Source organism: Gorilla gorilla, chromosome 14 (genome assembly GCF_029281585.2).
Source record: "Gorilla gorilla gorilla isolate KB3781 chromosome 14, NHGRI_mGorGor1-v2.1_pri, whole genome shotgun sequence".
Taxonomy (NCBI): Eukaryota; Metazoa; Chordata; class Mammalia; order Primates; family Hominidae; genus Gorilla; species Gorilla gorilla.
In genome coordinates this window covers 65,583,945-65,848,842 of record NC_073238.2, presented here as the reverse complement: position 1 = coordinate 65,848,842, position 264,898 = coordinate 65,583,945, and the positions used below count along the sequence as shown (strand labels likewise).

Below are 264,898 nucleotides of genomic sequence, written 5' to 3'. Positions count from 1 at the left end.
AGTCCCATTTGTAGCCCTGACCTTGAGGATTTTGCCATGAAGAGAGAGCACACCCACTGAGGAAGACATGGGCACTGTTAAAAGAAGTCTCAGGGAACAGCTAGAGCAAGCCAGAGGGCAATGCAAGGTAGCCCAGCACATGGTGCTGCAGAGCCAGATGAAATTAGCAAGTACTTCATGGGAAATGGTGCAGGTGAGCCTCCACCTGTCCTTCCAGGAAGGCAACGGCAAAGCGCTGCCGCTGGGCTTCCTGCTGTCCCGGCTGATAGCTGCAACATGGCCCTCCAGTACTTCACAGCTATGCAGTGCATAGACTCATAATGAACCTGGGCCCCTCTACTTTTCGATACCTTTCAGAATGGTGTGCTGGAGAGAGCACAGTGGGCTGGCAGATTTTGGGCAAGTCAGTGAATTGCTCTGAGCTTTAGTTGCCTCTTCTGCAAAGTGGGTGTATAATACCTACCTCTCACTGTGAAGATGACAGCAAACAGCCTTAGCATGGCACCTGATAAGCAGGAAAGGCTGAAAGCATCAACTTCTTTGGACTATGTCCCCATCTCTCATCTCATCTTACTTAAGAAAGGACCATCGAGGTCCTTTCATGCTCGCATAAGAAGGGGCTTTGGAATCGTCATGTAACCGGCTGGACTATGAATCTATGCTGTTGTATCCAGAAATATGTTTTTATTTTTTTAATTAATTTTTTTTTTTTTGAGACAGGGTTTTGCTCTGTCACCGAGGCTGGAGTGCGGTGGCACGACCTCGGCTCACTGCAACCTCTGCCTCCTGGGTTCAAGCAATTCTCCTGCCTCAGCCTCTCAAATAGCTGGGATTACAGAGGGCTGCCACCATGCCTGGCTAATTTTGTATTTTTAGTAGAGATGGGGTTTCGCCATGTTGGCCAGGTTGGTCTCGAACTCCTGGCCTCAAGTGATCTGCCTGCCTCAGTCTCCCAAAGTGCTGGGATTACAAGCGTGAGCCACCACATCCAACTGGAAGTATGTTTTTAAATGTCTTGCAAGAAATAGGTTGGAAACTTTAACAAAGATCTCTAGACTTGAATTCAGATCTAGTTTTTAATCTAACTTGTAGAAACTAAGTTAGTAACTTACTTTGTTATTATGTTAACTATTATGTTATTATGTTAACATAAGTTGTTGCTGTCTCAGGTGCAGAGGGTTGAGTTAATCCTCCTCCTCAGTTCATGCCACATAGTCACACTGTTTCATGCAAGCACCCCTCTCTTGATTGTCATTTTGTTTCCTCTTAGGAATATGCTTTGAAAAAGATACATTGTTGTTTTATGTGCATGCATTTTAAATTTACATACCTGCTTTTATGTTATGTATTTCGTTATTCCCTAATGTTTTTGAGTAAACACTACGTTTTTTAAGATGTAGCTGTGTGGTGCTATGCATGCATCTGATCCTGGCTTCCAGCTTCTGGGCGATACTCGACAGTGTGCAACTGCCACATTTTCTTTATCTGCTCTCCCAGTGATGAACATCCAGGTTGCCTTTAACTCCTTGCCAGCGCAAACAGCCCTTGGACAGCTCTTGTGGACTGTGCGGGAATTTCCCTAGGATGTTTACCAGAGAATTTGAAGGTTATACACTATGCATATATTTAATTTTACTACGTAGCTCCACACTACTCTCTGGAACATCTACATCCTTCTACACCCCGCCAACACCCCACATCTCTGCCAAGTATTTCCCATCACTTTTATTTTTCAAGTTTAATAGATGCAAAGTCGTATCTCATTCTGTTAATTTGGATTTGATGGGTTACCAATGATTTTGAGCATCTCATAATATGCTTGCTACTTTTCTGTTTCCTCTTCTGAAATTACCCATTTATACCCTTTATCCATTTTTCTATATCGTGGTTGTTGTTTTCTTCTTGATTTGTAGTCCACATAGAGTATACATCCCTTGCCAATTTTAGATATTGCAAATATTTTCTCCCCTTTTGGCCATTATCTATTTACTCTCTTCATGATGTCTTTTGTTGAAGAGAAATCCTTAATTTTCATGTATTTATATTTATATTGTTCTTTGCCACTGATGTGTAGTGACCCTTCTGTCATATGTTAGATCACTGGATACACATGGGTATGCTCTGAGCTCTCTTCTCCATTCCATTGTCAATACCTCTTTACCAAATTGCTTTCATAACTACAGCTTTAAAATATGTCTTTTTTTTTTGAGACGGAGTCTTGCTCTGTCACCCAGGCTGGAGTTCAGTGGCATGATCTCAGCTCACTGCAACCTCCGCCTCCTGGGTTCAAGCAATTCTCCTGCCTCAGCCTCCCAAATAGCTGGGATTACAGGTGCCTGCCACCATGCCCAGCTAATTTTTTGTATTTTTAGTAGAGACGGGGTTTCACCATGTTGGCCAGGCTGGTCTTGAACTCCTGACCTCAGGTGATCCACCTGCCTCGGCCTCCCAAGTTGCTGGGATTACAGGCGTGAGCCACCATGCCTGGCCAAAAAATGTCTTATTATATAATAGACAAGTTCTGCGCTTTACTATTCTTTTTAAAAGTTGATTTAGCTTTCAAAAACGTTTATTAATTCTCCAAATCAATTTTAAAGTAAGTTTATTAAGCGCCTCAAAAAAATCCAACTAAAATGGGATTATCATGACACTTAATCTATTGATTAATCTGGAAAATTTTAACAACTTAATAAGTTATCCCATCCAAGACTGTGGAATGTCTTTCCATTTATTAAAATCATCTCCTATCATAGATTATTTTAATAAAATTTTAAAGTTTTAAAAATTTAAGATCTTGTGTGTATTCTTGACTAAATTTCCATGCTTTGTGCTCTTATTGCCATTTTTATTATTAATAGACTGTTTTACAAGCAGTTTTAGATTTCCAGAAAAATTGAGCAGAAAGTATGAAACATAAACCCCCTCTTCCCTGTCCCCAGTTTCCCCAATTATTAACATATTGCATTTTGGTATATTTGTTATAATTGATACATTGTCAAATAGAGTCAACAGTTTACTTTAGGGCTTACTCTGTTGTGCAGTCCTATGACTTTTGTCAAATACATAATGTCATGTGTCCACCATGATAGTAACATACAGAATGGTTTCATTGTCCTAAAATTGCTCTGTGCTCCATACATTAATTCTTCCCTCCTCCCTTTCCCTCAACCCTGGGAACCACTGACCTTTTTACTGTCTCTATAGTTTTGCCTGTTCCAGAATGTCATTTAGTTGGAATCATACAGTATGTTGCCTTTTCAGACTGGCCTCTTTCACTTAGCAAAATGCATTTAAGCTTCTTCCATGTGCTTTTGAGGCTTGATACCTCATTTCTTTTTATCACTGAGTAATAGTCTATTATGTAGATGTACTATAGTTCATTTATTCATTCACCTATTGAATGACATTTTGGTTGCTTCCAAGTTTTGGCAATTATGAAGAAAACTACTATAAACTTTGTGTGCAGATTTTTGTGTTTTCAATTCAATTGGATAAATACTTAGGAGTCAATTGCTTGACTTTATGGTAAGACTATGTTTAGCTTTGTAATAAATGGCCCCTCTGTCTTCCAAAATGGCTGTGCCTTTTTGCATTCCCACCAGCAATGAATGGGAGTTTCTGTTGTTCCCCATCCTTGCTACCATTTGGTGTTGTCAATGTTTTGTATTTTAGCCATTTTAATATGTGTGTAGTGGTGTCTCATTGTTGTTTCAACTTGCAATTCCCAGATGACATGAGGGGCAACATCTTTGCATATGCATATTTACCATCTGTATATCTTCTTTGGTTAGATGTTTGTTCACATCTTTTGTCCAGTTTTTAATTGAGTTGTTTTCTTATTGTTGAGTTTTAGGCATTCTTTTTATATTTTGGGTGTAAATCCTTTTTCAGGTAGGTGGTTTTTAAAATTTTTTTTCCCAGTTGTGGCTAGTCTTTTCAGCTCTTAATGAGTTACTTTTTTCTATTACCATTTATAGAATGTAAAGTGGTAAATGTCTGCCAAGTGTCAAAGAAATTTAGGTGATAAGATCAACAGGTGGTTGGTTGACAGTCTTGAAGGGTGGATGTCACTAAATCAGAGAAAGTGTTGGGCAGATGTTAGAGGCATGCATGGTGATTTTTTAAATTCTCATATTTTGGTTCTGATTAGAAAGAGTGGATTTGTGGTTGTAAAAAGTTTAAAGTGTAGATGTGGTGTGAGAAGCCATGTACTATGAACCAGAAGTAAGAGACTAAGTAATAAGCCAAAGAGATGGAAGGTGTCTTTGCTCCTGCTGCTATAACAAACTATCTTTAACTGGGTAATTTATAAACAAAATGAATGTATTGCTCACAGTTCTGGAGGCTGGGAAGTCTAAGATCAAGATCAAGATCAAGATATTGGCCAATTTGGTGTCTGGTGAGGGCCCATTCCTCATAGATGGTTGTGTCCAGGTGTTTCCACATAGCAGAAGAGATACAAACGGCTAGCTAGTTCCTTTGAGCCCTTTCATAAGGGCACTAATCCCATTCATGAGGGTTCTGCCCTCAATTCTTAATCACCTCCTGTAAAGTTTCAACATATGAATTTGGAGGACTATAGCAGAAGTGTTTTGGGGACATCACAAATGCTGGGGACACATGCTCAGGGCTCATCATGGTATTGATGAATTTGTGTGAACCAGTGTGAATAGCACTTCTGCCTCAAACACTTTCTGGCTCCAAATAAGGCCTTGGTATGAGTTCAAAGCAATTTTATTTAGCTTGGAAAGTAATCCTAAAAACAGAGAAAATTCAGCAGAAAGTAACTAAGGTTGAAAATGGAAAAAATGCATCAAACTGTGTTTGTATATTCTGTTTCTTTAAGTGTTGCTTTCCATCCCATTTTTTTCATATATTTCTGTATAATTTGCACTTTGACCCCTTTTATAGAGTTAGATTTTAAAAGTGAAGTAAAAAAAAGGAGAGTTGGGGTTATCCCCTATTTTTCTCCCTAGCACCTAGGCTGGATACCAAGACAGGTGAGGCTGGTCCTCGCTAAGCCAGCCTCGCTCTTCAGGAATTGGCAAGCATAGTTAGTAGGAAAAACCATCCCAGGGGCTGTAGGCACAGGGCATGTGTCTTTCCTTCTTCTCCAAGGAGTGAGGGCATCCCTGATTTGTTACAACAGTCCTTCCCAGTGAGCTTGGCCATGACCTGCAGTTCTTCTCAGTAGCACCTGGGGCCACTTCCAATAAGTCAAAGTTGGTGTGTGAGAAGAAACACACTTGCCATCCCTGAAGTAGCCTGAACTGTTTCATAAGGACCCTTTGGCTCAGCTCTGAGAAACTCCATGACCTCCTGTGAACTCACAAAGTACAGGACTCCATTGGCTACTGGATGACACGCTGGGCAGCATGTGGGCAAGCCGCCTGGTGGAGTTACTACACAGTGGAGAAACTGATGGGTCACAAGCATGCCCAGGTGGCCCTGAAGCTCCGAAGCCCAGAGAGGGAGCTCCCAGGTGATGCCATGGGCTGTGGTCAGCCACTGCATTGGCTGTTATTCCTGTGTATCCTTTTCATTTCCCACACACTATGGCCTGAGTCAAACACATCAGAAACATTTGTTCCTGGTCATATTGAGGCCACAATCTCAGAAAACAAATCACGAGCCACTATGAAGCTGCACAGGAGTTCATGAGTGGGAGTGAGGACAGCAAGGCTGGGGGAATTCCGTGAGTCTTTCAATAGTGGCTTTAAACAAATTCTGCTTGAGGGAGAGATTAGGGCTGGGGGAGAGGGGCACGTGGTCTCTGGCAGACCCTGCAGACTTCAGGAAAGAGCCTGGGAACAGGATGCCATGTTGATACATCAACACAATCCATTCTAGTTCAAGTTGAAGATAAAGCAAGATGACCACTTTTTTTTTTTTTTTTTTTTAGTTAGCAAAGGAGGGAAATAAGATAAGGAGGAGGTGGAGAGAGCAACAGTTGGGTTTAAAGCATTTTGCAAATGAAAATGGGCCCCTGGCACTGTGATGTGTAATGTGCTCTGCCCTTGGGGTACCAGGGAAGCTGCACCTCCATTTTCCAGGCTATTCCTGGAACAGTGCAGCAGGGCCTAAGGGACAAGGTAAGGAGGATAATTAAAAAAGCAGAGGCAGAACTGCACACATTCTGCGAACATGCCCCACAGGAGATCAGAGGTGGGAGGAGGTGGGAGGCTGTGAGATCAAGATTTCTAAACTTCGTTATTTCTATTTTTGTCACAAGAGTGACGGTGATGTGGTTTGGTTGGAGGGAAGTGAGTGCTGTGGGAGAGGCAGCACAGAGAAACCACAAAGGCTGGCACTGTTCTGGAATGTTTCTGGATGCAGGAACCTGGACACAATGTCTGTGTGAATAGCAATGACACCAAGACACAGACTTGGTGCCCAGTGCTCTGAACCCAGCAAGCCAACTGGGAAGCAAGGTGTCAGAACTAGGTTGCTGACGGAAGGCAGTGAGGCAGTGAAGCCTCCCTGGGAGGCTGGTGGATTGCCGTTTCGGGTGATGAAGACTGTTGGTCCTGCTCACCTCTTAGACAAGGGTATGAGGGATGGAGGTCTTGGTGGACAAGTCAGGGGCTCTCCCAGGGTTCTTACCTTGGGCAAAATGTCCCACCTTCAGTGCCCGCTGCATCACACCTTGGAGCAGCTGCATTCCAACAGAGCCCAAAGCTGATTGTTTATAAAAAATGGAAAATTTCAAGAACAGTGGACTTCCCGGAACCTCTTTTTTGGGACTGGCAATGCACATAGTAGAATAAATGGGTTTTTTATTCTGAAGAATTACACCTTTAGTCAAAGCTAGAGCCTGGATTTAGCATGCCAAGGAGTGGTATGCACACCTGTAGTTCCAACTACTCAGGAGGCCTAGGCGGGAGGATCACCTGAGCCCAGGAGCTCGCTACTGCAGTGGGCTATGATTGTGCCACTGCACTCCAGTCTGCTACAGAACAAGACCCCATCTCTAAAAATAAAAAATAAAAAGGATTTTAAAAAGAATGTCAATAAGTGGGAACCATCAGACACAAAAACACCACCTAGTTTAAACAGGGTTCAGTTATTTATTTCCTTCAACAAGCTAAGGGGCACCTGTGAGCCAGCAAGAGGGGGCCGAGTGGGGAAGGCACGTGCCACCTGTCAGGGACTGGCCCATCTCCCCCTTGGCTTTGGCTGCCACTCACTCTCGGTTGATGCATCCAGTGGTCTCCACTGGCAGAGATCTTGGTCTCCATCTTCCCCAGGGCAGAATCCCTTATGGGTGGCATGTGGTGAACTGCAGCCAGCTCAGGACACACCGGGAAGATGTAGGGGGTCATCAACACTCACACAGTCTGGCAGCGGGTCTCTGTGTTAACTGCAGAGCCTGGAACTCTGGACTTGCCTCATAGTTTAATGGTTTGTGGTTGGATCTACCATATTGGTTGTACTCCAGAATTATCTAAGCCATTACATCATTGGCTGTATATGTGGTTTCCAAATTATATCACAACTTACCAATTTATGCCATAAATTTTCTGTACAGTCTAAAATATGTTTATGACTTTGGGGTAGAGCTGTTTATCACTTTTGAAGGAGGTAGCCTTATGTTTATTGGGAATGGGGTAAACATGTTTATAATTTTAACTACTTTTGAGAAAAACATGTTTATAAGCAAAGGAATGTTTTTGGTGGAAAAGCTTTTTTACCAGTTTTAAGCACAGCAAACAGGTTTTTATTTATGCCTGTTAAAATGCAGGATGAGATATCCTTTACAAAAATTCACTTTGCATATCACAGACTAGACAGTGAATTACCCTTGGTACCTATTGTTTGTTTCAATGTGTATTGAGATTTGTTTGTATTTTCCAATACACTGGGCTTGTCATCCTAGAAGCAGGGTAGCACTGCTTTCATTTGGGAACATTCCATTGAAAAAATGTTATAGAAAATACTCAGAATAATAATGGAGCTCTGACTGTACTGACTGTTGGTGGCTTAGGGTTTGAATTTTCCAGACATTCTACTCCATGAGGATGGGGGGAGATTTTTCTTGTTCATAGCTCTATTCCCAATTCTGAGAATAGAGTCTGGCATATGGAAGGTGCTTAATACATAGTTATTGAACAAATGAATGAATCAATCAAAGAAAGGGACAGTAGCCTTTTTAACAGACACTTTGTCATCCCACTCTCCATGCCAAGGAGTTTACAGTATCACATAGATCTTAGTTTTTACTCAAAACCTTTTTCCCTATAAGATAAGAAAACAGCAGATATTGAACCATTATATAAATAAGAAAAAATAAAGACTTAGGAAGCTTTGCCCTGGGTGGATTCATGGTAAAGTGGGGACTCGTGGCTCCTTATCCCAGGCTCAAGGGGACTGGCCCAGCAGCCAGGTGGGGCAGCAGCCAGGTGGGGCAGCCTGCCTGCCTGCCAGAGGCAGCCTCCTGTCCCACGCTAGCCCTGGGGCTCTGCGTCCTGCCAATCACACTGGGGAAGGTGCCTCCCTCCTGCATCTCTCAGGCCTGGGGTTTATCCAGATTCCACAGAATGGGAGGGGCTTGTGGGGATTAGAGGACTAATGCCTGGTTTCTAAACTCAGGAGTTAACTGGGAGCCCAGAGTCACGGATAAGTGCCAGAGAATGCTGGGCTTCTTTTTCAGAGAGACGCAGGTGTGAGCTGCAGTGCCACTAAGGCGGCAGGAGCTAAGGCCCTGTGAGCAGGGGGTTTGCTCTGGGGCCCTGCAAGTCAAGTCAGTGAGCAGGATTCCCATCATGTCCCACAACTTAATCCCGACCCTGCCACATTGCTCCTTGCTGAATTGCCTAGGCCCAGTCATTTTAATGTCTTTGGGCCTCAGTTTCCTAATCTGTAAACCAGAAATAATAAGTGTGCCTCAAGTTTGTGTTTAAGTCAAATAATGAATATGAAAGTACTTTGTAAATCCTGAAGTTCTTTAAACATATACTATCATGCATCGCTTTAACAACAAGGATAGGTTCTGAGAAATGCACTGTTAGGCAATTTCATCATTGTGCAAACTTCACAAAGTGCACTTACACAAACCTAGATGTTAGAGCCTACTCTACACCCAGGCTAGATGGTATAGCCTATTGCTCCTAGGCTACAAACCTGAATAGCATGCTACTATACCGAATGCTGTACACAGTTGTAACCTAACGGGAAGTAGTTGTGTACCTCAACAAATCTAAACATAGAAAAGGCATAATAAAAATACAGTATAAAAGATTTTAAAATGGCACACCTGTATAGGGCACTTACCATGCATGGAGCTTGCAGGGCTGGAAGTTACTCTGGGTGAGTCAGTGAGTGAGTGGTGAATGAATGTGATGGCCTAAGACATTACTGTACACTACTGTAGACTTTATAAACACTGTACCCGTAGGCTACACTACATTTAGAAAATATTTTTCTATCTTCAATAATAAATTAACCTTAGCTTCCTGTAATTTTTTGACTATATAAACTTAAATTTTGTTTTACTTTTGACTCTTTTGCAATAACACTTAGTTTAAAACACAAATACATTGTAGAGCTGTGCAAACATATTTTCTTTCTTTATGTCCTTATTCTATATGCTTTTTTCTATTTAAAATTTTTTTTTTACTCTTTAAATTTTTTTGTTAAAAACTAAGATATAAACACCTGCAATTAGCCTCGGCCAACACAGGGTCAGGATAATCAATATCACTGTCTTCCACCTCCACTTCTGGTCCCACTGGAAGGTCTTCAGGGGCCATAACATGCATGGAGCTGTCACCTCCTATCACAACAATTCCTTCCTCTGGATACCTCCTCAAGGACCTAGCAAAGGCTGTTTTACAGTCTTTGAAAAAGTTTTAAAAACTTTTTCTTTTTGTAGAGACAGCATCTTGTCCAGACTGCCCAAACTGGCCTCCATTTCCTGGGCTCAAGTGATCTTCTTGCCTCATGACTAGCTGGGACTATAGGCATGGGCCACTATGCCCGGCTAACTTTTTTTTTCATGAGTATAAGGAGTACACTCTAAAATAAGGATTAAAAGTTAGTATAGTAAATACATAAACTGGAAACAGAGTAATTTATTATCAAGTATTATGTACTGTTCATAATTGCATGTGCTATACTTTTATATGACTGGCAGCACAGCAGATTGGCTTACACCAGCATTACTACAAACATGTGAGTAATGAGTTATGCTATGACTTTATGATGGCTATGACATCACTAGGTGCTGGGAATGTTTCAACTCCATTATAATCTCATGGGACCACTGTCGTGTATGTGGTCTGTCATTGACTGAAAATGTTATTGTGCAGTGCATAACTGTATTATTATTTTTAGTTAGATTTCTAAAATAAGAGCCTATTTTTATTGAGAAATGCTGTGCAAAGCCTTTTACAAGCATTATCTCATTTAATCTTTATAACGATCCTGTCAGGTAAATGTTCCTTATGGTGATTTGAAAAATATTTTTGGCTGGGCACAGTGGCTCATGCCTGTAATCCCAACACTTTAGGAGGCCGAGGTGGAGGAATCATTTGAGGCCAGGAGTTTGAGACCAGCCTGGCCAATATGGAGAAACCCCCATCTCTACTAAAAATACAAACATTAGCTGGGCATAGTGTCACATGCCTGTAGTCCCAGATACTCGTGAGCCTGAGGCACAAGAATTGCTTGAACCCAGGAGGCAGAGGTTGTCGTGAGTCGAAATCGCATCACTGCACTCCAGCCTGGGTGACAGAGTGAGATTCTGTCTCAAACAAACAAACAAACAAACAAATATCACAAAAAAAGAAAAATATTTTAACAAAATAGAACAATATAAAGGAGAAAAACCAAAAGTCCATAAAATTCCCCTCATCCAGTGATATTTATTGGGTATTGTTGGGAAGGTATCTCTTTCAGAGGAAGAAAGAAATTTGAGTTGAGGGGGAAGGGCTGGGGACAAGTATGTGTGTGCAAAGGTATGCATGTGTCTGTGCTCTAGCACTGACTCTGGTGGCAGTGGGGTGGTGGCACCCTCAGGAGGGTGCGTAAAGGCAGGAGGGCAGGCCTGAGCCTGTTGTCCATGACCACACTATGTTCTCCCCAGCAAGTGTATTACAGATGGCTCTCCATAGAAACAGAACCAACCCACGTGCGCGCGCACACACACACACACACACACACACACACAGAGCACAGAAGACAGAGTGAGAGCTAGAGAGAGAGAGAGAGAGAGAGAGAGACAGAGAGAGAGAGAGAGAGAGAAGGAATTGGCTCATATGTTTATGTAGGCTGAGAAGTCCCAAGACCTGCAGTCAGCCAGCTGGAGACCAAGGAGAGTGAATGGTGCAGTTCTTGTCTGAAGGCTGTCGGTCTTGAGACCCAGAAGAGCCAACGTTTCAGTTTGAGTCCAAAGGCAGAAAACCACCAATGTGTCAGTGTGCCAGCTAGAGGCACTCAGGATGAAGTTCCCTGCTACTCAACCTTTTATTCTATTCAGGATTTCCAAAAGAGAGGAGGGCCACCCACATGCAGGAGGGCAATCTGCTTTCCATAGTCAACCAATTCAAATGTTCATCTCATCCAGAAACATCTTCACAGACACACTTAGAATAAATGTCTGACCAACTATCTGGGCACCTTATGGTCCAGAAAAGTTGGCATATAAAATTAACCATCATAGCAAGGATGGTAAAGGTGGTGAATCTCAGTTTCTGAAACCTCCAGATCCTTCTCCATGCCCCTGAAGCCTGCTGTTACTTATTGTAAAAGCTGGGAATGCAAACTTGTTTGAACAAGGGCAAAACCTGCCATCAGTAGGAAGGTAAGTCTCCTGGAGAAACATAACCCACTGCCGGTTCTAGGAGGTCCTCCACCCACTAGGGACGGCCACGGCCACAGCACTGGGTGTCAGGGCTGAGTGAGCCAAGCCCTGGAGGTAGTGGCAGGGCCCTCTGGTCTGAAATCCTGGGGTGAGAGTGAGGCTGGCCACGCCCACCAGTGAGGGGAGCTTTGACCACACAATAAGCTTGAGAAGAACTCACTGAGTCTGGGATGCAAATTTATGCAAAATAGCAGGTGGGCCCATGAGTCCTGGCACTTTGTTCTTACCACAACAGCAACATTGTTCTGATTCCCCACTGGTCTCACATTTTGCTTCTCCCATTGCGCGCCCCTCTGCAGGCCTGGGCAGGGTATTCAGTTCATCTCTGCTCATTAAGGGAGGCAGCTGAGGCTACGGAGCTGGGCTGGTGGGGGGCACGGTGGGAGGGTGGGCGCTGGGTGGACATCCGGGTTGGCTGCCTCAGCCAGGTCCCCTGTGGCGAATGCATGGCAGGCCTCAGTACTCCCGAGAGGGCAGGAAGCACACAGGTGGTGCTGAGAGCTTGCTGTGTGCCGGGTGCCAGCAGCTGATGCCGGGCTTACCCGGGTGAAAGAAGAAACAGTCCCTGCTCTAGAGAAGCTCACAGTTTAACAGGGAGACAGACATGCAAACAAATATCTGTGTTAAGTTTTGTAATTATAGTGTGTACAAAGGTTACAGGAAGACAGAAGAAGGAGAAAATAGTCAATGTATTTAATCATCCCAGCAACCCTGGGAGACAGGAATTGTTGGCTCATTTTCACAGATGGGGAAACTGAGGTAAGAAAAATTTCCTTCTTGCCTGCCTTCTCTCTGCCCCTCTCTCTCTCCATTGGTCTGTCCATCCTCTGCCCACATTGTACCTTTCTGTCTTTCCTTCCTTCTTTTTTGTTTATTAAATAAATATTTACTGAGCATCTCCATGTGCCAGGCATGGTGCTAGGTGCTGAGAGTTGGCAGGGAAGAGGATACGCATAGTACCTGTCTGCACAGGGAGTCACCGTCCTGTGGGTGTATAGTCAGCACAGGAATCATAGTGTGGAGAGCAATGTAATTACTGTTATGGCAGGGAAAGGACAGGTGCGATGAGAACAGTTACTGGAGGTGTGGACAAAGTCCTGCGGAGGGTGAGACTGGCCTGGTTCCCTGACTCCTGAGTCTCAGCTCTTGCTCCGTATGGGGTAAGGGAGGGAACATTTGAACACCTCCCTGGGTAAGTTGTGATCAAGGATTTCCTGAACCTATGACTGTGACTTAAGGGAAAATCTCCAGCTGAATGACTGTGGAGTTTTAATACTAGCACGTAGGCTGTTTCTATCTGGCATTAGGCAAGGGCTCCCAGCCCAGACCCAGTCCTCAAGGACACAAGCCACATCTGCACCAGTCACAGAATCTCAGAAGAGTATCCTTTCATCTAATATTTATGGAGTGCTCCAGGGCTGCAGGCACAACAAAGGGAGTTGTGTGGAAAGGGGACAGGAACAAGCACTGCTGGACTCCTTAGTATGTATAAGCTGAAAACGAATTTGACTCGGACACCATGTCTGATCTGGAAAACTTAGCATCTTTGTGGAGAAGAGAGGCTGAAATCAATTAACTATAACAAAAAATATTAATTCACTCATGCATATATTAATTCATTCATCCATTCATCCAAAATTATTACTTTTTCAGCATAGATTTTGGGCGAAGGCCTTAGGCTAGGTGCAAGTGATTTTTAAAAATCAAGCAATCATATATAGCATCGAGTCTGAGTGGGAGGGAGACTGAATTTCTATCATGTGGTGAGTGTGCTGTTGGAGCCATGCCTGGGGCCCTAGAGCAGGGGTGCCTAATGTCAGCAGAGCGAGTACTGGGCAGAAAAGGTTTTCAGGAGGGGAGGGGATGTTAAACAAGGCAGGGGCTTGGTTGGGGAGGGTTCTTATTTCCTTAGAGGGAAAGTGCATCCCATCCCTCAAGTGTCTGATCTGTAGAGTGGCCTCGTCAGAGCTGCATGTGGGATGGAGCAGGTGGAGACCAGATTGGGGATAAATCTAAAGGGACAGGACAGCCTGCAGGAGGGCATGTAGAAGGCTGAGACAGGGCTGTCCTTAGTGCTCAGGAGAGGCAGAAGCAAGGCCTGCAGGAGCCTCAAGGAGAATTGCTCAGTTGTGACTTGGAGGGAGAGGACCAGGGTTCACCCAGGAGTTGCTGCGAAGGATTGGCAGGGGGCGGGGAGGCGAGGGCACACACCAGGCAGAGAGGAACTCAGGCATGACCAAGGGCATAAATGCATATGGCATGCTCAGCTTTTTCCCAGCCCCTACTGGCTGGTAGACAGCAGTTGAGATAGCTGCAAAGGCCCTTCCATTGCCTGCCCAGATCCACAGGGGCAGGCCCTGGTAGCCAGGTTTGTACCTTGTTACACAGCAACTCTGGCCTAGATAGTTGGCCAAGACAGAGCACCTGGCCCACTGCCTTATAGGCTTTTCTCTCTTAGATTAGAAGTAGGAAACCCAAAGGCTGGGAGTGGGCAAAGCACCTGAGTCTCCTACTTTGGGCCCCAAGCTGTCACAGATTCCTTTCTGAACCCCAGTTATTCAACTCTCCTTCGAATTCTCTAAGCTTTTCCTTCCCAAAAAATCTTTTTTCCCTCATTAAGTGGGTTTTTGTTATTTGTAACCAAAATAATATTAACTAATACTCACCAGCCAAGGTGAATTTGTAAAACAAAAATAATAAATCTTTTAAAGCTAATTTCAGGTACTTCTGAAACAATCTTGTCTAAAAGTTGATTTAGCCAAATTACGTCTACATTCCCGGTCTTATAAAATTTGTGGTTCTTCTAAAACCACCTGCCCACCTTGGCTTGGACATGGAGGTGGCTTTCAGCATGGGCCAGGCTGGCAGCTGCCTCTGGGGTATAATGGAAGGGGAGCTAAAGTCTTCTGCCACCCACCTGCTCTGACATGGGCTAGACATCCCGGCTTTAGCATCCCTGGGGCCTGGGTATATTATTCCCAGGGTATAATATGAGTCTGCCCAGGCTGGAGCTTGGGATGGAGGGCATAAGGAGAAAGAAAAGTCCAGGGCGGGCCTGATCCTCACCACAGTGCCTACCCCTCAGTCAGTGTGACTAGACTCCACTGGGGCCTGAATTTGAGGGCTTTGTAAGCTCAGGCCCAAGGAGGCTCAATGACAGTGATCCAATTGCATGTGTGTCTTTTCTTTCTTCTAAAACATTGTCAGAATGCATTTTAGACATTCTTATTGGTCAGGAGGCAATGTTAAGCCTCTCCCACAGGACTCAGCAGGGAGCTAGAACAACTTGCATTCTGGGTGCATTATAAATTTAATTAATTTGCACAAGAATATTTCAATTGCTTTCTCCCTCATATGAATGAAATCCACGTGATTTCCAATCTGTTTCTATGGTTTCCTTCCTCTGTTCGGATACATTAATTAGCTTGTCAGTTTATTATGGATTTTGGTACCTTTTTCTCCCTTCAAATTTGAGCCCCTATTAATTCAGTTTTCATGTCAACAGTGTTTAAAAATAGAGCAAAATTATTTTGACTGGCACACAATCAGGCCTCTGACTGTTGAAAGAGTTTGCCACATGAGTGTAGATTTTCATTGCATTTTCTCTTGCTTGGATGACATATGGCTGTGATCTCCTGTTTTACCTTGCAGCAAGGTTAGCCAGCCTCAATCTTCTCTGTAATATTCAGCTTGACTTAAAACCCTTGGCTTTTTGGCTTGGTAAGCAATTGTATGCTCTAAAAACACCAGGACTCTCCTCAGGGTTGGCCCAGGCAAATGGATCTTCATGGAGAGAAAGATTAGTTATGCCTTTTTTATTTAGTGATTCAAAAGCCCAAAAGCCCTGGACTCCCTCATCCCAAGACACTGAGAGCCATCATTTAATATTGCTCCAAAGAGCTGATGATTTTAATCCAAGTGCTCTCTCCAAGGCTGCTAGCTCCTGCCAGCAGGGAAGAGGAGACTGGTTCTCCCGTTGTTGACTCTGTCCTCCCGTCTCTGGCTGCTCATCTTGTTTCACCCCCAGGATGGAGGTGCACAAACCTGCCACACTTTTGGGTCCCCTGGAGGAACTTTTAGAAACTACTGATACCTGGGCCCCATCCCAGCTTAACTGAGTCAGAATCTCTGGGGATGGGGTAGAGACATGGGTATTTTTTAATACCTAATGGGAGCTACGTTTGAGGAACACTGATTGCTCAAAGCATGGTAAAGAAGTGTGTCATGGGTTAAACTGTATCGCCCCCTGCGAAAAGACATGTTGAGGTCCTAACCCCTCGCACCTCCGTATGTGCTCTCATTTGGAAACAGGGTCTTTGCAGATGTGGTCAAGTTAAGATGAGGTCACTGGGCTGACCCTAATCCCATATGGTTGGTGTCCTCATAAGAAGGGGAAACTCAGGGACAGCACATGGGGGAAGGCCACGAGAAGATGAAGGCAGAGGTGGGGCAATGTCTCTACCAGCCAAGGAACACCAAGGATTGCTGCAAAGCAGCTGCAGTTAGGAGAGAGGCAAGGAACAGACCCTCCTTTATAGCCCTCGGGAGGAGTGAACCCCATCCACACCTTGATCTTGGACTTTTGGCCTCCAGAACTGTGAGACAGTAGCTTTCTGTTGTTCTAAGTCACCCAGTGTGTGGTACTGTGCTATGGCAGCCCTAGGAAATGAATTCAAGGAGTTATCACCCTGTTTGGAGATGTCCAGCCCTGCTGGCAGAGTCAGGGAGCTGCTTTGGGATGTGTGTAAACAAGGGGGCATTCCTCACAGGCCTCTCTCCTCCAGTCTGGAGACTCATGCGGGCAGTGAGGGTGTTACTGTAAAAAGTGTGGCCCGTGCACCTGTCTCCTCCGGCCATTGTTCCAGGCACACCTGGCTTACTCCATGCTGTCCAGACTCTGCTGCAGATCTGCTGTCTTATCTCTGGAATTGGGTGTTGAGTCCTTCCATGCTGCCCTGCACTGGCCATTGATTGACTCCAGTGCCGCTATGGGCTGGCTCTATCTATACCCATGCCCTGTCCCTGTGCCTGAAACCCCAGCATGGCCTAAGCCTTGATTTCCTTCTTGCTCGGGCTTGGACAGGCCCTAAAAATGCCTGGGTCCCTCCCTCTGGTACCAAAGATAGGGGCTAGATCTGGTTTCTGGATATGGGACATCCTCACATCTACTGTGTTGGTCGTTGTCGGCCGTCCTCTGGCGGGAAGCCCACTTCAACTGGTTTCATAGGTGTGAACATCACAACACTTCTCTTTATGAAATAAACATCTCTAGTGACTGGTACTACAAGATGCATTATCTGGCTTGCTTCTTCCAGCTAAAACTCCTCATGAAATCTACATGGATGGATGACATGCAGGAAGAAACATAAGCCATTTCTTCTCAGAGTTCACCATATCACTAAGAATGATCAGAATGATTGCGAAGCACCGGAAAACTCCTAAACATGAGAAAAAGAAGATAATTTAGAGTTTGTTTATCAGAGCATCCAGGTAGGAAGTAGAAAACACAGTTTGCCATTCAAATGTTTATTTTATAGATTTGAATGGAGGAAATGTAGGCCCTGAATTTTTCACTTCTTACCTGTTATTGCTGTTAGGTCTTAATGACTGTCTCCCCCCACCCTCCTCAACAGAAGTAACTGAAGCAAGGCACCTATGAACTCTGCCTCCCTGGCTCAGAAGCCAGTGCTGAGCAGGTCAGTAAATACAGGAAGAATCTACCCACCGTGGGTAAGAAATGGAGTCAGTCTTGCTATTGTTATCCTGAGAGTGTTGCTGGCCTGAGCTCTTGTTTGCTGAATGCCAGGGGCCTCGCCTGTAGGCAGTGGGGTGGAGAGGTTAAAGATGTGAACTTCAGAGTCACACCTGGGTTGGGCTGCTGATCTCTCTAGCTATGAGATTTTGGGTTGCTTCCTAACTTCTCCAAGCCTCTGATTCCTCTGTAAAACAGGGGTAAGTCTTTATTAAGGTTGCTGTGATGCTCAGGGGAGATGACTCCTAGAAAGCACTTGGCATAGAATAAATTCTCCACTAAGCAGTAACTACAACTGTCTTTAATGCCTCCCCTCCTCCTGTTACACGCTCCTTGTTCCTAGGGTTTCTGATGCTTCCATCTCAGGTACAGGCCCCATTCTGAGACCAGTGACTATCCCTGGATTCTGGCTGTGCTTGGTCTAAGTGATGACAGTTTACTTAGCTGTGATAGTTAATTTTGTGTGTCAACTTGCCTGGGGTATGAGATGTCCAGATACCTGGTTCAACATTCTTTCTGGGTGTGTCTGTGAGGGCATCTCCAGGAGGGATTAGCATTGGAACTGTTGAACTGTATAAAGCAGATGGCCCTCCCCAATGTGGGCGTGTATCATCCAATGCATTGTTAGCCTGAATCATAAAAAGATGGAGGAAGGTTGAAGTTGCTCTTTATCTGACTGCTTGGGCTAGGACATTGATCTCCAGCCCACGGTGCTCCTGTTTCTCAGGTCTTCAGATTTTGACCAAAATCTATACCATCAGCTCTCCCACTCTCAGACCTTCATTCAAACGACACCGCTGGCTTTCCTGGGTCTCCAGCTTACAGACAGCAGATCTTGTGACTTAGCCTCCATAATTGTGTGAGCCAGTAGCTTATAATAAATCTCTTAATCTCACTCTCTCAATAGGTATGTGTGTGTGTGTGTGTGTGTGTACAGATAGATAGATAGATAGATAGATAGATAGATAGATAGATAGATAGATAATCTCCTATTGGTTCTGTTTGGAGGACACCAACTAGTACACTAGCCCTTGTCAAGGAGCTAGACTATGACTCCCGAAATCTCTTGGGTCTGCTTGGGACCCTACCTCAATCCAGATGGACCACAGAAAACTACAATGTATCCCCACCTGAATTCAGGTCTTACCCTTGCCCAGATAGACCCCTAAGGTGCCATTATAGACAAAACACCAATTTGCAAAGTGAGGTAGGAACCTCAATAAACCCTTCTGAGCATGTGTGTCAAAATGATCCCCGGCCTCATGGGCTCATTTTAGCCTCTTCAGTGAATGGCCTGATGAGTCAGGATTATACAAACCCCAAGTCCTACTCAGTACTGGTCTCTTATTTCTTGTTTACCTGCCTGCCTCCACCAGACTGGGAGCAGCTTGTAACCAGGTCTTTCTTGTGTTTCCAACACAGATCCAGGTTTCCAGCACATACTAAGTCCTCGGTAAATACTGGGCGAACACTAGAACAAGGTCCTGTGACCATCTCCCACTCACTGCTGTTGCATACTTGGCCTGCACTTGTTGATTTTCTTTTTTTTTTTTTTTAAATGAAGCACTTACTAGGTGCCAAGCACTTAGTTGAAAACTTTTTTTTTTTTTTTCTTAGAGACAGGGTGTTGATCGGTCACCCAAGCTGGAATGCAGTAGTGCAATCATAGCTCACTGTAACCTTGAACTCTTGGGTTCAAGGGATTCTTCCCCTTGGGCCTCCTGAGTAGCTGAGACTACAGGGACTCACAACCATGCCATGCTATATTTAAAAATTATTTTGTAGATATGGAGCCTTGCTATGTTGCCCAGGCTGATCTTGAACTCCTGGCCTCAAGTGATGCTCTGCCTCAGCTTCCCAAAGCACTGGGATTACAGGTGTGAGCCACCGTTTCTGCCCTGGGTACTTCTTATGTATGGTGTTTTGTTTCATTCTCACAATAACCCTGTGAGGAAGGTTCTCTTATCCTCACTGGGCCAAGGAAGGCCCCTGAGACTCAGAGGTTGAAGAATTTGCTTAGATCACACAGCTAATGAGAGACAGAATCAGGCATCAGTTCTGACCTTTGCTTAGTTACTCAGTTCCTTTATTTTTGTTTAACTTTTGAAGATCTTAAACCACATCAATCCCAACTATACAGTCACCATGTTGAGGACAGGAGCCAAGTATAATATTTCCTTGAAATTCCCACAGTGCCAGGGGTAACTGATGAATAATCATTGATTGATCCCCATAAAAGGCCTTGATATCAGACAGCTGACCAGTCTTATGACAAGCTTTTCTCTTTGAGAAACTTCAGATCCACGAGTTGGCTCCAGGGATGAAAGCAAGTATTATGTTTGAGGATAGGATTGGGCATCAAGTCTGTAACCCTGGAACCTCAAGTTCATGGTTAAGGTTCTTAATACTTTTTAACCTTTGGTGCCATGTAGACACAGAGACAGCCAGTCAGCATGGATTACGGGCGCCTCAATTAACCCCTACCTCTTAATATTTGGTCACTGTACGGAAGTGGGCTGCCAGGTACCGAAGATTAACCAGTTTGGATTATCTGCCTGGGCCAATTAGCTGGCCCAAGGTAGAACAGTGGAGTGTTCCTCAGCCCAGTGGAGCCAAGTGTAAGAAGCTGGGGCCATGGAATGTTGTGTGCAAGTAGAGGTCTTGAGAGGATTCTGTTCCATGTTGTATGAGCATCTTACTTAGTCGGCTTGGGCTGCCATAACAAAATACCATAGATGGGGTGGTTTAAACAACAGAAATTTATTTTCTCACAGTTCTGGAGGCTAGAAGTCCAAGATCAAGCTGGGTTGATCAGCAGGGTTAGTTTCTTCTGAGGCCCCTCTCCCTGGCTTTTAGATGACTGCCTTCTCAATGGGTCCTCACATGGTCTTTCCCCTGTACCTGTCTCTTGTCCTAATCTCCTCTTCTTATGAGGATACTGGTCATGTTGGATTAGGGCCCAGCCTAATGACCTCATTTTCACTTCATCACCTCTTTAAAGGCTCTGTCTCCAAATACAGTCATACTTTGAGGTGCTGAGGGTGACATATGAATTTCAGAGGGACACAATTCAGTCAACAACAGTGAGATTCATTGATATACCAAAAAGGGCTTGTAATGGATATACCACTCCAGCAATCACTATGGCATCTGGTATTGTAAGAGGGGCTTGTCTTCCATCATGGCGAGGTGGGCTTTAAGAAAGGGGCCTGTCTATACGATTTGACTTGGGAGCCAGCATGACACACTCAAGGTGCTGAAAGAGGCCAGTGTGGTGGGAATAGGGGAGCCGAACGCTGGACAGACTGACAGTACAGCAGGGAGTAACTACAGTAGTAGCCAAAGTAATTATTGATATATACACATACCACTGTATATAGTAGGTATATTAGTATGTATAGAGGTTATAGTGTATATATATGTGTGTGTATGTATAGTACATATAGTGGCTATAGTAGAATAGCCCCTGGGTCCCTGGCTACTTTCTCCTCTGATCACAACCCTTCATTAAGCCCTGGACATGGTTTTGCATCACTTCTAACTGTACAGTGTTGTAGCCACCTTGGAGCTTTTCATCCACCCAGCTCACCTCATTTTGCAGTAATGACAGCCCCCAGGAAAAGCACAGATTGGATTAGCGCACCGTACTGTTATTTCAGCACCCTGGGGATTCACAGCTGTGATTCACAGCTGTGAAAAGCAAAAGCTGGTTCAGCCCCACTCACTTTCTTCAAATCAGCAATGACCTAAGCAAATAAACCCCAGTGCCTGGGAAATTTAGCTGGAGTCAGTGCTCTGAAAACTGAAAGGCCACGAACGAGAATGAAAATTTTACGGTTCCCAACAGCTGAAGCTGAGAGCCAGAATTTATGGATTTGTCCATGTGGCCTTCTAGAGCTCAAATTTCTCACAGAAATTGCCAAATTGTTTAAATGCAAATGTTATAGCTGTTCCAGTCTCCCTAGAGAATTTTATTTTATCATGAGACTAAAGTTTGTGGATCCTGTCCTCATCTAACATTTTCAAGTCAAACTTCAACACAATGGAATGCATTTTGAGCTCCTGAGAGGGGTAAGGTGCAATGTGGAATTCCTTAAGGAGTTCAGGAGTAGCAAAGGGGAAGTCACATGCTCCCAGCAGCCCATGAAAGGCACTCACAGAGGAAGCCCAAAGGAAGTATAAGCATATGGGAGGGAGAGATTAATTCTGATGTCTCTGTATGTGTGTGTGTGTGTGTGTGTGTGTGTGTGTGTGTGTGTGTAGGGGGTTGAGGGAAGCAGGGTATTCAATGAAGCATCTCTTCCTTCTGGGGAGAATGTGGGAACTAGATCTCAGACTTTCTTTGCTTTGTGTTGCTTTTTGGAATGAGACATTTTGGAGGGTGGGGGAGGAGAGTACACCCCAAGGAAACTCTTTGCCTTTGTGCTTGAGAGAAATGATCATGCAGGTGAGGAGAATGAGACCTCAAGAGGCAAAGCTGACTAAAGATGTTAAAACAAAAAGGAGCTGGGGAGGAGGTAAGGTAGTGATTACCTGTGGGTGGGCTGGTTTGAGAGGGCTTCTCAGAGAATCAGGACCCACTCTACAGTTAACACAGAGCAGGGCCCGGGTGAGGTGGCATCAAACAAATGGGTGGAAACACTGGCTGAAACACGTCATTTAAAATAACACATGGACTTGGTGAAAGTGAATAGTACTGTTTTTTTTTTCCAGATACTGATTTTGTTTTACTAGATGGGCAGTTCAGCAATATTTTTTGTGTGCTATTAAGCATTTTTGCTCATTTTCTCGCATATTGAAGATTTTTTTTCTTCCAACTTTTTTTTTTTTTTGAGACGGAGTCTCGCTCTGTTGCCCAGGCTGGAGTGCAGTGGCGTGATCTTGGCTTACTGCAAGCTCTGCCTCCTGGGTTCATGCCATTCTCCTGCCTCAGCCTCCCAAGTAGCTGGGACTACAGGTGCCCACTACCACACCTGGCTAATTTTTTGTATTTTTAGTAGAGACGGGGTTTCATCGTGTTAACCAGGATGGTCTCGATCTCCTGACCTCGTGATCCACCCACCTCGGCCTCCCAAAGTGCTGGGATTACAGGCGTGAGCCACCACGCCCGGCCTCTTCCAACTTTTATTTTAGTTTCAAGGGGTACATATGCAGGCTTGTTACATGGGCAAATTGCGAATCACTGGGGTTTGGTGTACAAATGATTTTGTCACCCAGGTAGTGAGCATAGCACCCGATGAAGAGTTTTTCCATCCTCACCCTCCTCCCAGCTCCACCCTCAAGGAAGTCCTGGTGTCTGTTGTTCCACTCCTTGTGTCCACGTGTATTCACATATTGAAGATTTTTTAATAGCTTTGGAGGTTATTGTTTTTATAATATTTTATTTCCAATTTACTTTCAGCCAATTGTATCTCTTTTACTTGCTGGTCATTGTTTTCATAAATTCTTAAAATTTTCTAATCACTCAGGTTTTTGTATCATCTGCAAAATGCTTGATTTCATATAAAACCAATTTTGTCTAAAAATTGTTATTTGAAATTGTTAATTCATTTTTGACTAATGGGATAACAACTGTCCCAGTTTGCCTGGGACTGAGGGGATTTCCCAGGACATGGGGCTTTCAGTGCTCAAACTGGAGAATTCTGAGCAAATTGAGATTGTGGCCACCCTAGGTGGCATTGCCAGCTTGGCAGAGATGGCCACTGTCCCCCACACATCATGACACATTCTTGCCCAGCCACCCTTGCATCTAAGTTTGGCTGTGTGGCTGGTTCCTGTCGATGGCTGTAATGTGAGCAGCAAAGCAGAAGCAGGCTCTTCTCTCCCTTCTCCTTCTATACAACATGGACGTTGACACCCAAGGCAATCTTGCAAATGTCATGTATTGAAGATGGCAGAGCCTCTGTGGATCCGGGTTTCTGAGTGACTGCATGTGGCCCAGGACCTCACCATCTGCCCCACCACCACCATGGGGCTTCACAAAATCAAGAAACAAGCTTCTGCCGGGTGAAAGCAGTGAGATGTCAGCAGATGTTCTAGCAGTTGGTGCTATCATTATTACTATATCTACCCAACATTTTAAGCCATATTTTTACTCTTTTGATTTTATATTCTTTTTATAATTAAAAAGGCTAGGGAGTTCCAAATAAATGTTGTTGCAAACACTGCTTTAAACATTCCGTGATATTCTACAGCCACAATTTGATCCAACTTTTGCTGTCAGATTTGATGCTACAGTGGAAAGACAGACTCCACCACATAGATTCAGGCTCAGTGTGGACTTTGGCAGAGAATTCTCAGAACTAGAGTGGTGGACAGTCAATAAGGAAAGAATGCCTGGCAGATTTCTCATCTGAAAGGGGCTAGGGTGAAGGAAGGATATAAGATCACTAAAGGTAATAGTTTTCCTTCCATGCAACCTACAAAATAACGTATTTATTAGCCCTTCCCCTAAGCTCAGGAAAACTGTATGTAAACTGCCTCTTGACTTCAAATCTAGAATTTCTCTAGAAAGCTAAGTCAGGCTGACAGCTCTGTAAATACCCAGGGCATCCAGTCACTTTGTCAACCAGAATTTCACCTGTATTTTTAAAATCCTAGGGATAAGAATACTCCCATTGGCCAGGCACAGTGGCTCATGCCTGTAATCCCAGCACTTTAGGAGGCTGAGGTGGGCAGATCACTTGAGGTCAGGAGTTCCAGACCAGCTTGGCCAATATGGTGAAACCCCCTCTCTACTAAAATTACAAAAATTAGCCAGGCGTGGTGGTGCACTCCTGTAGTCCCAGCTACTTGGGTAGCCTGAGGCACGAGAATTGCTTGAACCCAGGAGGCGGAGGTTGCAGTGAGCCAAGATTGCACCACTTGCACTCCAGCCTGGGTGACAGAGCAAGAGTCTATCTCAAAAAAAAAAAAAAAAAAAAAAAAAAGCTCTCATTTATGAATTGAATGAGACAATGTATTTTCAAATGCCCAGCAATACCTGACAGAGTAGATGCTCCATAAATATTATTTTCTGTCTTTCTTTGCAAAAAATGATAGCATTAATTTTTTTCCCTTTTACTCACATAATTCAACAGTTCTAAGGTGGCGTATCAGTTTGACTCCTTGGAGACGCATATGCTAAGATGAAGTTAGACTTGCAAGAGATTTACTAGGGGAAGTATCTGGGATGAACAAAGGAAAGAAGGGGCAGGAGGAGGCGCGGAGAGCCATCAGACTGTAATACTGGCCTGACACCTGGGAGAGGAGAAAGGGAAGGAGAAAAGATTGGGTAGGAAGAGCTTGAGAGTTTGCAGCTGTGAGAAAGTCTTGGGTAACAATGGGAAGCCCCAGAGCAAAGACTGCTTGTTAGAGGATCCTGCACTGGGCAGGAATGTTCTGGCTCTAAAATCCCACTGTGCCCAGTCATTGTCTGGGAGCAGCCCAGGGAGAGCATGGCCTTGTGTGAGCTGCTTTGTATCCCGAAGGGGCAGCAGCTGACAGCCAGCTATACTGCCTGCAACAAGTTCTCTCTGCAAGGAAGAGTTGAACCATGCATTCCTGTAGTTGCCAGGAATATAAGGGAAACTTTTTTTCTCCAAATGCACAGAAGAACAACACTAACCTCTACTATTATTTTTTATTTTTTTGAGACAGAGTACCACTCTGTTGCCCAGGCTGGAGTGCAGTGGTGCAATCTCAGCTCACTGCAACCTCCACCTCCCTGGTTCAAGCAATTCTCCTGTCTCAGCCTCCCGAGTAGCTGGGATTACAGGCACATGCCACCATGCCTGGCTAATTTTTGTATTTTTAGTAGAGATGGGGTTTCACCATATTGATCGCGCTGGTCTCAAACTCCTGACCTCAGGTGATCCACCCACCTTAGCCTCCCAAAGTGGGGATTACAGGCATGAGCCACTGCACCTGGCCAACTTCTACTATTATTGTCTGTTCAGGTTTTCATACAGATTTCAGCTTATAGCTAAAAACCAAACTTTCAATAAGTGAACTAAAAAAGCCCCGCTAGGACAGATTGGGTTTTGTGACATAGCCAGCAGGTGGAAAAGCCTCCCATGTAATGAAAACCAAAGCAGCACGGCAGCTGTGCAGCCTTGAGAATTCAGGAGCTGTGTGGCGTATGCTGGGTTAATTTCAAGCCCTCCAAATGAGATTGCAAAGTGTGTCACTCAGCAGAGGTTCCATCACTGAGTGAATAAAGTCTTATAATTAATTCTCCACTTTTAAGATGTAAAATGAGAAGTTCACTGAGGCCTTGAGCATGTTGGGAGAATGACAGCACTTGAGGATTAGCAAGCAGACTGAGGCTTAGGAAGATTTTTGGGAAAAACCTATTTTTGTTTTCCATGCCCCGAAGAGACAATGGTTTAAAGGGGAGTTAATGGGGGATTTAGAGAAAGGGCTTTGTTTCCAGAGTTTTCACTGGCTCAGGTTACTGGGGTGATCTGGATGTCAGTGTCTTTAGTATAAAAAACCCTGTATAATATAAAAATCACCCTGCTCTGTTAGTTCTAATCTTTATGTGGGAGATTGACAAGTTCAAATTTTAAATTGATAGTGAATACATGGTATGGGTCCAAGTTTTGTGGGGCCTGAAGTTTAAATAATTTGGGGTGTACTTTATAGAAAAAAGAATAGAAAATATTAAAACAAATTAGATAGGAAAATAAATACTTAGAATAAGAAAAGAAATCACAACAAATTACAGATTGGAAATATCTGACAAGTAGCATAATACACAAAATCCAGAAAAACCTGATATTTTAATAAGCTAAGTACCTGACAAACTTCCCTAATACTTTTAGCTTCAATTTTTTGACTGCATACTTGTTATCCATTTTAAATTTTAATTTTATTTTCTTTCTTTTCTTTTTTCTTTTTTTGAGATGGAGTCTTGCTCTGTCTCCCAGGCTGGAGTGTAATGGCACAATCTCGACTCACTGCAACCTCCACCTCCTGGGTTCAAGCGATTCTCCTGCCTCAGCCTCCCTGAGTAGCTGGGACTACAGGTGTGCACCACCACGCCTGGCTAATTTTTTTTGTATTTTTGGTAGAGATGGGTTTTCGCTATTGGTCTCAAACTCCTGACCTCCAGTGATCCACCCTCCTCAACCTCCCAAAGTGCTGGGATTACAGGTGTGAGCCACCGGACCCAGCGTTATCCATTTTTTTAATAACGATAATTTTGTAATATCCTTTTCTGTAGAGAGATTAGAAAGATAATTCAGACTTTCCTCTAGCATGGTTGACCAAAAGAAATTTTAATTGACAGTCAGGATGTATAAAATATGTGACTTCATCTACTGAAGTACAAACTATTCGTATTATTAGCTATGGGTTTATGTGTTACAAAGGAATTCTAATGAATTATCTTCCATGTAATTCCCATAGGAAAAAAAAATGCATGGTATGTTTATATTTGTATATATTTTATTACTGAGTATATTCCTAATGAGAAAACTTGTAGTTTGACTCAGCATCTGTGGAGAGCTGTCTAAAATAAAATTAGATCAAGTTAGAAAAAATTTTGAAGTTTATTGTCATACAAAAAGTGTAGATCTTGATCCGGGAGACTTCAAACCAAGTAGTAAGAAGTTTGCCTTGGCTGGGAGCGGTGGCTCATGCCTGTAATTCTGGCGCTTTGGGAGGCCAAGGTGGGTGGATCACCTGAGGTCAGGAGTTCGAGACCAGCCTGGCCAATATGGTGAAACCCTGTCTCTACTAAATATACAAAAATTAGCCAGGCATGGTGGCACATGCCTGTAATCTCAGCTACTCAGGAGGCTGAGGCAGGAGAATCTCTTGAACCCAAGAGGCAGAGGTTGCAGTGAGCCGAGATTGCACCACTATACTCCAACCTGGGCAATAGAGCAAGACTCTGTCTCAAAAAAAAAAAAGAAGCTTGCCTTACAACATTTACAATATAGTTTGTAAAGCATAGGGAGGATGTATTTTGACCTTTTTTTGTGACTTGCTGTTATACATTACCTTTATTTAGGGCAAAGAGAGCTGTTTAAACTGATTTGTCTGTAGCTGATTAGTTTCATTTCACTGAAACATATTGACAAGGATGTAAAATTTACACGTTGTGTTTACGATTAGAATTAGCGTTTCAAGGAAATTGGAATGACATGTTTTGGTTGCATGGTTATGGGCCACTGGACTTGGGGTATATCTCAACTGTGGGCTTTTATTTTTAACAGAACTGAATCTGCTCACAGTTTTACATGTGTTAGGATTGGAAGGATTTTCCCCAGACAAGCTTCTGATCTTAGACATTTCGAACCTTGCTTCTCTTCCACCACCCAAGTGTTTGCAATGCCCAGTAATGGTGCCAGAGGACACTCCCTGAGGCCAGTGTGACTCCCCTGCGCTGCATCTTCACAGGGGAAGCTGAGTGCATGGCCTGATGGGCTCTCCTGGAAGCCATTCTTAGCACTGTGACCCCAACCACGATTTAACTATGCATGGAAAAGACTACAGAAGGCTGCAGAAGTGTGTCTCCTAGACCCAAATTAAGAGAAGCCTCAGCTTAACTCCCCCTTAGTGGGATCACTAAAAGGCTTGCAGACTCACTGCATTCCAATTAGGGGAAGTGAATGAAGGGAAATTAAAAGAGATATGAGTGTTAACAACTCATGGTTAAAATATCTTACTTTTGCAAATTTACCAAAGTATCTGACCACAAGAAAAAGTCTGTGCATGTGAGAGATCTTTCTCAGTAAATCCACTTCTAGTGAAGAACCACGGGAAATTGCTCCATGTAAGTGGGAGATGTCTGTATTTTGAAATGAGACTAAGGTCTGCAACACTGATGGGCAGGCTGTTCCCTCTTCATACAAAATGTTCCTGAAAACTTGCTAAAAGGTTGACTGTGAGAAAATGAAAGAGCAGACTTAGGAGATCCATGGGCAGAGGAGGTGCTCTGATTTTAGAGGGCTCAAAATAGCAAAATCCCAAATAGTTATTCTCTTTTAGGCACAATTTTTAATATATTTTTAGAAAAGGTATTCAGAAGGTTGCAAAACTTGAAAGGCACAAAATAACGTACATTGAAAAGACTCTGTGTCAAAGCTCTGTCCCCAGCACCTAGCTCTATTACCCCAAGGCAACCAAGAGTACTGGTTTCTTGTGTTTCAGTTCTTTTCATGAAAACAACTATGGACATACATGATCATATTCATATTTACATTTAAATTTTTTACTATATATGCATGTGTGTTATGGCATTTTTTCCCTTAAAAATGCGAGAAATTGTTTCTCTTCATAAAAAATCTTTCTTATTCTTTTTAATAGCTGCATATAGCTAGTACCCTATTAATGGACATTTCATCTGTATGTGATGTTTCTTAGTATAAATAATGCTTAAATGCATGCATCATTTCTCCTATGTACAAGTATGCTTATAGAATAAATTCCTTGAATTGGAATTGATACATAAATGGTACTTGTGACTTTTACTAGATATTGCTAAGCTGGCATCCACAGAGGTTGTACTAGTACATTTTGACTTGTAGTGTGTGACAGTGCTTCCTTCCTTACATCCTTACCAACAAAGTCTGTCTTAGAACTTTTGATCTCACTGCAACCTCTGCCTCTTAGGTTCAAGTGATTCTCCTGCCTCATCCTCCCTAGTAGCTGGGATTACAGGCACCTGCCACCATGCCCGGCTAATTTTTTGTATTTTTAGTAGAGACGGGGTTTCACTATGTTGGCCAGGCTGGTCTCGAACTCCTGACCTCAGGTGATCCACCCACCTTGGCCTCCCAAAGTGTTAGGATTACAGGCATGAGCCATACAACATGAGTGAAACTCCATCTCAAAAACAAACCAAACCAAAATAAAAAAAAAAACCCTTCTGATCTTTTCCAGTCTGAAAGATAAAAAATGGCATCTAAGTGTGGTTTTTCACGTGCATTGTTTTCATTATAAATGCATCTCTCTGACTCTGCTTTCATCGCCGCATCTCTCACTCTCTTCTTCCTCCTTCTGCCACTTTTAAGGACACTTCTGATTGCGTTGGGCTCTTGCCAATTTTACGGTCAGCTGATTAGCAACATTCATTTCATCTGCAATTTGACACCTTTTCATGTTTCATTGTTTTGTTTATCTGTGGGCTGCCTATTTTTCTTTTACTCTATCATTTTTTGTTATTGATTTGTAGGAGTTCTTTGTACATTAGAAAAATGAGTCATTTGTTTGAGATATGAATTACATGTGCTCGGGCCTAGGGGTGTAATTTGGGGTAGAGCATTTGCCTGCAGATCAAGAATCACATGTGCTCCCCTATTGCCCCTCTCCCAAAGTTGTCATGTGGATTTGACTTTACTTGTGATGATTCTTGTCTTGAAAATACTAAAATCTTAAATTTTATATCACAGAATTTATCTGCTTTTTATTCTTGGTTTTAGGTTTTTTGTGTCATACTTGGGCCTTTCTTGCTCTGGGTTAAAAAGAATTCTCCTGTGATTTCTTCTGCTTTTATGGTTTCATTTTAAATTTTACATTTAAATATTTGTACCACTTGTAGTTTATTTTGGTGTAAGATATGATGTTTGGCTCTATTTTTTTTTTCAGATGACCACCCAGTTAATCCAACATTATCTTTTCCACATTGATTTAAAATTCTATCTTTATTATTATATAATATTTTCCTCCATGTATCTGATTTTATTTCAGTTCAGTGTCTTTGGTCTGTTGTTCATGTATTAGAATCATACTGTTTAGTAGCTTTATGTTTAAATACCCGATAGGGACAGTTCCACTTCATTATTTTCCTGGCTATTCTTATTTGTTTTTCCATAGAAACTTTAGAATCAACTTGTTCACTTAAAAAGTTCCAACTGGAGGCCAGGCACGGTGGCTCACGCCTGTAATCCCAGCACTTTGGAAGGCCAAGGCGGGCAGATCACAAGGTCAGGAGATCGAGACCATCCTGGCTAACACGGTGAAACCCCGTCTCTACTAAAAATACGAAAAGTTAGCCGGGCCTGATGGTGGGCGCCTGTAGTCCCAGCTACTCGGGAGGCTGAGGCAGGAGAATGGCGTGAACCCGGGACGCGGAGCTTGCAGTGAGCCGAGATCACGCCACTGCACTCCAGCCTGGGCAACAGAGCGAGACTCTGTCTCAAAAAAAAAAGAAAAAAAAAGTTCCAATTGGAATTTACTTGGAACCATGTTAAATGTGTTGACCAACTTAAGGAGAACTGATGATATCTTTACGACGCAGAGACTTCCTATCTAAGAACATAGCAGGCTTTTCATTTTCTCCAAGTCCTTTTTCCTGTCTTGAATTTTCCTATTATAAACAACTCTTCAATGTAGGTGTAATTTCTCATATGTGCACGTGCCCATAGGATAAATTCTTTGAATTGTTGGTGATTTAAGTGGTAATTTAAACCTATCTTGTAAATTTTTGGTTAAGCTTATTCCTAGGGATTTTTTTATTATTGCCATTGTAAATAGGGTCATTTCTTCTATTTTTCCTTCTAATTATTGGTCGGTTGTATACATAAAAGCTACTGATTTCTATACATTAAAATAGTAGCCAACTCCCTTACTGAATTCTTTTTGTTTATAATAGTTTTTCACTTGGCTCTCTTAAGTTTTTTCATGTGAACCAATCTTATAATTCAAAGAATTATAATTGTATCTTCTTCTGTTCAATTTTTATTCTTCAGTTTCCTTCTACTGATTGCATTGGCTAGTACCCAAGAATGATGTTAAATAATTGAAGGGGGCGGAGGTAGACAGTCTTGACATTTTGTTTCTGACCCACATGGGAATGTTCCTAGTATTTCCTCATTAAGCTGGCCTAGGGCTGAACAGAGAGAGCGAGTCATTACATTATCTTAAAGAAGTATACATCCCTTCCCTTAAGAGTTTATATCAATAATAAACATTGACAAAATACACAGCCTTGCTGTGTATCTGATTAAGTGTTTAAGACATCTGATTTGAAGTGAATCTTCACTCGCCAGTTTTGGCATGTCACATGTTCCAAGCACATGAAACTTACGATGCCTGTGCTTCCTATGGCTACAGATCCATGAGAATGTCTTTGAAGCATTACTCCCTGCCCCGTCGCTTGCCTCCCCACCCAGTGGGTAAGAAGCACACACATTGCTCAGGGAGAGGGACGTTATCACAGGGGAGCAGAGGAAAAAAAAAATGGCTGAATGATGGCCAAGAAAAAGCCCCCAGCATCAATATTGGTGAAGATCATTTGGAAGATCATTCTGTGGAAATGATCTTCCATAGAAGACCTTTTAATTATTACTTTCCAGTAGTTTTCTTTTCTTTTCTTTTTCTTTAAATAAAGGCAGAATGCAATAACATGTCAAATAATTGCACAATCGCTAATGAGCTAAGGTGACACTGGCTGAATCAAAGGGTGGTGGCTTGGAACTGCTGGTATCAGCAGTCCCACTATCATGTAATTGCTCAGTCTGGAAATGTCTTTGGCCTTCTTATTGTCCTCCTGTTACAGGAAAGGGGTCTTGATCCAGACCCCAAGAGAGGGTTCTTAGATCTCACGCAAGAAATAATTCAGGGCGGGTCCACAGAGTCAAGTGAAAGCAAGTTTTTTAAGAAAGTAAAAGAATAAAGAATGGCTCCTTCATAGGCAGAGCAGACCTGAGGCCTGCTGATTTGCCATTTTTATGGTTATTTCTTGGTGATATGTTAAACAAGGGGTGGATTATTCATGCCTCCCCTTTTTAGACCCTATAGGGTAACTTCCGGATGTTGCCATGGCATTTGTAAACTGTCATGGTGCTGGTGGGGGTGTAGTAGTGAGGATGACCAGAGGTCACTCTTGTGGCCATCTTGGTCTTGGTGGGTTTTAGCTGGATTCTTTACTGCAACCTGTTTTATCAGCAAGGTATTTATGACCTGTATTTTGTGCCATCCTCCTGTCTCTTCCTGTGACTTAGAATGCCTTAACCATCTGGGAATGCAGCCCAGTAGGTTTCAGCCTCATTTTACCCAGCTCCTCTTCAAGATGGAGTTGCTCTGGTTCACATGCCTCTGACACTCCCTGCCCCAACACCAGAAGAGCAGGCCCAGGGAAGGGCAAGGGAGGCCATGTCCCTCCATGCCCTCCACACAGTGCTCTTCTGGTGTTATTAGCTGGCAGGAGCTCATTGTGCCCATCTCTTCCTTCCCAACTCTGTGTTGAATGACATCACCTTTGGAAACCCACCATATGGGGAAGATTTAACCACAAGAATCAGCAAAATATACCAGTTGGTGCTTTTTCCACTTGCCATCCCTAAGTTGAGATGGGTGGTGGGGAATCATGTGAGTCAAATAGGATTGAGATTTAAAAATGGACAAGACTAAGACTTAATCTCTCTCTCTCTCTTTTTTTTTTTTTTTTTTGAGATAGGGTCTCACTGCATTGCCGAGGCTGGAGTGCAGTTATACAATCACAGCTCCCTGCAGCCTCAACCTCCTGATCTCAAGTGATCCTCCTTCCTCAGCCTCCTGAGTAGCTGGGACTACAGGCACATACCACCACACCCAATTAATTCTTTTTATTTTTAGTATTCTTTCTGTAGAGACACAGGGTCTTGCTATGTTGCCCAGGCTGGTTGTGAATTCTTGGGCTCAAGTGGTCCTCCCACCTTGGCCTCCTAAATTGTTGAGATTACAGGAATGAGCCACTGTGCCCAGCCAGTTATTTACTATCTAAATAACAGAAAATTATTGAAAAGCTATTAAATGGGGCTGAAGTGTTCTTAAGGAAGCCTGGTACCCAGCAGAAAAGTTGAATGTGGCAAAGCATAATGGTATGCTGGGAAAATAATCTGTTTCATGTCTATCTTTCCTAAATCAAACCTCCTCAATCAAACTGCATACCTCTATGAAACTAAAGAGGTTGAAAAGGGCCCTTTTTAATCAAGAGCTGCTGCTGCTGAACACACTATGAAGTATTGGGGGTCCCAAAGAATTGTTTCCCAACATGATCCTTGAGCCCTTTCTCACCTTTGGATTTGAGCCACTGTGACTCTTGACCACAGAGCAGCTGCTGATGGGTTAAAGGCCTTGTCTGTCTCCTGCCTCCCCAGGCTCCTGAGGGTCCTCCAAATGGCCTGGCAGGGAGGGCAGACTAACACATGGTGGCTGACAGCTCTTACCACTCTGGAGGTGTAGGGGGACCCAAGGGCTTCTGCTTCGGCAGAGCTGGTGCTGGCTTTGGAAGCAGATTCTGTGGAAGTGGCAGTAGCCCCCTCCCTCTGGTACTTAGGCCATTTCTAAGGATGAGCAGCTGTGCAGAGAATTAGTTCTTTTGCAGAACAAAATCCTTCAAGGAGACTAATTGTTTTTATAATAGGACTTTCACAGGAAGGAGAAAAAAAAAACCTCTCTCATAAAAGCAAATGGATTCTCTGCTCGGAATGCACATCTTCTGCCCAGCAGGTACTGAAATGCAGATGGTGCTTTTACATTCCCAACTGGGGATTTAATGAGGAAGGAAGGGGTCTAGCTCTCAAACACTGGCAACGCATTTTCTCTTTTCTTTGAGATTCACTTGGGGAAGGGGGATGTCTACTTTAAATGAAAGACAAAATATTCAAGATTCAGATGAATTCAAATCGAGAATTTAAAAAAGGGGGTACCCCCACAGTCATTCCTAGGCTGACAATATTTTAAGAACCAAGCCTGTTGCCCACAAGGTGCCAATCTGAAGCGATTTTAGGAACATCAAGATGGTTTCCATACCAGTTAGGACTAAGCTTGGATGAAACAAATACCAAATCACAGTAGCATAACCCAAAAGGGATCTGGTTTTTGAGTGTAACATAAAGTCTGATGCAGACAGTTTAAGGGTTGGTGTAACTGCTCAAGGAAGCCACCGTGGACCAGGCCTCTCTGGCTTCCAGCTCCTCCTTCCTTAGCGTGGGGTGCTCTGCCTGGGGTGGCAGGATGGCTTCTCCTCCTCTGGGCATTGCCCCTGAGTTGCAGGCAGGAAGAAGGGCAATGGGCAAAGTGCAAAATGATGGGCCACGATCCAGCAATCACACTTCTTGGTGCTTACCCTATGAGATGAAGACTTCCGTCCACACAGACACCAGCCACAGATATTTATAGCAGCTTAATTCATAATTGCTGATATAGTTTGGCTGTGTCTCCACCCAAAGCTCACCTTGAATTGTAATAATCCCCACATGTTAAGGGTGGGGCCAGGTGGAGATAATTGAATCATGAGGGCAATTTCCCCCACACTGTTCTCGTGGTGGCGAATAATTCTCACGGGATCTGATGGTTTTATAAAGTGCAGTTCCTCTGCACAAGCTCTCTTGCCTGCTGCCATTAAGATGTGACTTTGCTCCTTCTTTGCCTACTGCGATGATTATGAGGCTTCCCCGGCCATGTGGAACTGTAAGTGCATTAAACTCCTTTCCTTTATGTATTACCCAGTTTTGGGTATGTCTTTATCAGCAGCGTGAGAACAGACTAATACAATCGCCAAAACTTGGAAGCAACCAAGATGTCTATTAGTAAGTGAATGGATAAACTGTGGTACAACCAGACTGTGGAATATTATTCAGTGCTAAAAAGGAATGAGATGTTAAGCCATGAAAAGGTGAAGGAAGCAAGCGCATATTGCTATGTGAAAGAAGCCAATCTGAAAAGGCTATGATTCCAACTATATGATGACACTCTGAAAAAGGAGTAACTGTGGAGTCAGTAGAAACATCAGTGGTTACAAGGAGTTACGGGAGAGAGGGATGGATGAATAGGCAGAACACAGAGAATTTTTCAGGCAGTGATGTGGTTGGATGTTTGTCCCTTCTAAATCTCATTTTGAAATGTGATTCCCAATGTTGGAGGTGAGGCCTGGTGGGAGTTGATTGAATCATGGGGGTGCATCCCTTATGAATGGTTTAGCAGCAGCCCCTTGTTGATAAGTGAGTTCTTGCTCAGTTCACAGAGATCTAGTTGTTTAAAGGAGTCTGGGACTTCCCCCTTCTCTCCCTCTCACTCGTTCTCACCATGTTAACTCCCTCGCTCCCTTTCACTGTCCATCATGAGTGGAAGTTTCCTGAGGCCCTCACCAGAAGCAGAGGCCAGCTCCATGCTTCCTGTACAGCCTGCAGAACTGTGAGCCAAAGTAAACCTCTTTTCTTTATAAATTACCCAGCTTCAGGGATTCCTTTATAGCAAGGAAAACTGACTGACATAGGCAGTGAAACTCTTCTGTAAGGTACTACAGTGGCGGGTATGTGTCACACACTTGTCCAAGCCTATGGAAAAGACAACACTGTGAGTGAACCCTCATGTAAACACTGTGGAATCTGGGTGATAATGACATGTCCATGTAGGTTCGTTGACTGTGACAGATGTTCCACTGTGGTAGGGGATGCTGATAGTGGGAGAGGTTGTATGTGTGTGGGGACAGGGGATATAATGGAAGTCTCTGTACCTTCTGCTCAATTTTGCTATGAATCTAAAACTGCTCTAAAAAGTCTATTAAGAAAAGTAACGGGCCAGTTGAGTCTGCCCCTTTTCATCAACAAAATAATAGCTTCCATAGAAATCCCTCCCAGTAGACTTTTGCTTATACCCCAAAAGCAAAAACTGGGTCTCCTGACCACCTGGGCTGCAAGGGAGTGACTATTTTTAAACAGTACATTGCTGTTCCCCTCCTACCAAATTGGAATACTGTCAATAGTGAAGCAAGGAAGACCGGGTGTTGGGCCGGCAATCTGAAGTGTTCGCCACAGATTCTCCTCCCACCAACTAGCAAATATTTGTTCCACTGGCTGCCTGATACCAAAAATGGGCCAATTAGTAGTAACTTATCCCTTTTACTTAAAGCATTGTTTTCTATTAAATTGCAGTACTTCTGGGAAGGTAGCCTATAAGCACTATAAGCATTGCTGGTCATTTTTTTTTTTTTTGAGATGGAGTCTCACTCTGTTGCCCTGGCTGGAGTGCAGTGGCACAATCTCGGCTCAATGTGACCTCCACCTCCTGGGTTCAAGTGATTCTCGTGTCTCTGCCTCCTGAGTAGCTAGGATTACAGACATGCGCCACCACTCCTGGCTAATTTTTGTATTTTTAGTAGAGATGGGGTTTCACCACGTTGGCCAGGCTGCTCTCAAACTCCTGACCTCAGGTGATCCGCCTGCCTCAGCCTGGGATTACAGGCATGAGCCACCGTGGCATTGTCAGTCATTTTCATACCTCAGGATGAGTGAACTTTTCATATTTTCAGAGATCAGTTTTCCTCCAGGTCCAATTACCCGGAAGCCCCCCACCTGGGTGTCTGGGACCCTGGAGGCTCTCCATGGCTGTAGGAGGTGCCACTTCCTGGTCAGGGTATACGAAGCCAAGTCCAATGTCACTGTTCCCTAGGCAGGCACAAGAGCCATCTCACACCGTTCGTCTGTGGAGGACATTTATTATGAAAGTGGGTACCTGGATCCTTGAACAACCTTTTCCCGCAATTATTTGTTTTGCTTCCCCATGGGAGAAGGCAGAACTCATTTGGTCAGTCTTCCCTGGGAGCTGGAACACGGGCTTTGACAAAGGCACCCACAAAGAAGTGTTCCTATACAGAGCAATGGGAGGAAGGACCACAGCACCTTTCAGACTCCACTCTCTGGGCTGCAAGGTTGTCTTGCAGCAGCAGTAACAGCAACAGAGGCTCGGGTTCTGGGCATGGGTCCTGCACAGACCCCAAGCTGACTCTTTGGCTCTTCCAGGGATTCAAAAGCTAACTCCTTTTTTTTTTTTTTTTAACAAATCCTTGCTGCTTAAACAGCTAGAGGGGTTTTGTTTATAATTCGTAATTTGGCCTGGCACAGTCTTACAACCTGTCCTCCTTATGCCACTGTCTGAAACACAGGCTACTTTGGGCTCCTGTCCTCTCCCCCATGCTCATGGTCATGACTCTGTGTGTGTTCTCTTCCCATCCCATGGCCTCCCTCTCCCCTCGCTGATCCCTACAGAAACACCACTCCGTGGTAAGTACGTTCCTGCACACTCGGGCCCTCTACCATGTGGCTGGAGTGGAACCATAGACCCTGCCCTGGGGTTGCGATCCTTCTTTCTGACCCCACACACCCTGAGCCAGGCTAGGGGAGGGCCACCATCTCCATCCATGTCTCCTCTGCTTTGTAGATGGCATCTGTGCCTTTCAGGGACAAAGCATCTGGTCCCATGTCTTCATCCATCACATCTGATGCCCCAGCTCACTGAGGTGGCACATGGCTCTGAACTGCAGTCTCATGTCTTCTCTGACTGCTTACTTGGCCCTCATAAGGGCTGCCTTGGGTGGGTAACCACTTACTTTACACAGTCAGATTCCACACCTCCAAGGACCAGGTCTCGGATCATATTTCCTCATACGTGGAATCCTTGAGTCTAGTTCCATGTTCTGTGCATAGTACCCCCTCAAGAAATGCTTGATCTTACTATTTTTAGTGGATCAAAATCTGTTTAACCTCTCCTTTTTCTTTCATGGCTTCTGTATTGCAAGTCTCATCTTCCTGAGATAAACACTCCCAAACTACATCTCCCAGAATCCCTTGAAACTGGATACAGCCATGTGATTTAGTCAGAAGCACACACGCAAGACAGGAATGGAAACTGAACAATGGTGGGCAATGTAGGGAGACTGACCTCCTGGTAAATGTGGTGGCAGAGGCTTCTGGCTTTTCTGGGGCAGTTTTAGTGGAGAATCTGATGCCTAGTTCCAGGCATAATCAGGACCAGTGTCACAGCATCAGTGGCTTGTCTGCTAGAAACATTCCAAAGAGCAGTTTGGTCTCCTTCCTTCCTTATTCCTGCAGTGTGGCATTCAAGCTTGGTCTCTGCCCCTTCACAGACTCTGGGATCTGTCTGGCACACTTTCACAAATTTCTTTCTACATTCAACCAGGAGACTGGATTCTGTTGTTTACAGCTAAGAACTACATCAAACCAAGTGGTGGGCAGACAGGACCGCGTCATGATTTAAAGGATGGTTTTTGCAATCCGACAGATCTGGGTCTGAAACTTGGGCCAGCTAGTAATTAGCTATATACTATTGGATATATTACTTAATCTCACCAAGTCTCTCTTCTCTCATCGATAAAATAAGTAACTAAAACCTATCACACTGGGTTGTTCTGAGGATCCATAAGAAAATGTAAAGCATTTAGCACAATGCTTGGCATATAGCTGACACTCAGTGAATAAAAGGGTAGCTAATTCCAGTGAGGTGTGCATACATTCTCTCTTTTAATTTATTATTTTAGGATTTTTCTGTGATAAAGATGCAAAACAAAGGACTGGAAATGGCTGGAGGTAAAAGCTCCTCTCTCTCGTAGAGGTGGTTTTCCCCCCGTCCTACTCCATGGGACATCTGGAATCCTCTGGAAGTCAACGATGGGTTGGGGCCAACCACTGTCTTTCTAGACTGTGGGTTGGTCTTTCTCCTCTGGACATTGGTTTTGTCACTGGTCTACTTAGGCTAATGCTATGATGACCCTGCAGATCATTGGGATGGATCAGGAGTGGAAGACTACAAACATTAGTGTCAGGCATGACTTCAGCAAAGGTATTGCAAATATATAATTTTAGTCATTATAAGAACAGCTTCTATTAATGCATATGTCTCTGTTCCTTCATCACACACTTTTCCTCAGCATTTAAATCTTTCATCCTGGACTCGTTCTCCATTTGGTGAATCTTCTTTGGTTATTTCTGCTTCAGCTGTTTAGAGCATGCTGGTTCCGGGTCCCTGCTAGAGATCTGTGGTGGGAGTGAGCTGCCAAATGCCTGGGAGACATTTGCAATTTAACAGGCCTGTCTCACCTACAGTGCCATCTTTCTGCTGTCTAGAGGTGATGCATTGCAGGAGGGATCTCAGACAGTGTAATTAAATGAACAGACAAAAATCCAGTTGGGCAGGGCAGCTGCTTCGAAGACCCTATGTTGGTTATAGCAAATCAAATGCTCAGATTCCCAAAGTGATTGTACTTAGATGAGGAAAAGCTGGGCAAACTCATGGCTTGAGGGGCTCTGTGGCAAGTGCTGACCTGCGCAAAGGGCCTCTGTGCAAGAGTGAAGTCCATGTGTGGAACCAGGGACTCATTTCACTGCGTGTTCCTGATGCTTCATCCTCATCATTTGTTTCTTCTGACGATGGCGGGACTCAGCTTCATCCTTTCTTCCTTCCGCTCCACTCCTACCCTTCATCCCTCCCTAATTCCAGATGAACGTTATAACTTGCCAAATAGAGCAAATTGGTATGAATTTTGTTATGAGAATTGATGACATCCTTCAACCGAGTTAGAAATGTCACAGATCTGATTTGACAAACTGTCTGATCTTGGCTGCATTTCTATTCCTTTCTGTCCTGGATTATCCTTATTTGTGAGAAGAATTTTAAAATACCCATCTTTGGTGTCCCCCATGGGGTACTGTGGAGACATAAATCCTCCCCTCTTTAATCCAAAGGGGGTATGGAGTGCTTTAGTGACGCTAAAGACACCATCGAAGACCTTTCAGAAATGCAGGGGAGTCAAGACCTCTCAGAAATGCAGGGGAACCCCACCAAGCCTTCACCCCCACTCTCTGGGACCACAGTGGTGAGGAGGAGTAGAGAGGGATGTGTCTCTCTGGTCCCTCTGGGGGACCATTTGATTTCTCCCATCCTTGTATCTGTCCTTCTTACCCTCTACTTATTTCCCTCTCCTCTCTCTTTTTGCCGCAAACATCAAAATGGTGGAAGAATTCAGCTCTTGATTGGGAGTGACAGGAAGCTAGAGACTCATTCTCATTTCTTCTTCCTCTCACCCCAAACCAGGAAGGTGAAGAGCCCCCAGAGTTCCCTTGCCCAGGCCGTCCTGGATGCAGAGGGAAGAAGCTGGTCTCCCTGTCAAACCACAAGTGTGACAAGGGCACTTCCAATGAGAATATGTGGCCCTAAGTGCACTAACTGACCATGGATGGGGCCTGAAATTATGTTTATATAACTTTCATAAAGCAGATCTTTCGTGTGTCATACATGGATACTCCTGCCTGCTTTTCAAAGGCAGAGTTCAGACTCAAACTCAGCACATTTCTGCTTCAGGCAGGACCTTCCCATTGAAAAGACAATCCACAGTGAGTCTCGTTAATGACCATAACTAAGTCATAAGGATAGAGTTTTGCTAAATCTGTTTAGGACTTCTGAAACCTGTGTCCCCTGTGACCACAGGCTGTTCCTGCCAGATTTTTACCATCAGGTTCAACTGCCACCTCTGAGAAGAACAGGATTGTGACTTGGGCTTACAGTTAAATATGTGAATAAGACATTAATATTTTGTTAACAAAATAATAATAAAATAGGTTATACAAGATGTGCCGGTTTTATTATTCTTGTTTTAGAGGAGCTTGACTTAAGAAATATTTCTGCTTGGAAGAACTTTCTCACAGCTTATTCTAACAATTTTACCCCCTTCAAAACCTAGCTCAGTTGTTATTTGCCTTTGCAGAATTGAGTCCTCACTTCTCTATAAGCATAAAGTGCTCACATCATTCGTCACACACCTCACTCTTCTAAGTTTTACTTCACCTGCTATATCCTAAACTCCTTAGGGGAAAGTTAATGTTATGTACAACTCACATGTTCTGATGCAATTTACAATACTCAGTACATTTATTTAAAGGAATGAATGAATAGATGATGATAGTCTACTCCTGGCTAGTTGTGTGATCCTGGACAATTTCTTATCCTGTTTCTGTCTGTTCGCTCATGTGTAAAATGGTGATCAACTACAACCTCCTATGTTTAAGATAGAATGAGATCATGTATATGAAGTACTTAGCAAAAGGCCTGGCACACTGAGTTCTTAATACATGTCAGCTGTTTATTCTATCATTACTAACATAGAATGTATTTTTCAGCAGGTACATTGAGGTAGGGTGGTTTCTTTGCTGAACGAGGGCGCAGTGGTAAATGATGAATAGATACGATCAATAGTATTCCATAAAAGCAAAGTAACAGCTATAAAGTGAGAGTAATTTCAACTGGTAAAATAATGCTTCAAGTTCTATATACAATAACAGGCAGTTTCCAGAAGGGTCTCATGTACTCTACATTCAGCACATAAAAATACAACTCAGCCTTATCATAAATTTGATCTATAGCCCAGATAACTGTGTCCACTCTCAAGTGAACTCATATTGTGCTGGTCTCCCTGTGACACAGCGTGGCTTTGGTGGGTATTTTTGGTACGCTGCTGTTTTACAAGGACTCTCCAAGGAATGTTAAATTGATGCCTATTTCTTTCTGCATTCATTTCCCCATAGCAAGCAGAGGCCTTTGCAATCACTCTGTGACCTTCAGGTCAACACCAAAAGTAGATTTGGTCAATATCTATTGATGATGATGGGAGGCAGTTTCTCTCACTGGACAGTCTTTTTGCAAAGTCAGAGCTGGATACAGCATTTCTCCCCTTCATGGCCTCCAACTTTTCCAATTTCACCAAAGCTCCTCTATATCCCTCTCCTCTGGCATCCTGCACTGATTTTCCCAGACCAAGTGCAAACAAGTGCTTCTGTTAGGAAGCTTTCCCTAGTGTCCACTAAGAGTTCCTTGCCTCCCCTCCTGCAGGATTGTTCTTGTTTGCACTACTGCAATTACCTTATTGGAGAGCAGGTGTATGTTTAAACATTTGTTTTTACCAGTAGAGTGTGAACCATTAGAAGGCATGGATCTGCCTTTGATAAGTTTTCCATTTCTGTGTTGTACCAGGAGAATTTTGGCAGCAGAGGGACAGACAGCTATGAGGCCTTCTTTGAGCCTTCTTTGGGCACAGAGCCTGTCACACACAGGACCAGGGTTCCACTCCAGTGGCCCTGATGGCTGATACCAGGGAGCAGCCAGCCCCTTCCTCGATTTCCCAGGACCACATAAGCCCATGTTATTATGTGATCCCTGGAGAGAGTATGGGAACCTCAATGAGGGCTGGGATCAAATTCATTATGGGAATGGCAGGTGGGTGCTTAGGGAGGTAACATTTGATCTCTCTCTATATATGTGTATATGTTTATATTCCCATAGAAACAAAGGAATCTGAAAAATCATGTACCCTAAAGTTGTGGTCTAAAGTTATACAAACACCTGATCAATGCTTATCATTCATTTCATTCATCCCTTCAACAAATATCTATTAAGCATTGGTTAGATGCCTGGCCCTGAAAGACAATGGTGTATAAGTTACAGGTAACCTCTGCTGTCATGAAAAGTACTGTAGTCAGGGTGTCAGATAAAAAATAATGCCAGATACAAATATATACATTTATAGATTATAATCACAAAGGAAAAAAGAGTAGAGGCTGAGCTGGAGAATAAAAAGAATGGAGGGAAGGGGCCGGGCATGGTGGTTCATGGCTATAATCCTAGCACTTTGGGAGACGGAGGCAGGTGGATTGCCTGAGCTCAGGAGTTCGAGACCAGCCTGGGCAACATGGTGAAATGCTGTCTCTACTAAAAATATGAAAAATTAACTGGGTATTGTGGTGTGTGCCTTTAATCCCAGCTACTTGAAAGGCTGAGGCAGGAGAATTGCTTGAACCCGGGAGGCGGAGGTTGCAGTGAGTCAAGATTGTGCCACTGCACGACAGAGTGAGACTGTCTCAAAAAAAAAAAAAAAAAAAAAAAAAAAAGAGGCCGGGCATGGTGGCTCACGCCTGTAATCCCAGCTCTTTGGGAGGCAGAGATGGGTGGATCGCTTGAGGTGGGGAATTCGAGACTAGCCTGACCAATATGGAGAAACCCCATCTCTACTAAAAATACAAAATTAGCCAGGTGTGATGGTGCATGCCTGTAATCCCAGCTACTCGGGAGCCTGAGGCAGGAGAATTGCTTGAATCTGGGAGGCGGAGGTTGCGGTGAGCCGAGATCACATCACTGCACTCCAGCCTGGGCAACAAGAGCAAAACTCCCTTTCAAAAAAAAAAAAAAAGAATGGAGGGAAGGGATGCTTGTGGGTAGGTAGATGGATAGGTACGCAGATAAAGATAGATGGTCAATGAAGGCCTTTTAGAAGAGATGGCATTGAAACAGAGACAGGAGGAATAAGAAGTGGCTATGGGCAAAGAAAGGAGAAGGGCATCCCTGACTGAGGGAACTGCACATGGAAAGGTCTTGCAGAGTGTTTGATGAAATGCAAGAAGTTTGGTGAGACTGGGAGATAGAGAACAAAGCAGAGGGAGTGGGAGACAAGGCTAGGTGTAGATGGAAGGGCTGGGTCATGCAGGGCTTTGTGGCCTCTGCACAGACATTTGTATTTTTAGTTCAAGGCCAATGGTAAGCCGCTGAAGGACTTTAAGCAGGATAGCAACATGATCCAATTCACAGATTCTGTCACCTTCTCTCCTCCGTTTGTTTCTTTACTTACATGTTTTCCTACTGGGCTGTGGCTGCCGGCGAGCCCGTGCGGCAACTGTCTTGTAGGGAGGCTCTTCACTGAATACTTTCAGGTTGTCTCATGGTGCCTCTTGTCCTGGGACAGATTGGGGCATGCCTATCTCCCTGAGGTCTGACCAGCCTCCAAGGAAGGTGGCCTCAAAGCAGTGGATGTACTGAGAAGAAAGGCCAGAGCTTTAAGCACAGAGAGGTAGCTGCACACCTTGAACCTGGCCAGCCACCGCCCTCCTCCTCAGTTAGCCTTTGGCTCCCAAATGTTGGCCATTGCACTGCACTTCCCAGGAAACCTAGTGTCGGGGAGTCTGCTGGTTTCCATTTGATTTTAAAAAGAAGTAAACAATTGCACAGTGAGTGCACGGATGTGGTGAAAATGCAAAGCAAATAACAAAGTCTGCAACTGCAGCTCCAGGGAGTGGTTCCCACTCTCAGAGAGATTCTCGGTGCACAGCCCCAGCCCCACTCCCGAAGAACCCCATCTGTTGGTTTATGTTATACATGTGGCTTTAGAGGTGCAGAAGACTGATCCTGAGAAAAAATTGGAAAGTGACAATGAAAACAATTTCCAGTCTGAGGCAAAGAAATAGGTCAAATACCTGAACTCCCGGCCCTATCTTGAAATGCTATAATTCTCACCTTCAAACAGAGCAAGCAGGCATATTCAAGCCATTCTAATGCTCCTTTTCAAACCTGTGGCTCCAAGCCAGTTGGGTTTGGAATCTACTCAGTTTGTGTTTTTGCCAAGAGTTTTGTGGGTAAAAAGTTTAAAAATAGCTATATACACGTAGGATGTCTGTAGGGGAATGAGGGTAAATTCTAGTTTGGGAAAAGGTTCTGTAAGCAAATGCCCTCAGTGTTTAGCCTTAATGTTAGCAAAGACAAGAAACATTTCAGAGATCAAAGTAACAACCTTGCCCTGCTCTTGGTCCGAACCAAGATGCAACTGGATCCATACGAGAGTGTGGATAGCGTGACTCAGAAATACATCATGAGGGCATTTAAAGGCCCGGAAAAAATAATTAAAATTTAAAAAGAGGTAAGGGAGGAAGAGGGAGAGAAAAATTCCATATGGACAGGCTTGAAAAGTCAGGACTCTTCAGCCTGGAAGGATGAAGACAAATAGGATCAGAACCAAAACAGAGTAAATGGCTGAGGTTAAGGTAGACACAAACAGGCTCAGTAATGGCCTCATGTGTTTTCCTCTGTGCACATGATTTCTCCCTGTTGACCCTCCAGGACATTTGAATATCATGAAATAAGCAGCCTGATCAGGGCAGGGGCCTTGACACAGGAATGTGATAATGGGGTTTATCATGAAAAGCACATCTGCTGGCAGCAGAGAGGCTGCCCTGTGCACATAAACCACTCACACATGCATTCCTTCAAATCTTATTTATCCAGGTCCTATTTTGGACCAAGGACTAGTTTATAATTGGCCTGGGTAGATAAGCCGTATGCCTAAATCACTACAAGTCTAAATAACCTGTGATTTGTCCTTAGTCAAGGACGACCTCATGAATTTTAGCAGGAGGACGTGTGCTCTGGCAGGGATAACTGGGCAGGCTTTCTGAAAGAGGCAGTGTTTGCACTAGGCTTTGGTAGACAGCAGGAGTTTGATGGGCAGAGATGGTGAGTTACAGGAATAATCTGAGCTTTGGCCTGAAGGTGGGAGAGCCCAAGGTATGTTTGGTGGAGAGTTAAGAGCCCATTTGGCTGGAGCATGTAACAGTGAGTGCCGAGATAGCAAAGGTGATGGGGCCAGGCAGCAAAGGCCTTGAGAGCGTGTCTGGGAAAAGGGCTTTTTTACTCGGCAAGAGGGAGGCATGGGATGGTCTTGAGCAGAAGGATGTGCAAAGATCTTTTAAAAAATAATTGGTAGTTGTGTGTAGATGGACAGGAGTAGATTGATGTTGGGGCCAGGAGATAGTTGGGAATCTATGGCCACAACCTTGGAAAGTGGTAACCCAGCTCATCATGATGATGGGTACAGGGCATGACTCTCAGGCAACAAAATCAGGGGTGTAAAAAATACTTCTGCATTTTCTTTAAACCAAATTAATTCTGACTGGAAGCTATCATCCTGTGTGTCATTGAAAAATTCCATTGTAATCATAACTGGGGACTCCCTCCTCTGAATAGGGACACAGTAGACTCTAGAAGGATTATGTGGTAAGTGATGATGGGGATGGGCCTCTGCTCTCTTGTGGTGCTACTGACAACATCCTTACTGTCCCAGCCCACAGTGGCCCACGAGAGCAGTTTCTGTACCATAAAGACAAATATGCCGAGATGTGGAGTATTAGAAGAGTATTAGAATGTCCTCACTTTACAGATGAGGAGACTGAGTCACAGAAGGTTAAGGAAGTTGTTCAAGTTAAGGATTAGAAGACCCTTGCTCTAACCACTAGTTTATCCCACCTATGTAACTAGGGTGGGAGGGAAAGGAAGGAGCAGAAACACACAACACACAAAACCTGGAGAGGACAAATAAGATGGAGGGGACAGATGTGATGTGATGTGAAGGTGCAGAACACTCAAAGGGGGCTAGGGTTCTCCAGGTTTTCATTTTTGTTTTAGACAGGGTTTCACTCTGTGACCCAGGCTGGAGTGTAGTGGTACCATCATAGCTTACTGCAGCTTCAAACTCCTGGGCTCAAGTGATCCTCCTACCTCAGTCTCTCAAGTAGCTGGGACTACAGGCATGCATCGCCATGCCCGGCCAGTTTTTAAATATTTTTTGTAGAGATGGGTCTCACTCTGTTGCCCAGGCTGGTCTCAAACTCCTCCCACCTCAGCCTCCCTAAGTGCTGGGATTACAGACATAAGCCACAGTGCCCAGCCCAGTTTTATTATCTTTACCTTTTAATTATAAAATTAATAAATGTTTATCATATAAGATGTCAAGTTCAAAAAGGAAAATGAAAAAAGAGATACCATCCATGCTTCTACCACCCAGAAGCAAAAGCCATCCTCCTTTGACACACTTTTTTACAATCTATTTTTTCTACAGTATCTTACACGGTCAAGGGCATTTTATTATATTTAACATTCTATCCTGATGTTTTAAAGCTTAAAGTTATGTCAAGCTTTCCCTTTGTTATTAAACATGCTTTGAAGCATTATTTGTCATGGTTGTATAATATTCCATTTCCTGGGCACCTCATTTACTTTTCTTTCTTATGAATGTACTGCACATTCAGGTTGTTCCCCAATGGCTTGCTATTATAAATTGTACTGTAACAAACAAGTGTATAAGTATTTACCTCTGCTTTGGATAATTTCCTTGGGATAGTCTCCCAGAAACTAAATTATCAGACATAAGCATTTTTTTTTTTTTAAGATAGTGTTTTACTCTGTTGCCCAGACCAGAGTGCAGTGGCATGATCAAGGCTCACTGTAGCCTGGACCTCCTGGGGCTCAGGTGATCCTCTCACCTCAGCCTCCCAAGTAGCTGGGACCATAGGCATGCACCACCACATCTGGCTAATTTTTTTTTTTTTTAGTTTTTAGTAGAGATGAAGTTGCCCATGTTGCCCAGGCTGGTCTCAAACTCCTGGGCTCAAGTGATTGGCTTGCCTCAGCCTCCCAAAATGCTGGGATGACAGGCGTGAGCCACCACACCCTACCTGACATAAGCATTTTTAAGGCTACTGATATATCTATTGCTACACTTCTTTCCCATGCTGAAAACCATGAATAAACATCATGGAGCATTATCTTCAAAACCTTTGCTAATATGAAAGGTGGAAATGACAGCTCATTGTGCCAGACTTTGCCTCTGGATCTCATTTATTCTTCAGAATGACCCTATGAAGAAGGCTTCATTCCTTAAAATGTTATTATTAATAATCTCTTTTTTTAGTTTATTTTTAAATTGACAAATAATTGTACATATCATAGGGTACGTAGTAATGTTTGGACCCCTATAATCTATAGTGATCAGAGTAATTAACATATCCGTCATCTCAAACATTTATCATTTCTTTGTGTGGGAAACATTCAATATCCCCCTCCTAGTGATTTGAAACTACATAATATTGTTACCTAGAGTCATCCTGCAGTGATACAGGACACTAGAACTTATTCCTCCTGTCTAGCTGTAATTTCGTGTCCTTTAACAAATCTCTCCCCTTCCCTGCTTTCCCCCTAACCTTCCCAGCCTCTAGTATCCTCTGTTTTACTTTTTACTTCTATGAGTTCAAAAGTAATATTAATCTTAATGAATGAGGTTTGGGAACCTTCTTAAGTTTTGCCCCTGAGGCATGTACCTCACTTACTGCACCCTACTCCTCCCACTTTGCAAATGAGGAACCCAAGAGTGAGAAATGGAGTAGCTTGATTAGGGTCACACAGCTAGCAACTCTGGGTGGGATTCAAAGTCCGATACGTGTGACCCCAAAGCCCTGCTTCTCTCCACTGGGCTATTTTGGTGCTTCACTCTTCATTTTCGAATGTGAATGATGAGAGAGAAGGCGGGGGTGGGGGGGGAGGAGGAGGAGGAGGAGATGGAGGAGGAGGAGGAGATGGAGGAGGAGGAGAGATGGAGGAGGAGGAGAGATGGAGGAGGAGATGGAGGAGGAGGAGGAGATGGAGGAGATGGAGATGCTCCTTATTGGTGTAGGGGTGTGTGTGGTGGTTTGGCGTGGATTTGGTGGCACAGGAAAACCCCAAGTCATGGGTATATTGCAGGAAGCTGAAAATTCAGGTCTAGCACCCAGGAAAGTGTGGCTGAATGTGTAAGAGAGGCCAGGCCCATGCAGGATGGGAAAGGAAAGCCAGTGTCCTCCAAATGGAAAGCTCCAGTGTGTACTGAATTTGAGAGCAAAGGTGAGGTTAGACCCAGAACAGAATGTGACCATGCAGAATTCCCTGGGTGGGCCACAGGTGGTCAGGTCACAGTCCTGAGCCTGCTGCCAGATTCCCGGGTGCTCACCTCCACAGCTGCAGCCAGTTCACCATTTCCAGCAAGGGTAAAGCTGGCCAGAGGGAATACTCCTGGGAAGCCATTGTGGGGGTGGGGGGCAGTGAGCTCTGAAATGACCAAATGACCAAAGAGGTCACTGCAGGAGTGCAGAACCAGCTCGGGTGATGAACACAGGCCCAGACAGCCACAGAGCTTTATGGCCAAGGAGAATTTCAGAGGCCCTGGCATGAGGTGATTTAGCTCATATCAGGCACAGGAGGCTCATTTTGCAGGAAGTGGAACATAACTCTTGGAGTAGAAATAGGTTGAGGAGTCTCCCGCTGCACCTCAGTTTCCTCTGTTCTGACAGGCTGCATTTTCAGTCTTCAGGCCACTGCCAAGAGCTACGCCCCCGGGAGTCAATCCAGCCTACTCTTTAGTCTCCTCTTGCTTCTTACCTCATTAGGATCTGACACATCTTATGTGATGAGGAAACCTGGGGAGGTAGCAGACGCTTCTGGCCTTGGTTGAACAGGAGCAAGGTTAGCTTCAGAAAGGGAAGCAACCTTATTATCGGCCCTTCGGTTTCTAAACTCTACAGATACGGCCTCAAGAGCATTGGAGAAGCCCAGCCCTCTAGGCTTTCTGCTGAGAGAAATTTCCACCTTGCTGCACAGTGCGGCCGGAGAAGGATGTCTAGGGAGCCTCACCCACAGCTGTGGGTGCACTGTCTCCTCCAGCTGTTGCTGATTCTGTCCCCCAAGCAAGAAAGCCCAAGACTTGGTCCAAATTAGTAACCCTACAGAGAAAATCCCTAATGAAAATCCCCTGGTGAGAAAGAGATTTTAGAAATCTGTGCTAAGAAAAACTTTTTTTTTTCTGAGGAACTGTGTTGAGGCAACTTAAATTACAATGAAAGAAGACAGTGTTTCTAGATTCCTTTTTTTGTTGCTGTTGTTGTTGAGACGGAGTCTCGCTCGGTTGCTCAGGCTGGAGTCCAGTGGCACGATCTCGGCTCACTCACTGCAAGCTCCGTCTCCCGGGTTCAAGCCATTCTCCTGCCTCAGCCTCCCAAGTAGCTGGGACGACAGGCTCCCGCCATCACGCCCGGCTAATTTTTTGTATTTTTAGTAGAGACGGGGTTTCACTGTGTTGCCAGGGTGGTCTCTATCTCCTGACCTCGTGATCCACCCGCCTCGGCCTCCCAAAGTGCTGGGATTACAAGCGTGAGCCACCGCACCCGGCCTAGATTCTTTAATCGTAAATGAGAACTAGACAGCTACTCATCTTTCCCTTTTCGCTCTGGCTTCCAGGAAATTCCAGGAAACTGCTGTAGCAGTTAGCAATTACATTTTTCTTTACGGTGGACATAGCTGTAGACTCCTTTTTGGGGGCCTCCTTTACTATTTGCATTGTCTTGTTTCATTTGGAAATTAAATTGCCTCAATCCTTTGTAGACATAAACAGCGTAAAAAATTAAATGCAGGATAATAAAGTGAAGTTCATCCAGGTGGAGGCTTCTTCAATGAAAAGGGCACTCACTGACCCTCCCGGGCACAGCGGCCACCAGGTGGCACCAAAGCTTCCCCACAGCCACCTTCAGGGATGCGATTTGGCTTGAAAGCGTTTCTGTTTAGCCAGCCGGCCCGTTCTTGGGCTGTGCCACACACATTCAGAGTGACTCCAATCCAAAATGCTCTGGCTTTAGCTTTAGGGACTGAGCAAGGCTGATCTAAGGGAGTCAGGCAGCCTCTTTCAGGTGCTCAATTGATAAGATCAATATTTCAAATGTCTCAAATGGACCACTCCCAGCCGGAACAGGGGGCAGTGGGGCATGGTGAAGCAGCTCCATTTTTCTTTTTTTTTTTTTTTTTTTTTTTTTGAGATGGAGTCTTGCTTTGTCACCCAGGCTGGAGTACAGTGGTGTGATCTCAGCTCACTGCAACCTCTGCCTCCCAGGTTCAAGCAATTCTCCTGCCTCAGCCTCTCAAGTAGCTAGGATTACAGGTGTGTGCCACCATGCCCAGCTAATTTCTGTATTTTTAGTAGAGAAGGGGTTTCACCATGTTAGCCAGGCTGAGCTCAAACTCTTGACCTCAAGTGATTCATCCACCTCGGCCTCCCAAACTGTTGGGATTACAGGTGTGAGCCACCGTACCTGGCCTACAGCTCCATTTTTCTACGCCACCATCCCAGATAACAGGAGGCGACACCCTCATCACAAACAGAGTTCATGGAGGTTGTCAGTGGGACCCAGAAGGGGTCTTTTTGCCTTCACCGTGTATTCTAGTGACTTCAGTCTGAAATGAGTGTGTTGCTCCTTATAGTGGGCACATCACTGGACACGGGTCCTCACCCCTCTAAGATGGAAATTGTTAAAAAGATCCAAGCCTGCCGACATTACCATTCATGTTTGCCTCCATTATTCACTCAGGGAAATCAGATCTTTTAAAGCCACTTTGTAAATAGACCTCTGTGCCCAAGACTAGAAAAAGCCTTCAGTAAAAGGTGGAAGAATGTACTTACATATAATCTTTAAATTCAGGTTCCTGACCCTTCGTGGTTCCATTTGTTATAATAATAGTGTGTCAAAAGGTGTTTCCCTTGAGAATGCAATTTATTAATGTCAGCTTCTCATGCTATTTTCTGAAGCCTCTGTAGTATCTGATCAATTGTATTTCTCAGGAATGCAAGAGAAGCAGAACCCTACAAATGATGAGCACATGGAGCCATGTGGCCTGGGGCGGAGAAGGAGAGGGTGACTATTCAGCTATTCCTACTTCTCTCCTGAAATTCATACCCAGGGATCACTGGTCAGAACTGGTCACTGATACCAGTCTGAGGGTATGAGGAGGGAGAAGCTGTCCACAGTTGGTTTTATTGCCCTTAAAAATCTTACAGGAATTCCATGAATCTATTCAGATGCCTCTTGGCTGACAGTTTGGAGCACTAATTCATCTACAGAAAGTAGAAAGATAGGCCGGGCGCTCTGTCTCATGCCTGTAATCCCAGCACTTTGGGAGGCTGCAGTGGGAGGAGGGTTAGAGTCCAGGAGTTTGAGACCAGCCTGGGCAACATAGCAAGACTGTCTCTACAAAAAATAAAAAATTAGTGGGGCATAGTGGTGCATGTGTAGTCCCAGCTACTCAGAAAGCTGAGGTGGGTGGGTCACTTGAGCCTGGGAGGTTGAGGCTGCAGTAAGCCATGATTGTGCCACTGCACTAAGCCTGGGTGACAGTGATATCCTGTCTCAAAAAAAAAAAAAAAAAAAAAAAAAGGAAAATAGGGAGGTAGGAAGATACCTGCGTTTCTCCTGATTTATTTGTGGCCAGGAGCTCATTCTAAGTAAAGTAAACATGTGGTCTCACCTGGGAACGCACTGGGTGGTACAGTCCAGTACACTCTGCTGTGACTGTTCCCCTGCCCTCAGACCCAGAGGCTCAAGGAGCAGCCACTACTAAAACCCAATTTATTCAAGCACACATCAACCCTCCCATGTCACAAAAGTCTCTGCAGTGGCTCACCCACTGCTTCCACCAGTTCCTCTTATGCTCCTTTTAACCAGTTGAGGTGACCCAAGATGATTTCTGTAGGACTTGCCAGGTGAGTTGGGGACAGACAGAGAAAGATTTGCTCTTTAAAGCAGACACTAGGTGGTGTTTAGTGTAGGCCAAAGTGGGACCGTGAGCAGTAATTTGGGGGTGAGGGGATCTTACTTGGAAAAGAGGCAAATCAGGGATGGGATGTAACTCAACCAGAGCACTTACCAACACATCCCCTCCCTGGCAATGCTGGAGGAAGTGTAAGGCCAAGGAAACAAGAGACACGGTTCCATTAAGCGACAAAAAACCAGGGCTACAATCTAGATTTCTTACACTACAGAGCCTAATACATAGGTATAATTTATAAGACAACCTCAATATTTTTCAATTGAACACATTTATTGAGCACCTACAATGTGCCAGCATCTTTTACAAGGATAATACTCCAAACGAGTCAGGATCCTCCAGAGAGTATTGGAAGCCCTTCTGGATGAGGAAGATGCTACTGGAATGGCCAGAAATGGAAGGGAAGGCTTTGGTAAATGTGTTCCTGTGATTCCCTCTCCGTGGAGGGACTGCCATTTCCATGCGGTCTACAGTAGGCATCCTCTCCCTGCTCACCTGATGCTATGGGAACATTTTGCATTTCTTGCTTTCAAATGTTGTCTATGATGTCCTTTAGGGTCACTCAGTTTGGTAGATTGGACTGTGATGAGGGCGGGTCCTGAGTTGTACTCTAAAGCAGTCCTAGGCGAGCATGTGAGCACACTGAAATAAGGACACTGATTAGGGAGAAAGAAGGAGCCAGCCCTCGGCCGTTAGCCTTTTTTTTTTTTTTTTTTGCCTCACTGACTTTTGTTACTGATGAACTTGCTTCCCTGTTCATTGGAGGTGGTATCATCACCTCTGAATTATTTTTCTCCTTCTTCCTAATGTTTGCAGGTTGCTTTTCCTCATCAGCTATTGACTGAATCACATTTCTGGGCAGAAGGTGGAGTGCTGGTGGCTTTCCAGGAATCAGCTCTGCAGAAAGAAGCTCCTTCCTGTTCTGAGCCCTGTGGTTCTGTAGTCATTGGTCTAACCTGAGTAGCCCACTTTCTTGGCATGACACACCACAGCAGCATTAGGCGGGAGACTTAGAATTTTTGTTGTTGACTGGAGCTGGGATGTTGAATCAACCTCAGGCAGCAGCCTAGCTCAAGGGATAATAAACTATGACCCTTGGGCCAAATCTGGCCCACCAGCTGTTCTTGTAAATAAAGTTTTATTGGCTGGGAACGGTGGCTCATGCCTGTAATCCCAGTGCTTTGGGAGGCCAAGGTGGGTGGATCACGAAGTCAGGAGTTTGAGACCAACCTGGCCAACATGGTGAAACTCTGTCTCTACTAAAAATACAAAAAATTAGCCAGGCATTGTGGTGCGCACCTGTAGTCGCAGCTACTCGGGAGGCTGAGGCAGGAGAATGGCTTGAACCCAGGAGGCAGAGCTTGCAGTGAGCTGAGATTGCGCCATTGCACTCCAGCCTGGGCAACAGAGCAAGACCCCATCTCAAATAAAAAAAAAATAAAGCTTTATTGGAACTCAGCCATTCCCATTCATTAACATATTACTCATGGCTGCTTTCATACTACAGTGGCAGAGTTGAGTAGCTGCAAAAGAGACCATATGACTGGCAAAGCCTAAAATACTTATTATCTAGCCCTTTTCAGAAAGTTTGCTTACTCCTTATCCTGAATTAGGAGACTATATATTTTTAAAAATGTAAATTAGAGCAGAATATTACAATTCTGAGTGTTAGAGAGTACAGAATGCTTGGGGCAAGGCCTAAGGCTGTCATTACAAGGATGGCAAAGACTTGAAGCTTCAGCTGAAGACTGATGGTTGGTAACTGCTGCCTGGAGGGTCGTGTTGGAAAGGACTCTGAGGCTGTGTCTGGGCTGACGTGGGCATTTCCAGAGAGATGAACACTGTGCCATGATTAATTCAAGGAGCACCAGCCTGGGAATTGAGCTTGGCAAACCCACGCTCTTCTTCCTCAAAGGTAAATAGTATCCAGGGACAGCTTGGCACTGCCCCCGATGCCAGCCTTTGGCATTGCTGAGGTTGGGGCTGTAAGCAAACATACTCTTACTGAGGTGAGAGGGAGGTGAGATTCAAATACCATTCACGGTGTGACAGTAGCAGATAACAGGCAGGAAAAGCCAAGGTTGCTGGGCTCCAGCGTTAATTAAAGCTCCCATGCAATCATGTGAGGCTGGCAGTGCACTGGTGTTTGTTCAGGAGAGCGTTTCATTTAAAGTTTCCCGTTTTGGGGAGAACAGCATTATTAATCTGTGTGATCAAAATGCTGGCTAAAATGTTCCAAATCATTTAAAAATGAGAAACATAGGATGCGTGACCCAGCATGGTCACTGCAGAAAGCAGTATACAGTGCGGCTCTTGTCATTTGAATATAGTCCTTAGACTGTGGTTTTTGAAAGTTGAAGAATCTTAAGACTACCTACGCATGACGTCTAATGGCCTATAATTCTGTAATCCCAACAAATGCTCTTCCTCAGTGATCCAAATAAATTCAGGTAGTGGAGTGGCCTTCAGAAGCCCCTCATCCATTCCAGTGAAATGTGCTGTTGAAAAGGTGTATGCAAATCTACTTTCTGGAACTCACATATTTTAAATGCACCAAGAGTCTGTTACTCATGCTAAATCTTTATAAAACACATTAGCAACTTCTGTATAAATCCAGATTTTCAGGTGTTGCATGGCTTCAAGATGAGGAATTACCTGTAGTCTGATATACGTTTACTTCTCAAGGTGACTTTTTCCACTATAAGCAGTGCTTAAACATCCCTAGGGCCACTGTTCTCTGGTAATGTAAATATATATATGGAGAATCCAGTAAGGTGTGCGTTACGTTGTTATGCAGTAATCCCTCATACAAGTCACTTACTATCTCTCCCACATTCAACGTTTTGGCCTTAATTGATTTGCCTTCATACCATGGAAAAATTGCCAAATTGGTTCTGGCTGACTAGGTTTTCTTTTCATCTCAAATAATTATATAAGCCATTTAAATTGTATAAACCCACTAAACCATACCTCAAATGCTGAATATTCAAAAAATATATTTTATGACAAGTTTGTTGAGAATTTATTTGCATAAAAATGCCAGTATTTTTCTGCTGTGTCTCTAGAGATATACCAACCCCCAGCTAAGAGTGGGTGGTAGGCAAATGTGCTATGGGCTCCTGGGAAATGGATCATGAAGAATGTGGTGTGCTCAGTGGCCAGAGGGGCAGTGGGGCCTGAGTCTGTGTCTCTGAGTTTGTGTGTTTCGAGAACAAGAGCAGAGGGCATTCAGATGTAGAATTCCTCCATGTCATTATCCCTGGGGCCAGCCGACCCTGGGGGTGGTGGCAGGTCTCCATCAGTCTGCTTGACTTTGGGGGTATCGCATGGGAGCTGTGGGGAGGAGTCTGTGAGGGTGGAGGTGCTGGGAGCTGGGGGAGCAGCACGAGCTGTCGCTGAGGAGCTGGAAGACCTTTTGGTGAAGAAAGGGAGGGAAGCCCAGGAGGCCTCTGTGGTCACCCTGGTGACAGTGGGCAGTGGTCCCTCCCTGGAATCCTTGTGAGCTGCCCAGTGGCTGCTGCATCTTTCGGAGGGGAGGGGTGTCTCCACTGTGCTGCAGAACCTACTGGGTGCAGAATATGCAGAGACCACAGACAGGTCCGATGAGGACAGCCGCAGGCCTGTGTCCACGTCTGTCTCCTGGGCCCCCTCTAGGTCATCGATGGAGAGGAGGTGGCCATGCCTCCACTCTGATGACCTGTGCCCTGGGGCACCTGTGTTTGAAAACCACTGTGGTTCAGCTGAGGAGGCCAGGGAGGGGCCTCCTGTGGGCAAACAAAACAAGGACTTGCTTCTCTGGAAAGACCAGGGAGGGTTGGGGGTGCTGTTGGCTCGTCCGGCAAATTCCTGCTGGTGCCCAGGAGGCAGGCCTGTCCGGATGGGCCCGGGGTGAGGACTGTTGAGCGGGGACTGCTGGCTGCTGCCAGGTGTATGGCTTGGTACAGCAGTGCTCGGCAAAGGAGTGGAATGACGTTTCTTCTCGGAGGCATGATGTACTCTGCCAGGTTTAGGAAACTTCTTATGCACCCTTTGTGCCTGTGGGGGGAGAGGCAGATCACATTAGTGCAGGATGGCAATTGTTAAATGCATCAGGAAACACAGTTACCAATCATTGGAAACTCCTGGCAATGTCATGGCAATAAAGCATTACCAGCATTACCAGTTCTGCAATCTCTAGAGCAAAGACAGAGGTAGCAGAGCTTTGAGGAGCACCAGAAAGACTTTTCAGTCTGAGGAGCCATCTCCGAGGCTAGGAGGAGATTCAGCTCCTTATCACAATACAGAATACTTTTTAAAGCACACATGCCCATTGCGCTCAACAAACTGGCAAAAAGAACACGGGCCTGGCTGCGCAGGATAACGGAGATAAGAATTATCACAAAATGCAAAAAGAATGCTTGCAGGGTTTGTTTCCTTCCAACCAAAGAATCACAGTGTGCTCACCTGATAGACACTGTTTGTAAATGTTACTGATGAGAGGACAGAAGTGATCAGGATGGGCTATGCAGAGACAATTTCAGACCAGATCCACACGGGGTGTGATTCTAGTATATGCATGACAGCCAGGACACAGTCTTAGGGTGGGGTGGTCCATGGTTCCAGACAGTAAATCCTCCATGAGTGAGGGGCTATCGGGGTTAGCATTTATCTACTTGTTGCTAGTAACTACTGATTCCCCTATATACGTTGCCTTTCAGGAACCATGTACAGGAAAGGGAGCTGCCGCCTGCTGACTGATCCTGCGGATCCTGCAGGGGTTGGATGAGCAGCTTTGCCCTGTCATATCCCAGCCTATCCTCCTGGTCCAGCAGCCCTCCCTGGCCCTCACTGCAGCTCACCAGTAACCCGTTTCTGTTGTGCAGAACTGGAGACCTCTCTTCCAATGTGCATTTGCACCAGGGTCTGCTTCTCTCAGATTTTCTCTCTGGTCTGTGTCCAAGCCTACAGGCCAGAACCCAAGGCCAACCTTACTATGCATCCAAGGTTTCAATTAAATAATGGGTTTGGGGGCAGTCGGTCTGGCTTGACTTAGTATATATTAATAGTATCTGATTTACAAATCCCTGCAATAAGAAAAGGGTTCTGACTGGGGTTTACTACAAGGGTTCTCTCTTGGCATCCAGCAGGAATGAAGAGTCACCCCTTTGGGATGGGGTAAGGAGCAGCCCCAAAAGGCTCAGATGTGCCTAAGAGGTGTCACAGCTGGGTGGCTGCTGGGGAAACAAACCAATTTTCTTAATCATTTGAATTGGCTGAATAAAAGAGAAAATAAGTCAAGAGAAAATAAAATGAGGCTATTAGAGAAAGAAGTCCTTGGGTACAGAGGTTGTTTCCGGGGGAGGGGGACAATGTTTATTAATTCAAATGTCTATCTTATTTTTTCCAAAGGCCAATTCCTTTGGGTGCCCTAATGTCATTTTCTTTCTTGATAAGTATGCATCACCTTGTAACTTCTGTCTTCAAAGTCTTATTTGAGAACATGCACTTGGTGAAAAATTGTGCAGTCCGAATCTGCCTGAAAAAGGAAGCCTTTGTGGTTGCTTTATGAGGAGCAGAAGGTCAAGGTTCCCATGCAAGGAATGCCAGGGGACGTCTAAATGTTCCCAGTGTCAGGGAACAGGGCACTGTTCAATTTGGCTTAAAATCAAGCACAACTGATGGAGGATGAACATTGTGTAGTTTTGCAGAGATTTTCATGACTGTGCTTGTTTAACAGAAATCTATCTGTACTCTCTTATTTTTACCACATGATGAAGGTAGGAATCCAGACAAACCCTACATTCTGCTGCTTTGAAGAGAGATGGTACCCGGTCTTTTTCACTGGAGGGTGCCCACGTGCACAGTGGAGCTGCCTGCTGGGTGGGCGGAATTTGAGGCTGATATGGCACTGTGAATAATGGCAGGAAATCCTGGGTGGCAGCAGGAGGCAGGTGGTTGAGGAGCCTCCACATCGCTCCTGAGGCCTGGAGCTGATGTGACTGCAGGGCTTGCATATGGGCAGATCTGGTGGTATTCTCTGGCTCTGTCCAGTGGCAGAGGGGTCAGTTTCTAAAAGTGGGGTCTTGTTGGATTTAAAGACAACCCGCACCTGTGAAGGTTGGAGCTCCTTTATGTGCTGTTCCCCTGGTGGTGGTTCCATCTCTGGCCTCCCTTGTGTGCTTGTCTGCTGACCAGAAACACTAGAGGCTGGGCGGGAGTTACTTTAGATGTTTCCAGAGACTCCTCCTCAGTGGACCTTTTTAGAGTGAAACAGGAACCTGAATCCTCCTCACATGGAAGCCTCCCCCTGGCTTTCAGCTCTTGGAGGCTGCCCTCCTGAGCTGCTCCAAGTGACAGCAGCGATGTACTCGTTCCTTTCTTTCTCTTTGAAGCAGTGCAGGCTAGCTGCCTCCCTGGAATCCAGAAGCTCCCTTCTTTCTATTTAAGGAACTTTATCTAAGGAACAGAATAGCATCACATAAATTAATGTGCTTAAGGCAACCAGCCCGGGAAATTTGGTTATGTCCCTAAAGTCACCAAAAAATTGGAATTCAGTAACTGATCCAAAAGTTTTCCCTGCACCTTTGAGTACAGTTTGCAGCTGGGGAAGCGAAGGGGTCTGCGGCGGACCACTGAGCCAAAGCATCTTTTTCAAGGATCTGGGTGTCAAGAGGCTCATACCCTGGCACATGGATAGAATCCTTTCTCTCTTTTTTTGAGACAGAGTCTCGCTCTGTCGCCAGGCTGGAGTGCAGTGGCGCGATCTCAGCCCACTGCATCCTCTGCCTGCTGGGTTCAAGTGATTCTTCTGCCTCAGCCTCTTGAGTAGCTGCGACCACAGGCACGTGCCACCACACCCGGCTAATTTTTTGTATTTTTAGTAGAGACAAGGTCTCATCATGTTAGCCAGGATGGTCTCGATCTTCTGACCTCGTGGTCCACCCGCCTCGGCCTCGCAAAGTGCTGAGATTACAGGCGTGAGCCACCATGCCCGGCCAATTCTTTCTCTTTAATTTTTTACTTTTTATAGATTTAGGGAGTACAAGTGCAGATTTCTTATGTGCAAATACTGCATAGTGATGAGGTCTGGGCTTTTAGTGTACCCATCACCCAAATAGTGAACAGTGCACCCAATAGGTAATTTTCAGCCCTCACCCCTGGTCACCCTCCCACCCTCCCACCCTGTGGAGGCTCCAGTGTCTCTTATTCCACTCTGCATGTCCATGTGTACCCATTGTTTAGGTCTCACTTCTAAATGAGAACATGTGGTATTTGACTTTCTGTTTCTGAGTTGTTTCATTTAAGATAATGACCTCCAGTTCTAACCATGTGTCTGTAAAAGATGTGATTTCATTCCTTTTTATAGTTAAGGAGTATTCCATGCTATATATACCACATTTTTTTTTCCAGTCATCCACTTGATGGACACTTAGGTTGATTCCATATCTTTGCTACTGTGGATAGTGCTGTGATAAACATACGAGTGCAGCTATCTTTTTGGTAAGAATCTTTTCTTCTTAAATCACTAGTAAAGGTGATTCTGCCCCTCCCCCAGGAGCCCTGGCAGAGTCTCATGATTTGTTCATGGTCAGGGACTTTACCCTCAGCCTCACACCTCCTCTTTCCCAGTAAGATCATTTCCTCTTGTGTTTTCCTTGGCAGAAACATGAGCAGTGTGACAATGTCTGCTGTGTAATGAGCCCGTGATGGCCATTTTAACACAGGGACTAATACAAATTTGGGGCTGTCTCAAGAAAATTGGGCAACGGGTTCACATTGAGAAATCAGAGTCTTGCTGTAAAGAAAAACACCATGTTTTGCTTTTCCTTTCCCTTTCCTTTGGGTGGTTTTCATACACTCACTAAGGATGCTGGCCATGGGCAAAGCCTGTGTTGTCTTTCTGGAATGGTCAGTACAGGGAGAGGATTTGGATGGAAAGGGCAAAGTTCACTCTAAGAATGGACAAAGCCCGTACACGTTTTGTAAAATCAGTGATGTTTTGGTAGAAAGTTTGAAAGTTGTCAAAGAGATGCTGAGCTAGACAGGATGGCAGCTGAGCAAATGCTTGCTGGATTGTCATTTGTCTACCTTCTCTTCCTGTCGCTATTATGGAAGTGTAAGGCTTTCTGGAAAATCATCAGTTATAGCAACATACCAATTCCATTCTCTGCATAGAATGGCAGGTAGTATAATTCAGGGTAAAAGTACTTATTCCCCCAAATTGGTAAAATGGCAGCAAAGTGATAATTAGCACCCCCTGTGGCTTCCTGCCAAGAGTTACTTAGCCTCCCTAGCTTCACCCCGCATACCTCTTGAGTGATCTCTCTGAAAGTCAAACCTGAACAAGCTCCTTGGCAAAACTCACTCCTTGGCAAGCTCTGCAAGACCCGGCCTACCCCTTGAGCCTTGTGTCTTTCTAGAATCCTAACTCATGTGCGCCAGCAGTTTACAACTACCATGCTCCCAAACACCTCATGCTCGTTTGTATCTCCATGACTTTACATGGTGCTCCCAGTGTCTGTGCACTTAGAGAATACCTGCCATCTTCGGAGACAAAATTCAAGGTGCTGCTGCGAAGCCTCATTTGGCCACTTCCCCTCATTTGGTGAACAACATGCACTCATTTCTTTTGGGTATATTCCCAGGAGTGGAAATGCTGGGCCACAGCATGAGCATTTTTGCAGCTTTAGTAGATACTGTCAGTTTCCAAATTGGTTGCGTTGATACATAATTCTACCAGGAATTTATAAGTATTCCAGTTGCTCCACATCCTCACCAGCATTTGGCATTGTAATTCTTTTTAATTTTAGCCATTCTGGTGGGTAATGGCATTTCATCATGTTGTTAATTTGCATTTCCCTGATGAGTGATGATATTGAGCATCTTATGAGATGTTTATGGGCTATTTAGGCATTCTTTTTAGAGACATGCCTGCTTTTTATGCATACTCTAAATTTAACACCTTTCTTAGATATATGCATTGCAAAAAATATCATCAGCCAGTTTGTGGCTTACCTTTTTGTTCTCTTATTGGTATCTTTTGATGAACAGAAGTTCTTTTTAAAGTCATTTATCTTTTTTTCTTTAAGGCTGGTACTTACTGTACTCTGGTTTATTTCTTTATTTCTTTAGAGACAGGGCCTCCTTCTGTTACCCAGGCTGGCGTGCAGTGGCACAATTATAGCTTATTGCAGACTCAAACTCCTGGGCTCATGTGATCCTCCTGCTGCAGCTGCCTGAGTAGCTAGAGCTAAAGGCATGTGATACCATGCTCAGCCAATTTTTTTTTTTTTTTTTTTTTTTTTGTGTATACAGGGTCTGGCTATGTTTCCCAGACTGGTCTTGAATTCCTGGCCTCAGGTGATCCTCCTGCCTTGGCCTCCCAAAGCACTGGGATTTCAGGCATGAGCCATCATGCCTGGCCCCTTGCTCTATTTTAAAAACTTTTTGCTACTGCATCCAGTAGCCATTGTGAACCAGGATTCCTGAGTACTGTGGATGACCACAGGTAGGACAGAAAATAAGCCACTCTTGATTAAGCCACGATTCTTTAGGTCCCTATCATTCTCAGTTGTACTTGAGCTTACAAATTACCCCAACAAATAGGAGATATTGATATATTTAGAGGAACTGGGTTAGTTGTTAAATCTTCACTTAGTTCTGTGAGGCTTTTAGAAATTGGGTTGCTTGACGTCTGATCCTGCAATTATGTGTTTAAACAAATGTTCAGTTTTGTACATAGCAGGCACTCAATATATTCCTGAATGAATAAATACAAAAATACATGTGAGAGACAAATACATATCTTCTAAAATAACTTAAGGTAATTTTAAGGTACTTACATGTGTGTAAGTTATGATATATGCCTATATATCATAAGTCATAAATACCAATAAATATTATTTGATTTTAACAGAAAAAAGTTATGAGGACTCTGATATTTTTGGGAAAAGCAGTAGCAACATCTAATGATAAAGAGCAACTTTTCAAATAAAAAAATATCTGAGTAGTTGCCTCAGGGACCAGCTTTGTTTAATACAGGTTGAGTATTCCTAATCCCAAATCTGAAATCCAAAATGCTTCAAAATCTGAAACCTTTTGAGTGCTGACATGATGCTGCTCAAAGGAATGCTCACTGAAGCATTTTGGATTTTGGATTTCCAACGCTCAAGTGATAAGTATAATGCAAATATTCCAAAATCCAAAAAAATCTGAAATCTTAATCACTTCTGATCCCAAGCATTTCAGAGAAGGGATAGTCAACCTGTATCAGTAGCGACTCTTGTGAAAATGTGGCAAGGATCCTAGGAGATACTATTAATAAACAGAAAAGGGCTGGGCACCTAGAAGTTCTAGGAAACAACATGGATATTGATCTGATGTATATTAAAAAGCTATTCACTTAAGGAGGAACAACAGAGAAAATCAAAGTGACAGCTGAGGACTCGGAGCTGGCGCCAACAAATCTAATGATAGAATCTGTAAAACCTGAAAGAATATCATGCCCAGGTGCAAGCTTTCTCTTTGTATAAGTTCTGCATCTTTCCCCGAATATTTATTTTTGGTGTAATTTGTGAATTACCCTGCCTGTTGGCTGTAAAACACAGGAGTAGACAGAACTGATTTTTATATTAACAAAGGATCATCAAGAGTTTCATTAAGTATCATTGATTTTAAGAAATTTCCAAAGAGAAATATCCCGTGACATAGTTCAATGACCAGGAGGAGCTGACAGAAACGATTAACAATAACTTAGGTTAAAAATCTCATTCTTACTTTATTTGAACAACAAGAGATAGAGTACTTTGTTTTTGAATTATCCAGATAATTTCTTCAATTCTCCAATGTAATTTTCTATTGCACTGAGGGTATAATGCTAGCTTGTGGGACTGAACTTTAGCTAATTACTGCATTCTAGCCTGAAGGATTCAAGTTAAAAAAAAAAATTAAGCCAACGCAATGTTACACACCTGTAGTCCCAGCTACTCAGGAGGCTGAGGTGGAAGGATCGCTTAAGCTCAGGAGTTTGAGACCAGCCTGGGCAACATAGCAAGCCCCTGTCTCATTAAAAGAAAAAGAACATGCATGCATATCTATCTGCGAGCCTGACTGGAATCTTGGAGATTCAGTTTAATCTCAGTTTTCTCTAGCTCAGCACAATTGACATTTTCGGCTAGATAGCTCCTTGTTGGGAGAGCTGTCCTGTGAGGATGTTTAACCGCATCCCTGACCTCTATCCACTAGATACCAATAGCACCCTGGCTACCTCCCAGTTGTGACAACCAAAAATGCCTCAGGACATTGCCAAATGTCCCCTGGTGGAGGAGAGATGCCAAGTGCCCCCAGGTGAGAGTCGCTGCTAAACTTTTGTATTATGAAAATATAATGCCCTTGCATAAACCTGGGGGTCTAAGTCCTGCGGGAATGCCTCCCTATCATTTTTTGAATTAAATTTTTATTTTTATAAACTGATACGTAAACAGAGTTTTAAAAACAAAGTACACATTAGTTCTACAAAGCTTATAATGGGGGAAAAAAAGAGGTTTTACCCTTATCCAAGTCTTATTTCTTAGAGCAGTGCTGTCTATAGAACTCTGTGCAATGATGTAAATGTTCAATATCTGTGCTGTCTGATTTGGCAGCCACTAGCCTCCCACTTCTCCCGAGAGGGGACTCCCTCAGCCTCCTGCCTGGGCAGGTGTTAGGAACCTGGCAATCCCAGAAGTGTAACACAGATTGCACTTCTTCCTCCTGGGCCCAGTATGGCACTCCCACCTTGACTGTGCTTGGCGTCCTGTGGTCTAGCACTCCTACCTTGACTGTGCTTGGTGTCCTGTGGTCTAGGTCCCTGGTCCATCTTTCCAGAGAGTAAGCTTTGGCCTTCTGATGGGAAGGGGAAGAGGTAGCTGATCTGGGGGTTCAACTGGTGTGTGTGTGTGTGTATAAGGCTTTATTTACAAAAATAGGTGGCAGGCCAGATTTGGCCTGTGGTCTTTAATTTGTTGACTCCTGTCAATTGCTTTCTGTACAAACTTCTAAACCAATTTTTCCACTCTCTCATCTAGGCATAGACACTGTCTGTTTCCCATTTAGCCCAGCCATCTCCCTCCTGCTCCTTTCTTAGGGCCCAGGCCTGCAGCATCAAGTCTTGGCCATTCAGTGTCTCAGAATGATAAAGACAAGAGACAATCAGTGCGGGCAGGAGGGGAGTGTGGTTTGGGCACTCTTGATTTGGTAGGGAGCAGAGGGGAGGTGTGCCCCCAAAGCCAACCTACTGACCTCCTGTGCCCCCACCTTCCTTGTAAGAAGATAGGGGGAAAAGGATTTTCCTGCCTTGAAGAGGGAAGTGGCTGGTCTCACAGCTAGAGCTTCTCTGAACTTTAAGTGTGAGATACTTATCACTGTTTTTGCTTTTTGGCCTGGACTCCAATCACTAATTCAGAGAAAAGTGAGCCCCGACTACTTGACATAATAAAAATGGATTACGAAAACTCAAAAGCAGTGCTACTGCAAGGCTGAGCTAGCTGACCATATCAGAAAAGGATCCACGCCTAAACTGTGGTAACACCAGTGAGTCAGGTCTCCTCAACACCCTCAAAACCTTCCACTGGACTTGGCGAGGTTATATTACTGCCCAGACTGCAGCTGGGCATCATAGTCCCCACCTAACCATCCTCCACTCTGGCCACCCACACCGTCATTAGAATCAGTGAATACACGTATTTGCCAGGAAAGATACTGGCAGCGTCCTCAAGATTGAGATTGTCATGAAATCATGCCAAGAGGAACAGAAATGAGAGCAGAATTTATTGTATCACGTGGGCCAGTACTTTGCAATCCTGGTCGCACATAAGAATCACCCAGGAAGCTTTAAGAAAAAACCATTCCAGAGCAACTGAAACAGAATCTCCGGGGTGGGTCCCAGGCATCAGTTGAAAAGCTCCTCAGGTGATTTGAATTAATGTGCAGCCGGACAAGGGCCAACTTTCTGATTTTCACTTCTGCCTAGCTGGCTTTACTTCTCTTGTTCAGGGGCCCTCATCTGTTTTTATGGCTACTGAAATTATTTTATTCTGAATGACTTTACATTTTCATGACTATATACTCTTCAAAACTTAAAAAATGCCTTTTTTTACTCTATGTGAACTAAACTCTTGCAACCTCCGAGCTCCAAAAATCTGTGATTCTGGAAAGCTGTAAAAATGGAGACCTAGAAAAACTGTGCCCTGTATAATGTGCAGTGAGAAAGCTAGCGGGAGAGGCGGCGCCAGCACACAGCAGTGTTCTGTCCCTTTTGTCTTATCCCTACTATGTTAATTCCTTTAGCATTCACATTTCCCCCTCTTTGTATACAATTATCTTGGCTAAAGTATGTTGAACTTGTCCTTTCAATTAACCTCTGTCTGGAAAATGATATGGATAATGGAAATTCCAGAGAATGAATTTCCACTGCCACATTTCCCTCTCAATAAATTTTAATTTTGTTCTTATCTGCAGATCTGTTTAAATAACGAAACTTGCTTTTTAGCCTTGAATCCTCATCAGTTCCACCCATTTCTATGGCTTACATAAGTTTGTTCTTGCAGTATTATCTGTTAGCTCACTTAAAACAGAGAACTATTGAATATATTTGTAATGCTTATGCCAAAAACACAGGCTGCCTACATCAGAAGAGATCAACTAACCGCCCACAGGACAAAGACTCAGGCTGAACAAACGGTCCATCCAGCCTTCCTCAGAATACATGGACGTCATGGCTATTGTAGATTCTAAACAGTAACTATAGATCTAATCTTTTCCATAAATCTGCCTAAGGGGGGAAAATGTTGATTGTTGAGATTAGCCTTGTACTAACAATGCCTCTTCTCAGCAAATAGAATTTAGGACAGCACCTCAAAAGTTTCATGGGTTAGAAGATTCATGCCAAGAACAGGTCAAGAATTCACTATGGCTATTCTATTATCTGCAAAGCAGCAGTCCTTAGGTGCTCTCCTGGCCAGAATTCTGCGTGGGCTTTCTTGAGTGGTAAAAAGCAAGTAAGAACATTATAAATTTTTAAACAATCCCATCTTTGAAGTGCATAGTATTTAAGACACAAATGCAGAAACAAAAGGACCTAAAGACAGGACAACTTTATAGATGTTCAAAGAATATGTCAATTAACTAAGAGACAAGATGGGATGCAAGTACGTTGTAAATAATGAGTTATCTCAAGTTTGCATTTTCAGATATGGCAGCAACCTCGTATGTAGTCAGTGGGCTATTTGCCTGAAAAAGTACCAGCCTCTTAACCTGCTGGGGACCCTTAAGGCTAGAGGATGATCTGGGTCTGGGGTCTTTGATTCAGGCTGGGCCCACCCTGGAGTTGCAAAGGGCCTTCAGAGAGACAGGCCAGAACCCCATGTCCACAGGATCTGGAAGAACCCAGAGTAAACAGGACATCTCCAGGAACACTGTGGGTGAGAACTGGCCCCCAGAACTGTCTCACTGATTCTAAACTCACCCAGGACAGTAGTTGAGTCCTGGGATTCTGGCTGTACCTAAAGTAGTCCTGGCTGGGATTAAACTAACCCTCCATTAGTTACCTAGGGTGGGGGTTTACATAATCAGATAAAATTCTGGAATATCAAGGTAGGTTTTCTGATCTGCTTTTGGGTACAGAAAAAAAATCCAAAAAATACTTTTAAAAATTAACATGCAATTAATTAAAGTTACCAATTTCAAGCTCAATTTTCCCTTAAATTGACTGAGTTCAACTCACAAATCTTATTCTATTAATAAGTCTAGCAAATGTTAACAATTAACAATTATTTTTAAAAGGGCTTTGTAGCTTAATTTCCTTTAACATCTTAAACTTCATTTATACATTTAATGTATTGATTTTCTTTTTAAGTAGTTCAGTGGTCTTATTCATAAACAAAATCTTTAAAGTACTTAAGTAACTCTTGTAAATCTAATCAATTCAACATATAAACATGGTGACAATTAGATCCTCTTAACTGTTTCAATGTTACAAATTTACTAAAACTTTGCTCTCATATTCCTCAACTTAAAAGTACAAATCTAAATCAATTCTAAACTACATTTTACATTGGAATCACAAGGTTGACCTCTTGTCTTAATAGGTCAAATGCTGTAAAACACAACAAATTCTTAAAATACCAAACATGACCAAATTGTTTCTCAGCTACCACAAAAAATGTTAATATCATGTATTTTTACTGTATTATTTCTATTCTAAATTTTTCTGGGATTAAGTGTCCATTAAGCAGGTAATTACATCATTTCCAACAGTTTGGTGTTGCTTTTCTAGCTGACTGAGGTTGCACACAAACAGCAATTCTAGCCAGGGGGTGTCCCAACAAGGAGGGACACACAGCAGCCTCTTTTGTGGTTTCTGTAACAGGGATTCAGAAATGAAAAGAGCTGTGCACATGGCCCATCCTCTCTGCACTTTACTCAGATTGTGGCTAACTTCCATCACGGCTTCATTGGCTCTGCATGTGTTTGTTTCTCCTAAGTTACTTACATCTTATTCAGTTGGATTGTGCATCTCTCTTGAGGCTTTGCTGCCTCTGTAGCCCTCTGATAACTTGGTGTTCCTGAGTTAATGGAAGAGAGGAGCTGGTTGAACCTGGAAGCCCCAGCTGTTTAAATGTCCCACTTGAGTGTGATACTAAAGGAGCAACCCCAAACCAGCCAGGCAACTGAAGAGAGAAGCAGGTTTAGGAAAGAAAGCCGCTAAAGGTGCTCATAACCTGGCGATCCACACCATTAGACTTAAGTGGATCTTGGAAAGCAATTTCCTTTATTGACATCTGGGCCCTACAACGTGGTGTCCTCTCGTGACCATGCACAGGCCTCCTCCTGAGGTCCCAGTTGCACCTGTTCATGCTACAGGACCCTGATCCTGCCACCTAAGTGACTGAGCTGGGGTAGACACCTGACCTAATGAAAAGCAACTAAAAGACTGAGCTAAGCCAACTGGATTCCCCCTCTTCTTAACAGTGTGGGTTGGGTTTTGACTTTCACCCATTTCCTCTAGTGAAAAGGAGATAAAAGACCCTTTTTGTTTTTGTTTTTTTAAATATGACATTAAGAGAGTTTATAAAATTATTTCTTCACTCAATAATGACCAAGTTCTGGAAACTTCCTCCTTGGTCCTGTTATTTCTTCAGCCGTTCTCATTACTCCTTTCCATTGCCCTTTCAAAGGAAAGATGTCAGAACTGAATTTGTCCCCTAAGACTGTTTTACTCTTTCACTTGTCAAGGACAGAAACCCAACTCATGCTATTAAGAAAAGAGATCGAATGAACTGGGGAGATGTCCACAGCTGCAGGAATGCAGCTGGGCTACAGGATAAGTGGAGCTAAGGGTTCAGACGCAACAAGTCCTGTTCCTTCTCTTCTCTGGCCTTCTCTCTGCAGGTCAGCACCCTTCCTCTCACTCAAGGCAGGATGGCTTTCTCTCCCTGGTAGAAAACACAGCTTCCGACCACTCCCCAAGCTTTACATGGAAGAGCCAACTTTTCTTTCCCAGTTCCAATCCCCAATGCCTCGTGACATCTGGTTCACAGATAGTCTTGACACACCGACTACAGCTAGGGAGGCGGGACTGGGTTATTCTAACACGGCATTTCTGTGTGAATGGGGTAGGAGGCTCTCAGTAAAGGAGTACTGAAAAGGCAACACTTCAGTTGGCCACAATCTGGAGCTGACCGGTGCGGAATATTAGTAGAAGGGCAGCTTAACCCTTATACTCAGAGCATCGCTTAGGTGGTTCAGTAGTAGCTGGTTCTCTTAAAACAGCTAGATTACATTTCTCATTTGCATTGTAGGAAATGAATCAGAAAAGGAGAACACTTTTAGAAAAAAGAAATCTTATTTACATGAAACCTATGTGACAAGAAACTTATAAAACCTAATTTCTTGGAAATTTATAGGAAATGAGCAGATAGCCATAGCCTAAAGATTTAGCTTTTGACTTCAACCCTGCAGTTCTAGGCATTTTCTTTGCTTCTCAATTTCAGGAAGTTATTCTTCTCTTTTGAGGTCCAGAAAAATCTATTTGCAATTTCCTACAAGTATTTCAGATAAGCAATATACTAGGATCAAACTAAAATGACATACATTTAAAAAATTCAAAATCCTATATATTTTGTATAATATATATTATGTAAACACAAGGGAATATATTTGAAAACAAATGTGGTCATTTCTTCCACAGGAGGTTTTATCTACATGCTTCCAGAAGTTTTTGGTTTGGATGACTAGTGAATCTTAGCATGTGTGAGGACAATAATGGCTTGATTCAAGTAACCAAAAATCCTTATGCTTTGCAGGTTTAGTAAACAGTGATTTGAGAAACAGAATCAGCCTCCTATTACAAGTTTTAAAAAGCAGGTTGAACCCATTTCCCCCATCGGCTCTCCTAATACACTACATAATTTTTATTACAGCTATTGTTTATTATCTGCCTGCCCCTGCTAGAATATAATTTCACTAGGGCAGGGACTTCTTTCTGTGTTGTTTAGTGATGTATTCTGAGCTCACAGATCCTGGCACAGAGCAGGCACTGTATAAATTGGCTGAATGGACAACTGGTTAAATTTAGGCATGACATAAATTCCTCCTGACCTAAAGATTACAGGTCTGTGTTGATGACAACAACTGCCATAAGGATTAACTACAGTAGCAGATGCTGTGGCAGGACTTTTCTTATTCCTGAGTGTCACTATGAGGGCAGTGGTGCATGGTGGAGGGCTCTGTATGAGCAGAGGCCAAGGAACGTGGCTATGCAGGAGGCAGGCCCCCCTTCCCAAGTAGGTGGCCTTGTCTTTCAGGATGATAATACTCAACCTTCCTGCCCTTGCCACTTCCATTCTGACTTACAGACATTTTTACAATTGCTATAAACTTGCAGTGTTGTTACTGGTAAGTCATCAGTCTCCATGGCTCATAATGGGTCCCATCACCTTCTAAAATCTAGTCGTCAATTCTGCCATAAACGAACACCTGCAGATGCAACCTCAGAGCATTACTGAGTCCCTGCTAACTGAAATGGCTTTGGGGTTGGACGGGTAGATTCCTGGTCACTAATGCACATTAAAAGTACAATTTTATTTTACAAAGGTGGTTTCAAAGAAAAAAACAAAAACAAAAAAAAAGGAAAAGAGTACAACTTAGATACCTACTTTAGGAGGACAGAGACACTGTGTGTGTCTTATGTTTTACCTAGCAGATGATAGCTTTTATATATTCTAAATAAAAATCTGGCAATGTTTATTCAGTGCCCTCCACTGGGGAAAGGCCCCCAAAACTATCCCCTAAAAATGGCTGAAAATATGTGCGCTTTTCTCCAATGTTTATTATAAAACTTTCAAACATCCGAAAGTGTTAAAGAACAACACCCCTGGACCCACCACTTAGATGAAGTTGTCTTATTTTAAAAATCTACATATGCACACATATTATCTATATATGTATACATATATGTATGAGTATATATGTAATATAATCTGTATAGTTTTTTGGTGAGCCACTTGAAAGTAATTTGTGGCATCTTCTAGAATAATGTATATAAATCCCACATATGTGAGTGAGATGGGCACATGTTCCTATCGACCAATCAAGCATCTTGAATTCCTATCTCAGTCAGGAAGGTGATATATTTTGTGGTCTGAAAAGAGGCCCTTGCTGTTGGGAAGGCCCTGGGCAGCTACCAAATTCAGCTAATGGTGGAGCCGCCTCTGTGCATTTCAATCCTTAGTGGTTTATGGACTCATGATGATGATGGTGGTGGCGGCGGTGATAATGATAATAACAGCAGCTAATTCTTAATAGTCCTTACCATGTGCCAGGATTTACCATGCTAAATTCTTTCCCTATATTTTGTTCATTTCATCCCATAACCATGTGGCCTTGACTGTGTTGATTTAGGCACGGGAGAACCACCCAGAAGTCCCTTCCCTGCAGCATTGTATAGGGTTGGGTGTAAGGTGGAAATGCAGAAGCAGCCATTTCTTCATGCTCTGAAGGTTAGAGTAGGGCTGTCCCCAGTCAGCTGGCTCAGTGCTCCCAGGCCTGCAGCTGCTCAGCTCTCACTAGATCTCCATTTTCAGCTTCACCTGGCCCTGGGCAGGTGTGTTTTAGGACCATGGCAAAGGGTACCAGCTCCTCCTCAGGTCACCATGTCACAGAAGTTGAGGCAGTGAGAGACAGGTGGATTCCAGCACATCTCCCCGATTTCCCAGCAGCCTTCTTTCCCATCTGGTGGCCAAGCCGACCTGGGAAGATCTCAGCCCCAACACCAGGAGTCTCCTTCTCCACCAGCTCCTCCAGCTGTGTGCCATCCTTAGGTTAGGTCACTCCTAAGCCTCTGAGTGAGCCCTGACTGGTACATCCATCCTATGAGATGCTTACTTATATTACCCCCATTTTACAGATAAAGAAATAGAGGCACAGAGAAGGAAAGTAACTTGCCCAGGGTTGTAGAGCTAGCATTTGGAAGAGACAGGATACAAATGCAAACCCTGGCTCAGAGAACAGTCTTTGGATCATTGTTTTACTAATATACAAAACAGGAAAAATTATTCTTAGCATCAAAGCTTAAAGATGATATATACACAATGTCTGAACCATGACAGGTGCAAATATATGCTTAGTAAATGTGATGGACATCTCAGTTACTCTGATTTGGTTATATGAGTGTATCAGATGGCCACAAGTACTGTGAAAATATGTACAGCTATTATGAATCCATAAAATCCATACACTAGAATTTCAAATAAATAAATGGAAGCCACTGCTGTGGAAGATAAACAGCATATGCAATTTTTTTTTTTTTTAAAGAGATATGGTCTTGCTGTGTTGTCCAGGCTGGAGTGCAGTGGCTATTCACAGACATGATCATAGAGCACTGTGGCCTGGAACTCCTGGGTGCAAGTGATCTTCCTGCCTCAGCCTCCCAAGTTACTGGGACTACAGGCGTATGCCACTACATCTGGCAGGTGTATGCAACTTTGAAGCTGTCTTAAGTTTCAGTTAAGAAAGATCTCAAAGCACAGGCCACTGAGGAGGGACTGATGCAGAGGGGCTGACAGACAGGCAGGGTTTGAGTTTCCGAGGATGTACAAGGTGAAGGGTCAGGTTTTGAGGAATCCTATAGGATAATGGAAACATGGACAACTGGCAGGGAGAGGGGGTGCCTTGGGGGTCAACCCAAGTGGCTGCTTTCATCCAGTGACTATAAGATTTTATTTAAAGCCAATTCTTATTTATTTCCTCTTCCAAAGTTGGACAAATAGCAATCATGGGCATTAAAACCATTCCAGAGCAAGCAAGACAGCACCACTGGCCTACAGTACCAATGGGTATAGCTACTAAAGGCATCAGTCACCCTTGACTTCATCCTTGGCCACATGAAAAACATTTATGCACCTTCAAAAAGTCATTACGGAAGGCCATTTACTGTTATTTTGAATGATTCTCCTAAAAGGACCTAATGAGATTTAGCACCCAGAAAAGTTTGTTTTCAGATATGGATTTTTGTTTTAATTAAATAATAAAAATTTCATTTTTCTTTCTGATTTGGCTTCCAGGAAGCTGAGCACTTAATCCTCAATTCCTTTCTCTGCCCTTGCTATATTTACTTTCTGATCTGTTAGTCAGGACAACTATCCTGCATGTATATATTTACTGAAATTTTTTTAGATGGCAGTATATAATTTATAAATACCAAATACAGGCACTGAGAAGTACTGAATAAATAAAAACCCAAACTAAATGGGATTATAGGAAATTCCCAATAAGCAGAAACACAGTGAAGGGGCACCGTTGACTTGCTTCCTTCTCAAAGGGGATTGGAGGGTTTCATGTGCCCAGGCGGGGTGCTGTGCTTGTTTCAGCCAGGTTTTCCACCTACTTACAAAGCACTGAGTCTGAAGCTCATGTAGCAGAGGGTTCACTCGACCAAGCGAGGGTTCCCCTGAGAGGCATGTGGGGCTCCATCTCTTGTTAATCCCATCACTCTCCAGCCAGGGCTGTGGAATGCTCTTGTCCCTGGAAGGGTGAGGACGCAGGGGAGAAGAGGCGTCTCCAGGGATGTGGTGAGGTCCAGGGGAACACAAAGATTGGCAAAGGGACCAAGGACCATTCAGGCCCTTTTTCCATCCCATGCTGGGGAATGCACAGAGAGCAGGCTCTCTGCCTGGTTAAGAGTAACCTGGTCTCTTGGGACAGGGCTGGCATTATGGCAGGCAGGCCAGCGTGGGCTTTTCAGGAGCAGATGGACGGAGCCCCTGTGGGCTGGGCCTGGAGATCTTCACTCATTACCACCTCCCTTTAGGGCCAGTGTGTCTCCCTCCCCACCCTTGGTCCGAACACCACAGGGAGATGTCAGAGTGAGAGGCCCCCTAGTGGGAAAGGCTGTGGCTCCCCACTAAGGGCCCGCAGCCTTCCAGCTACACTGACCCAGCAGGGGCTACAGTGGGCCCAGGAGCCCTCTACCTGACCCTGTGGCCTGGGTGAGTGCTTGCAGATGTCTGAGGCCAGTCGATGCTGGTCATGTGGTGCTAACTTTTTAAAGCTTATTGAGAGCCTGCTGTGAGCAGGTGCTGAGCTAGTTGCCTGGGTAAATAGTAACTGGATTCTCACACATGCCCCCTTCCAGACCACCTCGGGAAGATAGTGTCTTGAGATGACAAAAATCCAAACTAGTAGAACCTAGATTCTTTGGCAGCAAACAGGGACTCCCTTCACATAAAGTCCCAGGGGCCCAGAGGCTCATTCTCTCAGCATGAAGCCAAGAGCCAGGAGGAAAGTTCCTTAAAGTGAACGTAATGTTTGACCTTCCGTTTGAATGGGAAGGAGGTTGCAGCAGAAAAGAGACAACTAACCCAAAGGCCTGAAACCCATTTAGCAAAACGTTCTTTTCCTACATTTTTGGGGATAAGTGAGGAAGAGAAAGAAGAAAAAATTTAAAGAATTTAAAGAAAAAAGATTGACATATAGTTCACATGACAAAAATGATGCAGATGAAAATGTACCAAAATGCTCTGTGATGGTGGTAGCACCATAAGTGATTTTTAAAAATATTGTGCAACTTCCAAAACTTTTTTTGGGGTAATTTGGTTTTATTACTTTCTAATAAAATTATAATTAAAAGTATGAAAACATCAAAAGAAGGATAAATAGAAGCTAACACAAAATAACTACTAACACGGGAGAAAATTCAGTGGAGATGAAAGTAGGTTTTTGATCTGGTGTTTGAACAGGCCAACCTGACAAACCTGGCAGGTCGCAGGACAGACAGGATTTGGTCTCTGCTTTGTGAGATCTAGAGCCTGGACTTCTAACTGCTGCCTCCCATCAGGCATTGGCTATGCTTTCCTGTTTTCCTGGGCCAGGAGGGTGTCCCTCCAAAGCCACACCCCACTTCCCTGTGCCGTGGCTCTCATGAGCCATGCCACAGAACAATCGGAACCAGCTGTGAACTTGGGGCACAGGGACCGTCTGGTTCATCTTTGTCCCCCTCCAGTACTGTACCTGTCTGAAAGGAGCTGTTCAAAGAGTTTGCCGACCTGAGCAGCTCCTGGAAGTGCTGGACTGGCCATTTTTGGTGTGGTTTACTCCCAGGCACAGAGTGGTTGGCTTGTAGCCCTGTGTTCCAGGGGATGGGCCCTGCCTGCTGGGCACCATTTGCTACATGCAGAAGCAGCAGCACTTTCTTCCAGATCTCCCACCAAACCTCCCTTAGGAAACGGAACCCTGAACAGACCAAACTAAATAAGCTAAGTGAGAAAGGAAGGGCAAGAGGGAAAGCTGTTCCAAGAATGAGAGCAGAAAACATTGCTTAGAACTCCTCACTTTCCTTCCTCCACCTCAAAGATCTGCCTGTAATCATAGTTCACTTCTTTTTTCCTAAAAGAAAATTACTCTTCCTCTCAGGGCTGAAAAGGCAATGATGTCACTTATACCTGCTGCTGGAATATTAAACCCAGATGATGCTCTGAGAAATGATTTTCTGGGGGTGGCTTTCAAGCATGCTGGGTAGCTGGCACAGACAAAATGACCCTGTGCAGGCAATGCAGTTGGCTGAAATAGCGATTTCCTTCAGGGTCTCGGCCTAGGGGCAAGCCCATGGCGGGCACATTAGTATCACTTCCCCAGGTCCAGGGACCCTCTGCACTAGCCCCGTGCCCCATAGCCTGCTGTTCGCAGGTGTCTTCCTTCCCCCACATGTGGATCTCCCGCCCCTCAGGTCACTGCACCCCTGCCCAGGGAATACCAGAGCCCAAGCGGGAGTAATAAGGCAAGCTAATGCTTACTGAGTAGCTGCTGTGTATCAGACATCAGGTGCAAATGGGATGAAATCAGTTTGAGGAAGGTTTGTTCACTCTCCAGATACCTCTTGAGACTTGTATTTTTGATGGTCTTACTGAGCCTGTTATTAATTTAAACTACAAATATTTTAAAAAGTGGCCGTGTCTTAGGTGGTGGTAATCAAACCTGAAGCAGCAGCTGGGCTATCCTGCCCTAGAGTTCGCTGTGCCTGGCAAATGTCTAGGAGGGCGCTACTGGCCAGTTCCTGGAGCTGGTCAGAGAGGCAGAACTTCAGCCCCAGCCCACATCTGCTGGACCAGACCCTCTGGAGGTGGAGTCCAAAAGTCTGTCTGACAAGCCCTCCAGGTTTTTATGCCTTCTAAAGTTGGAGACCATGCCAACACTGGAAATGCCAGGTCTCTACTGGGTCCATGAGTTGGCTGTGCCTCCATCCACTCCAGTCCTACCACTTACCATCTGTAGTACTGGGAAGTGGGCAGTTTTCTGACCTAAATATCAGTGTGTGCATCTGCAAAATGGAGATAAGAATGGTCTCTGGCTGGTAGAAATGCTGAGGGTTAAGTAAGATATTAGATCACACTTAGCCCAAAGCGTGGAACCTATTAAGCGTGCAATTAACATTAGTTATCGCATTATTATTTCTAGGGTAAATGCTTTCCTGCATGAGCTCATTGCCAGGCAAGACCAACTGGGGATAGTCTGTCACCACTTTTGGCAGCAAGAAGCAGAGGTGTCATTCCAGGAGGGTGGACCATGGCAGTGTGTATCTCTGGCCTTCCCAAGGACACTGGCTGAGCCCTCCCCTGGGAGAAGCGGGGCTCTCTCACAGTCACATGGCTGGCCTGGGGATGGAGGACTCCATCAGCACAGCCACCATTTTTTGTGTGTGGAAGGGAAGCTGGCCCACAGGCCTCAGGCTTGGCATACGGGGCAGGGACAGGGTACAGGATGGCCACCTCACAATCTGCTTTACTCTCTGGCCCTGCTTTCAGTGGCTGGAGGTTCCTGCTCACAGCCAGCCAGCAGACACCACGGCCCCAGGAGCCCTCCTCCCGGACACCTCCTGACACAGCCTCCTCCTGTGTCCTACTGGGGGGTCCTCCTCACTCTGCACACACCCAGGAACTGCCTCTGAACCGCCCCCTCTGCCGAGGCTTTCCACTGCTCCCTCAGCCTCCTGCACACACCCCTACCAGCCCAAGGTTGCCATCTTCACCACCTTCCCTCCCTTTCCTTCTTTTATTCATTCCACAAACACTGGGTGTCTAACATGTGCCAGACACTGTTAGAGGTGCGAGGGTGACGGCAGTGGGCAAACAAGACCAAGTCCCTGCCCTCAAGGTGCTTGTCCCTGGTGGGGAGGTGGCCAAGCCTGTGATGTGGGCAGCTGCCGTGCACTGGTAGCTTACAGTGCTACGGGGAGGAACACAGCGAGGTGAAGGGGACGGGCTGGGGCATCTGTGTCTGAGAATGAGAGAGGGACAACTGCGTTTCACTGCGGGAAGACTGACCATTCTTCCCACAGATCTCAGTGAGCCTCCAGGGAGGCCTCACTCATGAGGTGACCCTGAGGGGAGACCTGCGGGGGTGAGGCAGCCGGCGTGTGTTTATGTGGGGAGGGGATCAGGCGGCGGTGACGGGGGAGGCAAGCATGGGAGGTACCCTGCGTTCTGAAGGACCCCAAGTGACACAGGGTCACGGGCAGATGAGGGGAGAGGCAGGAGGTCAGCGGGAGTGGGAGGCAGGTCTCACCAGCCCTGGGAGGAACTGGGCTTTACTCTGTGGATGAGCAGCCGCTGGAGGGTTCTGGGCAGGAGTCACATGATCTGATTTGCATTGTAAAAGGATCCCTCGGCCACCCAGTGGAGAAGTGGCTGTGGGAGCCCAGGGCAGAAATGAGGAAATGCCAGTGGCATTTAGAGACAGAGGTGGCAGCAGAAGTGGAGAAAGTGGCTGGGTTCTGCAAGTGTCCTGAGGTAGAGCAAGTGGTCTCATGAGAGAGGACTCAGGGATGACTCCGCTGGTTTTGGGCTTTAGAACTGGAGCATGATTTGCCTGTTCCCGAGTTAGTGTCTCACCAGACATCTATGGCCCAGGGAAGATGCAGCTCGGAACCCTGACGGCTGCCCCGGCCCCGTCCTGCCCAGGCCATTGTGCCTTCTGCTCCCTGGGGCTCCCCAGTGCCCCCGGAACAGCATCTGCCCCAGCTCTGCTCAGGCATAGGTTCTTCTGAGCAGCCTCTCGTGGCATCTTCCTACCCTGGCCACGTGAACCCATCCACCTCTGTGTGGTAATGGTTGCCATTCCCGGGTCATGGGTGCTGACCGAGGGCACGCCAGAGGCATTCTTCCCACAGGTCTCAGTGACCCTGCTAGGGAAGAATTACCATCCTAAGTGTTCAGATTTGGAAACACAGGTTCCCAACGCAGTGGAACATGCCCCTAGCCACTCAACAGGTGAGTACAAGAGTTGAGACTCTGAAGCCCATGCCACGTGCTGCCCTGGATGAGTTTTGAAGCCACAGCACTGCAATGCTTTGCTAGCTTTCTTGGTTTGCATGTCTGCCATCTCCATTGCTCTGAAAGGTGAAGCCTGGCATAAGGGGCTGCCCAATAACCCAGACATTAGAGTCTGAAGAGGGTTCGGAGACCCATGAGAGATCCCAGATGGCCCTCACCCCTCTATCCCCAGCTCACACTCATTCATTTTTTGACAATATAATAACTGAGACAGATCAGATACAGGTAAACAGATAAATATACAAGATAGTTGTTATGGGTTGAACTGTGTCCGCTCAAAATTCATATGTTCAAGTTCCATCCCCTAGTAACCTCAGAATATGACCTTATTTGGAAATAATGAGTTGTTGGAGATGGAATGAGCTTAATTAGGATGAGGTCATGCTGGAGAAAGGTGAGCCCCTAATACAATAGAACTGGTGTCCTTACATAAAGGGAAAATTTGGAGATGACACACACAGGGAGAATGCCATATGAATGTGAAAACAGAGATCAAGCTGGTGCTTCCACACACCGAGGAAGGCCAAGAAGGCCAGTGCAACAGCAGGCTGGGGAGAGGCATGGAACAGATTCTTCCTCACAACCTTTGGAGGAACCAACCCTGCTGATGCCTTGATTTTGGACTTCTAGCCTCCAGAACTCTGAAACAATAAACTTATGTTGTTTAAGCCACCCAGTTTGTGGTACTATGTTAAAACCAAGACAAAAACTTAGAAAAGTGATTAAGTGTGTGAGAAGAAAAACCAGAGTGCTGAGGGTTGGGGAAACGGGAACTACTCTAGGTGGGGAAGGCAGAGAAGGCCTCTCTGAAACTTGGATGATGGGAAGGAAATCATGGAGGAGATCATTCCAGGTAGAGAGAACAGCAGGTTTAAAGGTCCTGAGGCAGAAATGAGTTCGCTGCATCTGAGGAACAGAAAACAGGCCAATGTAGAAGGAGAGTGAGCAAGAGGGAAGGGAAATGAGGGATAAATAAAGCCAGAGAGCCGTAGGCCTTGGTGAAGATCTGGAAGGGACTGCAAGGGCCATGGGAAGCCCTTGGAAACTCTGAATCTTGAAAGAGACATGATCTGATGCATCTTTTATGATGACGCATATAAGCACATGCACACAAATGGTCTAGATCTGGAGTGTACAGCGTGAAGATAAAACAAGGCCCATCTAAGTGTCTGCTCCACTCTTTCCAACCACTGTCAGTTTCTGCACCTCCTAGTGGAGAATACCATGTGCTTCACCTCAGGAAGAGCAGGCCTTTCTCTGCTTCCCTAAAAAGCAAGTCTCTGCCTTGTGCACTCTTGCTGGGAATGTGAAATGACACAGCTGCTATGGAGAACAGTGTGGTGGTTCCTTTCCTCAAAAAATTACACACAATTACTGTACAATCCAGCAATTCCACTTCTGGGTATACATGCAAAAGAACTGAAAGCAGGATCTTGAAGAGGCATTTATATACCCACATTCATAGTGGTGTTATTCACAATAGCCAAGAGGTTGAGGCAACTCAGGGGTCCATCCTGAATGGACATGAAAAATCTATCATATTCCTGCAATGGAATATTATTCAGCCTTAAAGGAAAGGACGTTCTGACACATTCTACAACATGGATGAACCTGGAGGACATTATGCCAAGTGAAATAAGCCAATAACAGAAAGACAAATACTATACGATCCCACTTATATGAGGTACTTATAGTAGTCAAACTCACAGAAACAGATAGTAGAATGGAGGTTGCCAGGGCCTCGGGGAGGAGGGATGGGAAGTGGTCAGTGGGTACAGACTTTCAGTTTGGCAGGATGAAAAATTTACAGAGATGGATGGTGGTGATGGTTACACAATAATGTGAATGGATAAAACCACTGAACTGTAGGCTTACAATGGCTAAAATGGTAAATTTTATGTGTATTTTACCACAATTAACAATTACAAAATAAGTCTCTGGAGCCCACATCAGTCCCTCATCACATCCTCAGTGGCATCTGTCTCTCTGTCCTCACAAAACCAGTGTCCCCAGTATTCCAGGAATGATGGCCCAGTCAATCTCCTTGCTGCATGCAGAAGATAAGCAATACTAGCTGGTGTGGATGAGATCTGAAAAGTTCTTTGGTGATAACAGTCCCAGGCCTCTGCCTGGCAACTCATTTCAACTGGTAATAATTCTCTGTGTCAGGTTTTCCTGCCTTTTAAGCCTTATTTAAAACCGTTAGTTGCAGCTCTTTTCTCTTTCTACCTTCTAAGGACCCAAGGGATAGTGGTGAGCATCTTCCACAGAAGAACTTTTCCATAGACTTGGAGACCATTGTTAAATTATCTTGCCACTCTGAAGACATGGAACTACCTGTTCTCACCATTTTCCAGCCTAAAAGTACAGCCACAATCTCATTGTGGAATTGAGCTTTGGGTCCTTGGACTGTGCTTCTGTCTGTTGTTTTAGGGGACCCCAAGTCACTTCTTAAGGAGAACTCTGGCCTTGCTCACAGACGTGAGGCCTGTAGCAGGCCTGCAAAAGAGGCAGGCAGCCTTCCATTCAGGCCTGTGTTCCTACCAGGCTGCTTGGGGCTCCCTGAGAAAGGAACAGTGCACAACCCCACGTGGCCGAGTTGCAGGACACATGAGCCTGTCCTTTACCTATCACATAGAGAATAGGCTCCAGGAACCTGGCTGGGAATAAAAAAGGCAAATTCACTGACACTCACTAGCTACTGAAAGCCTGGCTGAGAGAAACAAATTGTGGGAGAGTATCTGAAGGTGCATTCTTCCCTCTGAGATTAAGCAAAGCCACCAGGAGGTATGAGTGGGGGCTATTCTGTTTGCCCAGCCTCCCCCTGTGCAGCAGCTTTTCTGAACTACATCTGGCTGGGCATACCTGGCCTCACTGCAGCCATCAGTTAAGAAAGCCTTGTGAGTTCCCTGCTGTGTTATTCGAGAGGTGCGGCTGAGCACAGGCTGTTGACACCACTGAGCATGTGAGATGCTGGGGGGACTTTGCTTCCAGGACTCTGAACTGGGACTATATGTGCATCTAAAGCATAGTTGATTTTTCCTTTGTGAACTCTGAATCATATCATTGATGATTTTCCATTTTGCTTTTGCTGCTACAAGAACTCAAAGTCAACTTTGGGGCTCATTTCTGGAACAGTGCTGGCTGATAGAACTTTCTGCGATAAGGAAAATTTTGCAGTGGTGCTATCCAGTACAGTAGCCACTAGCCACATGTGTCTAGTGCCGATGAGGAATGAAATTTTAATTTTAATTTTAATGGCGACATTAACTATGTAGCTAGTGGCTACCATTGAACAGTATAGCTCTAGAAAGTTGACATGCATTTTGGATGTCACACTTGGTTTATCTAATTTTTCTATCAATATTTGCCTTCTACTTGAAATCCCTTTGTTCTAATTGTTATCACTAATCTTCTTTCATGGTATATGTCTTTGCCAGCCATCTTAAATATAGTTTTTTAAATGTGAGATCCACTTATAAATATTAAAAAAAGGATAACATAGCCATATGCCCAATTTTTTTGGACTAGAAATTTCTTCTCTCTCCCCCTTTCATGTAATATAGAGTAATTAAGATGTTCATTTAAGTGGAGGGAGTCCCAGGGCGGGGGACGAAGAATCTTTTCTTTGGTTTCTGTCTCTGTTCTGTTTTTTTCATCTGTGTGCTGCTTATACAAATGTTAAATTTGTGAAAATTCACTGAGCTGTATATTTACAATGTGAACTTTTTGGTATATACATAATTAATAATATTCTTTAATAGAAAGTAAACAAAAACGTATAAGGAGAACCTACTGTGTTCAAAGTAGAATGTCAGTTTAGTTCTATGGGGGATCCGGAAAGATTCATAAAGCAATCCTTGACTCCACAAAGCCATAGTTTAGTATCATCAGGCATCAGTGCAAATTTCTACAAAATTCTTCCAGGGGGCACCAGGAAGAACTGGGAACATGTTTGCTGACAGTGAAATGAAAAGAACCAATGGGAAGAGTCTTTCATGCCCCCTCTGCATTTTCCAGAGGAATCTTCAGCAACACCTGATGCTAGTAACTCCCCACCTACCTCCCTGCCCTCCCCCATGAATCAGGCAATGCCAAGAATGAAGGGAAGATACGTTTCAGGAGGAGGACAGCTTTCTTTCCATTTTATCTGATCTCAGTAAAAAACATTTCCAAATTCTTACAAGGGGTGAGTAGATCCCAGAAAAAAAAAAGTTTCAACTTTTCTTCTCTGGAGGAATTAAAATGGGAGGAGGAAGTCCCCAAAATATGGAATGTTAAGTCAGTGGTGTAGGATGAGGAAATAGATGCAATCTTTCTGAACAAAAAACTGTATTTTAAACAAGCAACTAAAAACTACCCAATCAAGATTTTCTTCAATATATAGCTCCATTCAACTAAACAAAAAAATTTATCTTAAACATTACAGTTCAAAATGGCACTCAGGGAACATACACTGCTAAAGAGAATGTGGATAGAAAGGTTCACTCTCAACTGCTCCTCCCCTCAAGACCTAACTACCTTAATTTTGCTGAAGACTGAAATACAAATTTTTACTTTGGAAAGTAACTTACAGAGATGGGCAGGTGTGGATCTCATGCTAGCTATCTGCACTGATGCAGCTGAATAGGAACCTGCTTGACATTACCAAGAATCTTGTGGGAGGAGGTAATGCATCCTTTCTGCCCACATTAATTCCTCAACATATTACTATTTGAACAAGGGCCTGCATGCCTGAGTCCCAAGATACAAATCTTTTTTCTACTCTTTCACACTCTGTTGTTCTAACTTCAAAAGCCTGCACCTGTATAGAGTTTATAGCCATTTAAATATGTGGATCTTCCTTGAAATATTCTTTTCATGGTGCCTTTGAGCAGAGCCCAGGCCAAGCTTTCATACTGCATTCTGTTATTTATCTTATTAGAAGGATCAGGAGAAAAAAGTGCTCTAATTACTGCAAAAAGGAAGAAGTCACCTCAGAAACAGTCACATTCTTTTTGGTCTCTTAGTATAAACAATATCCTTTGCATTTCATTAACTTTTACTTGGTGCAACTGTATTATATTTTGCATAAAGATGTGGCATTCTTCAAACACAGAGACAATTTTTCTCACATTTCAAAAGGGATTATAGAGTAAATGCTAGCATATTGAATAACAAAACATTACTTAGTTCCTTATCTGCACAGTTCAAAAGGAAGTTTCAAAATTATCTAGTTCCTATAAATAGTAAGTATCTCAAGGTGACCTTTCTGACGAGAAATGAGGCCTGGCTGTAGTCTGAACCAGTTATCTGACATGTGCCAAATTCTGACCTCATTTCATGATATGTGGATTATAGTTCTGGTGCTTAAAGCCAAAACCAACAAAAACGATGAAACTTTACCTGTCATTCAAGTAACCACAATCTTTGCCTCTTAAGGCAATGTCCCCCAATTCACTATCAACTTTCTCTTTTCGGGTAGCCAAGTGTGAAAATTGAGACGTCAGAGGTAGAGGCTTTTCAGAAAAACAAGGCCCTATACTCCTGGAACTAATTTACTTGTAAAATCAAGAAAGCCTGGGTCTGGAAAGCATTTATCAGGTAGGACCAGATGTAGGATGTTCTGTAATATACATGCTGAATTTTGAATTGAGTATAACTAATTATCTCTAATGAGTCTGGGACAACCACTGGAAGGATGAGAGGAGAAAGGGAGCTGATGATGAAGCTAAAGAGTTTACCATGGAAGGACTAGGGCAGCCTACTTAAAATGAATTCCTTCACCCCTTCCAAGCTTAGTGAAACCAGAAGCTCCCAAGGCATCACTTACTCCTTAAAATGTTTAACGGGACATCCTTTTCCAAGTGATCACAGGATTTCAACAACATGCTGCCCAGCAGTAGAAGGATGCAAGAGTAGAAGGTGGGGGAGGCACCTGAAGGAAGAGAACAGCTATCTCCTCTATGAACATCAATATATATTTTAAAATTTCCAGATAGACGGGCTTTCCTGAAGTTCCTTTGTGGGAGGGAATAATCCAGTGGTAAAAACTCTCTAAGTACATGGGCATAGATTCAGGAATCTTTAATAGCAAATTCCCTAGCTTATAAGCTCATTTGAAATCCCCAGGAGTCATGGGTGTTTAGTGGATGCCCAATAGGGGAGGACAGAAGGGGCAGCTGGAAGAATTGGGAACATGTTTGCTGACAGTGAAATGAAGAGAACCAACGGGAAGAGTCTTTCTTGCCCCCTCTTTTGTTGCGATCCTGTATGGCCACTTTGACTTCGACTAGGAGCTGGGCAGAGGGTCACTGATCTCTCCTTTCTTGATCATTGCTCTGTGACTGGTACTATAGGGTTTGAGGCAAAGCTAACTGGTTTCTCAGGTCCCCTAAACAGACAGACAGGTGTCCCCCCAGTACCTGTAGGAGGATCTTGTTCCCATCATGGTCCTCCGTCTGCCAGCGCCCCTCGCTGATGGGGCTGCAAGGGTTGGGCAGGAGAGGCACGAGCTCGCCTATGTCCCTCACTCGGAACTCCAGCACGGAGGAGTCGGTGGGCACCGGGCACTGGTCACAGGGCAGTCTTTTCAGGGAGAACTGGATGTCCACATCCAGATTGGAAAAAATAGGGAAGATGCAGAAGTCCGCTTTCTTCTGGCTGGGGCTCCTCCGGAGAATCAGCTGGTAGAACCTGAGGCTGTCAGCGTAGTTGTTGTAGCGACAGTAGACGGTGAAGCGCACGATTTCCTTGCCGTAGTGCACGGGCCGGATGGCCCAAAGCGGCGTCCCAGGGGCCAGCGTGAAGAAGTCCTGGCTGCAGGGCAGGTAGGGCAGGAACCGGCCGTGCACCTGCTCGGTGTGGTGGTGGCGCCAGGGCGGCTGCTGCAGTGTGCGGTGCAGCTGCAGTATCTGCTCTTCGCCGTACTCCTCCTGCAGGAACAGCACCACAGCCAGCGCTGGCTGAGCGCCCTTGGGGGGCTTCCGCCGCCGCCGGGACGCCCGCCTCTCGGACACCCGGAACAGCGGGAGGTCCGGGTGGATCCACGCCAGGACGTTGTCGATGGCCTCCTGCAGGGGCTGGGACTCCCCTGGGTCTGCGATTATGTGGATGCTGACTAGGAAAGGGTCCTGCGCCTCTTCAACGGAAAGCTCACCTGGGGGCACGCAAAAAACGAATGGATGAATGAATACAATTATGATTATTTCATTAAAGTGTCCAGTGATGACGTGTACAGGCTTGACAGGAAGAGAAGTCAAATTCTAACTGAACTGACTCCATGACCTGTGATTTTCTGATCCCAAGTTTACCTATAAAAACTACTATGCCAGCACCGTAGCAGCCAAAGAGGAAAGGGCTGTTGCTACGTGAATAGTTTCTAAGCTGGACAGGGTGAGAACCTTGGTCCTGTATTTCATCAGGTTGGTTGGTATAGGGAACATTTGACTTTATATTTACGTATCAGACAAATAGAAAGTCAAGTCTAGTGACTTGGAAGGAACAACAGGCCCATTAGAAAAGATGGCATAGCATCTTGTGGATGCCATTTAGTATTTCCTGAAATAGCTGCAGGGCCTTGCTCCATTCATGTTCCCTACACAAACGCACTCCTCTGGTTTGCTTATTTCATTTGTTTATTTTGTTAACACACACTCATGGGCTCCTTCCTACCTGCCTCACAGGGAGTGAGGCACAAGGCGAATGATGGAGGACAAGACAGACCTGTGCTTGCCCCCTGGGGCTTACTCTATAGACAGGTCATGCCCTGGCTGGTGATGAGTCCTGCCCACAGTGTCCCCTATTGTGGGGTCCTGGCCACGATCATGTTGCTGCTAGAGACACAGGGAAGGATGACCCCCGGAGCCAAGCACAGTGTTCTTGCTGTTGGAGCTTACTGGGGCTGAGGTTAGGGTGGAAGGAAAGCAGGGTGAGACCATGACTGCCCATGAAAGGCTAGCTTTTGTGCCCCTTGCTGGGCCACATCCACTCAGAAGCCCACACATCTTGAATGAGTCGGTTACCCTCCCTGTGATCTCTGGCGGAACACCTGAAACTATTGAATTCCAAGCATGAAGTTGACTGTTTAACTTGGCAACAGTTTCCCATGGGGTGACAGTTTTTTGGCCACACTTGGCATATTTCTAAATCATATAACTATACCTGGTAAAAGGCTTGCTCTTTTAAAAGATGGTTCTATTTGCATTTATAGAAGTTTTAGGTCTCATTTAAGGGAATTGAGACATCTTTAGGCCAATTGTGATTTAGGGGGCTAGATTCACCTAGAATCTAGATCTGCCTTTACCAAACACATGCCTCACAGTGTCCACTAGGGGTGTCAGGCATACAGTGATCATGTGGTCAATTGTGTTCTATCAATGTGGTGTGCTTTTCAGAATCATAACCTTGATCAAGTCACAGGATGAAAATTTTTTTATGGTAGGTAGACATTCCAAGTGGGCTTATAAGTCCATTTCACCATGTACAGCTGCAATAACATGGTTTTAATTTAATCAGATCAAAACCTGTCTGAATTTTCTTCCCAACCCTGTTAAGTGTCCCACTTGAAAACAGTCCAGCTTGCTGTCTTCTCTCTTATTCATGCATTCATTTGCACATCTGTTAAGCAATCAGTTTGTACCAGGCACTGGGGACACAAAGAAGCTGGCACTAATTATGTATGCCCAAGCACTATGGGAGTACATTTACGTATACTCTTGCATGATATGCTCCCTGAGAACTGTGCAGTGCACAACCTGCACAACCATAGGCAGCAGCCCTCTGAAGACCCATAAGCCCATAAGATGAGAACTTTGTGACTGAGTGGGGAAACACAAACATCAAAAATTAAAATTAAATCTGATATATGCCTAAAAGGAATACAATGGAATAGTAACTTGGGGTGGGGACTAGATTCTAAAGTCACTGTGAAGCAAAGGTTATCTATAGACACGATTAACACTGAAAGTCTCCTGAATTTCCAATAAAGCACTAACTTGTAACAAGACAAGATGGCCAGTAGATGTTTCTTTAGTTGAACACCACATAAAATAACAATTTTGCTGCAGGGCCATGTATAAGAGAATAGTCTGTTTCTTTAAACACTGAACCCTTACTCATCAAACCCTGCCCTTCACTCTACAAGAGGCTTTTGGGAACCTAAGAGGCTTCTGGAACTTAAGGATGACTAAGGTAAGAGCGGAGTCAAGTTTCAGCTTTCCACATTCATGGAGTAGAATGGCAAGTGGAATCCTTTAAATTGTCTTCCCTCTTTTTCCTTCCTGCTGGCTGAGCATGTATTCTCAAATTTGTATGAGTTAAATATGAGCACAGAGCAATTCCAACTTACTACATATGACAAAAGAAGGAGGGCTCTGCAGAAGACTTCCTGGAGGAGGCACCAAATGAACTGGCTCTTGAAGGGTAAAGGCAGAACACACCCTCTTGCTCATGATGCCCTCAAATGCTGAGGAGATTAGGAAGTGTTTACGAAGGTACAGAACTGTGCAAAAAACAAGCACATTTGGAAGGGGGCCGTGGGGAATTCTGAGACATGGCAACAGATGCAGCTGGAAAAATGGATTAGAACCAAGCTGTATGGGGCCTCAGCTCAATTCAGTAGTTGATAAGGGGCAAAGGAAGGTTTTATGAAGGGGTATCAGGATCAAGTTGGGGGAAAGTTGGCTATAGGCAAAATAAGGAGTTAGAAGACTAGTGAAGAGTCCAGACAGGAGATGACAAGGACTTGGCAGAGTAGGAGATTATGTTAGTGGCTCCAGTTCCTTATCCTATTATGTATCCTTACTTTCTGCCATGTGACTGTGTAGCTCCTCCCACTAAATGGGTGGCGTATTTCCCCACCCTTTGATTTAGGATGAGACTATATGCCTAGCTTTGGGCAGGAGAAAGAGACAGCAGTGGCATGTGTTTTGGCTTGCCTCCCTGTGCTCCCAACATTTCCATTAGTACATGCTTGGGCGAGCCCACCGGTCCCAGTAAGGGGATGAGACACATGGAACAGACCCACTTTAGCTGAGCCTGCCCTAGATCAGCCAAACTTCACACCCAAAGACGCAGGGCAAGAGCCACTCAGGTGAGCATGGTCTAGATCAGCTGATCCAAGACAAATGGGAAATAATAATGACGGTTGTTTCAAGCCTGAAACTGAGACTGGAGGTGGCTGTTACCCAGCAGTACTTACAGATCCAGGACAGTCAGTCAAGTGGGTAAATAGAAGAGGCATGGACTCACAGGCTACAAAGATGCAAATGGCAGGCCAGGAAGCCCACAGGCCTGGTGGGTGGGGTGTAGGAAAAGTTGGAGAGGAGTATATATCTTGATGTTTCCAGCTTGAACAAGTGATCTGATGTGATGTTGAACTGAAATAGGAAATAGAGGAAGAAGGGCAGATTTGTGGGAAAAGACAGAAAGTTCCACCTTGACCACTTGGCTTGAGATGCCCAAATGACTTCCAGGAGAGATGTCCTTTGGCAACTGGATCTTTGTGTTGCGTAGGTGAAGGGCTGAATTTAAGGATGGGCCAGTTACTTTCAGATCATATTCTCATTTTTATGCAGTTATCTGATAAGTGTGTGCCCCCATATAGACTTGAATCATGAAAATTCATCATGATGGCTAGGAACACAATCAGAATTCAGAGATAATTCTGGCCCTTTTCTTTGCTTGCCCTTTCTGCCTGCCTGGCTTCTTTCGGTTTGGTTGAACATTCATGACACTATCGGCAGAAGTACAGTTGACGCAAAAGTAGTAAAGCTGCGATGAAATTTTCTGCCAGTCAGTAACTCCAGTAGAATTAGGAGAAAATACCACATCATCTAAATGGATTTCACTTTTCTCTGGTGCCTTGAACTCCCAACAGTGGAGACATGCGACTTTGCTAAACATCAGTGAATGCTCCATGTAAATGGAAAAGGACAGAAAGGCTTTGAACGAGGGGATCAAGAATTTTACCTGAAAAAAATGACAGATGATTTTAATGAGGGGGAAAAACACCATGCGAAGTAAAGGAAAGTCTGGGAAAAGAAGCTGCCTGGGCCACCGGGCAGTCCCTTCAAGATCCTAATCCCACCCCCAGGTGTGCATGTGGCCAGGTACACAGGGTGACATGTTAGCTAACATGGGTGCTTTCTCCATGTTCTACATGTATGAACTCATTTAATCCTTACAACCACCATAGAAAGGGGAGGTGCTATGATTGTCCCCATTTTAGAAACCAGGAAATTGAGGCACAGGAGGTGAAGTAGCCTGCCAAGGTCACACAGAGTATGAGCACTAGCTCCAGTATCCGAGTTCCATGTGCACCATCAGCCCAGGCTCTGCAGAGAAGTGTGCTCGCCTCTCCACTGTATCCCTTTCACAGCAGAGTGGCCAGCTGCCATTCTCCATCCATGTGTGGCCACGGCAGCTCCCGCCTGGCCCCTCTGCACGGCTCTCCCACCTCATTCTGACTGGCTTCATTCCCGGCCACCAGCCAACAGCTTCATTTCTTGGACACCCACTTACATTTCTTTCCTCTGGCCCCAGGTCTTAGAGGAAGAATAAGCTAGAAACTGCCCTCCCTGTTGGCACATGCCCAGGTCTTCACATCTCAGCAGTGCCCTCGAGGGCAACTCAAACAGGCCAGCACCACAGGTGGGTGCACAAGTGAAAGGAATGCACAACAGTCACCCAAGAGAGCCTACAGCATGGCATGAGAGGCTTGGGTGTGAAGAGGCCCGGGAGAAGGTGGCTTCTGAGACTCTCCAGTGGAGCTGTCAGGGCGCTCAGCCCTGTGCCATCTCTATCAGTTACACAAAGGTTTCCCTGAGAGCAGTAACAAAGACCATGCTGAAGTCTGCATGGATGAGTGAATGTTTACAGCTCTGCAGAAGGGTGAAATGCCCGGCCTCAGAGCAGGGGGGTGAGCTGAAAGGCATTCCACCAAGTACCAGCTCGCCTGGCAGTTTGGGAGGCAGCCAAGAGCAGGCGAGCCAGGATGATGAAGACCCGACCCCAGAGCCCCCTCTGCACTGCCTGAACCAGGGACATGTAAGTGGCTAAGACCCTGCCCCAGAAGAGCTAAGGAGAATGAGCAGTGGCATTAGCATGCTCTGGCCATCACTAGCATGTACCCGCTGCACGTGACCTGAAAACACAAGCAAAGAACACAAAACGCAGCTTCAAGCTGTCATCAGGTGTTAGAGTTACACCCCCACCCCCCTCCCCCCCCCCGCCCCAGAGAAACGTGCCTCTGTGGAGCTGGACAGGAAACCAAGCATTTGAGGGGAAGGACAGAAAATGTGAATAATTAATTGCCACGAAAAGTCTCTATGCCTCCCTGGAGAAGCACAGACGACATGACTGTGGGATGTGCTCTGCCTTTATCATATCTATTACATGTCTTCTCAAAGGACCTAGCGAGCACCTGTTGAATTATGGTAAAACACAGACCAGAACCAAACAGAGCAGTGGCACAGACTGCCCCAAGGCTGGTGGGAGGATGGGAGCTGCTAGCACACCATTAACAAGGCTTTCAAATTAGTTTGTGTTTTCCTAAGGAGAAGGGAGATTCTTTTTCATTTGATTATAGACAATTAGGCTTTCCTTTGATAACACAAAATGAAAACAGTGTTAAAGAAAGCAGTGCACAAGCTCAGGCCTTCTATGATGCAGAAAGTGTACTATTAGCCTGAGCATTTGTTATATATATATTTTTTCCAACATTTTACCTCTCCTGTGTATCCTGTTTCTGGCCATTTAAATTTAACAGAAAATTAATTTAGACAATAGCAACCATTTACTATGCTCTTATTATTTGCCAGACATTGTCCTACAAGCTTTATGTATACTAGCTCACTTAATCTTTCATTTAAAGCAACACTATGATAGATGAACTACTAACTGACCCGCTCAAGACCATTTGCCTGGAGAACAGCAAGGGCTGTCTGAACCCCGGATCTGTGCTCCTCACCACTATGTCCTCTCACTACTCAAGGGCACAATCCTTGTGATACAGGAGATGGAAAGAAATTATTTAGGCACATAGTGAGTATAAAAGAGCCCTTAGCAGAATTTTGCTTTTAACAAAAAAGCAGCCCCCAAATCATTTCTTTTCTAACAAAGAGCAGTCTGAAAATTCGAGCTGTAGATGTAGATAAGCAAGCTGGAAGCTTGCACAGATGAATGCCGGCAGCTGCGCCAATAGAAAAGGGCTACCTGAGGGCCAGGTATGTTCAACCTGGAGGCTCCATCTTCCCTTTTCTTTGTCACCGTGTGTACAGTAAAGGAACAGGCAACATGGCATCCGCCAGGTGGAGAATCCATCTGCATAATAAAAGATTAAAGTAGGGGGCGGCCAGATTTTCGCATGCTGTGCAAATGGCACACCTAGTCCTAACCAGTTTTTTGCATCTTATGCAAATGGCACACCTGGTCCAACCAATCTTTTGTGCCCTATGTAAATCAGACACCACCTCCTCAAGCTCATCTACACAACCCTAAGTATTTTGTGGCAGACCAGACACCTGCTTGGGAGCCCTCTCTGCAGGAGATAGATAGCCTTTCTCTTTCTTTCGCTTATTAAAGCTCTGCTCTTAATCTCACTCCTTGTGTGTCCACATCCTTGATTTCCTTGGCAGAAGACAACAAACCTCGGGTATTATCCCAGATGAACGATGCCACCTCACTTGGAATCATTGCGTTGGTTTTTCTGCCCCAAATTGGCTGGGGCTCTGAAATCATGGCTTAGCTCCTTCACCCACCTTAGGTGGGAGAGCCTGCTGTGAACGGACTGGCTGTTTCGCCTGGGTGGGCATCCTCAGCTGGAGTCTTCGGAAGAAGAGGGCAGTCTGCCTGTTGACAGACTTCCGGGTGCTGGACCTACCTCAGTGCTGCTTGTGCCAGGGCCCCTCACAACCACTCTCTGCAGTCTTGGGCTTTAGATCAGCCATGCCTGCACTGCTTGCCCGGTGCCTGCCAGACTAGCCCTCCTCCCAGAACTGGCCAACTGGTGTGTCCCCAGAGCACCCCCTCCCCAGCAGTGGGCATGTCTAGTTGAAGATATCTCTCATTCCAAAAGAACTTCCTGGACAAGTCTCAGGATATGACAAGCTCAGGTACCCCTTTCTAGAATTTTTGGGCAATGATTAATATGATTGTCACTTTAGACACAATTGGTCACGGACAATTTGCAATTTAGTTTCATCATTTATTTAATCAAAGAATGTTTACTGAACACCCACCATGTGCCAGGCACTAGAGGATACAGTGGTGAGTAAAACAGTCTCTGCCTTCAGAGAGCTTATAATCTAGTGAGGGAGACAGACAATAAACAAATATATAAGATGAAGCCGGGTAGCTAAGTCCTACAGACAGACACTTCACTGAACACACACATGCTCAACGTGGTTTCCAAGGCAGTGGCTGTAACAATTTACCATTGACGGAATAAACTGCTGTGCGCCATTCCAGTGCCAAAATTACTGCCAACACCGCAGTGCCCAGTAATCCCCGATGAGGCCAACAGACTATGAAGGAGGGCACCTCCAGCTGTTGCAGGTTGTTTGGTTTAGGAATCTGGCCCTGGAGCCTGGCTTGAGAGCTGCATAAGGTTGAATGAACACTTATTTGCATTTCTAAAGCCCCCATCAACAGCACTGAGTGGCTTGGGGGCTGGGATACTGGTCTGCCAACCAGACCCACATGATCCAGTGGCAGAAAACTCAGGTGAGATGGTGCGTCACACACACAACAAAGACATGTCCAGGGCACCGGCTGACACTGTGAATAAAGACCAGATCTGGGCTGGGCGTGGTGGCTGAAGCCTGTAATCCCAGCATTTTCAGAGGTCAAGGCAGGTGGATCACCTGAGGTTATGAGTTCAAGACCAGCCTGGGCAACATGGTGAAACCCCCGTCTCTACTAAAAATACAAAAAAATTAGCCGGGTGTGGTGGCGGGTGCCTGTAGTCCCAGATACTTGGGAGGCTGAGTCAGGAGAATCACTTGAACCCTTGAGGTAGTGGTTGCAGTAAGCTGAGATCACACCATTGCACTCCAGCCTGGGCAATAAGGGCAAAACTCTGTCTCAAAACAAACAAACAAAAAAACCCAACAACAACCAGATATGAAAGCAGGAGGGAAAAAGGCTCTGGGTGACGCTGAACACAAAACTTGCAGAGGGCTAGCCTCCCCACATTGAGGCATTCCCCAGAGTGCCAGAAACAAATGCCTTCAGAAAGGGGCCTCCAAATTCCTTCCTGGGAGACGCTATTCATCTGGAATGTAATGAATAACCTGCCTTCATCTCTTTTTTTCATAGTTTTAGAAGCCAGTTCTTTGAAACTTTGAACTAATGAAAAATGTGTAAGCAACTCCCTTACTCCACCAATATTTAAGACAAAATCTCAGACTTTGTTCTTGGTAATTTTGTAATTTTGACAAGGCCTGTTGGCCTGCAATTTTGGGCTGTGAAAGTGGCGAGACTGGTTGCAGTGCTGGAAATAATGACCTGTGGTGGCAGTGAAGTGACATATAGGATTTTTAACATGGAGATCCAAACTGCATTTATAATATAGATCATAAGGTTCTTCCTCAGCCTGATTTCACAGGAGTGTCCTGTAATTGAAGAACTGAACCTAGGCTGAAATGATTAAGCTAAAACTTATATTTTCATTTGGCAGAGGAGTACAATAAAGGATCTTTCTGGTCTATAGGCCCTCTCACGCTTTTATAAGAAGGGTGGCTTTGCTATAACAGTTATTCGACTGCCCTCTCATTTTTTTTATGATTTGCTGCAGAAACAATGTCAGCGATGTGGATGTCTAATTCATATTCCTGAGCTCATTCTAAAACCAGGACACTATTAAGAAAAAAATATATAGAAAGTAAGGCAGATACTTTAGATACCCTGCCGGTTTTTTTTTTTTCCACTTGGAAATGGGACATCCATCTTACTTTAAATGTATTTCTAAGCTTCATTCAGGTCCATCATTCTGAAACATACTCTCCTGATGGGAAAAGGAGGGGGAGCAAAAGCCGGACACCAACCAAAGGAATGACAGACACTTTAAATCCTGATACAGCTTGACAGAGATTCTGGGAGAAGACCAGGAGGTTGATATGTAATTAGTTTGAGGAGGTATAACTGCAGCTAGAAACACTTAAACATATCTAGCATATGTGTGTAAGTCCTTGGGACTGCAAGGACTTTGAAAGTTTATGAGAAGGTAATGCAGGCCTGACACCCAGCAATGTACCATGTTTAATGATGTACTAAGACTCCTCTTGCATAAAAATTTGACGGTTCAAAATGCCTGAAGATGCTATAGCATTCTACACAGAGTCCTTTCTTCTACTCAGTAATTTTAATTCTCTCTAAACCACATTATGTGCTTGTCATTTTCATTTGCAGAAAAGTCATCCTGAGAAAGTCAGGATCTCAACAAATACTGGAGATCCAGAGATGACAGAGCAGGGCTTGGAAACAAGAGGAACAGAATTAATATTAATCTTGTATTAGGAAATGAAAGAAATCTACCAAAAAGAACAAAACAAAAAAGACAAAAGAGGAAGATGTTAGCCTAAGCCTATCCCAAGGATTTGTTCATCAGGAAACTCCAGGCCTCTGTCTTACACTGGAGCTCGTGGGAGGAATCCTTACAATTATATTAGTCAAGATTTATCTTAAAAAGGGACTTATTCTGGCAGGATATTGAGAAATCAGATGAATAATGATTAGCTGTTGCAACTCTTCTAAGAAAAGCCACTGCATATGTGCTTATAAAACATGTCCTGAACGCAGTAGACGCAGCAGTGACGAAATCCAGCGCTGGCTTTGCTCATGATCAAACGAGCAATGTAGGAAGTGGATGGAGACTGGGGACTCATTTTTTTTTTTTTTGGCCTAAAATTCAGTGGAATATTCAAATATTTTGAAAATTTTAATATAACACTGACAAGTCTCCAGTACTTGTTTCTAAGTCTCCTTAGAAAATGTGTACTTTGGGCCCATTTGGAGAACAAACTTACTGGACATGATTAGAAAATTAAGGATGGGTAAGACAGTCAGTCCAGCCCCCTCATTTTACAGCTGGGGTCAGGCCACTTGTCAATGGTGGGTCTAGAAAGAGAACAAACATCTCCCAACTCCCAGTTCAGGGCTTTCTCCTTCATACCTCAGTGGCACCTAGTCCTGAAATGCCTGCCCCAAGGACTCCAAGTAAGAGGAGACATAGCTTGTCCTTGCCTTTGGGCAGCTTACAATCTAACTGAGAAGCCAAGACCTTCACACGCGACAAATGTAACAAAAATACAAATGGGAGATGATACATTCTAAATGACGCAGAGAATGGGATGCAGAAATAATAACCAAGTTTCCCTTTCCCACAGTTTTCTTAATCGCCTTGGGGCCCTCCACCTACAGAGTCCTGGCTGTTCACTGCTTCAGGGAGGATGGCAGCAGATAAACTTAGTAATTGAATTTCTGAAAATTTTGTTTTAACTCATAACAGAGGAAATGGTCTTGAAGGGCAAGGCTCTCTATTGCAAGAGCTGGGCTTTTGGAGACAGAAAAGGCTTTCTGAGCCAGGAAAGGCTAAAAACCTAGAGCAGAGGGTTCACACTGTGAACCAGAAGGCAGAAGAACATGTGGGGCTGCAAGGGCAGCTTTTCCAGCTCAGATGCCAAGTTTGGGCTTCTGGTGGGAGGAAGACGACTGGAAGGAACTTGATGAAAATCTGTGTGCCAGAAGCGTTCTGAGAAAGGATCATGGATCGAACCTCTCCTGGGTTGAGCCCTGCAGGCATTGGGATCCCTGAGAAGAGCAGGACTGTGTCTTCACTTATTAGGGGGTGAGGGTGGCAGCTCAAGATGAAGTTCAGCTCAATTATAGAGAAATAAAGCAGTACTGCTTTTATGTCTGAGCTGGTGACTGAAAATTCATACTCTTTATAATAGGAGCTTCTTATAGGAGTTCTCAATGAAGAGCAGAACGTGTTATAATCTAACCGATGGCGAGCCCTTCATCACACTGTCTCATAGAGAGACCTCTAACTTCCCAGTTCAGTCTATCTGTGGCCCTACATATTTGAGCCTCACTCTCCTCAAGCCTGGGGCAATGAAATATTAAATATGGACTTGTAGAGAAAGGCCCAATTATCTCCATAATTGACAAAGGAAAGATGTCTTGCAACTACTGTTGTTACGAAAAGGAAAATCATTCTTCTAAGCACAGGTTGAACTGCGCAGCTTCACTTCCTTTGTGTGCCAATAATAACGTCAGAAGATGTCAGGGTCAGGTCAAAATAAAAAGGGGAGTGAGAGCATGTGGAACATTCCTTCCCTTCCCGAATCAGGTGATGTGCAAAATAGAAGTTTCACAAATGTGGAAGAAGGAGAGAAGGTTTAGAAAGAAGGAAGAATGATGGGATCATCTTAGTTTTCTTCGACTCTGAATTTTGTAACCTTGAAAGGATATGACCTGGCTTTTTGTATCACATTTTTCAGCTATTTCTAACTTGTTATACCATCAGCAGTTAAAGACAGCAGTATGGATGTTGAACAAAGATAGAAACTGTACTGGAGTGGAAAATATTTTCCATAAAGGCTGGACGGAGCACCAATGGCTTTGCTGTGGCTGTTACTGTAGTCCGAGGCTGGAGCAGGATTGTCATCAACACCACACTTCCAGTGAGGGCAGCAGAAAAGATTTCCCTGTGGTTCTCCAAAACCTGAAAGTCTCCCCGTTTATAACCTACTCCATAGAGTAATTTTGCTCATTGTTATTGTTTAAAAAACCTACTGTCTATCTACATATGTATCTATCTATCCAGATAATCTTTTGTGTACATAAAATCACAATTTTTATGACACTCTCATCCGTGTCTGTGGGAGAGTGAAATGGCACCTTTGGAGAATACCCTAGCGATAGGGATCAAAAGCTTTAAAGAGTACACTTTTTACCCCAGCAATTCCAATTGTAGGAGTTTTTTCTAATAAGGAAGGATATGCACAAAGACCTATTAGAAAGATGTTTTTGGCAATGCTGTTTACAGTAGTAAAAAAGTGAATGCAACCTATAGGACCAACAATAGGGAACTGGTGAATAAAGTACAGTGCAAAAATATAAGGGAATACTATATGAATAGTCAAACTATTATAGAGATGAGTTTCCTGGCATATAAAGATGTTTGTACTATAGTTAGAAAATTAGACTATAAAACAAAATATACAATGCCATTTTTTGGTAAATTATTACCCAAAATGTTATATATCTACATAAATATATAGATGCTCAGAAAAAAATCCTACAAAGGCAGACACCAAATTATGTATAATGGTTGCTTCTGGATAGTAGGATTCTGGGTTTTCTTCTCTTTGCTAATCTGTATTCTCTGATTTTTCTGCAATGACTATGTATTATTCGGGTAGCAAAAAATTATTTTGAAATTGAGAAAAGCACCAGGCACATCAAGGTAAGGAGTAGTGGCAGTTATTCACTTTCATTTCCTGTCTTGGGGGAAATCCTGACGATTCTGGTAGACCAGATATCCCTGAAGTACCACTTCAGCTTTTCAGGGGGAGAAAAAAGTAGTCACGAGAAGTCTGCCTCCATTTTTCTTTCATACCCTGGATGGAAATCAACACCCTCTGTCGAGTTGAAGTCACACAACTAAAACTGACCTTTGAAACCAGAAGGACTACACCATATTTTTTTTGGAAATGGATGCCAGTGTAGCAAAGCATCAAACGAGTTGTCTGTGTCATATACTGTCCTTACCCTGTGATTTCCTGATGCATATCTTTGGTTATTGCTTTTTTCTTATCAACTGTCAGATAGTTAATACTGCCTAGCTTTTCAGGCCCCCATTCAGAGGACTCTGAATATACAGGCCCCACACCATGAAATAACAATCTAATGGACTCACACGTTCAGCTTCAGTAGATTCCTTCATCTCAGAGGTTTCATTTGCCACTTCCATGGTCCAACAGGTAAGGCTGCTACCTGCTTCTCAGACAAACCCCAAACACACACCTCTACCCTCTTCATAAGGGATATATCCTGTGTTTTAGCATAAACCACTCTCAATGGATAAACATAATCTTTTCAATTATCAACTTAAAAATGCAAATATCAAGTGAAAAATGTTTTTCATCTAGATATTAGGTGGATCCTAGAGCCTATAGGTTTTAAAAATTAGAACCCAAAAGTAAGAGATTCAGATAAGCCACCTGTATCAGGGATGATTTAAGAGCGAGCTTGCATAACGAAGAGACGGGCTAGCTCGGTGCTCCTCAAACTTTCAGTACATACAAGTTACTGGCCTCAGGAGGCCTGGGATTCTGCATTTCTAACAAGCTCCTGGTGATGCTGATGCAGTGGTCCCTGGACCACACTCTGAGCAGCAAATTTTCCAGTTTGGTGATTTTATATGCTCTACCAGGCCATTAACACCTTCCCTGGGCAGCTGACAAAATGTGAAGCAAGCAGGATGCCCTGACCCACAACAGCTGGCATTCTGTGGCTCTGAGGCTATGGCTGAGCCAAAACCTAAGTGGCTGCAAAACCCAGACCTGCCATAAATGCCACACCCAGGCCTGTGGCCTATTAGTGTCACCTACCAGCTACATGCTAAATGGCCCCAGCCCTAAGAGGAGGGCCCAGGAACCTGACAAGTATCCCAAAGCCCCTCCACAGAAAGCTTCAATGCCTGGGGTTGTGGGAAGAGCCACCAGCAGCAGGGCCCTCTCTCCACAGTTAGGGAAAGCTGGAGTGAGGCCCCTGGCTTCTGGCGTGGGGAAAAGAAACCTTAAGGGTGCTCTCTCATACCATACACCTACAGGGACAGTAGCTATAGGTATACCAGCTGCACCATGCCTGGAATACAATAGATATGACTGAGTAAAAGCTTGAATTCTTCAGTCACTTTGAAGGAAAAGCCACAGAAGAAGACAGACTGGATAAGGAAATCAGATTGATCTGTCCAGATGTACAGCATTTCAGTGGTTTCTCACTGGTTTCTGCAGCCATGGCCACACACCAAGATGGAACATGTTATCACTGACACCATCGACCAACACTCAGCCCCTTATGGAGAACCCGATCCATGGCTGCAGACTCATTCCAGCTGTGCCACAGCTCACCCTGAATCTCCTTTGAGAAGAGTTTTGCGAATAAACATGACTGTTGTGCCAGGACATGGTCTTAAATGTAATAAAAATGGAAATAGTTCTTATTTGGGGTTCGTTGGCTGGAAGTTGCATGCTCAAGTGCTTCCAGCTCTGTGGATGGTAGAGTAGAAATTCAAAACCCTATGATATTCCTCCACTTGGAAATAAGTACACCATCTCCCCCGTGCTTTCATTTGTGTTATGTCAACTGCTGGGTTTACTACAGTATATCAAACAATCATTAGTATTACTAATAAGCCCTTTGGAAGCTAAGGAAGTAAAAAACTAATGAAAATAGGGGCAGACCTGAACTGAGACACTCAAGGTATACAACTAACTCTAAGAGACTACATTCTAATTTAGAAAATATTGGTGACTTTTCTTTATGACACTTTTACTGCAGTAGGGTGTGAAGCTGGGGATGGAAGAGGTGGATTTTTGAGTCTTTTCACAAACGTGTGAACACTGCCAACTCCATGCTAATCACAAAATTAAGCAAGTTCAATCGCTAAAATTGTTCTTTATGAGAATTAATAAACAGATTTGAGTTTTGCCTAGATCTTATGGAATAAGACTTTGGAAGAATATTTGTTTTGAGAATTACAGGGAAAGTATTTTACACAGAAGAAAAAATGAAGACTGTAACATTTACAAATGGATAAAAGTTAAATTGACTACTAGCATCTCTTCTGACACATTGATCTTCCTTTTTTGGAGATGTGATAAAAAACTGGCTCTAAAATGAGCAAAATCTGTCAATAAGTTATCATCTTCTCTAATGAAAACAGAAAGAAAATAATAAATACTTCATTATCCCAAGTCTGAATTTAGCTCTTGCATATGGAAACACAGATCATATATATTCACATATTCCCCATTGGTGAGGAGTTCTACAGTATGCAATCATATCTTTTCCATGTGTTGCTTTCAAAGCTCCTACATTGGCTTATCACAAATGTAATTGCTTAATTGTATCATAATGAGCTCATCTTTCCCTCCAAAATGCTGAGGGGTTGCAAAAATGTGGCCAAGGCCAAAATCAAAACATTTATTGCATCAGTATCCTGAACTTGTAAGAAAATATTGAAATGACTGAGAAACTAAAGGGAGAAGGCAGCATTTATGTGGAAAGAGACAGCTGTGAGGAAAGACAGTCTCAGGAAGGGATGAGATGTCTTCCCAGACAGAGAAGCCAAGCAGAACTGACAAGCCCCAGTGGTGGCTCTAGACCAGCTATAACGGCTTGTAATTAACCAAGACACCCGGACTTGCCTATTTGAAAAACACCTGTGATCCACCTGACCCCTTTTCTCTCAATAAGAGTGTATCCAGGGGCCCAGAGCAGCAGCTGTGCGTAGTTGGGGCTGCTTCGAGGGCAGTTCAGACACAGCAACCCCAGGAAAGCAGTAGGGAGGATGTCGACAGGAAGGGAGGCTATCTGAGTTACTGGAGGGACAGAGCAGGAAGCTGGAAAAAGAAGGTAGGGTCAAAATGGAAGAGGGCAGGAATCTGAGGCCCCAGGAGGTTGAAAAACAGTTTCAGTGACTCACAGCCACCCATCAGGTGTGCCTTTTTGCATGGCTCAGTACATGTTCCCAGGCTCAAATCAGCAGAGCACACTGTTGGTGGCCTTTTCTCCCTGACTTCCACAGCCACAGAGAATTCCTCAGGGAACTGTCAAGGGGCTAGGAGAAGCCCTCTATCACTTCACCCAATCTTTTAGCATTTGTGCTTTCTGCTGCCTACAAGGCATTCCTGCCATCGCTGGCAGTTCCTAAGGTGTCAGATAAAGAGTTCATGACTAACCTGAGTTTTGAGGAGGAACAGTTTTAGAGGCAAAATTAGGAGACAAAATAGAGAAGGTTCCTTCAGAACAGCCTCAAATAGGACTAGTTAATTCTTTGACTACTTCCTATTGGCTTATTCTGGGGCTAGATATCTTCAAAAAATGTCATATTTTCCTAAAAATATAATTTTTAAGTTCCTAATACCTTCTAAGAGTAATTCTCTAAGTATGATTATAATCTTAATTTGAATGGAAATATTCAATCATACATGATGCAAATTTCATTAGCATTACGTGGCAGAGTTGATTTTTTTCCTGGCATAATTATTGTTTTTCTTTTCTCCTGTTTATAAATAATTTCCCTCCTTTTATTTAAACCGCATAAGAATGTAAATTGTACATAGTGGCTTGATGATCTCACTAGATTTCTGGAAAAATAGGATTCTGGAAGTAAAAATTAATCTTCCATAGCAAGTATTATGATTTATTGAGATCTCCTGAGTGCCAACAGTGTGTTTAGCCTTTCAGAAAACATTGAAAAAAATAAAAATAAAAATCCTATCTTCCTTGTCGATCTGAAAAAGGCAAATGAACCAGTTGCAACTGGAAAAAATTCACCCAGACAAAACCAAACCATCCATTAAAGAAGCCCCCCGGTCACATCCCCCAGATCTGGACAGGGATAGAGGACAAGTCAGCGAAGTGCAGTTCCATGATCTGTGAGGTGGAGGAAAAGAGGAAGATGCCCAGCAGTCCACATGCCTGCCCCTACCCTAGACCTGTGCAGTTCTGTGACGGGAGGGGGACAAAAAGGAGCTGCTGCCTTTCACCACAGTCTGTCTACTGTGACCGACTTACAGGCAGCTCACAGTTCAGAGCTCGGGTTGATTCTGGCCGGCCCTTGCTTTAGAATTTACATTACAGGCCACGAGAGAGGATGTCCAGGCCTCCAGATTTTTATGCTGGGTCAAAAAGAGAGCAAAGAGAAAATATGTAAGTGCCTCAGTGCTTCCCTGCTTCTTTCTTTCCTCCTCCTTCCTTCCATCTCTTTGTAGAGGAGTTTCTTGGACATTCATATCTCAGCCTCCTAGAGCTTCTGGAAGGGCCCTTAAAGGCTTTCCAGCCCAATCATCTTATTTACAGAGGAGGAGACAAAGGCCCAGAGAGGGTGAATGACCCAAGAGCATGTGGCTAATTCATGGTGGAACTGGGACTAGAACTCAGGACACCTCACCACGCCACCACTCTTATACCTTTTGCTTAGTGATAACTTTTCTTTTTCTCCCATGGGGCAGCTGGCATGAGGAAGCAGCCCCTGCATTTTGAGGAAAAAGACAACTAAATAGAATGGTGCTCTCTGGAGGGAGGTCTCATTACAATCCCTAGTAATGGAAACTCAGCTGTGGACAGGCAGGCAACAAGGTCGATGCTCTTGCTAGCTTACCCCAAGGAAGCATTTCTGCCCCTGTGAACTCAGGAACAAATGGGTAAAGGAGCATCATGTGAATGTTGAGTAAGACTCACTTGCACACGCAGAAAAATCCACTTTGTAATAGTGAATGATTAGAATTAACTCCCAATTCCCAACAGGAATCAGGAATCATTCAAAAGCCACTGAGTCGAGAGAGGCTGACAGCAGTGGCAGAATGACAATGAGATGCAGGAGCTGCTCCCAGGATGTCAAACTGGGACTGGGACAATGCAACTGTAGGGCAGGGGCAGCCCGGGACCCTGCTGGACACAGACAGTGCCACCCCAAGTCTCGACTGTGACTGGGAGAGGCCCTGTAACTAAATCATTCAGGATAAATAACAAAGTCACTACCCTTCTCTCCACTCAGACCCCTATGATTATATAGTTTGTAGGGAAACATTATTTTAAAAATCTACTTAGAAAATTTTTTTTTCTTATTGTAGCATTGTCAAATTGATACTTTAAAGGATTTAAGAGTTTAGGTTTTAAAATTGTTTCCAAATCTTTTCAGAAAGTCAACTATGTTACCTTTCACTGACTGCTCAAGGGGCCTTCTCCTGAAAGTAGGTGGCGCCAGGATTTATGCTCCTGGCTGGGAGGAGAGGCAGGCCAGGCACCGTGCTGGTGCTGACGCAGGGACAGTCAACCCTCCCCACTTCCCCCTACCTGCCCCACCCCGGTACCCACTCTCCCCTTCTTCCTTATTAATGGAACCATAGCATGTGACAATGTAACCAAAGAAAACATAACATTTTTCAGACTCCCTTGTAACTAGGGTTAAACATGTGACCAAGGTCTGGCCAATAGAGATAAAAATTACTGGGTAGAGTCTCTGAGAAAATTCCTTAAAAAGTGGGGATGGCTCAGCTGGCAGGTACTTTCTGCCCTTCCCCTTTCTTTTTTCCTGCCTGGAACAAGGATGTGATGGCTGGGGTGGAGGCAGCCATGTTATAACTCTGAGACAAGCCTGAGGAAGGAAGCCAAAAGCTGAGAACGGTGTAGTCAGATGACAAAAGGAGCTTCTACACCAGACCTGCACTGCCTCCTTGGACTTTTTTTTTTTTTTTTTCTTAAGGGTTAGAGGAAAACGAATCCCTACTTGTTTAGCCATCATTTTCCACCATTATTTGTAGTCAAATACATTTCCTAACTGAAACACATATACACACTCACTCACCAAGAGGCCCCAACACTGAAGAGTGAGGCAGGAACCACCAAACAATTAAAGTAGAAAGGAAGAGCAATAGCAGGGTATTGATCCCAGCTGCACTAATAGAAATTCCAACTCAGAGGCTGCAATTAAAATAATGGAGAGGAAAACATCCCAAACCAAATTACCAGTTTTGATAACTACAGAGGTGTTGTGTCGTGACCCAGAGGACTGATTTGTGAGCTACAAATTGAACTAAGGCTTCACACAAGTATTTTAGAAAAATCATTCTGAAAAGAAATGTAGCCTCTGGGCAAAACTGAGTGGAATGGAAATGGTGGCACAGAGAGAGAGAGAGTTCAACTGAGCTTTCTCTGGTTTTAGGAATGCAGGAGCTTTGGGGAATGAGTGCAAATCTCTGAAGCATTATTCTCATTATTACTAAGGTTCTTAATAACTAAGGGGCAACATTTGGTCTCCAGTTGGCTGAACTGACCAGAAATTGCTCATTGCAGTTATACTAATAATGAAATATAATTTGACACTAAATTACAAATCCAGATATAAAACTATCTGCTCAGTCTGCTATTGCAAAGGAAAACTAAGCCAGAACATCAATAAATAGAATAATCCAATTAAGTGTCTCTCCATTTGGGAACTATTTAGAATTCAGAGTTTAACAGGCTAGTGAGATACGGCAAAACAATTTAATATTTACTGATTTAAACAATCAGGGCTTTTATATTAAGACAATTACTTTTGTTAATTTAAAATAAGTATTCAATCAATCTGAATGGCTTTGGTCATTTATGTAGTAATCTTAATCACTCTCAATTCTTTCTAGTTATGAGGCATAATTTCTCATGAGTACATTTGCCTGTACTTAAATATAAGCACCTTTTTAATAACCAGAGTGTCTTTGTAAACATATTCCTGATCATTTTCTGCTGCATATAATAACCACCTATAAGCCAGGAATTACAAATACAGGATGATGGATTGATAAAAATGTCTGTATTCTTTTAGCCACATTTAAGTGGAAAAGTAATAGCTAAATTCCCTAATTACAACCTACATCGGTTATACATACTGATATATATGTACATCAATGTGCATATGTATTGGTACATACGTATTGGCATGTATAACCAATGTAGGTTATAATTAGGGAATTTAGCTATCATTTTTCCACTTTAGCTATAACTGTTCCAACTGTTAACACACTTTGCAGGATTTTGCCAGAGATAGATGTTCCCTCCATTGGAGAGGGAAGGATATTTGCCTGCAGATGCAGACATGCAAGGGAAGAGATTTTGCAAGAGATGAGCTGGAGCAACTGCAGGGATCCAGGAATTGTGCTTTGAGCTTTCTGTTTGCCTGAGGGTAGCAGGTATCTGATAGATGTTTGTTCAATGAAAGCGCTACCTCAGATTCTTCAGAGATGATGCTCCTAGAAGCATCCACAAGCAGCTGATAAAGCCTGGGTTACATCCTTCAGGCTGAATTTCTGTATGATCAGATTCTCCAGGAAAAGCCTCCACTTCTAGAGTTACAGCATCCTGTACCACATTCTTTGGCAAAGATGCTTTGGTGATTCTTGCCTACTATAAAACCATGTACACACATGGCCTCTATGGTACTGACCTCTCCGGGGACTGTTAGACAATGCTGAAGGATGTTTAAAAGATACTTACTGCTCGTGGAGGACAGGTGGCTGTAGTCGGACCTGAAACACAAGACCTCAGCGTTAGTAGAATTCTTTATCCAAATGATTTATTCAAGCCAGAATTTTAAACAGTCAGTGGTAAGTAGCATTTAGCTGGTAAAGAAATGTCACCAAGTAAAAACTGTAGTGCTAAGGCTCATTTTATGCAAAATAAAGTTACGTCTGAATTTGAAAGAAAACTTTAAAGGAACTTTAGAATTCTGAGGGCTCTCATGTGAGTTCTGCAAATTCCTCTGATAAGGTTTGGAAGAAGCCATCTAAAGGTTTAGCAAAAATTTTGAATGGTTATTTTTCTGGCGAGAAGCCCCAAAGTTTTCAACACATTCACCACTCACAGATTCACTCCAAAGGTTACTGCAAATGAGCACCCTTCAAATCTTCGCACCACACCATGGGGAAATGTTCTTTGCTAACATAAGCAGAGGATCCCAGCGCGAGGAGAGAGGGAACCTCAGCTGTGAAGGTTTCCACATTCAAGGTGGGGCTGACCACCAGGAGACAAAGGCACAATGATATTTCCACTGATTTCAGTTCCATCTGAGAAGAAAGCCTGCTGGATATTAGAGTAACAGGATGTGAGCTGTGATCGGGAAAGGGAAAAGGCAGGCTAAGGCTGGGGTGAAATCGCCCTTTCAGTTTCTATGCTGAGAAATCAGCTGCTGGCATTCAGCCTCCGTAAGAGTGGGGCTCTGGCCAAGGATCTGCTTAATCTCTAGTAAGTTTCTGCCCTACTTCTGTAGCTGTTAAGACTTTCCTCTCTGGCAACAAATTTGATATGGAAGCTACTTATTTTCTTCCCCTAGTGTCCCAAAGTCATTCTCAGTAGGAAATTAATCACTTTAGCACGTAGGGATTTATTCTGCCATGGAAGTTAGGGGATGAAGTTATGCAAATAAACTGCTTAATTATGTTTAATTTTATAGATATACATTCCTTTTATCTCAGTCTCCTGCTGCCTTTCCTGAATCATCCAGTTTTCACTCCATTGAACTTCTTGCCACATTTTAAAAAGTACATGCAAAACTTTTTAAAAAAAATCATAAGCAGCATGCCTCTTACTGATTAAAATAACCTACATCACTCAAAATGCTGCATTGATTTATTGGTCGAGGAACAAAATGGAAGAAAACAACATGTGGTTTTCACTTTTGCAAATGAAATACTTTAGTAGTCATGGAATCAATGAATTTTAAAACTGGAAAGAATAACAACTACCAACATTTGCATATCCCTTTATATATTACAAACTGCATTTATATATATATATAATTCAATTTTTTATTTTATTGACTAGGAAATTAAAGTGATACTATCTGTACAGAGGCCAGGAGGTGAGCAATGATTAGTGACTGAAGTTGAGTGTGCACGGTGGGTGGAGAGGAAGGACTCCGAAGGCAGAACGGATTGACTGGCTAGCACATGGTGACATACTGGCTAAGGGAGACAACAGAGAGGGGAGGGTCAAGGATTAGCAACATTCTGAAGCCCAGGATTTGTAACCCAGTACTGGTGCATTAAATTCTTTCTGGAACCATTCAGGACATAAACTTTAGAACAATACTTGGAAATGTAATTATATATAAACTTAGTGACTGCTCAGCAAATATCCACTGTGGTAGATGCAACAGGAAAACAACTTGATTACAGTAAAATCATCTTAAGATGGACAGACTTTAAAGAAATGTCATGACTATTCAAATACAACACACAATAAGAATGCGCGATATTTCTATTTCTTTTATTCTTTAAAATGTGTATTTTCAGCTAGGATTTTCCAAATTCTCTTGAAGCAGATGGGATTCACATATGCATACATTTTAAAGATCTGCATACAGATGGATATGTATGTGGAATGAAATTTACACTTGAAACATAGTTCAAGAATCTTAAAGTGCAACAGTATTTTAGTGTCTTGGGACAGGTGCTGGCATAACTGATGCCCCTCTATGAGTCCCTCCACGTTTTAGAGACTAAGGGCACCACCGGGTTGGGCCCGCTGAATGGTCAGCCTTCTGACGATCACGCTGATCCTGCTCCAGTTCCCTCCACAAACAGCAGCCAATCTTTGCAAAGGATAAATCTGATCATGTCTCTCTCTGGATGAAATTCAAGCTCGCTAGTGTAAAACACAAACCCCTCTCTCCGTGACGGATGGCCCAGCTCTGCTGTCCAACTTTCACCCGGGTCCACTGTCACAACAGAAACACACAGAAAGTCACCTACAGCCTCCCACTGCTCTCCAGCCTCTGATCCTCAGTATATGCAATTTGTACACAGTTGCCATAATGATGGAGACACAATTTTGAATTGCTCTTTTCACTTGATACCATCATAACATGCTGCTACACATTTCCTGTAATTATCATTTTAAATTAATACACTATAATTTATTCAACCCTTTTGTTGGCTAAATGATTGCTCCTGGTTGTTCACCTTTCCAAAACACACGGCAATGAGGTATTTATGAATATAGCTTTATACTTATTTTCTTTTCCTTAGAAAAATTATCATGGGTGGAAATATAGACTGATTTGAGGTATAAATACTTTTATAGCTCTTAAAATATATTCCGAATAACCTCAAAAGCTTATTTACTAGAAATACTGTTAGGAAAGACAAACTACAAAGCTTGAAACAATTTTGCACATAATAAATATGTTCAAACCATTTCAGAGAATAACCAGGTATTTCATTAGGGTTCTCTGGACGAGTCTGTACTCTGGACAAGTTTTTTTTAGGCAAGAGGAACAGCAGTAGGGTAGCTGCCTTGAGATTTCTGTTTATTGGTCTCACATCATAAGAATTTAGTTAGCTGGCTATGCATAAGACATTCAACCCTGCCAGAATGAAGCATGAAAGGTGAATTTAGAATGAAAAATTTATACACATGATATAGAGCAGAATAATACAAAAATTATGTACATTCACACACCTGACAAATATAGACATATTTCCAAATATTATTTAGTATTTGTGCCAATAATGAACAGAAAGTTAGATGCAGTCCCTTGACTATATTAGTTACAATATTACATATAGGGATTACATAGAGGTTCTGTACTTAAGACAGTTTACCCTATCAGACAGCAGCCTACCTACCAAATGATATACTACATATATACAGAATACTACATATATATACACTGTATATATATATACTACATATATATACTGTATATATATATACTACATATATATACTGTATATATATATACTACATATATACAGAATAAATTATTTTCCAGGAAAATCATGGCATAAGAATTGATCTTGGCATTCCTGTAAAATTGATCTTGATGTTTCTGTAAAACATCAGCTATTGAGCATCATGAACTTCATCTGTTAACCCTCATTGCACTGAATTAAATTTAGTGTTAACTAGCTCCACCTTGAATACAAAGATAACAAAGTACTAACAAACGATCTGGTCTTCTATACAGCATTTCCCCTTTCATCTTTTTAAAAGACCTATCCCATTTAAAAATTCATCCCACCTATTCTTTTCCACCCACCTATTTAAAGTCTAGACCCCTGATTTTTTGTTATGTCTTAAGTCACAGCGAAGTATCAATTGGAGGTCCTCCAAAGAAACAGGGCATGGTATGGCCCTACAGGTTCAGAAGCTCAGTGACAGCTGAGATGGAAGTGGAAGTTCATTAATGCCAGACCAAACTATTGAATGAAAATAACCCATCACATACAAAAGAGTGGCTTACATGCCAAATCTTGAAGACATCACTAATGAAACAGTCATTATAAAGCACTGGCTTTTATTTGGGTTTACAAGGAACTGGCTGTCCTTCTATTTAAGGGATTCTGTTTCTTAAGATAGTTTACCACCATCAGCAGCCGACTTGCCAGTTTTTGCTAACAGAAAGTACATAAGAGCACAAGGCATCTTTCAAGTGGATTTGGAAAATGGGAGTTTCAAAATGATATCAATTGCTACAGAAGAATACTAGTTTGCTTTTAGTCTTGGCCTGTATTAGGTGGGTGAGACAGCAGCAGCAGCACTTCAAGCAAAAGAAAATGTCTGAGCAGAAAACAAGAATTAATTACAGATCAAACAGCTCCTGGAGAGGCAGCTTCACTAGGTGGGAAGCACACTGGAGATCCAGGCTTCAATTCATGCCTCTAACGAGCCATGTGCCCTCTGAGTCTCCATTTCCTCATCTGTAAAATATAATTATTAGAATACTGAGGCATGCCCTGTAGTCTCTCAGATGCTCTGAATGATCAAATTACTTAAGGTATTTAAAAGCAACAGAGGATCTATTGTGATGAGTTTGAAAAACATATGGTCTTGAGTTCACCATTTTTATTAAATAAAACTCTAAGTTTGTAATTTGGAGTGTTCTTCATAACAATAATAATATAGTATGGTGAGAAATAATCATGTACTAAGGGTTCTAGACACTGAACAGCCACTGTTCTAGGGGCTTTAAATATATATGCTCATTTAATCCTCACACCAACCCTAGAAGGTAGGTACTACTATCGTCATCCCCATTGTACAGAGGAGGAAACTGAGAGCAGACAGAGGTTAAGTCACTGGATCAAGGTTTCACAGTCCCTAAGTGGAGGAGCCAGAATGTGAATGCAAGCAGGCTGGCTCTTGTGACTGTAACTTTCAAAGTGGCCAACGTGGCCACTGGCAGTGGGACCCACAAAGTTTCTCAGAACTGTTTCTTCCATCATGCCACTGAAAGGATAGATAATCAGCTTAAGCAATACCCTGACAGCCCTTGTTTCTGTGTTTTGTTCACACCCCCTTACCCCAAATTTTGATGATCCTAACTACCCACTCTCTCTCTCTGCCTGACCCTAGGTAGTTGAGCATTGCTGCGAGAAAATAAATAACAACGGGAACTCGTACCCCTTGTTATTTATTTAAATACGTAATTGCAAATTTCAACTGGGCACCCGCTCAACATTGCCCCAAACAACTATTCAAATCTCCATTCTCCTCAGATGATGGAGGGCTGTATTTACACCAAAGAGAAACCCCATCTTGCCTGCCCTTCTAATTGCAGGAGGGGATGTCCTGCCTCCTACCTAAAGCCATCCATCCCCCTGTGGTATGAAGTCCATCTGCCTCCACTTTTTCAGAATGCTGACACTATAGGGCCAGAAGCAGTGGCTCACACCTATAATCCTAGTGCTTTGGGAGGCCAAGGTGGAAGGATTGCTTGAGGCCAGGAGTTTAAGACAGTTTCTGAGCAACATAGCAGGACCTTGTGTTTATAAAAATAAAAAAATTAGCTGGGCATGGTGTCAGTGGTGCGGGCCTGTAATCCCAGCTACTTAGGAGGCTGAGGCGGGAGGATTACTTGAGCCTTGGAATTTGAGGTTGCAGTGAGCCATGATTCCACCAATGCACTCCAGCCTGGGTGACAGAGAGACCTGTCTGTTAAAAAAAAAAAAAAAAAAAGCAAGCAAGCAAGCAACATTACAGATTATCATCTTTTCTCCTCCTTCTCCTTCCCCCTTCTATAGAATCCTTTCTATCACACTGATTGCTCAATTAGCGCCTATGTTTAAGAACTCTTTCTTCACTCCACTCTCCCCTTTAGCTACTGCCTCTTTTTGCCTCTCCTTTTTCCAGACAAAGGAATCCACCTGTCTCCTTTTCTTCACCTTCTACTGCCTTCTAGAGCCACTCTAATCTGGCTCCTGCCTCCACCACCCCGCTGTGAAATACCACTCTTCCTTCACTTCATCATCTCCATTTAAAAAAGACGTTTAGCGTTCCTCATCTTCATTAGTTTCTCAGTAGCATAGTTGATCTCTCCTTCCTTTCTCAAAAACTCAAACCTCCCTTGGCTTCAATGATTCATATTCTTCTTTCTTTGACTCCAAGTCTACTCTTTCTCAGGCTCCTTTATCAGCTCATTCTTACTGACTGGGCGTTTAAATATAGCTTCTCAAGGCTGGTCTTAAAGAGCACCTGCTGCACAGAGTTGTTGAAGGATTCGAGGAGTCCATGAAATACATAAAGGCTTAGAACAGTAGGTGGCACATACTAAATGCTAAGAAAGTGCTTGCTATTACCTTCAGTTGATTTAGTCTCTCCCAGAGCTTCCATTGCCATTTTCAGGTAAATAGTACCCAAATGCAATGTCATCATGCAGACCTCCCTTCTGAGTTCCAGACAGATATACCCAACTGCTGATTCATCATCTTTACTTGGATGTCTTGCAACACCTCAGACACAGTGTGTTGAAAATGAAATGTCTCATACCTTGCCCAAACTTGGTTTGGAATAGATCACCAGCTACTTTGAGAATCTGATTAAAAAAATAAGTTCTCTTCTCATACAAATTCACAAAGCACATCATTTTGCATACAACTTGAAGGAATTCATGGACCCCAAATTAAGGATCACTGCCTTAGCAGATGTGTCACTTGAGCTGAGTCCTGAAAGAAGAGTAGAGTTTCACCTGGCAGACAGGCATGTCAGGTGGGAAGGGCAGAGCTGGCAAAGAGGGCAGCTTGACAAAGGCGAGGAAACAGAAAAATACAAGGCGCAAAGAAGGACCTGCTGAGAAACAAGGCCAGGGAGGGAAGAAGGGACTCCATAACAGGAGTCAGGGCATATAGGCCACGTTAAATTCCTTGCATTTGTAGATAACAGAGCCATAAAAGCTTGAAAGGGAGAGACATGATCAGATTTGCATTTTAAAAATACTAACGATAGCAAACACTTGTTGTCTTCTATGTGCTTTCTACACAATCTCTGTGAAAGCTGGATAGGGTAAGGGGTGGGGGCAAGCTCCGGAAAAGCAGGGAAACGATGAACAGCTTTTTGATAACTGAAATTCAAGGGCTCTGTGAATATATGGCAAACACAAAACTAATTAGCATACATTGAAATGCATGCTATTTTACCTTTAGCTTAAGGATACTAGTGATACAGTAAGAATTCCTTTTTTTTTGGAGATGGAGTTTCGCTCTTGTTGCCCATGCTGGAGTGCAATGGCGTGATCTCAGCTCATGGCAACCTCCGCCTCCCGGGTTCAAGCGATTCTCCTGCCTCAGCCTCCCGAGTAGCTGGGATTACAGGCCTGCGCCACCACGCCCGGCTAATTCTGTATTTTTTTTAGTAGGGATGAGGTTTCTCCATGTTGGCCAGGCTGGTCTCAAACTCCCGACCTCAGGTGATCCGCCCACCTCGGCCTCCCAAAGTGCTGGGATTATAGGCGCGAGCTACCGCGCCTGGCCAAGAATTCTTTAAACAATTCTGTCCTGTTACAACTACACATTTTAGTGACAGAGGCTGAGAACAGAAGCTCTGGTGTCAGCAGGAGTGGGGAGCCCCTCCCAGGAGGCCTGGCCGCTGTCATGCTGATGTCCAGATCCTGGGGCGATGTCACCCCCTGGGTCCAGGACTTCCTCTCCCTTCTCTAAGACAGAGCCCTTGAAAAAAATATCAGTTTTAGGTGAGCTCTGCAAATTGAAAATGAATAGACTAGTGAATGCTTTATTTAACGCAGTTACAAATAAGCTGGCTAATTTTGCTTTGTTTCTTCTATTCATGGTCCAGCTAACTAGTGGCAGGAAAAAAAAGCCAATAATCTTCAGTTAAAGTTGATAAATGCCACTTACACAAAGAGTGGGAAGAAGCAAGGAAGTTTGGCATTTAGCATCAGGTTACTCCACCAGATTATAATTGGGTGCTGTAGAGAGCTATGAATAAGTTTGGATAACAGAGAAAGCCCATTGCTGGGTGAATGCCCTAGGGAGTAAAGTCCCGCATTTGGGCTAGGAGTGGTGGGGCAGGAGGGGCCCTGTGAAAAGCTTTGCCGGGGTTGGGTTAGAACTCTGGGTCGATCGTGGGCCTGGATTCTCTACCTGCCCTCACAGGGTTGCCAAATCCTGAGATTAGTCTAAAACCTCTCCGACCTTCCAGGAATGAGGCTTTCTGTAGTCTAGGCAGCTCCCGCCCTCCCCCAGGATTACTCCAGATAGGAAAAAACACCCTTTCCTCCTGGGTCAGTACCCGCGGCCTGGATGTGGTGCTGACTCTGCACAGGAAAGTCCTTTAGAGACAGAGGCTGCCTGGAAGCCTTTATAACGACATTCATCTCCTAAAAGGCATTTTATCTTTTGTTCCGCTCAGGAAAACAGTGTTTGGAGACTAACTAATTAGTCTCCAAAGGTTTGAGCCCATTGTTTGAGTCCGCTGAAGCGAAGAGAATATTAAAAAAAAAAAAAAGGCAGGGCTAGATCCTAATCCCAACACTATCTCCATCCCGCCGGTACAACAGGCCAAAGGGTCCAGCTGGGACAGGTGCACTTAGAGGTGAGGAAGTTCGGCGGGACTGGAGGAGTCGAGGAGGGGGACTCGGCAGCACAGATTAAAGTCCCACGATGAAGCCATATAACGAGAAATGCCATCCTCCTAGCCGACTTCGGAAAGACTTTTAGGTGCGGGTGTCCCACCCTGCTTTTCCTCCTCTCCCGATCTCCAGGGCCGGACTCCAGGGGGCTCCGGAGCTACAGGAGGAAAGTCCCCGAGGAAGGAGGAAACAAGTGCAAGAGCATCTCCTGTCTCTAGCGATGCAGACAAGGGGTCTTTGCATCCGCCTGGCGCTCTGCATCGCCTCACAGGATGGGTGGGCTTGCACTAAACCTTAAGTCCTTCCACTTTCCTCCCCCCGGGTGGTGCCCGCCCTGCCCAGGGCAGCGCGGCCCGCCCAGGAGGGAGCGGGGGATCCGGCAGGAGGAGAAGCCCCGCGCCCTGGTCCCGTCGCAGGGATCAGGAGGGTCCCCGTCCGGGGAGGAGCCGCCGCGCAACTCGGAGAGCGCCCCCCGCCCGCGGCCCGGCCCGGCGCGGCTCACCCTCCGGTCTCGGCGCCCGAGTCCACGCAGTCGTCCTCCTCGCCGCCGCCGCCCGCCTTTGGGTCCATGGTGCACGTCCCGGCCGCGCTCGGCTTGCGGGCGCCGTTGTGACCTGGGGCGCCCTCCCTCCCGGCCGCCCAGTCCGAGCCGGCCGGGCTCCCTCCGAGCGTCTGGCGGCCCGGGAGCCGGCAAACAACTCAAGCGCCAGCCGCGAACCCCGTGCCGCGCCCTCTCCCGGCCGCGCCCGGCTGGGCACCCGCGCCCGCGCCCGCCCCGCCCCTCGCCGTCCGGCGGGACCCGCGTGTGCGCGCGGCGGTGCGCGGGGAGTGCGCGTGCGAGCGCGTGTGCGAGCGCGTGGGGGGCGTGTGAGCGTGAGTGGCCGAGGTGTGTGAGGTCCCGTGCGTCTGTGCATGCGGTGTGATGTGGGTGCGGTGTGCACTCCTGGTTGCACGCGACTGTGGCTGTGCTGAGCGCGTGTGCCCGTCTGTGGTGCGTGACCGCGTGTGTGTTGTGGGGGCGGGGTGAGTGTGCACACGAGAGCCGCCTCTCTCCCCCAGGCCCACAGTCCGGGAATCCCGAGCTCCAGGGCTTGCCACGAGGTTCCCCACCTCCTGATCTGGGAGGAGCACTGAGAAAACCAACCTCAGCGCAACGTGAAAGCTGAGAAGGATTTGTTTCCCTTTTGGGACCAATTCGAACACCTGGGTGTTTTCTTATAGTTTCTGAAGAATTGCTGACGCCAAATTCATTATCACCTTTCTCAGTACACGTCTGAGCGGCATCCCACCCCCTCAACTTGCCAGTTTACAATAGGTGTCATGTATTCTTTTGCTACTTAAAAAAAAAAAGCCTTTAAAAATAATTTAAAGAGCATTGAATGAACCTGCAATTCACGGGTTGTTGCAGCAAGGGGATAACCTTAGGGTGAGTTAATGATCGCTATTGGAGGGGCTCACCTCCTATTAGGAGGGTGAAGAGGGAGGCAAGTTGGCAGGGCGGGCGGAAGGAGACCTCGAACAACTTGAATTTAGTTCTGACAGCCCTATCCAAACCATTGGGAGGAATTGTCCTTACTGAACCTAAAATTACTTGCACCCCAAACAGCAATGGACATATTGGTGGGCATTAGCTGAAAGAAAGGAGCGTGCCAGTTCTTCAAGGGAGATTCCCCTGCCCATTTTTTATCTTGCAGCCAGGAGGGAACCTGCCTTTATTTACTCTGTGTGGGAACAATTCAAACTGTACCTCATTTGATCCTCAGGGAAGTGCTGTGAAACAGGCTTACTTTTCTATTTTACCGTCAAGGAAACTAAACCCTACCGAGTTCGAGTGCCTGGTCCCAGGACACCCTATCAGTGAGTAGGGAAGCCAGGTAGTCCACTTAAGGTAGCTGGAGCCTGTGCCACTTACCTAGAAGGCTGATGAGTGGGCCAGTTGTATCCTCAGGAAGATGGTACTAAGGAAAAGGCCAGGGAAGAAAGGGTGAAATCAGCATGACTTTTAGAAGATGGGCTTTGGAAAATGAGATGCTATTTAAATGATTTCTGCCTTTCTCAAATATCCAGAGAAAGGGCATGCCAGACCAAAACCTCAAGCCACATCTCAAAATGATGCATTGATTCAGGTTCCCCTCGCCCACAGGGGACACGGTGTTATCATTCATCACTGGCATAGCAGTCTAATGGCAACTCAGTGATGCATTTATTATATGGAAGAGAAGCTTGAACGGTATCACTGTATTCTAGTGATGCATGGCTTTCTGCTTCAGTTCCCAGGTTTTAATAGCGTCACTTCATTTTTTGCTTGTTTGTTTGAGACAGGGTCTTACTCTGTTGCCCAGGCTAGAGTGCAGTGGCACAATCACAGCTCACTACAGCCTCGACCTCCCTGATTCAAGTGATCTTCCCAGCCTCCTGAGTAGCTGGGACTACAGGCGTGCCACCATGCCCAGCTGAGTTTTAATTTTTTTGTAGAGAAAAATATGTTGCCTAGGCTGGTCTCAAACTCCGGGCCTCAAGTGATCCTCCTGCCTCGGCCTCTCAAAGTGCTGGGATTATAGGCATGAGCCATTGCACCTGGCCCATTTTTTGGGAGGGCGGGGTATAAGAGTTGCTGGCAGGTAACCAGCACAGGAACCTTGAAGTGATCACTGCAGGGTATCTAGCCCCTAAACTTACATGGTTCCCACACTCCATAGTCCAGCTGTTTAATGTCAGTCTCTTTAATCATGGGGGTACAATGCTCTCCTCCACCCCTTTAAGATGGAGACAGAAAAGTGTCACTGGTCTGCTTAGGGTGTCTTGACTGCTGCCCTAAAGATATTCCTATCAGAGCCTGAGAACAGTGTTGGGGGAATACTGAGGTATGGCAGGAAGTGTAACAGGCTAGGAAACATGAAACCTGACTTTTGGATCGGAATCCACCATGTACTAGTTGTTTAAACTCTCGATAGAGAAAAAGGATAGACCATCAACTGTTTCCAAAGTTCTTACTACATGTCAGGCTTTGCGGTAAGGATTTTACATACATGATTTATTTGAATCTCACAAAATTCTTGTGAGGCTTCCTTTGTCCTTAAAATGGGGTTGTTGATATAAATCTCACAGGAGATTCAAAGCCCCTTAGAAACTACGAAGCATATGAATAAAAGATATTGCTGATTTTTTAATCACTTTTTCTCAGAAAGGTCTGAACATCAATCTTTTGTTGTATTTCACCTATAAAGCATGTTTCAGTCTCTGTTTATATTATTGTATGTGTTGGTGTGTTAGAAAACAAGGCAGTTCATTCATTTATTTATTGAACACTCAGTGTGTACTAGGCAGGGGCTGGTGCTGGGGATATGTTGAGGAATAGGCCAGAACTATTTTCTGGCCTAATGGAGCTTTTTGGGTCAAGAGAAGGCAAGGCCAATGGGCATGGCTGACCTTCCCACCAGGCACCTGAGAGGTATGTAGTGCCATCAGCCGTTAGAATAGGACTGGAATGCCAAAGCCCTGTCTTGGAGGAAAAAACTTAAGATAATCGGATGGTAAATAGAGTCCATCAACTTTGCTGATGAAAGAGATGGATTAGTAATTAAGAAGGCCAAGAGTAATTGGGAGGGGGCCAAAAAAAGAGGAGCTAAGTAGCTTTAAGATAAGAACTTTAAAGCAAGAGACTGAAAACAGATAAAAATAAATATCTCCAGAACATAGGATTTGCCCAGATTTGGATTTCAGTTTAGAGGGAAGCTAGGCCACTTTCATTGCATCTGTACCATTTGCTATTAGGCGAGCTTGATTTAGTCCCTTAAGTAAAATATTTGTTAGGGTTATCCAGTAGCAAATAGAACCAGAAAATATATTGGTCTGGGAACTTTTGCTCATTCGTTTTAATTAATTAATTACTTTTTGAAAACACATTTCCCAGAAACAAAAATTACAGGTTAAAGAATGACATTAAAATTTTAAAAAAAGAAATCTCTTTCTTCCAAGTCTCCAGAAGAGTCTGTCTAATGTGAAAAATAAATATTATGATCATGAGAAGAAAATTTATAAACTATTGACAAATCTACTTAGACAAAGAAAGCCACTAGCCCTACATGCAAACATAAGGGGACCAGATGGCAAAGGGACAAATGAAATGAAAGATAAACTGTTGTGTTGGGAAATACTCTCATTAAAATATAAATGACTCCACTTTGATAAGGGAGAGCACAGATAGTGGTCCTGCCTTGGAGGCTTCCCAAGAATTCTCAGCCTGCAGTTTATACCCGGACGAGATCTGGAGTCCAAATCAGACATCAGACCACCCACCCACTGTGACCCCCAACAACTGGTGGGTGGGTGGGCGTAAAATGAGATGGGAATGTGAAAGGCTGGCTTCTGGAAATATGCTGTGGAAATTTAAGAATCAAAGGGAACCTTAGACTCAGGGCACTGCCCTCCAGTCCCCCGTGAATAGACACGCCTCCTGGGAACTGTGGCTAAGTCACCCATTTATGGTTCTACGAATAACCTAGGCTTGGAAAGCTTTGGCCCTCCATCCACTTTCATCCTGACACTTTCCTTCAGGGACCTGGTCCTCCCCAGCTCCAACGGCCTGTTAGTCAGCTTGGGCTGCCATTACAAAGTACCACAGACAGCATGGCTTCAACAATAGAAGTTGATTTCGTCACAGTTCTGGAGGCTGGAGGTGGAAGATCATGGTGTCAGCAGGATAGGTTTCTTTGGAGGCCTCTCCTGGGCTTGCAGACGGCCGCCTTCTTGCTGTATCTTTCTTCTATCTATGTGCATCCTTGGGTCTCTTTGTGTGTCCATATTTCCTTTTCTTGTAAATTAAACAGTCAGATTAGATGAAGACCAACTCTAATGGCCTCTTTGTAACTGAATCACTTTCTTTCTTTCTTTCTTTCTTTCTTTCTTTCTTTCTTTCTTTCTTTCTTTCTTTCTTTCTTTCTTCTTTCTGTCTCTCTCTCTCTCTCTCTCTCTCTCTCTCTCTTTCTTTTTTTTTTTTTTGAGATGGAGTCTTGCTCTGTCGCCAGGCTGGAGTGCAGTGGCACAATCTTGGCTCACTGCAACCTCCGCCTTCCAGGTTCAAGCGATTCTCCTGCCTCAGCCTCCCGAGTAGCCGGGACTACAGGTGCGCACCACCATACACAGATAATTTTTGTATTTTTAGTAGAGACGGGGTTTCACCATGTTGGCCAGGATGGTCACGATCTCTTGACCTTGTGATCTGCCCACCTTGGTCTCCCAAAGTGCTGGGATTACAGGCATGAGCCACCACGCCCAGCCCTGATCACATCTTTAAAGACCCTGTGTCCAAATACAGTCGCATTCTAGGATATTGCCACATTAATTTTGGCGGACACAATTCGACTCATAACACTGCCTTTGAAGCCATATCATGTGGGAGGCAGGATCTTATCATGGGTAAGACTGAGTTTCTCTCCAGCCACAGTGCACAAGCCCAAGTCTTCCCTCTCCCTCTATCACCTGCTAGGCTTGTGAACTGGGGCAAGTTACTTAACCTCTCCAGGACTCAGTTGTTTGCATCGCAGGCATACTAAGGTCTTTATGAGGACTGAGATGTTATCACGCAGAGAGTACTGAGATAGTGCCTGGCACATAGGAAGTATTGGGTATTATCATTTTACTCTGTGGTCAGCTTCCATATCTGAATCTTTCTTCATGACCTCTTTCTGGTTCTGCATCTGACTGTCCCAGTGCTCTTGTCCCTGTCCACGGGAATGTCATGTATTCATGCACTCACTCTTCCAAATTATACTAACCCGACTATCCTGTTGGATCTGGTCCAAATAAGACAGAAATCCTGCCCTTGGACCCTGCCAATCATTAGTGGGAGATCCAAGCAAGTAAATCTCAAACCTCAATACAATGTAACTAATGCTATGACAGTGGCATATGCAATTCAGTTCAGAAAGCTGTGCAATGGTGAAATGCCATCTCTACTAAAAATACAAAAATTAGCCGGGTGTGGTGGCAGACACCTGTAATTCCAGCTACTCAGGAGGCTGAGGCAAGAGAATTGTTCGAACCTGGAGGCACAGGTTGCAGTGAGCTGAGATTACACCACTGTACTCCAGCCTAGGCGACAGAGCAAGACCCTGTCTCAAAAAAAAAAAAAGAAAGAAAGAAAGAAAGAAAGCTGTGCAAGATTCTGTTAGAGCCCATGGAATGGAGAAAACGACACATCCTCAGGAGGATGGGAAGGGAGGGGTTCAGGGACAAGAGGAAAAGAGCAGGAAGTGATGAGCACAGGTTTCAGAGAATAGATCACCTAAGTTGAGTTTTAAAGAGTAGAATTCAGCAAAGAGACCAAGAGGGGAAGGGCAGAAACCATTCTTCCAGCCCCACTCCTTGTGGCTGCTGGTGTGTTGTTACTACAGACATCCTGGCACCTCCCCCCGGCCCAGTGAGGACCTTGGCATTTGGCTCAGAATCATCCTGTCTACCTAAATTTTTGTCTTCATTTTGTACCTGCTCTAACCCTGCAATTTGAAACTCCAAGATACAAATTTATGACCACTCATTCCAGTCCTTCCTACCCTCATTTCTGTCTCCCTACCTATTCCTTAGCCTCATAAAAACTCCTACCTAGGTATCTCAATTGAGCTACCCTAAAGGTCTTTGGACATACCTACTGCTTTGAGTTGCTGGCCCACAGCACAGCTTTAAGAACTTTCACTGTGACTGGGCATGGTGGCCCAGACCTGTAATCCCAGCACTACGGGAAACTGAGGGGGGAGGATCACTTGATGCCAGGAGTTCAAAACCAGCCTGGGTAACATTTCAAGACCCTGTCTCTACAAAAATTTAAAAAATTGGCTGGGCATGGTGGGTTGCATGCCTGTAGTCTCAGCTACTCAGGAGGCTGAGGTGGGAGGATTGCTTCAGCCCAGGAATTAGAGGCTGCAGTGAGCTAGAATCACACCATTGCATTCCAGCCTGGGCAGCAGAATATAACCCTATCTCAAAAAAAAAAAAAAAAAAAAAGAAAGAAAAGAAAAGAAAAGAAAAATTATTTTCATTGCTACCATCTCACAGAATACCAAATATAGGCACATACCTTGGTTCATCTTCCAGCACCACTTCTCTCTACTTTCCTTGTGATGGGCCCTGTCCTCCTGGCTCATCAATTACTCTGTATCAGGGACTGCATTAGGTACTGGGGACACAGATAAAAAGGGCACAATCCTGGCCCCTAGCAGCTGTCAGCTATATTCCAGGGGTGAAAAGTAACTAGGCAGTTTGAAAACAATGTGACAACTTTTCTCAAGTTCCAAGTTAGGCTGAGGGAATCCTCTTTACCCCCCATAATAGGTCCCTGGACCTTTTATCATAACTTTTATCACAACATCCATTGGTGCACTTGGCTCATTTGCTTGCTTTTTGGCAGTACAGTGCCTGTGGGTCCAGAGCCCTTTTTCTGAGTTGTAGCTTCACGAGTATCATGGGCCACTGAATGAAGAAAGAGGTTGCCTCACTGGGTGGGCTTGAGCAAAGCCTCAGGCACAGACAACCACTCTAGGGGTGGACCAGTAGGCAGCTGCCTGACTAGCTTGGCTGTCCTCAGGGTGGCAACAAGAAGCACAACTGGAAGCTTCTTTGGGGTTCACTGGTGCTGGCAATGATGCTGCTTGCTCCTGCAGTGAGTTGCGTGGTTGTTGCTTTTAATACAGTCTGAGAACCTGACCTGGTCATCCCTTTTAAAACGACTACTTTACAAATAAAGTCAATCCACCTAGATCCTCTTCACCCCTCTCAGAAATGTTACACTATTGCTTGCTCCTTCTCTCTGTAGCATCTTCAGTCTTCTATGGGGTCTCTCCCATTAGCATTACATACACTTAACTTTTTCATGTTAAGAAAGAAAAAAAATATTAACTCCACATCTCCTTTCAGCAGGTGCTACTCCTTCACACAGCAGATTTTCTGAAACCATTGTCCATATTTGTTATCTCCATTTCCCTTCCATTACAGGTAGGTTGCAGTTCCTTAGACATGTCGCTTCCTCCTTCCTTCTTGAAATGGTCTCTTCTCCTGTTTCCTAAGATACAAGGGCCCCTGGTTTTCATCCTGCACCTCTTGTCCTGTCTCCTTTGCCTCCTATGCCACCCCGCCTACCCAGTCTTTATGGACTGCAGTCCCCAAAGCTTGTTCTTAGGCTCTCTGTTCTTATTAGCACTCTATCCCTGGGCCCATAATTTCATCTGACATGCACATGACTCCAAATATGAATCTTTAGCTCCAGCATCTCCTCTGTGCCTCAGCCCTGTTGATCTCATTATGTCCTTGACATCTTTCCTTGCATGTCTTCAGGGCACTTCCAATTATGGTTATGTAAAACTAAACTCATAATTACCACCCACAGTCCCTCACCCACACGGTCACCCCTGCCATGATTCCCTGTTCCTTATCTCAGTGTGCGGTACCATCATCTCTCTATTATACAAGCCTTATTCTAGCTGTCATCCTTAAAAATTCCCTCTGCCTTAACTACTTATCAGTTCACCGCTGAGCCTAGTCATTTCTGCTTGCTAGAAATGCCCTGAAATTTTTTCCTCATCTTCAATTCCATTGCTACCATCTTAATTCCATTCTTCCTTTCTCTCTAGCCTAGCTTATCACATTAATCTTTCAAATGGCTTCCCACATCCATTCCTGCCCACTTATATCCAATTGCCATACCACAGCCAGAGTGTTCTTCCTGGAGGACAAATCTGGCCATATTGTCCCCTCCATAGCTGAAAGACTGCAATAGCTTCCTGTTGCACTTAGGATGGAGACAAGCCCTCCATGCGTCATCATAGTCCTCCCCCTACTTTATTTGCATTCTCTGCACTCCAAGTACACCGGCCTTCTTTAGTTCCTCACAGGACAGGCTTCCTCTCCAGGCACAGAGCTTTTGCATATGCCAGGTACTCTACCTGGAATACTCTTCTTAGCCCATCTTCATCTGGTTAACTCCTATTTAGTCATTAGATCACCTTTCAGTCATTATTTCCTTCCTGACTAGATTGACACCCCTCTTTTATGCATTCAGAGGACCTTAACAAAATCATTTTGTATTTCTTCATGTGATTCTTTGACTATTTCCTCTTTCCCACCTCTAAATTATAAGCTCCATGAAGACCAGACTATCCTGCTTATCACTGTACTTTCACCGTCTAACATAGTGCCTGCCACATGGTAAGTGTTATTACAAGAAACGCTTCAATGCCTAGCACTGAACGCCCAGCCTAGCACACAGCAGGCATTCTGCAAATGTTGCCGAAAAGTGACTGAGCACATGAGCTGGGAATGTTCTGATGCCTCTTCTAATCCCATAGAGGAAACTAGAGGAATTCCCAAAGATGTTCACTCTCTTTTTAAAAAAGACTTCGAGTTTTATTCAAGTGTTCATCATGGGCAAAGCAGAATATGTGGGAGAGCTGACACAGTTCACATAACTAGGTTTCCTCCCACTGGGAGATTTACTTACTGGAAGAGGCATGAAAACAGAGTACACTGAGTGACAATGGTTAATTCCCACAACCCCTCAAGAAGCAACCCAAGTGGATGGTGGGTGACCTCTGGATGCTTCCAAGCTGAGTAATCTAATCTGAAAAACATTATACTATGAACTGGCTGTGGTTTGATGCTTTTACTTCTTCATAATATTTTCCAAAATTAAAAGTACTCTATGTGAGTCATCTGTAGGTGCAGTAGGTCATTTTCTTCCCAGTCTATCTTTGACTGGCAATCCCCAACTGTGATAGCTGTGGATGCTGTGCTACCTCAGGGTGCTCACAGGGTAGAGGTTGCTAAGCACCGGGAATTGTTTTTTGGAGGATGTAGAATCTTTGCCTCTGGAGGATAAAGGGGCTATCTTTTAAATAGGACGATCCTCAGTTCCTTGGAGTTAGGTTAAACATCCACCTGCTGAGGGGAGGAGATTGAGTCCATGAGTTCCCCAGGTCTCCCTCTGCCTTATGATTCCATGATTCTATTAATGTTTGACAGAAGGGCAAGTCTAAATGTGCAATTCCATATAACCCCTGAGTTTTCTCCTGGGGATGAAATTGAATAGAAAATGGAATATATCATAGTGATGGGAATCTGGCTGTGTGCTTTGGAATAGTAACTAGCTGCAGGGTTTCATCACCTTGGAAACAAGCAAAGCCCGATATGGGGATCTCAGAGGGCTTATGCTACTGAATCAAAATTTATCTGGATTTGGCTTCATGGTGGGAGGGGATGCATGTAATATTTTATCTGTGAGTCTGAGAACACTGACAAATGGTGTTCTAAGTGAGTTAAGAAGCTGGTAGTGCATTAACCAAAGAGACCAAGGTGCAGCCACTGGATTTTAGTGAGAAAGGTGGGAATGTGGGGTCAGTTAGCTGTGGGAAGTTTTGGGTTGTTTTATACGTGATGCTAAATATTAGGATGATTCATGGGGGGAAAAATGTCTGCCGAACATCTGCCTGTTTGGTTTACAAGATGCCAAACACTGAGATATTTGAAAACATTCAAATGTCTGGCATTGCAATGACAACTTTCTGGATGAACAATTATATATTTTCTAAAATTCTTTAATTTGGTGCTACATAAATAATTTTTGAAAAGTTGTTTTATTAAATGGAACTGGGATTTACATTGCATATGCAGAGGGTTTTTTTTTTTTAAAATAAACATTTTCTGTTACTATTATAGGATTTTTCCTAAGAGAAAGATTGTAGAAACTTGAACTTGATGTCTCAGCCACAGCCCACACAGGCGGCCATGCTCCCTCCCTGGAGCACTTCCTCTCCTTGGCATCCATGCCATCACTCTTGCTAGTTTATCTCCCACCTCTCTGGATACTGCTTCTCTGATTCCTTTGCTAGGTCGTAGAGATCAATCTGGCTTCTAGTATTGGAGCATTGGAATCTCTATTTCAGTCCATTACATCCCCCTTTGTCTTCTCATTCTCCACTCATTTCCTTGGAGATCCTGTGCATTCTCATGAGTATAAGCACTATTAATATGCAGATGACTTCTAAATTTATGTCTTTGGCCCATTTCCCCCAGCTGAGCTTCAACCCTAAGTCTAATTCTCTACATAGCATTTTTACTTGGATGGCTCAGAGATATACCAGATTCAGCATGTCCAAAACAGTAACTATGGTTTTCCTCCCCAGATATGCTGCTTTTCCTCCATGTTTCTGAGTAAATGATCCACCTGATATCAGGGAGCCGTCTTTGATGCCCCCATCTCTTCCATCTTTTTTTTGAGATGGGGTCTTGCTCTGTCACCCACGGTGTTGTGCAGTGGCATGATATTGGCTCACTGCAACCTCCACCTCCCAGGTTCAAGCGATTCTCCTGCCTCAGTCTCCCCAGTAACTGGGATTACAGGCGCCCACCAACATACCTGGCTAAATTTTGTATTTTTGGTAGATACCCGGTTTTGTTGTGTTGGCCAGGTTGGTCTTGAACTTCTTACCTCAGGTGATCTGCCCGCCTCGGCCTCTCAAAGTGCTGGGATTACAGGCGTGAGCCACCACACCCAGCCTCTTCCACCTTTCATATCAGCCATCACAAATACACCTCATAAATGTCTCCCGAATTGTCCAATTCTTTTCATCTCCTGTGTCACCTCCTCAGTCCAGGTCAATGTCATTGCAGACCTAGATAAATTGCAGTATGCTACCTGGCCCTCCTGTATCCACTCCTGCCCTCTGACAATCTATTTTCTATACCAGGTAGAGAACTCTTACAGAAATGCAAACCAGATCTTGTTTCTACTCTGCTTAAGGCCTTTCTTTGGTCTCCTGACACCTCTAGAAGTAGCAGGAAGAATGGGCTTGCAGGGCAATACTATAAATTATGTCTTAGAATTGTTGAGCTTCAGGTAGACATTAAGTTAAAGTCCACTGGGCAGTTGCAGAGAGAGGTTATCATAGGATATATAAATGCAGTAGTTGCAGTAACTAAGAACCAACTAGAGATGTTGTAAAGGTAAGCTAGGAGGTCCCCAAGTCATAGCCTCATATTGGCAATCATACCCGGGTGTAGTCACAGTATTGCAGAGACTTTAGAGAATAGGACACTCTTGCTGTCTAGAGCTTCTGAAATTAACCAGTCTTTTAGGGTCTGCTCAAAACAGACAAAACTCACAAAAGATTGATGTACATATCAGTTTATTAATTCATAGTAAGAAATACAACTCCCAAAGAAAACAGTGGCTCAATACATTTGCTGCCTAAAGATACATAGACTCCAAGCTAGGGAAGTGAGAAAAATGATTCTTATTGAATTGTGGGTCCAGCATATTTATGTACATGTTCTAGCCCCTGTCAAGACTGTCTTAAACTTGTTTGTGCTTAGCAAAATTTAAGATTGAGAAAAAAACTGTAAAACATCCCGTCTCTACTAAAAATACAAAAATTAGCTGGGTGCGGTGGTGGGCGCCTGTAATCCCGGCTACTTGGGAGGCTGAGGCAGGACAATCACTTGATACTGGGAGTGGGAGTTTGCAGTGAGCCGAAATTGTGCCATTGCACTCCAGCCTGGGTGACAGTCAGACTCCATCTCAAAAAACAAAAAACAAAAAACAGCAACAAGAAAAAATCAACACAAAAAACAAAACAAAACTTTAAAGCAGTTTTTACAAATATACGATACTTTTTTTTCTACAATGGTTTTTGTCCCTTATAAAAACAGAACAAAGCAGCAAACAGTTAACAAAAGAAAAACACAAGGGTATGGAAATATTTAGTATTTAGAAATATTTGGTGCAAAATATATCATAAGTCAAAAGGTAACTTTGCACTCTCAACAGGAGCCAGCTGGAAGAATGTTTTAATTTACTAAACTTTTTGCCTTGAAGCTGACAGAGCAGTTTAGCAAATAGTCATTTGATTCCTCTCTTCTGCTTAGGTCTTAGGAAAAAATCACTAAAGAAGGACAAGCACCATGCTTCTGATATAATTGCCTTGGGGGAAAAGAATCAGTGAGACACAAGCCAGAAGTTGGGAGAGGCACAATAAAAGTTCTAAGCTCACAACTGCTGAGATTTGTGGTATTCCTCCTGTCCTCATCAGCATAATACTGAGAATTTGACTCTGAGACAGGCACTATTCTTCACCCTTTAAATATATTAACTCTTTGCATTCTTCAAGTCCTGTGAGTTAGATGGTATGTTTACCCAATTTGCAGATAGGAAAATGGAGGTACAATGAGGCAAGTAACTTGCTAAAGCATACAGTCAAGAAAGTGGCTGACCTGGGATTTCAACCTAGGTGATTTGATTCCTCAGTGCACCATCTCAAATACATGATCTCTTCCTTTTGCTCTCCCTGGAAATGACAGCATGCCCCAAATCAATGATCCATAGTCCCGGAAGAGGTAATAACACAATGTCTGTGGTAAACCACAGTCGCTTGAGGAAACGTATGTCCGCACCCATGGAGGGGATCTACCCAAGGACCTGGGTTGGGGAATGGGCTGGGACATCGGTGTTTTTTCTACTTTTTTTTTCCTTACTCACATAATCCCCCCAAATGCCTCCCTTTCTTAAGTGCCCTGGCTCCAGACTGCTTACTTCAGGCAAACCATGGGGGAACACGAACTCTCTGGTCAGTCCACAGGGACTCCCTCTCCTCTGGTCTGTGCATTAGACACTTGGACAGAGTTGCACTGTCTTGTGGCTCTTTCCCTAGCTACCTGCTGACCACAATCTTCCATGCAAATCTTTCTTCAAAAAGACCAAAATGCAATTGCTCAGATTTCAGCTTCCTTAATTAAATATCCCACTCTAATTGTGCCTCTCCAAGAGGAAGCTACTAGCAAACTAGCTTGACTGGCTTTGGGCTAACACAAATTGCATGTTTTGTATTTATGCACACTCTCTTTGTTTCCTTCTATATATGATTAACATTATTTACCATGTCATCGGTTTTCTGTTGAACACTCAGCAGGTGGCATTATTTATAAGTTACAGTGGTGATGGATGGTATGGGGTAAAGGTGGAAATGGTCTCACTTCTCCTTGTGGGTCAGCACAGACAGGGTGTTATAAGCATCTAAGTGGGAGCCAGTGCCAGAGGGAGAGAGAGAAAAAAAGTCAAAACAGACCTTGGGTACATCATCATTTAAGAAGTCAGCGAGAGTCAGAAAGGCTTGCTGGAAAAGTGAAACAAGATGTCATCACAATGGCTGGGGAAGCTGTGGCTCCTAGTTAGAGAGGCTGAGAATCGGGTGACAGAGAGGTTTATTGATTCCAGTCAAGGTGGTTGCAGATCCAAATCAGATCTGAGAATTAGTCAATGTGAACCTGAATCCAGGTATACAGGCTGAAAGGCAACTCCACTGGGCAGAAGTGCACGCAGCGTCCTTATTGGGATAATGTCTATAGAAGGAAGCTCAAGTCTTCTTGCTCAAGGTCATTGGCAAAACTGCCCCAAATATCTATAACTAGTTAATAAGCAACTTTGATTCTTAGAGGAATCACTCTGGCTTTCTTGGGAGAGTCAGCCCTGTTTTCTTGGGCTAGTAACTGCAGCCTGTTGGCTGCAGTTAGAACAGTAATCCCCATTTGCTTGAGATAATAAAATTGTTTACTTGGTTAATGTCTTTAACCCTAGGAATTAAATAAATGATGAAGTAGATCAAATCTATTGTATTAATGTCTCATGGTAAGTTCACAAGTGATCTGTGTATATTTGAAATGTAAAGTTTAAAAGAATTCAGCTTACTGTTTGATCAAGCATATCCACCTCAGGGCCTTGGCACTTGGTACTCTTCTGCCCGAAATCTCTTCCACCTGATAGCCTTGTGCCTTGCTTTATTAAATTCTTTAAGTCTTTACTCAGTTATCAACTTACCAAGGAAACTTTCCCGGATCAGCTTTTTAAAATTATGCCTCACCCTTCCCTGCTCTGCTTTATTTTCTTCATAGCACTAGCCACCATCTGACATGCTATGTATTTTAATGATTTGCTCCCACTGTGCACCAGGTGCTGTTCTAGGTGCTGGAGATAGAGTAATAAATAAAACAGACAACGTTTTTGCAGACAAATGCCTCTGTGAGCTGCTTGAGGTAGCAGCAAATTTCCAAGGGTGTGTCCATGTAACCAAAGATGAAAACTGAGGGGTCTCAGACACAATAGAAATGAAGAGGAAAAAATTGTCTAAAAGGAATTTATCTTAGACTGCTTCCTCTTGCTATAACTGAGTACTTGAGACTGGGAATTTTACAAAGAAAAGAATTGATTTCTTATAGTTCTGGAGGCTGGGACGTCCAAGATTTAGGGGCCATATCTGGTGAGGGCCTTCTTGCTGGTGGGGACTCTCTGCAGAGTGTTGAGGTGGTGTAGGGCATCACATGGTGAGGGGGCTCATGAGAGTTGGCCAAACTGGCTTTTATAACAGGCCCACTCTTGTGATAACTAACCCAATCCCTCGGTAATCCATTAATTCATGAGTAGATTAGCTCATTCATGAGGACAGAATCTTTAAGACCCAAACACCTCCCAAATGTTCCACCTCTCAAAACTACTGCATTGGGAACCAAGTTTTCAGCCAACGCATGAACTTTTGGGAAATACATTCAAACCATAGAAGATTTCGAGTATCTTAATAAAAATTACTCTATTAAACATTAAGTCATTATTGAGTTGGGATGTGATTTCTTAAACTTAAAAATATGTGCAAATGGTAAAAATTTCAAACAGTATAAAGCCTAATACAATGAAAAACAAGGTGTTTTCTACCCCAAATTTCTTGTCCCATTTACCTAATTCTCTCCAAGTTTTTTCTGCTTCCTTCCAGACATTTTCCATGCATATACTCACATATATGAATGTATTATCTTTCACCAACTTGCAATATTACCAACAGACTATGCTTTGACTTTATTTTTTTCACTTAATATATTTTAGAGATGTTCCTATATGAACACATACACATCTACCTCCTTTTTTGAAAAAGCTTTTCCTTTTATATTTATTGCATGGAGTATCATGTTTTAAACTAGTAAGTTACTGATGAATTCAAATGATGCCTTGATTAGCATCCTTACAATACCTCTTTGTTAACTTGTCCATGTGTAAATACATTTGTAAGATAAATTGTTAATAGAAATGCTTAAAAGAGTTTAAAGTATTTCTTCCTCAAACTGTAGTTTGAATAAATGGAAAACTTGGTTTTACTCCTAGCATTCCCACTGTGTTAGACTAACACAAGGCTTGATACTTCATCTCTTGCTGCCCAATTCCCTATTCTAATAATGAAGATATTTAATAGCTATGCAAATAATACACTGGAGATGTAATTTATTAAAGTGGCAGCAGAAAGTACCACTTATGCACTGGGAGATTGACTTAATAATTCAATTCCTTAAGCCTTTATTAAAGGCTCAACTCATGAGCCTGATTCTTTCTTTCTTTCTTTTTTTTTTTTTTGAGATGGAGTTTCGCTTTTGTCGCCCAGGCTGGAGTGCAATGGCATGATCTCTATTCACTGCAACCTCTACCTCCCGGGTTCAAGCAATTCTCCTGCCTCAGCCTCCTGAGTAGCTGGGATTACAGGTGCCTGCCACCATGCCTGGCTAATTCTTTTGTATTTTTAGTAGAGACCGGGTTTCACCACGTTGGCCAGGCTGGTTTCGAACTCCTGACCTCAGGTGATCCCTGCGTCTCAGCCTCCCAAAGTGCTGGGATCACAGGCGTGAGCCACTGTGCCCTGCTGGCCTGATTAAATTTTTTATGCACATCTCAGCCCCATATGTGGTCCTCAGCCACAACAGAGAAGAGTATGGAAGTTGCCTGTTATGCCTCGCCATCTAAAAGTGCAGCTGTGCTGAGCCTGCTGGCCAAGCCTTTGGTAGCCTAGCTATGGCCAGCAGGAGAGCTTTTCATGGACACACACTATGTGAAGAGAGGAAAATCCCTCTTTTCTAGGGAATCATGGGGCCATTTGGCCCACTCCAGAACATTCAGGCTTGCTCCACCTCTGCCTATCACTGTATGTCAAGGACGCTGCAGGGATGGGACAGCCCATGTGGAAGCACTTACAGAGAACACTAGAACACGGGAAGCCAACCTGCAAGTCCTAGGCTCATGAGCAGCTCTTGGAACACCACAGGCCTCCAGCCTTAAAGCAGCCTTAGTGAAAAAACTGGCAACAAAGCCAATATGTTTTCTTTTTTGTTTCGTTTTGCAGTAAGGCAGAAATTCAATAATAGATCAAGAAGTGAAGCTGCAATTTCCAGTGGTACGCTGGTAAACCAATTCTCTGGGAAAAAAATAAAGCCCTGAATGCCAATTTTCGTGCTGTAAATACAACATGACCAGTTGGGGAGAGCTGCACACAACTGGCTCTCACATGCCAGTCTGGGCTATCTCTAGTGCACCACTGCACGTTACTTTTATACAGACCTGAAAGAACTGTTCATCTCTCCAAACACAGCCCTTGCTTGCAAATTTTCAATGGGGTCCAGTTGATATTGGGAGGTTAGACATTTTTCTATAACTAATAACAAAGTATATTGGTATTCTAGTTACTATTGCTGCAGCAAACCCCAAAACATAATGGCCCCAAAAAACTATCTTATGCTCATGGATTTTGTGGGTCAGGAATTTGGACAGTGGATGTCTAAGGATGGCTTATTTCTGCTACATGTTAGAGACTCCAACCAGGACACTCAAAGGCTGGGATTACTTGCTAACTGGGGGACTGGGATCATCTAGAAGGTTTCCTCACTCACATGTCTGGTATTGATACTGGCTTTCATCTGTAACCACAGCTGAGGCTATTGTCCAAAACACCTAAACATCGCTTCTGCATATAGCGGCTTGAACATTCTCCTTGGGTGGTAGCTAGGTTTCAAGAGAAAGCATCCCTAGAAGACCAGGTGGAGGCTGTGTTGCCTTTTATGATGTAGCCTTGTTTCTTGTTTGTTTCTTTGTTCAAGGGAAATTGTAAGACACAGTATCATTTCTGCTAAAGTTATAAACTTGCCTAGATTCAATATTGGAATATAGACCGTACCAATCAACAGGAGGAATGTCAAAGTCATATTTTAAAGAAGATGATGTGGGCTGGGAGGCATGTTTGTGGCCATCTTAGGAAAATATAATGTCCCAGAATTGGCATTTAGGGAACTCTTCAGAGAAGTAGACTGGGAATTGTTTGTCATCCACCTCTTCCTCAAACTTTTTGTGTTAGTCTGTTTTGCACTGCTATAAAGAAATACCTGAGGCTGGGTAATTTGTAAAGAAAAGAGGTGTATTTTGCTCATGGTTTTGCAGGCTGTACAAGAAGCATGGCACATGGTGAGAGAGGGAGCTAAAGAGAGAGGGGGAGGGAGGCTTTTTTTTTTTTTGAGACGGAGTCTTGCTCTTGTCGCCCAGGCTGGAGTGCAATGGCATAATCTTGGCTCACTGCAACCTCCACCTCCCAGGTTCAAGTGATTCTTCTGCCTCAGCCTCCTGAGTAGCTGGGATTACAGGCATCTGCCACCATGCCCTGCTAATTTTTGTATTTTTAGTAGAGAGGGGGTTTCACCATATTGGCCAGGCTGGTCTGGAACTCCTGACCTCATGATCCACCCACCTCAGCCTCCCAAAGTCCTAGGATTACAGGTGTGACCCACCACGCCCAGCCTGGAGGCTCTTTTTTTTTTAACAACCAGCTCTCACTGTAAGTAATAGAGTGAGAAGTCATTCATTGCTGCAGCAAGAAAGGCACCAAGTCATTCATGAGGTATCCACCCCTATGACCCGAATGCCTCCTACTAGGCCCCATCTCCAACACTGAGGATCAATTTTCCACATGAGATTTGGAGGGGACAAATATCCAAACTATATCACCTCCCTTGAAGCTTTGATACTTTGGAGAGACCTCTAAGAGCTCTGTTGTAGACTGTATACCTAGATCACCAGAAAACAGCATGAGGAGGACTCTGTTAGATTAAGAAATCAGAAGAACCATATTCATTTAGTTATTCAACAAAAATTTATCAGGGACCTACAGTGCATCTGGCAGTGTGCTAGGTACTTGGGAAAACAGACATAGTTCAGCACTCTTGGAACCTGTTTGACAAATAATCAAAAAAGTCACGAATAAACAAAACGTTGATAGTTTGAACAAATGTTAAAAAGAAAATAAATAGGATATGTGATGGAGAATGATTGGCAGGGTGCCTATGTTAGATGAGGAAGAGTCAGAGATATAGCCTTTCTGAAAAAGTGACATTTAAGATGACAAAAGAAGAAATAGGAAAAGCCACAAGCCCAGCGTCTCAGGAACAGGAGACAGCAAGTCTGAAGCCCCAACGCAGAAAAGTGTAATGCGTCTTCTAGGGGCATAGTGAGAAAGGGGGAACAAAATATGACAAAGAGGGTTGGGCTGGAGACCAAATTGTGGAGCCGTCAGCACAAATATGGCATTTAACATTGCAGGGAAGGAAAAGATGACCCAGAGGAAAGGTGTAGATAGATGAGGCAGAAATGAGAAGACCCAGCACACAGAGGAACAGCCCGACTTTGAAGTCTGGCCAGACTTTAAAGAGGAGGCTGGGAAGGAGGGCAGTGATGGACGAGGAAACAGAAAGTACAACCAGACAAATGCCAAGACAAGAGACTGCTTCTAGAATGTAGGAGCAGCCATCAGCTGAATTCAGCTAGTAGGCTGTGGAAGGTGGTACAGGCACAAACCTATGGGATTGAGAGCATGAGGGTTTTCATTGACGTTGTTCAGAGTCATTTCACCAGAGTGGAAAAACCAAAAGCCCCATTGGAGTGGGAGATGAAGAGCTGGAGGCAACATTCCTGGTCAAATCTCTTGAACATTTTTGCTGGAAGCAAGTAAAGAGAAATGGAACGTTAACATTTTCTAAAGTGAGTTCTTCAGAATGTGAGCTATATTAGGTATTAAACTGGTTTAATGCAAATGAAGTTTTGAGAAAACTTGGGTTTAAAAAAGTCTTTCCTACCTATCTTTATGCACCTGGATAAGCTAATATTCATTGTGAATTTTCCTCCTTATTTTCATTTAAAATTTTCAAGTTGTGTCTCGCAGTACCAATGGAACAAACTTTAGGAAGCACTGAGCTCATCTATATTTTTTGTCCTCAAGTTTTATAAAGGGAAGATACTGGAAAAGCTTTCTAAATGTGCAGTTCTGTATTCTTTGCAAAACTGTAGTGAGCACATTGTTAGTTGAGTGACTCAGTGTGCCTGATATCAAGAACTCTGTGACACATTTCCCCTACAAATTAATGCCAGGAAAAATAAATTGCTTCTCAGAATGAACTGGGACATTTAAAAATATTGATCAATGAATCAAGAATGAATCACAACTTTCTAAAACTAAAAATGACCTTAAATGTAATCTGGTGAATCCCATCATTTTTACAGATGAGAGAAACAGGCCCAGCGATGTTAAAGCAGCTGCCTATGTCCTGGATTCTTTAGCAGCAAGCTCCCTCTTCCCAGCCAGTCCTTGGGTCACCAGCCTGTAGGGAAACCATAGAGGACATTTGTTTCACCACACTGAGCTGCCAGGAGTCTTGGTAGTAGATCTTGTCCTCAACTACAGTAATCAATTTGTCCTAGTTGCCTGATAACCTTTACTACAGTCTCTTAAAATTATTGTTTTTCTGGGTTTTTTTAATAAGCATGCTTTACCTCTTTACTTGGGTTTTAGTTAAAAGCTCCGGATATTTTCAGAAGGCATAATCATAAATTATATTATTTTAAATAAATAAGTGCATAAAGGAATTTACAAATTAGTCCTGCATGTTTGGAAGTTGGAAAGTATTTTCCTTATAAATCATGTTAAACACGGTAGTTAGTTTCTACCACGAGAGTCTTTAACCCATAATAGAACTGGAGTTCATTTGTACCTCTCTCTAAGGTTGGCCCATGTGTTCTTATCACCCTCTGGGGGTGGGAGGGTAAACCTTTGCTCCTACCTGTTAAATGTGGAGGCAGAGGTGAGAGCCAAGAACCTCTGTCTGAGTCACAGAGACAGAAAGTCAAAGAGAGAAGGATAGAGAGGAAGAGACAGAGAGACAAGTCAGACAGAGAGAGAGAGAGAGAGAGACAGAAAGTCAAAGAGAGAAGGAAAGAGAGAAAGAGAGAGAGATAAAAGTAGTAAAGAAAAAACAGTGTACCCTATTCCTTTAAAAACCAGGGTAAATTTAAAATCTGTAATTGATAATTGAAGGTCTTCTCCGTGACCCTGTAACACTCCAATACCACCTTGTTGTCAGTGTAAACAAGGGCACAGCCCGAAAGCACTGAGGCCACTGACAACCCATAGCCTTCCTATCAAAAATCCTTAACCCAGCAGATTCCTAACAGGGGATCTAAATCTTAATTAATTACCATACGAAGGTCCGACCAGATCTAGGAGGAACTCCCTTCAGGACAGGACGATAGATGGTTCCTCCTGGGCAATTAAGGGAAAAAGACAAAATGGGTATTCAGTAAGTGATAAGGAAACTCTTGTAGAAGCAGAGTTAGGAAAATTGCCTAATAATTGGTCTGCTCAAGAGCTGTTTGCACTCAGCTAAACCTTAAAGTACTTACAGAATCAGGAAGGAGCCATTTATACCAATTCTAAGTTAATATGGACTAAACGAGGTCTTATTAATAGCAAAGAATAATGGAAATCCCAAACTTACAAGGTTTTCAACAAAAGTAAAATTTGCTAAAAGTTAACAGTGTAACATGTATTATCCTAACTTCCAATCTTACGGAAATCAGACTCTATCAGTTCCCCTCAAAGCTCAAGTCCAGTCAGCGCAGGCCCATAAAACTAATACCCCTACTTATAGGGTTAGGAATGGCCACTGATACAGGAACCGGAATACCAGGCTTATCTACTTCATTATCCTACTACCACACACTGTCAAAGGATTTCTCAGACAGTTTGCAAGAAATAACAAAATCTATCCTTACTCTACAATCCCAAATAGACTCTTTGGCAGCAGTGACTCTCCAAAACCGCCGAGGCCTAGACCTCCTCACTGCTGAGAAAGGAGGACTTTGCACCTTCTTAGGGGAAGAGTTTTGTTTTTACACTAACCAGTCAGGGATAGTATGAGACACTACCCGGCGTTTACAGAAAAAGGCTTCTGAAATCAGACAATGCCCTTCAAACTCTTATACCAACCTCTGGAGTTGGGTGACATGCCTTTTCCCCTTTCTAGGCTCCATGACAGCCATCTTGCTATTACTCACCTTCAGGCCCTGTATTTTTAACCTCCTTGTCAAATTTGCTTCCTCCAGGATCGAGGCCATCAAGCTACAGATGGTCTTACAAATGGAACCCCAAATGAGCTCAACTCTCAACTTCTACCAAAGACCCCTGGATCGAACCACTGGCCCTCTGGCTGGCCTGGAGAGTTTCCCTCTGGAGTACACTACCACTGCAGGGCCCCTTCTTCGCCCCTATCCAGCAGGAAGTAGCTAGAGTGGTCATTGCTCAATTCCCAACAGCAGCTGGGGTGTCCTGTTTAGAGGGAGGATTGAAAGGTGAAGCCAACTGGACTTCCTGGGTCGAGTGGGGACTTGGAGAACTTTTCTTACAACAGGACGGTGAGATACACCAATCAGCGTCTGTAAAAACGTACCAATCAGCACTCTGTGGCTAGCTAGAGTTTTGTAAAATGCACCAATCAGCCCTCTGTAGCTAGCTAGAGGTTTGTAAAATGGACCAATCAGAGCTCTGTAAAATGGACCAATCGGCGCTCTGTAAAATGGACCAATCAGCACTCTGTAAAATGGACCAATCAGCAGGACATGGGCAGGGACAAATCAGGGAATAAAAGCTGGCCACCCCAGCCAGCAGGGGCAATCTGCTGCTGTTCCTTTCTGTGTGTGGAAGCTTTGTTCTTTTGCTCTTCACCATAAATCTTGCTGCTGCTCACTCTTTGGGTCTGCACCACATTTAAGAGCTGTAACACTCACCGTGAAGGTCTGCAGCTTCATTGTTGAAGTCAGTGAGACTACGAACCCACTGGAAGGAACCAACTCCAGACACAACAGTGCGCTGGGTAAGTAACATTCCTATGCTCCTGCTGAACTTCTTTCACTTGTTGCTTCTTCCATCACGTGGGAGTAAAGCGGCTTTTGCAGGCTGCCTGAGACTTGTCCACTCCATCGCATGCTGTCTGCCATGTTTTCTGCCTGAAACGTTCCTTTGTTTCCAGAACTTAGGGTTTGGGCGTCTGTTCTGTTTGCTTTCTTCTCTACACTCTCTCAGTCTGCCAATAACTATCTCCATATGCCCGAGGGCCTCAGAGAGCAAGAGTAGAGGTGGGCATAGGTCTCTACTTGAGAGAGAGAGAGAGAGAGAGAGAGAGAAAAAATATTCTTCTCTTCAACCAGTGGTCACCAGGGTGCAGGCAAGTGGGAGAAGGATGGTGCCCAAAATCATTTTGCTCCTGTGAACCCCCCAAGAAATCTGCCCCTACTTCTCGTGTGGGAGAGTCAGCTGTTTGGATGTTGGGGGGAAACAGAAACTTTGTATTGAGGTATCATGATATTCCGAATCCTTAGCTCTTAACAATACCACAGATGATATATTATTTTAAAGATGATGGCAAAACTGAAGTTCAGAGAAGTTAAATAATATACACAAGTTAAGACTTTTTAAAAAGACTTTGAACAATCCATTTTTTGTTTGTTTGTTTGTTTTTTGTTTTTTTGAGACTCAGTTTTGCTCTTGTTGCCCAGGCTGGAGTGCAATGGTGCAATCTTGGCTCACTGCAACCTCCGCCTCCTGGGTTCAAGTGATTCTCCTGCCTCAGCCTCCACAGTAGCTGGGATTACAGGCATGTGTCACCACGCCTGGCTAATTTTTGTATATATATATATATTTTTAGTAGAGATGGGGTTTCTCCATGTTGGTCAGGCTGGTCTCAAACTCCCAACCTCAGGTGATCCGCCTGCTTCAGCCTCCCAAACTGCTGGGATTATAGGCGTGAGCCACCACACCCAGCACAATCCATTTGTATAGTGAAATAGAATGTACGTTCAGAAAAGTGTAAACAGAAATGTAACAGCTCATTGTCTAAGTGTGAGTACTTACCAGGTCAAAGCATAAGCATTCACCTCCCCAGAAAGTCTACCATGTTCCCCAACGGTAACCACCCTCCTGACTTTTAGAATAATCACTTTCTTGCTTTTCTTTATATTTTTTTACGCCTATGCATAAAGTTTGCTGTTGCCTGTTTTTTTGAGCTTTAAGAAAATCACGTCATATAGTATGTATTTTATGTTTGACTTCTTGTATTCAACGTTATGTTTGTGCAATATAAAATTGCATGAATAGATCAAAATTCTTTAAAACCGTGCATATTGAGGATTTGGGGGTTGACCCCATTTTTTAGCTGCTTCTAATAGTGCTACTCTGAACATTCTTTTACATATCTATTGGTATACACGTTACTCTTGGACATATAACATTTGGATATGTGTGTGTGTGTGTGTGTGTGTGTGTGTGTGTATGTATGCATGTATGTTTGTTTCAGGATATATACCTTTCTGGCTGTGATATGGGTATTTTCAACTTTAGTAGCTAACCTGAAACTATTTTTGAAAGTGGCTGTCCAGGCTACATTCCCACTAGCAATGTATGAAAGATCCTGTTGTTTCACATCTTTGCCAACACTTGTTATTGTCAGTCTTTTACATTTTATGTGTTCTGGTGCTTATATAGTAATATTTTGGTGTTGTTTTAATTTGCATTAATTTGCATTAATTAATTTGTGAGGGATCTAGGTTACGTGTGCCTTATGAGACTCTAATGCCTGATTTGCATTTACCTGATTATTAATAAGATTGTACACCTTTACATATACATATTTATTTAATATTTGCATTTCCCATATTGTGAAGTACCTGTTTAAGTCATTTTTCCTTCTTCTATTGGGTTGTTTTTTTCTCACTGCTTTGTGGGAGTTCTTTCTGTAGCCTGAAAATAAGCCCTATGTCAATTATTTTTATTGTAAATTTCTTCTCCTATTCTATAGCTTCCTTTTTCATTCTCTTCATGGTGTCTTCTATGAACTGAAGCTTGTGATTTCAATGTACTCCAATTTACCCATTTTTTCTTGACATGTCCAAGATCATGGAAAAATTATCTAGTACTATCTACTAGAATTCTATAGTTTAATTTTCATATTTAGATTTACAATTGATTTTTGTATATGTTTGTGAAGTGGGGACAAGTTAATTTTTTTTCCATATGGACAGCCAACTATTTCTGAATGATTTACTAAAGAGGCCTTTTTCCTCAATTTTTATAGATTGTTATTGTATCAATAATTGTGATTGAACAAGAGCATATTTCTTTAACTTGAAAAAAACCTCATAGTCACTGAAACACATTTATCTAAAGTTAGGCATTATCTAAAATTTGGAGAATGTAAAGCAAATCTCAGTATTTCTATGATTCATTCTTTTGTAAAGGGAATGAGCAAATCTTTGAATTACATGGTAGCTATTCCAAAAAACCAAAAGATAGTTTATGACATAGGCATCAAGAGCTGTCAGATATAAATATAAGTTATTTAAAGGCAAGAAATAGTCATAGGTACTATTTCGAAGGGGTACAGCAATAAGAAATGGTTATTAAAAACTTTGAGCTTTTTTGATAAGTAAGTGACTTTTGCTGAAGTGAGTTACAATGGTGATGCCAAAAGAAAATATACTCAAAGATTTCTCTTTTTCTGACCTATTGAGAAGTTTACTTTAGAAAATTAAATATAATCTTAATACATCTTTATATATCCATGTCTCCAAATACACACATATAAAAATGTAAACTAAACTTAAAGCTTTCAACTTTGGCTTAACTAGAGTTAACTTTATCAGCATATTAAATAAAAACTGTAATATACATGTTACATACATATATATGTATGTGTTTATTGATTGACTGCCTCTCAGCTCTGCTTTATGATACTGTAGCTGGACCCTGTGCACATTTCTACTTTGCCAGATGATAGGATGCTAAGCTTTGTCAGTGGAGGACACTGGTAGGACATTGTACAAGCCAGGGGCTTCTCTTCTTGTTTCCAGTGCTTTCTTCTCTTCTTGCTCCTGTGGTGCTCACTGGCATGTGGGACACCCAGGTGTTTTCACACCTTAGCAAGTTTCAGCAGCATCCCTGAGGGCAACTTCCCAGTGACTTTAGCAACATCCACACAAGGGCTCCCCAGTAAGTTTCACCAGTGCCCCAGCAGCTTCCTGGGGAGTCTCAGAGGCAGCTTTATTATTAAGTCTCTGTCCTCTCATTGTGCTTATGAAGTTTTATTTATTAAATACTTTACAGTTAATTACCATCATTATTCTCTTCAATGTTTAAATTCTCTCAAATTTCAGCCAGTGGAAGCCTCTTCAAGCTGCCTCCTATGTCCGTTTGACTTGCTCCCATTAGTCTTTAAGTGCTTCATTGCTTTCCCGCACAGCAAGATGTCCAAATGCAATTGATTTTTGTACATTGGCCTTGTTTTCATCAACAAGATCACTTATGTTAAGCTCACTTACTAATTCTGATAATTTGTCTGTAGAGTATTTGGGACTTTCTATACGTACAGTCATAGCATTCTCAAATAATGATAGTTTTCATTCTTCCCGTCTAATCTGTATAACTTATAATCCCCCCACTCATTTTTATTCTTATTTTTGGCTTTTCTCTACCTGCTGAAACCTCCAGCAAAATACAGTAAAGAAGTGCTACTGGCAGACATCCTCATGTTGTACTTTGTTTCACAGCATAAGCTTCTAGCACTTCAGTGTTTCAGGTATGATGTTTATAGATACTTTTCATCAGATGAGGAAGATTCTCTTCTACTCCTAGTTCACTAAGAGTTTATAATAACAGATGTTGAATTTATCAAAACCTTTTTCTGGCTCTCTTGAGATAATCATATAGGTTTTCTCCCATATGCTATTTATGTGGCGCATTCCATTGTCTAATGTTGAATCAACCTTTTGTTCTTGGAATAAACCATATTTGAGAATTCGTAATGGAAGGCAGTTCCCACTCTCTGTAGAAAAGTCTATGGCTCTACAACTTTCCAGAGGGACCTGTATTTCTGTTCAGTACATCAAATCCAACAATTCTTGGGTTCCTAGGGTTTGGATGTTTCTGCACTGCAGCTGTTGTAACAGTGTCCCATGGGTTGTCAAAGATATGCTCTGAAGTCCAGATCTTCATGGTGCTGGTGGCATGCAGGTAGTGACAGGGGACATGAGGCAAAGAAGTGACACCTGCTCCCACCCACCCCTACTGACTACCTATATACTACTTAATCATTTTTTTCTCCATGTTGCATTCTGTATAATTTCTTCTGATTTATCCTTCAGTTTACTAATTCTCTTCAATCACATAGAATCTGCTGTTTAACCCATCCATGTAATTTTAAATTTTATTGTGTTTTTATTTCTATGAAATTCCATTTTAAAATCTGCTTTGTCATTTTTTATCTTTTTCTGTTTCTGCAGAGATCCACAAGTTTTATCTTTTATGGATTCAAACATAGTAAGCATGATTATTTTATAGACTGATAATTCCTATGTAAGCCTTGTGAATCTACTTCTGCTATCTGTTGCTTCTGCTGGTTCTTTCTCATGGAGTCTAGCTTCCTACCTGCCTAGTTATCTTTGACTGGATATTAGATGTTGTATTTGGAAAAAAAAAAACCGCATAGGGGTTATTTGAAGCCTAAGATTAAGGAAAACTTCATTCAGATAGGATTTCTAATTGTTTCTGCCAGGCATGGCGATGCTACCAGTTTGGGATGACCTTAAAACAAATTCAAGGCTTGAGATTCACTAGATCAGGAGTCCCCAACCCCCAGGCCACAAACCTACCTAGATAGGCCTGTGGCCTATTAGGAACTGGGCCGCACAGCAGAAGATGAGCGGCGGGCAAGGGAGCTTCATCGGTATTTACAGGCACTCCCCATCACTCGCATTACCACCTGAGCTCTGCCTCCTGTCAGATCAGGGCAGCATTAGATTCTCATAGGAGTGCAAACCTCGTTGTGAACAGCACATGTGAGGGATCTAGGTTACGTGCTCCTTATGAGAATCGAATGCCTGATGATCTGTCACTGTCTCCCATCACCCCCAGACGGGACTGTCTAGTTGTAGGAAAACAAGCTCAGGGCTCCCATTGGTTCTACATTATGGTGAGTTGTATAATTATTCCATTATATATTACAATGTAATAATAATAGAAATAAAGTACAAAATAAATGTAATGCACTTGAATCATCCTGAAACCACCCCCCTACTCCAGTCTGTGGAAAAGTTGTCTTCCACGAAGCCAGTTGCTAGTGCCAAGAAGGTTGGGGACCACTACACTGGATGATCCAGGAATCAGGTTTAGGTGTAATTTTATGTGACGTCATCTATTCCTGAACTAGCCTCACCTTTTAGACCCTTTAAGGTCCCAATCTTTTAAGTTCTCAAAACTAGAAATTGTTTTATTGTTGTATCCCCATAATGTTTAGGTCCTCAAGAAGACTGTTTTGGGATGGACACATGTCCTCAGAGCAAAGACAGATATTTTCTCCCCCTTGGACTATAATTTTTCTTCATTTTTATATTTCCTTATCATTTTGCCAGCTCTTACATGTTTTAAAATATTTTGTCCAGAGTTTTTAATTGCTAAGTTCGGTTTGGCTTTAATAATTTAGCCCATTGTTACTGGAATTAAGGAGAGCTCTTAGATATATTTTGAAGGCAAACCGGAGACTTTCTGATGGACTGGAAGGAGCATGTGAAAGAAAGGAGTCAGGAGACTGTAAGACCTTCGACCTGTGCAACTAAGAGTGAGGGGAGCAGACAGGGAAGCAGGCTATGGGAAGGATCAGGAATTTACTTTGGGGCATGTTAAGAGGCCTACTGTAGGTTGATTTAAAAGTAATGGCAAAAACCTCAGTTACTTTTGCACCAACCTAATAGCTATGCCAGTTAAGAAGATGAGTAGGTAGCTGGGTATATAAGCTTGGAGTTCAGGGAGGACGTTAAATTTAGAGGTTAAAACCCAAGGATTATTGCTGAAGACCTGTTCTTGAAGTGGCAGTGGTTGTTTGAAATGTGTTAAGATCACTTCTGCAAATTTAGATGGACAAGACTATACTAGTGACAAGGGTTTTAAAAACTGAGGAAACAACGCAAGATTTTCTGAGGATATCTGAGTATAGCATTTTTGGTAATTGTTTCTTATTTATTGCAAATTATGTTTGATAACTAGAAAACAGAGTAAATAAGAGACAGGGACATTTCCCAATTCTGTGCCCACTGACCACTCAATTTTATTTCTATACATACATCAATTTCTAGAATATAAAGGCATGCATTTTCTAGTCTTACAGTCAGAAGAAAAGAGTTGGTTACTCAAGCAGAATGCCCAATCTCTGCTAAGAGGCCCTTTGGAAATAAAATGTATTCTTCCAGGGGTAAGTTGAATGTGGTCCTGAATGAAGGCGAGAGAGAAAAGTCGCTGACCTTTCATTTTCCTTGACATTGTTGATTTGATTTTTGCGTCTATTTTTGTAATAATTCAGTAGGGTACAGGAATCATTTTCCTTTTCATCACTTTTGTGTTTGTTTAAAATCCAGCATTCCATCCTACTCCCTTTCACTCTGTATCTTTATTTCTCTTATCTTTTTGTCCACACAGATACTATGTCCAAATAACAGATGAATACAAGTTATCAGATAAAAAGCTGTTTTTAATGTGAGCCCTTCAGAAAGAAGGTTTATGGTCAATGCTGATTCTTACTATAGCCGAAATACGTTTAGCGCTTACTTTGGGCAGGCTGTGTGCTAAGCAGTGTGCATACAATCTTTCATATAACCCTCATCATGACCCTTGGAGGCAGAAGCTTCTATTATTCCCATTTTACAAAAGAGGCACAGAGGAGCTAAGTAACTTGTTAACAGCTGGTAAGAGGCAGCCAGACTTCAGAGCTCTTGCATCTAGCCTCTATACTGTTAGGCCTGATAGATAGATACCATCTTCTAATGAGTTAATATAATTTTCATACATGGAGGACCAGTGATGCAAAAATCTAGGTCAACATGAAGTATAGAGAGTGCTCATGGACCTCGATTTCAAGTGGATTTAGTTGCAAACTCTCTTTTTTTGAGCTGCTCCTCAGTTGCTCCACATTCTTTGCTGTTTGGTCTCATCTTCTACCAATATGTTTTTTTTTCTTTTTTTTTGCATTCCTGGAATCTTGCTGCATATCAGACACTAATTTTGGTTTTGATAGGTTCTCTGGCTTTTTTGGGGTAGGAGCTGGGTGTAGAGTGAATTAGCCCTGCATAAGGGATGGGAGAACTTGAGCGAAATGTTGATTAGGGGTGGAGGGGCTGTCAGAGAGTGGAGTCTGTGGGCTAAGTGCCGGATGTGTGGAGAGAAAACACCTTCATAACACTGTCCTATGTGTGAAGTAACTTTTCTCTATGATTCCACAAGTCTTCAGTAATGACTTCAGATGTGATGGCATTCTTAGGTCATTTCATTTCCTGTGGAAACTGCTGAAAGGCTGAGTTCATGTTCTGGTTGATTCAGCCTGAATTAGGGTCAACAGGCATGAATGTGGGAATATGAGTGTCATAGGTAAAATGTTTTTGATAGAACAGTGGGAAATCGGTGTTCAGGGTGTTGGAGGTCAATAATTCCCCATGATAACCTGGCCTTGGGGCTGATCATGGGAGAGGTGACTGAAAGGGAGGGGCAGTGAAAGCTTTAGGAACTGAGAAATTGAAGAAACTAGGCAGAATTCATTCCTAACAACCCTCATTCTCTGATTATCAGTGCTTACTCATTACTGCTGTCATTAGAACAAGCCAACCGTTGCTTTTGTGCTTGCTGTCTACTGCATCTGTGTGTTAAATCAAGTTTAGCCTAAAGCTGACTCTTTACCTACTTTAAATTCGGCCTAGAGGTTTTTCTGTACATCGTGAACTATAACAAGTGGAGGTGTAAATAGACTGTAGCCTATGCTTGTGGCTGTCACCGAGTTTTGCCCAGTCAAATGTAGCCAACTGTTTGAACCATGTTCAAATGTTCAAAATAAAGCAAATGTTAACCTGTAACCAATCCACTGTTACTGTTTCTGTACCTTACTTCCGTTTTCTGTGCGTCACTTCCCTTTTTTTCTCCATAGATCTTGCACTGCTGTGGCTGTCCTGGAGTTTCCGAGCCTACTCTGGCTTGGGAGGCCGCCCGAGTTGCACATCTTTCATTGCTTGATGAAACTCCTTTAAATTTAATTCGGCTGAAGTTTTTCTTTTATCATGTGTAATGTCAAAATATCCAGTTGGAAAGGGGAAAAAAACGACGATTCTCAAGAAGGCGGTTCGGGCAACACCAAGCTTCCAGCAGTGGGAAGATCAATGTCAAGGTGATTGACGAATTTCCCTTTTTTATTCAGATGTTTTGAAGTCAGATAGGAACTGATAGAAAGTGAGATTGGTGGGCAATTTTCTGGAAATGAAATCTAGAAGTTGGACTAGATCATGGCGTCTAGCTTGAGAGCCTCCAGAAAATAGGCCTCCATGTAATCTAAAAGTAAAGCTGGCCCATACAGAGATGAAAGGCTGGCAAGAGCCTGGGAAGTCTTTGAAAGGGAGGATTTTTAAATTTAGGTAGCAGGAAGGGAATGATGATGTCACAGCTAAGATCAGACAGCCTTCGAAGTAAAACCTACAGGTGAAATATGGAAGGGGAGATGGTGTTCAGGAGGCTTCAGTGTTCTATGGGGAACAGGAAAGGAATGAGACATAAAGGGGAGTTTTTAAAAGTTTGAAGTCTTATTTTTCACCTGTGGTCTAAGACAGAATTTAAAATCTGGTTGGAATAAGGTACAGATGAAGAACAAATCAAATTTGTCTACAATATAATGTTCGTAATTAAGGAGAAGTCAGAATTTTGTATAATAGGAATAGGAATGGAGGGAAAGGGGACCAGTTCTGTTGACCATGCTTTGCAGATAAGGGCATCTCGGACACCAATTTGCAAAAAAGTCACCCGGGGAACTTGTTGAATGAGGATTTTGATTCAATATGTCCGGGATGGAGCCAGAGAGTCTGCATTTCTAATTGTCTCCCAGGTGACATCAACGCTGCTTTGGGTGGCAAGGCTCTACAGCAGGGATTTCCACAACTGAATTCATAAGAAAGTCCCTTAGTAACTCTGATATGCAGCAGGATTTTGGAACTGGAGCTACTGAAAACCTCGTTGAAGATTAATTAATGCAAGAACCAGAGGAATCAGGACAGTATTGAAGCTTCTTCAAGCAAAACGTTTTATTTCCAGCAGCATGTGGAAAAACATATTGTAGATGTCTGTATAAAATATCTAAAACAGCCGTCAGAAATTTGGGATGTAATGTTTTTAATAAACCATAGAGTGCCTGTTTTAAAGATGTTGAAGTCCTGGAGTAACTAAAAAGGATGGATGAAATGAGTAAATCTGTAGACACAGTGACACTTTTGTCGCTTCTTGAATCATACTTTAAATTATTTGAGTAATGTGACCAGTGACTTCTAGATATTTAAGGAGCTATAATCAGAGTGTGTGTGTGTGTATGTTAGAGAAGCCCTACTTTCACAGGGAATCCAGGGCCAAGAAAGGCTGACATTTCTTGTAATATATTCAGGTGGTGAAAATATGACAGCGTTCAGGCACCCACCCACTTCCAGTTTCACCAGACTCTCCTTCTCGTTGTTGTAGACTCCCTTACTCTTCAGGACTCAACAGATTTCATCTCTGCTGCATCCAGTTTGCTCCTTTTAGTAGAGTGTAATTAGATGCAAATACGAATCACAGCTATTGTCAGAATTCAAATGGGTTCTAATGAGAATTAATATTTTCCATTTGTGAAAGTACTGATTCAGAGCACATAATGAGGCAAAAATTCAAAATTAGGCAGAAGCCACTCATTTCTCAAGCAGAAAGAACTATATTTTATTCATCTTACAGAGATTAGAATTTTGCAGTCCAGATACCAGAGCTTTATGCTATGAACGATTTCTAATTCCTCAACCAAATCTTACTCTCCATAACAACTGAACATATGAATATGTGGCCGAGTTAATTGAATGCTAATGTCTGCACTTTAAAGTTTTATTGTCAGATCTTGTTTCATTAACACAATTATGCAAGAAAGCGTTATATTAAACGTACAACTGTGATATGCTCTACATATTAATCTGAATTCTTTTGGTTGCAAGTGACAAACTGAACTCACATTGATTTAAAGGAAAAGAGAAAGAAACTTACTGATTTATGTAACTACAAAATTTAGGTATACTTAAGGTACATTTGGACCTAAAGAATTAATTTTTCAATCTCTTTATCTGCTTCTGTTTCTTTTAACTGTTGGTCCATTTAATTGCTATAGTAAATAGCTTTTTCTAATCAAGGAAAGTGTTTCAAAGCAGCTTAAACTTATTGACTTTAGGACTCAAGATCCTAGAAGAAGAAAAAGCCTAGACAGAAAATTCCTTGGGAAGACTGTGCCTCAGTCACGATTACGGGGCCATCTCAGCAAACCACTATTATGGGCATAGGGCTGGAGCCTTGTCATTGGCCTATCTTGGGTCACATACCCATCTCTGGGACTAATGTGTGGTCAGCATCATCCTCACATTGACCACCTTGAATGAAAGTAGAATGTTTCCCCGAAAAAAATGGTGATATGCAGACGGATGGTGTATTTACACTCCATTATGGCCTAGCTCGAATGGTAGGTAAGATAGATGCAACTCATGGAAATGCTGCCAAGGACAAGAAGAGAAGTATCTGGAAGGGGTTCAGGGAAGTTTAATGGAAAAGGCACAGAAGCCATAAAAGTGTCTTAAATTAACATGTCCATGTATGTGTGTATAGTAAAGTTTATATCTGTGGATAGTGAACTTCAAACCTTCAAACAGAACTTTGTACTTTCCTTTTTTTTTTTTTTTTTTTGAGACAGAGTCTCGCTCTGTCGCCCAGGCTCTGGAGTGCAGTGGCGCAAACTCAGCTCACTGCAAGCTCCGCCTCCCGGGTTCACGCCATTCTCCTGCCTCAGCCTCCCGAGTAGCTGGGACTACAGGTGCCCACCTCCACGCCCGGCTAATTTTTTTGTATTTTTAGTAGAGACGGGGTTTCACTGTGTTAGCCAGGATAGTCTTGATCTCCTGACCTCGTGATCCACCTGCCTCAGCCTCCCAAAGTGCTGGGATTACAGGCATGAGCCACCGCGCCCGGCCTGAACTTTGTACTTTCTAAAGTAGTTCACTACATTTTCTCACTCAGAAAATTCTTGGTTTGTGTGCGTGTGTTTTTTTTTTTTTTTTTTTTTTTTGAGATGAAATCTCGTTGTGTCGCCCAGGCTGGAGTGCAGTGGCATGATCTCAGCTCACTGCATCCTCTGTCTCGGGTTCAAGAGAATCTCCTGCCTCAGCCTCCCGAGTAACTGGGATTACAGGTGCACACTCCCATGCCTGGCTAAATTTTGTATTTTTAGTAGAGACAGGGTTTCACCATGTTGGTCAGGCTGGTTTCGAACTCCTGACCTCAAGTGATCCACCCACCTCAGCCTCCCAAAGTGCTGGGATTACAGGCATGAGCCACCATGCCCAGCTAGAAAATTCTTCATGACACAAAATTTGTCTCCCTGTTTCTTCCACCAACTGGACTTGGGACCACTGAGAACAACTATTATGCCTTTCTCAACAGGCTGTTCTTCAGATGTTTGAAGTTAATGGTCACGTCTTTCAGTCTAGTCTTTCCAGAATAAATATTTTTCATTACCTCATTGTTCCTTGTATAATATGGTGTGAGACCCTTCCCACCCTCATCTGTCTCTGAGCACCCTTGTCTGTCAGAGTACTTGTGAAGGTATATAGCCTTCAACCATTCAGAGTGGGGAGAGCAATGATTATTCTGTTGTTTTAGATTTTATATTTTTATTAATGTGCCAAGACCACGTTAGTGCCTGGGAAATTTCTTATCTAAATATTAATACACCTTAAGCTTACTATAAAAGAAAACTTCCAAGTTCTTTTCATGAAAACTTTACATCTTCTTTATGCCTACTTGTTCAGCTGGTTTTGGCCTCAAATTTTTAATGTAAAAAAATTTTTCAGTTTTATATTTTTCATGAAGTCACCATGTCTGTCTTAATAGCACAATAGAGAAGCAGTAAAGAGTAGTGAATGCTCACATAAACTTCAAAAAACTTTTATATTTAAAAGTAAACCAGATGCAAAAGAAGCTACAAAACAAATGTTTGCTTAATGACTTATAAGGCAAACAATCAGGTCAAGAAATAGAATTTCACCAGTCACTCCAGAAGCCCCTCCATAAGGTCTACCCTAGTGTTAATCCCTGCCTCCCCAGTAGTACACCACTCTGTTTATATGGTAAAATAAGCTAATCTGGCAATCAATCATGTAATATTTAAATATTTTTATTATCTAAATGTACATCAATAGACAGTATAATCTTGTCCATTTAAAAAATTAACAGCTGTTAAGTCTCTTAATCTCTAGTTTTCCCTCCATCTCTTTCTCTTAAAATTTATCTGTTGCATTTGACCTGAATAGTTATCCACAGTGTGGATTTTTAAATTACATAATCATAGCTTGAGTCAACATCTTCCTCCATCCTGTGTATTTCCCGCAAATTGGTAGTTGGATCCAAAGTCTTGATCAGATTCATGCTTAATCCTTTCTCCAAGGCTGTAGGCCGTGGTGTGTTCTGTGGAGAAGAGGCACATAATGTCTGGTCATTTCTTTCTGTGGTTGCAGCTCTTGATGCTCAATGCCTTGATTCATTACTTCCCTGGGATTTGGAAATAGTGAAATTTTAATTCTATTATTTCTTGCAGTTTATTTAGTGTAAAACTCTTTATAAGGAGACACTTCACACATCTGCAATTTGGTTATGGAGTCGACTAGTTCATACAGAAAGACAGGATGATACTTTTTTCTTTCCATTTATTTAATAGTTTTCAAGATGAATTGTTTTTCTATCATTCTCTGAAGGTGAACAACAATTTGGGTTAAAAAATGTTATTATAAACTCATTGATTTAATGGGTCTATGATTGCAATTATCCCTTTGAAGCTCACTTGTTCCTTTTTTGGCCAGTGGGAGCCTCTTCAAGTCAGTTTCTGAGTATTTTTGACATGGCCCTAGTAGTCTTTGATAGCCTCCTTGCTATCTGGTATAACAAAGTGCATCTTGTTCATTTTCTGCCTCGGACTTGGAATCAGTCACTTCCTCAAAGATATTCAAGCCTCTTTGGGTAGAAAGGGTATTTTAAGACCATAATCTGGGTGTTTCTAGGCTCTTAGTAGGCAGAGTTAATACATACCTCCGACAACTCTATGCTATGTAATCTTATGAATTTATATTGATACTTTTAATTAAAATTCAGAGATGTAAAGTTTTTTCTTAATCTGTCATATTACTTCTGTATCTTGTTTTTCCATATTGAGAATCTAAGAATCCTGGTTCTCAAGGACTTGAGGAATAATCAAATTAGAAATTTCATAAGTATTTATTTTCTTTTTTCCTCATTGCACACATAGTCTAAGATAAGAATATCTACAGTAATACTGTTCTACCACCACCAGTTAAAATTGTTTTTGCAGATGTGCTCCCTATCATCCTCTACTCTTTGCAATTATATAAAATCTATGCTGCCTGAACATGTAGACATTGTATATTGTTCTCTTTCCTTTTTATCCTAAATATAATTTAGCTCTACAAGTAAATGCATATTTAATATTCACCAGTCCTTATTTTGATGTTTCTCAATCAAACTTGAAGTTCATTCTTTAGTATATTCTTCAGTAAGGGCTCATGCAAATAGTATTTCCTAAGTTCTTGCCATGTCAAATAGTTTATTGCCCTTATATTTGAAAGTCAGTTTAGCTGGTTATATAATAATTGGTTCAGTTTTCCTTGAGTGTCTAAAATCTGTTATTCTACTTTCTCTGGCATATGTATTGCTGCTAAAAATTCTGGAATTCTGATGGCAATTTACTTGCCATCAGAAATATACTGGTTTTATCTAGATGACTGCAGTGTTTTTTCTTTCTCTTTAAAGTCTAGTAATTTTACTGAAACATGACTTGATGTTGGTCATTATGGGTCATTATTCTCAAATACATGGTGTGCCCCTTCAGTATATAGTTTCAAACATATCTTTTAATTTTAAGAAAGTTTTCATGAATTATATTTTTTAGTATGTATTGTGTTTTCTTATTTTGGGTTTCTTCTTCTGGGATTCCTATTACCTATAAAATGGATCCTTTGCCTAATTTTAATATTTGTTATTTTTTTTAATTCTTTTTAGCTCTACATTTCTTTTCAATTTAAAAAATGTATTCCTGTTGTCCTTCCATTTCTCTTACACCATCACTGTTGTGTTGCTCTGTGTTGCTTCTAGTTTAGTCTGCATTTCTGAAATGATTTTTCTCATTTATTTTCCCCGAGTTCTATTACCTCATTTCTGAGGTGAAGGGTGTACTTGTTGGCTCTTACAGCTAAAAGTAAACTGCCCCAAGATGTCATTTTGAGAAGAGAGTTGGAAATAAAATGGATTATCTCAAAGGAAAAAAAATATTGAAAGGGGCTTACTTAAAACAGGTAAGAGCATATTACAATAACTGATTAAGATATCCGTGTCACTCACCGGTCTCATCTTCCCCTATATTTCTCCACTGAGTAGGAGCTCAGGAGATAGATAAACCAAGGCTACGTTTCCTTTCACATCTGACTAATTGTCTGTAAAGTTTTAACCCTGCTGATCTAGGGCAGTCCCTATTCTGGAAAAAAATTGAAGGAGGAATTTATACATAGGCTCTTTGTCAACACTCCAGTCCCAACATCTACACCGAACATAAAGAGACAAAGTAGAATTCTGAAATGGTTTGAGTTCACTCTTATTATACCAGTCAATTAATTTTTTTAAAAAATCTTTTATTTTGGAATTCTGCCTCTCCTGACTGTGGGTAAACAAGATGTTCTAAAGCAGAAATGATTATGCGTTAGAGGTAGTTTTGGGGAGACTCTTTATAGTTCAACATTATTAAAAGAAAGGATATCTCTTTTCTGAATTACTCTGTAAAAGTACAAAGGGAGGATTATGACTAGAAGAAATGAGACAAGATAAGAAGCAGAGTAAGATACAGAAAAAGGCAAACACTTTCATACTGAAATATTCATTTAAAAACATTGGCTATGTAGATATTTATAAGTAGTTTATTTTCTATACAGTTTCTGTGCAGTTATGACAGTCTCTAATTGCTTGATTTCAGTTATTATGCTTGTCAAAGCCATATACTATTTTTCTGCAAAAATCACTTGTGGTATTTTTAGTTTCCAGAGAGAATATAGCCCAAAGTTGAACAGTCCAAAGCAAAAAGATACAAATTGGAAGATGTTGTTATGTGGGATCAATCCATACAAAATTACATCAGATTATATCAAATAGAAATACCTCAAATTTTACTTTGGCCTCCTCTAGGGAAATTAAGGAATAAACAAAATCAAACATATAATACATTTTCACTGAACTCTATGTGCAAATTATTATACTAGATACAATGGGATAAACAATATGTGAGATGACTAATTTGCAAGTCAAAAAGAGGACAGATCATTGAAGAGAAACTTTTTCTATTAAAGTTTATACCGATTTTCAAACTCGGTGTGCGATTTACTGATTATAGAAATAAAGAATTGGAGATATAGATTATGATATAAGGGTGATTTCCATGTCACTAAGAATGAACTAATCTAAAATGAGATAGAAGAGAAAGTAACTATGCATTTTTGAAATGTTTGTCATTTGTTTGTGAATTCAACGAGCATTTATTAACCTGACTGAATACGCTCAGAAGAGCATATTAAATCTGAAGATGTATTTGTAGAAGTCTTTGGCATGTATACAGTAAGTGAAGATATGATATTGTCAGAGAAAGTTTGTGGAGCAAGAAAAGACCAAAAGCAAGCTTCAAGGAACATCAACATTTGAAGACTAAACAGCGTAAAAGCCGGAAAAGGAGACTGGAAGCCTTGGCCAGAGAGGAAGAAGGGAACAGCAGAGCATAGTGCCAAAGAAGCCCAGCAGAGCTTTTCCTCCGAGTGTCAAATTCTGCTGAGAGTTCAGTCAAGATGAGGTTAAAAAAATGCCCATTGGATTGAGTGGTAAGGAAGTCACTGATGAATTTGATGGAAGCATTTTTTAATGAACATGTCTGTGGAGAAGCTTGGGCATCTGTATTTTACAACATTTCACAGATGGTATGAACGTCACTCATCTAGCCCCCTCATGTGATACTTCCTTTGGAAATTTACCCAGCTCTCTGATTCACTGTTTCTTGGACCACTCCCTTGTGAATGCCACCACAAATAATGCCCCATATTTGGGGTCCATTTAAGTTTCCTGGATATTACATCTGAATTGGCATCCCAAGGTTCTACTTGTCAGGGAGAGGAATAACGTACAGGAAGAAGTTAAAGATATCTTAGGATCCAGCTAGGTTGACAAGTTAGATGGTGAGGCCATTAACCAAGATTTGAAAATAAATAAAGAAGGGTGACCTAACAAGAGCAAAGAGAAAGAATATAGTCCTCAAAGAGTTTGGGAAAAGGTGAATTACAGAGTAACTATTTTCTAATACGTTTCCTGGGTAGGGGATGCCGTAGCAAATAGACAAATCTAATCTGTGGACTGGATTCATCCTTGTAATGGAGAAGTATGATGCATTGAAGTTACCAACGCTTAGCAAGTTTGACATACCTTCATATACTACCTCCTTTTGCTCTGATTCTCTATTTTACCAAACAACATTTTAATTAATTAATTTACTTAAATGTTGAAATATGAAATACTTATTTATGAAATTATAAAACTATGAAATAAGTAAATTAATCAGGACTTACCTGATTTTTAAAGATTAGTAATTTGGAGAAAAATGATATTATACTGTTGTTTTAATTTGCACTTTTTTTTGCTTGCTAGAGAGCTTGCAAATTAGTCACACATTTACTAGTCATTTCTGTTGCTTTTATTACAAATTCTGTGTTCATGCCTTATGCTCATTTTTCTATCTAGATTTTAGTATCATCCATACTGATATATTTCATAGCATTCATATATTAAAAATTAATCCTTTGCCATATTAACACCAGTATTTTTGTTGCTTAGTATTTAACTTGCATTAAACTTACTGTTTAACTATTTTTATCAAGTTTTTGAAATTTTAATATAAATGAGTCAATCATTTTTTTCATTTTAGGATTTTAAGCTTAGAAAAACAATTTCCTCTTCACAAATAAGATACATATTTGCCTACTATTTCTTCTTGTTATGTTTACATTTTAAGATTTATCTCAATTCATTTGCAGCTTATTTTAGTATGTGTTATAAAGTGATGACCACTATTTTTCTCAATCACTGAGTTTGCAGATCATTTACAGAATATATCCTTTACTCATGTGTGGTTGTGGAATGGAATGGAATAGAATGCCACTAGGAGAGCAAACCCAAATGAATAGAGAAATCTGCAGCAAAAGCACCATGAGAAGGTATTCATGTGAACCCGGACATACAAGTGTGTGAGAAGGTATTCACGTGAACACTCAAATACAAGTGAACTATGCATAGTAACCAAATCTGCTTAATATCAGAACCTACCTATAGATGAAAAAGAAGGGAAAGCAGAGGGGTTTCTGACAGATCAAGGATGAAAAGCCTCGAAACTGCTAACAGGTTTTCATAGGAAAGTGCAGCTGGCTGGTCTGAGAACAGAACTTCAGGAGCACTTTGCAACCTCCAATTTACGGGTGAGCGTTAGAGTGGATTGGACCCCATGGACTGTCAAAACTAACAAAGTGCAGCCCCCTTGTAGGACAAAACATGCACTAAGGAGAAACTGCTGGACATAGAATCCAAATTGAGCAGGATGCAGACAATAAGTGCAAAAGAAAGAACATATCCTAGATTTTGCTTTCAAGGAAAACAAAGCTGAAATAAGGGCTTATGGGCAGATGGTTTATTTGGGATGGGATCCAAAGAGTAGGAGATTGGTGCTAGTGAAGTAAACGAGGAAATCTAAAGAAGGGTGCTTAACCAGTTGGCCACCCCCATGGGAAACCTGGTCCCAATGCCACCAGAGCTTACTGAGGAATTTATTGTGATTTTCTTTGTGGGATATGATATGATCAATTTTCAAGTGTGTTTCAAGACACTCTTCAGAGATATCTGGAGTGATAATTCGTTTCTCAAAAATCTTCTGTTAGTTATTGTAAGCATCTTTAGCAACTGCTGTCACTGGATTATTTAGTCAGAATTATTTTTTGTCATGAAGCTTGTTGAGAATGTTAGAAACTAGTGCCAGATTATTAATAGATTTGTTTGGGCTGGTGGCAGTGGAGTGGGGAGGGCTAAGGTCAGGATGCTGGAATTAAGAGATCGCTAGATACCACATTCAGTCTCTGACAATTAAAGCAAGCAAAGGATTAAAGATTCAAGCAAAATAATTTAAAAGATGGATATATATAATATAGATAGATAAATTCAGTGTATTATACATCAAATTAAAAATTAATAACAAATGTTTCTAATATTGGTCTTTTAAATATATTTTAATGGATATTTCACTTGGAAGTTTGAAGAGTGAAACAGATACTGATAATATGAAATCGCAATAGCCTAATAAAGTGCTGATTATTAATTAGGCTGCCAGCCAGGGATGACAGTGCTAAGGAGGATTTGCCCTGGCTACACAATTACATATGATAGATATAGATAGCTAGATTGATATAGATATCTATGTATATATATTTATATGATTACATATACTTAAATGATGATTATTCTGGTTTACAGATTCACCATGCATGAGTACAAATGTTGTGAACTAATTATCACATTCACAATCACCCCTGGGGCATTGATCCTTGAACCCTGGATACCTGTTAGGGAGGTTCCCACCCTTATGATTACCATAGAGATGGTCGTGCCCAGAGAGCCATCTGCTTGTTTTTTTGTCTCTTTCTCATGTGAGTGCTCTGTTGTGGAAACTCCAACACTTAATGTCTGGAGACATGATCAAAAATGTCATTTAAAACTTTATTGGCTAATAGACAGAAATGGTACAGTCATAAAATTCTATTTTCATGCAAAGGTACATGCTTTGCATGTAATAATTTACTTTTCAGTTTTTTCAGTGCAGTCTCTGCCATTTATACTCAACTTCTGCTGGATATAGGGTTGGCTTTTGTCGTGATTGTTCAAAGAATTTAACTGAGTGTAGTCCTTTTCCAACCTTATTCATGAAAGGTGCCTTTTAGAAGCTCTCATAGTTCAAGTGAGTTGAAGCCAATTGGCTGGTGTGTTTTTTTGTGTAACTCTTTCCTTCCCCATTCAATTTAGGTCTTCAGCATTCAAATGCAGTCAGCTGTTCTTTGTTTAGTAAGATTTCTGGAGGAAATGATTGAAGGACTACCTCTGGGCAAGAAGATGAGGAGTTCAGTGGGAAGGACTCAGATAGATGGGTTTGGCACAATCTTCTTTTGGAGCAGAATTTAGGGTTTTACACAACAATCTAAATAGTACTTGGGGATTAACATGAAGATTGTAAATAGAAATGTAGAGAGCCTGCATTGTGTGGCAGGAATGTCATTGCCGAGTAACAATAATGATCTTTATTGGTTCCCTTAAAACATGTAGCACTGAGTCATTCTGGGCTTTCAGCCCCGTAAGCCTGGATAACCCTGGGTTCGTAGTTCCCTGGACCATTCTTCCACCTGTGAAGAGGAACTCTTAATCATGACTGATGGCTTTCCTAATCACTCTGAAGACTGGGTAACAGACATTTTTCAAGGAGGCCACAAAGGTCCTTAACGAATTTTAAAATCAAGAAGTGAAAATCTTCACTTGTTCTCCTACCCAGGATTCAGCTGCAATGCGGGCAAAATGGAAATGTGGCCTCCAAGACACGGAGTTGCCTCTTAAGAGTACTTGGTAGATAATTCTGCTGAGGGGGGCATTCTGAGCCAGCGTTAGGGAAGGTGCCCAATAATAATACATTCAGCACTCCCTGTCCGTGGTTTCTGCATCTGCAAATTCAGCCAACCACGTATCAAAAATATTCGGGGAAAAAATAATAAAATATGCAAATAAAAACAATATAATAGAGCAATTATTTACATAGTGTTTACATTGTTTTAGGTTTTATAAGTAATCTAGAAATGACTTAAAGTAAACAGGAGGATGTGTGTAGGTTACATGCAAATACTATGCCACTTTAAGCAGGGGACTTGTGCATTTGCAGATTTTGGTATCCGAGGGGGTCCTGGAACCAATTCCCTCATTAATACCAAGTGACAACTGTAGTAGCAACATCAAGGATGATAGCAGCTACCATTTATTAAACATATACCATGTGCTAAGTGCTTACAAAAATTGCCTTTAATCCTTCCAATAAGAAATACGTTAGTTTTCACTGATATTTTACAGAGAGAAACAAACTCGGGAGGTTAAATAACTTTTCCCAAATCATAGTAATGATGTGGATACTAAGCCAGGTTTGTCTGGAATGAAAGGTGAAGTTCCTAATCCCTTCTGATTAGGGATAAATACTAAGGGATATATACTTCTGATTAGGGATATATCCTTCTGGTAGGATATATACTAGCCTCTATCCATTGAATTCATATCAGGTGCCAGATATTATACATGCATTTTTTTTGCTAATTTGGCAAAGTAATATTACCACCATCACCATTCATAGATAGTGGAACAAAGAGTCAGAAAGGATTTATAATTTGTTCAAGGTCACATAGCTGGTGATCTGGAGAATTTGGATTCAACTCCGGGTCTGTGTCCTCCAAGACCCATCCTTTTCTCACCGAGGTATAGTGACTTCCCATGGGCATTCCTGGGTATTAAGAGAAGTGTGTTCACTGAAGGGAGAGTTTTTCTGGTCTTCCAGATGGACCTGGAACTTAATGTCAATTTTATTTTTCCAGGAAAATTCATACAAAAGAAAAAAATATAGCACATCTCTTGGAAATGAAATACTTCAAGTTTAATATCTCTCTTGCTAATGCAGAATTTATCAGCCAAGACAGCTGGCTGGCCTGGTGAGGCACTGGACTGCAAGGAATTTTGAAAGCTTAGCAGTATTGAAGGCATGAGAAGTCAATCTAGGAGCTGAATTTCACAACATGTAAAGGGAACATTTGGAGGGGTGATGGAGAAGTCACCTTCAAAAACAACATGTAGCTCTGTGGTTTCAGGATGTTGGCGTGTGTCCTATATTCTATTTAATAGTGATCCCATAGGATGGTCCTTGGGTTGATCGCTGTGCTGCTTGACCAGGTGTGGGCACTTCGTCAATCGACTGCTGTGTGGGAAGCCTGACTTCTTCCCCAGAGGTACCCATTTCTACCTAGGAATCACATGTGGACATTCTAATTATACCATGGAGAGGTGATTAACTCAGGACAAAGATAGGGTAAAATAGACCCCCGAGAGCAGAGGCAACTTTGTGAGAGGGGGACATTTTCCTAAACATATTGCCTCTTTTTCAATAAGCACTGAAAGAACTCTGAACCTTGTGGCTGCCCTTTCATTACTTGCTCTTCAGCAAGGGGACAAGCAAGGGACTGGAGACCACTGTTACTCAGCTTGTCACTTGGAAGTTAATAAGCCAAGTGAGTGTCATTTGTGGGAGTTCTAGAATTTCCTGAGCGCAAAAGGGCAGACTCTGGTCAAAGTTCAGGATAAGAGCAGAAGAGAGATGTGGCCTAGTGATGGGTGTCATTGTGAGGCTGGGAGACTTTGAATCAATAAGCTTTTCATTTTTCTTTTTCTTTTTTCTTATTTTTTTTTTTATTATACTTTAAGTTTTAGGGTACATGTGCACATTGTGCAGGTTAGTTACATATGTATACATGTGCCATGCTGGTGCACTGCACACACTAACTCGTCATCTAGCATTAGGTATATCTCCCAATGCTATCCCTCCCCCCTCCCCCCACCCCACCACAGTCCCCAGAGTGTGATATTCCCCTTCCTGTGTCCATGTGATCTCATTGTTCAATTCCCACCTATGAGTGAGAATATGCAGTGTTTGGTTTTTTGTTCTTGCGATAGTTTACTGAGAATGATGGTTTCCAATTTCATCCATGTCCCTACAAAGGACATGAACTCATCATTTTTTATGGCTGCATAGTATTCCATGGTGTATATGTGCCACATTTTCTTAATCCAGTCTATCATTGTTGGACATTTGGGTTGGTTCCAAGTCTTTGCTATTGTGAATAATGCCGCAATAAACATACGTGTGCATGTGTCTTTATAGCAGCATGATTTATAGTCCTTTGGGTATATACCCAGTAATGGGATGGCTGGGTCAAATGGTATTTCTAGTTCTAGATCCCTGAGGAATCGCCACACTGACTTCCACAATGGTTGAACTAGTTTACAGTCCCACCAACAGTGTAAAAGTGTTCCTATTTCTCCACATCCTCTCCAGCACCTGTTGTTTCCTGACTTTTTAATGATCGCCATTCTAACTGGTGTGAGATGCTATCTCATAGTGGTTTTGATTTGCATTTCTCTGATGGCCAGTGATGATGAGCATTTTTTCATGTGTTTTTTGGCTGCATAAATGTCTTCTTTTGAGAAGTGTCTGTTCATGTCCTTCGCCCACTTTTTGATGGGGTTGTTTGTTTTTTTCTTGTAAATTTGTTTGAGTTCATTGTAGATTCTGGATATTAGCCCTTTGTCAGTTGAGTAGGTTGCGAAAATTTTCTCCCATGTTGTAGCTTGCCTGTTCACTCTGATGGTAGTTTCTTTTGCTGTGCAGAAGCTCTTTAGTTTAATTAGATCCCATTTGTCAATTTTGTCTTTTGTTGCCATTGCTTTTGGTGTTTTGCACATGAAGTCCTTGCCCACGCCTATGTCCTGAATGGTAATGCCTAGGTTTTCTTCTAGGGTTTTTATGGTTTTAGGTCTAACGTTTAAATCTTTAATCCATCTTGAATTGATTTTTGTATAAGGTGTAAGGAAGGGATCCAGTTTCAGCTTTCTACATATGGCTAGCCAGTTTTCCCAGCACCATTTATTAAATAGGGAATCCTTTCCCCATTGCTTGTTTTTCTCAGGTTTGTCAAAGATCAGATAGTTGTAGGTATGCGGCGTTATTTCTGAGGGCTCTGTTCTGTTCCATTGATCTATATCTCTGTTTTGGTACCAGTACCATGCTGTTTTGGTTACTGTAGCCTTGTAGTATAGTTTGAAGTCAGGTAGTGTGATGCCTCCAGCTTCGTTCTTTTGGCTTAGGATTGACTTGGCGATGCGGGCTCTTTTTTGGTTCCATATGAACTTTAAAGTAGTTTTTTCCAATTCTGTGAAGAAAGTCATTGGTAGCTTGATGGGGATGGCATTGAATCTGTAAATTACCTTGGGCAGTATGGCCATTTTCACGATATTGATTCTTCCTACCCATGAGCATGGAATGTTCTTCCATTTGTTTGTATCCTCTTTTATTTCCTTGAGCAGTGGTTTGTAGTTCTCCTTGAAGAGGTCCTTCACATCCCTTGTAAGTTGGATTCCTAGGTATTTTATTCTCTTTGAAGCAATTGTGAATGGGAGTTCACTCATGATTTGGCTCTCTGTTTGTCTGTTGTTGGTGTATAAGAATGCTTGTGATTTTTGTACATTGATTTTGTATCCTGAGACTTTGCTGAAGTTGCTTATCAGCTTAAGGAGATTTTGGGCTGAGACAATGGGGTTTTCTAGATAAACAATCATGTCGTCTGCAAACAGGGACAATTTGACTTCCTCTTTTCCTAATTGAATACCCTTTATTTCCTTCTCCTGCCTGATTGCCCTGGCCAGAACTTCCAACACTATGTTGAATAGGAGCGGTGAGAGAGGGCATCCCTGTCTTGTGCCAGTTTTCAAAGGGAATGCTTCCAGTTTTTGCCCATTCAGTATGATATTGGCTGTGGGTTTGTCATAGATAGCTCTTATTATTTTGAAATACGTCCCATCAATGCCTAATTTATTGAGAGTTTTTAGCATGAAGGGTTGTTGAATTTTGTCAAAGGCTTTTTCTGCATCTATTGAGATAATCATGTGGTTTTTGTCTTTGGCTCTGTTTATATGCTGGATTACATTTATTGATTTGCGTATATTGAACCAGCCTTGCATCCCAGGGATGAAGCCCACTTGATCATGGTGGATAAGCTTTTTGATGTGCTGCTGGATTTGGTTTGCCAGTATTTTATCGAGGATTTTTGCATCAATGTTCATCAAGGATATTGGTCTAAAATTCTCTTTTTTGATTGTGTCTCTGCCCGGCTTTGGTATCAGAATGATGCTGGCCTCATAAAATGAGTTAGGGAGGATTCCCTCTTTTTCTATTGATTGGAATAGTTTCAGAAGGAATGGTACCAGTTCCTCCTTGTACCTCTGGTAGAATTCGGCTATGAATCCATCTGGTCCTGGACTCTTTTTGGTTGGTAAACTATTGATTATTGCCAGAATTTCAGCTCCTGTTATTGGTCTATTCAGAGATTCAACTTCTTCCTGGTTTAGTCTTGGGAGAGTGTATGTGTCGAGGAATGTATCCATTTCTTCTAGATTTTCTAGTTTATTTGTGTAGAGGTGTTTGTAGTATTCTCTGATGGTAGTTTGTATTTCTGTGGGATCGGTGGTGATATCCCCTTTATCATTTTTTATTGTGTCTATTTGATTCTTCTCTCTTTTTTTCTTTATTAGTCTTGCTAGCGGTCTATCAATTTTGTTGATCCTTTCAAAAAACCAGCTCCTGGATTCATTGATTTTTTGAAGGGTTTTTTGTGTCTCTATTTCCTTCAGTTCTGCTCTGATCTTAGTTATTTCTTGCCTTCTGATAGCTTTTGAATGTGTTTGCTCTTGCTTTTCTAGTTCTTTTAATTGTGATGTTAGGGTGTCAATTTTGGATCTTTCCTGCTTTCTCTTGTGGGCATTTAGTGCTATAAATTTCCCTCTACACACTGCTTTGAATGCATCCCAGAGATTCTGGTATGTTGTGTCTTTGTTCTCGTTGGTTTCAAAGAACATCTTTATTTCTGCCTTCATTTCGTTATGTACCCAGTAGTCATTCAGGAGCAGGTTGTTCAGTTTCCATGTAGTTGAGCGGCTTTGAGTGAGATTTTTAATCCTGAGTTCTAGTTTGATTGCACTGTGGTCTGAGAGATAGTTTGTTATAATTTCTGTTCTTTTACATTTGCTGAGGAGAGCTTTACTTCCAACTATGTGGTCAATTTTGGAATAGGTGTGGTGTGGTGCTGAAAAAAATGTATATTCTGTTGATTTGGGGTGGAGAGTTCTGTAGATGTCTATTAGGTCCGCTTGGTGCAGAGCTGAGTTCAATTCCTGGGTATCCTTGTTGACTTTCTGTCTCGTTGATCTGTCTAATGTTGACAGTGGGGTGTTAAAGTCTCCCATTATTAATGTGTGGGAGTCTAAGTCTCTTTATAGGTCATTCAGGACTTGCTTTATGAATCTGGGTGCTCCTGTATTGGGTGCATATATATTTAGGATAGTTAGCTCCTCTTGTTGAATTGATCCCTTTACCATTATGTAATGGCCTTCTTTGTCTCTTTTGATCTTTGTTGGTTTAAAGTCTGTTTTATCCGAGACTAGGATTGCAACCCCTGCCTTTTTTTTGTTTTCCGTTTGCTTGGTAGATCTTCCTCCATCCTTTTATTTTGAGCCTATGTGTGTCTCTGCACGTGAGATGGGTTTCCTGAATACAGCACACTGATGGGTCTTGACTCTTTATCCAACTTGCCAGTCTGTGTCTTTTAATTGGAGAATTTAGTCCATTTACATTTAAAGTTAATATTGTTATGTGTGAATTTGATCCTGTCATTATGATGTTAGCTGGTGATTTTGCTCATTAGTTGATGCAATTTCTTCCTAGTCTCGATGGTCTTTACATTTTGGCATGATTTTGCAGCGGCTGGTACCGGTTGTTCCTTTCCATGTTTAGCGCTTCCTTCAGGAGCTCTTTTAGGGCAGGCCTGGTGGTGACAGAATCTCTCAGCATTTGCTTGTCTGTAAAGTATTTTATTCCTCCTTCACTTATGAAGCTTAGTTTGGCTGGATATGAAATTCTGGGTTGAAAATTCTTTTCTTTAAGAATGTTGAATATTGGCCCCCACTCTCTTCTGGCTTGTAGGGTTTCTGCCGAGAAATCCGCTGTTAGTCTGATGGGCTTCCCTTTGAGGGTAACCCGACCTTTCTCTCTGGCTGCCCTTAACATTTTTTCATTCATTTCAACTTTGGTGAATCTGACAATTATGTGTCTTGGAGTTGCTCTTCTCGAGGAGTATCTTTGTGGCGTTCTCTGTATTTCCTGAATCTGAATGTTGGCCTGCCTTGCTAGATTGGGGAAGTTCTCCTGGATAATATCCTGCAGAGTGTTTTCCAACTTGGTTCCATTCTCCGCATCACTTTCAGGTACACCAATCAGACGTAGATTTGGTCTTTTCACATAGTCCCATATTTCTTGGAGGCTTTGCTCATTTCTTTTTATTCTTTTTTCTCTAGACTTCCCTTCTCGCTTCATTTCATTCATTTCATCTTCCATTGCTGATACCCTTTCTTCCAGTTGATCGCATCGGCTCCTGAGGCTTCTGCATTCTTCATGTAGTTCTCGAGCCTTGGTTTTCAGCTCCATCAGCTCCTTTAAGCACTTCTCTGTATTGGTTATTCTAGTTATACATTCTTCTAAATTTTTTTCAAAGTTTTCAACTTCTTTGCCTTTGGTTTGAATGTCCTCCCGTAGCTCAGAGAAATTTGATCGTCTGAAGCCTTCTTCTCTCAGCTCGTCAAAATCATTCTCCATCCAGCTTTGTTCCGTTGCTGGTGAGGAACTGCGTTCCTTTGGAGGAGGAGAGGTACTCTGCATTTTAGAGTTTCCAGTTTTTCTGTTCTGTTTTTTCCCCATCTTTGTGGTTTTATCTACTTTTGGTCTTTGATGATGGTGATGTACAGCTGAGTTTTCGGTGTGGATGTCCTTTCTGTTTGTTAGTTTTCCTTCTAACAGACAGGACCCTCAGCTGCAGGTCTGTTGGAATACCCTGCCGTGTGAGGTGTCAGTGTGCCCCTGCTGGGGGGTGCCTCCCAGTTAGGCTGCTCGGGGGTCAGGGGTCAGGGACCCACTTGAGGAGGCAGTCTGCCCGTTCTCAGATCTCCAGCTGCGTGCTGGGAGAACCACTGCTCTCCTCAAAGTTGTCAGACAGGGACATTTCCTTATTTTTCTTTTGAGATGGAGTTTCGCTCTTGTTGCCCAGGCTGGAGTGTAATGGCCTGATCTCGGCTCATTGCAACCTCCGCCTCCTGGGTTCAAACAATTTGCCTGCCTCAGCCTCCCAAGTAACTGGGATTACAGGCATGCGCCACCACACCTGGCTAATTTTACAGTGGGAAAGGACTCAGATAGATGGGTTTGGCACAATCTTTTTGTATTTTTGTAAAAATCTTTTGTATCTTATAAAAATCTTGTATTTTTAGTAGAGACGGGGTTTCTCCATGTTAGTCAGGCTGGTCTTGAACTCCCGACCTCAAGTGATCCTTCCACCTCGGCCTCCCAAAGTGCTGGGATTACAGGCATGAGCCACTGCACCCAGCTATTTTTATTTTTTCAATGGGCTTTTTAGGTATTACTTTGTAGCAGGGGCATCTGAGTTGGGAAAAAGACTCTGAGACCTCTCCACCTAGTAGAACAAACAATGGGATTACAGGCCCAGGTCATGGAGGCTTGAGACATTCAGTTTAGTTCCAGAGAGTTTGGAGAATGCAGCAGACATGTGACTACAGCATGTATAGAGGTAGACACTGGATTGGAAATGTCAATCTTTGAAATCTAGTGTAGGGGACAAAGATGAGTTAGAGACCTATAGAAAAGGTATGTGAGTGTTTACGTGTGTGTGTTTGGTGGGAGCTGCAGTCTGAAATAATGGCACATGGATTTGGCTATTCAGGACAGTTGGGAATGTGGAAGGTGTGGGGGTTTTGTAGTTCATTCCTTTGCACTGTCTGCATCCTGGAGGACAGGTCACTTCCTCCTGCTCATTGAGTTGTAGTTGGTTGTTTGCTACACATTGTCATTTCACTTCTTCAGGGTTTATTTCATTGCTTGGTATCTATGTTTGTACTAATTGAAGTATCTGGCCATTAATTAAAAACAAGCAAACAAACAAACATGTAATGCCATAGATTCATATGGGAAAACTGAGGCTGACCAAAATTTGATGGAGCCAGTAGATGGTAGAACTCAGACTAAAACTAGTGGCTCCTGACTTCGTGTTTTGTGACCTTTTCTGTGTTCAAGGGTATATCTGCTCACCAGCATCTAAATGTAAACCAAACAGAACTGTCTATTATTATAACTTCCCCCTCTAGTCTTCAAGTTATATTGAACCAGTTTTTCTATAAGACAGACATAAAGCTGCAGGCACAGCCACTTTCCCTGAAATAAAAGAATTAGTTGCTGTGAAATGCAAACAAAATTCAGAGCTGGTCGGACCAACCATGGACACTTGCCAAGCTTCTACTCTATGTAAGGTACTCTAATATGGTTCCAAAGTTTCTGGGACTGTTCTTCGAGTTATATAATTCTTCCACATTTTTACTCTTCTCTGGTATCTATTGAGCTGACTTTTTCCCATATGCTTATTGGTCTTTTATATTTATTTGTTTGTGAATTTGTATATCATTGCTTTTACTTCTTTTCCTATTGCATGAGGCCTGAGTTACTGTTAGCTGAATAGTTGTTAATGCTTAGAAAAATTAAAGACTACTTGTGCTACTAAGGGGCTGAGCTGGCACCTGGCCTTGATTCTCTTTGATTTCAAAGCCACTATGTTCACATCCATATTTTCAGGACGTTCTTAAAAAAAGGGACATTCACCCAAAAGGTTAAAAATTAAATGAATGCAGCATGTGCTTCTCTAACACACATTACTTCATCACTGCATCTTAGAAACAATAATATCTACCCTAGCAGGCCCTTGGATGTTGCTAAGGTTTTTTATTTTCAAAATTTCTTAATTTTATATATTTCTTTGAATGCAAAATTATTAGCTTTTGAAGGTGTTCTGTAACCAATAAGGGTTTCCCACCAAAATGTGTTATTCTTGTGTTTACCTAAATTCCTTTGAGAGAATACTTGCTCCTAAAGAGGGATATGGGGAGAAAATATAACCTTCTGAAAAAAGAGATTTTAGTTAAGCTATAGCCTTGGTCATGGTGGCAGAGATCTGAAATGATAGTTGATTAAACAAGATAGAGATTTCTTTCTCTTTCATGTCATAGTTGGTATATTAGTTTGTTCTCACATTGCTATAAAGAACTACCTGAAACTGGGTAATTTATAAAGAAAAGAGGTTTAATCAGCTTACAGTTCCACAGGCTGTACAGGAAGCATGGTTGGGAGGCCTCAGGAAACTTACAATCATGGCGGAAGGCAAAGAGGGAGGAGGCACGTTTTACATGGCTAGAGCAGGAGAAACAGAGAGAGGAGGAAAGGTGTTACATACTTTTAAACAACCACATCTCATGAGAACTCATTCACCATCATGAGAACAGCAAGGGGAATGTCTGCCCCCATGATCCAATAACCTTCCACCAGACCCCTACCCCAACATTGGGGATTACAGTTCAACATGAAATTTGGTCAGGGACACAAATTGAAACCATATTAATTGGGGTGTAAGCAGCCCAGGATTTGTAGGATGGATTCATGGCATTGGTAATGAGGACCCAAATTTAAACCATATAATTCCACCCCAACCCCTCCCAAATATCATGTCCTTCTCACACTACAAAATACAATAATCTCTTCTCAACAGTCCCCTAAGTTTTAACTCATTTCAGTGTTAACTCAAAAGTCCACAGTCCAAAGTCTCATCTGAGACAAGGCAAGTCCCTTCTGCCCATGAGTCTATAAAATAAAAAAACAAGTTAGTTACTTCCAAGATACAATAGGGGCACAGGCATTGGCTAAACACTCCCCTTCCAAAAGGGAGAAATCAGGCAAAACAAAGAGGCTACAGGCCCCGTGCAAGTTCAAAACCCAGCAGGGCAGCCATTGAATCTTAAAGCTCCAAAATAATTTCCTTTGACTCCATGTCTCACATCCAGGCTACACTGATGCAAGGGCTGGGCTCTCAAGGCCTTGGGAAGCTCCACCCTTGTGGTTCTGCGGGATACAGTCCCCTCGACTGCTTTCACCGGCTGGCTGGCATTGAGTGCCTGTGGCTTTTCCAGAAGCACAGTGCAAGCTGTCAGTGGATCTACAATTCTGGGGTCCGGAAGACAGTGACCCTCTTCTCACAGCTCCACTAGGCGGTGCCCCAGTGGGGATTCTGTGTGGGGGACTCCAAGCCTGCATTTCCCCTCCACTTTGCCCTAGTAGAGGTTCTCCATGAGGACTCTTTCATGCGTGTCCGTGTGAAGAGACCACCAAACAGGCTTTGTGTGAGCAACATGGCTGTTTATTTCACCTGGGTGCAGGCGGGCTGAGTCCGAAAAGAGAGTCAGCAAAGGGAGATAAGGGTGGGGCCGTTTTATAGGATTTGGGTAGGTAAAGGAAAATTACAGTCAAAGGGGGTTTGTTCTCTGGCGGGTAGGAGTGGGGGTCGCAAGGTGCTCAGTGGGCAGGAGTGGGGATTGCAAGGTGCTCAGTGGGGGTGCTTTTTGAGCCAGGATGAGCCAGGAAAAGGACTTTCACAAGGTAATGTCATCAGTTAAGGCAAGGACCGGCCATTTACACTTCTTTTGTGGTGGAATGTCATCAGTTAAGGTGGGGCAAGGCATATTCACTTCTTTTGTGATTCTTCAGTTACTTCAGGCCATCTGGGCGTATAAGTGCAAGTCACAGGGGATGCGATGGCTTGGCTTGGGCTCAGAGGCCTGACATTCCTGCCTTCTTATATTATAAGAAAAATAAAACAAAATAGTGTTGAAGTGTTGGGGCGGCGAAAATTTTTTGGGGGGTGGTATGGAGAGAGAATGGGCGATGTTTTTCAGGGCTGCTTCAAGTGGGATTAGGGGCGGCGTGGGAACCTAGAGTGGGAGAGATTAAGCTGAAGGGAGGTCTTGTGGTAAGGGGTGATATTGCGGGGATGTTAGAAGAAACATTTGTCGTATAGAATGATTGGTGATGGCCTGGATACGGTTTTGTATGAATTGAAAAACTAAATGGAATAACAGAAGGAGAAAAACAGGTATAAAAGGCCTAAGAATTGGGATGACTCAGGATGTCTGATTAGAGAGTGCTTAAGGAGATTTGGCATAGTCCTGCCAGCAAAGATTATTTATTTACTTCAAGAGTTAAGAGTGGCAGTTTGGGGATAGCACCAGGAGATATCAGCTGTGATGGCTTGGAAAAACAGTGTAAACCGGCAGTGTAAACAAGAGCAGGGCATGTATGAGTAGTTGAGAATGGTGAATAGGAGTATGACTAGAGAGAAGATAGTAGGGATGACAAGTTGTTGTTGTTGTTTTTTTTTTTTTTTTGAGGCACAGTCTAAGTTTGGTGTCTGGAATGAGACTGGGGCCTAATAAAAAGGAGCGTCTATACAGGACCTTAAATGGGCTGTACCCTGTAGCATTCCGATCACAGGCCTGAATTCTGAGAAGGGAAAGTGGTAAAAGTATTGTCCAGTCCTTTTTAAGTTGGTGGCTGAGCTTGGTGAGGTGTGTTTTTAAAAGACCTTTAGTCCATTCTACTTTTCTTGAAGATGGAGGACCATAAGGGATATAAAGGTTTCACCGAATACTAAGAGCCTGAAAAACTGCTTGGCTGATTTGACTGATAAAGGCTCGTCTGTTATCAGACTGTATTGAGGTGGGAAGGTTAAACTGAGGAATTATGTCTGACAGAACAGAAGAAATGACTGTGGTGGCCTTCTCAGACCCTGTAGGAAAGGCCTCTACTTATTTTGAGGGCCTCTAAAAGTATTAAAGCTGCGGTAGCCACTGCACGCAGACATGAGGGCTAGGCTAAAACAGTAAGGTCAAGTTGTTTGGACAGAAAGGCTACAGGGTGTGGTCCTGGCTCTTGTGTAAAAATTCTGACCACGCTAACCATGCCTAGGAAGGAAAGGAGTTGTTCTGTAGAAGGTGCTTGGGTTTGAGAGATCAGTCAGACACGATTGGCAGGGAGAGCACGTGTGTTTTTAGGAGAATTATGCCGAGATAGGTAACAGATGAGGAAGAAATTTGGGCTTGATTGAAGTAATGGGGGCTGTCTGTGAAGCTTTGAGGCAGTACAGCCTAGGTAATTTGCTGAGCTTGATGGGTGTCAGGGTCAGTCCAAGTGAAAGCGAAGAGAGGCTGGGATTAAGGGTGCAAAGGAATAGTAAAGAAAGCATGTTTGAGATCTAGAACAGAATAATGGGTTGTAGAGGCAGGTATTGAGGATAGGAGAGTATATGGGTTTGGCACCACGGGGTGGATAGGCAAAACAATTTGGTTGATAAGGCGCAGATCCTGAACTAACTTGTAAGGCTTGTCTGGTTTTAGGACAGGTAAAATGGGGGAATTGTAAGGAGAGTTTATAGGCTTTAAAAGGCCATGCTGTAGCAGGCGAGTGATAACAGGCTTTAATCTTTTTAAAGCATGCTGCGGGATGGGATATTGGCACTGAGTGGGGTAAGGGTGATTAGGTTTTAATGAGATGGTAAGGGGTGCATGATCGGTCGCCAAGGAGGGAGTAGAGGTATCTTATACTTGTGGGTTAAGGTAGGGGGATACAAGAGGAGGACGCAAAGGAGGCTTTAGATTGGGAAGAAGGGCGGCAATGAGATGCAGCTGTAGTCCAGGAATAGTCAGGGAAGCAGATAATTTAGTTAAAGTGTCTCGGCCTAATAAGGGAACTGGGCAGGTGGGGATAACTAAAAAGGAGTGCTTAAAAGAGTATTGTCTAAGTTGGCACCAGAGTTGGGGAGTTTTAAGAGGTTTAGAAGCCTGGCCGTCAATACCCACAACAGTTTTGGAGGCAAGGGAAACAGGCCCTTGAAAAGAAGGTAATGTGGAGTGGGTAGCCTCCGTATTGATTAAGAAGGGGACGGGCTTACCTTCCACTGTGAGAGTTACCTGAAGCTCGGCGTCCGTGATGGTCTAGGGGGCTTCCAAGGCAATTGGGCAGTGTCAGTCTTCAGCTGCTAAGCCGAGAAGATCTGGGAAGGAGTCAGTCAGAGAGCCTTGGGCCAGAGTTCCAGGGGCTCTGGGAGTGGCTGCCAGGTGAGTTGAACAGTCCGATTTTCAGTGGGGTCCCACACAGATGGGACACAGCTTAGGAGGAATCCCGGGCTGCGGGCATTCCTTGGCCCAGTGGCCAGATTTCCGGCACGTGTAGCAAGCTCCTGGGGGAGGAGGTTCTGGAGGAACGCCTGGCCGCTGCTGTTCAGGCATTTGGAAGTTCTTGTGTGCTGGAGATGTGGCTGGGGTTTGTCTCACAGTGGAGGCAAGGAATTGCAACTTTTTTCTATTATTGTACACCTTGAAGGCGAGGTTAATTAAATCCTGTTGTGGGGTTGAGGGCCAGAATTTAATTTTTGGAGTTTTATTTAATGACGGGAGCAGATTGGGTAATAAAATGTATTTTGAGAATAAGACAGCCTTTTGACCTTTTAGGGTCTAGGGCTGTAAAGTGTCTCAGGGTTGCTGCCAAACAAGTCATGAACTGGGCTGGATTTTTATATTTGATGAAAAAGAGCCTAAACGCTATCTGATTTGGGATAAAGAAAAAGGAGCATTAACCTTGACTATGCCTTTAGCTCCAGCCACCTTTTTAAGAGTAAATTGCTGGGCAGGTGGGGGAGAGCTAGTCACGGAATGAAACTGTAAGCCGTACCAGGTGTGAGGAGGGGAGGTGATAAAAAGATTATAGGGTGGAGGAGCAGAGGCTGAGGAAGAATTGGGACCTAGCTCGGCCTGGCGAGGAACAACCTGGGGAGGAAGGGAGAGGTCAGATGGGTCTGTAGAAAAGGAAGATTAGAAAGACTCAGCGATGCTTGGGGTTGGTACTGAGGGGACAGGCGGGAGGGAAAGAAGGAAGGTTTGGGACGAGTTGCACTGGTCACAGAGACTAGGAAGGGACTGATGTGTAAAAGAATGCCTGGATGTCAGGCACCTCAGACCGTTTGCCTATTTTACGACAAGAATTATTTAGATTTTGCAGGATGGAAAAATTCAAAGTGCCATTTTCTGGCTATTTGGAACTACTGTCGAGTTTGTATTGAGGTCAAGTGGCATTGCAGAAGAAAATAAGGCATTTAGGTTTTAGGTCAGGTGTGAGTTGAAGAGGTTTTAAGTTTTTGAGAACACAGGCTAAGGGAGGAGAAGGAGGAATGGAAGGTGGAAGCTTACCCATAGTGAAGGAGGCAAGCCCAGAGAAAAGAGTAGAGACACGGAGAAGGGTTGGGGGGTTCTTGCCCTCCAGAAAAGCAGAGAAGGGGTTGGGGCACGGAAATAAGGGATGGGGGCACAGAGATAAGAGGTCAGGGTGCGGAAATAAGCGATTGGGGCACAGAGATAAGAGGTTGGGGTGTGGAAATAAGCGATTGGGGGCTTCTTGCCCCCTAGAAAAGCGGGACTTGCCACTAAGGGTGAAGGAGGAGGGGTTGAGGGGTACTTGCCCCTGCCCCAGGAAAGCGGGACTTGCCGCTAAGGGTGAAGGACCAAGGCAGGCGTCCCTGTGTGGTCTGACACCCTTGAAATGTGAGTGTATAATCAGAGAGGCGTCCCTGCAATGATTAAACACCAAGGGAAGGCTGCCTTCCCCAGCCCGTGACCAGCGCTGGAGTTTTGGGTTCATGGATAAAACATGTCTCTTTTGTCTCTACCAGAAAATGAAAGGAATTGAAATTAAGAGAAGGGAGAGATTGAAGTGTGGTGCCAAGATTGAAAGGAGAAAGAGGTTGAGGGATAGTGAGGGAGGTTGGAGAAGAGAGTAAAAAGAGGCCGCTTACCGGATTCGAAATTGGTGAGATGTTTCTTGGGCTGGTCGGTCTAAGGACCTGAGGTCGTAGGTGGATGTTTCTCACGGAGCAAAGAGCAGGAGGACAGGGGATTGATCTCCCAAGGGAGGTCCCCCGATCCGAGTCACGGCACCAAATTTCATGCGCGTCTGTGTGAAGAGACCACCAAACAGGCTTTGTGTGAGCAACATGGCTGTTTATTTCACCTGGGTGCAGGCGGGCTGAGTCCGAAAAGAGAGTCAGCAAAGGGAGATAAGGGTGGGGCCATTTTATAGGATTTGGGTAGGTAAAGGAAAATTATAGTCAAAGGGGGTTCTCTGGCGGGTAGGAGTGGGGGTCGCAAGGTGCTCAGTGGGCAGGAGTGGGGATCCCAAGGTGCTCAGTGGGGGTGCTTTTTGAGCCAGGATGAGCCAGGAAAAGGACTTTCACAAGGTAGTGTCATCAGTTAAGGCAAGGACCGGCCATTTACACTTCTTTTGTGGTGAAATGTCATCAGTTAAGGTGGGGCAAGGCATATTCACTTCTTTTGTGATTCTTCAGTTACTTCAGGCCATCTGGGCGTATAAGTGCAAGTCACAGGGGATGCGATGGCTTGGCTTGGGCTCAGAGGCCTGACAGACTCCACCCCTGCAGCAATCTTCCTGGACATTCAAGGATTTCCACACATCCTCTGAAATCTAGGCAGAGGCTTCCAAGCTTCAACTCTCACACTCTGTGTACTTGCAGGCTTAACACCACATGGAAGCTGCCAAGGCTTATGGTTGGCACCCTCTGCCTGAGCTGTACCTTGGCCCCTTTTAGCCATGGCTGGAGCTGGGGCAGCCAGGATTCAGGGCACCATGTCCCCAGGCTGCACAGAGTAGCCGGACCTTGGTCCTGGCCCACAAAACTATTCTTTCCTTGTGGGCCTCCAGGCCTGTGATGGGAGGGCCTGCTGCAAAGACCTCCGAAATGCCTTTGAGGCATTTTCCCTATTATGTTGGCTATCAACATTTGGCTCCTCTTTACATATGCAAATTTCTGCAGCTGGCTTGAATTCCTCCACAGAAAATGGGTTTTTCTTTTCTACCACATAGCTGGGCTACAAATTTTCCAAACTTTTACACTCTGCTTCCAGTTTCAGATCATCTGTTTGCTCCTGCATAACAAAAGTGACTTTGGCTCTGGTTCTCAATAAATTCCTCATCTCCATCTGAGACCTCTTCAGCCTGGATTTTGTTGTCCATAGCACTGTCAGTATTTTGGGCACAACAATTTAACAAGTCTCTAGGAAGTTCCAAACTTTCCCTCATCTTCCTGTCTTCTTCTGAGCCCTCTAAACTGTTCTAATCTCTGCTTGTTAAACCAAGTTCCAATGTTGCTTCCACATTTGCATATATCTTATAGCAATGCCCCACTCCTAAGTACCAATTTTCTATATTAGTCTGTTCTCGCTTTGCTACAAAGAACCACCCGAAACTGGGTTATTTATAAAGCAAAGAGGTTTAATTGGCTCACAATTCCACAGGCTGTACAGGAAACATGGCTGGTGAGGCCTCAGGAAACTTACAATTATGGCGGAAGACAAAGAGGAAAGAGGCTTATCTTAGATGGCGAGAGAAGGAGGAAGAGAGAGAGAGCAGGGAGGTGCCACACACTTTTCAACAACTAGATCTCATGAGAACTCACTCACTAATATGAGAACAGCAAGGGGAAAGTCTGCCCCCATGATCCAATCACCTCCCACCTGACCCCTCCTCCAACATTGGGGATTACCATTTGATGTGGGATTTGGGTGGGGACAGACATTCAAACCATATTAGTTGGTGTGTAAGCAGCCCAGGATTGGTAGGATGGCTTCATGTCATTGGTGATGGGGACCCATTCTGCATTATTCCTTCCTCTCTGTAGGGAGTTGCCTTCATCTACATAGTCTGAAATAACTCATCATTTTTGCCTAAGATGCCAGTGGGCAGGGGAAGAAAGCCCTTTCCTTTTAATGGGGCAACTTAGAAGAAGCTCACCACTTCCAACTACTTCCCACTTGTCAGAACTTTGCTGCATGACAACACCATGTTGCAAAGGAGGCTGGGAAATATAGCCTTTATTTGGAGAAACTATCTGTTCAGCTGAAATTAAGAGAGAAGGGACAACAGTTACTAGGAGATAGCTAGCAATCTCTGGCACATAAGACTTTACCAGACAGTGAGAAACTGCACCTCCGATTTATGCAACTGACAGTCTAAACTAGGTTTAAATCTTGGCTTTGCTTCTTGCAAACTGGGCTTTCCTTTGGCACATTTTCTTGTCTGTGAAAAAGAGACCATAAATGGGGAGTAATGCTTGTAAGGTGTCTGTTGGAGCATCTGGTACATAGTTGGTGGTCAACAATGAAGTGTCCCTTTTTTCTTCTCCTTTCTAGAAAATATGAAACTCTGGAGAGTCTATCAGGAAGGCTGTGTTGTATAGCCACTGAGGGCTTAGAGCCCACATTTGCTCATGGGAATTTCATCTTCTGGCTGGACATACACACTGAGAGGCAGCAGCTGGATAGCTTAAGATAAATGATTTTGAAAGATTCTCTGAGCATACAGAGCTCACAGAGATTAAAGGTAAAAGCCACAAGGCAGCAGGATGTACAATACAACCAAAGCCTAGCAATCAAGTTAGACACATGTGTTATCTTCCATCATATCTGGGTGGAATCAGAAACCGCTAGAGTTGATTAGCTGAGGCCCAATCAGGCATTTATCCTGATAGAAAAGACACACCCACCCAGAAGATTAAAAATAAATAAATGGAGCCCTGAGACTTTTTAAATCATGAAAATGGAATTAAAGGCTATTTGTCACTTTCCTGTCATTTTGTATCACAAAGAGACTTGCAGTCTCTGTGAGCAAGGGTATTTCTCCCTCCCATGCACCCAGCACTCCCCGCCCCACCATCAGGGACCCTGTGCCATTGCTGGAAGGTAAGGTCCAGGTTTTCAATGGCTGACTCCTTAGGCTCTGTTTTTGGGAGGGATCTGGGGAATCCTTGAGTCATGGGCTTTGTACCTATTGTTGTTAGACAAATATCTAAACAGGGCTTTTCAGCTTTAGAAGGTGCTTGTGTGTGCTTTCTTCTAGAAATCCCCCCTTCTTCTGACTTGCCCAAGACATGCAATGCCAGGGTCACTCTCCCTTCCTCTTCCCCTCCCAGATAGGTTTATATAAAAGCATGTGTATGTGTAAGAGAAAGAGTGTGTTTGAGTGTGTGTGTGTTGTATGTGTTTGTGCTTCCTTTGGAGTTCAAATGCAGCAAACTACTGATGGGTTTCCTGGACAGAATTACTTGATATTTGAGCTTTTTAATCTTAGCCCTTGACAAATATTGGCCATCAGGTGTTTCATATTTGTTGGTTTTTGTTTTTTTGTTTTTTTTTTTTTGAGATGGGGTCTCACTCTGTCACCCAGGCTGGAGTGCAGTGGCACGATCTCGGCTCACTGCAACCTCTGCCTCCCAGGTTCAAGTGATTCTCCTGCCTCAGCCTCCTGAGTAGCTGGGACTATAGGTGCGCACCACCACACATAGCTAATTTTTATATTTTTAGTAAAGACAGGGTTTCACTGTGTTGGCCAGGCTGGTCTTGAACTCCTGACCTCAGGCAATGCGCCCGCCTCGGCCTCCCAAAGTGCTTGGATTACAGGCGTGAACCACTGTGCCAGCCTAGATGTTTCATATTTGAATATGGAATTGAGACTTGCCCTGGAAATCATCTTTATTCTACGGAAAGCTTAAAGTCATCCCTGATTTTTTAGAACAACCTTGAGATTGTAAATTTGTTGGTATGCTATTTCAAAGTCAAAAATGTACCGGAAAGAACAGTGTTTTATTCAAATTCCAGGTCCTCTACTTCCTGGCTTTTTGAACTTGGAAAAAATTACGTGACTTCTCTGTTGCAGTTCCTTATTTGAACCTTACCACCAGAAAGTAAATTCATTAAAGCAGATTAATTTTTCCCTTTGGATAACTGATGTTATGTAAGTTAGAGCAGTACTTAGTCCATAGTAGGTATTCAGTAAATAACTATCAAATGAATCAATTAAATGGGAATAATAATTCTGTCTCATGGGATGACTATGAAGATTAAGTAAGACAATATATGCAAAACATCTGGCCCTGAGCCTGGCTCTTGGTACTTGTTTAATGGTGGCTGTCATTATTATTTGGGAGTCTCTACATTTGCATAGTGCTATGCTGATTAAAAATATACCTTAAATATAGTTTTATATCTCATTTTCCAGAAAATATGATTACTTATTGTCATTGGGAAGAGATCAGCAGAATCTCCTCTCGTTTTCTATCTGTAACCACTGTATGTGGAAACATTCCATCAGCATCCCACCAAAATTGCTCTTGTCAAGGTGATCAGTACTCCCACGTTGCTAAGCCAGTGGCATATTCTCAGTGGGTTCTCATCTCACATGACCTATCTACACCATCAACACTGCTGGTCATCCCACTGGAGAAGCTTTCTTCACCTGGGGTCCGCATCTTCTTACGTTGTCTCTTACATCCTTGGTTGCTTCCTCTTGTTCTCCTTTACTTGCTCCGGCTCTTCTTCCCAAACTCTTAAGTTGACTGCCCAGGTCCTAGTCCCTGGGTTTATATCTGTGTCTTCTTCCTGCATTAGTCAGGGCCCCAGTAGGAAATACCTGGGTTATTTGAGGAGAGTATGATAATGGGGCATTTTATAAATGTGAGTACAATTGAAACACACTAACAATAGATAATGCAGTATCTGGAGCTAGAAACAGTGGAGAGCCTGAAGGGGCTAGAAGAAGAGTGGCTACTTTAACTGAAAAAGGGTAACAGAAATTGTGAGCTGGCTGGTGGGAGTTATAGCTTTTGATACAGGGACAGAGTCAGCATAAGGCAGCTCAGCCAGGAGGGTCTGGGTCTTTGATCTCTTGCTCATGCTCCCATTGGCTGAACCCGAATAGAAGGCAGAAATCTCACTGACAGAGTCCAAATGAGCCAGGATAGAAAAGGATAGGAGGATGGAACATGGCAACAGGGAAGCAAAGGGAGGATAGTCAGCACACCCCGTAATGATCTTACTCAGTTCCAAGGCTTTCAGTGCCATCATATGCTAAAGACTGTGGACTCATCTCTCTGCTTATGGACATCTCAACTTGGATCCCTAATGGATATCTCCAAGTCAGCGTATGTAAAGCCAAACTCTTATCTGGACCCTCTTCAAACCTGCAACACCCACATCTTTCCTCATCTCAGTCCGTGTCAAATCCATTCTTTCCATTGCTCTGGCTAATGTCATCCTCAATCCATCTTTTTCCCTCGTGTCCCATAGCGTGAAATTTTGCTTCACTGTCTCCACTTTCAGTGTACAGCTAGGTTCTAAATAATTTCATGGTTTTCAAAAATTGTTATTCAGGTTTTTATTTATTTACATATTTTTAGAGACAGAGTCTTGCATTGTCACCCAGGCTGGAGCGCAGTGGTGCAATCATAGCTTATTACAGCCTTGAACTCCTGGGTTCAAGGAATCCTCCTACTTCGGCCTCCTGAATAGCTAGGACTATAGGCGTGTGCCACTACTCCTGGCTAATTTTTAAATTTTTTGTAGAGATGGGGGTCTCGCTATGTTGCCTAGGCTGGTCTTGAACTCCTGGCTTCCAGTGATCCTCCCGCGTCAACTTCCCAAAGTGCTGTGGTTTCAGGCATGAGCCACCGTGTCTGGCGGTTATTTGTGTTTTTAATGGCGCATTATTCAGTAAAAAGACTTTGAACATGCCTACTTGTGCAGAGCATTAGGCTAGGGGCTGATGAGGCAATGGTGAACAAGCCACACAAGGGCTCTCCCTTAGTGGAGCTTACAGTCCAGTGGGGAAGCATGTCATGATCACGTGTCTAAAATACTTTCTAGCCACACTTCATATCAGTAGACATGACTTCAATTTTGAAGTTTTGGAACGTAATCCATTGAGTGGAGCGCTAGCCGTATGCTGCCTGTGTGGCGATTTGGTGGATAAGTATATTACACAGGGCAGTTTAGAGAAAGGCCAGCATCATTATTGGCTTACAACTCTTTGCCCCTGTTTTTCTTTCAACGCTTTTCTGTCCTCAACACTTTCTAGACATCCTATATCCCATGACTCATCTCTCCTGCCGTTTGCTTGTTGCTATTCTGAATTCCTTCATTCTCCTGTTCTTATCACTCTATTCCACTAAACACTTGCGGTGTTTCATTTTAGTTTTACTCTCGCTGCTTAGTACCCATCCTTCTATGTGTCCCCAGTGGGACTTTGTATGGCAGACACATCTGACAGCAATAGCTCAAGCATACCCTGAGAATAATCCTATGGTCTAAGAAGAATGTGTGTTCAGAGTTTGGAGCTAAGGAACCCAGCAGGGGCCAGCCTGGAGATTCACTCCTTATCTATGAAGGACATCCGAACCCCTGGCCCATTCCTTGGAATGCAGGTCATACAGGGGATTTGAGGCCCTTTATTTTGGGTTAAAGGGAGGCCGCTAGGTGTGAGTTGGTAGGTGGAGTTTGCTAAGTGAAAATACTATAGAAACTGCATGCTTTTTACAAACTAGTGGTTTTTCTGTCCGCTCGCTGCTCCTGGACTGCCATGTATGTAAGTCCTCAAAACACCCTGGGTCTCCTTTGTTGGCCCTGGGTCTCTTCTTTGACCTCTGGGACATCGTGCCATCCCTGCTGGAGTCAGTAGGGGTCTGGCACAACAGACCTCACCTTCTGACTATGATGGAATATCATGTAACAGACTAATGCTTCCTCTGAGAGAAACTAGAAAAGCTGGAGAAAGTAAAATATAAAATTAAAGGCATACGGGAATGATGGAGGCTGCCTATATTTGAAGGGTAAGATCATAGGGGGCAGAAATGTTCTTTGAGGTTAGACCAGGTTCTGCATGCTGCTTACCTTGGGGGACGTTTGCTGGCCCCTGAGCAGGGGTGAAGCCAGCTGAGGTTTCCTCAACCTCAAGGGGTTTGGGAGACAGAAATTGGAGTTTGGGGTCAGTAAGGTCTTAAAGCTAGGACTTGATGGGTGAAGATTTCAGAGAGAAAGGAAGTGTGAAGGAGTAGCCTTGCTTAATATCAGTTTTCCCTCAATATGTGTTACTTAAGCTAGTTCGTGAGGAGAGCCACAAAGCCAAGTGCAAAGCAGCTGCAGTGGAGCAGGGTTTCTGGTAGACTCACGGTGCTAGGGAAGCAAAATATTAAAGTGTGGGATCTACCCAAGAGGAGAGGCCCTGGGAAGCACTCCAGGCATTAAGTCAGAACTTCTGCAGTGCTGTGCTTCAGGAGAAGGTATGAACCAGGAATGGATCAAGGTATTCAAATATCACATTGAGCCTCGGCTTGCTTATAGCCCAATTGCATTTAGGTGATCTCCTTCTTTGCCAGCTTCCAGAGGACAGAGCAAATCCTCTTTTGAACCAGTAATGAAGGGAGAGAGATATCATCTAGAACCTCTGTAACTTTTCAAAGATGATGTCCAGCATCCAACAAAAATTACCGGGGATACTAATAAACAAGACCAAGGGAAAAAATAAAATAGACAAACTAAAAACACTCACAGGTTTCTCTGATGTTGGAGTTATCAGACATAGACTTCAAATTAAGTGACTGATATTCAAAAAAGCATCTGACAAGTTGGAGAATGTCAAAAGTATATGACAAGGTGGAGAATTTGAGTACATTCCAGTTCCTAGTAGTCAGTGCTGAGCTGTGGACATGGGTCTGTTCCGCAGGGTGGGGTTTGTTAAAGTTGTGAAGTATAAGGCCTACTGTAAGAGATACCAAGTGACATTTAGAAGACAGTGAGAGGGTAAAACTGACTACTGTGCTTGGAAACACTTAGTGGTACAGGATAAAAATACGTCTAACACACACAAATACAGAATGATTATTTGTGTGATAAATAGAGATACCATTTGTGAGATGGCTTATGCCCATATAGAATGGGACATGATAGTCTGTGCAGCTTATGCACACGAACTTGCAAAATACGGTGTAAAGGTTGGCCTGACAAATGACGCTGCAGCATGCTGTACTGGCCTGCTGCTGGCATGCAGCCTTCTCAGTAGGTTTGGCATGGACAAGATCTATAAAGGCCAAGTGGAGGTGACCAGAGATGAATACAACGTGGGAAGCACTGATGGTCAGCCAGGTGCCTTTACCTGCTGTTTGGATGCAGGCCTTGCCAGAACCACCACTGACAATAAAGTTTTTGGAGCTCTGAGAGTGCTGTGGATGGAGGTTTCTCTATCCCTCACAGTGCCTAATGATTCCCTGGTTATGGTTCTGAAATCAAGGAGCTTAATGCTGAAATGCATCAGAAGCACATCATGGGTCAGAATGTTGCAGATTCTGCAACGTGCATTACCTAATGGAAGATGCTTGCAAGGCAAGAACCTTTATTGTAGTTTCCATGGGAAGGAATGGATGAGGCAAGGTAAGCAAGCTTAGGATCGACTAGTTAGAATAATTTCAGCAGGCCCTGGGATGTAGAGGCTTTCCTGAATTGTCTGACACCTGGTCCTGGGATGATTAGGCAAGGGAATATTGGCCTCGAGTGTAAGAGCCTGATAGAAGAGGTGGGAGAGAAGTGGGCTCTGGATTGGTTGGTTTGTGTATGAAAGGGCACTCATAGTACCATCTCTGGGAATTGACTAGCCCTAGGAATCCAGTTTCTCCAGGGTGGGTAAGGCCCTCATAGGTCAAAACATTAGCTAAAAAGACATGCTTCATATAAGCAATAGCTGAGGCTCATACATCCATGCATTTCTGCTTCTATCACTTTAGCAGCATACTTAGTAGGATTTAGTTGTGTTTGGACCAAAACCTGTTAATGACAGTTATATTTAACAATAAAATTATGATTTAGGGAAATGTTATATGAATTAGTGAAGTTTTTATTTCTTTGAAAACTAAATAGGAAAGTCTTGATGAGAAAAACTACTTTTAAGTATATGTGGGTTAGGTGCGACTGCAAAAAAAAAGAAAAAAGTCCTGAAGATTCCACAGCAGTGTGGAACTCTCTTATTAATTCTACTTACAGATATCTCTTGAGTTTTCCTTTTTGGACAATGCGACAACTGGCAGTTTTTTTTTTTCTTGTTTCCAATCTTTGTAGGTTTTCTTTCTTTTTCTTACTATGCTGGCAGGATCTCCAATACAATGTTGGCTAGAGGTGCTGGTCACAGGTTTCCTTGCCCTGTTTTTTATTTCAGAGAGAATACTTTCAGTGATTGCCATTAGAAATAACATTTGCTGTAGGATTTTAATAGATAATTTAAAAAATCAGGTTAAGGAATTTCCTTTCTATTTCTAGTTTGCTAAGAGTTTTTAATCATTTATAGGTATTCCCACTTATTTTATACCTGCCACTTTGAGGGATGCTCTTCTCGTACCACTGAGAAATTGTCTACTTTCTAGTGCCTTATAGTCAAATTCACAATTCCTCATTTGTTTTCAATGAGGGAGGCTTGCTTCCTGGCTCATCTTTTGTGTACCATAAAGTATGTCAATATGCAGAAGCAAATCAAATTTATTTATTTATTTATTTTTGAGACGGAGTTTTGCTCTTGTTGCCCAAGCTGGAGTGCAATGGTGCGATCACGGCTCACTGCAACCTCCGTCTCCCAGGTTCATTGACTCTCCTGCCTCAGCCTCCCGAGTAGCTGGGATTACGGGCGTGCGCCACCATGCGCAGCTAATTATTTGTATTTTTAGTAGAAATGGGGTTTCACCATGTTTGCCAAGTCTCAAACTCCTGACCTCAGGTGATCCGCCTGCCTCGGCCTCCCAAAATGCTGGGATTCCAGGCGTGAGCCACCATTCTCATCCCACAAATCAAATTTCTAAACACTGGCATTGTGTCACCCCACACTGTGTGACCCTTAATGTCAATACTGTCTGATATGGTTTGGCTGTGTCCCCACCCAAATCTCAACTTGAATTGTATCTCACATAAGTCCCACGTGTTGTGGGAGGGACCCAGGGGGAGGTAATTGAATCATGGGAGCCAGTCTTTCCCATGCTATTCTCAAGATAGTGAGTAAGTCTCACAAGATCTGATGGGTTTATCAGGGGTTTCTGCTTTTGTTCCTTCTCTCATTCTCTCTTGCTGCTGCCATGTAAGAAGTATCTTTCACCCTCCACCATGATTGTGAGAATTTCCCTAGCCATGTGGAACTGTAAGTCCAGTTAAACCTCTTTTTGTTCCCAGTTTCAGTATGTCTTTATCAGCAGCGTCAAAATGAACTAATACGCTGTCTTACATATGAGTTGCCAGAAATGAGACACTTCATGCTGTATAAAATGCATAAAAATGCAAAATATACATTGCATATTCGGAGTCAACTGACTTATGGAGCTTTATGGCGAGTGAGACTCCATGTCCTTAGGATCTATTTCTCTTTTATTGTATGTGAGAATTTTACTTGCATCACCAATTTCAATAACCCTGAGATCTCAGCACAGCAGTGGAATAACAATGACAGTGGCAACAGCCCAAAGAGAGAGATTGTTTTTTGAAAGTCAACGAAAATTCAGCTCTAATCTATATATTTTCTATAATCTATATTTTCCTAAAATGGAAAAGCCTGTCTCTCCCCATGGCTGGGGGAAGCATAAGAGCTCAGTGACTCAAGGAAAGGTTTCAGAGACTTCTCTTGATCAGCCTCTTTATTTTCTTGTCATTCTATCCCCCACACCATTCCCTAGTCCTCATCCTGACATCTGTTTTTTTAATCACTGTCATTGAAAACAAGTGTGGTGCTGTCTGAAATCCACAAAAAGCAACCTCTGGGGAAGAAAATATAAATCATAGGTGTGTAAATCATCAGCCCTGAGAGTTGGCATACTGTTGACTTGCCTAAGAGTCTGCATTTTCATTTAGTGGGGAAAATCAGCTTTGATGCACATGATCGGTGGGGGTGGTGGGGAACATATGAAACACAATGACTCAGAACTGGCACAAGTCTGCGTGTGGGGAGAGGGAGATTGGTGGATTCATTCTGGCATCTAATCAGTCCCTGAGAACTGTGAGGAAATTGAAAGGGGCCAGCTTATCAGCATATTGACATGCAATGAAAGCCCCTTAAATGCTTCCCAATCCCTATGCAGAAGAAGCGGAGAAGGAAAACCACTGTCATTGGAAAAAAATGATTTGGCAGAACATTCTCTTTAACGAGCAGATTCATTCATTTTCTGGGAAACATACTAGCGTTTTGCCTCTATCACACTAAAAGAACTGGCTGGTGCAATCAATTCCACAGAACACTCATCAATTCAGTTAAACAACCAGTGGGGTGGAAAACCCCCAGAAATCAATAGTAGTTGTTTCACTGAATTGATGGGTTACTGCAAGTCATTCAGATCCATCGGTTGACTTGTGTGTTCAGTTGCTGCCTTGTCTGTGGTGTTGTGTGGGACCTTCAGGCCAGAGACAGACCCTGCTGGAAGGCCTACAAAGTGCAAGGTGACAGACAGAGAGGTACAGGCTCCCCATGGCCAGTGGGTGTCACTTCTGCTGGGAAGATCCTTGCTGCAATGTGCAGCCATCATTGCTACTGGCAGCTCACCTCTAGTGAGGGTGATGGTGAATAGTTTTAACAAGCCACCACTGGCTGAGTGCCTTTGATGAGGGAGGTGCTTTTAAAATATTATTACTTAACGTTTTAACAAACCAGCAAAGTAGAAATTATCCCTCCCTACTCTTTTCTTGCTTGAGGATTGAAGAGAAGCAGGGAGAGGCATAGCCAGGAACCTGCCTCTGTTCATTGTCAAAGCCAGAGTTCTGTTCAGGATGTCATCCACTCCTCATCCATGCATAGCATAGTGGCTGAGAACTGTAGGTTCTGGAATCTGACAAAGATGGTTCAAATCCTGGCATCTCTACTTATTGTGGGATGTTTGGCAATTTACTTAACTGGTTTCAGTTTCAATTTTCCCATCTGCAAAATGGGAATAATATCTAGTCATTGAAAGAATGAATACAAGAATGTACACAAAATCCACTGTGTAAGGCCTGGGAATAATGTGGCAAAGCCTGGTTTTTTGTTGTTGTTTGTTTGTTTTTTAAAAACGTTATTTTTGGTACTGTCACTAAGGCTGGTGACTTGAGCTTGTCCTAAACTCACTTTAAGGCTGCACGCCTTCCTCTTTCCTTTTTCCTTGCTCTTGCCACTTACAAATCCTCTGAGAGATTTTAAATCTTTTGTGAGAGCCAGAACACAGGTGTCAATATTTAATTGTCAAGTTCTGAATTTTAGTGAATATTTATTACTTCACAATACACAAGGCTTCTATTGACCCTGCTTTATTTATCTAACATTAAAAAAACACCAGTTGGTTGCCTCTTCATGCTGGCATGGTCTGCTCCTGTACAAGCATGTGTAGGGGTGCAGTAAGGAACAAAGGGGGTTTCAACAAAGGCTCGCTGGCCACAAATAGCTCACTCACCTGCATGGCAGAAGAAGGCAAGAAGTGCCTACAAAAACACTGGCAGTACAAATCCAGCCATGTCTACAAAGTTCACGAACAGGCAAAATGAACCTAAGGCAATAGAAGTCAGTCCATTGGCCAACTCTTTGGTGTGGGAATTTTATTTTATTTTATTTTATTTTATTTTATTTTATTTTAATCTTTTGAGATGGAGTCTCGTTCTGTCGCCCAGGCTGGAGTGCAGTGACACAATCTCAGCTCACTGCAACCTCCACCTCCTGGGTTCAGGTGATTCTTCTGCCTCAGCTGCCAGAGTAGCTGGGACTACAGGTGCACACCACTGCGCTCAGCTAATTTTTGTATTTTTAGTAGGGATGGGGTTTCACCATGTTGACCAGGCTGGTCTCGAACTCCTGACCTCAAACGATCTGTCCGCCTCGGCCTCCCAAAGTGCTGGGATTACAGGCGACAGCCACCGCGCCTGGCCGGTGTGGGAATTGATGGGGAAAGGGCAGAGGGAGCCTCTGGGGTGCTGGAAGTGTTCTAGGCCTGGATCTGGACATCAGCACATATAACATTGGAGCTGTGCATTTACAATTTGTGCCCTTTATGTATGCTCTACTTCAATTAAGGAGAACTGAAATTTTAAATAACTATAGAAAAAGCACCACTAGTGCTGTTGCTCAGCAGGATGTGAAGATATGTAATACGAGAAGCTGTACTCAGCCACCTATGGCACTGGGTAACAATTTCATGGATTATTCCCTTGCAACAGAGTGAACTGGCCTGAATGAGAGCTGGCCTAGGCAGACAATTACAGTGTGGAAAATGGGGACACACCCCATCACCAGATGCCCATGAGAGCTGAACAATATTCAGATTCCTTATCTCTCCTTAACAATAGTAACTACCCTGATCAAGTACCTATTCAGTTCTAAGTGCTTTGTAGATACCAATTTTTTCCACTAGTCTTTACAATAATCTTATATGGTAGGTGTCTTTTGTTCCATTTTATCACTGAATCAATAGTTTAAAGAGACCTTATAACAAGTAAGGGGTGAAGCAAGATTTTGACCTTGGTCTGTGTGGCCTTTTGATCAGTACCATAGGCTCTGAAGACAGATTTCCTGGGTTTGAGTTTCAGCTGCTCATTTCCTTTCTGTGTAAATGTGGGTAAGTTCCTTGACCTCTCTGTGCCTTAATTTTCTCATCTTCAGGAAAGAGGGTAGTGGCAGCTATGTATCACAGAGTTATTTGAGTTAATCTGTGTAAAACACTTAGAACACAGTATGCACTTGGCACATAGTAAGAGCTATACATGTGTTACCGATTACTCTGTTGAATGACACAGTCTTTCAAAGTGGAAGGGCCAAATCCCATTATTTTCTGGGATATAAAGTAGAAATATAGGCCTAGCCAAACTGTTTGCTCCCTACCTCCCTCCTATGGGTTAACATAGCCCCGAATCCTAGGCACGTGGCAGGCCCATGGGACTGCTTTCCTTCTTCCCCAAGAGAACCCCTGGGTTACAGGCCGGGGGTAGGGTCAAGGTCCCCTGTCACTCCAGATCTCTCCTGCCACCCGTATCCTCAAGGTGGCCTAAGAGAAAATGTTGTTCCAGGCTTGTTGGCAGTTCCTACCTACACTGATGTCAGGCACAGGGGAGTCTGGAAGCTGTTGAAATGGGGACTTTTCCAGCTTGTGCCATCAGGTTTTCTGCCTGGATCTCCAACCCCATTCCCATCTGGATTCTGGTAATTTTCCCCTCCCTGACCACGTGGTGACAGTTGTCCTTGTGTGAACAAGACCCCGCCTCTAAGGTCACCTGTGATGCCTGACCAGAGTCTCTTCCCCAGAAGTCAAGACTTGGAAGTAAGAAATGGTAACATCAGTTGAGATTGTCTTTGAATGGAAGAGATATAAATAGAAGAATGCGGTAGCCGTTTTCCATCTTGTCCACTTGGAAATATACTGAGAAAGGAAGTGTGCAGCGAGTGTGAGAGGTAAAGCAGAGCCTCAGATAAGAGTGGGGACCAGGAGCAGAGATTGAGAGAGGTGGGTCACTCTGAGGCCTGAGCCACTGTGGGATCACCCAGCATCCTCATCTGCAAATTACCCCTCCTGCTTAAGCTGGCTGTAGTGGGTTTCCAGCGCTCATACTTGAAGAGTTCACACAAATACACCTGGACTGAGTAATTCAAGGAATAAAATTCATTGCATGAAGCAATTTTCTTGGAAGCCTTTCTTGAATCCCCTAAATTGGGTTAGGAGCTCCTCTCAAACACAGCTGCTTCCCTTTCCCCATGGAATTACTTGTATCTTAGCCCTAGTCATACTCTTCTTAAAAATATGTCTGTATTAAAAAAGTTATCTTTAAAACCCACAAGGAGTTTCCAAAATGTAGTTTTTTTGAGTTGCAATCTTTAAATGTTTAGGTCTTATTCATGTAGCTCCTGCATTATTTATTTATTTTAATAACAACATAATAGGCTTTAATATTTAGCTTGTATTTATTCATTTTACATGAACTCCTTTTTAAATTGAGCATCATCCAGGAAATAGTTAAGAATTGAGGGTTTGAGGTGTTACATATATATTTCTAAACATACGTTAAACTGAATATGTACCTATTAAAAAGAAAAGATAAAACGTACTACCTAAGATCATCTCACGTACCACTTTGGAAACTCCTGTCCTACCTTACCGGCCCCTTAAAAGCAGGACAGTGACTCATGCACAGCCTGCTTTCTACCCTTGGGCTCAGAGCCCAACATTTCCCCTTTATAGAACTTTTCACAAGAAACCATCGAATGTGCAATTAGTTTACTTGTCTGACTTGCATTGAAGACCCTTCCATGCATTGTTTACTGCTTTATCCTCAGTGTCTTCAACTAGGTCTGGCACCTAGCTGAGGTTTAATACATATGCATTGGAGGAAATAATGCATGCACTGATAAATGAAAACCAGTTCCAGAATGTTCTACAGCCATGAATGTCAATACATGCTGCTCCTGACTGGTGGGGACACTTGAGGGTGAGCACTCTTGCTCAGTCTCTTACTTTTCTCGCTTGCTCCACTCTGGTGGTGACACTATCAGGTCATGCATGGAAAGTCTTTAGTCCTTAGTTCCATTGGCTGAAGCAGAACAGTCCTCCGACACTGTGATTCATACGCACCCTGACTGGGCATGTGCAGAGCCAGCTGTATAATTTAAACAGCCCAGTTCAAAATGAAAATGTGTGTTCAAAAAGCAGGAGTCCCTATGACTCAGCAATTCCACTTCCAAACATACCCAACAGAATCGAAAGCAGGGACTCAAAGAGATAGTTGCATACCATGTTCATGGCAGCATTACTTACAATAGCCAAAAGGTGGAACTTAAATGTCCATCTACAGATGAATGGATAAACAAAATGTGACATAGACACACAATGGAATATTATTCAGCTTAAAAAAGGAAGGAAATTCTGACACATGCTACTCATGAAGAACCCCAAGGACATTATGCTGAGTGAAATAAGCCAGTCACAAAAACACAAAAGCTGTATGATTCACTTGTATGACGTACCGGAGTTGTCAAATTCATAGAGATAGGAAGTAGAATGGTGGTTGTCAGGGGCTGGGGGTAGGGGAAAATGGGGAGTAATGGGTATCACATTTTAGTTTTGCAAGAAGAAAACAGTTTTGAAGATGGGTTGGGTCAGTCATGGTGGCTCAATCCTGTAATCTCAGCACTCTGGGAGGCCGAGGCGGTAGATTGCTTGAGCCCAGGAGTTTGAGACCCGCCTGGACAACATGGCGAAATCCTGTCTCTACTAAACATACAAAACTTAGCTAGGAATGCACCTGTAGTCCCAGCTATTTGGGAGGCTGAGGTGGGAGAATCACTTGAGCTCAGGAGACGGAGGTTGCAGTGAGCTGAGAGATTGCATCACTGCATTCCAGCCTGGGCAACAAAGCGAGATCCTGTCTCCAAAAGAAAAAAAAAACAGAAAGCAAGAAAATGGGTTGATAACAACGTGAATGTATTTAACACAACTGAGCAGTACACTTAAAATGGTTAAGAGAGTAATTTTATGTTACATAATTTTTACTACAATTTTTTTTAAAGTAGGAGAAAAGCTTTCTCTCTCATGATCTCTCTATCTCTGTCTCTCTTTCTCTCTCTCTCTGTCATGTTTTTTTATTTGGTATTGAGTGTCACACTTCCTTGGGCACAAGCATAGGCATTGGGTGAGTGCAGACACTTATAGGTGCCCAGGACCTCATCTTGATGCCCTGGGCATGCAGGGGGTGCATGCCTGGCTCCCACACTCTGAGGAGGGCAGGAAAAGGGGGCAGTGGTTGCTCGGCAGGACCCTATGGAGGGAGCAGGAAAAAGGGGCAGTGGTCACTCGGCAGGACAGGGGAGGGGGTGTTAAAGAACCCTTGCTAGGGAGGCGGCAGGTGCAATGGCAGGAGCTGAGGCTCCAAGTCTTTGGCACATAACTTGACTTACAAAACATTAATTCAAAGATACAATCATTAAGAGTTTTAAGATTGCCACTGCAGAGCACTAAACCTCAATCCCTTCTGCGTGTGGGGCTGGGCAAGTGCACTGTATACAGTCCCCAAGAAGCCAGCCCTGGTTGTGCTGCAGAAACATAACAAAACATCAACCCCGCAGCAAGTGTCCCCAGGGTGCCCACGAACATGATGCAGCTCTGCATGTATGGGATCCACAGCCAGCAGAGATGTGGCTCGAGCATAGCAAAGAGGCTGGAGGGATTGAGTCACTAAGCCAGTGAGCCTTAAAGGGCTATCTGTGGATTTCCCAGGACTAGGGCTTAGGTTTGCCAGAGCCACCCTGACCTCTTTTTACTGATGGTAGAAGTAAATTGAGGCTCAGTGATTTGAAGATTTAGCTGTTAGAGTAAATTATTTTGGGATTCAGGTCATCAAGCAGGAGAAAAACTTTGCACTATCAGAATGCTAGAGCTGAAGTTGTGTTTTCTAAAAAAGAAATGGGTTAGGCTGAGGCAGGAGGATCATTTGAGACCAGAAGTTTGACACCAGCCTGGGCAACACAGCAAGAACCCCATCTCTAAAAAATATTTAAACATTAGCCAGGTATGGTGGCATGCACCTGTAGTTCCAGCTATTCAGAGAAACTGAGCTGAGAGGATCACTAGAGCCCAGGAGGTCAGGGCTTCAGTGAGCCAGGTTCGTGTCACTACACTTCAGCCCGGGCAACAGAGTGAGACACCATCTCTTAAAAAATAAATAAATGGAAGAACTGGGTGATGTTTTTAACCAAGTGTTTATGAAATAAAGCCTGCTAAATGTTTCCACAGGAGACGTACAGCCTGATGGTGTATGTGATGTCTATGTAGATGCTGAGAAACGACACAGAGCTGGAGTGCACCGTTCTGAGCATGGTCACATAGCAGTAGGAATGTTCTGAGGGACCTCCATGCTATCAGGGTTACATATGTAAACAATGTCTGGAACCTGTTTCTTTCTTTCCACACTGTGGTGAGGATGAGAATATTGTTATTTGGGGCAGTGATTCTTAAACTGTCATGCACCTATGAATCCCCTGGGATCTTGTTAAAATAAAGATTCTCTCCTGGTAGGGCTGGGCTGGGCCAGAGATTCTGCATTTCTAACAAGCTCCCACATGACTCCTGGATCATACTTTGAGGATCAAGGGTCTAGACCAGCCTGGACAATAAAAAACTGCTTCTTTCTTCAGCATTCATGTCTAAATAAAAGGCCCTGGGACCATGTAAGTCCAGAATAGTACAGACCCCTTCTATCAGGCTTCTAGGTTAAGCTGAAATGTCTCCTCTGCTCCAGGAAGCCTTCCTTGGCTCCCCCAGGCAGAGGGGAGCACCATCAGCTCAGTGCTCCCTCAGGGCTTGGTACATGCATGTTTAGTGCATAGCATGTTGCTTTACCTGCATGTGCAGAATTTTCTCTCCCTACTGGACTATGTGTCTCTGGAATGCCGGGCATATTTGCATTTGCAGGGTCAGTGCCTGGTCATAGAAGGTGCTTATATTGGTTTCCTATTACTGCTGGAACAAATCATCACCAACTTAGTGGCTTAAAGCAATATGAAGTTCTCTAGGTTAGATGTCCAACACAGGTCTCACTGGGCTAAAAATCAAGGTGTCCGCAGGGTTCAGTTCCTTCTAGAGGCTCTAGGGAAGAATCTGAGTTTTTGTTTGTTTGTTTGTTTTTTGTTTTTGTTTTTTTCCTTTTCCAGCTTTTGGGGCTACCTGCATTTCTTGGCTTCTGGCCCCTTCCTCTGTCTTGAAAGTCAGCAATGGTGTGCTGAGTCTCTCTCACATTTCATTTTTCTGCCCTCTCCTGCCACCCTCTTCCATTTTTAAGAAAGATAATCTGGAAAATCCCCCCATCTTAACCTGATTAGCAGCCTTAATTCCCTTTACCGTGTGGTGTAACATATTCGCATATGTAACATTACCATGTAGTGTGACATATTCACAGGTTGCAGGGATTCATGTGTAGACATCTTTAGGGGCTGTTATTCTGTCTACTACAATGTTTGATTAGTGTCTATAGAGTGAATTTGTGCCTGTGATTGGCCTTATGTACACAGCTCAGGCCAGGGGGGTTCTGAAGAGTTGAAGATTCTACAGCTCTGTACTTGCTGTGGCCAATTTTGTAGCATTTCTGGTATTTTTCATTTAGCTGGGATTATTTCTGACTTCCGGCATCTCAGAAGACATTGGTAGCCTTTTGATTCTAGTCATCCATACACAGGCAAGATCTGCATAGAACCAAGGAATTCAGTTTACCTCAGCAAGTGCTAATGCGGCTCTAGTTTTAGTTTTCATTCTGGGATGGAACAACATAGCCCCAGTTGTTGAGGGTCTCTCTGCGAGTGTCTTTCTGGTGGCACAAGCAGTGACCCCTAGGCAAATTGATGGGCTCATCTGGATTAGTCCACTGTATTTTTTAGGATGGCCAAAGCTGCTTTCTGGAAAGAAAGAGGTTCTGTTATATAGCCAGTCTTCTTGAAAAATGTTTGTAGAACTGCTGAAAGTATATATAATTTACGCAGAATTTATGCCAAATTTGGGCTGAATATATATGTTTTGGTTGTGACCAGGACAGAGGAGTGTGTTAACAGAAGCAACTTTCTTAAAGCCTCCCTTCCCATGTGATTGAAGTTCTAATATTACTTCCTAAGGGACTACATTGAACCTGTTCCAAGTATATAATAAGAATAAAGCCCAGTATTGATTCCCCCAATCGCCCCAGTAGGATACGCTGGTGGCTGTAAATTTGAAAATTGTGACATACAATGACCAAGTGCTCAAAGATGTTTGTTTTCACTGTGACCAAGTGACCAAGGGCTGCCTGTTAAAAAATATCCCCAATTCTGGAGAAATGTGGGGGTCCCACAAACCGGACACCACAGTAAATGAAAATGTCAGCAGTAAAAACTGATCATGTGTTTTTGTCTACACAATTTTGTCCATAATTCTTGTGCAATTCTGTTATGGCACTTCAAAAGGGAAGCTTCTTTAAAACTGGTTTTATATCTACGGAAAATTCTAACTTCAAAATACAAAGGTCTGAGTTTATTCGTCAAATATTTCATTTATCCATGCAAAGTTCTAAGATGATGTAAATAATGTGTATCTTCTACGGTTTTCTGGGAAGAGTGCTATTTCTTGGGCTAAGATATAGACTCGTGAAGACAGGGTTAGTGTTAGTATCTTTTTGTTCTTGCTGTTTCTGGCACCATCTCAACTCTGCCTAAAAACGTCAGAGAAAGCCTTCCTACAGAGGAAGGGACAAGAGAGGTGCTTATTATTGATGATGAAGAGAAATATTCATGCTAAATGACTTCAAAGATATAACTGTTTCCCGAACTGAGCAAAATGAGTTTGCATTGGAAAAACATAATTGTCTTTGGCTCATAGTGGCTTCACTATGCGTCTACCTTGTGCTACCTCTCTTGTGTGTCTGGGGGCTGGAGTGGATCAATGAGAACCAGGCTACCATTGATCAAGCAGAATGGTGATAATGACCAGACCAAAGGATATTTTTTTCAGCTTGAATGTCCAGGGTCAATGCTTCTGGCTGTCTCAAAGGGAAGAAGCAGTTACAGCATTGTTCAAAATGGCTCTTTAGAGAAATCATTTCTAGCTCACTCCATTTGCATCTGTATTCCAGATTTGCTAGGTTTCCTTTGCAAACATTTTCACTTATTACCCTTTATCACCTTTGCTAATTAAGGAAAATACAGAAACCAGATTTTTAGGGTTTTTTTTTTTTTTTTCAATTTCAGCCTTTGGCCACTTCCTATAAAAGATTTCCCTCTGCTTTGAATAAAATTTCTAAGCAGCCTTCAGAGCCAAATTAAATGATTTGGAATTCTCTCTAGCTAGCTGATCTTTAGCTGCAGAGATCAAGAACCCCATCTAGTGGGAAAATATGAAGCTGCCACCGCAGTGACGGACTGAAATTAGCAGTGTGGTTGAAATTCTTGCCCAGCCCTTCTTGTGGAGCACAAGAAGGCCTCTGCAGAAGCCTCATTCAGAATCTCGAAACTATCAGCCTTTCAAACTGTGTGGGGCAGGAGGTGGGCAGTCAGAAAGATGCTTTGTGAGGGGAAGGAAAACAGCACCCATTCCCCTTTGCAGAGTAAAGGGAAGCCTGGCCCCAGGAAGGAGCAGCTACCTGCAAGAAGGAGCAGCTGCCTGCAAGAGGGAGCCTTCGAGGTGGGCAGCCAGGGCGTGGAGGCAGCAGCAAGCCCAAACGGTCAATACGGGCCCAGCTGGGGCCTGGCAGCGGAGGGTACCCTCACAGAGCCCTGGCTCCTGAGGCCAGCGGGGCATTTGGGCCCTCAGCCAGTTAGGGGGTTTGTTCTTCCTTTTCCTAAGGCACGTCGCTGCCCGGTGGGAGTGGGTTCCTGTCCGTAAGCCAGAAGCCCCACGATGTGGTGGAGGGAAAGGATGACTTTCCTTCTCATCCCCAGGTGACATTGGACCCCCCTCCAGGGGGGCCTCAGGCGATTGCATGAGCTGTGCTCTTCCTTCGTGAGCCTCCTGGCTCTGCAGGGGGCTGCCGGCTTTTACCTTACAGCTCTCCACTGAAATGTCACCTCCCTGTGGGGCTTCCTGCCACCACCATTGTTCTCTGCATGGCACCCTGTGGGCGTCCTTCATGATGCCTATCACACCATTTAAGATGTTTTCCTGTGCGTCGCTCTCCTCCCCTGCTGAGGGCAGGGGCCGTGCGTGTGTGCTATGTTGCTGACGTAGTCCTTCCTGCTGCAGTGCCTGGCACAGGGCAGGCGCTCCCTTGTCTCTGTAAAGAAATGAAGAGGCTTGGCTGAGCCCAAGGACTGGGAGGCAGGCTGCTGGCAAGGCCTGGGGAGACCTCTCCCTGGCTGGCCCTTGTTGCTTTTCCTTCCTCTCCAGTAGAAGTAATCTTAGGGGTCCAATTTGCCATGGGATTTTACGGAAATCACATGGGTCAAAGTGCTATGCAGATGCAAAGCGTCATCCAGCGCTGTTTCATTTCCATTTGCTTGGTTCCATTTACTGTAAGTGCTTCTGCTTTCCCGGATCCCTTTATTAGGGAAGAAGAGGCATGTGTTGGGGGAGGGTCCACCAGCACCCAGAGCCCAGGGACCCTATGATTCTGTCATATACAGAGTGGCAAACGTCAGACATAGGAGGCCCTTGCAGATCCCCTAATCCGGGGCTTCTCAAGCCCTCTCCGTATGTGAGAATCAACTGAGCCGTTTTATTAGCCACAGACCCAGGCCTCCCTGCTGGAGGTTCTGATTTAATTGGTCTGTGAGGAGGATCAGGCATGGGTATTTTTAAACATCTCTCAGGTGATTGATTCTAATGTGCAACTAGGGTTGAAGACCTGGATCAAATCCACCCCTTGGTTTTTTTTTTTGTTGTTTTTTTTTGAGGCACAGTCTTGCTCTGTTGCCCAGGCTGGAGTGCAATGGTGCGATCTCAGCTCACTGCAACCTCTGCCTCCCGGGTTCAAGCGATTCTCCAGCCTCAGCCTCCCGAGTAGCTGGGATTACAGGCACCCGCCATCATGCCCGGCTAATTTTTGTGTTTTTGTAGAGATGGGGTTCCACTATGTTGGCCAGGCTCGTCTCGAACTCCTGACCTCAGGTGATCCACCCACCTCGGCCTCCCGAAGTACTGGGATTACAGGCATGAGCCACCATACCTGGCTTCACCCCTTACATTTAAAATGAGTCCACAGAGCCCTGGAGGATCACAGCAGCCACTGTCCCATGGTCAGCAGAGCCATGACTGGGACCCAGGCCCCTGCCCCTTCTCTCACAGGCATGGAGGGAGCTAGGCCACAGGCACCAAAGCGGGATTTGTCCTATAGCAGGACTGACTCTCACAGAGACTGTTCTCCTGTGTAGGAGATAAGGGGGTCCCCACCACACCTAGTCCAAGGTCTGAGAGCAATGTGTAGATGCTATGCAGATGCAGAACAGGAAATGGTGCAGCATCCACACCCCAGCAGAGTACCTGGGAGGGGGACACATGGTCAGTACCTGGGACTTCCCTGGGATGCCGCCTCTCCCCTGGCCTGCCGCTACCTTTTGCAGCTGCAGCTGTTTTACTGCTTCCAGCAAGGGTGGGCAATCCTGAGGTTGATAGAAGCCTAGGGAAGTACTGTGAGCTTTGACACTGACCAGGGGATCAAAGTGGGCCACTGCAGGTTGAGGAACCTGGTCTGGTGATGGGTGCAGGCCAGACAGACACTGAGATAGAGAAACCCAGAGCTCTGGGCAATGTGAAAGGAAAATAAGTCTCAGGTTTCCCAAATCACTAAGCTAAAGGGAAAAGTCAAGCTGGGAACTGCTTAGGGCAAACCCGCCTCCCATTCTATTCAAAGTTATCCCTCTGCTCACTGAGATAAATGTGTATTTGATCGCCTCCTTTGGAAGAGCTAATCAGAAACTGAAAAGAATGCAACCATTTGTCTCTTATCTACCAAAGACCTGGAAGCCCCCTCCCCACTGTGAGTCCTTTGCTTCAAGTTGTCCTGCCTTTCCAGATCAAACCAATGCTCATCTTACATATATTGATTGATGTCTCATGTCTCCCTAAAATGTATAAAACCAAGTTGTGCTCAGACCACCTTGGGCACATGTCATCAGGACCTCCTGAGGCTGTGTCATGGGCGTGCGTCCTTAACTTTGGCAAAATAAACTTCTTAAACTGATTGACAGCTGTCTCAGATATTCGAGGTTCACAGCAAGAAGAGATTTTATTTGCATTTCAGGGGACACAACAGGCTTGTTTTGTTCCACATGGACCGTAGCTGACAGATGAAGAAAGGGGTAAGGAATCCGTCAATACAAAAGTGAGTTTCCTGTGTTATCTCTGATTGAGGCAGGGATCTCAGATGTCCATTTATCAGAGGCTTTGGGTATCAAAGCTTGGGGGTGTTCCAAAATAGGTTAACAAATTAGGGTGCCTTTTATATATTTATATTATTTTTTATTTAAACAAATTTTAAAGTTTTATTTAGGTAAGAACATTTAACATGAGATTTACCCTTTCAATAATGTTTAAATGTACAACACAGTATTATCTACAGGCACAATATTGCTCAGCGTTGCTCTAGAACTTATTTGTCTTGTCTTCTATGAACCTCGAAAAGTTGAGACAGGTCTCAGTTAATTTAGAAAGTTTATTTTGCCAAGGTTGAGAACTTGCTCGTGACACAGCCTCAGGAAGTCCTGAGACATGTGCCCAAGGTGGTCAGAGTACAGCTTGGTTTTATACATTGAAGGAGACATGAGACGTCAATCAATATATGTTTGAAGTACATTGGTTCGGTCTGGAAAGGTGGGATAACTTGAAGCAAAGGCAGGAAGACTGGAAGCAGAGAGGGAGCTTCCAGGTCACAGATGGGTGATACATAAATGGTTATATTCTTTTGAGTTTCTGATTAGTCTTTCTAAAGGAGGCAATCAGATATGCACCTGTCTCAGTGAGCAGAGGAGTGACTTTGAATAGAATGGGAGGCAAGTTTGCCCTAAGCAGTTCCCAGCTTGAGTTTTCTTTAGTGATTTTGGGGGCCCAAGATATTCTCCTTTCACATTGCCCCCCTTTTTTAAAAAAAATCTTTTGGAGAAAGCATTTTACAAGAAAATGAATCTCTGGTCTCAAGTTTCATCTGATCTCTCATGGCTAGGATGGTTTATTTCTAGATGGGTAGGTCTAGAAAGCTCCTTTTTAGCAGGTTATGAAGTCTCATGTCCTGTGAAGAGAAAATAGGAAGAGAAAGGGAGAAAAAACAGAAACAAAAGAACAATCCTGGAAAAAAAAATCGATATATAGACCACATTACTCTGAAGTCCATATATTAATAGGCAGGTATGAAAGTGGCTTATGTATGTAAATAGGTTACTGTTATTTTCTTCTGAAGCTTAAGTTCTCTGGCTTCAGTTCACAGGGTTTTAAAAAAGCACAGCTTAGTTTTCAGTGACTCCAAATTAGGAAAAATGAAAAAGAGAAGGAAAAAAAATTGAAAACGTTATTTTGAAGACTTGTAGCCAAGAAAAATTAGAATTTGGTCCAAACTGTAGAAAATAATAAAAATTGGAAAAAACATTAGGCAAGACTAGAATCTAACAACAGGTGTACAATCATTTTGAAACAATTTTTTTCTCTCTCCAGTTTCCCATTTTACTAAAGACAAATCATGGTAAGACTGGTTCGCTTATTATACTTGACCTAATTATTTGTATACAGTGCAGCAAGAATAATTAGTTTTTACATAGGCTTTTAAATTGGCTTTGATGGGACTTTGTTCCATAGGAGGAATCTCAGATAAGACTTTTCTAAAGCCAGGCCCAGCCATGGGTTGTGTCATCAAACACCCATGAGTTGGGTGAAATTTCCTTTTCTCTTGAGGTTCCAAGATAAATCTGGGGCTTCTACACCTGTCAGAAAGTGACGTTCTTTACTTACCACAGGTCACAAACCCTGTATAGGGACTGTGTACACAAAATATGAGGCCAGTTTTTCCAAGGGCTTTATTGGCTCCATAAATCAAGTTTGATTCCTTAAAGGAAAGCACATCATTCCAGTCAAAGCTTTGGTAAAATAACCAGTTTCTCCAGTTGGGTCCTGTTACAAATGAAAACAGATTCTTATTGCACTTATGCAAATAATTGTATTGCCATAAGTTAAGAATACTCACAAGTAGTTTCCAATTCTGGAGAAATCAGGTAGAGAGAAACAAATATGCTCTAAATTTTGTTCATAAGAGTACACTAAATGGTTAAAAGCTGTCAATAGCTCAAAAGAAAAGTTTTCAGACTCAGAAAAACAAAACAAAGGATCAGCAAACATATTAAGCAAAAAGTAAAAAAGATTGGTTAAGTCCATGCAGTTAATTCCTGTTCTGCTTGATACTCATGAACATTTTAGCTCTCCATGAGTCCTGAAAGTTTTTCCTCTGTTCTGATGTCACAGTCTCCAAAGTTATCAGAAACCTGTATTCAAGAGCTCCTGTTGGAGATTTATAGTTGATTATAAAATCACCTTCTAAAGAGGACCAAAACAAGACAACGATTGTCCATTGATGAAAAAAAAGTTTTAAGGGAGCCATAGTTAAAAGACACAATTGACAAGGAAATTAGTTACCTCCATGGCACACAATTTTAATATAACAATTATGATTATTACTGATAATGTACACTAAGTTATATCAGAATTACAGGAGTTTCCCATAATTTTGGAACATATACCAATAATATATTTATACAAATACAGCCCAAAGAAAACCAAACACCATTTTGTATTTGACAATGCTTCCTGTATAATTTTTTATACCAAATAAGCCACATTATGTCATTTTTGAACTTTGGCGAACCTAATGCCTTAAAGGATTAATTAGGTTAGAAAAAGACATAATTCATAATTTGATTTTGGAAAGTTGGTCAAATATAAAAGGTTTAAAACGCTTGATATTATAAAATAGGATTACAGGTCATTGTAAAGTCATTTATTTAACCAAAGTGATAATTCAAGGATTTCAAAAAAGTGAAAACCTTCATTCTTTGAGAGAGGAGACTTCATTTTCTAAACAAGGAGCCCTAGTATAAACAGCATGAAGCCAATTACATTAGTTTTTAAAAATTTTGTAAACAATCTTCACTATATAATATAACTTCCATAAGTCTTTTATAACCTTTATAACCTTTATTAAGGAGTTGGTTAATGCTTTAAGAAAACCTTGTTAATCTGACACAGGGCTCCATATACTGGTTTTGCATCAATGTGCCTTTGACATTAATAATTAATTTGTAGAGAAACTGAACTTATTTTATCTTTCAAAATTGGCCCTTACAATCTTATGTGCCCACCTCTTCCCCAATAGTCCCTCAGTCTTGAGGAGTTGAATAGCTTTCATTTCTTGCCCTGTGTCTCAGGAATGCAGCTTATTTTGACTGGCATCTTCTATGGGGCCTGAAGATGAGGCTTTAATTGCTCTCAGTATTTAAGATTTAGCAGGACTTGGTGTCCTTTTTAGACCCAGGAGTTAAAAGCTCTGTAACTCAATGTTATAAGGACTTTAAAAGCATATACAGGAAGATACATGGATGTAATGACCTTAATTTAAAAAATTTTTTAATCTCAATTCTTTTTCCTGAGCAAACCAAAACTTAATAACAATATGACAACTTGATTATATAAAAGTTTCAGGTTTTTAAAAAATATATAGATCCTCTTATTGTGGCTTACACTGACCGTTCATGACATTGTCGGACTTTCTGATTTGTTCTGAACATCCCTCCTTTTTAAACAACCAGTTACTTTATTTTAGAACTAAATTTACCATAGAAGATTCTTTCTTATATAAAATTATTTTTCTTTAAGCTTTTTTTACCTAAAAAAATTACCTCTTTATTTGTATTACTTTCTTTACATGTTTTTTTAGTTCCTGGTTCCTTTTACCTTGTTTTATACATAAATCTTAAATAAGCTTTAAATTAGGCAAAACTTGTTCACTTTTTTTTTTTTATAAAAAAGGACACACTTCTTTTTCTTCTTTCCTTTTTTTTTTTTTTAGCAGAAATGTTTTCCTACAATATATATTTATTGGAAAACACCCAAATAGTGAAATATCTATTAATTTAATTTAACTTTCTATTCTAAATTATGACCAGTTTGTCTACAAGTATTTATCCCATTACATTTACCTAATTACTTTATTTTAGTTGTTTATGTAGATTATTTATGAAAACTGTGATAGTCATGATTTAAAGTTCTGAAACTGCCATTGCAAAATTATAACTAAGACAGTAAAAAAAAGATTTCACCTAATTGGCTTCATCTTTGTCATAACTTCCAAGCTATCCTTGTTCATTCCTGGGCATAAGCTGAATTAACGTTGGGAGGAACTTAGTTTATAGTTTAGCTTTGAAACAAAGGTGATAACAGTTCTTTCCCAAAACAAACCTACTTATTGTCTATGGACTAGGCTGCCTAAAGCCCCAGGATTAGAAGCTATGGTAATCTTACTAAATTCAAGATGCAGCTATTTTCATTAAACCCGTATCAATGTCTTATTTATTAAACTACACAAGCGAAGATCATTTTGATTTGGGCTGGGTTTATAGTTTTGTAACCCCTATGCCAAATTTTGACACCTTATAGTATTTGGCAGGGATAAGTATGAAATTGTCTGATTAATAAATGCAAACAAAAATGTATGCTGGCAATTCTTAAGACATTTCTAATATAACTTTACCAATAATTTTAAAGCTGGCTTATTTATTAAAGATTTTACTTAAGTTACATAAACTTGAAAAAGCATTTGACTAATCTTTTCTTTCTTATTATCTAATTTAAGTGGTTTTTTTTTGAGATGATGTCTAACTCTGTCACCCAGGCTGGAGTGCAGTGGTGGGATCTCGGTTCACTGCAACCTCTGCCTCCCAGGTTCAAGCGATTCTCCTGCCTCAGCCTCCCAAGTAGTTGGGATTACAGGTGCCCACCACCATGCCCAGCTAATTTTTGTATTTTTAGTAGAGATGGGGTTTCACCATGTTGGCCAGGCTGGTCTCGAACTCCTGACCTCATGACCCGCCCACCTCAGCCTCCCAAAGTACTGAGATTACAAGTGTGAGCCACTGCACCTAGCCTTTTATTTTTCTTTAAGCCAATTAATTAGAGCTCTTTTATATATATTTAGTAATGAAACATTCTGTACCCAACACATAAATACATATAAAAATGTATTAGGCCTGCTGATGGAAGTACATTTTATAGATTCATCCCCCACTTTTTTTTAACAGACACTTCTGAGTGTCTAAACTACATTCTTCCTTAAAAACCCAAGAGTGTCCTCTGTTGCAGAACTGTTTTAGTCAAAAAATCAGGTGGAAACAGAATTCATTCAACTGAGAAAAAAAAACAAAAAAAAAAACTTTGGCTTAAAAAAAAAAGACAAGGTCTTAGGAGAGAAAAACAAAAAATCCCCCCAAAATACAAAGGCCTTTTAAATACAAACATGCATACACACACACACACACACACACACACACCTCTCCCTTCGATGTTAGCCTTTTAATTAAGCTGACTTTTAGCTATTGAGCTCCTTTAACCAAAAAAAAAAAAAAATTTTTTTAATCTTATTACCATATTTCAGCTAGGACAAAATGCTGCTAAACTAACAATAATCACACAAATTATGATTTCTGAGCGCTCTAAGTGTAAGCAGAAATGAACATGAGCTGGTTGTTAATGCTAACTTGAGTAGTTTAAAAAGAATTTGCAAGACAGAATCCCAAACCAGTTTTTTACCTAGTGATGGGTCTCAGCTGTAGAATGGTCTCTACCATCCTAGAAGCAGGAAAAAAACCTTCATCTTCCCTGTTGGAAGCAAGCTCAAACTCCATAAAGGAGTGACCTCCCTTCCATCGTCATGGAAGTAGGAAAACTTACTTTCCTGTTGGAAGCAAGTAAAACTCCAAAATAATAATAATAATAAGAGGAGTTTTACAGCAAAATAAACTTTAGATCTCAACCTAATTCTGGGAGAACAGGGATTCTCTGGAGGGGGTGCCCTCAGACCTCAGCAAATTGTCTTATTGGTTTGAGCCATAAAGTTAGCTCATGCTGGTACCAAGCATTGATAGGAGATTTGTCAAAGGTCAGGGGCATCTCCATTCAGAATCCCGCCATGGTTACCAAAATATGAACCCCGAAAATTCAAGACAGATCTCAGTTAACTTAGAAAGTTTATTTTGCCAAGGTTGAGGACGTGCTCGTGTCACAGCCTCAGGAAGTCCTGACGACATGTGCTGAAGGTGGTCAGGGCACAGCTTGGTTTTATACATTGAGGGAGACATGAGACATCAGTCAGTATATCAAAGAAGTACATTGGTTCGGTCTGGAAAGCCGGGACAACTTGAAGCAAACGCAGGAAGACTGGAAGCAGGGAGGGAGCTTCTAGGTCACAGATGGATGATACACAAATGGTTACATTCTTTTGAGTTTCTGATTAGTCTTTCCAAGGAGGCAAATCAGATATGCACCTATCTCAGTGAGCAGAGGAGTGACTTTGAATAGAATGGGAGGCAAGTTTGCCCTAAGCAGTTCCCAGCTTGAGTTTTCCTTCGTGATTTTGGGGGCCCAAGATATTTTCTTTCACACTTCTTACCAAAAAAGGGTCTCAATCCAGACCCCAAGAGAGGGTTCTTGGATCTCACACAAGAAAGAAATCAAGGTGAATCCATACAGTAAAGTGAAAGCAAGTTTATTAGGAAAGTAAAGGAATAACAAAATGGCAAGTCCATAGGCAGAGCAGCTCTGAGGGCTGCTGGTTGCTCATTTTTATGGTGATTTCTTCATTATATGGTAAATAAGGGGTGGATTATTCATGCCTCCCCTTTTTAGACCATATAGGATAACTTCTTGATGTTGCCATGGCATTTGTAAACTGTCATGGTGCTGGTGGGAGTGTAGCAGTGAGGACGACCAGAAGTCATTCTCGTCGCCATCTTGGTTTTGGTGGGTTTTAGCTGACCTCTTTGCTGCAAACTGTTTTATCAGCAAGGTCTTTGTGACCTGTATCTTGTGCCAACCTCCTATCTCATTCTGTGACTTAGAATGTCTCACTTCCTGGGAATGCAGCCCAGCAGGTCTCAGCCTCATTTTACCCAGCTCCTATTCAAGATGGAGTTGCTCTGGTCCAAATGCGTCTTGACAGTATAACACATTTTATACCTGTTGATTAGCAATTCCTCTTTTCCTCATCTCCCCAGCCCCTGGCAGCCATGATCCTATCCTTTGCTTCCATGAGTTTGACTATTTTATTTTTTTTGAGACAGAATCTCACTCATTGCCCAGGCTGGAGTACAGTGGCGTGATCTTGGCTGACTGCAACCTCCGCCTCCCAGGTTAAAGCAATTCTCCTGCCTCAGCCTCCTGACTAGCTGGGACTACAGGTGTGCGCCACTATGCCCAGCTAATTTGTGTTTTTAGTAGAGACGGGGTTTCGCCATGCTGGTCAGACTAGTCTCAAACTCCTGACCTCAAGCTACCCACCCACCTCGGCTTCCCAAAGTATCAGGATTACAGGTGTGAACTACTGCACCCGGCCGGAGTTTGACTATTTTAGCCACCTCATAGAAGGGAAATCATACAGTATTTGTCCTTCTGTGACTGGCTTATTTCTCTTAGCATAATGTTTTTCAGGTTCATCCACATTGTTGCATGTTGAATGATTTCCTTATGTATATATATTTGACATATATATGTGTATATATATTCATTATCCATTTATCTGCCAATGGACATTTAGGTTGTTTCCACATTTTGGCTGTGGTGAATAGTGCTGCAGGGAACAGGAGAGTGTGGAAATCTCTTCAGGATTCTGATTTCAATTCTTTTGGATAAATACCCAGAAGTAGCATTGCTGGATTGTATGGTTGTCCTATTTTTAATTTTTTGAGGAATCTCCATACTTTTTCCATAGGAGCTATACCATTTTGCATTTCCATCAACAGTATACAGGGTTCCATTTTCTCCACAACCTTGCCAACACCGATCATCTTTGTTTTTTCTTTTCTTTTTTTCTTTTTTTTTGATAAAAGCCATCCTGAGAGGTGTGAGGTGGTATCTCATTCTGGTTTTGATTTGTATTTTTCTGATGATTAGTGACATCTTTTCAGATACCCATTGGTCATATGCATGTCTTCTTTTGACTAATGTCTATTTAGGTTCTTTGCCCATTTTAAAATTAGGTTATTAGGTTTTTTTTGTTTTTGTTTTTGGCTATTGAGTTGTAAGAAATGAAGGATTTTAACCTACACGCAAATGTGCAGTACAAAATAACTGTAGTGTTCACAGAAAATTACAGGATTTCTAAAACTGTGAAGTCATAATATGCCACAGCAGTGGGTGCTGATAACAGGCCACAACTTTAAAGTTTGTAGTAGGCATCTTTCCATTTTGTAGGTGTAGCTCTATGAGTGAATCCTGGCATTTGGGGATCCTCTGCCCCTCCTCCTCGCCAGGGCCTGCCCTCAGCTCATGGACATTCTAGAAGAATGGGGGACAGAAAGTAGCATGGAAAGGAGGGCCCTGGAAGTGCTAGGGTGCTGAGGACAGCACTGATGACACAAACCCTCCTGCCTCTACACCATAGAACACCATGTAGCCACTTAGAAGCTGAAGAACGGTAGACAGTAATCTGAAATAAAGCACATCCATGGCACATTTGTAAGTAACAGAAGCCAGTTTCAAAACCAAACCCTGTGCATTGTGGGTCTTTTTGGAGAAGGCATATATACATATGCCAGAACACGAAATCGAGATGAAAAACCCATGAACCCACTGTGGGATGATGTGATTTTTAGTTTTCTGGCTTTCCTAAAACTTCCAGAGTTTTTACGATGGATACATACTACTTTTGTAATCAGATAAAAGTGTGTTATTTTAAAATGCTAATATGAAAGAAAGAGGAAAGGAGGCAGAAGGAAAAAGGGGAGGAAAGAGAAAGGGAAGGGCCCCCTTTCTGTTGTGCTTGGTTGGCTGGTTTCCATTTGTCCTGGGGCTCCAGAGAGTGGGAGACAAAAGGACTGAGAGGCAGGGAGTGGTGCTGGGTCTGGAGCCAGCGTGGGGACAGAGTGGGATATATGGAGTCCTCCAACAGCCCCTTCAGGGAGGGACAGCATAGACTGGGGCAGTCTGTACTCCCAGTGGCCTCATCACAGCCCTGTTCAAGAGTGACAGGACCTGGGAACCCACAGACAGATGCAGACTGTGACTTGGGAGTGACTGCTGGGCATCCCAGGGTTGCACAGACCCCACATCTCCGAGGCTGTACAGGGTTCAACTCCCTCGCTGATGATCTTCACCTTTGGTTATTAGTTATGAAGCATTGTCTAGAAATGTGTCATAGTGTGCAATTTTGGTTAATCTATATAAACATATGTACTGTTTCTCAATATAAATAATTTGCATAATTTGTTTAATTTCCACATGCACTCTCTTTAGTTTTCAGGATAACAAAGAGTTGCACAGACACATAGATCTGCGACACACACACAAACACACAAACACACACAGCTCTTCTTCCTTATGGGGCCAGGTACTTGACTTTTGCTACTCCCATTCCTCTCCTCTCCAGCTGTCACATCATGTCCCTGAGGGGTCACCTTGTCCCCAAGAAGCCCTCAAAGGAGAAGCAGGGACAGCAGAAACTGGACAGCAAGTTTTATGAGAGCTGGGCCACAGCCTTGCTCACATCTATATTCCCGGTGCCTGGCATCTTGGTGCTTGTTGAATCTTTGCTGATGAATGACCCAATGCATGAATGCATCCTCAGCACCTCTGGCTTCTCAGGGCCTTGCGCCAGGCTCCTGGGGGTCCTGGCCCTGGGTGGGTTACCCTCCTGGTGTCACTTTTTCCTTCTTCAGGGCTGGGGAAGAATTGTCTTTGTGTGCTCTTTTCTCACTAGGAGTGGTCCTCTTCCTTTGTGGATTCCAAACTCCAGGATGCCTAAGAATCATTTGGGGAGTTTGTCCCACACCCCGGCGAGCTCTGGGACCTGCTTTATAGTGAGGTGGCTCTGAAGTATACGGCCCCTCCCATGGGGGCTGCACTTTAGAGCTTAACTTTTTTTGACAGCACTTAGACGGGAGCTGTCCAAATCCTTCCCTGCCACGACTAAAAGACTCAGAATCTGATTTGCTCCATAGCCATTTGTTGAGCCTTACGGTTCTGTCTTGACAAAGACGAGTCAGAGTCACTGGGGTTCTCTGGAGGACTCAGCCAGCCTAGGTTTTAGATTCAAGTTGACCTGGGTTCACCTTGCTTCTTATTTTGGGGGTGGGTTGGGTGTTATCTGTGTCTTCCTACCAGTGGAACAAAACTCTAACATGCAGGGTGGTTGTGAGCATTACAGAGATAATCTAAGTGAAGTGCCTAGCACCGACCAGCTCAGCAACGGGAGCACAGTGTGGTGGGGCATGGGGTTGATCTCACAACCTGGGGTGTGGGGTCGCCCAGTGGGAGGCCTGGGGGAGACCAGAGGGTGGGCAAGGGGAAGTGGGAAGTTTGCGAATGGATGGGACTCTTAACTCTCACCCGTGACCTTGGCCCCTAGGGGTGGAGGTCACGCCCTGCAAATGCTAATCTCAGGTTTACCCTCATCAGGTGCTGGCCTGCTGGACTCTTCTGTCGCCTGTGTGACCAGTGCCCTGAATTACAGTCTCCAGTTTTCAATATACAAGTTGTTTCTATTTTTTTGGTTAGATCCTGACTGATACAGAGAGGAAATGCCACAGAATGAAAGAAGTGAGAGGAACTGCCTCTGACCAGGCCAGGGTAGGAGATGAAGGCAGATTGAAGGCAGACGCCTCTTGGAATCTTGCCAAGCCAGGGAGAGGGGAGGAATCTAGGAAGAAGAAAGAAGAAATTGTTGGGTTAAGGATCACTAGAGGAGTTTTCTTTTTCTTTTCTTTCTTTTTTTTGGGGGGGACAGGGTCTTGCTCTGTTGCCCAGGCTGGAGTGCAGTAGTGTGATCATAGCTCATTGCAGCCTTGGATTCCTGGGCTCAAGCAATCTTCTTGCTACAGTCTACTGAGTAGCTGGGACTACAGGCACCTGCCACCACGAATGGTCAATTAAAAAACATTAAAAAAAATAGATGGGATCTCTCTATGTTGCGCAGGCTGGTCTCAAACTCCTGGCCTCAAGCAATCCTCCCACATCCTCCCATCTAGGCCTCCCAAAGAACTGGGATTATAGGCGTGAGCCACTGTGCCCCACCAAGGGGGTGAGGAATTAAGCAAAGGCTCAGAGGTCTCTGGCTGCCCAGGGAGTATCAGATCCATCTTAGCACCTTCTCTCGTTCTCTCCACCTGGTCTCTCTCCAGGCTCCTGGCTGCTCTACTCAGCCTCAGTTGCAGCCGCAGCTGCACCGAGAGCCTCTTGTACCCTCACAGTTCCACTGCCAGGCTGAGCAGCTGTGGGCAGTCTGGTTCCTCCCTCCTCTGACAGCCACAGGTGCAGCTCCAGAGCAGGCCCTGAAAACTGGCTCCCAAGAGGCCTCCCGAGGGTTCAAGAGGTTGGGTGAGCTTTGCCCAGGGCAGGCAAGGGGTGGGAGAGGAGGGCAGCGCCTTCAGTGCTCTGAGGACTGCATGTGTACCTGGCATAGAGTCAGTCATTCACAAGGCCTAGGGCCTTTGGACTCTCAATCTTACCCCCCTGCGGCTGGTGGCTCCATCCAGGTCAGGAGAGAAGGCCGTGAGGTGTCACTGCAGGCAGACCAATCTCTGAGGCCATCAGACTTGTAACCTGATGTGCTGAAAGAGTTTCTTGTCCCCTTAAGGTGGCACCACAAAAGACCCCTTCCCTCTTTCTAGGTGGATTTGGGCCGGTTCATAAGAAAAGGGAGGCAAACACCCTAAGCAGTCACAGAAATTGCTCTGGGGTAGAGAATGTGCTCACATCCTCTCAGCTGGAGCTGGGCCCAGCAGGTTTTTGTTGCTGGTGATCAAATTAACCTCAGACAGGAGGAATTTCCTGCCTTGCTTGTTTGTTTAATAAAAGAACAAGAATTGGAAAATAGTTAAGTTGGAGAAATGAGTATATGTTCATTCTTGCCTATTAACCATCATAAATCCCAAAGGATTTAGAGTTTGTAGGAAGATCACTGACTCTACACTCTGTAACGGCCCCTTTGCTGAGAGGTGTCTGTCCACAGCAGTTGAGTATCAGATGGGATGGTGGCTCCCCAAACCCCACCAAAACAGCTTGGTGTTAAGGCAAAGCCAAGTTCATTACATACCCCAGTAAAGGGGATTCTGAGACTGAGGAGTGCCTCAGAAAAGAGGGCAAATGTGGTGGTGGTCATTGAATGTGTTGAACCCTGAGTGAGTGAGTTTTTGATGTGGGGGTGGATTAGAATTGGGAAAGTTTGGGACATATTAGGGTCAGGGGACACAGGGAGGTGAGGATTTGGGCTAGATTGCTGCTATTTTTGGTCCTTAGAAGGCAGGTAAATGGACTAGATTTTCAGGAAATTCTGCAAAGAAACCATAAATTACCTACAAGCTCACCTTCCCAAGGGAGTTTCTGGGAGCAGTGGTGTTGGTGGATGGTGGGTGGAAGGACCATGGTGTGAGCGTGTACAGGATGCTGCAGGTGTGTGGATGCCTGCTCTCCTGAGGGCTGGTGTAGAGGACCCCAGGAAGGCTTCCCTGGCTTTTGTCCCCTGTCCTCAAGATAGCTTCTGTCGTTTGTAAAACTCCATGTTGCTCAGCACGAGCCCTTTGGAGTCAGTTTCCAGATGTCTGGTATCACAGAGCCCCCTCTTCTGTCTCATTTTTCTCTTGGACACACGGTGGCACAGAGTTCGAGATGCAGGAGGCAAAAGATTGACAGCCACTGGGGAGGCCCATGTGCATCAGACCTCAGTGCACACAGAACAGTGTTCAGACCAAGGGAAGGCACCCGGGCACCCACACCTTTCCTGGGGCCCATTGGGGCTGTGCTGCAGGCCAGGCTGACCCAGCCCCAGGGCTCCCAGAGTGTTTCTGAAATTGCCGACTTTAATTAAAAAATATATATTTAATAAATAAAAAAATTAAAAATAGTACATGCTCAGTAGAGAAAATTTCTTTTTATAGTTTTTAAAATTGTGATAAAATATATATAACTAAAATTCACAATTTTAATCATCTTTAGGTGTAAAATGAGTGGCATTAAGTACATTCACAATGTTGTGCAAACATCACTTCACAATGTTGTGCAAACATCACTTCCCACCTCTAGAACTTCCCCATTCCCTCAAACAGAAACTCTATGCCTATTAAATAGCAACTCCCCGTCCTCCCCTCTCCCAGCTCTTGGTAACCACATTCTATTTCCTTTCTCTATGAATCTGACTACTCTAGGTGTTACTGGAAAGGGGTACCAATCCAGATCTCAAGAGAGGGTTCTTGGATCTTGTGCAAGAAAGAATTCACGGTGAGTCCGTATAGTAAAGTGAAAGTAAGTTTATTAAGAAAGTAGAGGAATAAAGGAATGGCTACTCCACAGACAGAGCAGCCCCGAAGGCTGCTGGTTGCCCATTTTTATGGTTATTTCTTGATTGTATGCCAAACAAGGGGTGGATTATTCATGCCTCCCCTTTGTAGACCATATAGTATAACTTCCTGATGTTGCCATGGCAGTTGTAAACTGTCATGGCGCTGGTGGGGGTGTAGCAGTGAGGACGACCAGTGGTCACTCTCATCATCATCTTGGTTTTGGTTTGGGTTTTAGCCGGCTTCTTTACTGCAAGCTGTTTTATCAGCAAGGTCTTTATGACCTGTATCTTGTGCCAATCTCCTATCTCATCCTGTGACTTAAAACGCCTTAACCTCCTGGGAACGTGGCCCAGCAGGTCTCAGCGTGATTTTACCCAGCCCCTATTCAAGATGGAGTTGCTCTAGTTCAGATGCCTCTGACATTTTCCCTGCTTTTTCAATAACAAAAACCCTTAATCCTAAGGGTTGCAGAGGGATGAAGATCCATCATTTTCTGTTACTTCTTTGGGCTGAATAGGGGCGATGATATTCCCAAGTCTCTTGTGTTCAGGATAGAGAGGAGCTTAGAAAGCATCAGTATGTTGAGGGACACTCATAACTCTGAGTTCCAACAAAAGGTGATATCCAGAAGATGAATAAGTGTTTAATTTAAGAAAACATTCGGTAAGCTTATCCTGCTTTTTTTTTTTCTTTGAGACGGAGTCTCTCTCTGTCACCAGGCTGGATTGCAGTGGCGCGATCCTGGCTCACTGCAACCTCTGACTCCCCAGTTCAAGTGATTCTCCTGCCTCAGCCTCCTGAGTAGCTAGGATTACGCCACCACGTCAAGCTAATTTTTGTATTTTTAGTAGAGCTGGGGTTTCACGATATTGGCCAGGATAGTCTCGATCTCCTGACCTTGTGATCTTCCCGCCTCGGCCTCCCAAAGTGCTGGGATTACAGGCGTGAGCCACCGCGCCCGGCCGCTTATCCTGCATTTCTACACAAAGAGTACAACAATATATTCCACAACAGTAAAGCAAAATAAGCAAAATTATCTCAAGTTAACTAAATTAGAAGGCTTTCCATGAACTGGGCAACTATTGGAACCAAGCTGATATGGGGTTGCTAGATGATTCCAATACATGCTCAGGATTAGAATATTGATCCAGATTTTTATATTACCCATCCCTCTTGTTTCTTCTAAGCAGCAGCCAGAGATCACTGGTTGCTTCATAGGAATAAGCAGGGCTAGTCTAAATTACAGGAAAAAAACTCAAAAATAACGATGAGACTAAAGTTTAATAACAAATGTACCATAGTTCTTGAAACATAATTTTTCTCTCTCTAGTTTCCCATTTTTCACTAAAGACAAATCATGGTAAGACTGATTTGGTTTATTATACTTGGCTTGATTATTTGTATAAAGTGCAGCAAGAATAATTATTTTTCACATAAGCTCTTTTTAAATTGGCTTTGATGGAACTCTGTTCCATAAGAAGGAATCTTAGATAAGACTTTTTTAGAGCCGAGCCATGGATTTGTACCCTCAAATACCTATGAGTTGAGTAACTTCCTCTCCTCTTGAGGTTCCCAGATAACTTGGGGCTCTTAGGCCTTTTCCCAGATAACTTGGTGGGGTCCTAGGCCTGTTAGAAAGTGACATTCTTTACTTACCACAGGTCAGGAAACCTGTACAGGGACTGTGTAGACAAGGCGTGAGGCCAGTTTTCCCAAGGGGCTTTTATTGGATCTATAAGTCAAGTTTAATTCCTTAAAGGAAAACACACCATTCCAGTCAAAGCCTTGGTAAAAATAACCAGTTTTTCCAATTGTGTCCTATTGCAAAAGAAACAGATTCTTATTGCACTATGTTGCCTTAAGATACTCACAAATAGTTTCCAAATTCTGGAGGAATCAGGTAGAGAGAAACAAATATGCTCCAAATTTTGTTCACAGGAGTATAATTTACTTAATTGTCAAAAGCTGTAAATAGCTTAAGTTTCCTTGACTTTGAAAAACAAAACAAAGGATCAGCACGGTTTTAAGCGAAAGTCAAAAAAGATTACTTCAATGTTTAATTTACAGAAAAACTGAATGCTCCTTTAGCTTTAGCTAATATGTTGGCACATGGAATTTCTTTTACAATTAATTGTTCACAAACCTTCTACAACTTGTTCAAACCTTTGGCTTTATCCTAACTCAAAACAACACTTTAACCCTTTAATCTAGGCAAAAAAAATCCACATTTCCTTGACTGTTTATATATATATATATATATATATTTTTTTTTTTTTTTACCAAAAACACATTTCACTTTCCTTACATGCCTTACACATAGAACTGTTTCTTTAGTAGTCTTAACTACATGTTACAATGTTAACTCTTAGTGACTTTTACTTTTGGTGAAAACCTTGGTAAGTTCAGGGGTTTAATTATGTACTAGTGTGGAGCCTAGGACCCAGTCAGAAGTGCAGATAAGGTCTGATTCTTTCCATTGTCTAATTCCATGTGTCCCGGGCCTTACCAAGCTGTACATTTAAGAGTCATAGTGGTGTTTTTTTGAAGCATTTAGGAGGTCTAATCACCTTTAAATTGTACATTTCTTGCATAAATCCCCTTTATAAATTCTTTTACAATGTACACAGACCATCTACAACCTGCTTGGACTTTCTGACTTGTCCTAAACATCCCTCTTTTTAAACAACCAGTCATTTTACTTTAGGACAAGAATTTACCATACAAAATCCTTTCTTATATAAAATCTCTTTTCTTTATAACCTTCTTTGCATAGATAGGGGGCACGCTAATTTCACATGTTCCCAGGCCTTATCTAGAATCTAATGCTCCAAAATAAATTGAACAATTTTCAAAAGTCAAAGAAGCAGTTTATGACCTTAAAGCATTTAGCAAACTTAATATCTGACCTGCATAATTTAGACCAAATGTCTTTGTTTTACCAATAATCTTTAAAGCTGTTTTTATTTCCCAAAGATTACTAAAGTCATGTGAACTAAAAGGCATTACACTTTTTACTTTTCTGAAAAAATATTTTATTTAAGCACTTATTTTTAAACCAATTAATCAAAGCTCTTTCATATCACACACACAACACATACAAATACACAGACATTCAGCAGGTAAAGGACTCATTCCATAAGCCAGGAATTGAACCCTGAACCCGGGCTGCCATTGTGAAAAGAGAAAGCAAGGCCACATGGTTCCCAAGGACATAGAAGACAGGAGGGAAACCCCATCCAGTTTATTTTTTTCATGCATCTGCAGCAAAGTTTATAACTGACCAGTTTGCTAGGCCATCTTGAAGAGTAGGCTTATGGGTTCTAAGGCCATGTTCTATCCTAAGGTACCCCTCTTTATGACAGAACAATACAGAAAGACACACAAAGCACACCAGATTCACTACAGCTTAAGACTAGGCTCACAAATCCTTTTTTCTATTAACCAAAACTTTATAGAGGAGATAAACAATGATTTTTGTCGTGCGTTCAACTGGTTTGCACAGAGAAAGAAAGGAAAGGGAAGGGAGAAAAGCATTGTCTGTGGCAGGGTGGGGAAGGCGAGGCACTCAGGGAAGCCAGAGAAAGACATGCCCATTGTGGCTGACACTGAATCAGAATTTCAGGTGATCCCTTGTCAGTCATGAAGGGATCTTCAGGCGGTCCCTTGTCGGTCATGAAGGGATCTTTTCCAGCCATCCCATCAGCTCTCAAGTTTCCTTTTTTAGGGAGGAAAAAGCCCCCTAAGTCCCATGATCCTGTACATGCCTAATTCTGTCACCGGCAGCTGCCAGCATGAGGTATTGCTCCTCATACTTGAGGGCATTAGCTGCAGGGGTCTGCCTGCAGACCCTGACCCAAATGACAGATGAATAAAACGTACACTGACACACAGATATTCTGTTTTGCCAGTCCAGCTGAGTGTCTGACTGCCTACACAGCAAGAGAGGTTTGTCACTGCGGCTGGCCCTGAGCAGCTCACACTCCAGGCATTTATTTGGTATACAATTAACAACAGAAGCTTTGAGTAAAGACACTTGCGGATAATTAACATGGTTAAGAGAGTAGTTCTAGGAATGATTAAAGCTCAGGTACCCCAGTCTAAAGTAAATACCATTAGGGGGCAGTATGCCTGGTCGACATCCACCTGAGAGGGTCATCTAGCTCAAAGGTTAGTTAATGGAGGTAGGGTAAACAGACTTAACTGGGGAAGCCTCTATTGTCCCTAGTATTTACCCTATGACCTAATGCTCCAAAGTAAGAACTGGCTGCCTTCAGTCTCTTCAATTATTCCAAGCTATGTAACCTTTCGGCCTTCCAAAAGGTTTGTGACTATTTCCTATAATTTTCCCTAATATTTCCCTTTAATATTTCTTCCACCATCCTGAGTGAATCACAACATCAGCAAAGAGTGCAAGGCAGATTAATCCAAAGAGAATAGCAGTTAACATCCCATAGTGCCAAATCTGTTCTTAGCCGAGAGGGACTTTACTGAGAGGGGCCTCTAACCCCCTAAATCTTAGGAAGGACTCTAACCTTCCTATGCTGAGTCTCAAACCCAAGTTCAGTCAAGCGTCCTTGCCTTTTATTGAGTGGGGCCTTTAGCCCACTCTGTCTTAGGAGAGACTTTAACTCCCCTAAGTTGGGCCTGTAACCCAATCCCATCCTTTACCCAGGTATATGCACCCCACTTACCCAAAGTTGGCCCATCAGTGCTGCCGTCTATTTCCTTGAGGTTGGGGTTCTCCTCAGTGTCATCCCTTGCATGGTGCAACAGAAAGATATTACTGGAATGCAGTCTCAATCCAGATCCCAAGAGAAGGTTCTTGGATCTCGCACAAGAGAGAATTCAGGGCAAGTCATAGAGTAAAGTGAATGCAAGCTTCTTAAGAAAGTAAAGAAAGGAGGAATGGCTACTCCATAGGCAGAGCAGCCCCAAGGGCTGCTAGTTGCCCATTTTTATGGTTATTTCTTGATGATATGCTAAACAAGGGGTGGATTATTCATGCCTCCCCTTTTTAGACCATAACTTCCTGACATTGCCATGGCATTTGTAAACTCTCATGGTGCTGATGGGAGTGTAGCAGTGAGGACGACCAGAGGTGATTCTTGTTGCCATCTTGGTGTTGGTAGGTTTTGGCTGGCTTCTTTACTGCAAGCTGTTTTATCAGCAAGGTCTTTATGACCTGTATCTTGTGCCGACCTCCTATCTCATCCTGTGACTTAGAATGACTAACTCTCTGGGAATGCAGCCCATTAGGTCTCAGCCTCATTTTACCCAACCCCTATTCAAGATGGAGTTGCTCTGGTTCATACATCTCTGACAGGTACCTAGAATGAGTGGAATAATACAGCATTTGTTCTTTTGTGCCTGGCTCATTTCACTTAATGTAATGTTTTCAATACGTATAGTTTTTTAAAAATGTAAATTTTATACTATATTGTCTTATAGGCATATAAATTGTTTAAATTATTAACATATTTCAAAATTTGAGGAAGTAATATATTGGACACCCAAGACCCCCACCACCTAGATTTCATGGAAGGTAACACTTTGCAGTGTTTGCCTCATAATTATTTTCACAAAGTTTTCAGAGTCAGGTTCCACTGACTAATAAGCCAGTCTTCCTTGTGGTTCACACACAGAGAAGCAGGGTAGTAGAGAGGATAAAAAGGGACCCTGAGCTGCCTGCCTGAACTCAAATCCAGCTTCCCTACTAGCTGTGTGGCTATGGACAAGTTACACAATCTTTCTGTGAATCCATTTCCCTTCTGAAAAATGGGGATGGTCATACTAATATCTACCTCCTCGTTGCTATCATCAGGATTGAGTGAGTCAGTAAATTGCCTAGACTGAGGCTGGTTGTTATTCCTTCTTGGTTGTTATTCCTTCAAGATGTGGCTACAACTTCTCTGTGGCCCTTTCCATTTCTTCCGCCTTGTCTTGTATTTTTTTATTTTTATTTTTTTAAGACACAGTCTTGCTCTGTGGTCCAGGCTGGAGTGCAGTGGTGTGATCACAGCTCACTGTAGCCTTGTCCTCCCTGGCTCAAGCGATCCTCCTGCCTGAGCTTCCTGAGTAGCTGGGACTATAGGCGCCTGCCACCACGCCCAGCTCTTTTTGTATTTCTTTTCTGTAGAGAAGGGTTTCATCATGTTACACAGGCTAGTCTTGAACTCCTTGGCTCAAAGAATCCACCTGCCTTGGCATCCCAGAGTGCTGGGATTATAAGCGTGAGCCACTGCACCAGGCCCTTCTCTCATCTTTTAAAACTCCTCAGACACCTGGCCCTTGACCACTATTGAATTCTTCATTTGTCAGAAATAATCAGGTGTGGCATTGGCCTTGGTCCATCAAAAAGAACTGGCAACCATCTCCCCAAGTCTTGGGCAGGAACCCCTCTTGGTAATTCACTCCCATCGTCCCTGGCCCTCAGTCCTTGGGTAGCCACTTCCCAGCCCAGGACAACGCAGGCAGCACTCTCAGAAGTTATTTTGGACCTGGTGAGGGGCTTCCTTTTTGCCTGGCACCTTCCATTTGTAAATACATCACTGTTTGCAAATAAAGCATCACAGAACCCTGGGTGCATGTGGACAATTTAACAAATGGAGCTGAAGGTAATGCTTTTTAAATTTGTAGGTAAATTCTGGAATGTTTTAACTTCAAGGAAATAATTTTAATATGCCCTCCTGCGTCTCTGTCTCATCCCCAGCTCATTAAAGATAGAGTTTTGCCTGAATGTAACTAATTTTAAATGTTATTCTTAATAGAATAGGTGCTTTATAATCCTATTAAATGGCAGTCAACAGATTAGAGGGAAATGCTTATTTTACTTCAGTGTCAAAACAAATACACCTCAATGCATTTCATTGGCACTGCTGTTCATATAAAATGCTAATTATAAATAATTTCATATTAAAGACAAAAACTAAGGCAAGTGGCACCAGTTTTGGCATATGGTAGGTGCTCAATGCATGTTAAACAAAATAGTGGCAATGCCTTTGCCACAACTTTTAAGATGTGAATATACATCCACCCGGCCACACACGTAGGCACACAGGCACATGAAATTTGCATACATTCACTAATTCTGACAGGCTTCCTCTCCATCTTAGTGCACCTGTTATTGTAATGGCGTGGATTGTCCTTGCTTTGCTATTCACACGGAGCAGGACCAGGGCTGATCCTGCAGACGTGCTGCCCCCTGGTGGATTTGAGAAGACTCGCATGGTCAGCCAAATGAGAGAAAACAGTCACCAACCATATTAAGAGCTCAGTTAGCTGTTGTCATTGCATTTATTTAATGACCTGATAGATGAAGAGAAAACTGTGAAGGAGACAGAGAAGGAACAGTCCAAGGAAAACCCTCACAGAGCCCAGGGCAGTGATGAGCACAGAGTAGCTCCCAGCAAATATTTGCTGATTGATTAAAAGGATAAGCCTAGGTGCTGTAGATGTTGATTCGTAGACACTGGGGGGTGGAGCTTGGTGCTGGCATCCACAGTGACCTGAGTGATTCTTCACAAGCACTGAGAATCACGCTGAGTCTTGAATTTTTTTAATATTCACTTTCAGCAATTGATTAATCCACCCAGCACTGTTAGAGAGGTGTGTGGCTTCTCCCCATCGGCTTTCTGAGTTACAGCATTGAAAGGGCCAGCCATTTTCCACTCAAACGGAGTTTAAAAGTGTAGGGATAAAATATACATTCTCGACAAGCACAATCTATGTCCTAAAATCCTCAACTGAACCAGGCACCAATATTTGATGTGAAGTAGCAGTTTCACTCAAGTTCCTTCCAAGAAGAAGAAAATAACATGCTTTGCTGAAAGGGGCAAACTAGGGAGCTGAGAATTTAGTGGGAAGATAATGCAATTATAGGTCAGGATAGACACGTTTGCCAATCTTCCTGCAAACCTTGAAAGATTTACGACCTATAGCTATACCTGTTCCTAATTTACTTGTCACAGATAAGACTGGCACCTTTGCCCAGCAGAGAGGCTGTTAATGAATGGAGAGGCAAGGCAGGCTGCTAGCAGGTACTGTACCTTTAGAGCTCTGAAACGACCTTTAGGCCCTTTTTCCAGCTAAGACTTGAGAAGAAAAACACTAGTAAACCTTACATAGAGGGCTTGCTTACACAGTAAATGTAACAAGTTTCTTTGATGTGTGACCAAAAGGAAAAAAAAATTCATTTAACCCTCAGAAAAAATAAAGGAAGACCCTGCATTAAAGCCACTCTGTGTGTTATGGGGACAATGAGGTTTAATTTGAGAATTAGGGTTTGTATGAAGGAACAAGAGCCGGGGGAGTGAAACCAGCTGGAAGGTCATGGAAGCAGCTGGAAGGTCAGACTGAATACCTAAGTGGGTGGTTCTCTAACATTTGCCAGGAAACTGCTGCGAAAATTTTCAAGAAACTCTGGAAAACCTCCTACCAAACCTGGTGCTTGATAAGAAGCCTAGATGCCACTGTGAACCTTGCGTCTGCTGCGGCCCCCATGACCTGAGGAGGATTGCCTCTCTTCACTGTCTTCCAAAGCTTAGGCAAGTTTCTCTCACTGGAAAATTGAACTCAACCTGTAAAAGGCAGGAGATTCCAGGAAAGGAAGATTCAGTGAGAAGCAGATGAAAGTGATGAAAAGCTGACAACTAACAACGTAGCACAACCTGAAAGCACCTAAATTCCTACATTTACCTCCTCGTTATGTAACTGCCCAATGGATTCACCTTGTCCGCAGCCTAGACAACCGATTTATCAAGACAGGGGAATTGGAATAGAGAGATAGTAATTCACACAGAGCTGGCTGTGCAGGAGACCTGAGTTTTATTATTACTCAACTCAGTCTCCCCGGAAACTTGGGGATCAGGGTTTTTAAGGATAATTTGGTGGGTCGGCCAGTGAATCTGGAGTGCTGATTGGTTGGCCCGGGGATGAAATTGTAGGGAGTCGAAGCTGTTCTCTTATACTGAGTCAGTTCCTGGGTGGGGCCACAGAACTGGTTGGCAGGTTCAGGTGGGGTTATTCAGTTGTTAGAAATGCAAAAACTGGAAAAGACATCTCAAAAGGTGGATCCTAGGTTCACAATAGTGATGTTACCTTCAAGAGTAAGTGGGGGAGTTGCAAATCTTATAACCTCCGGAATAATGGCTGGTAATATTTAGAATTCCAGCCCCTCTTATTCTAACTTGGTGGCTGGTAGCTTTTCATTTGTTTTACAGGGACAGTTTAGCTTTAAACTATAAACTAAATTCCTTCCGAAGGCTAGTTCAGACTACGCCCAGGGATGAACAAGGACTGTTCAGAGGTTAGAAGCAAGATGGGCTCAGTTAAGTCAGATATCTTTCACTGTCATCATTTTCTCAGTTATAGTTTTGCAAAGGCAGTTTCCATTATGTGGGACAAATTATTCATTCATGCGCTCAATAAATAGTAAGTACTTGAGGTGTGTCAGGAATTGGGTTAGGTGATAGAGGCAGATTTAACTATGTAGAAGAATTTATTCCTGCCCCATGTGAGCTGACATTGAACTAAAAGGGAGAAATGGTTTGAATACACAAACCGTGATGATGCACAGGCATTTTTAGGGCTGTTCACAAATATTCTGGCTCTCCTCCAGGCACATGCTAAGATTGTACTTCCCCACCTGCTTTGAAATTTGAAGAGACCATATGACTTGCTTTGGTCCACAAAGTGTGAGCAGAAGTGATGTGTGTAATTTGCATTTGGAAGGTTTAGGAATGATCCATGATTCACCATGCTGTCTTCCCCCTGCCATGATCAATCTGTTGAGATGAAGCTTGGGTCAGCCTTAGTCCCAAGAGGCTAAGCAGAGCCCCCAGCTGACCTGCAATAGATATGCAATATGATTGAGAAAGAAATCTGTGTAATAAGCCAATAAGAGTTTGGAGTTATTTGTTGTCACAGCAAAAGTAGCCCATCCTGACCGACCTGTAACAAGAGTGAGAACCATGAGCAGTGCTAGGGTCCCTGGGGGACGGGAGGATCTTTTTTCAGATTGCCTTGTACATTGGTTAATCATTCACCACGTGTGGTTTTGGCTTAGCTTGCTCTCTGGATAAGATCAAAGAAAACAGATTAGCTAGGGAGATACAGCAGTGGGCAAAACAGACCACAAGTATCAATCCATCTTTCTAATGCTATCAGAACATCTCCTTTCTCGCCCATTGTTTTCAGCATGCACTGCCCCCGCCTCTTGGTTTGACTTTAGATGACGGTGAAGTGATCACCACAAGATTGGTGAGGATAGAATAACAGTGGGTGTTTTAAAAATTGTTTCTAACATGATATTCAGAAACAAGAACAGAACTGAAGAAAAGAAATAATCAGAATAGAGATCCACAAGGCCCTGAGGATTTACCATCCAATTTTAAGACTGGTCACAGGTTATTTCAGGGGAATTGATAAGGCTCTAGCTTGGTCTATCAGTCAAATCTACTTGTAGTGGGCAGGAATTCAAGCACAAAACAGCTGAGCTAGCACTTTATAACAAGATGACGGTTTAAAAAAATTTTTTTAAGCTTATAAGTGCTTTCTTTACTTTTTCTTTCTTTTCCTTTCTTTTCCTTTTTTTCTTTCTTTTTTTTTTTTTTCTTTTTGGAACAGTTCTTGCTCTGTCGCCCAGGCTGGAGTGCAGTGGCGCAATCTTGGTTTACTGCAACCTCCGCCTCCTGAGTTCAAGCAATTCTCCTGCTTCAGCCTCCTGAGTAGCTGGATTACAGGCATGCACCATGATACCTGGCTAGTTTTTGTGTTTTTGGTAGAGACAGGGTTTCACCATGTTGGCCAGGGTGGTCTCAAACTCCTGACCTCAAGTGATCCACCTGCCTCGGCCTCCCAAAGTGCTGGGATTACAGGCGTGAGCCACTGTGCGCAGCCCAATGCTATCTTTTCTAATCATATATTCTGGTCATATATATTTCTGATATATATTCTTTATATATGTAAATATATATTTTCAGCATTTACATTATACCGTATTTACTATTTGTATATTTTCAACCTTCCTTTTTCTCTTAATATACTAAAAATATTTGTGTATTTAAATATTCTTTTTCTACATGACTTCAAAACAACACATTTGTGTACTTAAAAACAATACATGAAATATTTATTATACAGACACATAAAAGGGAATGTATTGTATATACTTTTTTACATTGGACTTTTTCCACTTATTACATTGTGAATATCTTTTTACATTATTAATTATTGCTCTAAGACATCTTTTTTAGTAACTGCTGTGTTCCATTATACAAGTGTAATTTATTTAGCTAATTCTCAGCTGTAGAAAATTTATGAGGCCAGATGCGGTGGCTCACGCCCGTAATTCCAGCACTTTGGGAGGCCGAGGCGGGTGGATCACAAGGTCAGGAGTTTGAAACCAGCCTGGCCAACATGGTGAAACCCCATCTCTACTAAAAATACAAAAAATTAGCCAGGCGTGGTGGCACTTGCCTGTAATCCCAGCTACTCGAGAGCTTGAGGCAGGAGAATCACTTGAACCCGGGAGGTGGAGGTTGCAGTGAGCCGAGACCACGCCACTGCACTCCAGCCTGGGCAGCAGAGTGAGACTCTGTCTCAAAAAAAAAAAAAAAGAAAATTTTTTTCAGGCTAGAGTAGTAGAAGTGGAATAGCCAAATCAAAGTGAATGCACAATTTTAAGGATTTTGATATGTATTTCCAAAATACCCCATACAAAAGTTATTCCAATAGATGCTGTCACTAACAGCATATTAAAATAACTTTTCCCTGAAACTTTCCCCACCCTTGCAACCCCAGGTATCATTTTTCTCAAGGTCTGGTCTAACAAGTATTAAATGTGGTTTGGTTTTAATTTAAATGTCTTTGGTCGCCACTGAGGTATGCAGTTTGGAATATTTCCACACTTCCCGTGGCACCGTTCTAGGTCTCTGGGCTCTGATCTGCTTGGTGAATCCTTCGCAGTGTTCCTCAGCACAGTTCCGCGCCCTTCTGAGTGCAGGAGGGCAACTCTATCCTGCTCTCAACCCTGGGCTCAGCTACCAACCACTACAGCTTGTGTGGCTGGAGAACCCTTAAAACCCAACCACCAGGGGGCAGAAGAGGGCAGGGTTTATTATGACGGGCATTTATTTGTTTATTGAGACGGAGTCTCGCTCAGTCGCCCAGACTGGAGTGCAGTGGTGTGATCTCAGCTCACTGCAACCTCTGCCTCCCAGGTTCAAGAGATTCTCATGCCTCAGCCTCTCGAGTAGCTGGGATTACAGGCACGTGTCACCATGCTTGGCTAATTTTGGTATTTTTAGTAGAGACAGGGTTTCACCATGTTGGCCAGGCTGGTCTTTAACTCCTGACCTCAAGTGATGCACCTGCCTCAGCCTCCCAAAGTGCTGAGATTACAGGTGTGAGCCACCTCGCCTATGACGGGCATTTTACTGAAGAAGAAACCAAAGGCTTTCCCAAAGTCACACAGCAATGATTGACAGAACCGAAAATAGAACCCAGGTCTTCTAACTCCACATCTGGTGCCTTTTCAGGACTTCTGAAGTTAGAGACAAATAAAGAAGGTGGGAAGTGGTGGAAACAGTCTCAAGGCATTTCTCCTTTGACAAATATTCAGATAACCATTTTTTGTGATCATAAAAACGTTGAATCTCATTTAACACGTATTTATAAAGCTCCTACTACATATCTAGAAGGGCAATGTGGATACAGCAGGGAGCAAGAGCATTCACAATTCCTGCCCCGGTGGAGCTTCTCATAATGCGGCAAGGATACCCGCTTCCAGTGACACAGCTTCTGCGTTCACATCTTGGCTCTATCACACAATAGATATAGGAGGCCGGGCACATCACTTAAAAAGGTCCACTTCTAAATGTCCCCATCTCTGTGGTGGGGACAATAATCATACCTGATAGGCAAAGTTATAGGATTCAGTGAGATGACACATGTAAAAGCCCAGCACACGTAGTCAGTGCTTGCAGATATTAACCATGATTATTACTGTAATTCTCAAGTGGAACCTCTACAGATGAAACCATTTACATTATTAGTAACAATGGCAACTATTATTGAGTGACCATTTATTGAGTGCCTATAAATCAGCGCGGACTTCAATACTTTCCTAAACTTCCTTGATGGTAATAATCCTCTGGGATGCTTTCTTTTTTTTTAAAAGGAAAAATTCCCAGATTCTCCGATCTCTTTGAGTCGGGAGTTCCTCTAGAGGGCCTTGGGAATCTATTTGTTTTTAAATTTATCATTTTAGCCATTTTTAAGTGTACAATTTAGTGGCGTTAAGTACATTCACACTGTGCAGCCACCACCATCCGCCTCCAGAACTCTTTTCATCTTCCCAAACTGAAACTCTGTCCAGATCAAGCACTAACTTCCCATTTTCTCCTCTCCTCTGCCCTTGGCAACCACCATTCTTTCTGTCTCTATGAATTTCATTACTCTGGGCACCTCATATAAGGGAAATCATACAGTATTTGTCTTTTTGTGTCTGTCTTGTTTCACTTCGCATCATGTCTTCAAGGCTTATCCATGTTGTAGGGTGTGTCAGAATTTCCTTCCCTTTTAAGGCTGGGTGCTATTTCATGGCAGGTATAGACCACATTTGGTTATCTGTGCATCTGTTGATGGGCATTTGGGTTGCTTCCACCTCTTGGCGATTTCCCCTCTCACTCTGTATGCCATGGCAGCAGGAAAGCATTCAATGCTTTTCTGGCTCTGCTAGAGACAAGCTGATCAGACAAACGAGGACTCTTTTTGAGCCATTTGCACCCACTGATATCACCTGTGAATTCACCAGGTTTAGTGAAGGTTACTAAATTCCAAACAAACACTCTGTTCCCAGTGCACCCAGGTGTTATTGACTGAACCAGTTCTGAAACCTCTCATTTCCTCTTGATGACTTGAGGATCTGCAGCTCACTCCATGCTTGCAGCCACAGGGTGTGCCATACACCTGGGGATACTGTACACCTGGGCATACTGTACACCCGGGCATACTGTACACGTGGGCATGCCATACGCCTGGGCACACCATACACCAGGGCATGCCGTACGCCTGAGCACACTGTACACCTGGGCATACTGTACTCTTGGGCATGCCGTACACCTGGGCACACTATACACCAGGGCATGCTGTATGCCTGGGCACACCATAACACCAGGGCATGCCATACGCCTGGGCACACAGTACACCTGGGCATACTGTACCCTTGGGCATGCCATACACCTAGGCATGCTGTATTCCTGGGCATACTATACCCCTGGGCATACTGTATGCCCAAGCATGCAAATAAGGCCAGGTTGGCTGTGTCACTAGCACCCTAGGCTACAAGATCATCTATTTGGGGTGCTATTCATAATTATGCCATATACAAGTAGTAGACAAACTGGATGTATGGTCACTCTATGTGCAGGGATTGTTTCACCTAAATATGTTCTGAGTTCTTGCTGCTGCCTGAAGAAGAGTCACCACTTCTCATCAATGAAAGCAGATAGCCGAGGCTGCCTGTGTAAAAAAACCACCACCTTGAATGCCCCCATCAGGGCAGCTTCACTCTCTGCCCCAGTGTTGACTGACTCCTGATTCTAGGGAAGACTCACTGAGGCTAATCCAACAGCAAATGCCTGGTGGCCCAACACTTGGAGCCCCACAAAGCAATCAGTGTCCTTCCATCGATTGAGGAGGTGAAGACGTGAGGAAGCGTGAGGTAGGAGGCCTGTCGTGCCCCTCTCCAGGTGTCTTCTGGAGGACTGTTGTGGAGGAGGCAGCCAGACCAGTTCCCTGTCGGGATAAATAGGAAGACTTTGATCTTGTGAAAAGCTAGAAAGTTGTTTTTCCCTCGATGTCACTACTCAAGGTCCAGATGAAGAAAATGTCTTCTTCATCTTATTTCCCTTCTCCTTCCTAACTCCACAAATGAAACTGAGCCATCTATCAGAGATTGTTGGTTGCCTCCCCCTGACCCCAGAGCTGCTATAGCAACAGAAGTTGGAACTGGACACAAGATCATGCCACAAAAGACCACATTTCTTAGCTCCCCATGCAGCTCTGGGTACCTTGTGAGTAGATTCTGGTCAATGGGAGGTGATTACAAGTGAAAGGAATGTGCAAAGCCTTTTCCTTCCCATTTTTCTATTGGCTGAAACAAGGATACTTTCTTCTGAGCCACTTTTGACCATGCAGGCAAGAGCAACCTACTTAGGGAGTGAGGGAGCAATGACATGGAAAGAGCCTGGGTCCCTGAGTGTTCACATGGAGCAGAGACATCTCCCCTGGATTAGCTTCCTCTGCACTGTTACACAAGAGAAAAATAAATATGTATATTCCTATTTCAGTTATGGAAGCCAAACTGATACTCTTAATATGATAGCCTTAAATTAGAGAAAAAAGAAAAAAATAGGAGGGGAGAGGAAGGTCTGGGAAGAGTGGTAAGTAGGAGGTAGGTGCAGGAGAATGTGAAAAAAATACTGGACTGCAGATATTTTATTTACTCCAACCCCAAAAGTACCATCAGTCTCAGCCTTCTACCTTGGGTTTGGAAATTCACACTCAATTTTTCTGTTGATTGTCATGTAAATGTTTGATAAGGAAGCATAAGCATTCATGAGAAGACTATATCTTTTTTCTAAAAGTTCCAATAAAATGCTGCAGTATATCACTTTAAAATGATTAAAGATAAGGCTCAGTCCCTGAATTTGTCTTTCGAAAGTATTATATAATCCACTCCTAATTATTCACTTTCCTTTTACATTTTTGGAAAATGAGACCTATTTCTACAATGATTTATGAAACTCAATTTTGGGCACTATAATCTATTTTGCTATTAGTCTTTGCTGAATACATTTAGAAAAATAAACTGACTAGGATATATAGTATTCTCAAAGCTGACTACAAATAATTTGGAGCTTATTCTTAGAAAAATCTGTTCACTGGCTGCTGTCCAATGATGTCCTCCCCACTTCCACCTGGATGGGCATCTTAGCTTCCTAAGGAAATGTGGCAGTCTACTATATCTGTGGCCCCAATGAGCCATTCTTCTAGTACTCACACCCTTGTGTAGTCCCCTCCCCTTAATCTGAGTTGGTCTTGTGATTTGACTAAATCAATAGAATTGGGCAGGAAAACCAGGGTGCTAGTTCCCAGTTTCAGCCTGAAGGCTTGGCCGTGTCCACCTTTGAACTGTTAGATGCCCTGAGCAGCCATTTAAGTATTCCAGCCACCTCACTGGAGAGACCATGTGGAGAGGGAGAGGCTCCCCATTTGTGCCTAGACCCAGACAACCCACCACTGAATGCAGCCACATAAGTGCCACTGGCACATCCAACAGAAGCCCAGCTAAATTGCAGATTTGTGAGCAAATATAATGATCATTACTTTAAGCCAGGGAAGTCTTGGGATGGTTTGTACATAGTAATAGATAAACAAATAATTAGCCTTTCTTGAATCACATGGAGCTCCTACTTAAGTTTCCTAAATGGAATTTTCTCACAGTTCCATTTGCCACATCATCTTCTGTTCTAAGTTTTTAACCAGCCAGGGTCACCATATACTGTTGTGTGGGTTGTACACTGTACCCGGGCACCTGCCAAGGGAGCCAGTGGGGACTGCTTACCTGGCCTTCACCTGGAGAGGGCACTTTTTCTAAATTGAGTGAAAATGTTTTATGGGCTCCCAGAGGTCTGATAACAGGCACCTTGTAGAATTAAATCCAAAGTTGTTGAACTGGCCTTTAAGACCCTCCTTTAACTTCCTGTTGCCACCTTCACCCTTCCCTTCCAACTTTCTCCAACCCAGCCTCTCATTACTCATCTCCAAGCTTGGCTTAGCTGGGTTACCCTACCTCCCATTTTCAGATGCGCGCCTTCTGCCTGATGGGCAGCAATGTACACGATGCTCCCAAATTAGGGCCACACCTTCTAAAGGAGGATATAGTCCCACCACCAGCCCTTTGTGTACTCAAGCACCAGTACATTTTCAGTCTTGTAAACCTCAGAGGATCTAATGTTTGCTTACAAGGCCTTTTTTTTTTTTTTTTTTTTTTTAGAGGTTTCCCAGCATGTTAAAGTAAGAAGGGATGGTGTAGAGATGTGTTATTCTGCTTTTGGTCTTCATATGTGGAGGGCCGAGCCCAGGGAGATTTGGAGCTGCTCTTTCCCCAGGGAACTGTCCTTCATCTGTCAAAGATCTAAAGCACAGGGCCTTGCTGTCTGAGCCAGGGAAGCTGGTCTCCAGGGAAAATTCTTTCCTCCGAATTCATAGTGCAACCAGAAAGCTAAATGTTCCAATACACTGTGCAAATGGACTTGGACTTCGTGACATGGGATACACGTTGTCGAACTTTGTAATCTTACCCTTCATTCAATATTCAACACATTTATTTGATCTCTTCCTTTTCTCAGCGTCCCCTTCTTCTTCTGTGCTCTTCCTTCGTTCCCCATCACCCCCACCTCCCAGCCTCTGGGAAGGACTGACTCAGAGTCACCTTCCTGTCAGGGGAGTGATGGAGAGGATTTCTAGATGTGCAATTAGGGACCAAGGTGCTGATTGTTTTCTTTGATTTGGGACTCTAGATGAAGTACAGTTGCAGGCTGGTGGGATTAAAGGAACCATGACCTTGAGAGGTGTGTGCCACAGACTATCCCCGGTTACACCATGATACGAGGCAACATCCCCAACTGTAGGGAGGAAAATGATGGGGTGCTCACCTGAATCCACGCCTGAAAGGGACAGGGTGCCTGGTCAAATGCCCCGTAAGCAGGTGTGCTAGTCACGATAGGGGGAACCAATGAACATCTTAGGGAAACTTAGCACTCTTCAGGATAGTGGGTAAAACTAGCAGTTTCTAGCTGATTATTATTAAGGATGGCCCATTTGAGCCTGTGATCTCTACAAATATTGCAGGATGAAAGGCCCCTTGAATTATAATTGGATTCCAAATATTTGCCTGGAATAATAGCTTGGCAACTACATGCTGGGAACTGTGAAGTAGAAGTAGTAGTAATCATATTTTTGTATTCCTATAAGTAATAATTACTATGATTGAGGAAATATGCATATTAAGTGCTCTCTGTTATCTCATTTATTTTTGTTGTTTTTTAATTGTATTTGTTTAAGGTATATGACATGATCTTTTGATATACAAAGTGATATGGTTACTACAGTGAAGCAAATGAACATATCTATCATCCCACATGGTTATCCATCTCCCTCCTTTTTTGACAAGAACACCTAAAACCTATTCTTTTGGCAGAAATCTCAAATACGACACATTATTCTTTGATGTACTCCTCATGTTGTACATTAGAGTCCTAGACTTGTTCATCCTACATATCTGCACATTGCAGCATTACTTACAATAGCCAAGATACGGAAACAACCAAAGTGTTCACTGATGGATGAATGGATAAAGAAGCTGTCTGTCTGTCTGTCTGTCTGTCTGTCTGTCTATCTATTTCTATCTATCTATCTATCTATCTATCTATCTATCTATCTATCTATCATCTATCTGTAGTAGAATATTATTTAGCTTTAAAAAAGAAGATTCTGCCACTCACCACAAGTGAACCTGGAGGACATTATGATAAGTGAAATAAGCCAGACCCAGAAATAAAAATTCTGCACGATCTCACTATATGTGGAATCTTAAAAAGGAGAAAAAAAGTCAAATACACAGAGATAGAGAATAAAATGGTATTTACCAGAGGCAGAGTGGGGTTGCAGGGAGGCATGAGAAGATGTAGGGCAAAGGATATAGTATCTCATTTAATCATTACACCAGCCCTATGAAATAGGTGGTATCTAGTTTTGGAGGTGAGAGACCCAGAGTTCAGAGGTTTAAATAACTTTCTTAAGCTGGCAGGTAGTTGACCTGTGATTCAAACTCTGAGTAAGGCCCATACTCTCATTCTCTCCTGCTACCCTGGCCTGCCCTTCCAGTCATGAGCAACACCACAAGACCAGGCTTGTCTAGGAGCAGGCAGAGGCTCAGTCAGCTCTTCTACACCTGCTGCCTGTAGCTGCCCCAGCCCAGCACTGCTACGTGGCAAATCCTCTGGACTGCTCAGCCATCACTCTGGGGTTCTGCCCTTTACATTTGAGAAATTCTGGAATAAAGCAAGTTTTGTTACACAAGTCACTTTATGCAGATTCTCTGGCCAAGCCTCAGGGCTCTGACACCACCAGGAAGAGGAAATCTGGTCTGAGCCCAGTGAAAAGCACATAGGCAGTGGGGCTGATGTGGAGGGGCTAGGCTGGGGGAGAGGATGCAGGCCCTTCTCTCTCCCTGCTTAGATGTTTGTCCACATTCCACAATGTGTAAAAAGAGTCAAGCCTGGGGGGCCTGATTTGGGGTTTGATGGGCACTTGTAGTTTCTTTGTGATACACTTTGTGGCTAGGTATGGTTGCTCACTCCTGTAATCCAGGCACTTTTGGAGGCCAAGGCAGGAGGATTGCTGAGGCCAAGAGTTCAAGACCAGCCTGGGCAACATAGCAAGACCCTGTCTCTACTTGAAACACAAACACACGTACACACACACACACACACACAAAATACACTTTGGAAAACCACAAGGTGATTTCACACCCGTTTCTTATAGCTGAGGCTGTGAGAAAATCTAAATAAGATACGTTAAAGGCAGTCACTATTCTGGATGAATTTCCTCCACCAGCAGAGGTGACGAGTATTTTGTAGGGAGAAAGCATTCTTTCCCCTCACCCAACTCAGTAGGAGCTCCAGGAGGGAGGCGGCTTCAGGACAGGACTGGCGTCAGAGGTGACTGACAGCAGTGAGCTGCTGGGTCATGGCTGTTGCTTAATGTCCTGTCCATTTTGTGTTCATGAAATGTTCTGCAGGTTGATGTCAGTAGAATTTTATCTCAATTTTCTTTCTAGGTCTGACCCTTGGGAAGAATCCAGCACGAGGTAGGAGTGAAGAAAGGAGAATGTAGAGGAAGACAGTTTTATTCCCTTCGTGATCAAGAGGTTAGGTCGCTTGTGGCATTCTGGATATGGAGGTAAACTTCATTTTTATTGATTTAAACTCTCTAAATCCATGTAGAATAAGCGTAATTGTAAACCCACTGGCACAAGCTACTGAGAAAGGCTGTGTAGTCATAGCCTGTGGATACCTCTGAGAAGAAGTTCAGTCAGCACTTACCCATCCCGGGTGCTTTGATATTATGCATGAGTCAAGGTAGGGAAGTGGTTTGGAGAGAGACTTCCCCTGGATACCTGGGAACTCGGTGACTTTATGAGTTCATTGCAGTGAGGGGGCATTGGGACCAGCATAATGGGCTGGAAGCTGGACAGTTGGGTCTGAGGACTGGTTCTGCACTCGCCTGATTGAGACCACAGACAAGTCTCATAACCTCTCCAGGGTGCCCCTTCTTCATCTGTGAATTGATGACCACTAAAGATGATAATGGAAATAATGCTTCTCTTCCAAGGAAGCTGCAAATATTAAATAAGTTAATATGTGTGGAGATGCTTTATCATCCCTAAAGCATGCTACAACTGTGAAGCTGAAATGCTCCACATGTGAGGGGCTGTGCTACCCCAGTGCTTAGAAGAATGCCACAGGCAGAGGATGCCCTCAACAGGAAAACATTTATAATGATATTTTACAGTCATACAAAGAAAAGTATCGTTATTGTTCTGATGCAGGATAGAAACATTTAAAAATGTTTTTATTTGCATCACAGACCTCTGAATATCTGATAAAACCATGAATCTTTTCTTTCTCTTAAAAGACACACACACACACACACACACACACACACACACCCCACACACACAGAGCAAACAGCAAAAATAAACCATGCTAATACATTCATTCAGTAATGCTTTACATACAATTTCTGGGGGCTCATACTTTCTCTTAGCTCATAGCTTAAGAAAATGCCTGACCTAGAGACTGGTGCAGGCTTGTACTCTCTGACTGTAGTCTAGGAGAGAAATAGACTGCATAGAAGAATGAACAAAATAACAATGTTTAGCATCTGCCTGAGAAAAGTGCTACAGAGAACATCTCTGGAATTCTAATAGATTCCTACAGCCCTCTTGAAAAAACAGTTTATATCTGATGTTAACTAGTCTAAGTTAAAAATGTGCTCAGGCCCACAAATGCCCCACAAATGTGGCCACCCTTCAGCTCACTGATGCTTTTGTGCAAAAAGTCGTGGTCCGGATATCTGAATCCTCCTCCTGCCTCCACAATGGGCTGCTATCCGGTAACGGCTGTGAGGTCCTATTACCGCAGGGCAAGGCTCTTCCAGGACGCTCAGATGCCTACTCAGAGCCCAGCTTATCGGAGGGATCTGCGAGCTCCTGTCAACGCCCTGGTGTGTCCACCCTGGCCCATCTCGGGGGACTAGATTTTACCCTGAGCAACACATGATTTTTGGGTAAGGGCTGTCCCTGCTAAGTAGAATTTCATTTTGGATTCAGAGAATTCAGAACCGGAGTCAGCTCAGCCCAGGTGGAAATGTAAAAATTCACACCAAGATCAACTCAAACTGAGTGAGACCATGGCCAGCGATGGAAAGTGAAAAGGAAAGAAAATAACTGAGCAGTCAAAGCTCTGTCCCACTTTCTTCATCCAGCTGGGGCCTTCCACGGGAGAGCACAGAAGGTATTTGCACCCAGTGCTTCATAAAGCCAGCCACGGCACTCATTTTTAAGCTCACAGTGCGCCACCTTCTATCTTCGGGTTGTTTGTGGCCTCTTGGTTATAGGATGTAAACATCCCCCATGGGAGATGTGCAGGTTACCCACCTGATCAAGCCAGTGCTCCCTGGGATCCCAGAGATCAGAGGCCTCCTGGAAGGCAGATGGTGCGAGGCCTGGATGTCGGCTTCTCTCCCCGCATCTAGATCAAGTGGCGGCAGCACAGGCAGCTGGAAGGTACCCACAGAAAGAAATCGAGCACTATGTTCAGAAAGATCCACTCCATCTTTAACTCCAGCCCACAGAGAAAGACGGCGGCCGAGAGCCCCTTCTACGAAGCAGCCAGCCCTGCAGTGAAGCTGATTCGAAGCAGTTCCATGTATGTGGTCGGGGACCACGGGGAGAAATTCAGCGAGTCCTTAAAGAAGTACAAAAGCACCAGTAGCATGGACACCAGCCTGTACTACCTGCGGCAGGAGGAGGACCGGGCGTGGATGTATTCGCGCACCCAGGACTGCCTGCAGTACCTGCAGGAGCTGCTGGCCTTGCGCAAAAAATATCTCAGCAGCTTCAGTGATCTGAAGCCCCACCGCACCCAGGGGATTTCCTCAACCTCCTCCAAGGGAGGGAAAAAGACTCCTGTCCGGTCTACTCCCAAAGAAATAAAGGTAAGTGCTGCTGAGCAGTACAATTTAGATGAGGGTTTTTCTGAGAGCCTTGGACAACTGTTTGAAAGCTTCTTCCTACCTCTGCATGGCTTAATTAATCTGACACATTCTGAGCCGCGGCGCAATAGTCCTCAGATGCTTTATGCGGCCATATCCCCAGCCTGGGGAAGGGTGGCTAAGCCCATGTTTATTACTCATTTATTTATTATTAACTTTATTTTAGGTTCAGGGGTACACATGCAGGTTTGTTATATAGGTAAACTGTGTGTCACAAAGGTTTGGTGTACAGATTATTTTGTCACCCAGGTAATAAGCATAGTGCCTGATTGGTAGTTTCTTGATCCATGTTTATTTTTAATACCCAGGAAGCAAAAAGGAGCAGGTAATGGTGTCCACAGAGCAGCTCGGTGGGGAAGACATGGGTTTTGGTGTCAGGCGGCACCGTATTTGCATTGCACATCTATCAATTCCTTCCCAGTGTTATAGGTGGGATAATGCTTGCATGGCATTTGGATGACAGCAAATCATTTTTCAACAAATTGTTGGTTTTTAAAAAATCATTGTTGTCACATCTAAAAATCCTGGTGAAAAGTGAAATCATCGTATGACTAGATGTTTTCAAATATTGAGGTGCTTAGCCCCACGCAAGCCAAACAACTGGAAAATTCCTCCATCTGTACCTCAGACCAGGCATGTGGTGGCTCAGGCATAGCCACGGAGAGAGTCTGTGTCTCTTGGGAGATTCCCGGATGGCTTTGGGCACTGGAGGTCTCCAGACAGTCACAAGCATGAAATGAGTGAAAGAAATAATTTGCATTTATCTCTTTGTTTATGCTTATTGCAGTGTTTTGTATATACCATCTTTTCTTGAGCATCACAATAAAGCCAGTACAGTAGGTAGGGAGGAACTCCTTCAGTATCACAGAAGGGAAAACTGAGGCTCAGTGACCCACCTCTAGGTGCTAGGTCACCTAATTTTAATTATGAGCCGGCAATTCATTCAGTTACTCTTTCCTTTATTTCCTCAGACTTGTATTTATTTAGAGACAGAGTCTCCTCTGTTGCTCAGGCTGGAGTGCAGTGGCATGATCATAGCTCACTGCAACCTCAACCTCCTGGACTCAAGTGATCCTGCCACCTCAGCTTCCCAAGTAGCTGGGACTACAGGCACCTGCCACCACACGTGGCTAATTAAAATTTTTTTTTTTTGTAGAGATGGGAGTCTTGCTTTGTTGCTCAGGCTGGTCTCAAACTCCTGACCTCAAGCAGTCCTCCTGCCTTGGTCTCCCAAAGTTGCTGGGGTTACAGGTGTGAGTCGCCAAACTCAGCCTGCTTTTATTTATTTCTAATGCCCATAGGTTAAGGCTGTTTTGTTGTGTACTTCCATCAGTCATTTTCCTGATGACCAGATGAGATGTTTGAAGCAGACCTGTCTCCCGCTTCGTTGCTTTCTCCCCAGAGTGTCCTGTAGGCCGTGCAAACTCCATTAATGTTGAATGACTGACTGGCCCACTATCAAATCTCTAGGGCTTGGCCTAACCCAATTGGTTTCAACTGTCTGCATGTTATACCAGGTGGGAGCAGTTTAAATAATCATTTTAACTCTAAAAGTATGTCAGTGTTGTGGGCCCATAAAAAAGGGTCCTAGTCACGGGTCCTGGTGCTGACTCCATGGCCAGCCAGCTGTAGATCTGTGGGCCAGCCACCTCTGATGACAGACGGGGTTGCAGTGGTTTCTGGACTCCTTTCCAGCTTGGATGTTCTGGGGTAGTAGGCACTGGCTAGATTTCCTCTAGGTACTACATTTCTCTGCAAATGGAGCTCTCTCTTATAGGACCTACCTCCCTTCCTTGTTGAGCTATCTGAAGATGGAGGGAATAGAAGCAGAATGACCAGTTCTAGCCCTTTGAATGGCTGTGCAGAGGCACATGGGCCTGATATAATGTAGGGATCTCCTTCAGAGATGCCTCTCACCACAGCACAATCAGGAAAGAGTTTTGAAAGGACACTGAAGTCAATCAGACCAAGATTTGAATTTTAGTTCTGCTATTTACCAGCTGTGTGCCTTTGTTAAGGGAAGTTCACCTCTCTGGGTCTGTTTTTCTGTCAGGTAGTAATGGAAATGATAATGTGAGGAGTAGGTTCCTGCACGTAATTGTTCCCAGCACATACCAGGTACTTACTCCAGCGTTCACTGACTCTGAAATGTTGGATACAGGAGGCTCTTAGCAGTCTTTTCAGCTGCTGTCTTTCCCCATGGCTCTGACAGAAACAGCTGTATGCTGGGCCTGCCTGTGAAATGATGGGTTCAGGCTTCATGGCTGGTGGGGTGGCCCATGGCTGCCTGGGTCTCTGTGCATTGCCGGGACAGGGGACCAGAAGGAATCCTTTGCCCTGGAATGCCGTTACCCCATGCTTTGGGAGAAAGCTCTGCTGACATTCCAGGTTTAGGGAAAACACCATTCTTTCCCCTGACTACCTACTATGAGTTGAACTGTATCCCCTCAAAATGTATATGTGGAAGTCCTAACCCCCAGTACCACAGATAGTGACCTCAGTTAGAGACTAGGTGATTGCAGATGTAATTAGTTAAGATGAGGTCATGCTGGAGTAGGATGGGCCCCTAATCCCATAGGACTGGTGTTTTCATAAGAAGATGGCCATGTGAGGACACAGAGATGCAGGGAGAATGCCACGGACAAAAGCCAAGGACCTACCAGAAGCCAGGAGAAAGGCCTGGAACAGACCCTTCACCAGCACCTTCAGAGGGAGCATGGCCCTGCAGACAGCTTCTGGCCTCCAGAACTGTGAGATCTATAGCTCTAAGCTACAGAAGCTACCCAGTTTGTGGTGCTTTGTTACAGTGGCCCTAGGAAATGAATATACCCCTCTATAGAATTAGCCTCTTCTCTTCTCCAGCATTGGTCTGAACACACCTCTGTTTTAGCTTTCATCACATCCTACTGTGGTTTGTTAAAATGTGTGTCTCCCCTGGTGGACTGCAGTGAACTTGGTGAGCTTGAAGCTGAAACAGTATCTTTCTCATTTTTCTATCTCCAGAGCATAAAAGTGAATACTATCAATCATTTGTAGATGCTTTATAGCCTTTAAAAGTCTGATGTCTTTTGTGCCATACAGAGGGGAGAGCCGGCCTCCATATAGGGAGGGAGCAGTGTTCTCTGTGACTCCAGGGCACCATGGCAGGCCCTTTCTGCTGCCCTCCCTCCCTCCATCCAGATGCAAGCCCCTGGCCTGGCCACAGGACCTAAGTTCCCTTGTCTGTCCCTCTTTTGTGGTAAGATAGTGGCTTTTAAACTATTTTGATTAGAATCCATTGCAGTAAGAAACATATTTTGGATATTGACCCAGTTTACCCAAACACACAAACGAAACAAAAGTTTTATGAAATAGACTTACTCCTGTTCCTTGCTTAGCACTCTGATGTTTTCCAAAGCATTCTATGCTATTCTAATTTTTTTTTTTTAATTGTCGTGACACAATAACTTGATTTCACAAGCCATTGCTGGATCAAGACATATGGCTTTCATGCTCTGGAATGAGGCTTTCTAACAGGTCCCATTGACATGTGAATGGCATCCAAGGCCAGGGTACCAAATGGTCTGTTACCCCAGCCCCCTGGAGATACCCAGAGCTCCACCCATGTGGGCCGATGGGAGGAGGAAGTCAGGACACACTAGAAGCGAGGTGAGCCTCGGGTGGGTCTGGGAGCCCCTCCTGGGACCCTGCGTGGTGGGAGTCTCTGCCAGGCCCTGTGGCAATGTACTACTCCCTCAGAATAGGTCATTATAAAAATGAATGAATGAAATACACTTTTTGCAACATTTTAAAATCAAAACAACAAAAATCCGTATGTGAGGGTTTTTGTGTCAGTGTTGGGAAAGAGCTGTAGTTTGGGACTCATTGTTTAGGTGCTAAAAGGTTAGAATTTCTAACCCAGGGCATAATGTGTGTGGCAGAAGGATGGCATGTTTGAAGTGTGTCTTGTCAAGGAATGTAGAGTCTCTGAACCAACAGGACAAGCCTCCTCCTGCTCTGGGCACCTTGGGTGTTTCTGGCCAGTCAGGAGGAGCAATGATGTTCTCCTCTACACCCACTTCCCCTGCTCCCATGCAATCAGCTGTATTCCTGACTTCTAATCACCCTCCAAACCTGACTGTTGGCTATTAGCCTCATTCTATAAAGGAGAAAACTGGGGCTTGGGGGCGTTAAGAGATTTGTGTAAGGCCATGCTCCTGACGAAGAGAAAGCCAGGATTTGATCCCAATCTGTATCGTGCCAGAACTCACACTCTTGTCAATGTATCCACTTTGACTGGAAAACATGTTTTGATCTTGTATAACATAGAAGATGCAAGAGTGTGCACCTTAGGATGTACTGCAAAGGCTGTTTTATCCTGCACACCTAGGCCAGGGAGAGTCATTAGGGAGGCAGCTGCGTCATACTGCACGTGGATTCTGTGTAGGGTGAAGCCCTCCCAAAGTGGGAGAGACTGGGCTTCTTTTCTTCAAGAGAAACCTGGCTGAAAGGAACTGGCTAGAAGGTATGCTTTAAATTGTTTTCTTTCCACAATCCGTGGATGGAATTTATCTCCATCTTGACTTCTTTTCACATGGCTACCTGTGATTCCAGTTTTACTCTAGGTCTCCACAGCATTGAAATATTGAGTTTGTATATCATCTACTTTTGCACTTCTCAGTACACACTAGGAAAAGAACTGAGGAAACAGTGCAAGCACAGCTACAATCGGAACTTCATGATGGGTAGGTATTATGTCCTGAAATCATTTTTCAACAAGATACTTTCATATCTCCCAGCTCATTCTACAAAGTATCTGAGATGAAGAATCTGTGGCAGCTGAATTAGCTTCTGTGTAGCTGAATTAGCTTCTGTGTCATGTCGGAACTCATACTGTCAATATATCTACAGCATCTTTTGACTGGAAAACGTATTTTGATCTTGTATAACATACAAGATTCAAGAGCATACAGAATTGTTAAGTAGCACCAGAAATTGGAAAATCAGGAGAGAAAAAAAATCATAGAAAATCAAGACCACTCCAAATAATATGCAGATCATAGAAGCTAATTCAGCTGCCGTAGATGAGCCTTAGATTTGGCTCTGTCCTTGCTGGAAGCTAAGATAAAAAGAGCTGGACTTGTTTCAAAATTCTGATGATCTGAGAAGAACCATACCCATTGCTTAGGGGAGTGAGATTTTTCCCCTGGCTTTGAATTTCAAAATATCTCATATGGCACTTGACTTAGGGAGTCTTGTGTGATGTGGTTAGTGATGCCCTTAATAATATTTTAGTAACAGTTTATTAATATATCACTCACTTGTCCCTTAACACATATTGATTGAGCACATACTATGTGTCAGGAGCTGTTCTAGATGCTGGTGAAGAAGACAAAGTCCTTGTCCTCATGGGGGTAGTCGGTCTTGCGAGAGAGCAAGACCAGAATTCCTATGGTGATTTCTCAGAGCCCCAGCTGTAACCACACAGGGTATGGTCCTGAACTGCATCTTAGTGAGAGACTATGGATTGGCAGCTTAGCTGAGCTCAGTAGCTTCAGCCAGCCCCTTCTGAGCCCAGGGAAGAATTCAAATGCCAGAGGTATGGATACATCACACACCCTTCCAATGGCCTTTATCAAAATCCTCTGAAGAATTGGTTCATCCCAGGAGAGAAAAATGTCTGTGAAAAGTAACAAGTTGTCCTGCTGTGTTTTTTTGCTATTTCCACTCCACCCTGCATCCTAGCATGTTAGACAGCTGATTGCTCCCTGTGGAGTTTGTTCCAGGGTCACGTATGGGATGTGACTGGCTTCAGCCTCTGTGTGTGCCTGTCTCACTTGCTTGTTCTTGTTGATTTCTTCAAGCTGCAGCCTTCTCCTGCTATGACGAGCCCTTGGGTTATTTTACTTCTCTCTTTTCTCACCTACTCATAAACATCACTTTTCTTAGCTGGGCTTTTTTTTTTAAATATAATAGCTTTAATTCACATACATAAAACTCACTCTTTCACAGTGTACAAGTCAGTGGTTTTTAGTCGATTCAGTATTGTGTAATCTTCACCACCATCTAATTTGGAAACATTTTCATTACGAATTTAAGCTTTATTTTAGTGTGGTACAATAAATGTAACATAACTTTTACCATTTTCACACAGCACTTCATGGTTCCTGAAATGAGTGCTTTTTAGTGTCTTCAGATTATGGGTAAGGAAGTCTATTACAGTTAACAAATTCTTTAGAAATTAAATACTTTTCTCGAACTCCTGGACTCAGGCAATCCACCCACCTCAGCCTCCCAGAGTGCTGGGATTACAGGTGTGAGCCACCACGCTCCATGTACTAAATGCTTTTCTTTGAATGACTTTGTATCAATTTTTTTAAAAGTAAAAGTGCATACTACTAGATATCCTTCAAAATGTTAATAGCCAGACAATAACCAGGGTCTTTCACACTAGTCTCCCATGAGCTTTTGCAAATTATCATTTATATAAATGTATAATAATTCATCCAAAGGATTATTAAGCCCTAATTAATGTATTTTTAGGACACTTTATTAAAGTATTGTTAGTAGTACCCTAGAATATGAATTCCTTAAAAGATCGTGGACCCTCTCAAAGTACCTCATTTAGAAATCAGGAGAATGTTTTTATAAAAGGTTTGACAATTATTTCTTTAAATATGAAACAGTCTTTTAAAGTAAAATATTTTAATATTACCATTTTAACTGTTTTAAAGCGTACAATGCAGTGGCATTAAGTACATTCACAATGTTGTGTAGTGATCACTATCATCCATCTCCACAACTTTTTCATTCCAAACAGAAACTGCACCCATCGAACACGAACTCCTCATTTCCCCCTTTCCCCAGTCCATGGTAGTCTCTGTTCTACTTTCTGTCTCTGTGAATTTGCCCATTTTAGCACCTGACATAAGTGGAATCATACTTGTTCTTCTGTGTCTGTCTTATGGCACTTAGCACAACGTCTTCAAGGCTTGTCTGTGTTGTTGCTTGTGTCAGAGCTTCCTTTCTTTTTTTTGAGACAGAGTCTTGCACTGTGGCCCGCGCTGGTATGCAGTGGCACGATCTTGGCTTGCTGCAACCTCTGCCTCCCGGGTTCAAGTGATTCTCCTGCTTCAGCCTCCTGAGTAGCTGGGACTACAGGCGCTCACCACCACACCTGGCTAATTTTTGTATTTTTAGTAGAGACGGGGTTTCACTATGTTGGCCAGGCTGGTCTCGAACTCCTGGCCTCATGATCCACCCGCCTCAGCCTCCCAAAGTGCTGGGATTACAGGTGTGAGCCACCACGCCTGGCCCAGAACTTCCTTTCTTTCTATGACTGATCAGTCTTGGTTTCAATGGGAGGTGAAGAGGAAAAGTTGAAGCCTGTGCTCTGCATCTGACTAGAGTGCTTGCTGGCATTTGGGGTCCTCCCTGAGGACAGCTCCCCACACTTTTAGGGACAGAGAAACAGCAACAACCACAGGCCACTTTGAGAAATGGGTCATCTGAGTGGACCCATGCCTGACTAGATCACAGAGAAGAGGCTCGGGAGGCTGGCGACAGAGCCAGGCTGCTGTTTTGGGGTTGGCAGCAGAACCCTATGGAACCCCATGGCTCCCACGCAGTCCAGATGGTTCACATTGGACATTTTCTCAGGCGGGGTTACTTGTTGATATGACTTGACTAGGTGTCTCCACCCAAATCTCATCTCAAATTGTAATTGCCACGTGTCAAGGGAGGGAGGTGATTGGATTATGGGGGCAGTTTACCCCATGCTGTCATGATAGGGAGGGAATTCTCATGGGATCAGGTCGTTTTAAAGGTGTGGCACTTCCTCTCTCGCTTGCTCTTCTCTTTCCTGACACCGTATGAAGAAGGTACTTCATCTTCTGCCATGATTGTGAGTTTCCTGAGACTTCCCCAGCCATGTGGAACTGTGAGTCAATTAATCTCTTTCCTTGATAAATTACCCAGTCTCAGGTATTTCTTTAATAGCAGTGTGAACATGGACTAATATGCTGGTCACTCACCACAGTCAGAGGAAACTTCATTAACTCTCTCATGGATCCCTGAGTAGCTTGGATTTCTGATATGTCTGCCTGAATGAACTAGTTGCAAAATATACACCCCTCCCTGATCCTCAACTAATGAAACTCACCTGTTATAGGAATGGTTTAAAAAGAACCCATTGAATTCTGAAGAATACCTGTCAAAAGTGATTGACTTTTAGTGAAAATAGTTTTATTCTGAAAATAGTTAGCTTTCAGAATAATTTTCTATTAAGGCCACTCAGCCTTGGTTCATAAAATGAGACCATATCAACAGCCTGTAGAGGCTCTTTCTCCTCTATGGCAGGAGGGTCTGAATCCAATTCATCTAAAAAGACTCCAAATTGTCTGTATATTAATTGCATATGGGATAGGAAGCAGGTTCTGGATCTGTTTTACACCATTGATTATTTTTCAGATCTGTTGAGAATTTCTGCAAACACAGTGATATTAAAATGCAGGTTTTCTGTGAGCATCAGTTGCTGGCGGGGGCTGGGGAGCTGTCTCTATCACTTGGCCAGTGTCTGGTTTACATAGTTGAAAGGCAGTAAAAATTCAATATGAACTGCAAAAAATTTCCTATTATGCTTGGCAGAGTTCTCCGCAAGATGGCAGACAGTATAATAATGATTGATAACTGTGCATATGATTCCTGCAGTCCCTCTCAGTCAAGCTGCAAGACGTGTAATTATATTCCTAATCTATCCTCTGAGCACAAGCTGTTTGCTCTGCCTAGAAACAATACTTCCTCCTCCCTTTTTCCTCTCCCCCACACCACCTTGTTCACCTGGCTAACTTCTTGTCCTTAGAGACAGTAGAGACAGCACTTCCTGGGAAGCCTTTTCTCACATCCACAATTCAACACAGTGGATTTCCCTCCTCCCTGCGTCTGAGCCTTGTTTTAGCACTCAGCACACTGTAATTGTCTGTTCTTTTGCTTATCTATGCCACTAACTGTGAGCTCATTGAGCAGAGGCATTATATCTTATTTATCTTTTTAACTCCAACCTTTAGCATGGTTTTAGGCACATGGTAGATGCTCAGTAAACCAATTACCTGAGAAACTCCAATTGTAATTTAAGAAGGAAACTGTTATAAACTTTGATGGAAGATCTTGAAAAGTCATAGGTGTGTGGTTTCGATGCCTTTTCTTTTTTTTAGTGGAATAGAATATAGTTTGCGTATATTCATGTGGAATCATATCCTAATAATTAAAATAGCCATTATGTAATTGATTAGAGCCCACCATCAAAAACACACACTATACATTTTTTTCTGATAATAAAGTTATATTTGCTTGTAAGATGAAATTCATAACACACAGAAAAGTATAGGGAAGAAAATAAAAATATCTTAGAATCCTACCATCTAGATAGAGGTACTCACTGTATAATTTTTAGGTATATTTTCTTTTAGTCATATTTTCCTGTGTATTTGCACATATGTGCATTGGGGTTGTAAGATAAAATGAAGAATGCCTAGCAAAAATTAGAATTTTTTTAGTATAAGGATGTCCCATGTAATATTTGGCATGTATTTATATGAAAAATTATTCATTTGTTTATCTGAAATTAGTCTTCAACTGCCATGCTTTATTTTAATTTGTTAAACCTGGCAAACCTCATGTCCATATATGTATAAATGTACTAAATTTGGTTCATACCATATATACATCTTTGTATTCTTTTCTCAGTTAATGTTATATATTGTGAGTTCTTTTCCATCTCATTACTTTTTGAAAACAAAAGCTTAAAAGGCAAATTTAACAACTCACCTTCTTTAAACAATTGCTAAACGTTATAAATAAACACATTTTACTCTATGTCTGTAAGGCATTTTTTAGCAGAGATTCCTAAAGTGTGATTAATGGGTTGAAGGCCAAAGGTCATTATTTTTTAGGGATTCTTTTACGTATTACTTTCCAGAAACATTTTACCAATTTATGCTTTTCATTGACAGTGGGTTTCTAATAAGCTCTTCTATTTGCATTTTATCAGCATCAAGTACTGTCATTAATTTTAAAAGTTTGCCAATTTGATAGATAAATTGCCGTATCTTAAGGTACTTTTATTATTGCTTGCATAATAACCTTTGCAAAGGGTCATTGAAGAATGACCTTTTTTATCGTCATAAAAATGCATACTTCTTATTTAGTGGATTGTTCATTCATGTCTTTATACATTTTCTTTTGGCTGTATTAAAGTTTTGTTATTTATTTATAGGGACACTTCTTATATTTTGTTACTTACAAGGATTTTTGAGGATATTAGCGCATTGTCTTCCATATATGTTAAAATATTTTCTCCAAGTTATTATACATCTTTTCATTTATTTGACGTTTTCTGATGTGCAGATACTACTTATTTTTGTGTCTTCAATTTTTGTCTGTAATTTCTTCCATTGCTTTCATGCTTAGAAAGTCCTTCCATGTTCCAAGGTCAATTGCATATTTGCCATATTATCCTTTTTTTAATAGTTCCGTTTTTCTTTTTTTTTTTTTTAAACCAATCCCTTTGTCTATCAGCAATTTATTTGGATATGTAGTAGGAACTGAGAACACAACTTGAATTTTCCCGAATAGCAAAGTTTTCCAACACTATTTATTGACAACTGGCATGTATATAAAAGTGTACATTCCTTCTCTTAGTGGATTGTGACATTTCACTTACTGTATGTGAAGATTTTACACTATGCTTTAAGTCTGTTAATTCAGTTCTATCAGTTAGGCTTCTAACAGTTTGATATATATGAGCAACATTTTATTAACTTAGTGTTTTGTTAAAGCCAAATGATCATTTACATGACATATAAGGCCAGGAGTTACAAGGGGCTGACAAAATAAGTAATGGCTTTAAGATTATAAAGCTGGGCCAGGTGAGGTGGCTCATCCCTATAATCCCAGCACTTTGGAAAACTGAGGTAGGAGGATTGCTTGAGGCCAGGAGTTCGAGGCCACTGTGAACGATGGTCACGGCACTGCACTCCAGCCTGAGTGACAGAGAGATTTTCTGCCTCTAAACAAACAAAAACAAACATTATAAAGCTGGGGAAAAAGTAAGCCTAAAACTGTTAGTTGGATCCAGTGAGTCTACAACCTCTGTTACCAGAAACAAAAGATATGCAGCTGTTCTCCCAAAACTATTTTAATATTTAGTTATAATAGATAATACCATGGTTTAGTTATACTAGAGTTTCTGACAAACTTCTTATTTTTATCTCTTTGTGATAATTTTCTCAGCTCAGTTGTCTATTTCACTGATTTTTTTTCTTCAGCCCTGGCAAGTTGACTATTTAGCTCATCTATTGAAAATTTGTATGTGGCTATGTGTGACTATGTATTTAAATTTCAGTGATGATACTTTTTTCTAAGTTTTTTTCTTCCTAGTCTACAGTTCTTGTTTCATAAACTCCCATTCTTTTTCCATAAAACCCTATTCAATTATGAGCATACATTTCCTTGGGTGCTGTAATATAAAAGAAATAGGTAAGTATCACTTTTGACTTGGTCCTGTACCTCCATCCCAAGGATAGCAAAAGGCAAAAAAGAGGCACTAGATGAAACTTTTAAGGTTTAAAACCAGAAAAACCTTATTTGGTAATATTAAATTGCTTGTGGGTAAATTTGACTTGTTTTGCATTTAATTTCACCCAGTTGAATGTTCCAAGTGTAAAATGACCTTCTCAATCAGGACCAATGCCACGTTTTACCCTGGAAATTTCATCACCAATATTGACATTCAGATACCTAGGTATGATTATCCCAAGGAAGTATTATTAGTACCACACAGAAATCAAAAGTAGAGTCCCTAAAATTTGCCAAATTAAGTCCCAAAGTATAAATTAGCAACATATAAATTGGTTGGAAAATATAATTAGGTAATGGCATGTATATAATGGTGTACATTCCTTCACTCAACAAATAGTTATTTCAGTGCATTAGGCACTGAAATAGATGCTCGATGTTCATACATAAAGACAATATATTTGCCCTAATGCAGCCCATAGCTTGAGGCAGCAACTCTCAGTGCCATTGTTTGAACCACACTGGTGTGTTGAGGTGCCTTGGATGAGAAACAGGTGGAATTACAACCAGAACATTGGGAGTTGTGAATATCCTACAACCTTGGGAGTTGTGAATATCCTACAACCTGTCTCATGTATGCAGCAGCTGGCAGTGTGCATTTATCAATAAGGGTATGTCATATTTGTGAGTGTTATTTGCCAAAGTCATCTCACAGAAGAGGTTGAGGATCATTGGTCCAGTATGAGTTAATACAGTGTGCGATGTGGATGTATCCAATGAGATAGAAAATGAGCATAGAAAAGATGTGCCTGGGTCTGTCTGTGGCAATTGGTGAAAGCTTCAGAGAGGAGATGACACATGAGTTGACCCTCTGAGGAGATGAGGGGAATTGCCAAGTAGAAGAGGTGAGAGGGGGCTGGATGCTTAGCAGTGGTCTCCTTGGCATTGGCTGGGTTCTCCTTTCTGACACAATGTTGCTGTTTACAACTGGAAGTTTATTTTGTAGAATTTAGATCTCTTGCAGAAAAATACTGACAGAGCCCAGAAGAAAATGAACAGACTGGGGAAGGGAGCATCTCAGGTACCCGGAGGGTGGTGAAGCCAAGCAGGATGGCAAACTGATATGAAATGAAAAAAAAATAAATAATATAAAATTAGAAACTGCCCTCAAGGAATTGGAAATTGAAATGAGAAACACAAAGGAGTTTTGTGTGGAAAGTGCAAAGGATTCCATCTGAGAAAAGTAATCCGAGGCTCAGGCCTGGGGTAGGGAGATGGAGCAGGGAAGACTCGGAAAATGATAACCCTAAGGCCATGGAGGGTTAAATGTGAAAGGCAAACTGGAGTGGAGCTGGCAATAAGTTACAGATGCTCTTAGAGAAAGCTTTGTCTCTCTGGGCTACTTCAGGGCTGATGGCAAAGGGACAGGGACCCTGTGAAACTCAGCCGGGAAGGCTGCAGCAGGAAACAGCCTGCATTACATTTGGCATTTCCAAAGACCAAAAGGTCTGGGCTAGGAAAAAAAAAACTCAAGATTGGGAGGGAAGCAATCCACTTTTGCTTGGAGTTGTGAGTTCAGGGAGGGAAGACTTTTGGATTTCACCTAGGGGTATTGATGACTGAAATCTCATTTTGCACAACCACCTCTTTGTAAAGTAGATTTTCCTGTGACAATAGCCTGAGCCCTGAAGGAATCACTGCGGGAATGTGATAGTGTAGGTTAGAAAGCCCCATGGAAAGTGTGAGAAGGCAGAAAAAGCTGAGCTCAGCATGAGTTCAATCCAGAAATAGAAAAGGCTCAGCCCCTGACTGGTAGTTTAGACTTGGTACTTAGAAAATCATCATAGAATCCATTTGGTGACCTTTAAAAGTATAATTTATAAAAGGACAATAGAAGCTCTATTAACCAAACCCTACTTAACTAACTTGCCAGATTACTTGATGCTCACCATTCCCTCATTAAGACACCCAGAACAAGCTGGGTATTTATAAATGGAAGCCTATCTCTAACTATAGTATTGCAGGCAAAATACAAAATGACATATGACAAGACTTTTCATTGCTGCACTAATAGCAAAAGATTGCAAACTACCCAAAGATCTATCAATAGGGGATTGTTGTTTGCATCTATGCATGTCTGTACAATGGAGAACAGCTATTAAAAGGGATGAGGAGGATCTCTATTTACTGCTATAGAGTGATCCTCAGGATACGTTGAGTGAAGAAAGCAATACTCACAGGTGTACATGGTATGCTCCTTTTTGTTTTTTTAAAAAGCAGTAAATACAAATATGCTTGCTTGTATTTTCGAAGAAATGATAGAAAGATAAACAAAATACTAAAGCAAAGATAGAGGAAATGAGGAGAAGGGACTGACATGAAAGCAAGCCCTCTCTTGAATGTTTGTTATAGTTTTGGTTTTGGAGCCATGCATATTATTTACATAGTTTTAAAATATTAAAGCAAAAAGAAAAAAGCAATCCTTAAACATGAAACTCAACTGAAGCGTAGGAATCTAACAAATTACCAAGTCAAAAGCATAATCACACAGAAAAGCATTATTTCAAGAGACTTTAAAACAGAATTTTGGTTTATACAGTCCAAGGACAAAACACACACACACGCAGATGCACACACACATCTTAAACTGCATTCAGTGGGCTTACTATTGGAATGTTGAAGTTACTATTTTGAAATGATTATATATAGTAGGGTAAAACAAATAAATAATCTTGTTAATGTTGCATGGAACCAAGATATTCAGTTTAATAGAGATACAAATATGAACTAAAGAAGTTAAGTGTGAAACCTCTACTATTCAATTTGAATTAGAGAGACTGTCAGTTTCTGCTCAGGATGTGGAGAGCAGGAAAGAATGTCACTCTCAACCTTACAAGGCCATGGAGAAGGCCACATCCCCAGGGACACAGCGCCTGCCTGAGACTGGGGCTTTATCAGAAAACAGTGAATGCCCTCTTGTCTCTCACCAGCATCCTAACAAGCATCAGGTAGAAACTGACAGTGGAATACTGCTAACAGAGGGACAAAAGTGAGGAGGGAAACCCTCTCTTTAGGAAAGCAGAAAGGAAAGACCTAAAGCTGAGGATGCAGCAGACATTGAGGACAAACTCTCTGGAAAATTAGCCTGTACTTTAAACACAAGGTATTTCTAGAGAGATTTAAAATCTGTGATGTATTTCGAGTAACCATAGCAACAACAGGCCCCGTCCCAGCTAAAATCTTATCTAGATTGACTCAAAACCAAACTAAAGGCCTAGCCAAAGGAAAGACCATTTGCAGGCATAAAAACCTCAGTGTCTACTGACCTACATAAAATGCTTGGCTTTCAACAAAAAAATTATGAATTATGTGAAAAAGCAAGAAAAGAACAATGCAGTACCAAGCAACAAAGCAACTGATAGAACCAGACTCAGATATGACACGAACATTGGAACTATCAGACAGGAAAATTTTAAAAAATTATAATTAATATGTTAAAAGCCCTAATGGAACAGGTGGAAAACACACAAGATCAGATGGATAATTCCAGCAGAAAGATGGAAACCATAAGAAAGAACCAAATGAAAAGACCGGAAATGAGCAGCACAGAACAGAGATGAAGAATGCCTTTGCTGGGCTCATCAGTAGACTTGACACAGCTATGGAAAAAATCAGCAGACTTGAAGATGGGTCCAAAGAGATGACCAAAACTGACACAAAAAGATGATATAGTTAAAAAAAAAAACCAAATAAGTAAATAAATAAAAAACAGAGCATCCAAGAACTATGGGACAACATCAAAGGGTCTAATATAAGTATAGCTGGAATCCCAGAGAAGAAGAAAGAGAGAGGGGGGTATGAGAAATATTTGAGGGAACAATGGCTGAGATTTTCCCCCAAATTAATGACATATACTAAACCACAGATCTAAGAAGTTAAGAAAAACCAAGCAGGATCAGTAACAACAACAACAGCAACAACAGTGATAAAACCTACATATATCATAATAAAATTGCTAAAAGGACAAAGAGAAAAATGACACATTACACAGCATAACTAAGATAAAAATTACAATAAATTTCTCATCAGAGATGATGCAAGCCAGGAAACAATGGAGTTGTATTAGTCTGTTCTCACACTGCTAATGAAGACATACCTAAGACTGGGTAATTTATAAAAGAAAGAGGTTTAATGGACTCACAGTTCCACATGGCTGGGGAGGCCTCACAATCATGGTGGAAGGCAAAGGAGAAACAAAGGCACATCTTACATGACAGCAAGCAAGAGAGCATGTGCAGGGGAACTCCCCTTTATAAAACCATCAGATCTCAAGAGACTCAGTATCATGAAAACAGCACGGGAAAGACACACCCCCATGATTCCATTATCTCCCACAGGGTCCTTCCCATAACACATGGGAATTATGGGAGCTACAATTCAAGATGAGATTTGGGTGGGGACACAGCCAAACCATATTAAAAGTGGTATCTTTAAAGTGCTGAAAGAAAGAAAAATAATACTTATCAACAGAGTTCTATACTCAGTGGAAATATCTTTTAAAACATGAAAGCAAAAGAAATATTTGTTAGACAAGCAAAAACTGTGAGAATTCATTTTTCAGCAGACCTGTAGTACAATAAATATTAAGGATACTTTTTGAAGAGTAAATGTGGTACCAGATAGAAACTTAGATCCACACAAAGAGGTGAGGAGGACTGGAAAAAGGTAAAAATACAATTTGTGGGTTTAAAACATTTTAAAATTCTCTGAATTATAACTAATTGTCTAAAGCAAAGAGGGTAGCAATATATTGTGTGTTTACAACATAATTAAAAGTGAAATGTATTGTAGCAATAATACAAAGTGTGGGAAGAGGAACCGTGAACACACCATTTTAGTTTGAGTTGCAAATATCAGTATGAACTCAAGATTTTTTTATTTCTAAAAGATTAGTATTTCCTCATTTATTGCACTGAAAAGGCCTAGAAGTAATGACAACCCTGTAGCAATAAAATCCCTAACATGTATATTGTGCTGTCTAAATGCCACTTCCAACTAAAAATTAAGTTTTTTTTGGAGAAGTAACAGAATCCAGGTCTGGAGTAGAAAATGTACAAGATGAATATTGGGCATTTGTTATGTCTAAAAGTTCAGAGGTTCTCAAAGATACCAGGATTGTGTCAAAGAGACTCCGGATCCACCATGAAAGAGTTCTTGCTGTCAAAATGCAGGACAGTGTGAGCATCAAAAAGAATAATTACAACTGATGAAAAGACATCAAATATGTTAAAAATACATGAATTTTAAATAATACCCCCCCAAAACAAACAAGCAAGTGAACCTTATTGGTTACCTCGAAAACTTTCTAGAGTATCAATTTATTATATGGGAAAAAAAGAGCAAGTATTCTGCCATTCCTAAACAGACTATGTGGTTGATGAGGGAAAGTTATTCATACCAAAAGCACAGTTAATAAATGCAGGAAGGTTGAAGAACTGGAAAAGCAACATTTTGCAACTAGTAGTAAAATAATGAATCTAGACAATGATTGCTAAAAGCATTAAGTAAAAGGTAGATGGCAAATTTTCTAGTAGATGGATCAAGCCAACATCACATAAACCCCCAATCGATGTCAACATTGCATGAAACAGGAAAATATGCACTGTGTGCCTCCTGGTGTGTGATACACAGCACCACTAACCTTATTATTAAAAAAAAATTAAATCTGAATTGAATTAAACCTTTAAATCTGAACTTTGCAATTCAGTAGCCACCAGTCACATATGGCTATTTAAATTTAAATTTAATAATTAAAAGTTCAGTTCCTCAATCACGGTAGCCACTTTGCAAGTACTCAATAGCCACTCACATGGCTAGTGGCTACCATATTGGACAGTGCAGATGTAGAACATTCCCAGCACTACAGAAAGTCCTACTGGACAGCCCTGCTCCAGATCTGAGGACCAGTTGTAGGGAATTTGAGGAAGAGAGAAATGTGAACCAATACCCAGAAGAAGGAGTCAGTCAAATCCAGAATGTGAGAAAGTCTATGGAACAAGAGATGCAGATTCTTCAATTAAATCACCTGCATAAATCATTAAAGAGACTTAAACAGGTAGCAGCTAAATGTGGACCTTGTTTGGATCCTAACTTGAACAAACCAACTTGCACAAGACATTTTTGAGTCAGTCAAGAAAAATAGAACATAAACTAGGTACTTGCTGATATTAAGAAATTATCAGTTTTGTTGAGTATAATAATATTGTGGATAATGTTGCTGAAAACTCTTATCTGTTAAAGATACATTTTGAAGTATTTATGAGTAAAATTATCTTTTTTTAGGATTAGCTTTCAGAAAAAAAAGTGAGAGGTTGATAGATGAACAAAAATGGCAGAAAGGTGATGGTTGTTGCTGATGATGAGTATATGGGGTTCACAGTTCTATTTTCTATAGTTTTTGTATTGAAAGATTTTTTATAATAAAACATTTTTAAAACTAGGATATGCCTATGTACTTCTCAGCTTCACAGGTTGAATGACTTGCTTATTAAAATTGAGTTATATTTGTTCCCAAACTGGTTTATATAATTTGGACTTCTTATAATTTATAATCATGTATTTTAATTAAATATGATAATATATGAATGATAAAATATAATTTCTTTTATGGAAACTAAGTTGAGTGTTTTAGAAAGATTCACTAATACAGAATTGCTTTTTAAAAAGCAACAAAATGAGGTTTGGACAAAGCAAATGTGACAGATTTGAAAAAAATTATAAATTATAAAGAACTAGAAGGATTTTACACTCAAGTTTTTTTCTCAGGTGCCTAGATCACTTTAAATAAACCAAATCCGGAAATTTTAGATGAGATATTGTGGATAAGATTTAGGTGAAAACAAATGAATAATTCAAATGAATAAATCCTATTCAAAAGATTGGTGATCAAAAAACATGGATTAAAGTGAAGAATTTAGGAAAATGTTATGCATATTTACAGTAACTTGATAATAAAATGCAGCTTATCGCAGGTGGTAACAGACTTGGGGGAGGTGGCACAACTTGTGGTTTATATGATAAAGGACCAGGTAATTTATCCCCCAACTAGGGACACGTTGGAGAGTGAAAAGAGGTACTATGCATAATCCCACTGGGATAACAGGCAGAAACTGGGATGATTCCTGAGCACGCCAGGATGTTTTGTCCCCTGGACAATAAGAGATAGAATCAGAATCCCAAGCCGTTTTTAACACATTAGAGCAGCAGCTGTTTCTAGCCAGAATGAAGTCTGGCAGGGATGAATGCCAAACATTAATTCAGGAAGCAAACAAAACTGCATGAATACAAGCAGAGGAAACGTCTGCCCAGGAGGTGGCTTAGGTAAAGTTTGGGAATGGGAAAGTGCGCCCCTGTGGGTGAGATGTTCTCATACTTTGGGCCAATAGGAGAGAGCAGCAGGGGATGGATGGAGTCTCGTTACCTGGGCCTCCCTGTGTGCTAAGCCATAGGAAGGACACAAAGACATGAGGAGTCTGGGCCCCTTAACCCAGAGTTTTGTTCTCGTCCCTCAATGACCTGTATCCTGTCCCCTTGTGTCATGTCCCCTGTGTTCTTGTCATCATGGAGACACTCCTATCTGCTCTTGCAAACCCAGGGAGTATAACCAGGATTTGAGGTTTTCCACTCTAAACCAGTCATTGAGGTGGAGATCGTGGGCCCCTTTGCTGTCTCCCCTATGTTCGGGTCCCTGTAGAGTGATGATTCAGCCACTGTGTATTAGAATCACTTAATTGTCTAAATTAATTGGTTTAGGAAAAGGGCAGCATAGATATTCTTTAAAAGCACCCCAGGAGAGTCTAACAACCACTGGGATTAGGTACCACTGTTACAGAGTCACCCTGACACTGATGGGGGATAGCATTATCACTCTCAGGACTGGGATCTCAGACTGGGTCAAGGGGCAGGGAAAGCAGGCAGGGAAGGCAGGCAGGGCTAAGTAGGAGAATAAAGCAATTTGTTTATTCACTTACATTTGTTTATGCCCCTGCCTTATCCCATGAAGGATTTAGGGCAAGGCAGTGGGGGGACTAATGAAGATAATTGGACAAGTGGAGGAAAGCCCTCTTTTGTGATGAGAGTTAGTCACACAGGCACATATGGGTCAGCCACAAATAATGTCACCAGTGTGCCGCCACTGACTCACTCCCCAGCCACAGCAGGATCCAAAAGATCTTTCGATCTTTTATAACGAGTTTTATAATGACCATGTATTGACTGGGCCAGCAGAGCCCGGGAAGTGGGACCTGGAAGAACAGGCTCTTCAGTGTCAGCCAAGGAGCTCACTTGTCAGTGTTTCAGAGTGATCCTGGGATGGTAATTGCTGCTGAGCTTAGCAGAAATGGCAAGGTGTGGGAAAGTGACACAAGTCTTGAATCCTAAAGCTGAAGTTTTGGAAATAGGCGACATGTTTGAATATTTGGAATCTCACCTGCAGCAAAGGTGCAGCTGAAAGGGCTATTGTCCACTAGCTTGGATGACAGAGAGTTCAGTGGCTGAGGTGGTGATTTCTATGCTAATGTTTTCTTGTTTTAGTTTATAAATGTTATCCTCAGAGGTTAATACTTGAGGAGATTCAGGAGATTCACAACAAAACAGCATTCATGTTAAGCTAGCCAATGGCCGGATGCTTTCTTAGCCTTTAATAGCTAAGACACCAACATTGACTCTTTTCCTAACTCTTTAACAATTAACAGCAACTGACTGAGGCTGCTTTGAGCTTCTAGCCAAACCCTCCCTTCAGAGACACTTAGGACTGAATCACTTAAATCAAATAATAGGGTAACCCAGATAAAAAAGAATATGATGAACACAAACAAGATTGAGACCTTTGCATTAAGCTAAACGCTGATGACAGTTGCCTTCTGAAGACTTGGAGATGTGCCCTCCATGTGGAGGTGGGTTTTGAGGTGCAAAACCACCATGGACCTTGCATTACTATTAAATAATACCCATCCTTCGTCAGGGGTCAGGCTGGGTCAGCCAAAGAATGGCTTTGTCCATTCTTTGTTTCTCTCTTCTCCACTTCACCAAAAATCTCTAAAGTGATATCTGTCATCATAGACTTAGGTTAGGTACTGAGACCCATGGGAACCTAGAGGATGGAAACTTAGCCCAGGAGAGGGGTAGGCTTCCTGGAGAAGGAGCAGTTCCAGCCAAGATTCAATGGATGAATTCGGACTCAGCCAATGAGAACATCCAAGGCAAAGGAACCAGCAAGAGAAAATGCAGGGAGAATAAACAAGTGTGGACCTACCTCCAGGTGTGAGCCTTCTGTCACCTGCCTTCAAGAAGGATGCCTGGCAGCTGGGCCTGCTGCACTAAGAGACTGAGCCTCCTGGTTTTTTAGTCTCATCCCATGCCCAGCCCTTATTGTGCCTGGTGTCACCCAGTCTAGAGCGTCTCCACTTCCTGAAGGTTGAATTGTCCCTCTTCTCAGCTGCCACCCCACCCATGATGTTCTGGGACCTGGTCCTTCTGCTCCATCATGTTGGTCACCTCTCCACCTGCTTTCCGACTGGCAGAAGCTTTTGGAAATTTCTCTTCCATGGATGGCCTTTCTCTTGTTCTCTTTGTTCTTGAGGTTTCTACTTTTCCTCTCCTCAGTTTCATTTTAAAAGAGAAAGGCCATCTGTGGAAGAGAGATTTCCAAAAGCTTCTGCCAGTCAGAAAGCAGGTGGAGAGGTGACCAATGTGATGGAGCAGAAGCACCAGGAGACACTGCTATAAGGATCCTACCCAAGACTGGGTAATTTGTAAATAAAAGAGGTTTAATTGACTCACAGTTCCACATGGCTGGGGAGGCCTCAGGAAACTTACAATCATGGTGGAAGGTGAAGGGAGAGTAGGCAGCTTCTTCACAAGGCAGCAGGAGAGAGAGGGCAAGCAAAGGGGAGGTGCCACACTTTTAAACCATCAGATCTCATGAGAACTCGCTCACTATCATGAGAACAGCAAGGAGGAAACCACCCCCATGATCCAATCACCTCCCACCAGGTCTCTCCCTCGACATGTGGGGATTACAATTCAGAATGAGATTTGGGTAGGGACACAGAGCCAAATCATATCAAGGTGTATATTGTGGTCCTTCAACATCTTCCTCTAAGAAAGCTCTTAGAGCTTTCCTTTGATATTTTGCAAGTATAAAAGGAAAATCCTATTTAAAAATGTTTCTTAGTAGTACAAAATGCATACACTTAATAAACATCTTGTACACATAGAGATGCTGTTTTCTTTCCTGACACACCAGTCTATAACTAAATCATATTCACTTTTAATACCATCCTATTTTCAAAATGCCCATATAAAATAAAATAACTCTACATTGAATCAAAATGCCCATGTGAACACATCTGTCCCTTTTTTCCTCTCCTCAAGTCCTCTTATTTCCTAAATTCCTCAGAGAGTTTTTTATTAGTACACGTATTGATTTGGTCAGTTCTAGAGACCATGAGTTCTCCACTGAAACCCATCTTGGATCTTGAACTTCCATGGTATCAGTCACTCATGACTGGACTGTTGTGAAGATCATGAAGGGAACAGTCAGGAAAGAGCCTGGAACCTCATAAGCTACTGAATAGATTCTTGAAACTCTCTATTTTATTATTCCTTGTACTTTTCAAACAACCATACTAATTTTAATTTATTCCACGATTTGAGTGTAAATTTGGTTCCTTTAGAAACTGAAAACATCTTTATTTAAAAAAATTTTTATTTTTAATTTTTGTGGGTACATAGTAGGTATATGTTTATGGGGTACATGAGATGTTTTGAGACAGGCATGCAATGTGAAATAATCACATCATGGAAAACATGGTATCCATCCCCTCAAGCATTTATCTTTTGTGTTTCAAAAAATCCAATTATACTCTTTCAGCTATTTAAAAATGTACAATTGAGTTATTATAGAAACTGACAACTGTTGAAGTATTTTCAACATATCTGGAGATCTATCATCTCTTTCCTGTGGTGAGCGTCTCACCACCTACTTAAGGAACTGTACAATCTCCTAATTGGGTGTTTATCAGCAAGGAACAAGGCTAAAAAAAGACATTATTTTGCCTAATGTCTGACAGCAAATCTGTGATGAAGAAAGAAGTAGATCTTGTTGTCCTTTCACTCTCCCTTCTTGAGACAATTAGAAATCCATTGACCTACAGCAGTTATGGACCTGGAGTATCTACCTTCCTTCCACAGGGCACTTATTCATAGTTACCTTTGAAACCTCACAAATCCCTAACCCCATGCGCATTTCGTTTTAGCAACATTTCACCCTTTTCTGAGTCTCTGGCTTACTGGCTCAGGCAACTCTCTCTTCTCCCTTTCACCTCTTGCAGAAAGCAACCCCAAAGAAATACTCGCAGTTCAGTGCCGATGTGGCCGAGGCCATTGCCTTCTTTGACTCCATCATTGCAGAGCTGGATACAGAGAGACGACCCCGGGCTGCTGAGGCCAGCCTACCAAATGAAGATGTGGACTTTGACGGTGAGTGCCAGGAGGGCAGTGGGAAGATGGTGGCTGAAGGCGGGTGGGGCTGTGATGCTGTGAGGATGGGCTGGGGGCTCTGGGGTGGACTTATAGGATAGGCCATCAGGAATCCCACCTCCCTGATTAAAGGGAAACCCTGCACCTCCAAGCTGGATCCTGGCCCTGAGCCCATTGTCTGTGGGGATCTCTTACTTCAGTTTTCTCTGCTGCCACGGCTCTAGCCTGCCTCTCCAACACTCTGGTGCCATGTTCGGACAGTGTTTTTCCTGTGGTCCACTTACCACGGCTGAGACAGGTGGGACTTTCCTAAGACTCCAAGAAGGACAGCAATAGGGAAATGATGAAGGAAGGAGAATCGATGAGGGGTGTCATTTAAAGGGTATACTTTCAGTTTTTTGAGATGAAAAAGTTCCAGAGATCACTTGCAAAACAACGTGAATATACTGAACATGACTGAATGGCACACTTAAAAAATGGTGATGATGGTAAATTTTATGTTCTGTACGCTTCACCACAACTTAAAAAAAAATGAAATGGATGAACTGTATTTGAGAATCCAGCTTCTGACCATACGTAGGCTAGGTAGTAGGATGGTGCATAGGGCAGGAGAGGCCCACGGTGGCTGCCCAGACCCAGCCTGGACTGCTGGAGCTGGAGTGGGGTGAGGCCTGAGGTCATGCTTCCCTCCTCACCAAGGCGTGTCCTGGGGCACCCCTCCTGATGGAGAGCAAAGAATCCAAACACATTCATCAGTTGAGCACCCTTTACATTCCATCATGCGACTGTCAGACAGTTTGTTTAATCTTTGACTTGCCCCCCATGGTGTAAATTAATGATAGTTTTATTCAGGGGGCTCACTGGCCCCTCATACTTAGGTCAGAGCTTTTGGTACCAATATTAAATAATTCGTGAGTGTTTTCTCTAATGCTTGAAAGAAGCTTGTGATTTGTTGTTGTTGTTGTGGCCTTGATAGATATGTATCTGTGGGATTTGGGGTTTCAAATTGGGTTCTTTGCAGTTTCACAGAAGGTTAACTCTGCTCCCCAAGCTTATTCTTATCCTCCTCCTCTCCCACGCAGCCCCTCCAGTCCCTGACAGACAGCAGCCCTGCCCCTGGGAGTGAGGGGGCCTAGGAAATTCAGGATATTGGTGAAAGGATGACAACATCCACTAAGGATGCAAGGGTCATTTTCAGAGTTATAATTTTAAAAAAAATGAGTGTGACCAAGTCATTTTTATTAAGTTCATGAAATGACCACTTTTCTCCTCTGATAACAAAAAACATACCAAAGCATAAAGAAGAAAGTAAAAAATATGACCTGCAAAACTGCCACCCAGAGATAATCATCACTGTTAACATTTGGGGGATATGTCTTTTTGAGTGTGGTTTTAACACACACACACACACTCTCTGTCTCTCTCTCACACACACACACTCACATACACACACACAAACTCACAGACTCATTTTAATTTTTTTGCCATAAAACTAGGATGTCCTTTCATTTAACAATTTACAATACATCTTGGGCTACTTTCCAAGCCAATAAATACAGATCTGTGTCTTCTTGTTTTTTGTTTTGTTTTTTTTTTTTTTTTTGAGACAGAGTCTCACTCCATCGCCCAGGCTGTGTGTGTGCAGTGGCGCGATCTCAGCTCACTGCAAGCTCTGCCTGCCGGGTTCATGCCATTCTCGTGCCTCAGCCTCCCGAGTAGCTGGGACTACGGGCGCTCACCACCACGCCCGGCTAATTTTTTGTATTTTTCAGTAGAGACGGGGTTTCACCGTGTTAGCCAGGATGGTCTCAATCTCCTTACCTAGTGATCCACACGCCTCAGCCTCCCAAAGTGTTGGGATTACAGGTGTGAGCCACCGCGCCTGGCCTTTTTTTTTTTTTTTTTTGAGACGGAGTCTCGCTCTGTCATCCAGGCTGGAGTGCAGTGGTACGGTCTCGGCTCATTGCTACATCTGCCTCCCCAGTAGCTGTGATTATAGGCGCCTGCCACCATGCCCGGCTAATTTTTGTATTTTTAATAGAGATGGGGTTTCACCATGTTGGCCAGGCTGGTCTCAACTCCTGGCCTCAGGTGACTGGCCTGCCTCGAACTCCCAAAGTGCTGGGATTACAGGCGTGAGCCCCCGCACCCGGCCTATGTCCTCATTTTTAATGGACATATATTCCATTGTATTCCTCCTGCACCACAACTGCAGAGTCAAATCTGCTTTGCTTGGCTATTAGGAACATGGTTGCCTACACCCATTTCCTGTGAGTGTTCAGTCCAATCCGCCCTCTCCTTTGCCTTATGCGCCTCCCAATGGCAAGCCCTTCCTTCCTGGGTCACACGCTTTTCTCTTCCAGTGGCCACCAGCTCCAGGGAGCACAGCTTGCATTCTAACTGGATCCTGCGGGCACCGCGCAGACACTCCGAGGATATCGCTGCCCACACCGTGCATACTGTAGACGGCCAGTTTCGAAGGAGCACCGAGCGCAGGACCGTGGGCACTCAGAGGAGACTCGAGAGGCACCCCATTTATTTGCCCAAGGCTGTGGAAGGGGCCTTCAACACCTGGAAATTTAAGCCCAAAGCCTGCAAAAAAGAGTAAGTGCTTGGGCTAAATAGCATGACCAAGATGTTCTCGTGGCCTCCAGATGCTTGGGGTGATCCTTAAGGTGCCTCGAGCCCCATCTTACATGCCAAATATTATTCATATATATATATATATATATTTGTTGTTGCTGGTGGTGGTGAGGTCTTAGTTTCAACATTTTTTTTTGGTAGTTTGCACTCTAGCCTGGTGCACTGCTCCTAACTTGCTTCTTCCTGGGTCTGCCTCCCTTTCTTTCTGGCCCACTTAGCCCATGCACTGTGCCATCCACCTTCATGGATTTCCCCCCAGTGCCATTGACGCATGGCATACTACAGACTTTTAATGAGTTTGAGGTTCAACAGAGCATAGCACCAAGAGGAAACCAACATCAAATGAATCAGATGCCCCTCTCTAAAATGCACCGGGCAGGCTCCAAGATGTAGAACGTCTTGCTGGCCAGGCCCCTCTTGGGCCATCTTACCACCATCTCCTCTGGCCTGTCTCCTTTTAGATCCTCCTCCCCCAGGCCTAGTTACCATCACTAACCGTCAAATTCCTGTTATCCACTCGCTCAGAGCAGTAAGCTCTTTCTGGGTTTGGGCAACCCAGGCCATGCTGCAGGGCCTTGCCTGTCACAACAGAAGGGCCTGTCAAGCCTCATCAGCTGTCTTCCTTTGCTTCTATAAAAGCCACTAAACCCTGTTGGATTTAGGGGCTTTCTAGATAGCATTTCCCTTCCACAGTAACAGACCATGCACTGGACATATTAAAATCACAACCCAGCCCTCACCACCCATCCTTCCCCTTCAAGGCCAGGCCAAGGTCCAGCTGAGGTCCACCCATGGCCCCCATGGCGACACCATTTGGTCCTCCCCAAGACCCAGGACTAGGGCAGCAATCTGAGGGTCTCCATGAGAATGGTGATCATTGAGCATCCCTTCCCTCTGTGTGGCCGGCCAAGCCGAACTTAAACCTCCTGCCTCATTCCTTCCTTCTAGCCTGGGGAGCTCCAGACAGATCCTTTTCAACTTCTCAGGAGAAGATATGGAGTGGGATGCAGAGCTCTTTGCGTTGGAGCCCCAGTTGTCTCCTGGGGAGGACTACTATGAGACAGAGAACCCCAAAGGACAGTGGCTGCTTCGAGAAAGACTTTGGGAGCGGACGGTGCCCTGACTCCATCTGGATTCCTTGACGTGTCTCAGACTGGGTCCCTGAGAAGCTGTCCGCTTTCAGCACAGCATGAGGTATTTGGTAGAGTTGAAAATGCAAATTGTAACACAGTCAACCCACTCAGCACACTGCCTGCTGGTGCCGTGCTAGTGCCAAACAGACCTGTGGCTTCCCAGGGGACAGGTCTCAGGACACTCTCAGAGCTTGAGTTTCTCTGCGTGGGCTGATGACCAGGGACTTACAGCCTGGCTGGTCTTCAAGAGCTGAAGGAATGGAAGGTCTTGAGTGGAGTGTCTCGGCTCACTCCCCTGACCTCACCTGGCCTGGTCCTCATTCTCCACGTGTCTGTCCGGGTGGCTGCTAGCAATGTGCTCAGTACCAGAAATGAACTCACCTGTAGATTTCTGGGCCAAAGCTTCAAAGAGGTAGCTCCTCTTTCTATGAGGCTCAGAGACGTGCTGGATCTGCACTGAGGTTGCCGTCTTGTGTGCAGAATGCAGTTGAGAAAGCAGCTCCCTTTGCTCTAACTCTTTTCAGAGTTTTCCAGAAACTCCTGCTGCATTAAGCTAAGATGAGGCTAATGCCCTGGCAATGGGGTGAGGGAAGGGGTATGTCACAAGCCTGCCTGGGGGCCACACTGTTTCCTCAGGCCCCAAAACTCAGCTCCCCTTCACATAGGCAATTGACAAGAGAAGAAGGGAGATGGGGTTATTCTTTTCTTTTTCTTCTAATTCTTACCCAGAAAAATCTTTTTAAATATCCATGGAACCAGTTTATGACAGGCCACACCTTTCCCTTTCCCCAGTTAAGAGAACAATCAGAATCATTACGTTCTTTTGGTATAGAAAGGATTTCTGTATTTTAGGAACTATCTGAATCAGAATTACATTTAAAATATATTCTTTGTATTTCTAAATACTTTTTACATTTTTGCAATAGTTGTACCCATTCAAGCTTGAGAACCACTGGTTTGGAGAATATACTGAACTTTATCTATTCTCACTTCTTTTTTTGGCATTTTCTTGTAAACCAGTCTGTGCATGTATAAGGGCCTTTGGGCAGAAGGAAGGGAGAGAGACAAAAAACAGAAAACAAAACAAAACAAAAAAAAAACACAATCATTTGAATTAAGCCAAGGATGTTCTAGGCTAAGGTCAGGCTAAGAACTGAACAGAGGCTTCTTTTCTGCCATGCCTGTGGGATGATATTCTTATTGTTCCATTTTTTAGGAAGAACCTTTTGTTTATGTGAACCTGATCATATGAATCTAAGAATATGTAACTCTTACAAATAAAAAACAGCTAGTAATTATGTTGCATTCTTAGAAATTTTATCTCAACATGTTTTCAGAATGAAACCATACTAGAAATGTTTTAATACCTCTCTTTATTATTTTTCGAGTGCCAATGTCAATGTTTGGAAAGTTTCTTTCATTTTGTTGCTTGTACTAACCCAGCTATAGCCAGAAGCTTGACTGGAAAGTAAATGTTTAGGAGATTTGTTTTATAAACTGCATTAAAGCACTGCCATTTATCACCACAGATCTTTTCTTTTCCCTAAATGTGGCCTTGTTTGAAGCCTCATCTATAAAAGTTCATTGTTGGGGATAAACTCAGGATAAAGGTGTCTTTACTCTGCCTCTTATCAAACTACAGTTTATCATAGATCCACCCTGAAATTATGTGGTGAAGATACTGTGTACATTTTGTTTTTAAAGATAAGAAAAAATAAACATGACTGAGAGGATGTTTGGAGTCCTGATTTTTTTAAAAGCATTTATTGCTTATGGCACATGAAGCTGTGCCGTCTTATTTTGCTTTGTTTTGTATGTTTTTTGTCTTTCACGAGACTATACACAGCCTGAAAAATTCCATGATTGGGAAACAGAAGGTTGTCTTGTCTTTGGGGATCATTTTTAGGTGTTTGAAGTTGGTGATAAACCCAAGGATCTGGGCTCTGCCTGGGGAATCTTGAGATGGTGTCTGGTGGAGTTTGAGATAAATCAAATCTGAAACAATAAAAGTCAATTCAGAAAACCCAGTTGAGTTGACAGATTCTTTTCTTCCTTGGATTGGCCAGTTATTCAATGGAATCAAGCTGATCACTGAGGCTATGTTAGATCTCTGGCTTTCCCAGGATTCTCAGTTTTGATACATGAAAATCTACCTATCCCTAGACAGAATGTCAAAAAGAGAGGATGTGCATCCCTGGCATCTGGCTTGTTTTTTAGCCCCTGGTTTCTAGCTCCCGCTACAGACTGTCTTCTGCTTCATGGGGCAAGATGCATGGAGCGGCTAGTTTGATTTGAATCGTGTGTACCCAGCCATGTGCCATGCAACTGAGAGCATTGCTGCCAAGACCGACCTTCCTGGTGCCCATTCTCAGACACAGAGCCCAAAGTGTCTCTAACAGGACACTGTGTTCCTCTCACCACTGTTCGCCTTTGCAGAGAGAATGAGTTTCCTGTTGCTGCTGTAATAAATTACCACAGACTTAAAGGCTTAAAACAATATATATTTATGCTTTTACAGTCTGGAAGTCAGAAGAACCAAAATCAGTTTCACCAGGTTAGGTCAAGATGTTGGCAGGGCTGTGTTCCTTCTGGAAGCTTTAGAGGAGAATCCATTTCCTTGCTTTTTTCAGCTTTCAGGGGCTTCCTGCATTCCTTGGCTGGTGACCCCATCCTTGCATCACTCCAACCTATTGATTCCATCATCATGTCTCCACCTGCTCAGTCTGTGCTCCTGCTTCCCATTTATAAGGATTTTTTTTTTTTTTTTGAGACAGAGTTTTGCTCTTGTTGCCCAGGCTGGAGTGCAATGGGCACGATCTTGGCTCACCGCAAACTCTGCCTCCTGGGTTCAAGTGATTCTCTTGCCTCAGCCTCCTGAGTAGCTGGGATTACAGGCATGTGCCACCATGCCTGGCTAATTTTGTATTCTTAGTAGAGACAGGGTTTCCCCATGTTGGTCAGGCTGGTCTCGAACTCCTGACCTCAGGTGATCTGCCCACCTTGGCCTCCCAAAGTGCTGGGATTACAGGTGTGAGCCTACGTGCCTGGCCCATTTATAAGGATCTTTGTGATTACATCACTCTCACCTGAGCAATCTCTCCATCTCCAAATCCTTAATTTAATCAAATCTGCAAAACATCTTTTGCCATATAAAATGACATTCACAGGTTCTGGGGATTAGGATGGAAACATCTTTGGGAAGCCATTATCTAGCCAACCATACAGCATCACAAGATGTTCTAGTCCCTCTAACAGACCCAGCCCAATTCCCTTTTAAGCTTCATTATAAAAGCCCAATATTGGGAGGAGCCAAGATGGCCAAATAGGAACAGCTCTGGTCTACAGCTCTCAGCGTGAGCGACGCAGAAGACGGGTGATTTCTGCATTTCCATCTGAGGTACCAGGTTCATCTCACTAGGGAGTGCCAGACAGTGGGCGCAGGTCAGTGGGTGCGCGCACCGTGTGTGAGCCGAAGCAGGGCGAGGCATTGCCTCACTTGGGAAGCGCAAGGGGTCAGGGAGTTCCCTTTCCGAGTCAAAGAAAGGGGTGACGGACGGCACCTGGAAAATCGGGTCACTCCCACCCGAATACTGTGCTTTTCCGACGGGCTTAAAAAACGGCGCACCACGAGATTATATCCCACACCTGGCTCGGAGGGTCCTACACCCACGGAGTCTCGCTGATTGCTGGCACAGCAGTCTGAGATCAAACTGCAAGGCAGCAGCGAGGCTGGGGGAGGGGCGCCCGCCATTGCCCAGGCTTGCTTAGATAAACAAAGCAGCCAGGAAGCTCGAACTGGGTGGAGCTCACCACAGCTCAAGGAGGCCTGCCTGCCTCTGTAGGCTCCACCTCTGGGGGCAGGGCACAGACAAACAAAAAGACAGCAGTAACCTCTGCAGACTTAAATGTCCCTGCCTGACAGCTTTGAAGAGAGCAGTGGTTCTCCCAGTACGCAGCTGGAGATCTGGGAACCGGCAGACTGCCTCCTCAAGTGGGTCCCTGACCGCTGACCCCCAAGCAGCCTAACTGGGAGGCACCCCCCAGCAGGGGCACACTGACACCTCACACAGACCTGCAACAGACCTGCAACACCTCCAACAGACCTGCAGCTGAGGGTCCTGTCTGTTAGAAGGAAAACTAACAAACAGAAAGGACATCCACACGAAAAACCCATCTGTACATCACCATCATCAAAGACCAAAAGTAGATAAAACCACAAAGATGGGGAAAAAACAGAACAGAAAAACTGGAAACTCTAAAAAGCAGAGCGCCTCTCCTCCTCCAAAGGAATGCAGTTCCTCACCAGCAATGGAACAAAGCTGGACGGAGAAGACTTTGACGAGCTGAGAGAAGAAGGCTTCAGACGATCAAATTACTCTGAGCTATGGGAGGACATTCAAACCAAAGGCAAAGAAGTTGAAAACTTTGAAAAAAAATTTAGAAGAATGTGTAACTAGAATAACCAATACAGAGAAGTGCTTAAAGGAGCTGATGGAGATGAAAACCAAGGCTCGAGAACTACGTGAAGAATGCAGAAGCCTCAGGAGCCGACACGATCAACTGGAAGAAAGGGTATCAGCGATGGAAGATGAAGTGAATGAAATGAAGCGAGGAGGGAAGTTTAGAGAAAAAGGAATAAAAAAATGAGCAAAGCCTCCAAGAAATATGGGACTATGTGAAAAGACCAAATCTACGTCTCATTGGTGTACCTGAAAGTGACGGGGAGAATGGAACCAAGTTGGAAAACACTCTGAAGGATATTATCCAGGAGAACTTCCCCAATCTAGCAAGGCAGGCCAACGTTCAGATTCAGGAAATACAGAGAACGCCACAAAGATACTCCTCAAGAAGAGCAACTCCAAGACACATAATTGTCAGATTCACCAAAGTTGAAATGAAGGAAAAAATGTTAAGGGCAGCCAGAGAGAAAGGTCGGGTTACCCTCAAAGGGAAGCCCATCAGACTAACAGCGGATCTCTCAGCAGAAACCCTACAAGCCAGAAAAGAGTGGGGGCCAATATTCAACATTCTTAAAGAAAAGAATTTTCAACCCAGAATTTCATATCCAGCCAAACTAAGCTTCATAAGTGAAGGAGAAATAAAATACTTTACAGACAAGCAAATGCTGAGAGATTTTGTCACCACCAGGCCTGCCCTAAAAGAGCTCCTGAAGGAAGCGCTAAACATGGAAAGGAACAACCGGTACCAGCCGCTGCAAAATCATGCCAATATGTAAAGACCATCAAGGCTAGGAAGAAACTGCATCAAGTAACGAGCAAAATAACCAGCTAACATCATAATGACAGGATCAAATTCACACATAACCATATTAACTTTAAATGGACTAAATTCTCCAATTAAAAGACACAGACTGGCAAATTGGATAAAGAGTCAAGACCCGGCCGGGCGCGGTGGCTCACGCCTGTAATCCCAGCACTTTGGGAGGCCGAGGCGGGTGGATCACGAGGTCAGGAGATCGAGACCATCCTGGCTAACACGGTGAAACCCCGTCTCTACTAAAAATACTAAAAATTAGCCGGGCGTGGTGGCGGGCGCCTGTAGTCCCAGCTACTCGGGAGGCTGAGGCAGGAGAATGGCGTGAACCCAGGAGGCGGAGCTTGCAGTGAGCCGAGATCGCGCCACTGCACTCCAGCCTGGGCGACAGAGCGAGACTCCGCCTCAAAAAAAAAAAAAAAAAGAGTCAAGACCCATCAGTGGGCTGTATTCAGGAAACCCATCTCACGTGCAGAGACACACATACGCTCAAAATAAAAGGATGGAGGAAGATCTACCAAGCAAATGGAAAACAAAACAAGGCAGGGGTTGCAATCCTAGTCTCTGATAAAACAGACTTTAAACCAACAAAGATCAAAAGAGACAAAGAAGGCCATTATGTAATGGTAAAGGGATCAATTCAACAAGAGCTAACTATCCTAAATATATATGCACCCAATACAGGAGCACCCAGATTCATAAAGCAAGTTCTTAGAGACCTACAAAGAGACTTAGACTCTCATACAATAATAATGGGAGACTTTAACACCCCACTGTCAACATTAGACAGATCAACAAGACAGAAAATTAACAAGGATATCCGGGACTTCAACTCAGCTCTGGACCAAGCAGACCTAATAGACATCAGCAGAACTCTCCACCCCAAATCAACAGAATAGACATTCTTCTCAGCACCACATTGCACTTATTCTAAAATTCACCACATAATTGGAAGTAAAAACTCCTCAGCAAATGTAAAAGAATAGAAATCACAACAAACTGCCTCTCAGACCATAGTGCAATCAAATTAGAACTCAGGATTAAGAAACTCACTCAAAACCGCTCAACTACATGGAAACTGAACAACCTGCTCCTGAGTGATTACTGGGTAAATAACAAAATGAAAGCAGAAATAAAGATGTTCTTTGAAACCAGTGAGAACAAAGACACAACGTACCAGAATATCTG

General features: G+C 43.0%; 2 protein-coding genes and 1 pseudogene across 7 annotated transcripts; 2 read left to right on the top strand and 1 right to left on the bottom strand.

The window, feature by feature from the left end:
• Positions 1-52,846: 52,846 nt before the first annotated feature.
• FAM124A (family with sequence similarity 124 member A) lies at positions 52,847-114,758 on the bottom strand. 2 transcript variants are annotated; one of them, XM_055359890.2, is made up of 5 exons: positions 114,556-114,758; positions 105,683-105,714; positions 91,628-91,735; positions 84,838-85,571; positions 52,847-56,627 (listed from the first exon to the last, which is right to left on the bottom strand). In XM_055359890.2, exons 1-5 carry the CDS (start codon positions 114,621-114,623, stop codon positions 55,821-55,823), a joined length of 1,749 nt encoding a protein of 582 aa, XP_055215865.2. In that variant the 5' UTR covers positions 114,624-114,758; the 3' UTR covers positions 52,847-55,820. The 2 variants fall into 2 exon arrangements, with proteins under 2 accessions (XP_055215865.2, XP_004054578.4); XM_004054530.5 differs by lacking the exon at positions 91,628-91,735.
• Positions 114,759-136,853: 22,095 nt separating this feature from the next.
• C14H13orf42 (chromosome 14 C13orf42 homolog) lies at positions 136,854-260,463 on the top strand. 5 transcript variants are annotated; one of them, XM_055359889.2, is made up of 7 exons: positions 136,854-137,090; positions 175,991-176,076; positions 209,028-209,100; positions 229,069-231,509; positions 254,513-254,660; positions 257,024-257,264; positions 258,252-260,463. In XM_055359889.2, exons 4-7 carry the CDS (start codon positions 231,105-231,107, stop codon positions 258,424-258,426), a joined length of 969 nt encoding a protein of 322 aa, XP_055215864.1. In that variant the 5' UTR covers positions 136,854-137,090; positions 175,991-176,076; positions 209,028-209,100; positions 229,069-231,104; the 3' UTR covers positions 258,427-260,463. The 5 variants fall into 5 exon arrangements, with proteins under 5 accessions (XP_055215864.1, XP_055215862.1, XP_030857289.1 ...); XM_055359887.2 differs by lacking the exon at positions 209,028-209,100; XM_055359888.2 differs by lacking the exon at positions 175,991-176,076 and having other exon boundaries at positions 136,886-137,090.
• On the top strand, positions 179,872-193,631 carry LOC101129125 (large ribosomal subunit protein uL18-like; annotated as a pseudogene).
• Positions 260,464-264,898: the final 4,435 nt, after the last annotated feature.

What these genes read in the sequence shown, in the direction of transcription:
- FAM124A (XM_055359890.2), bottom strand. Translation starts at nt 114,623, where the DNA reads ATGGACCCAAAGGCGGGCGGCGGCGGCGAGGAGGACGACTGCGTGGAC. An exon ending in TCGGGCGCCGAGACCGGAGG is followed by an intron (nt 105,715 to 114,555) that starts GTGAGCCGCGCC and finishes CTTGTGTTTCAG; the next exon opens with GTCCGACTACAGCCACCTGT. An exon ending in TGAACATACCTGGCCCTCAG is followed by an intron (nt 85,572 to 91,627) that starts GTAGCCCTTTTC and finishes GCGTGCCCCCAG; the next exon opens with GTGAGCTTTCCGTTGAAGAG.
- C14H13orf42 (XM_031001429.3), top strand. Translation starts at nt 231,105, where the DNA reads ATGTTCAGAAAGATCCACTCCATCTTTAACTCCAGCCCACAGAGAAAG. An exon ending in CTACTCCCAAAGAAATAAAG is followed by an intron (nt 231,510 to 254,512) that starts GTAAGTGCTGCT and finishes CACCTCTTGCAG; the next exon opens with AAAGCAACCCCAAAGAAATA. An exon ending in CCCAAAGCCTGCAAAAAAGA is followed by an intron (nt 257,265 to 258,251) that starts GTAAGTGCTTGG and finishes CCTTCCTTCTAG; the next exon opens with CCTGGGGAGCTCCAGACAGA.